At 45.6% G+C, this 286,200-nt stretch overlaps 8 protein-coding genes and 1 long non-coding RNA gene across 30 annotated transcripts in view; 3 read left to right on the top strand and 6 right to left on the bottom strand.

Moving 5' to 3' along the window:
* Positions 1-1,745, bottom strand: part of LOC310682900 (arylacetamide deacetylase-like 4) — an 8,684-nt gene extending 6,939 nt beyond the window's left edge. Inside the window, exon 1 of one of the 2 annotated variants that reach the window (XM_083452224.1) lies at positions 1,330-1,745. In XM_083452224.1, coding sequence (XP_083308350.1) covers positions 1,330-1,506 — 177 coding nt within the window. In that variant the 5' untranslated portion in view covers positions 1,507-1,745. The remainder of the gene's footprint in view (positions 1-1,329) is intronic. The other variant, XM_083452223.1, reaches the window with a different exon arrangement.
* LOC310682970 overlaps positions 1-42,334 on the top strand; it is an 83,805-nt gene extending 41,471 nt beyond the window's left edge. Inside the window, exons 1-4 of one of the 4 annotated variants that reach the window (XR_014514222.1) lie at positions 33,450-33,586; positions 34,069-34,136; positions 35,847-35,934; positions 41,943-42,334. This is a non-coding gene — a long non-coding RNA (uncharacterized lncRNA). Of the gene's footprint in view, positions 1-33,449; positions 33,587-34,068; positions 34,182-35,846; positions 35,935-41,942 lie in introns of those variants that run through there. The other 3 variants (XR_014514223.1, XR_014514221.1, XR_014514224.1) reach the window with 3 other exon arrangements.
* Positions 10,028-18,709, bottom strand: LOC310683429 (arylacetamide deacetylase-like 4). The gene is made up of 4 exons (XM_083453326.1): positions 18,296-18,709; positions 15,152-15,368; positions 13,941-14,004; positions 10,028-11,245 (listed from the first exon to the last, which is right to left on the bottom strand). Exons 1-4 carry the CDS (start codon positions 18,470-18,472, stop codon positions 10,471-10,473), a joined length of 1,233 nt encoding a protein of 410 aa, XP_083309452.1. The 5' UTR covers positions 18,473-18,709; the 3' UTR covers positions 10,028-10,470.
* Positions 27,227-33,586, bottom strand: LOC310682902 (arylacetamide deacetylase-like 4). The gene is made up of 4 exons (XM_083452225.1): positions 33,343-33,586; positions 31,776-31,992; positions 28,689-28,752; positions 27,227-28,210 (listed from the first exon to the last, which is right to left on the bottom strand). The coding sequence occupies exons 1-4, from the start codon at positions 33,517-33,519 to the stop codon at positions 27,436-27,438; spliced, it is 1,233 nt and encodes a 410-aa protein (XP_083308351.1). The 5' UTR covers positions 33,520-33,586; the 3' UTR covers positions 27,227-27,435.
* A 9,689-nt stretch (positions 42,335-52,023) lies between the features above and the next one.
* Positions 52,024-77,775, top strand: DHRS3 (dehydrogenase/reductase 3). Of its 2 annotated transcripts, none has more exons than XM_083452258.1 (6): positions 52,024-53,667; positions 70,719-70,862; positions 71,876-71,995; positions 73,891-74,129; positions 75,119-75,244; positions 76,589-77,775. In XM_083452258.1, the coding sequence occupies exons 1-6, from the start codon at positions 53,473-53,475 to the stop codon at positions 76,671-76,673; spliced, it is 909 nt and encodes a 302-aa protein (XP_083308384.1). In that variant the 5' UTR covers positions 52,024-53,472; the 3' UTR covers positions 76,674-77,775. The 2 variants fall into 2 exon arrangements, with proteins under 2 accessions (XP_083308384.1, XP_083308385.1); XM_083452259.1 differs by lacking the exon at positions 52,024-53,667 and adding an exon at positions 68,670-68,693.
* A 15,348-nt stretch (positions 77,776-93,123) lies between these two features.
* Positions 93,124-208,623, bottom strand: VPS13D (vacuolar protein sorting 13 homolog D). 14 transcript variants are annotated; one of them, XM_083452027.1, is made up of 72 exons: positions 208,183-208,403; positions 205,980-206,016; positions 203,357-203,527; positions 201,832-201,906; positions 201,237-201,427; positions 200,214-200,294; positions 198,589-198,705; positions 197,714-197,818; positions 197,457-197,627; positions 195,691-195,791; positions 194,387-194,555; positions 193,574-193,666; positions 192,840-193,050; positions 191,916-192,095; positions 191,044-191,174; positions 190,068-190,140; positions 189,783-189,953; positions 188,750-188,880; positions 187,311-187,443; positions 184,271-186,502; positions 182,396-182,544; positions 180,027-181,070; positions 178,475-178,565; positions 177,451-177,577; positions 175,248-175,428; positions 173,870-174,052; positions 173,709-173,756; positions 172,340-172,559; positions 171,524-171,734; positions 171,135-171,306; positions 170,377-170,483; positions 168,597-168,806; positions 167,174-167,439; positions 166,227-166,360; positions 165,458-165,613; positions 164,036-164,270; positions 163,192-163,266; positions 161,845-162,051; positions 160,768-160,857; positions 159,954-160,094; positions 159,565-159,687; positions 158,329-158,403; positions 156,869-156,974; positions 156,068-156,220; positions 155,317-155,452; positions 153,460-153,507; positions 152,579-152,729; positions 151,352-151,562; positions 150,549-150,796; positions 149,990-150,181; positions 149,267-149,393; positions 148,922-149,064; positions 147,553-147,683; positions 147,024-147,199; positions 146,306-146,429; positions 145,973-146,208; positions 144,260-144,368; positions 143,986-144,149; positions 142,795-142,903; positions 138,893-139,072; positions 137,359-137,466; positions 135,916-136,065; positions 135,101-135,250; positions 133,545-133,641; positions 132,702-132,850; positions 129,628-129,762; positions 128,584-128,751; positions 115,764-115,896; positions 115,124-115,319; positions 99,501-99,632; positions 95,072-95,312; positions 93,124-94,358 (listed from the first exon to the last, which is right to left on the bottom strand). In XM_083452027.1, exons 3-72 carry the CDS (start codon positions 203,451-203,453, stop codon positions 94,227-94,229), a joined length of 13,242 nt encoding a protein of 4,413 aa, XP_083308153.1. In that variant the 5' UTR covers positions 203,454-203,527; positions 205,980-206,016; positions 208,183-208,403; the 3' UTR covers positions 93,124-94,226. The 14 variants fall into 14 exon arrangements, with proteins under 14 accessions (XP_083308153.1, XP_083308155.1, XP_083308157.1 ...); XM_083452029.1 differs by lacking the exon at positions 205,980-206,016 and having other exon boundaries at positions 192,840-193,047; positions 208,183-208,571; XM_083452031.1 differs by lacking the exon at positions 205,980-206,016 and having other exon boundaries at positions 190,083-190,140; positions 192,840-193,047; positions 208,183-208,571.
* A 673-nt stretch (positions 208,624-209,296) lies between these two features.
* Positions 209,297-246,979, bottom strand: LOC310682878 (tumor necrosis factor receptor superfamily member 1B-like). 3 transcript variants are annotated; one of them, XM_083452159.1, is made up of 11 exons: positions 246,441-246,592; positions 227,176-227,281; positions 222,803-222,931; positions 221,548-221,697; positions 219,805-219,898; positions 218,631-218,778; positions 218,504-218,543; positions 216,533-216,610; positions 214,992-215,029; positions 213,910-214,150; positions 209,297-212,778 (listed from the first exon to the last, which is right to left on the bottom strand). In XM_083452159.1, the coding sequence occupies exons 1-11, from the start codon at positions 246,507-246,509 to the stop codon at positions 212,489-212,491; spliced, it is 1,383 nt and encodes a 460-aa protein (XP_083308285.1). In that variant the 5' UTR covers positions 246,510-246,592; the 3' UTR covers positions 209,297-212,488. The 3 variants fall into 3 exon arrangements, with proteins under 3 accessions (XP_083308285.1, XP_083308283.1, XP_083308284.1); XM_083452157.1 differs by having other exon boundaries at positions 218,504-218,778; positions 246,441-246,979; XM_083452158.1 differs by lacking the exon at positions 246,441-246,592 and adding an exon at positions 244,295-244,436 and having other exon boundaries at positions 218,504-218,778.
* A 6,670-nt stretch (positions 246,980-253,649) lies between these two features.
* LOC310682907 (uncharacterized protein) lies at positions 253,650-269,980 on the bottom strand. The gene is made up of 11 exons (XM_083452234.1): positions 269,845-269,980; positions 268,701-268,734; positions 266,212-266,389; positions 265,850-265,950; positions 263,182-263,353; positions 262,775-262,881; positions 261,526-261,703; positions 258,564-258,667; positions 257,360-257,531; positions 255,700-255,806; positions 253,650-253,750 (listed from the first exon to the last, which is right to left on the bottom strand). The coding sequence occupies exons 1-11, from the start codon at positions 269,863-269,865 to the stop codon at positions 253,746-253,748; spliced, it is 1,179 nt and encodes a 392-aa protein (XP_083308360.1). The 5' UTR covers positions 269,866-269,980; the 3' UTR covers positions 253,650-253,745.
* Positions 269,981-273,612: 3,632 nt separating this feature from the next.
* LOC310684098 (kelch-like protein 38) lies at positions 273,613-284,111 on the top strand. 2 transcript variants are annotated; one of them, XM_083454560.1, is made up of 5 exons: positions 273,613-273,719; positions 274,820-274,946; positions 276,998-277,076; positions 278,597-278,824; positions 282,508-284,111. In XM_083454560.1, the coding sequence occupies exons 2-5, from the start codon at positions 274,868-274,870 to the stop codon at positions 283,991-283,993; spliced, it is 1,872 nt and encodes a 623-aa protein (XP_083310686.1). In that variant the 5' UTR covers positions 273,613-273,719; positions 274,820-274,867; the 3' UTR covers positions 283,994-284,111. The 2 variants fall into 2 exon arrangements, with proteins under 2 accessions (XP_083310686.1, XP_083310687.1); XM_083454561.1 differs by having other exon boundaries at positions 273,652-273,719; positions 274,817-274,946.
* The last annotated feature ends 2,089 nt before the right edge of the window (positions 284,112-286,200 follow it).

The raw sequence follows: 286,200 nt of genomic DNA, 5'->3' as shown, positions 1-286,200 counted from the left end.
CTGTTGGAATGTAATGAAGTGCTGTCTAAAATGTATTAAGATGTTATTGGATTGAGAGACAAAGGATGAGCAAGAAAAATCTTCAATGATACATTGGGCAATAGATATTGGTTATAGATATGGACGCGGGTGGCGCTGTGGGTAAAACCTCAGCACCTAGGACTTGCCGATCGCATGGTCGGCGGTTCGAATCCCTGCGGCGGGGTGCGCTCCCGTCGTTCTGTCCCAGCGCCTGCCAACCTAGCAGTTCGAAAGCACCTCCGGGTGCAAGTAGATAAATAGGGACCGCTTACCAGCGGGAAGGTAAACGGCGTTCCGTGTGCTGTGCTGGCTCGCCAGATGCAGCTTGTCACGCTGGCCACGTGACCCGGAAGTGTCTGCGGACAGCGCTGGCTCCCAGCCTCTAGAGTGAGATGAGTGCACAACCCTAGAGTCTGTCAAGACTGGCCCGTACCGGCAGGGGTACCTTAACCTTTACCTTTATAGATATGGATGTGTGGGAACAATTGTGAAATATGCATATAAAATTTACAGCATGCTATGGTGTAAGAGAAAACTATATGAGTATGTTATATAGATGGTATCTAATAAACTGGCAAAAATGTATAAATCAAAATCAAGTAAGTGTTGCAAATGCAAAGAGAAAGAAGGTACTTTCCACCATATGTGGTGGTCTTGCAGTAAGGTTAAATCTCACTGGGATATACAATGAATTGAAAAAGATGTTTAAAATAACATTTGTTTAAAAAACCCAGAAGCTTTTCTTCTGGGAATTATAGGGGTAGAACTATCTAAACAGTATACAAATTTATTCATGTATGAGACTACAGCGACAAGAATGTTATTTGCCCAAAGATGGAAAGAAGAAGAAATCCTGACGAAAGAAGAATGATTACAAAAACTCATGGACTATGCAGAAATGGTGAAACTTACCGTAAAAATAAGAAATCAAGATAACAAACTTTTTATAAAAGAATGGAAATGGTTTATTGAATGTGTACAAGTAAGTTGTAAGCATTGGCAGGATTATTGTAATAACCTGCAGTTTCTTAAGAGTAAATAATTAAAGCAAATGAATAAAAGAATAAGTTAACGTAATTTAGAATATAATATACAGGAAATGTAAAAAATAAATTTAAGGAACCACAGAAAGAGGAGGAAGGAAGTTGAGTTTTGAAACATTAAAATGACTGTAAAACTATTGAAATGTATTTAACTTTTTTAAAAAAAATAATAATAATAAAGATCATCATCATAATTTTTAAATCACATTTTACATAAGAATGTAAGAATAACATCACATAATGGCTCAACAATTCCCCAACTTACCACAATGACCACCATAATGACATTGCAGTGAATGACCCGAAGCTTTAATGGACAATCAAATCCAGATGGAATTTTACTCCTGGAAAGATCATAATAAATTGCAAAGGAGAGAAGCAACAGGAAAAGAATCCCTATAACTCCAATCACCCCAAGCAGGAGACCCAGAAGAAGCTCCATTTCACCGTTCCAAAGAGTGCAAGGGAAACATTGAGTCTACACTGGCAGAATTTGTACTGTGTGGCTCCACCAGAGGTATCTACGCTACTTAATAGGCTGTAGGCTGGTTAATTAAGTAATTCCCAATACTCCCATGCAGATATTTCATCCATCGGAAGATCAACAGCAATTTCATGGGTTTGGCAATGGATCAATGTGTTATGTTCTACTCAGGAGTGTCAAATCCGGCCACTGAACAATCCAGTTCCATAGTGTCTGTCCCAGAGTTCTTCGGCTTCCCATACTGGATGTTCGTTGCCTGAAGTTCACAACATCCCCAGCCAGCTTAAGCCTGTAGTCAGGAATGGTGGGAGTCCTTGTCCGAGGTGGAAGAGGACTTAAGCCCGTGCATATTCGAAGCATAGGCTCTTCTTCTGAGGTACGGGCCTCAAAGCTAAATGCAAGTCCGTGTCGAGATGAAGTTTTCATTAAAATGTTTTCATAAAATTTTTCTTGGGTTTTCTTGGGTTACAAAAGCACACACATCACCTCCGTTTTCTGATCATAATGTTCTTTTTACAGATCAGTTAAATTCAATGTGAGCCTTAATCTTGTATACAGTATAAGGTTGGGGGAGAAGAGAAGTGTGGGGGAAGAGGAGGGGAAGAGGGTGTAGTAAACTTTCATTCTTCTACATACTGTATGCGCAATGTTTCAAGGTGATTTCCCTTCTTTTGGATGAGATGGGTTTAAAGGGAGGTTTAGACCATAGTTTAGACCTGCCCCTCTTGCTACGCCCATGTACCTGAGGCCAGATTCCAGATACGTTAGCATTCATTTATTTTTAAACCTCTGAGCCTCCAATCTGTCAGAAAAAAGGATGCTGGGTTAAATTGCATGCATGCCAAAGGAAGGGAAATCTCCTGAATGACATAGCTGTCCGTAATTATGGCTCATCATGATAAATGTTTTTTTATTTTTATTTTTATTTGTGCAACATCTCTACTTTATTTAGAATTCAACAATAACAAAGGGAAAAACCACAGTAATTGTTGCATCAATTCATTACAATTAACTGATTTTAACAATACAGTGGTACCTCGGGTTAAGAACTTAATTCGTTCTGGAGGTCTGCTCTTAACCTGAAACTGTTCTTAACCTGAAGCGCCACTTAGCTAATGGGGCCTCCCGCTGCTGCCGTGCGATTTCTGTTCTCACCCTGAAGCAAAGTTCTTAACCCAAGGTACTATTTCTGGGTTAGCAGACTCTGTAACCTGGAGTGTCTGTAACCTGAAGTGTGTGTAACCCAAGGTACCACTGTATATAAGTAGTACACTTTTATCTCTTTATCTCTTTCTTAACAAATAAAAAGAGAAAGACCAAGAAAGGAGGCACAAAAAATAAAAGAGAAAGGAGGAAGAAAAGGGGGGGGGAAAGAGGGGGGAGGAAAAAAGAAAGAAGGGGGGGACACAAAATAAACACATTTGATTACAATGAGACTCATTATATTATTATTTCTACTATCCTTTCACACACAGTTCCAAATTATTGTATTACTTTCTTTGTTTTCATCAGATATCAAAAAACATTATATTTGTTTTTTTACAAGGATCATTCTATTTCTGCCAGGAGATATTTATTATTGTAATGTTCTTCCAGATACTCTTTAAAGATTTTCCATTCTTTCTGTACTTTCTGTTTTGGATAACCTCTAATTCTCCCTGTTATCATGGCCATCTGTAAATATTCTATCCTTTGGACCTGCCACTCACTTATCGTAGGTGTTTTGTCACTTTTCCAGTTTCTTGCAATTAAGATCCTGGATGCTACTGTTGTGTATATAAAAAATGGCTACTGTAATTTCTTTTTTGATTTCTGGTGGCATTGTTCCCAGGAGGAAGGTTTCTGTTTTTTTCTTAAATTAATAAATGCTTTTTTAAAAGGTACTGAACTTCAATATAGCCAGGAGGCAGAACAGAACTTTGAACCCTTCTAATTCTTTCCCTTATAGTCTTACAATTAACAGGTCTTGAATGAGTTTTTGGCTGTTGTTGTTGCTGCTGCTGCTGTTGTCTTCCACACACATCTCAGGGTGATTCACAAAACACAAAAGAAGGAGCAGCTTCAAACATTAAAAGCTCAGAAAGTAAACAACAGATTGCTGGAGTAAAAGCATGAGATTATTCCTTCCTAAGTGTAGAACCTTGCATTGAAGCCTTTTGAAATTCATTTTGTTGGTTTTGGCCATATTTTCTAATCTGCTATGGTCCTGTTGAATCCTGATTCTATTAGCTACTCCCTCCCTGTTTGGGGTCATTTGCAAATTGAATGAGCATCCCCTCAATTCCTTCATCCAAGACATTTGTAATGGAATTGGACGACAATGGGGCCAGGACAGAACCCTGCACCACTCCACTTGTCACTTTTTTCCAGGATGCTGAAGAACCATTGGAGAGCACTCTTTGGGTTCTGCAAGTCAAACAGCTACAAATCCACCTAACAGTAACATTGTCTAGCCCAAATATTACCACTTTCTCTTCAAGGATAACAAAAAGTAGCTCAAGAAGCAGAACTTGTTCCATCTGACCTGAATCTTTCAACATTCATCTCCATTGGATGTTCCCAGAATTCTAGTATTTTGGGAGGAAAACTGTTCCCCGTCCATTTTCTCTAAGCCACACATCAGTTTATACACATCAGCCATACACCTTCTATCTCTTTCTCTAAACTAAAATCCCTCAAACATTGTCCACTTTCCTTGTAGTGGAGTTCTTCCACCCCCTTGGTCATTTTGGTTGCCCATTTTTGGTACTTCTCCAACTCCCAAATATCCTTTTCAGGATGAGGCAACCTAGAAATTAACCTATTGGTCATTTATGCAAAGCTATCTCTTCTGCCCTCTTATTTTTGGGGGAGTGGGGCATAAGAAGAGCCATCTGGATCAGGTCAATGGCCCGTCCAGTCCAGCATCCAATTCTCACACCATTTAACCAGATGCCTGTGGGAAACATGCAAGCAGGACCCGAACACAAGAGCACTCCCCCCCCCCGCTGCTTCCAGCAACTGCTATAAAGAAGCATTGCTGCCACCCACTGTAGATGCAGAGTATAGCCTTCATAGTTACCAGACATTGATGACATGTAACTGCCTAGTCTAGAAGTCCAGGAACATAAACGGCAGCAACCAGATTACTGGCTGCAGTTCTGTTTAGATATTGAATAGCTCCTCTTGTTTTCTAACACCTGCATGAGTTGCCAGTACATTTCTGGACCCAGTTGAAGATGTTCAGGTTGGTGTTCACATTCCCACGTGACTCGGGTCCCAAATACCTGCAAGACTGCCTCCTTCACAGTGCTGAGATAGCTCAGTTAGTACAGCATGAGACTCTGAATCTCAGGGTGGTGGGTTCGAGCCCCACGTTGGGTGAAAGATTCCTGCATGGCTGGGGGACATTTCTCATTGCAATAGGAGAATCTAGACATCCAATAAAGGCTATAGATTTACAGTGTTTTCTCATTTTTAAGATGCCTTGAGGAACCACATAAAAATTTGAAGCAATGTGAGTCACCCGGTTGTGTGAGATAGCATATGAGATAGAGTCCTCTTAATTTGTTACATTGAACTGCTCACGGTTCATTGGCACTGCGTAACAAGTATTTGCATGAAGATCGGTAAATAATTGCTTAAAATAATTTATTTATTCAATTCATTTGCCACCTGTCAACAATATTGCGCCTTAGGGTTAGCCTTCCAGGTAGCAGGTGTCATTTAGATGAAATGATTTAATTGTAGGTGGATGCTTGTCGGTGAATGGGTAGGAATTTGTCATATAGAGATTTATGACACAATTGTTTACGGAAACAATTTGCTGTTCCTGGTTCCTAATGTGACTGCAGCCTTATGCCCTAATGTGTGAAGTAGATTTCTGCCACCTTTATTAATTAGTGTCTTTAGGATTAGTGCATTGATCGCTTGGTTGAAAGTGTCAGCAAGGTCTTAGCTATATCATCCTTCAATAAAATCACATTTTAATATTCTTATAGCAGGGATGCCAACTTAAATAAAATATTTGTAGGGGGTAGGTGAGGTCCGGTTTCAAAAAAACGGCCTGGGTTTAATCAACGTTTCCTTTCTGACCTCTAGTGGCCGCAGCAAAGAAAAGCAAGCATTGTGATTTTGCATTAGGTGAAGGGAGGGTGAGAAAATGTTCCTCACTGAGCTCTAGAAACTTGTATGCTGAAACCAAAGACAACAGATTAGAGTGAGGCAAGAGTCAAAAGCAATGCAGCAAGACATGTTCAGCACTACAAGCAAAGCCAGCTAGTGTTTGCATTTGCCAAAAATTTAAATCTGTCTGTTTTTGGTTTGCTCACAGAAGAAGAAGAAGAAGAAGAAGAAGAAGAAGAAGAAGAAGAAGAAGGTGTTCTAAATCATTATTGGTGAAAAATGGTGCCATTCTAAGAAAAGGCATCCTAAGAACATTCCTACTGGATCAGACCAAAGAGCCACCTATTCCAACTGGGTTTCTAAAGCTGTCAAACCATTGCTCCACAATGTAGGTAAAAAGGTAAAGGTAAAGGACCCCTGGACAGTTAAGTCCAGTCAAAAACGACTATGGGGTTGCAGCACTCATCTTGCTTTCAGGCCGAGGGAGCCAGCGTTTCACCACAGACAGCTTTCCAGGTCATGTAGCCAGCATGACTAAACCACTACTGGCACACGGAGGACCGTGACAAGTGCCAGAGCACACAAAACACCATTTGCCTTCCTGCCGCAGCGGTACCTATTTATCTACTTGCACTGGCATGCTTTCAAACTGCTAGGTTGGCAGGAGCTGGGACTGAGCATCGGGAGCTCACCCCATTGCAGGGATTCGAATCACCGACCTTCAGATCAGCAAGCCCAAGAGGCTCAGTGATTTAGACCACAGCGCCACCCGCATCCCGCATTAGCTCAGTATTGTCTGCACTGCATGGCTGGGAGTGGTTTTCCAGGGTTTCAACCCTACCTGGAGAAGCTGGGAACTGCTCACGAGTCGTTCATATATTGCAGATAGGACATCAACAACCATTTCCCTCCTGCCACCGACTCATTAAATTTTCTATTGTAAGGGTAATTCAATATTAAACAGGGCAGATATGTAGGCTTGCATTCTGGTGTCAGTGAAATTGCATGGGTGCTTCTTTATTCCCCAAAAAATCACCTTACGAAACCAAGGATTTGTTCACGACCACCAGATTTAGATGGCTTTAAAGGGGCTTCAGACAAGGCGAGTTGGTCTAGTGAGCAGGTGGATGGAGGCAGTGGGGAATGAGCCTGTTGGAGGTGGGCTCCTCTCACCCACTCCCCAGCTGCCCAGTCCACCGGGGAGTGCAACACCTGCCCTGCCCCAGGTGCCAGCAAGCCACGCTACACCACTGGTTAGCTACTGCAGGGAACAGGGAATTGGTACTCGATGAGCCAGGAGGGAGCAGCCTTTTTCAATACAACGGCTGCATGAGCAACGCTTCCAGAGATAGGACAAAGGTCTAAAGTGGTTGGCGCAACAAGTGTTGCTCTGGCAGTAAATGTAAAATGTGTCAACATACACCCACATTGTATGAAACTTTCTCCACCCAGTCAAGCAGTGCGGCTGAATTTTTCTAACTCTTGGGAGAGGCTTTTTATCTGATCCAGCAGGGCTGCTTTTATGTTTTTGTGTTATCTGCTCATCTGCCGTGTGAAGAGTAAGCCTGGATTTTCAGCAACATAACTGAAAAATTACCTCTTCTCCCCCCCCCCCCCCAGAAATGCTCAACAACTCTGGGAATCTTCAAAAACAAAAGCTCAACAACTTTGGTGATTTTCTCAAAAAAGGTCAACAATGTGTTTGTGTCCGGATTTTAAACTTCTTGAAATATGGCAACCCACTGGGACACAAGGGCCCTCTCCTCTCCTGTAGGTTCCAGGGGCTGGTATTGAGAAGCATTCCATCTGTGGAAGCAGAGTGCAGCCATTGTGTCAATTGTTATACAAATTCTAAGGTGAATGTTCCTAAGTGTACAAGATAAACACACATGCATAAGTACATAAGACTGAAATAGTACAGGAGAACAATCCTGAAGCCATCTTGGCTCTTAATGATCTCAAATATTTCCTCTGCAGGAGGAAACATGCTGGAAAATCTCTCCCCATAGTTGTTTTCACATACAAATTGAATCAATCCTGACAAATGGGCATATTTTGTGTGTGAATAGGGTAGGCCTGTGAACTGAATTCAAGAACTAAGGTATTTGCCATCTCAAGAGAATGGCCTGGATTTGCAGGATAAGGCCATCAGAAAACCTTATGAGGTATCTTGACAAACAGGAGACAACCCGCACTCTCAAATTTCTGCTGTAGACCTCTTCTTTCTCTGATATTTGTGTGATGTCTTTGGGTGGACTTTGGCTAAGGGGTTGGGCAATTTCTAAAGTCTCTAAAAGCTGTTATACACCTTTGTTTGGGGCCCTCACCTTGTCGCAAGGGAGGGATTCTGTTGCAACTGAAAAATAAAGGTTTTCCTTGCTTTCCTTCTACTGGTTCTTGCCTCCACCCATTTTCCTCTGGTTGCTATGGATGTAGGAGACACTGAATCCCTTGATGGAGAGTTGAGCTGTAAAAGCCATCATCAAATCTTTCTATCACACTAGTAGCCACGGATAGTCTTCTCCAAGAATGTGTCTTATCATCTTTTAAAGCCATCTAGGTTGGTGGCCATTCTGTGACCTCCATTGGAGTTGATAAATGATAAATGGCACCCAGAACTGGACATAGTCCTCCTGGTGGGGTCTGGACAAGGCAAAATGGAGTGAAACTGTTACTTCTCTTGATCTGGAACTATACTTCTGTTGATACAGCCTAGAACAGCATTAGCAGTGCAGATCTCCAGCCAACCAATAAGTACTAAAATGGAAATAGAAGGGTGAGTTGTCCATTTACAAAATTCATATATAATGGTACCTCGGTTTTCGAATGTAATCTATTCCGGAAGACCGTTCAAGTTCCGAAACATTCAAAATCTGAAAACTCGAGGGGCTGCTTGTTGGGATTCGCAGGATACTGAGTAAGTCTGCAGGCTTCAACAGGCTGATGCAATACTCTGTGAAGTGCTGGGTCAGAATGACTCAGCAGGAATATGATTGGCTATCACCTGTTTTAAAAGGAAAGCCTGTTCAACAGTAATTGTGGTGGTTGTGCTGTAGTGTGGTGGTGCTGTGGTGGAGAGTATTCGTTTGCCTTAAGGAGCAGGTACTCTGTATGGACTGTTTTTGTAAATACTTGTATACAGCTCACATTAAAAAGACTGCACTGAAAAGAAACCTGGGACTCTGAGCGTTTCGCTAAAAAGCGCCGCGAGGAATTCGCGACACTGCTAGGGGCGCATTGGAAGATGGCCGACAATACCATCTCTCCAGCTCACACGAGGTAATTAAGAGGCTGATATGGGAGTATGCAGCCTCCCTTGTTACCCCCAGGGAATGGCGGAACATTGCCTTCACCTGCGGTTGCCAATTAATCACCCCCGAGTTCGAAAGAAGAAGGGGGTGAGGGCACTAGGCGCACAGCACTCGTGTGGGATGGCTCTCCTCAACCCTGTCTCTGATCCCAAGCCTGGTTGCAGCAGCTCAAAATAAACAATTGGAAAGAAGCAAATGTTTCGAGTGAAGAACGGGAGTTTAGACTGCTAATTGAAGTGACCTCTGTGAAGTTGAGTGATGGGCTGGATTCAACAGGAAATATATCAAGAAGAAGACACATCAAAGGGTAGGTATGTCGGAACGGGACTGAAAGGGGGGGGACTTTTCTTTTTCTCTCTATGTTATTACCTAACAATCCCTCCCCAAGAAGAACCGTTGCACAATTGACTATAAGCGGGTTGATTAAGAAACTGTGTGGAAATGAATTACTAACCAAAGGCTTGGCTTATGGAGATCTGGAAAAGAATGAAAGGCTTTTGGAATGGCGCAGTTATAAAAAGAGCTTGCCATGTTGGCAGGCTTTGTTGCAAGATTGATGGTCAAGAGGGGGAGGAAGCCATGGCTTTGTTATTATATTGGACTCCTGGCAGAACCCCCTGAGAAGATCGAGAAGGGAGTGACAGGCCTGCGAAGATTAACGAGCAGACGTTAAGATTGTTTTTTTATGGAAGTGATGAAATGCGTCTGCCGTTTGAATATGACTCTTGGATGAATGGAAAAACCCACACAGGATTATAAAAATGCTTGTTTTCAACTCGCTGATGGAGACTATCAGAGGTCACAAAGCAAAGAAAGGAAAAATATACGAAAACAACAAGAAGAGATGAGGAAAACAACAAAGAGAGGATTGGATAGAATTGTGAACATTATTTGGACAGAACTGTGAACATCAAAGCAGCAGCAATAAGATGATTGGATTCCTTTCGGAGCTCGAAACATGGGTACCCCCAACAAAAATTTGGCTCTGTAATTTGGAATTGATGTGATTTGGTTTGTTAATAAAAAATATTTAAAAAACAAAAAACAAAATCTGAAAACTCAGCACGGAAGCCTGAATACAGAAAACTCAATAGGGAATCTACATGGCACGCCTTACTTCGGAGGCAAGTTTGGAAACCAAAGCATTTACTCCCCGGTTTATGGTATTTGAAAACAGAAATGTTCATCAACTGAGACGTTTGAAAACCAAGGTACCACTGTGTTAGTGAAAACAATAGAGAAATACATTATATTAGAGCAAATGGCTTGGAATCATGTGTATATTAGTCAAAACTCCATACGAAGTAAAAGTATTTTTTACGAAAATTTCACACTAAAGTGCTGATGAATTTTCATGAGCAACTCCCTGCTGCCCCCAAGAACCACAAATCACAACAGAATTGTGGAGAACTGAATATAAGATTGGAAAAACGAGAAACTATCAGTAGCTGAAGTTGGCAGATTCTCCCGTCCTTATGAATGACCCACAAATTCAAGAGATTTCCTCTCATAGGTTTTTGACAAAATCTATGATGCTGTCCATTAATTCAATTGCAGCGGGGAATGTGAAGACACCTGAGTCAAAGAGGCTTATCACCCCATGAAACCCATTCTCAACATGGAACCAGCTGACTTTCACCCCATGGTCCTCCAGACGTTTCTTGTATAGCAGTCCATCATCTCGTATTATGTCGTACTCACAGCTCACCAATAGGGTTTCAGGAAGCTTCTGGATGACAGAGTCCTCAGCAAAAAGGCAAGAAATATCAGGTTCCAATAGCTCTCGCAATTGCCTATGGACTTCAGGTTCATAAGGAGCAAGTGGGACTTGTTTGTAGCCTCTCCCCTTAAATCTCTCTGGAAGGTTGTCTGGACTCACCCACTTCCCATATTTCAGCCTCATTGAATCTGGCACATGAGAGCCCTTCAGGAGCTGGCCTGCCAAAGAAGGGTCCTTTCCAATATACTTCAGGCCAAAGTAAACAACGTTTTCCCGGAACAAGATGGGCATTGAGTTGTTCTGTTGATGGCAAGGCAGGTTCATGTCCATAGCCTGTGTATTAGGATAGATGAGCACTTGAGCCCGTAGCTTTGGAAGGTCTGATCTCTCCACCAATTTCTGGGCAACAACACAAGCATAATTGCCCCCTGCACTGTCCCCACCAACGATGATCTTGGAAGGATCCACCCCATGGGAAGCTGCATTTTGAATTAAGTGTATGGTAGCAGCAAGGCAGTCCTTGTACTGAGCGGGAGGAAGATGCTCAGGAGATAGGCGGTAGCTGCAGAATAAAACAGAAGCAAAGAGGTAAGCTTCCAGAATCTTTTCCAAACACTTTCATGATCACATAGGATTACAAGAAGAGCCTGCTGGATCAGTTATAGCAGATACAATGCAGGTGACAGTCAGCTGGCTTATGCCCTTAAAAAACTGACTTTACCAGCTAGCAAAAGAGTGTCGGGAATGCTGGGGAAGCAGAACCCTGCAGGATTGGATCCATTTGCCACTTGCAACTTTCCCTCCTGCTCCTGTTTAGATGCAGGGGGCATTTCCCAGCGTCTTCCTGATTGTATGTTTAAAAGCCCTAACTGAACTGGTTACCTCTAATTTTCAATCATAGAGCGGAACATTGACAGCTTTTGTGGGGAGCCTCTTTCTCCTGCAGGGAATATGGCAAGAGATGCCAGTCTGAAATACAGCAGCATGCTGGGCCCCTACACTCTTTCCCTACAAAAGGCCATGTGGTTGCATTTACTTACCCAACAGACACAACCACTGAATCAGTCTCCTTGGCAATTTTGCTGCAGACATCTTGGTAGGATTCTAGCAAGATGAGAGGGAAATTTTAAATAGGGAGGTAATTATCTGCTGCCTCCCGTCTTGCCGGGCTCAGGGCGGCTAACAACAATCAAATCATCAAACAATCAAATAATCCAACATTCTAAAAACATTTCATTATAAAAATTAATTAAAATCAAATTAATGGCAACCGTTAAGCAAAATTCTGTGCAGGTTGCCAGAGGAGGGAGTCAGGCTGGGCCCTGACCAAAGGCCTGGTGGAACAGCTCTGTCTTGCAGGCCTTGCGGAAAGATGTCAGGTCCTGCAGGGCGCTAGTCTCTTGTGACAGAGCGTTCCACCAGATTGGAGCCACAGCCGAGAAAGCCCTGGCTCTATTTGAGGCCAGCCTAACCTCTCTGAGGCCTGGGACCTTCAGGATGTTTTTATTTGCAGACAATAGGTTCCTTTGTGGGGCATACCAGGAGAGGCGGCCCCATAGGTACGAGGGTCCTAGGCCGTATAGGGCTTTGAAGGTTAAAACCAGCACCTTAAACCTGATCCTGTACTCCACCGGGAGCCAGTGCAGCTGGTATAGTACCGGATGAATGTGATCTCGCAGCGAAGACCCCATAAGGAGTCTCGCCATGGCCTTCTGCACCCGCTGGAGTTTCTGGGTCAGTCTCAAGGGCAGCCCCACGTAGAGCGAGTTACAATAATCCAGTCTGGAGGTGACCGTCGTGTGGATCACAGTGGCTAGGTCAGGGTGAGAGAGATAAAGGGCCAACTGCTTAGCTTGGCGGAGATGAAAAAATGCCGCCTTTGTTATAGCTGTAATCTGCGCCTCCATAGAGAGGGAGGTATCGAAGATTACACCCAAACTCTTAACGGACGGTGCTGGCACTAATTGCACCCCCGCAAGAGATGGGAGTTGCCCCCCCAATCCCATATCGTCCCGTCCCAGCCAGAGGACCTCTGTCTTCGAAGGATTTAACTTCAACCGGCTTCCAAGTAACCATCCAGCCACAGCTTCCAAACATCTGGTCAGTGTGTCTGGGGCCGAGTCAGGATGGCCATCCATCAACAGATAGAGTTGGGTGTCATCGGCATACTGATGGCAACCCAGCACAAAACTCCAGACAAGCTGGGCGAGGGGGTGCATAAAGATCTTAAAAAGCATCGGGGAGAGTATCGCACCCTGAGGCACTCCACACACCAAGGACTGGCGCGATGAAAATTCCCCCTCCCCAAGTGCCACCCTCTGTCCCCGACCAGAGAGAAACGAGTGCAGCCATTGAAGGACTGTGCCCTGGATCCCCACGTCAGCAAGGCGGTGGTCCAGGAGTTTGTGATCGACCATGTCGAAGGCTGCTGACAGGTCTAGAAGAATCAGCAGCCCCGACCCGCCTCGATCCAGCTGCCTGCGGAGATCATCTGTTAGGGCGACCAGAGCCGTCTCGGTCGCATGACCAGTGCAGAAGCCGGACTGGAATAGATCCAGAGCCGATGTTTCATCCAGCAACCGCTCTCTCAATCACCTTACCCAGGAATGGAAGATTCGAAACCGGGCGGTAATTGGATAGATCTAAGGGATCTAATGATGTTTTCTTTAAGAGCGGGCGCATCACTGTCTCCTTCAATTCCCCTGGAAATATCCCGGTGCCAAGGGACAAATTGATGATATCCCCCGGGGGGGCCGCACCTCGTCTGGACACGCTCTAATCAGCCAAGATGGGCACAGGTCAAGAGGACCGGAGAAGGGGTCTGTCCACATCGGCTGGGGATATCCGGTCAAAGTGGTCCAATACTGGACCCGAGGACAGTCGAGGGGCCTCCAGTTCCTTTATTGTATCCAAATTGGCCTTAAAAAACTGACTTTACCAGCTAGCAAAAGAGTGTAGGGAATGCTGGGGAAGCAGAACCCTGCAGGATTGGATCCATTTGCCACTTGCAACTTTCCCTCCTGCTCCTGTTTCACTGCAGGGGGCATTTCCCAGTGTCTTCCTGATTGTATGTTTAAAAGCCCTAACTGAACTGGTTACCTCTAATTTTCAGTCACAGAGCGGAACATTGACAGCTTTCATGGGGAGCCTCTTTCTCCTGCAGGGAATATGGCCAGGGATGCCACCAACAAATACAGCAGCATGCTGGGCCCCTACACTCTTTCCCTACGAAAGGCCACGTGGTTACATTTACTTACCCAACAGACACAACCACTGAATCAGTCTCCTTGGCAATTTTGCTGCAGACATCTTGGTAGGACTCTAGCAAGATGAGAGGGAAATTTTAAATAGGGAGGTAATTATCTGCTGCCTCCTGTCTTGCCTTAAAAAGCACATTTTTGAACAGCAGTCTTCCAATACATAATGTATCTGTACATGCAATTTTTACTGACATAAACCTTTCTATGCACATGTGCACATCAGGCAGCTCAAGTACTGCATTGTAAGATTCTGAGAACTGCAACTTTGGAAGTATGACTGACTTTGGGTTCACAAATCGTTTTGCAAAATGCCAATTGGATAGGTTCACCTATAAAAGCAAAGTGAATCAAATTACACCTCCCTCCCCCCCCCAAAAAAAAATTCAGGTATGATGCTGTTTCTAAAATAGAGAAGCCATTAAAAACTTATATAAACTAACAGGCATTTTCTGGTGTATTCTAGTGTGTCTACAAAGTTCTAAAGATAACAGAAATACAGCTGGGTTGAGCTCAGTGAATTATCTGTCTCTCAAGATCGAACTGCCCAAAGGACTGAGGCCTCATGTTATTAATTCTTTTAATTCTGTACTTTCTTTCTCAGGGTGGATCTACATACAGGGGGAAAACACACACGCTAGGATCAAAGGAGGGGGTGGCCAGGGGTGGGAGGGTGGCTGTGTTGGTAAACAGAGCGATCAGGAGCAGCAACCTTGAGTTATTATATACATGTTTGTGAACCTCTTTGAGGTTCTATAAAATCAAGTGGTATTTGTATTTTATAAAATGAATCAGCTGTGGGGTGGGGCTCTGTCCCTCCCCCAGGGGCTGCTTGCTGTAGTGTAGCTCCCCTGATCCCCAGCCATTGACCAGTGGAGATGTGAAATCTGGGAAGCCATGATAACAAGAGCCTCTTTTTCTTTGTTTCTTCTGATTTACATAAGTCACCATATCTGCATACAAGTCAACATACAGTAAACCAAAGCACACATGTGCCCCTTGTCTCTTCGGGAACTACCACCGACACTCTTTTATTTCAGCTCCGTAAACCATTCTACATGGGTTTATTGAGTTTAATGGGGCTTGCCTCTGGATAAGTGTTCAAAGGCTCACAGCCTTAATCTCTTACCCAGTGCTTTTTTTCTAGAAAAAAAGGTACTCACCATGAAGTTTTACACTTTTTAACAACAAGAAAAAGGCACTGCTCTTACCGATGCTTCCAATCATCCCAGCTCCTCCATGAAAGAACAGAAATCCTTTCCTTGGGCCAGCAGATGGTGCTTTGGGCTGATAAACCCTCACAGGCACCCCATCAAAATGCAGATCTTTGGCAGAGAGGCTGGGATCCATTCTTGGATTCCGGAAACTCAGGAGGAAGCGGGTAAAGGCAAAATGGCTGCAGACACCCATCAGTTCAAGACACCTCGCCTGTTAGACAAAGGAAAAGTCTCATGGAAACAGTGCCTACAAATTGCATCCTATTCACCATGGGGTGTATCCAACTAATTCATTCAATTGAACAATCAATGTTTATGACAGTAATCAGGCAGCATAAGTATCCAGCTAAGTCCTACTTAAAGTAGACCCATTGAAATGAATGAGGACATGTTAGCCATCTCCATTATTTTCAATTGGTCTGATTAGAATGGGACTATCATTAGAGGCAGCCCTGGGTCACAATGAGTGATCCAATGATTTGACTTGATGCTGAAACTCAAAAGCTTTCCTAAACCATGGTTTATTTAGCCACCCCAACCCAGACACCAGCCAAGCTACAGATGCAAAAGAAACCAAACTTTGGAGAAACAATCCACAATCTGCTTGTTTGCTTTGCCTATGAGACAATTTGTGGTTTCGTAAAGAAACCATGATGTAAACAAACTATGGCTTAGTGTGAATAATATCTTTGTCTCTGTTTGTATCCCTCTATGGGATGAAAAGAAAGCCCTTTTTAAAAAAAATTATAAAACATAATATCCTAATCTCATCATCAACAACAACAAGCAAACTCATTGGTTTTACTGATTTTTTTGTAAGTTGTATTAAGCAGTATATGAATTACTTAAATATATAAACTATTATTAGTAGTATAGCATACAAGATAAAAACACAAAAAGTTGTTGTTGTTGTTGTTGGGATGTAGAAGGTATTAAGATTAAAAAAGGCAAAACCAAACTTTTGGTAAAAAATATAAATGATGAGAGTAAAAATAAGTTACAAGATGTGTCAGGTCCACAGATTGAAAGGAATGTCAAGTATCTAGGTGTATGGCTAGCAGCAAATAATATTAAAATATATAAAGATCATTATTTAAAAACCTGGGAAGATATTAAAAGAAATTTGCAAATTTGGGACAGAATTAAACCTCCACTGTTACATAAAGTGTCAACTATAAAAATGAATCTATCACCAAGAATGTTATTTTTGTTTCAATCAATTCCGGTGATTGGCAAGACAATTTATGGCAAAAATATATTTCTATATATATCTGGCCAGGGGCAAAACTGAGAATAAAATACCAAATATTGATAGATGCAAAAGTGAGAGGAGGTTTCTCCCTGCTGGATATGAGATTATATTATGAAGTATCTTGTCTTTGTTGGTTGACGGAATGGATGACATTGGAGACCCACATATCTTAGATTTAGAAGGTCCTGGTAATACTTTAGGTTGGCACGCCCATTTGTGGTAAGAAAAGGTGAAAGAAGACAAAAGATTAACAAATCACATAATTAGGGGGGAAATTATAGAGCCTGGGATAAATACAAAAACTTATTGGAGATAAAAACACCACTTTGGCTCTCACCATTGGGAAGCCATAGCAGTAAAGAAAAAGAATATGATAGAAGGTTACACAACTTATAGAAATTTATTAAAAACAAGAGGGAGGAGAGTTTAAACTAAAATAATTTAAGTATTTATCAGGAAAGTTAACAACATGGATACAATATCATCATTTGAATGAAGTATTTAAGAAAGATAGGAAATGAGGGGTTGGGGAACAAATATCACAACTGGAGAGAGATCTGTTGGAATGTAATGAAGTGCTGTCTAAAATGTATTAAGATGTTATTGGATTGAGAGACAAAGGATGAGCAAGAAAAATCTTCAATGATACATTGGGCAATAGATATTGGTTATAGATATGGACGCGGGTGGCGCTGTGGGTAAAACCTCAGCACCTAGGACTTGCCGATCGCATGGTCGGCGGTTCGAATCCCTGCGGCGGGGTGCGCTCCCGTCGTTCTGTCCCAGCGCCTGCCAACCTAGCAGTTCGAAAGCACCTCCGGGTGCAAGTAGATAAATAGGGACCGCTTACCAGCGGGAAGGTAAACGGCGTTCCGTGTGCTGTGCTGGCTCGCCAGATGCAGCTTGTCACGCTGGCCACGTGACCCGGAAGTGTCTGCGGACAGCGCTGGCTCCCAGCCTCTAGAGTGAGATGAGTGCACAACCCTAGAGTCTGTCAAGACTGGCCCGTACCGGCAGGGGTACCTTAACCTTTACCTTTATAGATATGGATGTGTGGGAACAATTGTGAAATATGCATATAAAATTTACAGCATGCTATGGTGTAAGAGAAAACTATATGAGTATGTTATATAGATGGTATCTAATAAACTGGCAAAAATGTATAAATCAAAATCAAGTAAGTGTTGCAAATGCAAAGAGAAAGAAGGTACTTTCCACCATATGTGGTGGTCTTGCAGTAAGGTTAAATCTCACTGGGATATACAATGAATTGAAAAAGATGTTTAAAATAACATTTGTTTAAAAAACCCAGAAGCTTTTCTTCTGGGAATTATAGGGGTAGAACTATCTAAACAGTATACAAATTTATTCATGTATGAGACTACAGCGACAAGAATGTTATTTGCCCAAAGATGGAAAGAAGAAGAAATCCTGACGAAAGAAGAATGATTACAAAAACTCATGGACTATGCAGAAATGGTGAAACTTACCGTAAAAATAAGAAATCAAGATAACAAACTTTTTATAAAAGAATGGAAATGGTTTATTGAATGTGTACAAGTAAGTTGTAAGCATTGGCAGGATTATTGTAATAACCTGCAGTTTCTTAAGAGTAAATAATTAAAGCAAATGAATAAAAGAATAAGTTAACGTAATTTAGAATATAATATACAGGAAATGTAAAAAATAAATTTAAGGAACCACAGAAAGAGGAGGAAGGAAGTTGAGTTTTGAAACATTAAAATGACTGTAAAACTATTGAAATGTATTTAACTTTTTTAAAAAAAATAATAATAATAAAGATCATCATCATAATTTTTAAATCACATTTTACATAAGAATGTAAGAATAACATCACATAATGGCTCAACAATTCCCCAACTTACCACAATGACCACCATAATGACATTGCAGTGAATGACCCGAAGCTTTAATGGACAATCAAATCCAGATGGAATTTTACTCCTGGAAAGATCATAATAAATTGCAAAGGAGAGAAGCAACAGGAAAAGAATCCCTATAACTCCAATCACCCCAAGCAGGAGACCCAGAAGAAGCTCCATTTCACCGTTCCAAAGAGTGCAAGGGAAACATTGAGTCTACACTGGCAGAATTTGTACTGTGTGGCTCCACCAGAGGTATCTACGCTACTTAATAGGCTGTAGGCTGGTTAATTAAGTAATTCCCAATACTCCCATGCAGATATTTCATCCATCGGAAGATCAACAGCAATTTCATGGGTTTGGCAATGGATCAATGTGTTATGTTCTACTCAGGAGTGTCAAATCCGGCCACTGAACAATCCAGTTCCATAGTGTCTGTCCCAGAGTTCTTCGGCTTCCCATACTGGATGTTCGTTGCCTGAAGTTCACAACATCCCCAGCCAGCTTAAGCCTGTAGTCAGGAATGGTGGGAGTCCTTGTCCGAGGTGGAAGAGGACTTAAGCCCGTGCATATTCGAAGCATAGGCTCTTCTTCTGAGGTACGGGCCTCAAAGCTAAATGCAAGTCCGTGTCGAGATGAAGTTTTCATTAAAATGTTTTCATAAAATTTTTCTTGGGTTTTCTTGGGTTACAAAAGCACACACATCACCTCCGTTTTCTGATCATAATGTTCTTTTTACAGATCAGTTAAATTCAATGTGAGCCTTAATCTTGTATACAGTATAAGGTTGGGGGAGAAGAGAAGTGTGGGGGAAGAGGAGGGGAAGAGGGTGTAGTAAACTTTCATTCTTCTACATACTGTATGCGCAATGTTTCAAGGTGATTTCCCTTCTTTTGGATGAGATGGGTTTAAAGGGAGGTTTAGACCATAGTTTAGACCTGCCCCTCTTGCTACGCCCATGTACCTGAGGCCAGATTCCAGATACGTTAGCATTCATTTATTTTTAAACCTCTGAGCCTCCAATCTGTCAGAAAAAAGGATGCTGGGTTAAATTGCATGCATGCCAAAGGAAGGGAAATCTCCTGAATGACATAGCTGTCCGTAATTATGGCTCATCATGATAAATGTTTTTTTATTTTTATTTTTATTTGTGCAACATCTCTACTTTATTTAGAATTCAACAATAACAAAGGGAAAAACCACAGTAATTGTTGCATCAATTCATTACAATTAACTGATTTTAACAATACAGTGGTACCTCGGGTTAAGAACTTAATTCGTTCTGGAGGTCTGCTCTTAACCTGAAACTGTTCTTAACCTGAAGCACCACTTAGCTAATGGGGCCTCCCGCTGCTGCCGTGCGATTTCTGTTCTCACCCTGAAGCAAAGTTCTTAACCCAAGGTACTATTTCTGGGTTAGCAGACTCTGTAACCTGGAGTGTCTGTAACCTGAAGTGTGTGTAACCCAAGGTACCACTGTATATAAGTAGTACACTTTTATCTCTTTATCTCTTTCTTAACAAATAAAAAGAGAAAGACCAAGAAAGGAGGCACAAAAAATAAAAGAGAAAGGAGGAAGAAAAGGGGGGGGGAAAGAGGGGGGAGGAAAAAAGAAAGAAGGGGGGGACACAAAATAAACACATTTGATTACAATGAGACTCATTATATTATTATTTCTACTATCCTTTCACACACAGTTCCAAATTATTGTATTACTTTCTTTGTTTTCATCAGATATCAAAAAACATTATATTTGTTTTTTTACAAGGATCATTCTATTTCTGCCAGGAGATATTTATTATTGTAATGTTCTTCCAGATACTCTTTAAAGATTTTCCATTCTTTCTGTACTTTCTGTTTTGGATAACCTCTAATTCTCCCTGTTATCATGGCCATCTGTAAATATTCTATCCTTTGGACCTGCCACTCACTTATCGTAGGTGTTTTGTCACTTTTCCAGTTTCTTGCAATTAAGATCCTGGATGCTACTGTTGTGTATATAAAAAATGGCTACTGTAATTTCTTTTTTGATTTCTGGTGGCATTGTTCCCAGGAGGAAGGTTTCTGTTTTTTTCTTAAATTAATAAATGCTTTTTTAAAAGGTACTGAACTTCAATATAGCCAGGAGGCAGAACAGAACTTTGAACCCTTCTAATTCTTTCCCTTATAGTCTTACAATTAACAGGTCTTGAATGAGTTTTTGGCTGTTGTTGTTGCTGCTGCTGCTGTTGTCTTCCACACACATCTCAGGGTGATTCACAAAACACAAAAGAAGGAGCAGCTTCAAACATTAAAAGCTCAGAAAGTAAACAACAGATTGCTGGAGTAAAAGCATGAGATTATTCCTTCCTAAGTGTAGAACCTTGCATTGAAGCCTTTTGAAATTCATTTTGTTGGTTTTGGCCATATTTTCTAATCTGCTATGGTCCTGTTGAATCCTGATTCTATTAGCTACTCCCTCCCTGTTTGGGGTCATTTGCAAATTGAATGAGCATCCCCTCAATTCCTTCATCCAAGACATTTGTAATGGAATTGGACGACAATGGGGCCAGGACAGAACCCTGCACCACTCCACTTGTCACTTTTTTCCAGGATGCTGAAGAACCATTGGAGAGCACTCTTTGGGTTCTGCAAGTCAAACAGCTACAAATCCACCTAACAGTAACATTGTCTAGCCCAAATATTACCACTTTCTCTTCAAGGATAACAAAAAGTAGCTCAAGAAGCAGAACTTGTTCCATCTGACCTGAATCTTTCAACATTCATCTCCATTGGATGTTCCCAGAATTCTAGTATTTTGGGAGGAAAACTGTTCCCCGTCCATTTTCTCTAAGCCACACATCAGTTTATACACATCAGCCATACACCTTCTATCTCTTTCTCTAAACTAAAATCCCTCAAACATTGTCCACTTTCCTTGTAGTGGAGTTCTTCCACCCCCTTGGTCATTTTGGTTGCCCATTTTTGGTACTTCTCCAACTCCCAAATATCCTTTTCAGGATGAGGCAACCTAGAAATTAACCTATTGGTCATTTATGCAAAGCTATCTCTTCTGCCCTCTTATTTTTGGGGGAGTGGGGCATAAGAAGAGCCATCTGGATCAGGTCAATGGCCCGTCCAGTCCAGCATCCAATTCTCACACCATTTAACCAGATGCCTGTGGGAAACATGCAAGCAGGACCCGAACACAAGAGCACTCCCCCCCCCCGCTGCTTCCAGCAACTGCTATAAAGAAGCATTGCTGCCACCCACTGTAGATGCAGAGTATAGCCTTCATAGTTACCAGACATTGATGACATGTAACTGCCTAGTCTAGAAGTCCAGGAACATAAACGGCAGCAACCAGATTACTGGCTGCAGTTCTGTTTAGATATTGAATAGCTCCTCTTGTTTTCTAACACCTGCATGAGTTGCCAGTACATTTCTGGACCCAGTTGAAGATGTTCAGGTTGGTGTTCACATTCCCACGTGACTCGGGTCCCAAATACCTGCAAGACTGCCTCCTTCACAGTGCTGAGATAGCTCAGTTAGTACAGCATGAGACTCTGAATCTCAGGGTGGTGGGTTCGAGCCCCACGTTGGGTGAAAGATTCCTGCATGGCTGGGGGACATTTCTCATTGCAATAGGAGAATCTAGACATCCAATAAAGGCTATAGATTTACAGTGTTTTCTCATTTTTAAGATGCCTTGAGGAACCACATAAAAATTTGAAGCAATGTGAGTCACCCGGTTGTGTGAGATAGCATATGAGATAGAGTCCTCTTAATTTGTTACATTGAACTGCTCACGGTTCATTGGCACTGCGTAACAAGTATTTGCATGAAGATCGGTAAATAATTGCTTAAAATAATTTATTTATTCAATTCATTTGCCACCTGTCAACAATATTGCGCCTTAGGGTTAGCCTTCCAGGTAGCAGGTGTCATTTAGATGAAATGATTTAATTGTAGGTGGATGCTTGTCGGTGAATGGGTAGGAATTTGTCATATAGAGATTTATGACACAATTGTTTACGGAAACAATTTGCTGTTCCTGGTTCCTAATGTGACTGCAGCCTTATGCCCTAATGTGTGAAGTAGATTTCTGCCACCTTTATTAATTAGTGTCTTTAGGATTAGTGCATTGATCGCTTGGTTGAAAGTGTCAGCAAGGTCTTAGCTATATCATCCTTCAATAAAATCACATTTTAATATTCTTATAGCAGGGATGCCAACTTAAATAAAATATTTGTAGGGGGTAGGTGAGGTCCGGTTTCAAAAAAACGGCCTGGGTTTAATCAACGTTTCCTTTCTGACCTCTAGTGGCCGCAGCAAAGAAAAGCAAGCATTGTGATTTTGCATTAGGTGAAGGGAGGGTGAGAAAATGTTCCTCACTGAGCTCTAGAAACTTGTATGCTGAAACCAAAGACAACAGATTAGAGTGAGGCAAGAGTCAAAAGCAATGCAGCAAGACATGTTCAGCACTACAAGCAAAGCCAGCTAGTGTTTGCATTTGCCAAAAATTTAAATCTGTCTGTTTTTGGTTTGCTCACAGAAAAGAAGAAGAAGAAGAAGAAGAAGAAGAAGAAGAAGAAGAAGGTGTTCTAAATCATTATTGGTGAAAAATGGTGCCATTCTAAGAAAAGGCATCCTAAGAACATTCCTACTGGATCAGACCAAAGAGCCACCTATTCCAACTGGGTTTCTAAAGCTGTCAAACCATTGCTCCACAATGTAGGTAAAAAGGTAAAGGTAAAGGACCCCTGGACAGTTAAGTCCAGTCAAAAACGACTATGGGGTTGCAGCACTCATCTTGCTTTCAGGCCGAGGGAGCCAGCGTTTCACCACAGACAGCTTTCCAGGTCATGTAGCCAGCATGACTAAACCACTACTGGCACACGGAGGACCGTGACAAGTGCCAGAGCACACAAAACACCATTTGCCTTCCTGCCGCAGCGGTACCTATTTATCTACTTGCACTGGCATGCTTTCAAACTGCTAGGTTGGCAGGAGCTGGGACTGAGCATCGGGAGCTCACCCCATTGCAGGGATTCGAATCACCGACCTTCAGATCAGCAAGCCCAAGAGGCTCAGTGATTTAGACCACAGCGCCACCCGCATCCCGCATTAGCTCAGTATTGTCTGCACTGCATGGCTGGGAGTGGTTTTCCAGGGTTTCAACCCTACCTGGAGAAGCTGGGAACTGCTCACGAGTCGTTCATATATTGCAGATAGGACATCAACAACCATTTCCCTCCTGCCACCGACTCATTAAATTTTCTATTGTAAGGGTAATTCAATATTAAACAGGGCAGATATGTAGGCTTGCATTCTGGTGTCAGTGAAATTGCATGGGTGCTTCTTTATTCCCCAAAAAATCACCTTACGAAACCAAGGATTTGTTCACGACCACCAGATTTAGATGGCTTTAAAGGGGCTTCAGACAAGGCGAGTTGGTCTAGTGAGCAGGTGGATGGAGGCAGTGGGGAATGAGCCTGTTGGAGGTGGGCTCCTCTCACCCACTCCCCAGCTGCCCAGTCCACCGGGGAGTGCAACACCTGCCCTGCCCCAGGTGCCAGCAAGCCACGCTACACCACTGGTTAGCTACTGCAGGGAACAGGGAATTGGTACTCGATGAGCCAGGAGGGAGCAGCCTTTTTCAATACAACGGCTGCATGAGCAACGCTTCCAGAGATAGGACAAAGGTCTAAAGTGGTTGGCGCAACAAGTGTTGCTCTGGCAGTAAATGTAAAATGTGTCAACATACACCCACATTGTATGAAACTTTCTCCACCCAGTCAAGCAGTGCGGCTGAATTTTTCTAACTCTTGGGAGAGGCTTTTTATCTGATCCAGCAGGGCTGCTTTTATGTTTTTGTGTTATCTGCTCATCTGCCGTGTGAAGAGTAAGCCTGGATTTTCAGCAACATAACTGAAAAATTACCTCTTCTCCCCCCCCCCCCCCAGAAATGCTCAACAACTCTGGGAATCTTCAAAAACAAAAGCTCAACAACTTTGGTGATTTTCTCAAAAAAGGTCAACAATGTGTTTGTGTCCGGATTTTAAACTTCTTGAAATATGGCAACCCACTGGGACACAAGGGCCCTCTCCTCTCCTGTAGGTTCCAGGGGCTGGTATTGAGAAGCATTCCATCTGTGGAAGCAGAGTGCAGCCATTGTGTCAATTGTTATACAAATTCTAAGGTGAATGTTCCTAAGTGTACAAGATAAACACACATGCATAAGTACATAAGACTGAAATAGTACAGGAGAACAATCCTGAAGCCATCTTGGCTCTTAATGATCTCAAATATTTCCTCTGCAGGAGGAAACATGCTGGAAAATCTCTCCCCATAGTTGTTTTCACATACAAATTGAATCAATCCTGACAAATGGGCATATTTTGTGTGTGAATAGGGTAGGCCTGTGAACTGAATTCAAGAACTAAGGTATTTGCCATCTCAAGAGAATGGCCTGGATTTGCAGGATAAGGCCATCAGAAAACCTTATGAGGTATCTTGACAAACAGGAGACAACCCGCACTCTCAAATTTCTGCTGTAGACCTCTTCTTTCTCTGATATTTGTGTGATGTCTTTGGGTGGACTTTGGCTAAGGGGTTGGGCAATTTCTAAAGTCTCTAAAAGCTGTTATACACCTTTGTTTGGGGCCCTCACCTTGTCGCAAGGGAGGGATTCTGTTGCAACTGAAAAATAAAGGTTTTCCTTGCTTTCCTTCTACTGGTTCTTGCCTCCACCCATTTTCCTCTGGTTGCTATGGATGTAGGAGACACTGAATCCCTTGATGGAGAGTTGAGCTGTAAAAGCCATCATCAAATCTTTCTATCACACTAGTAGCCACGGATAGTCTTCTCCAAGAATGTGTCTTATCATCTTTTAAAGCCATCTAGGTTGGTGGCCATTCTGTGACCTCCATTGGAGTTGATAAATGATAAATGGCACCCAGAACTGGACATAGTCCTCCTGGTGGGGTCTGGACAAGGCAAAATGGAGTGAAACTGTTACTTCTCTTGATCTGGAACTATACTTCTGTTGATACAGCCTAGAACAGCATTAGCAGTGCAGATCTCCAGCCAACCAATAAGTACTAAAATGGAAATAGAAGGGTGAGTTGTCCATTTACAAAATTCATATATAATGGTACCTCGGTTTTCGAATGTAATCTATTCCGGAAGACCGTTCAAGTTCCGAAACATTCAAAATCTGAAAACTCGAGGGGCTGCTTGTTGGGATTCGCAGGATACTGAGTAAGTCTGCAGGCTTCAACAGGCTGATGCAATACTCTGTGAAGTGCTGGGTCAGAATGACTCAGCAGGAATATGATTGGCTATCACCTGTTTTAAAAGGAAAGCCTGTTCAACAGTAATTGTGGTGGTTGTGCTGTAGTGTGGTGGTGCTGTGGTGGAGAGTATTCGTTTGCCTTAAGGAGCAGGTACTCTGTATGGACTGTTTTTGTAAATACTTGTATACAGCTCACATTAAAAAGACTGCACTGAAAAGAAACCTGGGACTCTGAGCGTTTCGCTAAAAAGCGCCGCGAGGAATTCGCGACACTGCTAGGGGCGCATTGGAAGATGGCCGACAATACCATCTCTCCAGCTCACACGAGGTAATTAAGAGGCTGATATGGGAGTATGCAGCCTCCCTTGTTACCCCCAGGGAATGGCGGAACATTGCCTTCACCTGCGGTTGCCAATTAATCACCCCCGAGTTCGAAAGAAGAAGGGGGTGAGGGCACTAGGCGCACAGCACTCGTGTGGGATGGCTCTCCTCAACCCTGTCTCTGATCCCAAGCCTGGTTGCAGCAGCTCAAAATAAACAATTGGAAAGAAGCAAATGTTTCGAGTGAAGAACGGGAGTTTAGACTGCTAATTGAAGTGACCTCTGTGAAGTTGAGTGATGGGCTGGATTCAACAGGAAATATATCAAGAAGAAGACACATCAAAGGGTAGGTATGTCGGAACGGGACTGAAAGGGGGGGGACTTTTCTTTTTCTCTCTATGTTATTACCTAACAATCCCTCCCCAAGAAGAACCGTTGCACAATTGACTATAAGCGGGTTGATTAAGAAACTGTGTGGAAATGAATTACTAACCAAAGGCTTGGCTTATGGAGATCTGGAAAAGAATGAAAGGCTTTTGGAATGGCGCAGTTATAAAAAGAGCTTGCCATGTTGGCAGGCTTTGTTGCAAGATTGATGGTCAAGAGGGGGAGGAAGCCATGGCTTTGTTATTATATTGGACTCCTGGCAGAACCCCCTGAGAAGATCGAGAAGGGAGTGACAGGCCTGCGAAGATTAACGAGCAGACGTTAAGATTGTTTTTTTATGGAAGTGATGAAATGCGTCTGCCGTTTGAATATGACTCTTGGATGAATGGAAAAACCCACACAGGATTATAAAAATGCTTGTTTTCAACTCGCTGATGGAGACTATCAGAGGTCACAAAGCAAAGAAAGGAAAAATATACGAAAACAACAAGAAGAGATGAGGAAAACAACAAAGAGAGGATTGGATAGAATTGTGAACATTATTTGGACAGAACTGTGAACATCAAAGCAGCAGCAATAAGATGATTGGATTCCTTTCGGAGCTCGAAACATGGGTACCCCCAACAAAAATTTGGCTCTGTAATTTGGAATTGATGTGATTTGGTTTGTTAATAAAAAATATTTAAAAAACAAAAAACAAAATCTGAAAACTCAGCACGGAAGCCTGAATACAGAAAACTCAATAGGGAATCTACATGGCACGCCTTACTTCGGAGGCAAGTTTGGAAACCAAAGCATTTACTCCCCGGTTTATGGTATTTGAAAACAGAAATGTTCATCAACTGAGACGTTTGAAAACCAAGGTACCACTGTGTTAGTGAAAACAATAGAGAAATACATTATATTAGAGCAAATGGCTTGGAATCATGTGTATATTAGTCAAAACTCCATACGAAGTAAAAGTATTTTTTACGAAAATTTCACACTAAAGTGCTGATGAATTTTCATGAGCAACTCCCTGCTGCCCCCAAGAACCACAAATCACAACAGAATTGTGGAGAACTGAATATAAGATTGGAAAAACGAGAAACTATCAGTAGCTGAAGTTGGCAGATTCTCCCGTCCTTATGAATGACCCACAAATTCAAGAGATTTCCTCTCATAGGTTTTTGACAAAATCTATGATGCTGTCCATTAATTCAATTGCAGCGGGGAATGTGAAGACACCTGAGTCAAAGAGGCTTATCACCCCATGAAACCCATTCTCAACATGGAACCAGCTGACTTTCACCCCATGGTCCTCCAGACGTTTCTTGTATAGCAGTCCATCATCTCGTATTATGTCGTACTCACAGCTCACCAATAGGGTTTCAGGAAGCTTCTGGATGACAGAGTCCTCAGCAAAAAGGCAAGAAATATCAGGTTCCAATAGCTCTCGCAATTGCCTATGGACTTCAGGTTCATAAGGAGCAAGTGGGACTTGTTTGTAGCCTCTCCCCTTAAATCTCTCTGGAAGGTTGTCTGGACTCACCCACTTCCCATATTTCAGCCTCATTGAATCTGGCACATGAGAGCCCTTCAGGAGCTGGCCTGCCAAAGAAGGGTCCTTTCCAATATACTTCAGGCCAAAGTAAACAACGTTTTCCCGGAACAAGATGGGCATTGAGTTGTTCTGTTGATGGCAAGGCAGGTTCATGTCCATAGCCTGTGTATTAGGATAGATGAGCACTTGAGCCCGTAGCTTTGGAAGGTCTGATCTCTCCACCAATTTCTGGGCAACAACACAAGCATAATTGCCCCCTGCACTGTCCCCACCAACGATGATCTTGGAAGGATCCACCCCATGGGAAGCTGCATTTTGAATTAAGTGTATGGTAGCAGCAAGGCAGTCCTTGTACTGAGCGGGAGGAAGATGCTCAGGAGATAGGCGGTAGCTGCAGAATAAAACAGAAGCAAAGAGGTAAGCTTCCAGAATCTTTTCCAAACACTTTCATGATCACATAGGATTACAAGAAGAGCCTGCTGGATCAGTTATAGCAGATACAATGCAGGTGACAGTCAGCTGGCTTATGCCCTTAAAAAACTGACTTTACCAGCTAGCAAAAGAGTGTCGGGAATGCTGGGGAAGCAGAACCCTGCAGGATTGGATCCATTTGCCACTTGCAACTTTCCCTCCTGCTCCTGTTTAGATGCAGGGGGCATTTCCCAGCGTCTTCCTGATTGTATGTTTAAAAGCCCTAACTGAACTGGTTACCTCTAATTTTCAATCATAGAGCGGAACATTGACAGCTTTTGTGGGGAGCCTCTTTCTCCTGCAGGGAATATGGCAAGAGATGCCAGTCTGAAATACAGCAGCATGCTGGGCCCCTACACTCTTTCCCTACAAAAGGCCATGTGGTTGCATTTACTTACCCAACAGACACAACCACTGAATCAGTCTCCTTGGCAATTTTGCTGCAGACATCTTGGTAGGATTCTAGCAAGATGAGAGGGAAATTTTAAATAGGGAGGTAATTATCTGCTGCCTCCCGTCTTGCCGGGCTCAGGGCGGCTAACAACAATCAAATCATCAAACAATCAAATAATCCAACATTCTAAAAACATTTCATTATAAAAATTAATTAAAATCAAATTAATGGCAACCGTTAAGCAAAATTCTGTGCAGGTTGCCAGAGGAGGGAGTCAGGCTGGGCCCTGACCAAAGGCCTGGTGGAACAGCTCTGTCTTGCAGGCCTTGCGGAAAGATGTCAGGTCCTGCAGGGCGCTAGTCTCTTGTGACAGAGCGTTCCACCAGATTGGAGCCACAGCCGAGAAAGCCCTGGCTCTATTTGAGGCCAGCCTAACCTCTCTGAGGCCTGGGACCTTCAGGATGTTTTTATTTGCAGACAATAGGTTCCTTTGTGGGGCATACCAGGAGAGGCGGCCCCATAGGTACGAGGGTCCTAGGCCGTATAGGGCTTTGAAGGTTAAAACCAGCACCTTAAACCTGATCCTGTACTCCACCGGGAGCCAGTGCAGCTGGTATAGTACCGGATGAATGTGATCTCGCAGCGAAGACCCCATAAGGAGTCTCGCCATGGCCTTCTGCACCCGCTGGAGTTTCTGGGTCAGTCTCAAGGGCAGCCCCACGTAGAGCGAGTTACAATAATCCAGTCTGGAGGTGACCGTCGTGTGGATCACAGTGGCTAGGTCAGGGTGAGAGAGATAAAGGGCCAACTGCTTAGCTTGGCGGAGATGAAAAAATGCCGCCTTTGTTATAGCTGTAATCTGCGCCTCCATAGAGAGGGAGGTATCGAAGATTACACCCAAACTCTTAACGGACGGTGCTGGCACTAATTGCACCCCCGCAAGAGATGGGAGTTGCCCCCCCAATCCCATATCGTCCCGTCCCAGCCAGAGGACCTCTGTCTTCGAAGGATTTAACTTCAACCGGCTTCCAAGTAACCATCCAGCCACAGCTTCCAAACATCTGGTCAGTGTGTCTGGGGCCGAGTCAGGATGGCCATCCATCAACAGATAGAGTTGGGTGTCATCGGCATACTGATGGCAACCCAGCACAAAACTCCAGACAAGCTGGGCGAGGGGGTGCATAAAGATCTTAAAAAGCATCGGGGAGAGTATCGCACCCTGAGGCACTCCACACACCAAGGACTGGCGCGATGAAAATTCCCCCTCCCCAAGTGCCACCCTCTGTCCCCGACCAGAGAGAAACGAGTGCAGCCATTGAAGGACTGTGCCCTGGATCCCCACGTCAGCAAGGCGGTGGTCCAGGAGTTTGTGATCGACCATGTCGAAGGCTGCTGACAGGTCTAGAAGAATCAGCAGCCCCGACCCGCCTCGATCCAGCTGCCTGCGGAGATCATCTGTTAGGGCGACCAGAGCCGTCTCGGTCGCATGACCAGTGCAGAAGCCGGACTGGAATAGATCCAGAGCCGATGTTTCATCCAGCAACCGCTCTCTCAATCACCTTACCCAGGAATGGAAGATTCGAAACCGGGCGGTAATTGGATAGATCTAAGGGATCTAATGATGTTTTCTTTAAGAGCGGGCGCATCACTGTCTCCTTCAATTCCCCTGGAAATATCCCGGTGCCAAGGGACAAATTGATGATATCCCCCGGGGGGGCCGCACCTCGTCTGGACACGCTCTAATCAGCCAAGATGGGCACAGGTCAAGAGGACCGGAGAAGGGGTCTGTCCACATCGGCTGGGGATATCCGGTCAAAGTGGTCCAATACTGGACCCGAGGACAGTCGAGGGGCCTCCAGTTCCTTTATTGTATCCAAATTGGCAGGGAGGTCATGGCGCAGCAAAAGGACCTTCTCCGCAAAAAGGCTCACAAATGCCTCACAGCTGTGTGTCCGATTGTTATTTAAATTTGGCTGTCCTTCAAGGGACGTTAAAGACCTAATTATACTAAATAATTGTGCCGGGTGAGAGCTAGCGGATGCTATGGAGGCCGAGAAGTAAGACTTCTTAGCGGCCTTCACTGCCATCTCATAGGTTTTCATAAAAACCCTATAAGATGTTCTTGAGGCTCCGTCACGGGCACCCCACCATACTCGCTCTAGCCGTCTGAGCCACCATGGTCAACATTCAAGGATAATGGCTGTTGCATTTCAGGAAGCAAGATCTGCAAGGGGCACGGGTGTCCCCTCAAGCTCCCCACTTCTTCATGTGTCATTTGATCCTACCATTCCTTCATCCCACAGTTGCTACTTTACAAGTTGTAAATGGGACTTGTACCCAAGAGTGACACTGTCAATTGCCAAATGGTAAAATTGTCCTTGTTGTTGTGAGATGGAAACCTGGCGCAAGTCCAGTTTCGGGTTTCATATTTCTGAAAGTTGACCTAAGTATGCAAATAAATTGCCACATGTGGGTGTGGTGGCTGTGGGGTGGGATGAGGTGGGGGATTGGGTGAGGATCAAAGGAGGGGGTGGCCAGGGGTGGGAGGGTGGCTGTGTTGGTAAACAGAGCGATCAGGAGCAGCAACCTTGAGTTATTATATACATGTTTGTGAACCTCTTTGAGGTTCTATAAAATCAAGTGGTATTTGTATTTTATAAAATGAATCAGCTGTGGGGTGGGGCTCTGTCCCTCCCCCAGGGGCCGCTTGCTGTAGTGTAGCTCTCCTGATCCCCAGCCATTGACCAGTGGAGATGTGAAATCTGGGAAGCCATGGTAACAAGAGCCTTTTTTTCTTTGTTTCTTCTGATTTACATAAGTCACCATATCTGCATACAAGTCAACATACGGTAAACCAAAGCACACATGTGCCCCTTGTCTCTTCAGGAACTACCACCAACACTCTTTTATTTCAGCTCCATAAACCATTCTACATGGGTTTATTGAGTTTAATGGGGCTTGCCTCTGGATAAGTGTTCAAAGGCTCACAGCCTTAATCTCTTACCCAGTGCTGTTTTTCTAGGGGGGAAAAGGTACTCACCATGAAGTGTTACACTTTTTAACAACAACAAGAAAAAGGCACTGCTCTTACCGATGCTTCCAATCATCCCAGCTCCTCCATGACAGAATATAAATCCTTTCCTTGGGCCAGCAGATGGTGCTTTGGGCTGATAAACCCTCACAGGCACCCCATCAAAATGCAGATCTTTGGCAGAGAGGCTGGGATCCATTCTTGGATTCCGGAAACGCAGGAGGAAGCGGGTAAAGGCAAACTGGCTGCAGACACCCATTAGTTCAAGACACCTCGCCTGTTAGACAAAGGAAAAGTCTCATGGAAACAGTGCCTACAAATTGCATCCTATTCACCATGGGGTGTATCCAACTAATTCATTCAATCGAACAATCAATGTTTATGACAGTAATCAGGCAGCATAAGTATCCAGCTAAGTCCTACTTAAAGTAGACCCATTGAAATGAATGAGGACATGTTAGCCATGTCCATTATTTTCAATGGGTCTGATTAGAATGGGACTATCATTAGAGGCAGCCCTGGGTCACAATGAGTGATCCAATGATTTGACTTGATGCTGAAACTCCAAAGCTTTCCTAAACCATGGTTTATTTAGCCACCCCGACCCAGACACCAGCCAAGCTACAGATGCAAAATAAACCAAACTTTGGAGAAACAATCCACAATCTGCTTGTTTGCCTATGAGACAATTTGTGGTTTGGTAAAGAAACCATGATGTAAACAAACCATGGCTTAGTGTGAATAATATATTTGTCTCTGTTTGTATCCCTCTATCGGATGAAAAGGAACCCCTTTTTTAAATTTTATAAAACATAATATCCTAATCTCATCATCATCAACAACAAGCAAACTCATTGGTTTTACTGATTTTTTTTGTATGTTGTATTAAGCAGTATATGAATTACTTAAATATATAAACTATTATTAGTAGTATAGCATACAAGATAAAAACACAAAAAGTTGTTGTTGAGATGTAGAAGGTATTATGATTAAAAAAGGCAAAACCAAACTTTTGGTAAAAAATATGAATGATGAGAGTAAAAATAGGTACAAGATGTGCCAGGTCCACAGATTGAAAGGAATGTCAAGTATCTAGGTGTATGGCTTGCAGCAAATAATATAAAACTATATAAAGATCATTATTTAAAAACCTGGGAAGATATTAAAAAAAATTTGGGACAGAATTAAACTTTCACTGTTACGTAAAGTGTCAACTATAAAAATGAATCTATCACCAAGAATGTTATTCAAGATAATCAAGATAACAAACTTTTTATAAAAGAATGGAAATGGTTTATTGAATGTGTACAAATAAGTTGTAAGCATTGGCAGGATTATTGTAATAACCTGCAATTTCATAAGAGTAAATAATTAAAGCAGATGAATAAAAGTTAACGTAATTTAGAATATAATATACAGGAAATGTAAAAAATAGGAAGGAAGGAAGTTGAGTTTTGAAACATTAAAATCACTGTAAAACTATTGAAATGTATATAACTACTGAAAATCATTTTTTAAAAAATAATAATAATAAAGATTATCACCATCATCATAATTTTTTAAATCACATTTTACATAAGAATGTAAGAATAACATCACATAATGGCTAAACAAGTCCCCAACTTACCGCAATGACCACCATAATGACATTGCAGTGAATGACCCGAAGCTTTAATGGACAATCAAATCCAGATGGGATTTTACTTCTGGAAAGATCATAATAAATTGCGCAGGAGAGAAGCAACAGGAAAATAATCCCTATAACTCCAATCACCCCAAGCAGGAGGCCCAGAAGAAGCTCCATTTCACCGTTCCAAAGAGTGCAAGGGAAACATTGAGTCTACACTGGCAGAATTTCTACTCCACCCAAGGTATCCACTCTACTTAATTGTCTGTAGGCTGGTTGATGAAGTAATTATAAATTAGAACACATACTTCCAGGAAGAAATTTCATCCATCCAAACACTACCAGCAATTTAATGGGTCTTAGCAGTAGCACAGTGTGTGGTGTTCTATCCAGCTTAATGAAGTCTTTAGCCAGAAATTGTGGGAGTAGTTGTTGTATATTGAAGAGGACTAGTGTGCAATGCCCGGCCCACAATTTCTTCAGACCCGAGTCCCATTCCTACCCAGAGATCCCCAGGGTGGAACCTAAACCTTTGTATTTTCAAAGCATGGGCTCTTCTCTTAAGGCACGGTCCTCATAGCAAAATGCAAGACCATGCTAAGATGAATTATACCTAAGACTACCAGATTCCAGATATGTTATCATTAATTTAGCATATTTCTTAACACACACACCCCCACCTTCACCATGCCATATTTGTAAACATGTGTGTTTCCTATCTTTCAGAAACAGGATGTGGGACTAAATTGCATGTATGCCAAGGGGAAAAAACCTTCTGCATGACATAATTGTCGGTAATTATGGCTGCAGTCATGATAAATGCCTTTTTTTCTTTTAAGGTACTGAACTTCAATATAGCCAGGAAGTGGAACAGGGCTTTGAAACCTTCTGATTCTTCCCCCTTTATCTCCCCCTCTCAACATCCACACACGAATTACAAGAAGAAACTCAAAGTATCAAAAGCACAAGAAGTAAACCACAGATTGCTAGAGGAAAAGGGCAGGATTATTCCTGCCTTAATGTCGAGCTTTGCACTGAACAGGGCCATCTTTACCTGGGGGTGCAAGGGGTGTGGGGCACCCGGACGTTCATTTTGTTGGTTTTGGCCCAATTTTCTAATCTACTGTATTAAGGTCCTCTGGAATCCTGATTCTATGAGCTACCCCTCCTTGTTTAGTGTCACCTGCAAGTTGGATGGGCATCATCTCTATTCCTTTATCTTGGTCATTTACCAAGACACTGAAGGAAAAAACAGTCCAGCATCCAGTTCTCACAGCATTCAATTAGATGCCTATGGGAAACATGCACAAGACATGAGCACAAGAGCACTTTTGCATCCTGCAGCTTCCAGCAACTGATATACGGAAGCATTGCTGTTAGTAGCTACTGGTGGCATGTAACTGGCTACCCTAGAAGTGCAGGAATACAAAATGCAGCAGTCAGATTACTGGATGCAGTTCTGTTTAGATATTGTATAGCTCCTCCTGTTTTCAAACATATGCATGAGTTGCTAGTACAGTGGTACCTCGGGTTACATACGCTTCAGGTTACAGACTCTGCTAACCCAGAAACAGTACCTCGGGTTAAGAACTTTGCTTCAGGATGAGAACAGAAATCATGCTCTGGCGGTGCAGCAGCAGCAGGAGGCCCCATTAGCTAAAGTGGTACCTCAGGTTAAGAACAGTTTCAGGTTAAGAACGGACCTCCAGAACGAATTAAGTACTTAACCCGAGGTACCACTGTACATTTCTGGACCCAATTCAAAATGCTCAGGTTGGTGTTCACAGCCCTACATGATTCAGGCCCCAAATACCTGCATGACTGCCTCCTTTGGGGTGTTGGCATTGCTCAGCTAGTAGGGCAGAAAACTCTGAATCTCAAAGTGGTGGGTTCAAGCCCCACGTTGGGTGAAAGACTCCTGCATGGCAGGGGGTTGAACTAGATTACCCTCATGGTCCCTTCCAACTATACAATTCCCTACAGGCCCTTTCAGGTGCTAAGGTGGGCAAAGGGGGCTCTCTTGGTAGCACCACTGCCCTCAAAAGCTCAGGGGGCTTGGGGAGGGCATCCTCCGTGGTAGCCCCTAAGTTGTGAAACTTTCTCCCTGCAGAGGTTCAACTGGCACCTTCAATAGAAATCTTTCAGGTAGCATTGAAGATGCACCTCTTTACTTTGGCTCTTCATACTTCAGGTGTATATTTTATGAACCCCACTTTATTTCTGTGACTGTCAATTGCTTTAAACTGTTTTTAATACTGTGCTTCATTCCGGAGCTTTGTACTGCTCAAGACAGGAAGCTGGGTTAGACTGCAGATGTGTCAGAGGCATAATTTCCCTAGCTTGCATTTTGAAGGGTAATTTATGCTATACAGGTCGCAATCATAATAAATGATTCCATCCATTTAATTTGTTTAATGAAGGTAAACAACAATTACAGAGGGTGAATGAAGTCAAAGCTACTTTATGACTTTGAGGGGGTAATAATACTTTTTGCATTCTTACAGAACATGGACATCCAATACCGGCTACAGATCTGCAGTATTTTGGCATGTTTAAGATGTCTCATGGAACCACATAAAAATCTGAAGCAATGTGAGCCATCAGGATATATATTTTTGTGTATTATTTATTGAAAAAGGAAAAGTACAAGATTACAAACATACAGATAAAACAGGAAGAAGCAGGAAATGGTGCCCATGTAGAAAACAAAACAGAACAACAAAAATGATATATATCAGGATACATGCAATAGTATATGAGATACTCTTATTTTGTTACATTGAGCTGCTCAAGGTTTGTTGGCAACTGTGTATGAAAACTGGTATGCAATTAAAAAGTATAATTTATTCATTAAATTCATTTGCCACCTGTCAACAACAGGGCAGCATACTCCAATCAAAGCAATGCATACAATGAAACCATACCAATATACTGTACTGATTTTTTAAAAAATTCTCTGCTTTTACAAAAAACAAACCAAAAGCCTATGTTTAATATTCAAAATGTCCAAGAGCAGGGATCTGGACTGTGCTGAGAACGTACTGACACTAGCCTTCAGGTGGGACATGGGGAAACAGAGAACAGGGCCGGACCTTCCATTTGGCAGAGTGAAATGACAGCCTCAGGTGGCAGATTCATGGCTGCCCCTCCTGTGCCTCCCAATGATTGCTCTGTGGCTGCTCAGCCTGTCTTGGGAACCCAACTCTGGCTTGCTGCCTCAGGAGCTGTGGAGGATTCTATCCCATCACCAGTGCAAGTAAGATTCAGCTGCCAGCCCAGCTAGCTCCTGTCCTTGAAATGGGAAGGGGGTGCCATCTTGAAGCAGTAAAATGTATTGGGCAGGCCCTGGCTAAGGGAACAAACTTCCAGAAGAGGAGGAGCGAACTTATGGCCCTCCAGATTTATTGAACTCCATCTTCCACCAGTTTGTTAAGGGTTCTTGGAACTGTAGCTCCCTGAGGGGTGAACTACACTTCCCAGGTTCCTTGGGGGAAGCCATATGCTTTTTTTTTTTTTTTTTTAAAGTGAACTTCATGCATATCCCTAGTCCTGAATCTTCCCATTCTCCAGGCTTCATTGGATGACCCCCATTAGATTCTAATATCATGGGAACTTGGGGAATTTGCTATTAAGTTGAAATTTGCAAGATCCAGGACCAGCAATTAGGAATCGCAAGCTATGTGGAATCCAGTGGCAGTGGCGTAGCGTGGGGGGTGCAGGGGGGCCGGCCGCACCAGGTGCAACATTGGGGGGGGGCGCTCGCACTCGCAGCTCTCTGCCCCTACCTGGCTCACTCACTCTCTCTCACTGCAGTGCTGGCTGTGTGAATCCGATCCGAGCCGCCGGGTCGCCGCCCACTGTGGAGGGGAGGGTGCCAGGCGTGCGGTGTGGAGAGAGAGCAAGGGACTATCTGGGGGAGGGGCAGTGCAGTGGGGGGGGGCGTGAATTACTTGCCTTGCCCCGGGTGCTGACAACCCACGCTACGCCACTGTCCAGTGGCCAACCTATTTAGCTTGAAATTGCTTTGCCACCTTTGCAGCACCTTCTGCATGTTTCCCTGTGGTATTTTTAGAACTGGGGTCACGCAAGGCCCTCTGGGACAATAATTCTCACCTCAGACCAATAGTTCCAAGGAGGTGGGAGAACGTACACAGAAGGCTCAGTGTTTGGTTTGAACAAGGACGGCTCAGTTTGTCGATCAGCTACAAGCATGCCAGTGTTTCCGCACAGAAATAAGAAATGCTGCAAATCGGGGAGGGAGGGGAGGAAAAGAAAGGTCGGTTATTCAAGCACCAAGAAATCAGGTGATGCCGTAATGACTGGTGTTTGTCTCGGAGGCTGGTTGAGAAAGAAAAAGACAGTGCTTAAAAATGTGGTGCTGATAACATTAGAAGGAGGCTGTTTAGTGCAAATTTGCACACAGGTCATAGAATCATAGAACTGAAGAGTTGGAAGGGACCCTGAGGATTATCTAGTCCAACCCTCTGCAAGGCAGAAATATGCAGCTGTCCCATATTAGACAGAGAGCCAGTGTGGCGTAGTGGTTAAGAGCGGTGGACTTGTAATCCGGTGAACCGGTTTCACGTCTCCACTCCTCCACATGCAGCTGCTGGGTGACCTTGGGCCAGTCACACTTCTCTGAAGTCTCTCAGCCCCACTCATCTCACAGAGCATTTGTTGTGGGGGAGGAAGGGAAAGGAGAATGTTAGCCGCTTTGAGACTCCTTTGGGTAGTGATAAAGCGGGATATCAAATCCAAACTCTTCTACTCTTCATATGTGGATCGAACCCACAACCTTGGCAATATCAGCACCATGCTCTAACCAATGGCTCAAATCAATTTTACATATACAACTTTCTTCTCTTTTCTTAGTGCTAAATGCATAATCTTTAAAAACATTATTCAATGCCACTCTGTTACGTTTTGAGCCTTCAGGGCTCAGGCAGCATTTAAATCAACCTATGATTCTGTCTCACAAATCCTGGTGCTCTACAGATGTTTTGTCTCCAGGGAGACAGCTGGAGCTGATGGGGGCTGTTGTTCAAAACCTCTTGAGGACACCAAACTGCAGAAGGATGATTTGAAAGTATCCCAAATTCACCCTAATAGACCCTGCGTCTTAGCTGCAGTTGCAATGGTCCACTGATGTGATATCTATTGCTTGCAAGGTCAGAAATGCCCTTTTCAGGCCCAGATGTTATACAGCCTTCCTAGCTGCACCAATGTACAGTGTACAGCTGCTATCACACAGCACTGAGGTGGAGAAACTCATGGTTCTCCAGCTGTTCGTGGACTCCAGCTCCCATAAACACCAGCCAGCAGGGCCCAATGGTCAAGGTGGTCCAGCAAAATCTGGAAAACCACAGTTGCGCCACCAGTCACCTGGGCTGTGGTGTTTTTCATGCTCATTAGAATTTCTCATCCTGACATTTTTTTTGCAGACACTGATCTACGATTTCAAAGTATTGGTTCTAGGACTGTTGCTTTGATTGGCTTAGCTAGTTGTATTCTCTAGAACTCCTAGGTTGACTTTGTGGAGGGGGGGGGGAATGCTAATCGTTTGGCACACTCTAGGAGTTGAAATAAATAAATAAATAAAACTGGAAAAGCCAGCTGACATTTGTGATCTGGCTGCCAGACGACGTTCAGAATTAAAGAGTTCAAATGAAGGTTCAGAGTTGCCTTTTCACCAAAGATTATCAGTGATCTTTTTAGATTAGTTCAAGCACTTTGTGGCAATGTTTTATGGGGGGAAATGTAGGAATTAAGCTCAGTTTTGCAGAGGTTTGTCTACAGTATGCAAATGTTTCTCAGGGACATGGCCAGCTATTCCGGTTTTGATGTCAAGAGGTTATGAAATTAAGTCCTGCCTTTTTCTGCCTGCATTGCAGAAGCAGTCAAGTAGAGCAGGTAAGGAGGAAGGGAGAGAGAGGAGCAGCACATCTGGGTAAAAGGTGAGGTGTCATAACTGTATACAAGATGGCTAAGGCTCTCATGCATTCTTCTGTGAGCTGTTTCCCTATATTGTGTCCTCTATTCCAGGAATCCCTGTATTGCAGTCAAATTATACAGACCTGTGTGATGTATAATTAAGCAAGTTTGTGTGGGCAGAACAGGTCAAATTTTATTTGGTTACTTGGTAGGTAGCACACAGTGTTGCAATAGGAGAGATTGCTAGGCAGCTATGAGAGTGACTGGGTGCTTGGAGGAAGTGAATGAATGCTTCTGCAAAATTGTTCCATATAAGATCTGGTGTTGTTCATGGGACTTAATGCAGTATAGTTATCATTCAGCTGATAGGTAAAGGGTAAAGGGACACCCGACCATTAGGTCCAGTTGTGGCCAACTCTGGGGTTGCGGCACTCATCTTGCTTTATTGGCCAAGGGAGCTGGCATACAGCTTCCGGGTCGTGTGGCCAGCATGACTAAGTCGCTTCTGGCGAGCCAGAGCAACGCATGGAAACGCGGTTTACCTTCCTGCCGTACCTATTTATCTACTTGCACTTTGACATGCTTTCGAACTCTTGGTTGGCAGGAGCAGGGACCGAGCACCAGGAGCGCACCCCATCACAGGGATTCAAACCGCTGACCTTCTGATTGGCAAGTCCTAGGCTCTGTGGTTTAATTCACAGCGCCACCTTCATTCAGCTGATAATTTTGCATTAAAAGTTTTCCATATGCTCACTATAATGGATATAAGCTATTACAGTCGTACCTTGATTCTTGAACGCCTTGGTACTCATACGTTTTGGGTCCCAAACGCCAAAAACCCGGAAGTAAGTGTTCCGATTTTTGAATGTTCTTTGAACCCGAACATCTGACACAGCTTCCGTGGCTTCTGATTGAGTGCAGAAAGCTCCTTCAACCAATCGGAAGCCGCACCTTGGTTTTTGAATGTTTTTGGAAGTCGATTGGACTTCCGGAACGGATTACGTTAGAGAACCAAGGTACAACTGTAACTGGGAAAAGCCCATAAATGTCCCTGTGTGGAGTTCCTTCTGAGGAGTCCCTCCCTGGACCGCCTCCTGGACCATCCTGGGATCTTCAGATGAAGGGCGGTATACAAATTTTAATGATGATGATGATGATGATGCAAAGTCCAAAAGTTTTGCCTGGTTTCCAGTATTCTATTAAGTAAAGCTAGAATGTTTATAACAGGCAATAATATGATTTTCACTCAGTGCGAGTAGCCTATGTATGAGCCATACAGTTGCTGAGCATAGCTTCAGTGTGTGGTTTGATAGTGTGTATGTGTTTTATGGCCTCTGCTCTACCCCCTTGGCTCTTTCTCATGTTATCTAAGATTTATATGCTGCTTAATTAAGAAGAAAAAAAGAAATCTAAGTTGCTTACACGAAATAATACAGAATATTCAGAAAATACCAACAAATCTAAACTTTAAAAACAAGCAGGCATCATGCAGTTGTCAACATATGGATAAAATCAACAGCTCTGCATAACAAAATCACAGGACTGTCTACAGAGAAGAAAGACGTAGCAGGCATCAGGAAGCTATCATTATCGATAGACAGGAAGTATGGACGAAGAGGTGCTGCAGCAATTAAAAGTGACTTTGTATCAGATGCAGACCAAACATTGTGGGCAATTGTGAAAGTGCCGATTCCAGAGATGAAAGTGGTTGAGTGGGTACATATCGGGGTGCGGTGATCGTTCAAGAAAGCATCTCCCAAACTGTGGAGGGTTATCAGTGTTGAGGGTTATTGAATTTCACCTGATAAGAAGTTGGCAGCTCATGCAGATCTTTGATGTGTTGTAATCTGCTGATGGGGGTCAGGGGCGATCAGCGGTGGGGGAGGGGCAATCCACCCATGGGGGCACTGTGGCGATCAGCGCACTTGGTGAGCTGCCATTGGAGTCCGCTTGGCGGATGCAAGCCCCATGCTGCCTTTTCAGGCGAACTGCAGGCCAGGCCCAGCGGTAAGTGCCAACCCCCACGGTGTGCCATTTTGTCACACACACCCCTCAAGAATGACACCCAGGGTGGGCTGCACCCTCCGAACCCCCCTTCCTACACCCCTGATGGGGGTCTCACTTCTGGCAGCAATTCTGCTAACTGCAATTTCCAGACCCAGCACAGTGGAAGCCCAACACGGAATGCATTGCGGTAATCCATTTCTCGGGAGCATAGTGATGTAGAAATCGCACACCTTCATATATTACCCATAAGGAACCTATGTTGATAAATGTGTTCCTAAAACCAGAAGTGTCATTATGTGCCAAAGAAAACCCACACCTGACTTTATCACAAAAGTTTGTCTTTATTTACTTTATTTTGCTGTTTGTTTTACATAAAGTTATTTGCCTCTGCAAACCTTTTATTTTACTATAAGTGTTTAATTACACGTCTTTAGAAAGATGCAATCTCCATACATCTTATGAACTCAATAAAGAAATTGCAGAGAAACATCAATTGTTGTTAAGCAAACCATTGAAACGATGTATAAATATATATTCCATGTAGTTTTTGTTTGTAACTGTATTTTGGTCGTAACAAAAAGCGATGTATCAAAGGGGACTTGACCACAGATTTCCCAGAGGAGAAATCTTCTGATCATAACATTCTTCCTCTGCAATTCCAGGAACTTTGCATCAACACTGAGCCTGCAGCAAACAAGAAGAATTAACTCCCATATCACACCCAGTTTCTAAAAACCAGACTCCATTGTTTCCCCGGAATCCGACTATCAACCTACCTTTTAAACCCACCAGGACTCTTTTGCACCTACCTTGCCTGTCAAATGTAAATTAGTTTGCACCTGTGTGTTTTTGTTTCTGCACCCGTGTAATCGTTTTTGGACTCCTCACCTATGTATCCACATATAACTCAATCTCTCACACCCACAACCCAAAAATGTAGTGTACCTACCTTACCATAGTAAATGAAAGTGTTACTCACCTGTAGATGGGGTTTTTCCTTTTGCTTTGCCTTGGGGGTACCCAGTTGCAACTGAAATAAAGGATCATAGCTTAAGGCTGCCTTGTTTTTGTCTCTTTGGTTGCTGGCTTTTCCAAACCTTGATATTGTAATTTTTCCATCAATAGGAGTCAACTCCTAGGGGCCAAGGTCCCTTTGACACAACACCACCCCCACAAGTTGATGGGCATTGCCGTTCAAATGGTGTGTGTGTGCCACGTATTGTGATTGTGGGGCAGGGCTTAGCTGGGCCCTCTGAATGTTTTCTTCAAGTTGGCACACCTGGTTGAGAGTTACCAATGCCTAGACCAGGGGTCAGCAAACTTTTTCAGCAGGGGGCCAGTCCACTGTCCCTCAGACCTTGTGGGGGGCCAGACTATATTTTGAAAAAAGCAAAGAATGAATTCCTATGCCCCACGAATAACCCAGAGATGCATTTAAAATAAAATCGCACATTCTGCTCATGTAAAAACATGCTGATTCCTGAACCGTTCGCGGGCTGGATTGAGAAGGCGATTGGGCCGCATCTGGCCCCCGGGCTGTAGGTTGCCTACCCCTGGCCTAGACTAACATACCCTCCCACATTTCTCTGATGAAAATAGGGATGATGATAATAATAATAATAATAATAATAATAATAATAATAATAATAATACAATACCCAATTGACTGGGTTGCCCCAGACACTCTGGACAGCTTTGAACATGTATAAAAATGGAACAAAACATTACACATTAACAAACTTCCCTATACGGGGCTGCCTTCAGATGTCTTCTCAAGGATGTATAATTGCTTATCTCCTTGGCTTGGGATTCGCATAACTCCATACCCTCCAACATTTCTCCAATGAAAATAGGGACATCCTAAGGAAAGTGGGACACTCTGGGATCAAATCAGAAACTGGGGCAGATTCTGTAAAGCCAGGACTGTCCCTGGAAAACAGGGACACTTTGAGGGTCTGGACTAGTCTGGTCAAGCTATTCCAGTCCACGAACAGGCAGGCTGTTGTTGCTGCCAAAGGCATTCATAGCCACTGAGGCAGAGTTCCTATCTTCTAACCTGTCGCTAAAATGCCTATATCTAATTTTTTCCCCTCCATAGTTTCTGCAACTGTTTCTGTATGAGGCTCCAGTCACCACTAGATGGCTTCTAAGCATGGCAGATTGCAACAGAAGCAACAGATATTGCTAAACTTCTAATCACTTCCCAGCATTTGCCAGAACAAAACATACAGGGTCACTCCCACTCGCTGCAGTCTTTTAATTGTCCTTGGTGCGTTTGTTTTGTTTTGTTTTGTTTTGTTTTGTTAAAAAGGGCAAGATTCAGTCTTGCAAATGTGTAGCACTTCAAACATGGGTGCCAAGACCAGGTGGTGGCAACACTGACAGTCATGTTGCTGTTTCTTGGCATTCAAGGCCAATCTGAAGTGAGTTGCTTGTTGTTTCATTTATGGTCGATTCCCACCCACCTCCACCATTTACATAGGTCTCCACATCATGCCAATCCTGAAGCTGAGGCTCCAATACTTTGGCCAGCTCATGAGAAGAGAAGACTCCCTGGGAAAGTCCCTGATGCTGAGAAAGATGGAGGATACAAGGAGAAGGTGACGACAGAGGACGAGATGGTTGGATAGTGTTCTCGAAGCTACCAGCATGAGTTTGACCAAACTGTGGGAGGCAGTGGAAGACAAGAGTGCCTGGCGTGCTCTGGTCCAGGGGGTCACAAAGAGTCGGAAACGACTAAACAACAACGACAACCACATCATGCCAACTGCAGCTGCGCATCTGATGCTGGAGGATCCAGATCAGTGTTTCGCAAAGTGGATGATACCAGGGGGGTTACTGGAATGATCCAATGGGGCAGCAGTAGCCCCAGGTGCAATTGGGGGACATGGAATAAAAATAAGAGGGCGGTGGAAGTGTAAAGAAACAAGAGAAGAGAATAAAATTTTGAGAAACCATTCATCCATGTTTCATCTGTTGTGTAATGACGCTTATCAACTTAACATAAAATCATGGTGATTATTTTCCAAATAAACACACAAAATGCAAGTTAACTTTAAAAAAGAGAAATCTGCTAAAAATAGCCAATCGTGGTGATTTTAGAATGCTGCTGCCCAAATAGAGCTGAACGTTAATAAATTGGCAGCAGCACCACCGGTTCATCCTTCTCATTGGGATTATCTTTAATATTATTCGTAATTTTAATTTGAAAATTATCCTTTGTTGCCTTAATTTTCTGTGTGCGGTGTGAATGTTACTATGGTTGATTTTAATAAATAATTTTATCGTTTCAAGCTTCAACATGTCTTATTTACAACATCTTCTTTCATCACTATGTGGTAGGACATAGGTAGGAATACAGCAACATAAAACAATGCAAATTTGTCATGGCAACTTTCTGTCTGTTCGCTTAAAGAAGGCAGATTTCCAGGGGGGGCACAGGGCCAGATTTAGGTTTGATGAGGCCCTAAGCTAGTGGAGGTAATGGGGCCCTCTATATGTCCAGCTGTCCTTTGTCAACAACAAATTGTTACTGTTTTTTGTGTTGAATATATGCTATATGGTATTTTATGGACCTAATAGGTATCGAAAGCCATTTGCACATAACAAATAGGAGCCTACATGACACAAAACACTGTTGTTGTATATAGGCTTTATTTTATTTGGTTTTTTATCCTATATTTTGGAAAGGTACATCCAGGTTTTTTCCCTTTAAATTTTTGTGGGGGCCCCAAGAGAGTGGAGCCCTAAGCTATAGCTTGTTTAGCTTATATGTAAATCCGGCACTATGTTTTGTCTTCTAGTTGGCCAAATGAGTTTGGGAACCTCTGATCCAAATGGATGCCATGTAGCAGCAACCCTTCCCCCATCTCAACAGCCACAACATAAAGCAAGGGAGGGGAATCTTTCTTCAGCCCAAGGGCCACATTCCCTTCTGGGTTACCTAACAAAGGCCACATGCCAGAGGAAGGCAGGGCCAGAGGCAAAAGTGGGTGGAGCAGCAAATGTAAATTTTACCTTTGTACAGGAAGAAGAAGAAGAAGAGTTTGGATTTGATATCCCGCTTTATCACTACCCGAAGGAGTCTCAAAGCGGCTAACATTCTCCTTTCCCTTCCTCCCCCACAACAAACACTCTGTGAGGTGAGTGAGGCTGAGAGACTTCAGAGAAGAGTGACTAGCCCAAGGTCACCCAGCAGCTGCATGTGGAGGAGCGGGGAAGCGAACCCGGTTCCCCAGATTACGAGTGCACCGCTCTTAACCACTACACCATGCTGGTTTTGACACATACCCTCCACGCAGGCAAGCATGGGGTGTTATCAGAGTTCCAAGGGCACACATGGATGAAACATTGGATGAGCATCTCCTCAATTCCTTCAGCCAAGACATTTATAAAGATGTTGAACAACACAGGGCAGAACCCTGCAGCCACTGGCAGAGGAACAGGGGTGCAGGGGGAACGCACCGTCCCTGGTGGCATCATCCTGGTGACTACACCCCCCCCCCGGGCGCCACACTCCCGCAGGCGGAATGCCATGCTCCCAGGATGCGCGGCACGCCCCCGGGAGGTGCACCAGCCACGCCCACACCTGCTCTCTGTCCCCCCCCCCCAGAGCTTAAGGCTCCGCCACTGTTTGCAGCACCCCACTTGTCAGTCAGTCAGTCAGCTACAAATCCACCTAACAGTTACCTCATCCAGCCTGCATTTTACTAGCTTCTCCACAAGAATATCCTGATGAATTTGGGGTGCAAAGCAGGACCAGTGAAGGGTGTGGCCTGGGGAGAACTTGGGAGCCAGACAGCTGCCATGCCTGAGGCTGTCCACCCCTGATATAAAACAGAGACAAACTGTAAAGCAGGCCTCCTCAAACTCGGCCCTCCAGATGTTTATGGCCTCCAACTCCCATGAGTCAGGGATGATGGGGATTGTAGTCTCAAAACATCTGGAGGGCTGAGGTTGAGGAAGCCTGCTGTAAAGGGTAAAGAGAAGGAAGCCCTGCTAGGATTCTGTATGTGCAGAAATGGAAGGAAGAAGAAGTTCCATCCAAAGTGGAATGGATAAGTGGGTTAATGGATTATGTATCTCAAATCTTTCCGTGAAGATAAGGAAAATGATATAATCCTGGCCATGGCAAAATTTCTATGGGAGGTAGTAAGAATTAGAAATATTGGATAAAACACAGTGACTGCCTAGTAATATTTTTTTCTGTATTTCTGCTGTACTTTGCTTTTGAAATCACTTTTGCCAGTCTTTGGACCATAATAAAGAATGTGTGTGTGTGTGTGTGTGTGTGTGTTTGCAGAACTGGCAAAATTAACAGCGAAATCTAATGGTGAGTGTTTAATGGAAGAATGGATACCTTCTTCAGACAATTTAAAGAAATATTATATTATGATGAACTTGCAAGCAGGGTTTGACCTTTGAGCAACGGAAATCATATCTATCAAATCATAACCACAATATTGTCATCTACAATACTGTGGCTATGATTTGATGGCTAGAAGACAGGGTGCAGAAGATATACAGCATACAAAGGTGTGCACAGCTTGACCAAAACAGCCTCGTGGGCCAAATGGAGAAGCCTGGCAGGCTGAATTAGGCCTGCAGGTCTGAGGTCCCCCATCGCTGTGTGTGTTTAATACAATTGCCCCAAATGTCTAGTGCAGCTTGAAAGTTGATAGAGAAAAGACAGAGTGAAGCAACAGTCTGCAAGTCTGTCAATTTTGTAGTTAATTCCTTATTTTATATTCTCTTTTGTAAACAACATAGAGGTTTCGGGGGGGGGTGCATGTGACAAAAGATACAGCCTCTTATTCTGGGATAGGCAAACTTGGCCCTCCAGATGTTTTGGGACTACAACTCCCATCATCCCTGACCACTGGTCCTGTTAGCTAGGGATGATGGGAGTTGTTGTCCCAAAACATCTGGAGAGCCAAGTTTGCCTATGCCTGCTCTTGTTCAACAGATAGACCTAACAGAGACTGGTGGAGTGCTCTGCTGGAAAAGCATTACAGATTGCTTTCTGGGGTTGGGAATGGCAGCATGGAGGCTGGAGAGCCCTTGTTAAGAACCTGTCTGAAGCAGCCAAACAAACAAGACAGGAGAGACGATTGCAACATTGCTTCACCCAGATATAGCGCCGAGATTGCAAAAGAAATTTTGGTGTCGTAACCCTGTTGAACTAAAGCCTTGACATGAGGAGGAGATTAGCTTAAAGTTCTCCTCTCCGTTGGGAATTTAAAAGCCCAGTTGCTTGGGCTAATCACTGTTGGGAGAATAAAAGCATTTTCATCCTGCTGAGCAGTAAATCCCAAAATAGTGGTCTCTTTGTGTTCCTTATCCAGGCTTGGAAAGCTCCCGATTGCCCTTGTGAATATCTTCATTTACACTTAAGAACATAATCGCAGAATTGTAGAGTTGGAAGGGATACTAAGGGTCATCTAGTCCAACCCCCTGCAATGCAGTACTACTGGCAAGCAAGGAGTCTCACCTCTTATATTTATGCAGCTGGTTCTTCCTGCCTAAGCGCAGAAGCTTGCATTAGTCCTTACTGAAATTCATTTTGTTAGTTTTGGCCCAGTTCTGCAATCTGTTACGGTCATCTTGAATCCCGATTCTGTCTTCTCTGGCATTAGCTCCCCTCCCAGTTTGGTGTCGTCTGCGAATTGGATAAGCATCCCCTCAATTCCTTCGTGCAAAACATTTTTAAAGGTGTTGAACAGCACTCCAGTTGCCACTTTTTTCCAGGGTGACGAGGAACCATTAGTGAGCACTCTTTGGGTTTGGTCAGCCAGCCAGCTACAAAACCACCTAACAGTTACCTCATCTAGCCCACATTTTCCCAGTTTCTCCACCAGAATATCCTGGGGGACCTTGTCAAAAGCCGTACCGAAATCAAAATACACTATGTCCACATTCCTCTGATCCACCAAGCTTGTAACTCTATCCAAAAAAAATGAGATTTGTATGGTATGACTTGTTTTTGAGAAAGCCATTAATCACAGCGTCATTTTCTGTTTAAATAATATGTTCTAGGACCTTTCCTGGTATCAATGTCTGGTTGGTACTTACCTGGGGCTTCTTCTCTCCCCCCCCCCCTTTTGAAGATGGGGAAAACATTTTCCCACCTCCAGTCTACAGGGACCTCAGCTGTTCTCCAAGAATTCTCAAAGATCATAGACAGAGGCTCTGAGATTATATCCACAAACTGCTTTAGTGTCCTTGGGTGCAACTCAACAGGCCCTGGAAATCTGAATTCATTTAAAGTATCTAGGTGTTCCCTTGCCACCTCTTTTCCTGTCTTGGACTTCAGCTCACTCCTTGCATTCTGTGTCCCACCTAGTCATGTTCTCACAGTGGTCCCCCAGGTGCCCCAATGAGAAGCCCACTAGGTGGACCTCAGCACAGCAGCACTCTCCCATTCTTTGGTTCACAGCAACTGGTATTAAGAAGTATGTGTGCCTCCAACTGTGTAGGCAGATCATAGCCATCATGACTAGTAGACATCAGTAGTGTTCTACTCCAGTATCTTAGGCTGAACGCCTTATCATGTGGAACCACCAAGGTCTGTACTTGCCTCATTTTCAAGCCTTCCAAGTTGGTGACCATCACTGCCTCCCGAGGGAGCAAGTTGTGTAGTTTAACTCTGCATTGTGTAAAGAAGGACTCTCTTTTATCCATCCTGAATCTCTCAACACTCAAGTTTCATTGGGTTAGGAGAGAAGGAGAAACACTTTTCTCTGTCCACTGCCTCCAGGCTATGAGCAATCTTATAAACTGCTATCATGTCCTTCTCTTAATTACCTTTTCTCCAAACTAAAAAGTCTCAGACTTTGGCCCGTGGTGGCTGGTGCCCTTTGGAACTGATTGGGCGGAATGCAGGGAACCCTGACAGTAGGTGGCGCCAGAGCCAATGACAGGCAGAGCTAACCGATTCACAGTGCACCTCCCTGCTGCGTTGTACAAGACCAGGGGTCAGCAAACTTTTTCAGCAGGGGGCCAGTCCACTCTCCCTCAGACCATGTGGTGGGCTGGACTATATTTTGAAGGAAAAGAATGAACAAATTCCTATGCCCCACAAATAACCGAGAGACACATTTTAAATAAAAGGACACATTCTACTCATGTAAAAACACACTGATTCCTGGACTGTCCTCAGGCTGGATTTAGAAGGCGATTGGGCTGGATCCAGCCCCCAGGCCTTAGTTTGCCTACCCATGTACAAGACAGACAATTGCATTTTTGTGGCAGAGCAATTGTCAATTAAGTAAGACCACTTGGTAGAGCAGAATGTGGTACCACTTCATAAGTTAACAGAGCACTGTAGAGTCATGAGGGGTGAAACTGACAGGGACAGGTTTCAAGAGGACCAGGTCTCTTTTATTTGCTTTATTAATTCTTACCTAGAGGAACCTCAACCATCTGCTATTCATTCTGGAGGGCCTGGTGTCTTAATTCTAGGCATGGTTGCCCTAGTATGCTTTTGTTAATACCATTAATTTTTGTATGTTTGTCTTAGTTTGCTGCACGGTATACAGGTGCTGCCATATTCTGAAGAGCAAGAAAGAGGACACATTTGCCAACTTCTACTTTTAACTATGGATCGCTGTGAGGACTCTACACATGAAAAAGAAGGTGTGCCCTGGGGAAAAAAGAGGACATATGGCAACCCTTTTCCAGCCCAATGCAGGAATCGCAACTAAAGAATCCCTAATAGATGTCCACCTAAACTCCAATGAAGGAGAGTCCACCACCTTCTGAGGTGGTCTGTTCCACTGTCAAACAGCTCTTACCACCAGAAAGTTCTTCCTAAGGTTTAGTCAGAATGTCCTTTCTGGCAGTTTGAACCCATTGGTTTGGATCATACCCTCAGGAGCAGCAGAGAACAAGTTCGCTCCACCTTCCATGTGACAGCCTTTCGGCTATTTGAAGATGGCCATCATATCACCTCTCGGGCTTCTCTTCTCCAAGCTAAACATACCCAACCTCCTCAACTTTTCCTTGTAAGGCTCGATTTCCAGACCCTTGATCATCTTGGCCCCCTTCCTGTACACATGTCCCTTCTTAAACTGTGGTGCCCAGAATTGGACACAGGACTCCAGGTGAGGTCTGACCAAGGTAGAATAGAGTGGAAAAATGGATGTGACCTTTGTTTTATGTAGGCTACATTCCAGACACACAAAAGTTCTACACACACACACACACACACACACACACCTCCATCCTGGCAAGCAAAAAGCATTATCAGAGTTCAAGGACACTTTCCAGCCAGAAAAAATAAAGCACTCAGGGAGTGTGTGGAGTAGGGCCATGTGAGGGCTTGGGCTTGGGCAGTGTCCTAGAGGGCAGTTTTGAGTTTCCACACTGTTGATTTTAAAAAATACAAGTAGAAATACTTGAAATATTAGCTTGGAGTTTATTTTATATGTATTTATGTATGTACTGGAAGCTCTGCCCCAACTCGCTTTGCTCTGCCCTGCTATGGAAGTTGTGTGACGACATTATTATATTTTTATTATACAGACTTGTCTAGGTGGATTACCATAGGCTCCAAAACATCTCTGACATTTTCTTTTGGAGAGACTGGAGTGTCGTATGTTTGTCTGGCTCAACTCTCGGCTGGGAGCTTTACAGGGAATGACACTGCACAAGGGGTGTTGTGTAATAGGTTGAGTGCTGCATAGTACCTCTAAGGTTTAGAGTAAGGATCAGCAACCATTTGGTGTCCATGGGCACATTTGCAAATAAGAGAAACTGCAGTGCGCACCACATGCGCACACCTCACAAGTTATTCTATTAGCTGAAGCAGAATGCTTCTTTAGAGTGAAATTTAAGGAGAGGGAAGGACTCTCTGGGTACCAGAGGCACCCTCTGAAGGTGCATCAGTGGGGCAGCATGTAGTAGTATTATTATTACTACTACTACAGTGGTACCTCGGCTTAAGTACTTAATTCGTTCCAGAGGTCCGTACTTAACCTGAAACTGTTCTTAACCTGAAGCACCACTTTAGCTAATGGGGCCTCCTGCTGCCGCCGCGCCGCCGGAGCATGATTTCTGTTCTCATCCTGAAGCAAGGTTCTTAACCTGAGGTACTATTTCTGGGTTAGCGGAGTCTGTAACCTGAAGCGTATGTAACCCAAGGTACCACTGTACTGCTACTTCAGTGTCCACTGGGTGGAACCTTCCTCCCTAATAGACTCCTTTTCTGCCTGCAAGGACTTCTCTTTTTCCTTTTGCCTGCAGACAGTCAGGCAAAATCCCATAGGGACATAGGAAGTGCCTTCTGGATCAAGCCAATGGCCCCTCTAGTCCAGCATCTTGTTCTTACAGTGGCTGACCGGATGCTCCTGAGAAGCCCACAGGCAGGATCTGAGCGCACAAGCTATTCCCCTCCTGTAGTTTCCAGCAACTGGCATTCAGAAGCCTCAATGCCTCCAGCTACGGAGGCAGAGGATAGCCACCAATCCTCTTTCCCTGCCATCCAGGTTGTTGGCCATTGCTGCTTCCTGCAGGAGCAAGTTCCATCTAGGCACAGTGCAAAGAAATCCTTTCTTTCCTTTCCTCGGTGTGGAGGCGTCTGGAACAGGAGCAGGAGGCGGCAGCTTGGGCAACTGGGCCATTGTCACCCTGGAACAAAAAGGAAATTTCCAACCCGGACTTTGAAACATATGCTGCGCACAATCCGGACTTTGAAACTTATGTTGCACCCCACCCCGTCCCCTCAACAGCCCAATCTCAACACTCAGTTTAGAAAACACGTGCTCGTGTGTGTTATCAGCAGTGTATTTATGTTAAGGGAGGAGGAGAAAAGAAGAGGGAGCTTCGGCTGGCTGTTGCCGCTGCCTCTCAGTTACAAAGTACTTGAATTACAGCTTGCGCAGGCCCAACGTGGCATCCAGCAAGTCCCTGCTTGCAGGCTTGGAAAGGAGGAGGACGCAGTCGAGAGCCTGGCTCGCGCTTTAAAGTTGCGTGCGTGTTTCTGCTTGTGTGTGTGCGTGTATGCGCGACGCTGCTCGGGGGAGGGGAGCGAGCCCAGCTAGCCACTAGCAAGGAGATCTTCTCTGTCTCCCTCTCCCTCTCCCCCCAACCTCCAACAATACTTTAACTGTCAATCAGGCTTAATAGGGTATAAAACCTGCTCCCAGGGCAAGGGAGCCGCGCCGGGAAGATAAGAAAGTGTCCCAGGAGGAGCAGCCAGAGGTCGCCGAGAGGGACGCAGGCAGGCAGGCAGGCAACGCGAGTCGGACTCCTTCCCTGCCTCGGATCGGCGGCTCAGGAGCAAACAAGAAGCGGCCAAGGCTCTCCGCCACTTCTTTTCGCGTCTGCGTAAGAAAAAGCAGAGGAGGAGGAGGAGGAGGCGGGCAAAGGCGGCGGGGAGTTTTCTTTACGCGGCGTATGTATAGAAGGGGGAGGGACCCCGGCGCGCTGTCCTGAACCTCCCCCCCCCCGTCACTGTTTTGTTTTTTTTAAAGCCAACTCCTTCCAAAAGTCTCTTTTTTTTCCAACCCTTTCCCCGAGAAGCAATTTCCTGAACTCCCCAGAATAGACATGAGCTGTCTGGAAAAGCGCTGCCGGCTCCCCATGCAGACGCCGCCGCCTCGGAGAGCTTCTGGGGGGCTTTCCAGCCCGGCTTAGACGGCAGGACGCTCTCCAAAGGAAACAAGGAGTTTTCTTTCGCGAAAGCGGAGAAACGGGCTCGATCCTCTCCGGGACCCGGATCGCCCAGCAACTCTGGAAAGTTCTTCCGAGCTGTTTGTTTTGAGATCTCCCGCTCCTCAGCGCGGCTGCTCTTGCTTGGCACTTTGGGAGAGCCCCAGCGCAAGATCTGTATATCTATATTTATACATCCATATGTGTACTCGGAAGTAAGCTCCGTTTTTAAGCGGGCTGGCGCCCGGGTAGAGCGTACCTAGGACGGCGGCTTTCCATTGGATTCTCTACCCACCTGCGAGGAAGTCCGACCGAGGAAGCCAGAAACTCGCGCAACGCCAGAGCGGACTTTTGCGCGCAAGCTCGCGCAACCCATCTTCTCCCCCCCTTTTTTTGTTTTTTTGTTTGGCGGGGTGAAGATACGTTTGCCTAGGATCCGACACACACTTTTGGACGCCGTGCTCCCCCTTCCCCACCCCTCCTTCTCGACGGACTCCTCAAAATTCCCTCCCTCTTCGTGTGTAACCCCCCAACCCAAAGAGGATGGTTTGGAGACGTCTGGGCGCTCTGCTGCTCTTCCCGGTGCGGATGCTTTGCTTGGTAGCCAAGGCGGCGGCGTCCACGGTGCTCCCCAGCAAACTCCGCGACTTGGCCGGGGACAGCGTGCTCATCACCGGAGGAGGACGCGGCATCGGGCGCTACTTGGCCAAGGAGTTCACCAGACGAGGCGCCCGCAAGGTGAGAGGCTGGGAATAATGGGTGGCAATGATTTGAAGGCTGGGTGCGTGCGCCTTCTGGGGAGCGCGGGGGGGGGGGTCCAACCTGAAGCTGCCTTCCAGGTCCCCCTTCCAACCTCTCCGCTTGCATCGGTGAAGCATAGTAGCCAACTCCTAGAGGCCGAGGAGTCTTCGCCAGCCACCCCACAATAAAATATTTGAGGGTGCCAGGCCCCCCTAAAGTTGATGGGCATTGCCATTCAAATGGTGTGCGTGTATCGTGCCTTGTGATTGATTGCGTGGGTCTTACCTGGACCCCCAAAATATTTTATTCAAGTTGGCATCCTTGCTGTAAAGGGACCCTGCAGTTTAAGGGTTAGCCTACAGGACAACTGAATTCTACTCAGAGTAGATTCCTGGAAATGGGTGAGCCTGTTACTTGCACCCATTAGCCTGGGTCTGCTGTTTGTTTATTGCATTTATACCCGACCTTTTCTCTCTCTAACCAAGCTACTTGAGGGGGGCTACATGGTTCTCCCTTTCTTCATTTAATACACAACAACAACAACGCTGTGAGGTTGATTAGGTGGAGAGACAGTGACTGGTTCCACGTCAGTGTCATGGCCAAGTAGGGATTTGAACCGTGCTCTGCCAAGCTCCTAGTCTGACACTCTAACCAGTAGGCTACCACTGGCTCTCATTGACTAGCCTTGGCTGCAACCCTAAAACTGGGAGCAGGGCAGGGGAAGCACACCTGAAGCTGCCTCTCCCACCGCCTCCCAACTTCTCTACTTGCATTGGTGTGGCAGAGATTGTGCAATGAAGACAGGGCAGCCTAATGGTCAAGGCTGCATTCCTAATCCCACTTAACCTGGGGTTCTGAGGGGAGTAGGAGGAGCCTCCGCTTGAAGCTACTTTCCAAACCTCCCCCCCCCCCCCGCCTCCAATTTATCTGGCTGCATGAATAGAGCAACTGTGCAAGTGACAGATTGTGCAATTAAGGTGGAGTTGCCCGGCGGCTCATGCAGCAATTCTCAACCCACTTAACCCGGACGGAGAGCAAGCCCCACTGAATCAATGGGACTTGCTTCTGAGAAGCCATGTTTAGGATGCAGCCTAAATTGCGGGCAGTGCTCTGCAATGAGGGAGATGCCACAGATCTCTGATCAGTTGGCTCCCACACCCAAAACTCAGGTGGGCTGGCTTGCCACATTTTATTTATTCATTAACTTAATTTCTACCCCACTCCCCATTTTATTCCACAACATCCCTGTGATTATAGGGTGAGAGACAGTCTTGGAAGGTCACCCCAGGGAGCTTTATGGCTAAATGGGGATTTGAACCCTGGTCTCTCAAGTCCTAAGTCGGACCCTCTAACCACTACACCTGAAGCAAGTAAAGTAGCCAACTATGCCATCTAAAGGAATGTGTCTGTGCATACAGGTTTAAAACCACTTTACAGCACCACTGGCTATGAATTGGGTAGCTCCCAGTTCAGATCTCAACTCTGCCTTAATTTGATCCTAGAGACTTAATTTAATTTGATCCTTGAGAGTTGGAAGGGACCCGAAGCATCATCTAGTCCAACCTGCTGCAATTTCCCTAAATGGTCTTCATCAAACCACTCTTTTTGCCCACCCTTCAACTACAATAAGAGGAATATTAATCTAGATTACAGGGTTATTGTATGGATTATGGTTTCCAGATAATGCAGGAAGGATAATATCCCGAGTCAGGCCATTGGTTCATCTAGCTCAGCCTACACTGACTGGCAGTGGCTGTCCGGGGTTTCAGGCAGGAGTCTCTCCCCACTCTGCTGGGGATCAAACCGGGGACCTTCTGTGGTAGATGCTTTACCACTGCAGCTCTCAGGGGTTGCCAAACTGTTTGGGCACACGGGTGCATTTGCAAACTCTTGTGGGCGCCATGTGCCTTATGTGATCATCCACACATGCACACACTGTGTTTATGAGCCATGTGTCATGCAGAGGTTAAGGCTGTGGTCCTAAGCAGCTCCTGGAAGAGCTGTGTAGCTCAGTGGCTGAGCATCTGCCTTGCAAGCAGAAGGTCCCAGGTTCAGTTCCTGGCATCTCCAGGTAGTAGCAGGAAAAGACCCTTTTCTGAAACCATGCATAGCCTCTGCAAGTCAATGTAGATGATAATGAGCCAGATGGATCAATGGCCTGTGTTTGTATAAGGCAGCTTCCTATTTAAACCAAACTCTCTTTTTTCAAAACCATGAGGACTAGAACCCTGCTTTATTTTTTTAAGGGAAGGACCAAAGCTCAATGGTAGAGCACACCCTTCTGGTGCAAAAGATCCCCCGTTCAATCCCAAGCATCTTTAAGTAGGGCTGAGAGCCTGGAAGAGCCATTGCCAGTCAGTGCAGACAATACTGAGCTAGATGGACCCAGTAGTCTGACTTGGTAGAAGGCAGTTTCCTATGTAACTCAATATGACTTTCTTCTGTATAGCCATGCATAGGATTGCATGGCTTATAGCACACATGTGCCGTTGGTGCTCTGTCAAGGTGATTTAAGCTTTCTTTCTGCCTGGCAGTTTTCACACTGCATGTGCAACCGGGGTAAAGGATTTGCCTCCCCCCCCCCCAGCCCACACACTGCTAGCAATATTTCTTGCAGATGATAAGGGAGCAGTCACGCCCAGGGAGGGGTAGACCTCCCACATCCAGCTCTCATTGAGCTGAATGACACCCCACGGCCCAGTGGAATGCAGCCAGACCATTACGGCTGTCTGGTTTGTTTGCTAAATGGAGAGGGGCTCTAGGGCGTCAGGAATATGTGCAAACCTTTATTTCCATGGGTGGCAGATGGCAGATCTGGAGCTACCGGTAAATGTCTGGGTAGTTCATAGCAGAGCAGCAAAGATTTCTGACTCTCGACTGCTCGACATTGTTAGCAACCTTTGGGTAAACAGGAATGAATTTTACACGGGAGGGGTACATGCAAAACTAGTTCCTGGGCTTACATTTACTCACAGTAGACCCATTGAAATTAAATGATGTGATTAAATAAGGTCCATAGAATTCAACTTAGTTGAATACCACCCTCTAATCCTAAATCTATGGCTTCAGACACACCATGCATTTAAAGCACAAGACTCCCCTCCTCCCAAGAGTCCTGGGACCTGCAGTTTACCCTTCGCAGAGCTACAATTCCCAGCACCCTTGTCAAACTGCAGTTCCCAAGATTCTTTGGAGGAAGTCATGTGTTTTGAAATGTGCTTTAAATATTTGCAGTTCTGGTCGTTTTGTACCTGACCCTTGTGTGGGTGGATTTGGGGGTTGGGAGGGGGCCAACAGCCTGAAGTCTTCCCTCCCTTGATTATGCAACCACTCCATAATCTGGAGCATGTGGCAGCAGGTTGTGGCTTCCGGGAGGTGAAGGGAGTGTAGTTTGCACATGCCCAGAGATGCAATCTGCCCTTTGATGTGGCTCGACTGAATGCAGTGGGTTTCGGAACAAAGGCAAATTTGGGACTGGCCTGTCTTGGGGTTCTGACATAAGAAGAACTCTGTGGAAAGTCTGTTTTGTCCATTTGCACACAGTGTGGAAAGAGAGGCTTCTTGGAAGCTCAGAATCTAGGGGCAAAGGCACCACCACAACTTGACCACTGAACCTCAGCCTCCACAGAACCTCTGTGATAGCTCAGTCCTTAGAGCATGAGACTCTTAACCTCAGAGTCATGGGTTTGAGCCCCACATTGGACAAAGGATTCAGAATTGGACCAGATGACCTTCAGGGTCCCTTCCAACTCTACAATTCTGATTCTATGAAAACGAATTTGCTGAATCCTCTAAGCCAGTAGTCATTGCCACATCTTGTAGCTAAGTGGTGGTGACAGGTAAATTGAAACTCTGGTCTCAGAGGGGCTGGGCAGTGTATCTTCAAATGGTAAGACTATGTATTGATTCACTTCCAGATGTGGAAAGCCAGCTCCCTAGGGAGTGGGACTCTGAGCTTCTACCCCAGAGTCCTGCTCCAATGGCACCCCTGCCTGCATGTTAACTACAAATTATAAGAAGAGCTGGATGGTCAGTTCCTTAGTTAGCTTGATGGGGATATTGGATAATGCTGTCTTTCCATAAGCTACATAGAACTGATGGAGTCTCATTACTGCTTACTGGGCTGGTTGCATGCCAGGGGAACATTAGACATGGCTTGTTTGTTGCAGTCCATACCACTAGGGGGAGCTTCTCAAAAAAATTGCATTATAAAGACCCTTCCCGATTGGTGTTTCGCTGTGGGTGTACAGTGGTACATCGGGTTAAGTACTTAATTCGTTCTGGAGGTCCGTTCTTAACCTGAAACTGTTCTTAACCTGAAGCACCACTTTAGCTAATGGGGCCTCCCACTGCTGCCGCGCCACCGCCGCGCGATTTCTGTTACCATCCTAAAGCAAGCTTCTTAACCTGAAGCACTATTTCTGGGTTAGCAGAGTCTGTAACCCGCAGCATCTGTAACCTGAAGCATATGTAACCCGAGGTACCACTGTATCCTGCAACATGTGCTTGATTCATTGATAATGCATTAGCGGTGGGTTTGTTCTGCTTTCGTTTGTGCTTCCTCGATGCTGCCACAAAAGTGCTGTTTGGAGGTGCTACAGCACAACAAAAGCGAGACAACAATGGCAACAGCAGCCCCCAAACATTTGTAGTATGAAAAGTTATGGGATTTCAGCAGGAAGTTACGAGGTATGCACCGATTGGAAATGAAGCAGTGTGACCCATCTAAAACTTCTGTCTGCATAAACAGCATTGAAAATGGGATCAAGTATGACCCCCACCCCCAATTGTATCATGAGCACCAATCATCATATATTTTCAATAAAAAGGACATCTGGGGATGCCCTAAGTAAGCCTTAGGATTCATTCAACCCAGTATTGTCTGCTCTGGACAACCAAGTCCGTTGACGCAGGCATCAAATCTGGGATTTCTGACATGCAAAGCCAGCTACACTTGACTGTGCAAATGAGAGGCAGCGTTTCAAAAACTGAACAGGAGGCCAAAGCAACCGAACTGGGGAATCTGGTTGGGTGACACCAGAAGAAAGGGGACGACTCTGTTGGTTTTGATTGGCGGCAGGGATTTCAGGGGGTGGGGCCCTGTGCTGGCGTGTGCGCACACGTTGTGGTGGGGAAAACCCCTTCGTGCTTCCAAACGGCAGAGATGCCAATCTTGTTCCAGCTTGCACGGAAATAGGGAGTGCGTTCACGAGCTGTGCAGCTGACTGACAGTTTGCATTTGTGATTTACAGGCTGAGTACACTCTTTGCTGTTTATTTATCATCGGTATTTTTATACCGTGCACATATGGGCGTTTGTACATACCAGGGGCTGCCACCCTTGCTTGGTTTGTTCACCCAACCAGTCCCCTTGCCAAAACAACCCCCTTCCCTTAGAACTCGTCAAAAGCCTTTTATGATTATCCCCCCACTTCTCACCCTTCCTCCGCCCCACCACCACCAATGTTGGAGGTGCAAAAGAGAAAGGCAGGGTGGGTTGCAAAAGTCTTGTATCTTCTTCTGTTGGGATGAAGAGTTGGTCCAGCAGTAGGAGGAAGGAGACCAGAAGAAGCCAGCCAGCCAATCTGGGAATCGGCAACTGCTGCAGCAGTAGATTACCAGGGTGACTGGCTACCACTTCTGGCAGCCTTCCTTATTCCCACACAGACTGACCCTTCATCCTAATTGGGTGGGTGGCTGGTGGCAGAGTGGCTCTCCAAGCTGCCCAGGGAGGAGAAAGGTCACCAGTAGCACAGTGCTGTCCACTGGAACCCAGTGGCAGGGCTCCCAGGGCTGGCAGACTGAGGATTCAGCAAAGACCAAACCCATGGGACTCACTAATGTGTGTTAGCGATTGCAGCAGAGAAACAGGGGAGCAGTCGATTCTGGATTAACGGATTTGGCACAAACGAAAGGTGCACTCTAGATCACTGGAACAAGGCAGGCTAGCAATAGCCAAGCTTCCCCTTCTTCTGGCTATAGGACTCTGCTTTAGCTGGCTGGAGAGACAGGGGTTATCGCAGGAAGTAAAGCAAGTATGTAGCTATGCTGGAAAGGTTGGAGAGTGAGGGAAAAAGCAAGCAGGCTGTTTTGCAGTAGGAAGAAGCACAGATCCTGACAGAGGACAGATTGGGCCTCTGAGAGAAAAGGGTAGCCAGAGAGAATATTTTGCCACACTTCGTATTTTTGTGTGTGTGTGCTTCCTTGAATGACCTGGATACTAGGACTGGGGAATATCTGGTTTTCAACCTCGTGCTATATCACCAGCTAAAAATCGTGATATACTGATATATCACAATGTCTGAAATAAGGATGGAGCTATGTAGAGGAATTGGCTAGCTTCAGGGTTTTCCCAGCATTGTGATTTTTGCCTAGCACAAACCCATCATGATTTGTGATATATTGCCAGGTCAGAAATTATAAGACCAATATCACAATATGGACTTCAAACCGGTTTTTAGACGATATATGGATATATCACCCAGCCCTACTGGGTACGAAGTGGATCAGTCCATTGAGTAGTTCACAGAGCTGTTTGTACATTGGGGTTGGGAACCTCAGATGTGGCCCTCTAGGCCTCTCTATGTGGCCCCATGGAATCTCCCCAGGTTGCTCCCAGCAGTCCTGCTTTGCACCTTATTTGAGTGTTTTTGCCTGGCTGGAATGTGTCCTTGAATTACAATAGCGGCTTGTGCTTGTCCAGATCAGGGATAGAGCATAAAAACTTGCTTACTAAGCAAAGGTAAATTTGCATCTGCTGCTCCGCCCACTTTTGTCTCTGGCCCCGCCCACCAGCAATGTCACACAACCCTTGGAAGGTTGGCTAGTAGGAAATGCAGCCGTCTGACTGAGAAAGATTCTCCAGCCCTAGTGTAGGTTATTTCCAAGTGGTCTGTGGAGACAAGAAGTCTGGCTATCACTGCTCCAAGGTGTTCAGGTGCAGCGCTCTTGCTGAGAGCTCTGAGCATCGCTGTCAAGAGGTTCTCAGCACCGGTTGCGTTCAGCTCCTTCTTGAGCACCTCCATAAGCTTCTCGGCACCCACCGGGCTCCTGAGCTTCCTCTGCCTGTTTCGCCATGTCCTCACATGCTCTTCCAAGAGCATGCGTCTCTGTCCAAACCCTGCTTCTCAAAGCGAATTTCACTTCCCTTGCGGCTCTTGTTGAGTCCCTGCCACCTGTTTCATGTGGTTTCCGTATGGAGTTTCTCTTCCACGACGATTATGTAACTCTGGTGATTTTGCTCAACTGCTTCTTGTGGGCAGCTGCGCCTCCTGTTGATTAAGCTTAAGCCAATCTTCAAGCGTCGATCTGGAGGGGGGCCAAGAAGTCTTAGCCTAACAAGAAGAGGAAGAGAGAGGAAGAGGGCAGAGAGAGAAGGGTGGGAAGCCGACTTACAGCAGCGTGGGCCATCCAGTTACTTTCCATTGGGACGGAGACACTGAGGGGGTGGCCCTTCGCAGTGAAATCTTTCTTTTTTCAGACAAACTTTTATTGATTTTCACAGATTTTACAAATTTGCTTACATTTTAATATATGTTTCTCTTAGAATTTTGACTCCCCACCCTTACTTCCTTGCTGTTTTTATTCCCACCTTATACCTACTGTTTTATATGACATACTTTTCTCTAATACAATTATCCTCTATTTCACTTATCGTTGTTCTTGTCCCGCTGCGCATAATTCGAACCTTGTCCGTGTTTTCATTCGACTATAACAGTTCTTCAACTGGTCCGGAAAGGGTTCTCCACCACTCTTCCATAAACAGTTTGCGTCTTTTACCTCTTATTTTTTGCTGTCAAATTTTGCCATTTCCACATAGCCCATTCACTTTTGAAGCCATTTCTCCGTAGCTAGTACTTCTCCTTCTCTCCATTTCTGTGTGTACAGGATTCACAACAAAATCTTTCGCATGGACAGAATCCAGCTACGTTTCGCTGACAGGAGAACCTTTGAAATTAATGGACCCAAAATGAGTCAGGACCCTTAATTTCATTGGGTCTACTCATGAGTAGGGCTAACATTGGCAATAACACTCTTGTCGCTTTCGGTTTCTCGTTTTCCCCCCAATTTTCAGTTCTCCATATTTCTGCAGGGATTTTGTGATTCTGTTTATTTTATATTTAAAAAGCCACAATGAAAATTCATCAGCATATAAATGCAAATTTCTCTTAATGTATCCTGCCCTGCCTTTTGCAAGCAGTGTCCCCAAGAGGATGCAGTTGGTGTGTTATTTTCATGAATGTGTGCAGAAAAATGCAGGATGGGCCTGGGCAGTACAGAAGCCAGCAGCTGATGATACTGAGGCCAGCTAAGAAAGGTCAGACTCACAGAGTTTGACCTTTGTCCCAGCAGGGATTAAATTGATTCTAATTAATAGGCTTCACAATGGAGGGCTACCTTTAGTGGAGTTTAAAGGGCTTGGGTCATTGGTGGGTTGTTGTTGTTGTTGCTTTTTCCAGTCTGCCATAAATTACATCTCTAATTAACTTGGGGTCCTCTTTGTAGCTGTCCTTTCCCCACCCTCCCTGCCCTCTAGCTTCTTAAATGCATCCCACTGCACTCCCAGCAATGCCAATATAGCTATATTTGCAACCTGGGGGTGAACACACGCAGAAATAATTTTGTTTAGATTTTTTTTTAAGAAAAGAAAACACAGACAGGGAATTAGGGCTTTTTGTGGTTGTCTTCTGCAACATGTCATCGATGCAGTAATGAGGCCTTAGCTGTGTCCACATCCACTGGTCATTCCTCATTATTAGCTGTTCTCTGATGCTTCCACAATATTATGGTATTGTTGCCATCTGGAGGGATTTTATGGGGCTGCATTCACACCACAATTTATTCTGTCTCCCCTGCATTTCCTTGCCTGTTAATATTTCACAGAATCATAGAGCTCAAAGGGACCCCCCCCCCCCCAGGGACTTCTCTTTCAACCCCTTGCAATGCAGGAACCACAGCTAAAGAATCTGTGGTAGATGGCTGTCCAATTTCTCTTTAAAAAACCTCCGCCGGAGGTGAGTCCACCACCTTCTAGATTGGAATTGCTTGTGTGGAAGGCAAATCCTCGTGAGATGTGGTTCTCCGCTGTCCAACGCCATTCGTCCGACTTATCCAAAATAATGTTTTGACATCTGAAAGTTGGGTTTGCAGAGGGGAGAGGACATTTGCATAAGTAAGGGGAAGCCTGGCAATCAAAGGATCCTTGGTGTGTGTGTGTGTGTGTATGTGTGTGTGTGTGTAAGCACATCCGGATTGCTTGAGAGAATTGGCACCCGCTACCTCCTTTGTGGCTCAGGGTTCATCGGCTGGTCAGGCAGTTCCCCCCTCCCAACCTATGACATCATGACAATTTTGTTTATCCCTCACACAGAACAAGCACTGTGAAGGGAGAAATGGCTTCCAACTACTTGTCCCCCAAATCTTTCTTCTTTCTTTCTTTCTTTCTTTCTTTCTTTCTTTCTTTCTTTCTTTCTTTCTTTGCTTCAATTCAGCAGCTGCAAGACACTTGAATCAGGAACCCTGCAGCCCAGCAATTTTTGCTCTCATCAACAAGCAAGCATGACAACAATAATTTCTTCCTCTTTCCTTTGAATTCTTTGCAAGCTGGTTGCACCGCCAGAGACCATTCCAGACAGGGGATGGTGGTGTTTTTTATTTTATTTTAAGCAAGTATATTCAGCAGCATGTCATGGACACAAGAATGGTACGCTAGTGGCAAACTTAACACTGAGCTGTCCAAATACCATAACAGCTTTGTTAGTTGTGCTCTGATGCTTGTAAGAGGTGATCCGTTAGAAGTTTATAAGGTTAGGCATGGCATAAAGAACACACAAAGCTTTGTTGCAGTCCACAGACCCAAAATACATAGTACAACAATAGTATATAGCAACAGTCATTAAGGTGTAAGATCAGCCTTGCTAGTCAACAGAGAAGCTTAAGCCTATACATACTGATTTCTGATTTTTACTGCCTCTGAGAGGAGTTTTGCTACATCCAGTGTAATAGTATCACACTTACCCTCAAGAAGAACCTTGACATGAAATGAGTTGGCCATTCCAGGTTGTTCTGACAGTACAGTGGTACCTCGGGTTACATACGCTTCAGGTTACAGACTCCACTAACTCAGAAATAGTACCTCGGGTTAAGAACTTTGCTTCAGGATGAGAACAGAAATTGCGTGGCAGCAGCAGGAGGCCCCATTAGCTAAAGTGGTGCTTCAGGTTAAGAACAGTTTCAGGTTAAGAACGGACCTCCGGAACAAATTAAGTTCTTAACCTGAGGTATCACTGTATTGGATTGCTTACCATGAAGTTGTTACAGTAAGGGCCACACATTTTTAACAATTTAAAAAATAGGTGCCAGTTCTACATACCCTTGAGTACGCCCCCCCCCCCCCCAGGGGCGGGGGAAGCACTGGGTCTCGTAGGTTTAACAGTTTAGCATGCAGAATTTGCTTTGCTCTCTTGCCGCCACCCTGTTTCATCCCAGGGATTAGGAATCCAATGGAAGGAACTCCCCAATCCTTCTCAAAATACGTCACTGTATCTTTCCATTCTCTGCCGACACCTCTCGCTGTTTGCTTTCCATTATCTTTAATGCTCAAAGATTTGCCTCTGGCCCAACGGTGTTTACCATAGTTTCTCAGAGGTGTCATTAAGAGGCCTCTTAATGTCAGACTCCAAGCATCAAAAGGGTTTCTCTCCCAGCCTTGGACAATGGTCAACCTTTCACATATCTCCCTTGCACAAAAGCTTGCCAAATCTCTTTTTTATATATACATGCCAGTATGACATTACTTGGATTATCTTTTTTTTAAAAAAGTAAGAGCTATTCCAGGAAGGGATGATAGTGCTTTATATATGGAGTCTGAGCACTGGTCCATCTAGCTTAGCATGGTCTGTGCTCCTCCAGATCTTGATGGACTATAGGTAAAGGTAAAGGGACCCCTGACCATTAGGTCCAGTCGTGGCCGACTCTGGGGTTGCGGCGCTCATCTCGCTTTATTGGCCGAGGGAGCCGGCATACAGCTTCCGGGTCATGTGGCCTATCTGCTATGCTCCACTATGTTCACACTGTTGGCTCATGTTAAGTTGACCACAAACTTAACATGAGCCAACAGTGTGACGCGGCAGCTAAAAAAGCCAATGCAATTCTGGGCTGCATCAATAGGAGTATAGCATCTAGATCAAGGGAAGTTATAGTGCCACTGTATTCTGCTCTGGTCAGACCTCACCTGGAGTACTGTGTCCAGTTCTGGGCACCACAGTTCAAGAAGGACACTGACAAACTAGAACGTGTCCAGAGGAGGGCAACCAAAATGGTCAAAGGCCTGGAAACGATGCCTTATGAGGATCGGCTAAGGGAGCTGGGCATGTTTAGCCTGGAGAAGAGGAGGTTAAGGGGTGATATGATAGCCATGTTCAAATATATAAAAGGATGTCACATAGAGGAGGGAGAAAGGTTGTTTTCTGCTGCTCCAGAGAAGCGGACACGGAGCAATGGATACAAACTACAAGAAAGAAAATTCCACCTAAACATTAGGAAGAACTTCCTGACAGTAAGAGCTGTTTGACAGTGGAATTTGCTGCCAAGGAGTGTGGTGGAGTCTCCTTCTTTGGAGGTCTTTAAGCAGAGGCTTGACAACCATATGTCAGGAGTGCTCTGATGGTGTTTCCTGCTTGGCAGGGGGTTGGACTCGATGACCCTTGTGGTCTCTTCCAACTCTATGATTCTATGATTCTATGATTCTATGATTCTATGATTCTATGGCCAGCATGACTAAGCCACTTCTGGCGAACCAGAGCAGCACACAGAAACGCAGTTTACCTTCCCGCCGGAGCGGTACCTATTTATCTACTTGCACTTTGACGTGCTTTAGAACTGCTAGGTTGGCAGGAGTAGGGACTGAGCAACGGGAGCTCACCCCGTCATGGGGATTCAAACCGCCGACCTTCTGATCGGCAAGTCCTAGGCTCTGTGGTTTAACCCACAGTGCCACCCGCATCTATAGCTCCCATCAACCCTGTCTTCATGGAGGCTAAGTCTATTTGTGGCTGCTGGCCGTGATGGCTATACTCTGCCTCCATGAGCAGAGGCAGTGATGCTGCTTCTGCATCCCAGTTGCTGGAAACCACAGGAGGGGAGAGTGGTCTTGTGGATGGGTCCTGCTTGCGGGTTTTCCACAGGCATCTGCTCAGCCACTGTGAGAACAGGATACTGGACTAGATGGGCGCAGCAGGACAATTGTGATGACCTTATCTTCAAGGGCAGCCCATTGTAGAGCACACTGTAGCAGTCCAGTCTGGTGTCTCTGAAAAAAATTACACTTCACTTGGGAAGACAGGCAAACTAATGTCAATGTACTGGAAGAAGCAAAGATCATCAGTGTTGAAGCAATCATTTTTCAACATCAACTTCGTTGGACTGGTCATGTTGTTTGGATGCCTAACTATCGTCTTCCAAAGCAACCAGTCTATTCCAAACTTAAAAATGGAAAGTGTAATGCTGGTGGTCAACAAAAGAGGTTTAAAGACTTTCTCAAGGCAAATCTAGAGTAATGTAGTATAAGCACCGACAACTGGGAAACACTGGCCTGCGAGCACTCCAACTGAGAACAGCCTTTACCAAACCTTCACCGTGATCAACTCCTGCCCGGAAACCTCTGTCCCCACTGTGGAAGGACGTGTGGGTCTAGAATTGGCCTCCACAGTCACTCACTGTTAAAACTGTGTTTATGGAAGATGATCTTAATAGGCTACGAGTGATCGCCAGAGAAGAAGAAAGAAGAAGTCCAGTCTGGAAGCCATCAGAGCATGGAATGCAATGTGCATGCACATTGATCACAAGCCATTTTTACTATTTATAGTTCTGCTACAATCAGGTCCCATTCAATGGCTTCCCATGGAGGCATCTGCTTGGCCATTGTGAGAACAGAGTGCCAGACTAGATGGGCCATTGGCCTAATCCTGCAGGCCACTTCAATTCTTATGTTCACTGGCCATTCCGGCTGTGGCCGAGAGGACAACATATATAAGTTTTAATAACATTCACACGTCTCTCAGCAACTTTTCCCACCAGGACGAAGCAAAGTCGTGGGTACCAGTATTACATTTAAGCAAGCCCCTCTTTGCAGGCAGCTGAAAAGAAGGGACAAAATTTGACCTCACCCAGTCCCTTTCTTCCATGACTTAACACAAACTTTGCTCTCTTTCAGCTACTGTTTGCACTTGCTCAAGCTGTTACCCTTTTGTCAACAGGTACCTTTGTGTGGCCCCGGCTGACAGATCCTTCCTGGCTTCACGAGTTATGAAGTGCCCATTAAGGGCAGGCAGATCTGGTAGCATTGCTTTCTCTCTGCTTCTCATTTTTCCAGTCTTAAATTCAGGTCTCCGCATCTCTGGAGCAAATTCGCATTTTTGTAATATTAAAAAACAAACAGACCCACATCCTCGTTAAAATTCACCAGCATTTTAAGTGCACGGTTCTCCTAACAGACACAATTTTTAATGCAGGTCTGGCTAACAGACACATCTTTGCAATGCACTTCCCCCTACTATAAAATATTTTTGTATGTTATTTTCATTAATATATGCATTTCAGGCTTGAAGCACCAACAAGAGTACCTTGAACTGGGCCCAGAAGTGAACTGGCAACCAATGCAGCTGTTTTAAAATGGGGTTTATATGGGGCACAGGATGCTAACTGTTGAGCAAAATGAAAAAAAAATCTGGCGGAATGGAATGGAGTATCTTGGAAGGGGAAATGGCTGACTGGCTGGCACCTTACATAGGAAGCATACTGGGCACCGCAACTAGGTCAGCTGGTAGAGCATGAGACTCTTAATCTCAAGGTCATGTGTTTGAGCCCCATGTTGGGCAAAATATTCCTGCATTGCAGGGGGTTGGACTAGATGACCCTTAGGGTACCTTCCAACTCTGGAATTCTATTAAGTCTATGCAACATTTATTGCAGGGCCGACTTTTGTTGGTATTTATTCCTCCTGGGCATGCTTTCTTTCGTCTGCTTGTCTCCAACAAAACCTTTCCCGCCTGTTTATCTATTGTCTGTACTCCTTGCATTTTTTTCTTTGCACCTTTTTCTTTTAGAAGACCCTCCCCCACACCCAAATTTACATTACGTTTTTTTAAATTTAATTTTTTATTGAATTTTACAAAAAAAGAAAAAGAAAGAGAAGCAAAGAATAATACATAACACTGTAAACACATTTATACAGTGGTACCTCAGGCTACAGACGCTTCAGGTTACAGATTCCACTAACCCAGAAATAGTACCTCAGGTTAAGAACTTTGCTTCAGGGTAAGAACAGAAATCATGTGGCGGCGGTGGCGCAGCAGCAGTGGGAAGCCCCATTAGCTAAAGTGGTGCTTCAGGTTAAGAACAGTTTCAGGTTAAGAACGGACCTCCAGAACAAATTAAGTACTTAACATGAGGTACCACTGTATACATATTTTCCAAAATGCAGACTGGAAAAAAAAAGACAAAAGTTGTTTGCCGCCTTCGGCATCTTTACAATAAGGCAGGATGCCATTTTTTCAACAAAACACACAACCATGTGCCACGATGTTTCCGCATTGCTCCTCCTCTGCTGACGCCAACCACAGAAGGCAAATGGGGTTGGTGGCAGAGCGCCACCCTGCACGATGATGTCATGCCACCCGTTGCGTTGGCATGGGAAGGGAAAAGAATGGCATCAGTGCGGAGCCCCTCTCGGTCTGCTATTTGGGGGGTAGAGGCAGTTAGCAACCCGGAGCTAATTAAGGCGCAACAGCAGAGTCCTTCCACCATCCAGCGCTGGCATCCTAGGCGGGCAGGAGGCCGCTTGCTGCTGACCCCAGCCCCTGGCAGCCCACCTTCTCCTGGGATGGCACAAGGAAGCATTCCACCTGGCTGCCAAGGATTGAGGTCACCTAGAGTAGCAACAGGGCAGGAAGCTTCTGCACAGCGCCAGCCTTCCACAGCAGGGATTAACCGCCTCGCTGAGCTGCTGCCCTCGACAATTTTCTGGTCAGTAACTTTCTGAAAAGGAGAGCGTGTCTCTCTTGCAGGAGGGAGGGAGGCCAGCAGCTGAGGAGGGGTAAGGTGGGGGGGGGGGAGAGAGAAGAGGACTGGATGGCTTCCAGGATGGGAAGCTATCACATCCGAAAACTACAGCCCTAGACAGAGGTCGGGTTTTCCAAGGCTTCTTCCTGCCCGCCCAACACAAATACAGAAACTCCAGTGCTTATTTAGAGATGGGGCTGGGATGTGTCTATTCCACTGTTATTAAAGGTGTGGGAGATATCGTGGCAGGGAATGGTTGTCTACTCTAGCAAGGCTTTGGCTGATTTCTTTAGGTTTTTTTTATAATCCACACTTAAAAAATGTAGCAGGGTGGAGTAAACAGAGGAATAAAATCAGCAGATGATCCATAAAAGCAGCAGTTAAAAGGACAAAATAATGATGATGCAAATTTAGGAATTTGCCTAAACAATGCAGATTTCAGAAGACATATAAAAGAAGGCAGGTACAATTCCTGCTAAACTTCCACTGGCAGGTAGGGCAGGGCCTGCCACACTGACCTTTAGTAATGGCCAAACGAATCAGAGGATCTCAGTGGCTGAGGTGGAGCAGAAGGAATTGGGCAGTCCTTGTTGTTGTTGTTGTTAATTATTATTATTTATATGCTGCCCATCTGACTGGGTTACCTCAGCCACTCTGGCCAGCTTCCAACAAATATAAAAGCATAATGAAACATTAAAAACGTCCCTAAACAGGGCTGCCTTCAGATGTCTTCTAAAAGGCAGATAGTTGTTTATTTCCTTGACATCTGATGGGAGGGCGTTCCACAGGGCGGGCGCCCTAACTGAGAAGGCCCTCTGCCTGGTTCCCTGTGACTTCTTGCAGGGAGGGAACTGCCAGAAGTCCCGCCCTCAGAGCTGGACCTCAGTGTCCAGGCTGAACGATGGGGGTGGAGACACTCCTTCAGGTATACTGGGCCGAGGCTATTTAGGGCTTTAAAGGTCAGCACCAACACTTTGAACTGTGCTCGGAAACGTACCAGGAGCTAGTGAAGATCCTTTAGGACTGGTGTTATATGGTCTTGGTGGCCACTCCCAGTCACCAGTCTAGCTGCCGCATTCTGGATTAGTTGTCGTTTCCGAGTCACCTTCAAAGGTAGCCCCACGTAGAGCACGTTGCAGTAGTCCAGGCGGGAGATAACCAGCACATGCATGTACTAAATCGCCTTGGTCCAGTATACCTGAAGGAGCGTCTCCACCCCCATCGTTCTACCCAGACACTGAGGTCCAGTGCCGAGGGCCTTCTGGTGGTTCCCTCACTGTGAGAAGTCAAGTTACAGGGAACCAAGCAGAGGGCCTTCTCGGTAGTGGCGCCTGCCCTGTGGAACACCCTCCCACCAGATGTCAACTACCAGACTTTTGGAAGACATCTGAAGGTAGCCCTGTTTAGGGAAGCTTTTAATGTTTGATGCATTATGGTATTTTAATCTTTTGTTGGAAGCCGCCCAGAGTGACTGGGGAAGCCCAGCCAGATGGGCGGGGTATAAATAAATTATTATTATTATTATTATTATTATTATTATTATTATTATTATTATTATTATTATTTTATTACTTTAGCCCAAGTTGTGTGGATTAACACAACTATCTTGAATCTCCCCTAGTAGCAAATCAGAAACCAGTGAAACTCAGCATCTGAGTAACATGATGGCTGTGGTTAGAAACTTGGGCAGTCCCACATGAAGCATGGTGCAGTAATCAAGCCTTAAGGTTACAATTGGCACTGGTAGGGAAGGCGGGGAGATGGACAATAGGTGGAACCAGAGCCAATGACGGGTGCAGCTACCCCCTGGCTGGTTGTGAGTGAGAAGGCAAGCAGAAAAACAAAAGGCACTGGGCTGGCAGGGTGGACACTGGGGTTAGTGGGGGCAAAGCTCCATTCATCCTTGAGGACGAAGCTGCAGTGGTGAAGCATTCTCAAAGCAACTGGATGTCATTGGGCAACGATTCTTAAAGAGCCATCTTCTTGCAGATTATCCTGTGGGGTCGGACAGAGAAGTGCCTAAAAGAAACCACGGAGGAGATCCGAGCGATGGGAACAGAGTGCCATTACTTCATCTGTGACGTGGGCAACCGCGAAGAGGTTTACCGACAGGCCAAAGCCGTCCGTGAAAAGGTACGTTTGGTGAAGAAACTGAGGGGGCTGCTCATCAAATTCGCAAATGACACCAAACTGGGAGGGATAGTGAATATCGCAGGAGATAGGATTCAAGGTGAGCCCACAGTGTGATGGAGCAGCAAAGAAAAGCTAATCTAGGCTGCATCAACCAAAGTATATTGCTCAGAAGTCATAGTACCGCTCTATTCTGCATTGGGCAGACCACACCCTTAGTACTGTGTCCAGTTCTAGGCACCAGTTAAAGAAGGATATTGGCAGGCTGGGGGGTGCTGAGGAGGGCAGCCAAGATGATAAAGGGTCTGGAAATCAAGCCTTATGAGGAACGGTTGAGGGAGTTGGGAGTGTTTAGCCTAGAGAAGAGAAGATTGAGAGGGGATAGGAGAGCCACCTTCAACTTTCTGAAGGGCTGTCACATGGAAGATGGTGAAAGCTTGTTTCCGCTCCTCCAAAGGGTGGGACCTTTCTGACATGAAGAGCTGTTTGTCAGTGGGATGGAATCGCTCAGAAACCGTACTCAACCCTGCTTCACTTTGCAAATATGCTGGTAGTAAACAATGCAGACTGGAATCTTGCTTTCTTTTTAAGGGCAGTTCCATAAGTTCAGTGGTAGAGCATCCCCTTTGCTTGCAGCGGGTCCCAGGCATTTCTGGATTGGGCTGAGAAAGGCCTGAAACCCAGGGGAACCACAGTCTGTCAGTGTAGACAATACTGAGCTCTAATATAACATGAGGCAGCTTCATGTGGAGCATCTGTAGCCAAAGAGCACAGGTATTGGATGCTGAAGGTCCTCGGTTCAATCCCCGGTGTGTCCAGGTAGGGTTGGGAGAGAGTCCTGTCTGAAACCCCGAAGAGCTGCTGACAATACTAAGCTAGATGGAATCTGTATAAGGCCGCATAATATGTTTACTGTTGGGAAACAAAAGACTGAGCTCTATGTACCTTTGGTCAGATCTTGCAGGGCTCACCCACTGACTGGGGGCTTTTCCTTTCTCCCCCCCTCTCCTCTTCAGGTCGGGGATATCACCATCCTAGTGAACAACGCAGCCGTTGTTCACGGCAAGAGCTTGATGGAGAGCGACGATGACGCACTGCTGAAATCACAGCACATCAACACGCTGGGACAGTTCTGGGTACGCAGCCATCCTTTCTCCCACGTTCTCAGGCTTGGAAGTGACAGCAGGGAATTGCAGCCAGCGAAATCTTGGCTGCTCCCAGGGATGGCTCAGCCGAATTTGGGAAGATCAGCCCGGCGTGCAAACCTGCCAGAAAAAACAGTGGGGTGGGAGGAGGTGTGTGCAGGGGGAAAGATTCCAGCTACCTACTGAAATTAATACTAAGCACCGTTAGGTGATGCTTTAGGCATGTGGTGCTCTTTTAGACATCCCTGAATTAGTCTCTACTGCTGGGTAGATTTTCCTTTTCCTGCCCCTGATCTAACCTGGGGTGATTAATTAATTATTATTATTTTTACCAATTGTCAATTAGATTGGGCATTGGGGAGCTCCTTATCTCTCTCTACCCAATGCATTTCTGCCTGTGGTCAATTGCCTCCCACCTGATATCTCAGCTCCATCCTACTTGAGGAATTGTGACTTGCAAAGGAGAAGCGGATCTCTTGCAAAGAAGAAGGTGATGGGCTCTGTGGCCCTCCTGGACTCCAGCTGCTATCATGCCTCAGCCAGAAATGGCCAATTGTCACGGATGATGGGAGTTGGAGTCCAGCAGTTCCTGGAGGGTCACAGCTTTCCCATCAGTCAGGGTTGGAGTCAGGAGCAAGTTGGCACTAAATCACACGGCGTCAGTGAAGTTCTCTTTATTCAAGGAAACCAGGGTGACTCCAGAGGCCAGGCCTAATGAGCACAACAGTTCATCCTGGTAAATCTTGCCCCTATGAGGCAGTTGTTGGGAATGAAGGTCCCCACCTTCCCACAGTTCCCTAAGTCCTCTCCTCACCCAGGTCCTTCCCAAGCAATCTGAGTCATTGCCACTGTGCCTGACTTTGCTCCACACTCTTCATATCTCTTCTGGTTCTGGGAGACCAGGGAGGGAGGGGAGCTGGTGTAGCATAAGGGGAGACTCCATGGCTTCTTCAGCAGCCTGCCTGATCTCTGCCTCTTGGGCCTCCTCTTCTCTAGCCTCTGCTTCTGGACTGCTCTCTGCCACAGCCTCTTCCTGCTCACCAAACCCTATGACCTCTTCAGCTTCCAACCCTCCTCCCTCTTCTCCCTCTAGCCCCTTATCATCATCCCACCTCCAATCCCTGGGCCCTGAGCCTTCTTTCCTTGGGGGTTCCCCAGCTGGTGCCTCCCACCACATCTCTGACACCATCCCTGCCATGACTGCCAGCTTACAGTAACACAGATGTGGGCTTTTCCAACTGGTGGCACCACTGTTGCGCAGTGCCTCCCCTCTGAAATATAGGAGTCCTCCCCACTGGTTCTCGCTTTCCACAAGCTCTTGAAGACACACTTGGTTAAAGACCAGCATCCCCTTTGAACCTCCTGATCTAATTGCCCCAGTGGCTCTTTTCATTCTTCTTCTTTTCAACGGGTCTTATCCCGTTGCATATTGTAGTTGCGGAAGATTTCGTGGAATGGTTTTTATTGTGCGTTTCAGTTAGGCACGGGTATTTTATGATTTATTTTATACTTGTAACCCACTAAGAAGCCATTTCAGTGTGCAAGTAGTACATAAATCAAGTACAGCGGACGCTCGGGTTGCGAATGTGATCCGTGCAGGAGGCACATTCGACACAACCCGTAGTGTTTGCAACTCGTGACCTGTGCGTCTGCGCATGCACGGGTTGCAAATCGGTGCTTCTGCATATGCGCAAAGCGCGATGTAGCGCTTCTGCGCAAACGCCGAAACCTAGAAGTAACCCGTTCTGGTACTTCCAGGTTCGGCGCGGTGCGCAACCGAAAATCGCTCAACCTGAAGCATCTGTTATCCGAGGTATGACTGTAATTAACAGCAGTTATCGATGATCATGATATGTGAACCAAGGTTATTCTCTCTCTGCCCACAGACCACAAAGGCCTTCTTGCCGCGGATGCTGGAACTGCAGAAAGGGCACATTGTTTGCCTCAATTCTATCCTGGCCTTGTCTGCCATCCCTGGGGCTATTGACTATTGCACTTCCAAAGCCTCCTCTTTTGCCTTCATGGAGAGCTTGACGCTTGGTCTCTTGGACTGTCCTGGAGTAAACGCAACCACTGTCCTGCCATTCCACACCAGCACAGAGATGTTTCAAGGCATGCGGATCAGGTCAGTGCAGACAGCCACAAAAACAGGTCTGGTTGGTGATGCATGAGGTAGATCCTGCATTTATGAAGGAGCAGGGGTGGGAAATCCTGGGGCAACCCAGCAACAGCTGAAGGATATCATGTAAGTGGTTTGGATAAAGCAATATACAGTACAGTGCTACCTTGGTTCTCAAACTTGATCCATTCCGGAAGTCCATTCCAAAACCAAAGTGTTCCAAAACTAAGGCGTGCTTTCCCATAGAAAGTAATGCAAAATGGATTAATCTGTTCCAGACTTTTAAAAACAACCCCGAAAATAGCAATTTAACATCAATTTTACCATTTAACAAGACCATTGATCCATGAAATGAAAGCAGTAATAATCAATGTACTGTACTATAAAATAAATAAGACAGTATTGTAGATGATAAAAATTAAAATTGTTTCTTTTTCTTACCTGCGCTGATGATAGTCATTGTTTGGATGTTTTATCCATTTCTGCTGTCACACAACCAATCAATCAGTAGCTGAACAGGGTTCCACACAGTCACAAAAACGAATTAACCGAAAAAGCCTCAAAAACAAAAATTCAAAATAAATAGTAAAAACAAAAGTGCCAAACTTATTCTGTTCTGGAAGTCCATTTGACTTCCGAAATGTTCAAAAACCAAGGCGCAGCTTCTGAGTGGTGCAGGTGCCCCGGAAACAATAGCCAACAACCGCATCGGATGTTCGGCTTCTGAAAAACATTTGAAAACTGGAACATTTACTTCTGGGTTTTTAGCATTTGAGAATCAAAGCGTTTGAGTACCAAGGCATTTGAGAACCAAGGTACCACTGTATACATTTTTAAAATATCAATACAGTTTTTAAAAACAAGGAGACGGAACATTTTTTTCAGCACCACCCTCTGTCCTCCAAAGCGTTTGCAGCCTGAGGCAGCTGCCTCATTCTGCCTAACGGTAGAGCTGGCCGCGAGGTGAACAAACAGGGCTGTGTTTTCTTTTCCAGATTCCCCAACCTCTTCCCTCCACTAAAGCCAGAGACGGTGGCTCGGAGGACAGTAGAAGCTGTTCAGCAGAACCAAGCTTTCCTCCTGCTGCCATGGACAATGCACATCCTGATCATCTTGAAAAGGTGCGGCCTGCTCCTCCACACCCATTTTTATTTTATTTGTTCGGTGATACAAGGAGGTCAAGTTAGCATGTGCTGCTCTCCGACTCCTCCCCATTTTTATCAGCAAGCCTCTGAAATGGTGGCTTGGTCCAAGGTTACCATGTGAGCTTTATGGCCAAGTGAGGGATTTGAACCTTGGTCTCCTGAGCCTATTCTGGCTGTCCCAACAGCTGAACCACACTAGCTCTCCAAATCTAGTCCTGGCAAGATGGAGCATGAATGTGGGGAGATTGAGGGGCTGCAGGTACCTACCCTGCCCTCATCATCTCCTACCTCCACCCTCAACCTTCATGTGTTGTGAAGGAAGGTCTGAAGGGGGAATCTTGGAGAGTTTGATTGGCGCTGGAAATCCTCCACACAAATGGTAAACCCAGTTCTGCAAGCCATGCAGCTATTCCCCCTTTGGACCGTCCCACGCCATGCATGAACATCTGAGACTGCAACTGGCAGGGATGGAGGGCAGCGCCTCTTGCTGCCTCTCCTTGTGTGCATCTTTGATGATGAGAAGAGGCCTGATGGAGTAGGGAAGGGAAAACCAAGGCCCAGCGGCTCTCTCGGTTCCACAAAGAGCTTGTGCCAAAATGTCAGCACAGTGAGTTGCAGAGCAACTTGAACTGTGAGATGAACACCCTGAGATGGTGAGATTGTCCCAGAAGTGGGAACCCATCACCAAAAGTTGCACGTATTTCCATAAATGTGAAGGTGTGTGTGTGTGTGTGTGTGTGTGTAGAGCCCCGTACATTAATGCAAGGCCCTTTAATTTGGCCCAGAGGTGTATGGGCAACAACTGAACCTAAGAACATAAGGAGAGGTTTACTGGATCAGGCCAGTGGCTGATCTAGTCATAGAATCATAGAAGGGACCACAAGAATCACCTGGTCTGACTCCCCACAGTACAGGAATATTCTGCCCAACCTGGGTCTTGAACTCACAACCCTGAGATTAAGAGTTTCGTGCTCTATCAACTGAGCTATCCCTCAGTCCAGCATCCTCTTCTCACAGTGGCTAACCTGTGGGAAATCAGGAAGCAGGATTTGAGCGCAAGAGCCCTTCCCCTTTCCTGCAGTTTCCAGGAACTGGTATCCGGAAGCCTCCAACTATGGAGGAACAGCAGAACCATCATGGCTAGAAGCCACCGACAGCTCTCTCCTCCGTGAATTTCTTTTTGCATTATTTGCAAAGCCTAAAATAAAAACAAATCACCCAGTCCCTTCAGCGTCCAGTGCACCTGTCCACTCTGCCTGTCCTCTGCTCTGCCTCCGGTGGACTGGCTGACCCACCCTCTCTTGCCTTCCTCTCTTGCAGCATCCTCCCGCAAGCGGCGCTCGAAGAAATCCACAAGTTCTCCGGGAGCTACACCTGCATGAACACTTTCAAAGGGCGCACGTAGGCTCCGCGTCTCGCTCACGCACCAAGCAGGCCGAGAGCCCGACGAGGGCAATCGGCGGGGCCTCCCGAGGCCACGCGCTTGCTCTCCCTTGCCACGGTGACAGCGTCGAGAGCCATAGCAGAAAGGGGTGGAAGAAGAACTCACAGGGGCAAGGAAGGGGGACAAGCAACGGCAGCCATTGCAACGTAGATTTTCAGAGGAGTTTCAAAGCCTAGCGGTTTGCCGAACCTCCCGTGCCGCGTACATTCCACTTTGGCCTGCTAATCAGGAATTGCAAATTAATTTAGAGGGGTTTCCTCCCCAATTTGTGTGTGTGTGTGTGTGTGTTGGGGAAGGGGTGTTCTCATTTTGTAAAGCTTGTAAGATTTTACTACCCTTGGGTGAGTGCTGAGACTAGTGGTTATGAAGAAGTAACAGAAAAATGGATACCACTTTTTTTTTTTAGCCAAGGAAGCAGCAAGGACCTCTGGCTCCCACATGCCAGGAAAAGAGTACGGAATGTTCCTTAGTGAGGGGCAGCTGGCAGGAGTCTTTGGCAATGGACAGAGGGAAACAGAATCAAATGCTTCTATTGGGTTATCCATAGATTGCAGGAAAAGGTGCATATTGTGTTTGCAATGCTTGGGCCAAGGAAACCATCACAACAGCCTCATCGGATCACACCAAAACCCAGAATTCTGTTTCCAGCAGCAGACAACCTGAACTCCCTGGGTTGGTTTCATTCCATTTGTCTGGAGTAAAACTACTGCCTCTGAACAGGACGTCGTCCTTCTTAGCTATGGTGGTTTATCACCATTGATAGACTCAATCTTAATATGCACAGGCTACGTGCAAGGGTTCTGCTTTTCTTTCTTTCTTTTGCAAGGAAGGAGCAAATTAAGGCGAGTCATGCAAGGGTATCTCAGCATTTTTCAAGATAGGTAGTTGGTGCATCCTCTTTCTATGGTGGCCAGAAGCCTTGGGGGAAGGATCCAATTCGCACGGACAGACTTCCCAAACGAGTCCAGCTCTTTGCTCCTAAAAATACACCTCCAAACGGACCACAAAACCAGTCACTCATGCATATACACACATATATAAATAAAGGGTTTGCTAAGCTGCAGTGGTGGTCTTTGTGTGGACTTGGCATGTTCTATGGCTGCCCATAAAAATAATAAAAAATAGCTCCAGATATAATGTGTGAATGGGATGAGGAGTCCAGTGAGAGAAGCCATTTTGTTTTCGACAGTGTATCAGCAAGCAAGATCGGCAACCAATTGTTCAGGGTATCAACCACTCGGTCATGCCCTCTTGTGGGTTACTCCAATCCATTCTGTGTTTTTCCCTCTTGCCTGCCCCTCTTTAGTTGGTAAGCATTCTGAGTCTGTCTTCACTAGGCTTGAGATGCATCAATTGTTCAAGAGATGTAAAGTCTTGCAACTTCGTGAATGGAGTCGAGTCTCCTTCTTGAAGGGTCCTGGTGGCTCTTTCTATCTAAGGACTGCATTCCCTTCTGGGCATCCTTCCTGGGAAGAGTCAAGTGTCAGTGGTGGGTGGGACCAGATAGAAAGATGGGTGGTGACATATGTGCAAATTCTGCCTCTGTACACACCCAGTTTCTGACTTCCAGCTAGTCAAACAAGGAGCTTTATATGAGTTGAAGAACATATTCCAGTGAGGAGAAAACACTCAAGGAGGATGCAAAGGTGCACTGGTAAGGGGAATGGCCCAGGGAGAGTCCTAAAGGCCCTGGGCCTAGGGCTCCTGGTTCCTGCCATACATCAGAGTAGGCCTAGGGACCAAGTGCAACCCCCAGGACTCTGTACATGATCCTTGGAACTCCATGAGACACATGCCCTCACTGGACTTGCTTTGCACCCTTCTTGGGTGTTTTCACCTGGCTGGATTGTTGTTGGTATCTGTCTGGCTCTGGAGACACTGGAATGCACCTCCGGAGAAGTCAAACTGCTGCCTTAGCAGCACCAAAGTGTCCTCCACTGGGCAGTGTGTTTGGAGGTCCTGGACTTCCCAGAAGACAAGACCTGTCCCCTCTTGGCCTCACTGATGTGGTCCAAAGGAAAGCAGAGCAATACACTTGGCACCAGCTTGGCTGCAGGAGTTGCCAGAAGGAGGCGTACAAGGCGACATCCAACCATCTTAGGGACTCCACTCCAGATTTCTGTAGGGTTTATTCCTTAGCCTCTCCTGAAGATTTAGGTTTAGGGTCAGAGTTTTCCTTCTCCTAGATGGGCTACCTTCCCGGGTTGACAAGTTCCACCTGCCCCTCACTTCCCTCTATGGCACTTAGAGAAACCACCTTCTTGACCATTGGACCCACTGTTGGTCTCGTCCGCTGAGTCCATTGCAGCCTGCCTTTGCATGCTCATCCTTGACTCTGATCCTGCCTCTTGCTAGTCTGGATGGAGGATACAGAGGGGTGCGTGCGAGAGAGTAGAAGCTAGCCTACTGCACAAAGGTAAAGCTTAACATTTGCTGCTCCACATGTGACCCTCAGAAAGATTTCTCAGAAGGGAAAGCAGCTCTCTGGTTCAAAATGGTCCCCCACCCCTATGCATAAACTTAACAGGATTAGCTTTGCCTTGTCTGATCTCCACTGCTTAGTCTGCTTCTCTATTAATACCTGCAGAAGTCAAAACTCTTCACTGGGAGGTGGGCACAGGAAGAGTTCCCTAGGCTATTTCTGGTGTGCTTCACAGTGGGAAAATTTCCATTCTTCTATTTCATTGCATTCTGTTTCCTTCACCTCCACCACCTCCTCCCCCTCCCTGCTCTCCATGTTTCTTCATCGCTACCCGCAGAGCTATATTAAATTAAGACATTTTCTTTCTTTCCTTTTTTTTAAAAGAACTCTGTATCAACCCAGCGCTTGCTTAATGCCACCATCTTGTAGCCAGATGTCAACCACAAAATCGGGGGGCGGGACGGGATCTGAGCCAAGGGAATATCAACTGATCAGGCGAGATGAAGTAGCAAGATTGGGACCATAGAAGCAAAAACCAGAGCTGCTTAATCACACGGAAAAATTTAAGTAACTAAAGCCTGGGAGCAGATCACATTGGGTTGCTTCCAACTCAGTTTTACTCAGAGTAGAACCATTGAAACAGATGGAACCAAGTCATTCATGTTCATTAATTCCAATAGGCCTACCCTGAGCAGGACTAACATGCCCAAACCATTGGTGGTGTTCTCCTTTTACTCAGAGTAGACACGTTGCATTAACATGGCTAAGTTAGACCCATTGACAGTGAAGCTCTATTTGGTTATTATTTTCTCCATCAAATAAAAACATAGGATGCTACCTTCTACCAAGTCAGACAATTGGTCCATCTAGCTCATGGCTTTCAGAGAAAAAGGTTCATCTCAGCTTCCTGGAAATGCCAGGGATTGAACAAGGCAGATGCTCTGCCACTGAGCTACAAACCTTCCTGCACAGGCATGGAAATGTCTAGGAAGCTGCCTTATACTGAATGGCCTTCAGATGTCTTCTAAAAGTCAGATGACTTCCCTAACTACGAACCCTGAAATTTGGGATCACGTCCAAACCAGGGCCCGTGAATCCAATGGACTTAAGTCTGTCATGTTCACTACTCTGAGAAGGACTCGCATTGGATACCACATAGTGATCAGGGAAAGTGGTCGAAAACCAGACCCTGGTAAATAGGCAATTGGTGCTTATAATCCCAAAGGACTGCATCAATATGCCCATCCGGAAACATTTGGCTATGCAAATGTTTCCTCTGGCGCTCGCTCTCTTTTTCCTTTGAACTTCCGGCAAAGAGTCACGGTCTGTTTGCTTTTTCTTTAACCACAGAGGCCTTTGCAGTTGTGTGTGTGTTTACATATACATATACATATATACATATACATACACACACACACACACACACACACATATATATATATATATATATATATATATATATGCTGAGCTTGCAGAGAGAAATGAAGTCATCCCACAGGGTTTTTCTGCAGTGTTTTTCTTTTTTAAATAATAATAATAATAAAATAAAATAAATTGCACAATTCTTTCATTGCTGTGATGTTAAAAAAAAAAAAAAGAATTTTCAAAGAAAACACAAGCTGGTTGTTTGTGTTTTTGCTCTGCAGCCAGTGCAGCAGCTTGAATATCTCTTCTGCAAGTTCAGAGGAAGGGAAAGTGCCAGGAAGCATTGTTCCTCCATGTTTGTCTTGAACTTCAGATGGCAACGCTGCGGCCGCCCTCCTTAAGGTGCCCGTAAATCTCAAAGTGTTTCATATAGGCTCCTTGTCGTGTGGCCATTAAGTTTTATAGCCTTTATGCTTCAAGTGAAACGATGACTGCGAATTCCTTCTAAATGTCATAATGCATCCCACATGCTAGCAGCTCCAAGCGTACAACCCAAGATCAACATCGAGCATTTAATAAGATGCGGGGCCATCTGCATCAAAAAGCACCAGCGGGATAGAAATGTCATAGAATCATAGAATTGCAGAGCTGAAAGGGACCCTAAGGGATCATCTAATCCAATCCCCTGCAATGCTTTAAAAACTCGAATGAAGGAGAGCCCACCACCTTCCGAGGGAGTCCATTCCACGGTCTCAAATAGCTCTTGCCATTGGAAAGTTCTTCCTAACATTTAGTCGTATTTTCGCTTATGCACACAGGGCCCCGGAATATAACCCCCGCATGAACTGGGAGGAGGGGACCTGAAATGATTATACCCATTTCACAGCCTTTCAGGTGGAAGTCAAAAGGCAGCTATTAGACTTAGGCCTAGGACCTGCCGATCAGAAGGTCGGCGGTTCGAATCCCCGCAAAGGGGTGAGCTCCCATTGCTCGGTCCCTGCTCCTGCCAACCTAGCAGTTCGAAAGCACGTCAAAGTGCAAGTAGATAAATAGGTACCACTCTGGCGGGAAGGTAAACGGCATTTCCGTGTGCTGCTCTGGTTCGCCAGAAGCGGCTTAGTCATGCTGGCCACATGACCCAGAAGCTGTACGCCGCCTCCCTCTGCCAATAAAGCGAGATGAGCGCCGCAACCCCAGAGTCGGTCATGACTGGACCTAATGGTCAGGGGTACCTTTACCTTTAATCCACATCAGAGTGGACATTTCAACTAAAGTTAGCCATAAGACTAAGTCCCACTGCAACTACAGACTCCCGAGAATCAGTACAAGACCATTTTTCATCTAGGTTCAGGCGTTGGTCCAAGAAACAGATCATCTTTATCGGGAGATGGAGCACAGGTTGCTTCAATTTGATGTCTCAGCTAGTTTGATGCCATCAACCATGGCATCCTACTGGACTAACTTAGTGGGCTGGGAGTTGGAGGCACCACCGTTTTCACCTGGCTGGACCTCATCCTTGAACTTTGATTGTCTATCTTGAATGGAGGATAGAAAGGGGTGCGTGGGCCTGTGTAGAAACCAGCCTTTTGGACATAGGTAAAAATTTGCATGTGTTGCTCCTTCCACTTTTGGCTCTGGCCCCACCCAACACTAGCATGCGGCCCTCAGAATACTAGCTGAGTACCAAGCTGCTATGTACCTGAAATACTATGAAATCACATTCTTCGTTGATGCTTTCACTATTGGCTCCACATTCTGCCTGTAAGTCTCCATCTTGGCGTGTTGCATTCTGCACCCTAATTTGCTACTGCTTGCATCTGCCAGACAACAGCAGACTCCGCCCCCTACCCCACAAAGTCCTGCCCCAAAGCTGACAGCCACCAGTTCTCTACCTACTCATTTGGGGTGTGAAACTTTGAGAACCTAGCAGCTTCTAAGGAAGAGGCTATGGGGTCGCCAATTTCTCTTTCATCAGAGAATCAAGCAAATGGTCTCAAACAGCCTGGAATGGGCTCAGACTCCCAAAGGCTAGCCAATCAGAACAAAAGAAAGCCACACTGTATAAATCTGAACACACACACCCTGTGAAATATGTTAGAGGAACCTCCTTCTGTAGAAAGTAAATCTGCAACAGCTTTCTGGTGTAGATGGTTCTGAGTCCCTTCCAATTCTACAATTCTATGATTCTACGATCTTCTCCTTGCCCTGGTTAGGCTACCAGTGGCAACCAGCCACAATGGCTATGATCTACCACCACTGCGAAAGGCAGCACATTGAGGAATATTGGTTGCTGGGAACCGTATTAGAGGAGTGTACTGTTGTACTCAGGCATACCCTCCAACATTTCTCCAATGAAAAGAGGGACGTCCTATTCCGCAATAATTTATTATTATTATTTATACCCTGCCCACCTGACTGGGTTGCCCCAGCCACTCTGAGCTGCTTCCAACATACACTACAGTGGTACCTCGGGTTACAGACACTTCAGGTTACAGACTCCACTAACCCAGAAATAGTACCTCGGATTAAGAACTTTGCTTCAGGATGAGAACAGAAATCGCGCGGCAGTAGCGGCACGGCGGCAGCAGGAGGCCCCATTAGCTAAAGTGGTGCTTCAGGTTAAGAACAGTTTCAGGTTAAGAACGGACCTCCAGAACGAATTAAGCCGAGGTACCACTGTAGTGGCCAAAATTGTGGAAACCTTTTGGGGAAAATGTATTTCAGAGGTTTGATGGCTCATAGCACCTGATTGGCTCTCTAAAAACTCATGCTCATTAGCTACAATCAAATGAAGGAAAGCTAAAGCATATCAACCTAAGCAAGTTGTACTTCCTTTTTCTGGCTATTTGGCTATAACTTTTGATAGAGTACAGATAACTGAACAAACTTTGTTGCATGACATTCTTCATTAAATTATCTTTCCACTCATATATAATTTTATGGCGTTACTCCAAAAAAAGTGGTGTTATGAGCCAGCAAACCTCAGAAATACACTTTCCCCAAAAGGTTTCCACAATTTTGGCCACTGGTGTAGATAAAAACATAATAAAACATAAAACATTTAAAAACTCCCCTATGCAAGGCTGCCTTCAGATGTCTTCTAAAGGTTGTGTAGTTACTTATCTCCTTGGCTCAGGGGTCACCTAACTCCATACCCTCCAACATTTCTCCAGACATCCTAAGGAAAAGTGGGACATTCTGGGGTCAAATCAGAAACTGGGATGGCTTCTGTAAGTCTGGGATTGACCTTGTAAAATATGGGCACTTGGTGGGTCTGGTCCTGCCTGCAAGTGTCCCGCGGGCACCAGGTTGGCATCTGGTGAGAACAGGATGCTGGACTAGATGGGCCAGCGGGGTACATTCCAGATGTTCTGGACCAGATGCCCCATCAGGCCGTGCTGGAGGGCACCAGGTTGGCGAAGGCGGTTGCATGCTGTGGGTTTCCGATCTTCTCGGCATCAAATGCTCTCTCCCCATCTGTCTTGCTCCTTTCTTTCCCTTTCTAACATCCACTTCCCTCGCTCCCACCCCTGCCTTTCCTGAAGGGTCAAAGGGCAGGCAGAAAACCAGGGAGGGTTTGGCAGACGTCTTTGGCTGACATGAGCCTGCTCAGGAGAGGTGAGAGGCAGGGGTTCGGGGAGCCTCGGGTTCAGAGCAAGGTTAGCCAAATATCAGATAAATTAAGCAGGAGCACCAGACAGCTTGGCTTGCGGGTGAACTTTTCACCCAGCCCAGCTAACCTGTTCCTGTCCTGGCCGTTGCACAGGTGGAGAGGGCTCCAAGGGAAGCCTGACCCTCGGTCTCTCCGCCTTCCTCTGTCAACGCGGGGGCAGGAATCAAAGCAAAGGCCCAAGCAGGGAGGACGCCCAGCTCGCAAGAACATGGAAAACTGCCCATTGGTCCAGAATGCATCCGTGGCGACACATACACACACATTCAGAAGGCCATTCTATGTGATGCTAAATTGACTTTAATTAGGGATGTCCAAATACAGTGGTACCTCGGGTTACGTACGCTTCAGGTTACAGCCTCCGCTAACCCAGAAATAGTACCTTGGGTTAAGAACTTTGCTTCAGGATGAGAACAGAAATCATGCTCCGGCGGCGCGGCAGCAGCAGGAGGCCCCATTAGCTAAAGTGGTGCTTCAGGTTAAGAACAGTTTCAGGTTAAGAACAGACCTCCGGAACGAATTAAGTATGTAACCAGAGGTACCACAGTATGTCCATTGCAGTTTCTCATTTTTCCCAATCCTCCTTGTGAAAATTCACTGGCATTTCAGTGCGAATGTTTCTTAACAGTGCACTGGTTTGAGTGTCGGACTAGGACCTGGGAGACCTGGGTTCAAATCCTCGTTATGCGGCCCTGAAGCTCACTGGGTGACATTGGGGCCAGTTCACTGCCTCTCAGCCTGACCTACCTCACAGGGTTGTTGTGAGGATAAAATACCACCCGGAGCACTTTCAGAGGAAAGGCGAGTTGTAAATGCAATCAATCAATCAATCAATCAATCATTAAATTTGCCTAATATTTGTATTTCTGCAAAGCAATTTCCTCTAATGTAACACATTACCAATAAAAATAAAAATGTTACTTTCACTCATATATGCAATGCTATGCACACTTTACCCTTTCAATGCATTTATGTACAAATTACTTGGGTAGAGGAGTGCATTGCAAGATTCACGGAAGTGTGGATTTTGGACGGATGGCCCTGTTTTGGTTTGCACTTTGTTTCAGACAGTGTGAATTAGGTGAGCTCCCCTTCAAAGGCAAACTGCAACTAAGTTCTCCCCCATCCATTGATGGATATGGATGGCTGTGTGTTTGTATCACTGATCAACTAGTATAAAGGTAAAGGGACCCCTGACCATTAGGTGCAGTCGTGACCGACTCTGGGGTTGCAGCACTCATCTCGCTTTATCAGCCGAGGGAGCCGGCGTACAGCTTCTGGGTCATGTAGCCAGCATGACTAAGCCACTTCTGGCGAACCAGAGCAGCGCACAGAAATGCCGTTTTCCTTCCCGCCAAAGCAGTACCTATTTATCTACTTGCACTTTGATGTGCTTTCAAACTGCTAGGTTGGCAGGAGCAGGGACCGAGCAACGGGAGCTCACCCTGTCGTGGGGATTCGAACCGCCGACCTTCTGATCAGCAAGTCATAGGCTCTGTAGTATAATGCTCTTCTAATGGTTTGGGGTTTGTTTGTTTTTAGGAAATTGATTATTAATATATGATATGTGATTCTAGGTCATTTCTTTTGCAACACTGAATTTTTTCTTTTCTAAATTGTTGGGTTTTATCTTCTTCATATTTACTGATACATTTTGCAAACCATTTTCTCCCCATCTCTTTTCCCCAACTTCCCGCAGTGGTTTACATTTGGATAATAAGCAGGTGTCCATTGTAAGATGCTCACTGTGGGAAAGCTGCATAAAAATAATCTAGAATTATTTTAAATTTCAGATTTAAAATAATGATGCGAATTTAAAATATGATGCATATTTTAAATGCATCAATATTGCATTGTACCTGGCTTCTGAGAGCCTTCTGCATGTGAAGCAATTAAGAAATGTTCTTACAGAAAGCGTAACATCGGGAGGAGACCATATTGGACTACCCCCACATGAAAGCATCCATGGAGTTTCACACACCACCCAATTCAAAAGCCCATTTCCTGTGATGCTACATCAATTTTGACTCTCTGGCACAATTTGTGACCACGTGTAAAATTTGCCACGTCAAGACATAAATAAGAAAACGACCAAATCCGAACCAGAAACCACTTGCCCTTGTATTGCCCTGTAAGATTGCTGAGGAAATTCTATTCATAGCACTGCACCATGCAGAATATTAATTGGGCAAACATCCGAAAATGGGCATTTTCTGTTCTTGCTCCTGTGGAATGCCCTCCCTTCTGCCAGACACCATCAGTTTCTCCAGACATCTTTTGCCCAGGCCCTCCCTGAGCCATAAAATCGGACCCTCTTCTTATGTTTGAATCCCTCAAATTCCTGTTTTATTTGCTGCTGTTTTATTTGTTTAAGGTTGCATTCTTGCTTTAACGATATTGCTTGCTTTTATGTTGTATGCTGTTTAGAGGTCTTTAAAAAAAAAATACTGAGCAGTTCAACGGTTGCCAAATAAAATAAAAAGTAGAAAGGGATATGCAGAACTAAACATACAGGAACAAATTTCCAAACCGAAACCAAACATCATAAATTAATATCACAGGGTTCCAAGTAACACAAATGGGTTTGCATTACCTCATTATTGCAGTACATTATAAAAAGACTATATTTCTCAATAAAGACATTATCTTGTTGTCTGCCCTCTCTGGTTCTCACCATATAAGTAAGCTTAGCCATGCATACCATGTTTCAGATTTGAGTTGTTGATTGTCTCATGGTGTTCTCCTCCCCACCCACCCCCATTTTGACAAACAATATTTTTGGCAGCATTTAAGAGATGTTGCTTTAATTCCCCATCCTCTGCTAATACACTTTCCTTAACATATCCCAGACTCTCCAAGTTTCCCTATTTTCCAGGGACAATCACAGATTTACAGAAGCCATCCAGGTTTCTAATCTGATCACGGAATGTCATGCTATTCCTAAGGACGTCCCTATTTTCATTGGAGAAATGTTAGAGGGTATGGAGTTATGCAACCCTCAAGCCAAGGAGATAAGTATCTACACAACCTTTGGAAGACATCTGAAGACAGCCCTGTATAGGGAAGGTTTTTGTTATTTTAAAATGTTCAATGTTTAATTACGTTTTTATCTATGTTGGAAGCTGCCCAGAGTGGCTGGGGCAACCCAGTCAGACGGGTGGGATATAAACAATAAAATTATAATGATGTAATCGGATGTCCCTCTTTTCATTGGAGAAATGTTGGAGGGTATGATATCCTAATACAGTGGTACCTTGGGTTACAGACACTTCAGGTTACAGACGCTTCAGGTTACAGACTCCGCTAACCCAGAAATAGAACCTCAGTTTAAGAACTTTAAGAACAGAAATCGTGCACTGGTGGCAGCAGGAGGCCTCATTAGCTAAAGTGGTGCTTCAGGTTAAGAACAGTTTCAGGTTAAGAACGGACCTCCAGAACGAATTAAGTTCTTAACCCGAGGTACCACTGTAGTAAACTTACACGACCCATGGGTAAATTACAGTCAGTTATTACTTCAACTTCCATTGCTGCATCTTCCCAGGCAGATGGAGGGAAAGACGATGAAGAAAAAACTGACAACGACCCATTTTAGGACCACATCTGCACATTTCTTCTTGCAGACGGGATCTGGCCCCTTCCCAAGAGACTCCCAGCTCCCCAATCTGAAGCCAGTCACCCGTTCCCTCCTTGAACAAAGTGCCTGGAAGATCAGGCCAGGCAGAGCAGCTCCTCGTGAGAGTGACCCAGCGGAGGAGACGGAGGCTCCCTCTGCCCTGTTCCATTACTCTTTTTGATTGACACTTTAATGAGGGTACGACGGGTCGCCCCCCTGCTGGGGGGCTGGTTCATGCCCCGTTTATCTCACAGTCCATGTAAGCCGAAAATAGCCGCTGGGCTGAGTTTCACCGGCCTGTGACCCAGCAAACCCCACCATGATGGATTGAGTGACTGAGGCGAGTTGGCAGCAAAAGTGTGTAGCAACAGTTTTGGTCTGTCAGCACGACACAATGGATTTGCTGATCCCTAGGTTTTTCCCTCCGCAGCCGCTGCCGCTGTCCCTCGCAGATCTCCCCTCCCTTCGCAGGGGAATGGAGTGGGGAGAGGGAGAGGGATCAACAGAAATGGAAAACCTTCGGATTTCAGTTTCTCTCTGCTTCTCTGGTTTAAATTCAACCTTCGAGGAAAAAATTCTCCTGAAAATTCATCAGCACTCTAGTGCGAATTTCGACCCATTCAGAGTGCGGTTTTGATTCATATATATATTTGCAAGCAAATCTCCTTATGTAATGCAATTTTTGTACCTTATTTTCACTAATACATACTCATGCACACGGCTTGTTTGAACTGTGTAGCAAAATTCAGCAAAGCGCCTATTTCAGACGACAGCTGCGTTTCAGTCGGTGTACTGTTTTGCGAACTAGGCGGTTTCTCATTAAAATGCAGTGCAATAAAATAAAATTGAATCCCCCCACACCACCACCAATCCCTAGCTACCAAGGAAAAATAAATAATGTTTGAGAAGTCAGGCTGGAACCTTCTTCTTCCCACCCTCCTTTCTGTAGCCATTGAGGTGACGAAGTACTGGGAATGGGCAACAGGAAATTTGAACTTTCCTTTTCTTGCCTTTTAAAACAGCTGCTCAGGAGCTGAATGGATGAGGCTCCTTTGTTGGGTGTGCCTGATTCTGCTCTGGCTCTTGCAATTGCAAAAGGCAACAGTCACCAGATGTTACCAGACACTTTGTGACCCTCAGGGTAGGGTGGGAACGCACTCTTGTGCTATTTAAAGCTAGGTGATGTCAGTGCATCTTGTACAGCTTTATACTTGAGCCATGCTTGCTTATGTTTGTTATTATTTACGACTTGCACAGAGCCATCAGGGCAACAACGGGGGAGGAAGAGAGGCCCTCAAAGCGCTCACAACATCTAATGAACTTTAACACGTGGAATGATAAAAGTCCGCCGTTTTATCAGGACAAGTTATTCGTTATTTACTGTTGTAACAGATGTTTCCTCAAAATTTATCTTCTGCACCATGAAAATAAATAAAAACAGTATTCCAACGATATAGGTAATAAGCCTAGGTTAAAATGGTGCTTTTATTAAGTAGCAACCTCTTTGATACTCCCCCCCCCCCGATATTGTGACACACAAATATTTTCTATAAATAAAAAGCTATATTTTAATTATCCTCCAAAAGGCATTAATCACCACAGGAATGTTATTTCGTCTGTTGTTGTGAAAACCAAGATGTCTGAATTGGTCCTTATGCTGCTTATCCATTTTAGTTTAACACTGATATTGCCTCACAGGCGCAGGATGGTGTTGGCGAGATGTGAATTTTTCCCTCTCAAAGGCCTTATTGTTTGGAAGAAGCCTATAGGGGAATATTAGACAGCTAGGTGGGGATTACGGCTGTTTGCCACCACATTTGGCATTAAGAACTCAACTGAAGAAATCATATCTAGATTCGGGACACCTTCAGTTACCACCTGCTCGGAAAATATACCCTGGTTCATTATACGCACAATTTTGGAGGTACGCAGTTCCATTCTCCACATCTATTTCGCAACTCTTCCATTCGTATTTCCCACCTTCCAATAGGAAGGCACCGTAAGGATCCACAATCTGCAAACAGCATCACTATTTCAGATATAGGCTGTTTTGATAAACATGGGAGAGGTTTTAATGCATCTCCCCCTCGGCAAAATCTTTAGCTCAACTCCTGTATGGTTCTCAAATTAGCCCCTCTGCCAACCTTAAGACCCTTGAAACAGTACAATCAAAATTCTTAAGATCATTATTTGCTACCCCAAGGTGTACACCTAATGCAGTCTTAAGGCAAGAGGCAGGACTGCCCAGAGTGGAATTAAAAGTCTGGGAGCAAGCAATATCCCTCTGGCTGAAAATCCATTACAATCCTAAGGGACTGTTACCTTGCTTCCTGGCCGCAGTTCCCTATCCTCCTTGGATTATGCAAATAACTAATAAGATCAAACAAATTGGCCTAAACCCTGAAAATCTTTTTATTGGAACTCTGAACAAGGCAAAAGCAATTATCACTCAGAGACTTTACGATGTTGAATTACAACAGGAAGACGCCCTACTCCCGGAGACGTATAGATGTTTAAAAACTTGGCCTAATTTTGCAGCTGCCCCTTACTTAACTAACATCACTAACGAAGCTTATAGATGGGCTTTTTCTAGAGCCCGCTTTGAGACAATGCCCTCAGCAGTGCTGTATGGCAAATTCACGCGGGTACCAATGCATGCGCGTCTCTGCCCCTGTATGTCCAATAAGGTAGAATCTGTCACTCACATCCTTCTATTTTGCAAATTTTATAGTGAAGAACGAGCTCAACTTATTTTGCTGCTTTTATCAAAATTTATACCCCTACAACATTATTTGGAATCCTCCCCCAAAACTCTACGAAAATACCTTCTGGAAGATTCCTCAAGCTCAATATCATATGAGGTGGCCAAATTTTGCACTTTAGTAATCAGGAAGCGTAAATCTCCTCTGCTGAATGACACACTGCGAAGTTCCTTTGTGTAATCCTTTTTCTCTCTCTCTCTCTTTTCTGATGTCATTGTTGATTTCCTTTTGTCTGATCTTATGGTGTTTAGTGTTACTGGCTTTTGCCGCAATAAAAACTTGGCTTGGCATCTCCCCCTCCTCATTGCAGTCCCCATCTTGATTGGGCCCCACACCTATTTTTCTTCGTATCTGGGGTGGGAGAAGCTCCCATTTAGGAGGAGCGTTCAGAGCCAAGCGCTTCCCCCGAGATGGCAATTCTGCATGTACCTGCTGCCCCCCAATAATTCCAAATCAGGCAGCAACCGAGGGTATTAACCCAATGCCAGCAGCTATTTCAGAGTTCTCCCATTTGCAAAACGGCAGACTCGACTCCTTGAAGGGTATCCATGGGGGGGGGGGAGATAAGAAACCACACCGTTTTGTGCTTTCTAGAAGTAACGGAGAAGGCGGGGGGAGGGCAAGGGAGAGCCGGAAGATATTTTAAGCCATGGGCTTTGGAATCTGAATGCAATGTTTATTCACTTAGTAATGGGGTATTAGTGCCAATATCAACAGGAGAGTCACAGCTACACACACACACGACTGTGGTTCCTAATGCTGTTTTTTTTATTTTATTTAAAAAAGCGCTTCCCCCCTGACAAAACACACCGCAAAAGTCTGGAATGACTCCTTTTGCAGACGCTGGATCTGAAACCAAAAGCAGAGGAGCTGGACGAGGGTCCCTCTCAACCAGAATCCCGCCGGAAGGCAGGAGCAAAGCTGTGCTTTCAAGATGGCGTCAGGAAGCTGCTTTCCTGGCTCCACACAACCATGAGGGAAAGTGACTTAAGGTATCCTGGTTTGAATTGGAAAGCTACCTGTGCATTTCAGAGTAACACCCAACACTTGATGGACTCTCCCCATGAAGTCCTTTGGGTAGCTGAACTAGTAGCACCCGTACGATATGTGGCCTAATCACAAGGATTCACAGCGGCGGCTATTTCGTTCCCCTTTCTATACTACCTATAGGAAAGTGGAGGTTGGTCCATTAAAGTGAATGAGGAGCTGCCCCATCACCCTCAGTCTGGCCTCATTCAGCTCCCATCTCCCTGCCTTCTTTCTTACAAGTAGTCCGGGGGTGGTGGTGGTGGGTGGTACTGGCTGTCAGCTTCTTCCTTCCTAGTCTTAGGTTTGGTTCATCCCGGAGCCTCGGAGATGAGCAGTAAAGTTGATTCTTTATTCAAGGAAATGGAATACAAACACAGAAACCTAAGGCAAGAGTGGCCCCCTGGCAAAGCAGTTGTCACTACTGACTACCCGGGACTCCCGCTTCAATGTTTTCTTTCTACTATTGCCTCCCTCCCCCTGCAATTTGGAAAGGTGCCTCTTGCAATAAGAAGTAGCTTTACACCAAATCAGACCACCATTGGTCCATATAGCATTGTGGGCACATCTGGGATTTTGAAGAAGCATGGTGGATGCTTGTCACGTCTAAAAAGGTAGAGAAAACCACCGACATCAGCTTCCCCCACACCCATAGAGACAGAACTTTGACAGAGAACTTCCATGAGTGCCATTGGAGGTGGCGCCCGCAAGCATTGTGCTGATAATAATATTTTATTATTTATATCCCACCCTTCCTGGCCAAAGCTGGGCTCAGAGCGGCTAACAACAGTAAAAATAGCGCAATTTACATAAAATCACCGTCAATTAATTTAAATACATTCTAAAATCAATTCAGAATCGAATTAATGGCAACCATTGGGCTAGAGTTCTATGAGGATTACAGAAGGAGAGAGGGGGTCAGACTGTGCCTTGGCCAAAGGCCTGGTGGAACAGCTCCGTCTTGCAGGCCCTGTGGAAAGATGTCAAGTCCCGCAGGACCCTAGTCTCTTGTGACAAAGCATTCCACCAGATCGGGGCCACGGCCGAAAAAGCCCTGGCTCTGATTGAGGCCAACTTAACCTCCCTGTGGCCTGGGATCTCCAAGATGTTTTTATTTGAAGACCATAAGGTCCTCCGTGGGACATACCAGGAGAGGCGGTCCTGTAGGTACGAGGGTCCTAGGCCGTGTAGGGCTTTAAAGGTTAAAACCAGCATCTTAAACCTGATCCTGTACTCCACCGGGAGCCAGTGCAGCTGGTATAGACCCGGGTGAATGTGATCCCACGGCAAGGACCCTGTAAGGAGTCTCACTGCAGCATTCTGCACCCACTGGCATTTTCTGGGTCAGTCTCAAGGGCAGCCCCAAGTAGAGTGATGACCCCTGGTCTATAGTTTCTTCCCAGATCTACACACAGAGGCCCAGAATTGAACCTTGGATTGTCTGCATGGAAAGTGTTTGCTCTTTTCACTGAGCGACAGCCCTTCCCAGAGCTGCGAGGCAGGGAGCCAACCTGGAATTCATGGTCACCATCCAAAGAATGTGGAGACAAGAGGAGAGAGCAGCAGTAGCATTTATTAATCCTCAGATTTAAGACTACAGGACTGCAGTATTAAAATTTATAAACTTCCATTCCTTCCCCCCCCTCCCAAAAGGCAGTTGATACTTTCCAGTCGTCTTATATACCTGGTGTTATTTCCCGGTCAGAGTCCATTTTCTGCTTTAAGGCCAACAGAGGGGAACTTTTGTGTGTGTGCGTACGTGTGTGTGCAATAACATCACTTTCCTCTGCAAATGTCCCGCTATAAAAGGAGGCATTATTGTTTAAACATCAACACTGCCTTATAAAGTGAACATCACAAAATGCAAGAAAAGTTACACAGATGATTAAAAAAACCCAACTCTCCTGTTTCCCTTAAACTGGAGATTCTGGCTCCCTGCAGGGATCACTGCAGTACACACACACAATCTCACCAGAATTATTTTATAGAGCAAACACCCTAGGTATCATTATTTTGCTGGAGCCCCCTACCCTTTGCCCTTCCAAACAATGAACCCAAATAATTCTGGAGCCAGCAGCACACAAAAGCGCTGAATGGTGGAAAGGAACATGCCCCACCCTCGTCGCCAGGTCCCATCCTGACTCTGCCCTAACCCAGCTTAGTGCAGATCACTCACAGCACCTGTAACAAAACAAAAAAACGAGCCTCAAAGTGTTCCTGGTGTCCTCATCACCACCTCCACAGGAAAAGCGTTGTTTCAAAATGCTCAGAATCAGTGCAATAGAAAACTCAATATAACATTTCCTTTAATTTCTTTACATGAGATAGACCATTATACACCCTCACAACACCCTGTGCACTTTCTTATTTACACCAAACACAGTTGTACATACATACATATATATATATTTATATATATATATATCTGTAGAGGTATATATACACACAGAGAGAGTAAGAAAATACAGGGCTTCCCCTAAAACTAAATGTATGTCAAATACGTCTTTGATCTCGTAGTTCCCCCCATGGTGAGACTCTCTCTCGTTTCCAGGGCCTTGGCTTCCTAGGCTCACAGAACACTTTCTAACACCCGAACGCTGGTCTTGCTCTTTTTCACCAAGCGCGGAGGCGACTTCTCTACGAGGTTCCGTCAGGGTCAGGAGTCCAGCTCGAGTTGATCTGGGTGCTCGCTGGATCTCAACATAAGCTGCTGTTCATAGAAAAGGCTCTTTGCATAGTTGATTTCTTGAGACAGCTTCACCGCGTGGGCCTCGGACGTCACGTGGACCTGCACAAAACAAATCACACTTCTCACGTCAACAGAGCTATGCTTTGGAAGTAGCCTGCCCCTCCCCTCCCTTTGCTGGGTAAAAATGACAAAAATACACAGCCAGTGGTGACTAAGCTTAGGATTCCACCGTGAAGAAGAAATCTTAAAATACTGCTGGTTGTACACCACCCATGTCTTCATTTGTGCTGACTGGTGGCTGGAGACAGCAGATGGCGATGGGGTGAACCCCTCTAACTGGAACAGTGGTAGGCAGACCAGGCTGGTGAGATCAACTTGAAGTTTTTAACTAGAATCCTGAGATTAATTATTCCCCTCCAAGAGGCTTGTCTGGTGCCCAAGTTATGGTTCTTTCAGTGCCAGGTAAAAATTTCAATTCCCCACCCCAGCCTTTGAATTTCAGCCGTCTATTTGGCACTTTTAAATCTGGACACAGATTGCTCTCTCTTTTTGCTGTTTCTTTGGGTTGGTTTTTTAATATTTATTTTATTCTAGCCTGTTGTTCTGCTGTTTGGGTCATGTTTTATGCTGGTTATGAGTCTTCATGATGTTTGTACCAAGGCAACTTATTGACTGCATTGTTATTTGTGCATTCACTGGTTTTTATGGACTGCTCACAGAGGGCTTGGGTGATTTTCAGGGCGCGTCTGTCTGTCTGTCTGTCTATAAACAGCACAGATGCAAGTGGCAAGTAAACGAACCAATAGCCTTACCATGGGCTTCTGATGAGATGGGCCAGGTATCGACACCCCACTGCTTGAATTGACAGCTTTCTTTGTCAGCTGCACATAGACTTTCCCGTGGTCCTTTGAGATAAGGCAATGGTAGAGATCGTCATACTTGACCTCCAGGAAGATGGCTTCTCGGTCCATCGTGTCGCCACTCTTCAGGAAATAAACCGTTTTGGAGGAAATGATAACGCAATAACTGTCTATGTTCTCTGCTGCAATGAAGCTGCAAAAGAAAGAAAGAAAGAAAGAAAGAAAGAAAGAAAGATCAAATCAAATCAGGAAGTCAAGTCAGTGCCTCACTTGCTGGATGTTCATGTTTCAAACATCTGCTATCAAATGAGTTTGCTGCTAGAAGAATTCCGCACAGCACACTGGCTACTGAGCAAAACCATCACAGAAGACGAGGCAGAGAGGCAAGATGTGGCTTGAGAATCATTATCTGCCTGAACTAGAATAAACTGTCCTTGGGTCCAGTCCCAACTTGTATGCAGCTTGTGTCTGGCACTTGGGAAATCATTTATAATTCTTGACAATAATGCAACGTACTTCCTGAGTCCAACGTTGAGTCAGCTGCTTCTACCAATTAATTATGTCCCCCTGTTGACTTTTCAGGTTCTTACATTGTTAAGGTTGGGTGGGGGGCTGCCTTTCCTATGGTCTTCTGTATCTGAAGTTTATTTTGACCAGAAGTGCTAGGATGTTTTATCTCCTCGTATATACACTGAGGCAGAGTCACGTGGAACCCGGAAAGATGTTCATTTTTTATGATTTCCCTTTGAGGCGGAAAACGACCACTTTCTGAATGCATTTTATTTCCAGGCTCTCTTTCCTTACACGCTTGGAAGCAAGTTTGAAAGGGCTCCTTTCCAAGAAAGTCTGCGCAGATGAACGCCATGATCAGAAGCCTGGCTGCAATCCTATGCAAGGCTAACATGTGGGTATTTCTGAAAAAAATGGGATTTACTTCCAAGTAAACTATGCATTAGATCTGAGGGCGCAGTCTCACTTGTGGCGACACATTTTGGGGTGGACTTTTTTTTCCACCTTTGCCCTTATTGGAGAAGGAAAAAAATTATTGTGTGGAGGAACCTGAAGGTAAAAACATTATCACCTATCCCCACATTCTAAACAACGCACTCTCTGCAGAGGTGGCATAACCACAGATTCAGCGAGACTCCCAGGAACTTGGGAAGAGCGTGATTGTGGCTTTAGAAAACTGCCTTCCCTGGAGGTGCTGTTCCTGAGCTACAGGATCCAGCTACATAGAGTCACCTGAACTCAGCAGGGGAATTCCCTGTTTTGTGGCCATGCCTGGACTGGTAAGATATAGGATGTGCTCCTAGGGCAAGCTGTTTGCGCTTCAGCTCTGATACTGCTACTCCTTCTGGAGACTTGGTGTTTCAGGCATGCAAGAGAGAAAACTTCCTGTGGTTGCTTATCATTCTGAAACAAAAACAGCCGAACATCCATTCACAGCTGGGGCTGCAAACAACTTCAGGCCTGACTTCCGCCACTCTGCCTGCAGTTATATAGAGAGGTATAGAAGAGGGAGAGCCATGTACCTTGTCTACAGGGAAGCCTTATAATAAGGAAGCTTCAAAATCAGACTGTGGGGTGGCTCACTCAAGGCCCTTGTAGAGACCAGCAGGTGGCCTGGGACAATATGCCTGGCATATGGTAGCGTTTGAAGTCGGAGGGGTGTTTAAAAAGCACTTTCCTCTGGCATTAGCTGTAACTAGCCAAGTGCAGAAAACAAAACAAAGAACACGGCCACCCCTTGGTCTCCACAAAAACAAGCAAACACCCAAACACCGCAAACTCCCCTGTTACAAGGAAATCTTTTGTCAGCTGCGCTAAAATGGGCAATTGGGTGCAACGTGGGCAGGGAGTCCTGTAAGCACAAGAGGAGCCTTGGCAATGTTGTTGGCTGGAATATCCGTAGCAAGAGCTCTGTTTTGTTCTAAGCCTGAGTCACACATCATTGTTCATTTTCGCTTGCTGACACATGCCTTTCCCCTCTCCAGGATCAACTGACAAACCTTCTGGTGACCCCTGAAGGCTGTTGTGCTGCTCCAAAACCCCACCCTCCCCCAAAGCCCTACATTCTGGCAATTAAAAAGAAAAAACAGCAATAACTGCAGCGGCAGCAGCGACAACATAGCAATGCAAGCGACAACCTTCTAAAATAAAATTAAAACCAAAACTAAAACAACAGATCTACAGAACAAAGTGGAAGCCGATAATGTCTCTGGAGAACTTATGGCTCTACACTCTTGCAGCACCCCTCCAAACCTCCCCCCCTTTTTTTTACATAAGGAACTAATTTAATTACACAACCTTTTCCAGAAGTGAAACAGTGGGCCTAGCTGGGGGGCGGGGGGAATGGAAACATTTAGCAAGAACAGTAAAGCAAGGCATTAGAGCCCTCCATTTTATGGATTTAACTCTGGAGAAAATATGCAATCGTTTGGGTCTATATACATATATATATGCGCAATATACAATATATGCAATATATGTACGTATATATATATATATCATAAGTGAGGAGTGGATGGCCGTTGGGGGCGGGGGAGAGGAATGCACACACCAGAGTTTGCACTGGGCTTCCCACAAATGGTTGCTGGCTTTGTTACTGAGATACCAGAGGGAAATGCTCTGGCAAATGAACCATCTGCATGGCTCAGAAGGCTCTGGCTGACAGTCCAATTATCTTGTCTGGTGGGGGGACAAAATGAAAATTATGGCTGATAACAACAACAAAGCTTGGGGAAGGCCACAGCTCAGTGGCAGAGCACCTAGTTGGCATGCAGAAAGATGCCAGGCCCAACCTCTGGCACCTATCTCTAGGTAGCCGTGGAAGAGATTCATGCCTGAAACTCTGGACAGTCATTGTCAGACAGTGCAGGCAACTATGAGCTAGTTGGACTGATTCAGCCATGGAACTTGCTTGGTGATCCCCAGTCACAGGAACATAGAAAGCTGCCTTAGACCAATGGTCCGTTTGGTTCAATTTCTGCTACAGTTAAGTGTAGGTGACATGATGCCTTCCAGGTGTTTCTGGAGTTCAGCTTTGAGCACAGGCCATGCTGGCTGCAGCTGATGGGAGTTGGGAGTCCAACCTCTCAGGGTTGTGAGATCCTTGAAAAAAATGAACAGATATAAGAATAATCTGAGCAGCATTCTGCCTCCTACGAACTTATTCTCTACCAGTAGTGTTAGAGGTATCGGGTGGTTGCTCGAGAGCAATCAGGCAATATGCCCCACTAGTATTTTCTAAAGCTTTCTTATTGGTGCTAAAAAACCTTTAGAATGCCTCTATTCCATGTCTTGCTCATTCACTGGCAGAATCTGAGAGTGGGCGGTCCTTAAATCTTCCCCAGCAGAGTAGTTTCTTGACCCCCAGTCTGTGCCTCCCCTCTCTGCGCAAAAGCCTACTGCGCAAGGAGGGCGTGGGTAACGGAGGACCTCTCTCCTCCCCGCTTTGCTCAGGCAAGGTGTCCTGGCACCGCCTTGCATCCTCCGAGTCCTGCATCTCCTCCCCACTAGAGGCGCGGCTTCCTTCCTCCGCTAAGGAAGTGCTGCTTCCCATGATCTTTGGGGGCTCTCTGTAATCCATCCGCCTTTTCCCCTCTCGCCCCTGAGCTGATGGCAGTTCCCTGACAGGTAGTGACAAAAAAGAGTGTGTTTTGATACCTTCTGTCCACTACAGCCTTGCAATGTGACCACAGAATGAGGAGGAACTTGGCTAACAGGAAAGGCTTTTCCAATTTTGTGCGTAACTTAATGGAACCATGTGCAATCACACTTCCAGGGATTTGTGGCTCACTCAGTTGTGTGTGTGTGTGTGTGTGTGTGTGTGTGTAGTTTCTTCTCTATGCTTTTATCCCACAGAAGACCACAATTTAAGGGCACAAATTGAGATGCATTAAAAAGGAGAGGACGGATGCTCCCATTTTTGCATGCTCAGTTGCAAAGCGATGCTCAGTCTCTTACAGGCCCTTCCTTCCTGTTTACTGCCTTTCAGCTTGAAACCTTTAAGCGGATGCTGCAATGAAAAGAGGCTTACATTTATACCCCACCTCTTAGTTTGTCTACAGCCAGATTTTATAATTGACTGGATAAGGCATGTGCGGTGGTGGGGCAAGGAGTACAAGAACAGAATCCTGTTTTGGTTTTTAAAAATCTGTTTTCATCTCAGGAAACGAGGGGCAACAATAATGTGCTAGCAGGCAAAGCTGTTGCAACAAGGGGGTGATGCAACCCACATGGGAATTTCCTAACGCCGGTGGGAATCGCACGAGAGTAAATGAAAACTGCGTTGCAGCGAGCTGCCTCTCGGTCTGCAAAACACGAGAAGGCATTTAAAGAGAATGTGGGGAGCAAAGGGACAAACTGCTTTGGTGCTTACAACTCATCCTGAATGTTCTCCGTCAGCTTGCACAGCACCTCTTGCCCTTCTGCCTGACTCTCCAAGTATCGAGGAAGGAGTCCTTGTGGGCCCCTGCAGCACCGCGGCTTCCTCACTCTTTCCGCTTGCGTCCTGTCAATCATAAACAAGACACGCAATGTTATTCTTATTATTTCAATCATAATTTCATTTGCAAGTCAGTCAAATTCAATTTGCTGGGGAAAAAAACAACCCATTAGTCACCACGAAAATGCCATAATACGGAATGGCACTGAGATACGTTTCAGCCTAAGTGACCCCCAGCATACTGAAAATTTGTCTAATCCACTGGGCTGCCAAGGCCAACGTAGAAACATTGCACGTAGCGTGTTTGTTCCCATCCACCAGCAAACAACCCAATTTCTACCTACTATTCAGTAAGGAAACTCTCTGAAGAATTCCCTTAGGAACTCTATCCCAAGGGGAATTATATACAGTGGTACCTCAGGTTACAGACGCTTCAGGTTACAGACTCCACTAACCCAGAAATAGTACCTCAGGTTAAGAACTTTGCTTCAGGATGAGAACAGAAATCGTGCTCCGGCGGCGCGGCGGCAGTGGGTGGCCCCATTAGGTAAAGTGATGCTTCAGGTTAAGAACAGTTTCAGGTTAAGAATGGACCTCTGGAACGAATTAAGTTCTTAAGCCAAGGGACCACTGCAGTACATAAACAAGCAGAATTTCCCACCTCCCCCTGGCGGTGATTAGAACAACAATTTACAGGTGACTTATTAGTCACTTTACACCAGTGATGGCCAAACTCGGCCCTCCAGCTGTTTGGGACTACAATTCCCATCATCTCTGACCACTGGTCCTGTTAGCTAGGGATGATGGGAGTTGTTGTCCCAAAACAGCTGGAGGGCCAAGTTTGGCCATCACTGCTTTAGAAAGAAGTATCAATACAGCTTACAAAATAAAACACACTGTATTTTGGGCATCACACGACAGGGCAGAGTCTCAAACAAAGATGCGCTTTCCCAAGCCCACATTCCCAGCAGGTTGACACTCCTGTCTCAGTGATGTCTATGATGGCTTGGCCATGACCACAGAATGGAAGATGGCAGGATCCAGCGAACTGGCTTCAGGCACCAGGCCTGTTGGCAGACCAACTCTGTGTTACAAGGGCGCCTGCAAACGTGACGTGATGGTTGGCGAGATCCACCCGGCCGCGTGGCGATCCTTTGCAGACAAGCACAGTGCATCCATAGCAGTGACTGGTGAAGGAATGACCGCCGGGAGGAGCGCAGAGAGAAGAAATGCCATGGTGCATCTGCAGCAGCACAACCAGCTGCAACAAAATAATGTCTCTCCAGTATTGCTCTCTCCAGCCACAGCGGACACTGTAACCTTCCAAGAGTTTGACCTCACCCTCAAAGGCACACTCCTCCATTGTCTCCCGAGACAGACTGATACCCACAACAATACAATACAGACATGTTAAAGCCAGTAAAAAGGCCATCAAAGCTCGAATGAATATCTGCTAGGCTCCTTGCAACAGCACCTGGTCTACCCTCCCAGCTGACCAGTCCCTTGCAAGTGGAGATCATGGATGCACATATACAATAGTGTTCTGTGTGTGGCTTGCCTCCATACCCAGAGTAGACCCATTTAAATCAATGAACATAAGACAGCCACATCTGTTAAGTTAAACTAATCTACATTGAGTAGGAATAACATTGGAGCCAACCCTATGTAATTAACTTGCAAACTGAGGCAGCAATCTCTGTAGGTGCTCCGGACCGTAAACAGAGTCCTGTAAAGAAGGTCATTCTTATTCCCATTTTGCAGATGGGCAGCCAAGGCAGGAATTTGACCAAGGCCTCCGTGAGAAACACAGGAAAGCAAATCAGGCAGGCAGAAGCTCCAGCTCTCAACCCTGCACAGAGCATGCAGCAGGACCATGCTGTCTTGAATCAACAGCACATTTCGGGTAAGTCAAAACATTTATTATTTGTTTTAGATGTTTGCATACCACCCTTTATCCTATTAAGGATTTCAGACTGGTGTACTGCCAACTTTATCAAGTACAACAATGAAACAGATAACATCCCTGAAGTGAGTTGAAATGAAATAGGTGAGTAAGAGTATGAGCTTTCTGACTTTGCATCAAAGATTATAGTGAAGATGCTGGAAGCGTCTCTTTATGGAGGGCATTCCATTAGTTGGGGCATCACTCCTAAGAAAACCCTTTCCTTCATTAAGTTGTGCAGCTCTCATAAAGAAGGCATAGGGAGAACTTCAACAGAAGGTAATAAAGCCCAAGGAAAGTGAGGAAACCATGATACATCCCACTTGTTTTAAGGACCAGAGGGCACAGAATGCTACCTTATACCTTGGGTTCATCCAACTCCATATTGTCTACATTAGGGTTTCCCAAACTTGGGTCTCTAGCTGTTTTTGGACTACAGTTCCCATCATCCCTGACCACTCATCCTGCTAGCTAGGGATGATGGGAGCTGTAGTCCCAAAACAACTGGGGACCCAAGTTTGGGAAACCCTGGGACTTTATAGGGCCTATCTGGAGGTGCAAGGGATTGAATTTAATAATTTCTGCATGCATAAATGCTCCACCACCGAACTACAGCCCCTTTCTTGAAGTGTCCAGGATCTGACGTCTCAAATGAAGTCTGAGCTTGTCCTGGAGGATGGCATTGGGGGCAAAGCAACATTCCTCTGACCAACTTTATCTTCTTTAAAGAGCCCCACTTCACATACCGAGAATCTCTGGCTCTGACCACACATTCCTCCACCTTCTCTCCACAATCCTAACCCAAGTGTCTTGTGCAAGGTATTCCAGATTTTATCATAAAGATCAGAGACTGTATCACATTATTATTCTCTGCTCTTGTTTAGAGACACTGCCTTGGTGTCCGGAATGGATAAAGAGGGTTCCTTGCTCGTAGATGCCATTTTGGGTGTTGCCCCCCCTCTCCGGTAGGGGCTGTGCTCAGTGTATTCTGCTTTCTTTCCGCCCTTAACAGAGCCCAACAATCTGACTGCTGTGGGGCAGGCAGATCCAGGTAGCCACTAGGGTGTCTTCACACCGAGTCACCCACCTTGGACTTAACACTTACGCGCCTCCCTGGATTTCATGCAGAAGTTTGTTTGTGGGTGCCTAGAGCTGCTTTATTTTTCTGCGCTACCTTTTGCCAGCACGGAGCATCCCAGGGGCTGCTCATACGTGACTCTACAACCACGCTCGTTGTGCAATTCGTGCTCCCCAGTTCCCCGCACCCCCCCCCCCCCAGACTGAACTGCTGCTGCTGTTGCGCGTTTGATCTAGAAATAGATGAACAAATCATGCACTGTAACTGGAGGTGTTTTTCTTCTTCTTCCCTGCTTAAGCCTCTTGGCAAAGTACAGAAGACTGACTGGCTTCTTGCAGATGTTTTCTCCAGAGGCTAGTTTCCTCCTCTCATACCTCGGCAGCCCCCATCCCCTTTAGCAACATGGGTCCTGGCTAAGGAGCACACAGGCCTTCTTTCATCAAACATGCGTTCCCCACCCCCTTAAAAAAAAAAAGGCTACATTTACGGGACAATAGTGCTATTTGCACGTCTTCTTCAAGAGTGCCACTTTGCTAAATAAAAAATGTGGCACTAAGCTCAAAGGTAAGAGTTATGAACTCTATTACCACCACCGCTGCTCTTCTGTAGCTGTTCCCCCCTACTCTGTCTCTTGGCTTTTCTTTCTTTCTTGCGAGTCTCTTCCATCATATGTGCATAGATGCATTAAGAAAGGGGCCAGACGCATTCTCCCCCAAAGCCAGTAAAGCCCTGCGACTTGAGGAAACAGAATTCAGCAGCCTACGTAAATTATCCAAATTAAAAACAAAAAGAAAAAGTGATTTTGTTGTTTTGCATCATTTGTACCGGGAGTCAAGGGGGGCAGGCAGCCGCTGAAACACTGCCCCCTGAGAATCTAAGGCAAGGGGTTGCATCTGATACTCAAGAGTAGCCCCACTGAAGTTAATGTCCGTGACTAACTTGTGTCCGTTTAATTCAATGGGTTTACTTGGCTGGTGGCAACAGTCCTGCTTCACACACGCCACATGACGCTCTAAACAGAGTGGGCTACAATTATAATTATTTGTCGCTTGTTGTTCAATGGAGGGGAACACAGCTCTTACTAAAACCTTTCCTCCCAGCTTGGGAATATCTATTTGTATTGGGCAAAAGACTCTCAGCAGTCCCACCCAAGCAATGACCAAAGGCACCTCCATTCAAAAGATACCATGATTCCTGCTTCCTTGCTACTCTTTCATTCTGTGATGCTCAACCTGGTAATGATGATGATGATGATAAAAATCTAATCATGATGGTAAGAAGGTCAACTGCCTTCTAAATTATGTCCTGCTGGTGCTAACATGAATTACATTAATTGGTGCAGGCCATCAGTGTTTTGGCAAACTGGTCTGTTTGGTCTGGACAGCGAGCAACATTCCACACTACTCGATTTCCTTTTTTTTCTTTAATCCTACGATTTGTTCCACTGTCTCAAGTTACATTCTGTAAATAACAAGCCACACAGTGATGAAATCCAAAAAGCCGAAGATCCGAAAAAGCAGAATGAATGGCAGTTCTGCGCTCACATCTGTGTTACATTAAACTCAACTCTCAACACTCAACACATTTGCTGATTCGCTTTTAATAGGCACACAAAAGCCAACACAAAGCAGAAATGCCCTCGTGTCTACCCATCACAGCAGGGAAGAGCGTCGCTGAATGGAGGCATGGAGAGGCCGAGGACGGCGTCCCCAGGAGGCTGAGCGGCACGGGACAGAGCGCCACTGTTCAAGACCACGTTTGGCACCCGGGCGGCTATTGATCAGGCTATCTATCCATGGCCAGTACCCCTGATGGTTATGTTCCACCTCCACTGTCAAGAGGCAGTGTGTTTCTCAGTACCAGTTTGCTGGAAACCGCAAGGGGGGTGGAGAGTGCTGCTATGTTCTGGTCCTGCTTGTGGGCTTCCCACTGGGGCACCTCGTCAGCCACTGTGAGAACCAATACTGGACTAGAAGGTCCACTGGCTTGACACATCAGGTTGTCCTTAAAGGTAAAGGACCCCTGACCATCAGGTCCAGTCGTGGCCAACTCTGGGGTGGCGGCGCTCATCTCGCTTTATTGGCCGAGGGAGCCGGCGTACAGCTTCCGGGTCATGTGGCCAGCATGACTAAGCCGCTTCTGGCGAACCAGAGCAGCACAAGGAAACTGCCGGAGTGGTATCTACTTGCACTTCAACGTGCTTTCGAACTGCTAGGTTGGCAATAGCAGGGACAAGCAACGGGAGCTCACCCCGTCGCGGGGATTCAAATCGCCGACCTTCTGATTGGCAAGTCCTAGGCTCTGTGGTTTAACCCACAGTGCCACCTGGGTCCCTCTCCATCCAAATTCCTTTTCAGTCACAGTTCCCAATGACCAAGAAAACTCTGGCTGCTGATACGTTATTGGGCAAAGTTTGAGGTTCCTGTGTTCATTTAAGGAGCGACTGATTCCTTATATCCCTGCCTGATCCTGGTTATCTTCAGAGGAGTTGCTGTTAGTGGTCGCCCATGGCTCAGATGCACAGCTTGTATCCATCAGAACTTGCTCTTTGCAGCCTCTGTGGCTGCTGCTAGAAGAAGGATCTGCCACCCACCTACTCCCCCAAAGGCGAGTGAGCGCAGTCCAACTTTTTTTATTTTCACCATCTACACGATCCAAAGCATATTGGGATAATATAGGAGTTTTAAACTTGGATAATGAAAACTTTGTGGATGAATTCTGTGGATAAATGTTGAAATGCTTAATCCCATTGTCACGCTCACCCAGTCTTAAGATACGGTCCTATGCTTTCTCTGCTTCAACAGGAACTGGTGGGTATGTGCTTGTCCAAGAAGGAAGGAAGGAAGGAAGGAAGGAAGGAAGGAAGGAAGGAAGGAAGGAAGGGCATGGCAGCTGGAACCATCACAGATACTGGCTGTAATTTTAAAGAACTGTTTATGTCTGGAAAGAGGTTTATGTCTGAGGTTGCTTTCCCCTTCTCCCTCCCACTCCTTTTACCTCGTGTGTCATGTCTTTTTAAAACTGTGAGCCTGTGAGGCAGGGACTGGTTTTTGTAAGCGGCTCCAAGAGACCTTTTGGCTAATGGGCAGGGTATAAAATGAATACATAACAGAATCTGTGAACAACTAAGATGGCCTTCCTTTTGGATTGTGGCTTTTCTCTGAAGCCTAGTAATGGACCACCAGAATACAGCTCTACAGAAGCTGCTGGAAAGGTACAGACGGCTATATGAAAGGAAGAAAGCAAAGCTCTTTAATAACCTTGATCGCAGTTGCTTTTCCAGTGTGGTGGTGTGTTATGTGGCTCCAAAGGAAGGTGCTACACGCAGAAACAGGCAAACGCTTTTAACCCTGCCTAGGGTGGGGGGCAAAGGGTGGCTGGCTGGGAAATACCTGCATTTATGATTTGCACAAAGAAAACCCGTTTTTCTGGTAGGAAGCCTGTAAGCCCTGTTTGTAGCTAACAAGAGAAAACACTATTTTAGAAGAAAACAGGAACCTGCCCCCGAGCAAGAGGGGAGAAACACAACAATGCCTTTAGGTTAGACAATCTGGTGCCCTCCAGGGGTTACTGGACTACAACTGCCATCATCCCTAAGAACTGGAATGAGAGTTGGAGTCCAGCAACACCCAGGAAGGCCACAGGTTCCCTAGTCCTGGGTTTTAGTGGTTGTTATTTATGATGGGTATGTCAATCTCAAAGCACTTTGTGGATCTACCGGGATAGAAAAGCAAAGCTACAACTCCCCATTGATTCAGACAATTCCGGAAAGTAGCTGGCACAGGTAATGAATGTTTTTCTACCTAATTGTTAGAAGGAACTATCACGCTTGTTGTGTGCTGCAGTAATATCAAACGAAAGCTTTTATTTAGCCAAAATTAGATTTTCACATGGCTTTCTTTAAAACGCAACTATACACACTGGCCTGGAGATGGAGAAAAGGTTTTGGTGGCTAGAAATGTGCGACAGAGTTGGAAATTTTGGGCTTTGCATCGGCTAAGCTTGCGGCAACAGGAGACCAGCAAGTCATTTGCAAGGAAGAACTAGCTCAGAGGTGAAACACATACTATTTATACAGAAGGCTCCAGGTTCAATCTCTGAAATCTCCAGATAAGAGGATTTGGGGAAATGATTCCACCTAAAATGCTGGAGGGTCTCTACTAGTCTGTAACAACAACAACAAGAAGAACAACAACAACATTTCTATACCACTTTACATTTTGAAGAATCTCAAAGCTGTTTGCAACACATTAAAACATCAAATAAAAATGATCCAAAACGATTAGCGAAGAAAGTCAAATGCAAAGTATACATTCAAAGCAACATAATTACCAGGAAACTAAAATATTATCTTAAAGAATTCAAAATAAAACATCACAAAGGAGGTCAGCTACAGAATGCGCATTTAATGCAGCAAAGTTAACAATAAAATAAAATAAAATGAGCTAAATGGACCCAATGTGTTCTTTGCCCTAAGGCAAGGGTGGGAGCCTCTGGTCTGTGGGCCAAATTATGATCCAGCTTGGCCTGCCACACCGCTTTTTACCTAAGCATGCCCACCTTCCCCACACCCGACACCTTATGGGATGGAGACCCAGTGGCCAATGCACAATGGAGACTTTTAAAGTGTGTTCCACACAGTGCACTGGCAGGGAAGGCTGTGCTGCTGAATTCCCCAGGGAGAACTCTGTAGCCAGCCGATCCTTGAAGGGTCTCACCAAGTGCTGAGCAAGGCTCCTTACAATCCCCCTCTGCTCCTTGCAAAGAGCCTTGCTTGGTGCTTTGAGGCTCCAAGACTCAGCTGGCTGCCAGCACTTCAAAGCACCGTGCAGGGCTCTTTGTGACCACTGCTGGGACTTCAAAGCACCCCGTCACCCGATGTCACTGTGACACCAGGTAACTGAGAGGTGGGCAACCCCACACAGGGGTTCAATTTGGCCCCTGAGGGATAAGGATTTGGCTGGCTGGCCTTAGGAACTGATGCTAATTAGGTGATTAGTATTGTCGCTGGAGGGATACTTCTCCCCCCTGCACCCGCAGAGTACACTGTGTATATTAGTAAGCAAGCAGATATTTTGCACTGCCATGAGCTGCAAATGCTATCTCCTCACAAGAAAGGGACTGCTTGCAGCAACTGGCCTTGGAACTTCCTACTGCTTGGGAAAGGAGGGAGCTGTGAAAAAACTGGTAAAAGAGGGTGTGCGTACATTAAGTAGCCACAAAATGATAACGAGCATCCGGGACTTGAGTTCAAGGCTGCAACAGCGAGAGAGAACCCCAATTTAAGAGCATACAGACATCTGTAAAGCAAAGGAGAGAACCTTCAAAAATGAATCTGGAAAATCAGACACCTCCATAAAATGTGTCTTTTTCAACCCTGCCTTTCTAAACTCAACTTCCAGAAGACGCCCCTCCCCGATGTAAATTCCCCACATAGGCCTCTCTGCAAAAACGTCAAATTTGGTGACAAATGGAAAAAGCGTGTGTGTTGGGAGGGGTGGGAACCTGAACTGCTTTATGCAAGGACTGTGTTTTTAAGCAAATTCAAATCTGCAGCCCCTCTCACATCTGACTCATCACCAATATCAGAACACCGTGTCGTAATTTTCACAAGCTTTACTGGTAAAGAAAGGGCCAGATTCAGAGAGCCGAGCTCCCGCCTGCAGTTCCAACTTCATTCCTGTCAGACCTACACAGCTAACCCAAGAAACAAGGGGAAATTATGCACGCCCCAGAACTTCCTGCAAGGGTGCAGGGTGCTCGTCCCAAGGCCCGTTCCTGATGCACAATGACAAACATCCAAACCATGGATGGCCCCTTCTCTAGAGCGCCAAACTGGGGCAGGGGATGGGAGGAGGCATCAATCCGGCATTGTTCCCCGAAGTCAGCTTCGCTTTACGAACCAGACTCGGAAGTAAAAACAATTGCATGTTTACTCTCCCCCCCTTTTTCTTTTTAAAAAAGGCAACGTAGCTGTTCCTTAGCAGGAGCCCGTATACATTACATGCAGTGTGAGAGGGTTAAATAGGACAGCCTCAACTCCTTCTAAACTTTTGCCCTTTGGATATGTACTCATTGGCTGCCGTACAAAACTCGAGCAGTATTACACGCCTTAACGATATGGTTCAACTGTCGGTCAGGCCCGGGGCCTGGCATCGCGCCAGACCGCAATCAATGGGACGCAAACCTCCTCCCCGCCCCCACCCCCTTTTCAGATCATCACGAAGGTTCAGATTATCTCCCCCCCCCTTTTTTTTGTCGTGCTGGCTAAATTTATGGAGCAGAACCCCGAAGCCGCATTCCTCGGCTTGGGCCGGCCCACGCGGGCCTCCCTTTGTTTGGTACTGTAAGCGAGACGTGCTTTGGAGAACTGCAGGGTTGTTAGTTCAGGCATTGACTGTTTGCTCATGACTGAAATGAAGAGAGTTCAGGGGAAGGGCAAAAGGACAGCTCAAGTGTAAACCCCGTCCCAGCAGGCCCCGGGCTCCGGCACCACCGAGGCTCACGGCTCGGCAGCAAGCACAACACACAAACACACACACACAGCACTCCCCGCAACAAAAGGCCAAATTTCAGGCGGCACGCACCGCCAACCTTCCGCAACACGGCATACCTGGAGGGAAACGGCAGCAGTGTCCGCAAGGAAGTGCTGGGACCTGGCTGCATGCTGGTATCTGGCTAGTTTGGTAGCGGACTCCAAAAATACAACAAAAGTGCCGGCTCTCCCAGGTGAACCGGTGGATGTTGAAAAAATGATGACCGCGTTTTAAATCGAGGGTTGTGGGGGCGGTTCTTCACCTGCCCATTCTAAACCACAAGTACCTCTCCAGGTTGATGAGGTTGAGGGATGGTCAGAAAGTGGCTCAAGTTCTGCCACTGAGCTTCATGGCTCCTGTTTAAACCTGGGCCTCTTGCCCTTAAAACTAACACTCAGTAGCCACCAGTAGACCATGCTTGCTCGCTTCATGCGACTGAAAACAGGTTATGTATTTAGCCTTCCCCCACATCTCTTTTTGGACGAACACCAATGGATGCCAAGTCTATGCCAGCTTCTACCAGCTTCGCTCTCGAGTATTTGAAAGGCAAGATGTGACTGCATATGAACTACCGGACTAAATGACCCTCAGGCTGCCTTTGCAATTCTAGGATTCGTTTCTGCTGGAGGGAGATTTCCTAATATGGAGAGTGGGACTGCAGGGCAAGGGAGGGTGAGAAGAGAGGAAGAAAAGGGGAAACACTTTGGAATTATCTATCCAGTGTACTTAGATGACCGTACCCCCACCCCCAACACCGAATTACTGCCAAACAAGCAAGTGTATGAGAGTCAAATGGAAAGAAAGGAACACAGAGAATAAAACAGAATGAAGAGGAAGAAGGAAGCTACCACCAATTAAAAGAATTTATAGCGATTGGCTGGAGCATTTGCAGCTGCATCCAAGGATGCACCGACTGGACAAGACATGTGGCTAAGGCAGGTTACTCAGGTGTATGTGTGTGTAGTTGCCAACTCTCCCTCCAGCCCCATACAGAGGTTCTTGTGTCTGCTGCAAAGCACAGCTTCTCCTCTCACCATTCCACTGATGGGAAAAGCAGCATTCAGACATACGCTGCATGATGACACTGTCAACTCTCAGCTTTTCAGAGCCAATGCCACGGGGTGTTTTGCATTCCACAGGTGTGGATGGAGTCTGCAAGGCATTTGCCCGGCAACGTTTCCGAGTAGGCCTTCCCTGGATTGAGGGAAGGTTTCGTTGCGATGAGGATTTCTGGCTGAACTCTGCTTGAACCCAGAAGCATATCACTTATAACAGACACTACCAATAATGCTCTGATTACCTGCTTAAGGCAGGAGGGTTCAAAGCAAGTTCGTGTTCCGTCACTCCTCCCAAACCTCGCCGCACCACTTTCAATAGTTCCTGTTCACAATGCAATGCTTAATGCGGTTCCTGTTTACAGTGTCTTTGCGCCCTCTCTCTCTCTCTAAAAGGTTCTCTTCATGAAAATGCCAGAGAAGGAAATCCGCTTTGTAGCACAGTTTATCACAAGCATGCCTGCTTGTTTAACTTTGGCAGAAGCAAGCAGTCAGTAATGTGCTTTTAGTGCTATTTTGCAACGCTCACCTGTAGCATCAGTGCAACAGGGAAGGGATAAACATTAGAAAATGGCCAGAGTGAAGCTCAGTCATATCCCTCTGTCCAGCCTTGACATTTTAAAGTTGCTGCCAAATTCAACCCCGCTGCAGTGATGCTTGAGAACAGCTAAAAGGGAGGGGGGGGAGGACCTGCAGCTCAGCAGCAGAGCAGAAGGCTGTTGGGTTTTAGCCTTGGGATCTCCAGTTTAAAAGGTTCTCAAGCAGCAGAGCTGAGAAGTAATTCCTGGACAGAGAACTAACTCATAGGACCATAGGAAGCTGCCTTAAACCAAGTCAGATAACGGGTCCCATTTCGCTCAGGGCTACCTGCAGGTTCTGGGGGTTGAAGCTGCAACCTTCTTCATGCAAGTACTAAGCTATGGCCCTTCCACAGGAACACGGGAAGCTGCCCTAGATTGCCAGACCATTGATACACCTTTCTTTGTATTGTCTGCACTGATTCACAGTGGTTCTCCAGGGTTTCAGGCATGTAAATGGCAGATTGGTAGATAAGATATATAAATATACATCATGCTTTCCTTTTCTCCCTTGCCTCTGCACATATCCAGAAAGCCTGTATGTAGGCTCAACTGCAGAACAGGGAGAGAGAGAGAGTGATTAATTAATTAATTAATCCCCCAATCCGGCTGGGTTTCCCCAGACACTCTGGATGGCTTACGGTGCATATAAAAACATAGTAAAACGTCAAACATTTAAAACTTCCCAATACAGGGCTGCCTTCAGAGGTCTTCTAAAAGTCAGACAGTTGTTTATTTCCTTGACATCTGATGGGAGGGTGTTGCACAGGGAGGGCGACACTGCCGAGAGGGCTCTCTGCCTGGTTCCCTGTAACTTCACTTCTCGCAGTGAGGGAACCGCCATAAGGTCCTCAGGGCTGGACCTCATTGTCCGGGCAGAACGATGGGGGTGGAGATGCACCTTCAGGTATACTGGGCCGAGGCCGTTTGGGGCTTTAAAGGTCGGCACCAACACTTTGAATTGTGCTTGGAAGCATGTGAGTCTATATAGTTTACAAAACACCCTCCTGCAGGGGTGCAGGGGGCTTGTTTTAGTCCACAACCTGCATAAATTCCCAGCCCCTGAAACTGCGAAACCTGTAAAAAGCCTTGTCTTGTTTTTCACCTGGCTTCACAGCTCCATGGGAGCAGATGCATTTGTCAAGCCAATCTCTGTCCCAGCAAAGCTCCTGTTGTTGCTGCAAGGGTTTGCAAAGATGGCACACAAGTACTATCAGCCATCCGTCTGGGAACAGAAAGAAAAACTGCATACTAATCCAGCCCAAATCTATCATCTTCAAGATCTCAGTGGGGTTGAATCAAGGGCAGTAGGGGGGAAGAAAATGAAGGGAGTGGTTCTAATTGCCCCCTGAACAAATGGGCTACACAGGTATATAACAACTGAGTTCATGTCTCAGCAATAACACTGTCTGAAAAACATCTGATAGAACCCGCAAAACCTACCTCTTCCTGTTAAAAAGACCCCTGGGAAGTCAGTGTAGATGAATATGAGATATTGGAGAGTCAAAGAGCCAATTAATTCTGCTACAATTCTTTGGTCTACTTCAAGGCATTGGGGCAGTCGTTGTGTCTTAGCCAAACCTACCTCACAGGGTTGTAAGGAGGATAAAATGGGGATGGGGGAAGAACTTGAGCTCCTTGCAGGAATTGTGGGGTGTAAATGTAAATAAATAAATAAAACAAAAAGATCCTGCTGCAAAGGCAGGGAGCATGGACACGAATGATTCATCAACCCTCCTGTCTGTACCAATGCCACAGATGTTGCAGAACTAGGTATACACACGATGGAATATTGGTTGTGGGCTAGCACTATAAAATACTGGCTGCGTTGCCATTTCTGTTGTCAATCTCCAAGTCTGCTTTCTGACTTACTTAAAGACTCTTATAAATCCAGATGGTTTCAACTCCTACAAAGCAAAATCAGATCTACTGGTATTGACCTGGAACCCTTGTATAATTCAAGTGAGCAATATATTTATCGTAATATTCAAATCCAATTAAGGGACATTGAAAAACAAAACATTGAGTCAGCTGTAATTAAAATTCGCTCCCCCAAGTTTTATGGTTTAAATACAACAGATAACAGGGTCACTTATATTTCAAAATTAATAATTCCAGTCCAACGCAGGGCCTTTATGTTAGCCTGACTGAACTTCAGCTTTAGTCAAGGGCAGATATTTAAACATCCCCAGAAATGATAGACATTGTGGATGTTTTTTGTTTGTGCCGGACACAGCAGAACATATTCTTTTTTACTGTCCATTGTACAACAAGCTACACAAACATGTGTTATCCCCTTTTTCTGGCAGTCTGACATCATGGCACAATGACAATATCAGATTCTATCTATCTGACATTAACTTGGAAATAACTGCAAGGATGGCTGAGTTTTTCATCAATAGTATCTCTTTCAGAGTGGCAAATGGCACTAAGAAACTCCAATGAAAATCCTCGTTATTGCATATTTTTGCATGGCTATTTGTGTATATATATTATATTTTAACATTTTATATACGGATGTTTCATGATGGCCTATATTTGCAATGATTAATAAAGGTTTGGCAAAGTAGTAGTAGCAGCATTTTCTGCCGTTATGGATGGAATCTCTATGTCTACATATTTTTAGGTGCTGCTTTGCCCAAGGATGGAATCAAGACTAATGAAGGTGGCTTCCCTTCGTCTCTCATTCTGACGACTGCTCTGAAAGCATCACATGAATACTTGCATCTCAGGGCTGTTTCTCGCTGCTCAAAAGGCTCTGCAAACTGCATTTGTGTCTGTGTACATGTGTGGAAAAGGGGGAATGTCGGGGGTGGGGGGAGTAGCAATTCCCCTGCTTTCCTCTTGTTCAAAATTTCCATGTGATTATAGGAGTTCCGGGAAAGCCATCGCAGCTCACAAATGCCAAAATGGCAATGGAGAGGGGGAACAGAGAAGAGAGAGAGGTGGTTATCCCACACCAGAAGCAAATCTACAAGGACTAAGAAATACACATCCAAGAGGCTAACTGAAAGTGATTCATGCACTCTCATAGCAATTCCAAGGGAAAGAAATGGATTTTGTTCATTTCTCAAGATCTGGTAAGAGCCTTACATAAGTGACACTCGAATGAGAAATGGATTGTTCTGGGCTTTGGAGTGCAAGGGAGTATTTAGAGTTCAGCCAACAGAAGGAAAAGACATTTGCAACACAGCTTTTTTTTTTTTTTTTGCCTTTGGCTTGCACTGGGCTGGGTTGAAGCCGAGCAACATTGAGAGCTTGGAGTATTAGCAAGACTTCAGCAGAGTGCAACTCTCCACCCAGTCTGGATGCAGAAGAAGGCGCCCTCCAAACTCTCCACGTTAATTGATCTTTAGGAAAGCCCCTTGTATTTCCAAGTCCAATTGAAAGTATTCCTCCCTTTTGTTTTTTGGGACACCACTGTATTTCTTAAGTGGGTCAGAAGATGCTTTTAAAAACTGGTCAAAGTACAACACTGCACGTTCATCAGGCAAAAGGGACTGTGGCATGTGTCCCTGCCATAGGTGCCGGCTCCCTGGGGCCCTGAGCACCCACAAATTACAGCGCCAGGGCCTTGCACACTGCACGACACCCGCAGCCTTGGGCACCCACAATCGCGGGGCTAAGCTGGCACTCCTGGTCCCTGCTGAGGGCCACTTGCCCAGATTTGCATCTTTAGAACAATTATTAAACCGCTAAAGATTCTCAGAGGACCTTTTACATGTGGTGGGAATAAGGGGACAAGAAAAAGGCCCAAGCCGACCCCTTTCCGAGCAGCCTACTGGCAAACCTATCCATTCATTCCTGCTTTCCCACACACTCTATATGCAACTGCATGGGGAGGTGAGCGAGGAAAATTCATTCCACCTCTTTACCTTTCCGAGAACATTGAGGACCACAGATCCATAACACACCCATTGTCTGTTTTAACCCATCGCCTTCTGTTTTCCTGAGCTGAGAAACACTTCCGCAACAGCAAAGGCAGAGGAAGAGGCAATGAACTTTTTCGCCACCGTCCCCTTTGTAGGGAGAAAGTGAGGGGTGCGGAGGTGAAAAGAGAGACAGAGGCAGGTTTAAAGGGCTATTTCCCTTTAAACCTCTCACCTGCCTTTCAAAGCCACTAAACAGTTTGGGAGGGCAAGAGGGAGGAGAAGGGCAAAGGGGTTTCAAGGGAAAGATCTCATTTTCCTGTACATTGTACAGAAGATCTTCTCCCGGAACTCATCTCTGGAAACCTGTTGCCAGGCCAAGCCAGGAAATTGTTTTGCTGCAAAATGCTTTGGATAATCCGCATGTGACTCTGCATGGTACTGTCATCATTCCCCCCCACCCCACCCCACCCCACCAAAAAAGGGAGATTTAACTAACCTGGGGCCGGTAAGCGTGGCTGTATCTCTCACTGCTTGGGCTGTTTCAGAGGCAAAGTCTAGAGCACCAGCCACCGGTTTGGTCACAGTTCCGACGAGTCCTTTCCCAAGGCCGGATATAAAGCCACTGAACCCCCCTTCGGTTTTTACACCTTCTACCGTCGAGGTTATGACACTTGTCAATCCACCAATGATGCCTGTCGAAGACAATGAGCATGCTTAGTGGCACAAGTAGCTCTAGGATTCTAGGATAATGCTAAGAAATTCATGGCCGCTGTAAGATTGAACACACCGGGAAGGTATGGACATAAATTTCTTAAAAGTACAATTTGGACAGACCCTGTCTGGCTACGCTTGTAAAAATAATTGCTCTTCTAAAGCCTTTCATTCAAGGGAGCCCCAATATGCCTATTGCACCATCTTTTTTACGAACATATGATATGATTTGATAGCCATCTTCAAATATCTGGAGGGCTGCCACAGTGAAGATGGAATAAGCTTGTTTTCTCCTGCTCCAGAGGGTAGGAAAAAAAGATTCCAGCTAAACATAAGGAAGAACTGACAGTGAGAACTGTCCATCAGTGGAATCCTGTATTGCGGGGGTGGGGGGTGTACCTTATAATTCTATGTTTGTACATTACCATGAGCCAGTCCGTGAATGCCAGCTACGAGATGCTCCCCACTTGTTGCAGCGTGGTATCGAATGTACTCTCGTTCTGTTTGATGCCGGTTATCCATTGTCTTCCCCAACCCATCGGACAAAGTTCCAGTGAACTGTTAAAGACAACAAACACACAAACATGGAACTTTCATTAACGCTGAATGCGTGACTCGTAGTGACGTTGCTGGGCTTCAGAACTGGTTGGTTCATAAGTTAAATCTAGTAGGTTCATAGCTCCTGAATTAGGAAGAACCTTCTGATGGCAAGAGTTGTTCAACAATGGAACCAACTTGGAAGGTGGTAGACTTTCTTCCCTTGGAGGCTTTTAAACAGAGGTTGGATGGCCATCTGTCAGGGATCCTTTGGTTGTGATTCCTGCACTGCAGGCGATTGGATCCTTGGGATCCCTTCCAACTCTACAATTCTATGAATACATAACAAACCCAGACTTCAATCCACCAGACTTTATTAGCTTTGTAATTTAATTTTTTGAGGCCACACCATTGTAGCCACCATTTCCTAGACTCCAGGCTTATCTGACAGTGTTACGGGCTCAGAGAAGACCTGCATTGGGCATTGCCACAAAGATGAATGGCAGCATCGAGGGCTTTTAGGGACCATGGCTTCCTCTGCAGGACTATACCCCTGTCCCAATGCAGCCTAATGAGTCTGGGAAATGAGGAACAGCTTGTGGGATGCCTTGCTGCTCCTCTGTGATTCCACAAGGACATTGTCGGGAGTTTGATGGGGGTGAAACTTCAGAACGTGCTTGCGCACCCCCCCCTTTTGCTTTATTCTAAAAATAGGTTTGTTTGTTTGTTTTTGTGCTGAAGTCTACACTACACAGCTATCAGTATCATCTGAATTTGCTATGAGAGGAAGTGTTTTGGGTTACTATGTTGCAATCTGCTTTTCAGATTTATTTCAGAGAACTGCAATAAAGTACATAAATATTTCTAAACAACTAAATAAAACAGCACTCTCTCCAGCCACTCCACCAATACTTTTTCAAATGACACATGCCCAGTTTCCACCTCATCTGCCTGATTAGCCCTGGGAACTCCCAGAGTTTATTTCATGATGCATGCAAGAAGCAGTTCTCAGCAAAGCCGTCCTTTGTTTGGTTAAGTCTGGAGTGGAGCAGCTCGGAAGCAACACACTGCGGTGCCACGCAAATGTATATGTAGCCATAGCTAAGCCTACAGAGTTAAGAGCTGGGAGAAGATGGCTAGCCCCTTAGGTAAAGGTAAAGGGACCTCCGACCATTAGGTCCAGTCGTGGCCGACTCTGGGGTTGCGGCGCTCATCTCGCTTTATTGGCCGAGGGAGCCAGCGTACAGCTTCTGGGTCATGTGGTCAGCGTGACTAAGCCGCTTCTGGCGAACCAGAGCAGCGCACGGAAACGCCGTTTACCTTCCTGCTGGAGCGGTACCTATTTATCTACTTGCACTTTGACATGCTTTCGAACTGCTAGGTTGGCAGGAGCAGGGACTGAGCAATGGGAACTCACCCCATTGCGGGGATTCAAACCGCTGACCTTCTGATCGGCAAGTTCTAGGCTCTGTGGGTTAACCCACAACCCACCCGCGTCCCTTTTGGCTAGCCCCTTACAAAAAGGTAAAAACAAATGGAAAGTTAACAATAGCAACACACAATCTGCACTGCTGGGCTCAGAGATACCAAGCAATTCTTGTGAAGAGTTCTAAAGCAGGCACAATGCCCAGGCAGAAGGGAATTAACTAACACAGGAAACTGCCAGATCATTGGTCCATCTAGCTCAGTGCTGTTGACCCTGCACTGACTGGCAGCAGCTCGTCAGGATTTCAGGCAGGGTCTTCTCCCAGCCCCACCTGGCGATGCCACTGGGCACTGCACCTGGGACCTTCTGCAGGCAAATCAGATGCTCTGCCACTAAGCTACAACCCTTCTCCAAAAAGATGCATTGCCAGCCCTGTACCTTTGGACTGCCTTGCTTCTGCAGCAGGTCGCAAGGTCAGGTTAATGTTTAAGGCATTTCTGTGCAGCTGAAACAGCACAGCAGGTTCTTCTTTTTCTTTTTTTAAAAACTCTGCAAACACTGTTTCTATTCTGCCCTTTCTCAATGATTATTATTTTTTAAAGAAGGCTCCTGACGGTTATTCACATCCAAACAGCAATAGACAGAAACTAAATAGATATCAAATACAGTGGTACCTCAGGTTGCGTACTTAATTCGTTCCGGAGGTCCGTACTTAACCTGAAGCACCACTTTAGCTAATGGGGCCTCCTGCTGCCGCCGTGCTGCTGGAGCCCGATTTCTGTTCTCATCCTGAAGCAAAGTTCTTAACCTGAAGCACTATTTCTGGGTTAGCGGAGTCTGTAACCTGAAGCGTATGTAACCTGAAGCGTATGTAACCTGAGGTACCACTGTACAGTGTTAGAAACTGAGATATGAAAGCTAGGAGCTAAACGGCACCTTAAACCTAGATTATGGGCACAACAACAAAATGTCTAGACGTGCTTTTTTTATAACAAGAATACAAAGCTGAAAATGAAAGAACTGCAGCTAAAATATTATGTTCATTTTTCATATGGTCTAGTCCTTCCCCTGTCCACCCCACTAATATTCTTAAGAAGGTCTCTTCTCCAATCTTCAGAGAGGGGCTGGAAGTGGGGAGGCAGGAAAAGGTCCCCCTTTCCTTCTACTCTGCAGTTTTTAATCTGAAATCTTAGGCACAGTACTGCACCCAGAGCTCAGAAACAGCTCGCACTAATGAAATTCTCTGTCGCAAAATGCACCTAGAATACAGGGATTTTCGAACGCTGATCAAATATATACACAAAAAAGCAGCAGTAACACAGTGGCACATTGGTAAGGAACCTCTGACTTGTTGGGTCTAATTAAGCCCGGCAAGGGTCCTAATTTACCCTGTTAACCCATGTTCCCCCATCCAGAGCCACAACCTCCTGCTCCACATCAGACGCTGTATATGATGCGGTGGCAAAGGAACGATAGTGAGCCTTAAAATGGTCTCCTGGTTGTTCCATGGCAAGCAGGGCTTGGATTCGGCACCTTTCAAACCTGTCATCAAATGAATGTCCTGCTGGAATTACTGTATTTACTTGAGTCTAATGCGCCACTGAATCTAACGCGCACCTCAATTTTCAAAAACTTGAAACCAAAAAATGGCGAATATAAATGTGCCATCAAATCTAATGCACACCTTAATTTTCGCAACGTAATCTGGCCAAAGAAGGTGAGCGTTAGATTCGAGTAAATATGGTAGTTCCATTCGCAGGGCTTGAAGTCTGTGCCAGACTTGCTTTGCTGCAGCACTTCAACTCAAGTCACACTGCAAAGGGAAGAAAAGGATCACCTGATGGCATGGAAACGTCAGCTGACTGATAGGTGTGTGGCCCCACCCACCTGTCAAAGTGGCCTGCTCAGGGTGAAGGCATTCAGGATCCAGCCCTCCTGCTGGATCGCATTCCCCATCTCGGTAGCAAAAGAACACTCAAAACAGCACAGAAAATCAATTAAACATTCAAGATCCTGGACGAAACAGGAAGATCTCTGCATGGTGCCTCATCTACTCAGTGTTACCCTGTGGCCTAATAGTCCAAGGGGAGAGCATTCCAATGTTGGGCTGCCACCACAAAAAAGACCCTGTTAATCATTTAAAAATGAATGAATGTAAATTAACATATATGAAATGTTGGATAAAGGCAATACAGCACCTTCCTGCAGACATACAGATATAGCTAGATATTTTCTTGAGAAACTTAAAACATTCTCTATCTGACTTGAAATGCACACACTGAAAAACTAGCTCTGAAAAATAAAAAAAATGAAATAAACAAGGAATGGCTTTCTAGTTAAGTCTACACCGCCTGTCTCAATGTCCATCTAAGGCAAACCGTGATCTGTGGTTTGTGCCTCACTGTCTCACTCACAGGGTTATCAAATTTACCAGGACATTTATTTCAATAAATATAAAGACAGGAATTTGGTGCAATGTTGCATTATAAGACATGTTTAACACCAGAATCCTTGCAGTGCCTTCCTGGGAACAGAAGCCATGTAGTACAAAACGGCAAAGATGCTGCCACCAAAGGACTCAGCGAAAAGCAGACGTACAATAGACTTGGCCCATGTGTCGCTTCTACAAAAAGCCTGACATTTTTACCGCCCCTCCCCACTCAAAAATAAAATAAAAAAAATAAATGGCAAGAGAAGTCTGCTTCATAGCACTTGCCCTCAACATCAGGATACTTGAAACAATCTCAGACTGGCGTATTGTGGGAATGGGCTGGCAAGCCAGGATCTCAAGGTGGAATAAACACACACAAATCTCAACATACTAACAATTCTCAGACCGGTAGGGTGTTGGTGGTGCATTGACTCTGGCAGAATTTGCAATTCTTTTTTGTCTTTTTTCTAAGAGAGGCTCAAATTCAGGTTGTATAGGGCCCAAACCCAGAAGCCGCCAGAAAGGTAGCAGCAAATTTTCCTTCCACCAAGCCGGACGGCATCCTCTTTACCCCCAATTTATGTCACGGAGCCCAAGCGAAAGGCTCTTAAATTAGCTCGCATCTCCTCGTTAACCCGGCCTCGTAATGAATTCTGACAATAGCATGTTGCTGGGTAATCCACAAAGACGTCTAATGAGTTGTCTATAGGGATGCCCGGCCAGTCGAGAGGACCTGCCGGGGAGGGCCCAGTTCTTCTCCACCTCTACAGATGCCCAATGTGGGAAGGGGGCTGTCACCCCCCTGCCCTCCGCCGCCCCCCCCAGCCCCAGGACCCCCTGTGAGCCTGCCCAGCAGGTGCCTACGGGGGAATAGTTTTGTGTTACAGGCCTGAATGAGTGATCCCTGCAGGAGCTGCCGGCTGTTTTCACATACACAGAAGGCAGTCAAAAGTCCACAGAATGAACTTGGAATGACCCCAACTGGAGAGTCACTGGCGGGTTCACCGAGAGGGCAATCTACACTTTATTAAGCAACCAATACTCTTTTTAACAGATCACTTTTGCAGAAAAGAGGCGTAAAGTCCCGCCACCCCCACCCCCCACTTTGCTGTAAAAGAGGCACATGCACAGCTACTTCTCAAAGCACCTTCTCCTTAGGATGAAAACAGGCTGGCAGAGAAGCTTAGAAACTTCCTTCCTCACCCGTCACCCCATGAGAATATAGCATGCTTTTATCCTGCTAACACAGAAAATCCAAACAAGGCAATCTGGTTTTCAGAAAGGGCAGCGGGGGCAGCTTTTCGCTTATCCTTCTGTGCTTTGTTTCCTTTGATCCCCTTTCTCCCAAAGTGTGAGGACGTCGCCTTGGGAAGGTGAAAGAAAGGTTTCCCAATCCCTCTCCACACACCCCTCCCCAGAATGTCTCTTAGTGGGGCAAGGAGGCAAAACACGACAATCTACATTCAAACTCAGCACATCTACTCCTCCTGGGGGAATCCGTGGGGCTGCCTGGCAAGTTTAGCTGTTGTTTCATAAGCTATACATGACAGGTGGACATCCAACCTCTGCTTAAAAACCTGCCAGGAAGGAGAGTCCATCAGCACTACTGGGAGTCTGTTCCACTGTCAAAAGTTGTTCCTGATGTTTAGCCAGAAACTCCTTTCTTGTAACTTGAATCCCCTTTCATGTAATAATAACCTTTAATGCTAGATATGGCCATACTTCAACTGCTTGGTTTTCTGTATTCTGCATAATCCAATTTTGTTGCCTATTACTTATTTAGTTTATATACCGCCCTATGCCCGCAGGTCAGAGTCCAGATCGCAGAATGTTGTTGTTGTTATATATAGGAGTTGGGCCACATACCTCCTTTGTTATAAGACACATTTTCCCTTGAGATGATGGCTAATGGCCAAGGATCTGCTCAGAGCTCTAACTCCCTGTAGGATTGCAGCACATTTACAAAAGGAGAAGGAATGGGTCAAGAGAACAGCTCTCTCCTTCATTTCTATGTGAGTGTCTTTTAGGGGTGAAGACGGTAAAAGAGGAGGGCCCCTTTTCCAGAAAGCAGCCGGGCAGCTCAGTACTTTGTTTTCCCCGCCTCCCGACTGTCTGCTCATTTGGCTTAAGAAAAACTGTAACACGAGGAGCACTGCTGCCTTCGTTAATTTGTGCAAGACTTGAGCTATTGTTCTGTAGTTAAGAGGATCCGAAGTGCAGAAGTGCAAGAACTCACAAGGAGCGGACACGAGAGCTAGTCCCCTTCTCAGGTAGGTCATTTTAACATGTGCAAAGATACGCCTGGCCTGGCAACTACTCTAAGAGTCAGGTGAGCAATGCAAATCTACTGAACTCATTTTGTTTTAACAAACAAGATCACAAGCAAGCGTTTAAAATCCGAAAGCTGCCTCGTAAGCTATTATTTGCCCTGTGTTTGCAGAGTATGATATTACCTGACTATATTAAAAGGGTCGGAGGGGTTGGGGGAGGTAGTCTGCCAAAGACTGGCCAGTCTGTTTCTGAATGCTGACTTAGGGACAGTGTGTCCAGATCAAGCAGTTCCCTTGCCAGGGTTCAAACTCATCATTCATGCAAATTTACACAGGAGGAGGGGAAACGGGGGGGGGGGGTGGTTTCCCCCAAAATGCACAATGTGCATTATGTAACGTGTACCACCTCGCAGCTCAACACTCATACATAATTGCCTTCAGTAAGCAAGGCTGAATTCAGCTCGAAACAAGAACTGCACCTTCTGTTCAGCCCTGACAGAAGTCAGAAATAAAAGGATTCTTTTGCTTGTTGGACACACTCATGGTGCTAAAACCAAAACAAGGGTTACACAGAAACCTTCAAACTGAAAGGCTAGTACAGGGATCAAGCTGTTGCTGCTTTAAAGAAAGAAATCGACACAACAGCAACTTCCTGTTCATTCCTTGGTGTAGCACAAACTCTTTGTTCTTACCTTAAATGCTCTCCAAGACCTTGCCCAGCCTCTCTTGCCATCTCTCTGTCCTCACATACCGTGACATATCCCTATCAATTACCTCTTGCTATTTTAGCACTGCCTGTCATAACCCTGGAGTCGGAATGCTCATCTGCAGGGGGTGAGAGTGAGGAGCAGAATGGGGGAAGGGGGAGCACGTGGGGCCAGCCCCAGAAGTGCTCTCAGGCGAATGTGCAGGGCAAGACCATTGCCATTCACTGACTCAGAAGACTTCCCCAGAGAAGACCCAGGAAGATCGGTGATCTGCACCTGCTGCTGCTGCTACTAGCACAGAAGGGCTCAGTTTCAGCTTGCCCCTTGCTAAACCAACTTCAAGCTCGGTGTTCCCCACAGTCTAAGCCTTGCACCTGAACCTTGCCTTGCATCTCTGTTGCTCCTTGCTTCGACACACAACGAAGCAAAAGACTGCCCGCTCCATCATCCCGCCTGCTCCTTAAGACTCCACTCTTTCTCCTTTACTGTCTCTTAAGTCTGGGAAATCTCTCCCCACACCCAGAAGATCACACTCATACAATCTCTCTCTCTCTCTCTCTTGACCCCTGCCCAAAGAGACCTTTTCTGTGCCAACCACCCAGTCTCCTGCCCCCTACTGCTGTTCACACCAGCCTTTGCCAACCTGCTGCCCTCCAAATGCTTTGGATTACAACTCCCATCAGCTGGTATGAGCCAGCGGCCAGCGATGATGGGAGTTGTAGTCCAAAACATCAGGTACTACAGTGTCCTCCTGTCCTTCAGAAAGTACCAGGCAGATTGATAGCAAAGAGACCTACGTATGGTACCTTAAGCCAATGGACTACAAGTCCCGACTCCCACCATCCCTGACTGTTGGATATGCTGGTTGGGGCTGATGGGAACTGCAGTCCAACATTCATCTAAAGGGGATCCCATTGGCTACTGCTGTTCTAAAGATTAACAGCTTGATTATGGGATAAACTTTTGTGGGCTACAGTGGACTTAATGGATCTGATGAAGGAGCTGCTGGTCCACAACAGCTTATCCTGTAATAAAGTTGGTGGTAAGATGGCAGAGTAATATGTGCCACCACCAATATTATCCTCACAACCCCCCTGCGGAATAATGACCTGCCCAATTTCCCCACTGAGCTTCAGGGCTATGTGGGGATAGGAAACTGGCTCTCCCCAGTCCCAACACCTCGATTAAGACATGTAAAAACTGACTATATAGCCTGGCTGAGCCCAATTAAACAAAACAAAACAAAACAAAAAAAAAAAAAAAAAAAAAACCCTTGCCAGAATCCCCTGGAATTTCCACAGCGAATATTTTGCAAAACAGCGGGTGTCACCACTCCCAATGTTGGAGGGAGGGCACGTCACAACATCAGCTCTGCCAGCTTTTAATCACTTTGTCATACTTCAGATGAAAATGTTTTCTTCCTGCCTTGCCTTTATGTTGGTCTTTAACTCCTTTCTAACTCAACCAAGAGGATGGTACCCGGGGGTGGGGGTGGGGGGAACGACAGCTGCAGCTGGTTCAGCAGAAATTGAAACTCCCAAAGAAAACATCAAATTTTAACATGAAAGCTGAGCTCTCGTTGCGAGGTTTCTCTGTTGCTTATATTTATAGCTTTCAGAACCTTTAATTGCCCTAGTGCAGCAAGTAAACTTTGACTGCTCCTCCACTCACTTTAGTTTCTTGAAGTGTTACACTGTCCGATAGGTACCAAAGAGACTTCTCTATGCTCCAGAACAATTCGCTTTAATAAGAGTGGCAAGCCGATTTCTCCAGTCCAGTCCAGAACAAAACCCTTCAGTGGAGATATAGTGTATATACAGTGATACCAGAGAATCATTCCCTGCAGCAAGCTGGGAAAAGTGTCATTTCAAAAAGCCAAGCATGATCTCTTGAGAGGTGTTGGGCTGACACACCAAAGCAGAGAGGAGCTTTCACTACATAGTGGGTCATCTTGTGAAAAGGGAAAGCAAACCAGTCACAGAGGGCATCAAGATCTGCCGTAATAAGTTGCTTAAGAACTGCATTCTATCATCCACCCCACACCACCTGTATCAAGGGCACCCAAGCCCCAAACAGCACCTACCAGTGCCTTCATAAAAGTAAATTTCTATATCTGAGATTATCATGAAAACGCAGACACTGCACTCCGCATTTTGTGTTTCTCTTCATTCCCAGTAACTTCAACTTATAAAGTAGTTGCTTTAGCTAGATAGGTGTATGTCTGGAGCTCTAGTTTTTTGTTTTTGATTAATATACAGTCGCATCTTGAACGCAATTCGTTCCAGAAGTCTGTTCGACTTCCGAAAACCAAGGTGCAGCTTCCGATTGGCTGCAGAGCTTTCTGCACTTGATCAAAAGCTGCGGAAGCTGCATCGGACGTTTGGCTTCCAAAAAACATTCACAAACCAGAACACTCACTTCCGGGTTTGCGGTGTTTGGGAGCCAAAACGTACGAGTACCAAGGCGTTCGAGAACCACTCTGAACATGTAGGTTGTGGCATCCCCAACCTTTCAAACCTCTTCTCATCTCTTTTGAGAAGTTTTTTTGAGCTCAGTTCCTACTGAAATGAAGCTTCATGCTCATGCGCAGCTCCATAATTACATTTGCTGCCCTTGCCTGTTCTCTGTTTATCTTTGACCATACTTTCCCTGCTGCAGACTCACACACCCCACCCCAGTCTCCCTATGCTTGCTGCCATCACCTTGCCCAACATTGTGCTTGTACTCTGTTTTAAAGCCCGTCTTCTGCAGGGATTCTTTGGGCACCCTGTTCCCACACTTGTATATTTACACACCAGTCATGGCAGCTTTTCTGTAATTTCCAGAGTGGACTGCAAGCATGGGACTCTTTAGCCGCCAGCAAATAATCTGCTGCGCCTCTAGTACTGGAAGCCATTTCCAACGCAGAGCCAGCCACCAGACCGTAATATTTCTGATGCAGAAAAACAACCTTTCAGGGGGAAAAACAACCCCTCTCCTTACGCTGGCAGACATTGCAATACAACCAAGGCTTCGAGCTGGAGGACAGAATTGAATCACTAAAAGGAATTCATCTTGTTGCTTATAAAGTTGCACCACCAACTGTCGCCTCTAACCAAGGAGTCATTGAAGGGAGGAATAATTTTAGCTTTTGGTATTTGCAACCCTAAGGGAGAAAAAAGAAAAAAAGAAAGAACCCAAATGGAAGGGGGGGGGGAGAAGGATATTTGATGCAAATAGTTCAAACAGGACTGTTGGGTTTCTTTCTTTTTCTTTTTTAGCCGCCATGGCAGATGGAATGGAAATTCCCTCCGGTCCCTATATTTAGGATCAAAGCCCTTCTTAACACACAAAAACAGCCAGTCTCCAAGGGATCATGCCGCAGAGAATGGTCTGAAGTGAACTTCCATTAACCTGAGTTTCTGTGCCAACTTAAATACACAGAACCTCTCTACTTGAAAGAAGTCATTCACCCAGTACACGCTCTGAGATACATGGAAAACCCATTACTGGAATAATCAACAGTGATTAAACAGAAAATCTATACAATGGCAAAACCAGACACAGCTCATAAATAAGGCATTTTTGTGTGTGCGTGCGTGCAATTCTTGCAGGCACTTTTTATTTCTTTTAAAGGGGTCGTTAAAGTTCAGCCTCGTTAAGAAGTACGTGGATATGGAAGGTCTGCCATTATTTGCATCTTCTGAACTGCTTTTTTAAAAAAAGAAAGGGGAGGAAAAGGAACCAGGTAATCCAGGGGGCATAAGACACGTACAAATTTCCCTAGACGGGTTTTGGCTGCCTCAACCACCAACGACTCAGAACTGATGTAATGAATTGAAGGATGTGAAAATGTCTGGCTCCTCTGTGTCAGGTGGAAGGGTTTGCAGCGAGAGCAGACACCCTAATTAATCATACTCTGCCTGCAGACAGCGCACAAGAGCAGAACCAATGGCCACGATTTTTACTGGTCTGGCTAGGTTCCCTTGTGGCGAGACTGGATTATTTCTTCTCAACACCCGAGCCGAGTTTTCAAAGATTCCTTTGCGAGATGCAATAGCACACAGCACTCAATGTAGATCGGAACGAATAATCCGAAACAGGCATGCACGAGATGGATTCTGAAGGGGCTTCGCTGCTTAGGGGGAAAAAATGCATAAATCTCAGCAGGGGAAAAAAGCCCACGCTGAAAACGTTGCCTCAATTGTGCTGAGGCTGTAAAAACAGGAGAACACAATGTCTAACACAATGTCTAACACAATGTCTAAATGAGGACCTGAAAAATAGAGCATGCATCACTAAGCCATGAAATCATGGCTGACTGTATTTGAACTTTGTCCTGTAATGTTTTTATTGTTGTTTTTAGAAGTTGTTGTTTCAATGCAAACTGCCCTAGAATCAAATGATGTAGGGTTGTATACAAATGTCTAAAATAGATATACTGTGCGCACATCGTTCTGCCTGTTTTGGGATCTGACAATCCTTCTGCCCAGGACAGAACTCATTTGACAGCATGAGGAACTGTAAGGGAGGCAAAGATAAAACCGTGGAGAAGTCAAACTGCAAATAAAACACAGCCAAAGTTTGCAAAAACCACAAAAAAAGCAAATACAAATAAAATAATCACAAATAAAATCAATTAAACATTAAAAACCAATATATGCAACTCAACTACGAATTCTATCCAACGCTAGTGCCTGCTCAGAGTAAACACACTGAAATTAACGGATCTAAATTAGTTAAATAATTCATTTCAACGGGTCTAACTAGGACTAATGTTAAATATAGTGCAATGGATTGCATCCAAAGTTGGTCATAATCAGGGCAGGCCCATTAATTTTAATGGGTCTACTCTTGAGTAGAATTGGATACATTCCCATCTCTCTGGGCAGGGCTTGCTGAAATAAAAACTTTTCCGTATGTGTTTGAAGTAATATTGAGTGGCGTCAATAGGCAGGGAGTTCCAAAGGATGAAAGCTCTTATTATATAGGAAGGGTTTAAATGGCAACAGTCCATCAGTATGGAACAGAAGGGGGAAACAAAGACATGCCCTATGATCTGTCACGATATTGGCTGATGATTTTATCTATGTTAAAATGGTCTGTTTTCCCACTGGTTCAAGTCAGCCATCTTGCCAACCCATGTTTTGGGACAATCACACCTGGTAACAAAAATAACTGTGCTTTCAAGCAGTGTTGTTTGAGAATACCTGGAGAGAAACAGGTAGGGGAAGGTTGCTCTGAGGCAGGGATCAGCAAATTGTTTTTAGCTGCGGGCCAGTCCACTGTCCCTCATACCTTGTGGTGGGCCGGAGAAGCGGCACTGGGGGGGAGGAGGAGGAGCTAGAAGAAGAGGCGAGGGGGACAAGTAGTCTTCCACCCCACTCCCACCTCAGCCGCTGCGCTTACCCTCCCTGGGGCTGCCGCCACCACCACCATCACTACCACCGCCACTGCTTCTCGTGGGTAGGCAGAGCAAGCTTGTCTGCTCCGTTCTCTGGCTCACAGGAGCACCAGGGCAGTGGCGGCGGAGGGAAGATGATTGGTGCGAAAGGGCTGGCTCCGGAGAGGGACTGCTTAAAATGGCGCTCAGCCAGCCCCCTTCCTCCTCTAGACAGGGCAGGGAGAAGCCAGGAGGAGGGAGGGAGGAGGCGCTGCCACAGTGTGTGTGCAGGAGAGGGGGGGGGAAATGGAATGGCACAGGGGGAAAAAGGCGCAGCCCGGATGAACAGAATCCCCACACTGATCCACGGACAGTCTGCGGGCCGGATCCTGAAGGCAATTGGGCCTGATCCAGCCCGCGTACCTTAGTTTGCCGACCTCTGCTCTGAGGCATCAGCAGTTGCTAGCGCTGCAGGAGGAACAAACGGGCCTCCTTATCCTTCGTATCCCTACCTTTGCAGCAGAGTTTGACACACCGTGGGCAACGTTTCGTATAAGGCCGCCGACATTTCCATATTTTATCAGCCCAGTAACACCTTCCGAAACATCGTTCAGGAGACCCATTGGGTTGCCAAGGAAGTCCACAGAGCTCAGGATCCTTGCCGCTTGGCTGAGCAGCTCCTGGAAAGGGCATCAGAAATGTCACTGGAAACAGAGCCCACGGCAAGTCATCATGTTTGGTAAAGGGGGCTCTTTTGCATAAGAAGGGGCGACCATAAAGGGGGGAGGAAATAAGACCCCTTTCCCTCCTCTCTTCTGTATCTGAATCACAGAGCTGGAGAAGACCAAAATGCAGCCTTCTGATCTCACCATAGGTGCTAAAACAGCAGTCAGAGTGAAGGAGCTGGAGACACCTAAATGTTCATGTCTTACCCTATCAAAACCCTCAAGGGGGGATAATATGTAAGTCAGTAAGTTGCTTTGTAACTTGGGCTACAGACAGTAAGGGAGAACACCCAGCAAAGGAAAGGGGGAGAAAGAGGGGGACAGAAAGAAAGGGAGGGAGGGGTGGCCACACCCATTTCCCCCACTCTTGATTACAAAACAGAGGTGGGCAACCTGTGGTCCTTAAACTAATTTCATGAGGCTGTTGCCACCTAACTAGTTCACACCTCTGGCAGGAACAATATACTCTTCTCCCTGCAGTCTGTGGGCAGGGACCAAGAGGAGCAAAGAAAAGTGTGGTCCCACCCATTTTTTATTCTGGCCGTGGCCACCACTGGCAAGCACAGGGGGTAGTTTAATAAGATGCCCGTTCAATCTACTCTAAATTGGATCAACCACACGAGCGGTCGGTGTTCAGATAGGGGAGCACACACAGAACATCTGCGCTATCACTGTCATCAAACGCTAGCAGCCCTCAAGTCTGCTCAGACTGGGGCTTTGGTGAACCTGAGTGGGGAAGGAAGGTTCCTATGTTGCAATGCAGCAGGGACTACCTAGCAGGAAGGCCTGGCTCCGTGTGGCCCTGCGCCCCCTAGTGCAAACTTAACTCACTTCTTGGAAGTGCTTCAGGATATCGTTAATGATGAACTCTTTCGTCTCGTAGGGATGGACTCTGGTGAAGGGGTCCAGGTTGATCACAGCATCTTCAAACCTAACCAGAGGGAAGCCCAGGGTGCTTTTCAATGCCTAAAGCAAACAGAGTAACTAGATTAGCATCTTAACACTTTAAAGCAACAGCAACGAAAATCAATAGGATGAACAATTCAAAGGGAGAAAAACATAACTGTGATTGAGTGAAGTACAATATTGCTTACATCTTCTCCATCTTCAACATTAAGAAATCAAAATGGGTCAGAATTTACATCAAAATGAAATCAGATCAAAAGTCATCATCACACATCAACAACAATAAAAGGGACAGTCTAAAACATATCTAGACCAGGCAAAAGGAGAAACCGTCGGGGGGAGGCAACTGCCCTCTCCATGATGTATGAGCCATTGGAGGTTTGTGTAATATGCTGTTGTTGGTTATAGGAGAAAGCCATACTATATCTCCTTTGGCCAAACCTTGGACAACTCTGCGGTGGTAAATCAGATGTTCTGACAATTCAATTTGCCATACCCTCTCTTGCCATCTGCTATAGGTAGGGCCAACAGAACATCTCCAGTGAGATATGACCTCAAGGCTACCAATCCTTTAAATTCCGTATCCTGGCATTTCTCAGCTAAACCTGGCAGCTTTGCTTATGGATTACTGCAAGAGGCGCCTTGTGTTAAAAGTGCATGACTCGGCACATGCTTCTCCTCATCTTCTTTTCCTACCTCCCAATCACGTTGGGGTTGAACTTACGAAAAATGAGAGACAATACAAGAATGGACAGAGCTTTAGCATTCGAAGCCCAGGTGGAGGCTGCCTTTTCTCTGCTGCTCCACTTGTTAAAAATAATAAAAAAAGACATCTGAAAGGACATCTTGAAAATCTCATTCCGTTTTCCTTCCCTGAGCTTTTTCCGCTTTCAGTCTGCACAATGAAAGGCAGCTTCCTTGAGTGGCAACAAGCTACTTCCCCGTTCCTAAATCCACTCCCGTCCTATTTCCTGAGAGGGACAGACAGCAGCAGCCACTAAAGCTGAGGGCTTCTCTGGACTGTGAGGACAGCAAACAGAATAACCCTGCCATTGCTTTCCAAAGAGTCCCCAGCACCGTGCAGTTTAATGCTCCCTGCGTTTTTGTTTGCACTGCCTGCCCCAGACTTGAGCTCAGAATGAATGCCACAATATCTGTGGCTTTTATATATATATATATTTTGGTTAATTAAGTGGAGGCTCCTTGTCAACTGGAGGCTAAAAATAGGTGTATTGACTTAGAACAGTCTTTTTCAAACTGTGTTCCCAGGAACTCCAGGTTCCCTGGAACCTTCTCAGGAGTTCTTCAACAAAGAAGCGCAGGAACGAAAGCAAGAGAAGGGCAGCTTGCTCCCCAGTGCAGCTCTCCTCACCCAACACAAAGCAAAGCTGCAAGAGGGCACACTGTGGCCCACTCTGCTCCCACAGGGTGATGGCCAGGCCTGGTAGGTCCAGAAAGTGTTTCGCTTGGATAATGTGCAACAGTTCCACGGCAGGATGTGCAGAGTTTCTTTGGGGGCTTATCCCAGAAGGGTCTCTCTGTCTCTCCAGGGTCAAGAGGGAATGTGCCTCAGAACACCAGTTGCTAAGAATTGCAGGTTGTGAGGGCTGCTATTGCACCCAGGCCCCTCGTGCTGGCTTCCCATGGGCATCTGGTTGGCCACTGTGAGAACAATAAGCTAGATGGGTCTTTGGGCCTCATCCTGCATTGCTTTTCATAAGGTCTGAAAACAAGAGTGTTTTTCCAACACGGAAATGGATCCCCAAATATCAAAGGCCAATATGAGACACAGAATGTGTTGCCTGGCCCAGACTTCAAACTCCCCACACTAGACAGCGTATGTTGTACAGTGGTACCTTGGGTTAAGAACTTAATTCGCTCTGGAGGTCCGTTCTTAACCTGAAACTGTTCTTAATCTGAGGTACCACTTCAGCTAATGGGGCCTCCAGCTGCCGCCGCGCGATTTCTGTTCTCATCCTGAAGCAAAGTTCTTAACCTGAGGTACTATTTCTGGGTTAGCGGCATCTGTAACCTGAAGCATCTATAAGCTGAAGCGCCTGTAACCCAAGGTACCACTGTATATAATTTCATAGAAGTTATACAGTTCCTACTAGAGCATTTTCCCATGAATGCTCCCTCCTTTAAGCCAGAGATGGCGGGTAGGTGTGGGGCACGAAGAGCCCGCGGTTCTCCAGTTGTTGTTGGAGATGGCTGGGGCTGGATGTGGAATCCCACATCACTATCTGGACATACTGTAGGTTCTCCCTACACTGAGAGCCAGTGTGGTGTAGTGGTTAAGAGCGGTAGACTCGTAATCTGGGGAACCGGGTTCGCGTCTCCGCTCCTCCACATGCAGCTGCTGGGTGACCTTGGGCCAGTCACACTTCTCTGAAGTCTCTCAGCCCCACTCACCTCACAGAGTGTTTGTTGTGGGGGAGGAAGGGAAAGGAGAATGTTAGCCGCTTTGAGGCTCCTGAAGGGGAGTGAAAGGCGGGATATCAAATCCAAATTCTTCTTCTTCTTCTTCTTCTTCTTCTTCTTCTTCTTCTCCCATTCATTTTAAGTTGTACTCAGTTTGGTTTCAAATGACCAATAAAAAAAGCAAAGTATCTGCCGATGATCCTCCAACAGGCTTCCTTTTCAGGATATACTTCAGGTTCAAGTCTTAACACTGTCACACACATTCAGAACGTGAATATCCTAGAGGCTGCCCATTGCTGTCAACCAAACATTCGTCAAGCCAGACAATTGGCAAGACAATCCTCAGTTGTTAAGGGGGGAAGAGGCGTGAATTTTACTACCCAATTCTCCCTGGATTCTGCGCTTTCAGCAGATATTATTTCACAGCCTTCGGTACTAGAAATTTGGCTTTCTAAATACAAGGAGATCCTCAGGAAGACTGCAGATCTCCTGCAGACCACTGCTTATCTATCACCCTGCAAGAATTTATTATGCAATGCAGCAGATCACTCTGGAAGGATGGACCCATGAAGCCTTACCTTGAGATCCAAGGGGAGCTTGCTGGAAGTGAAGACACTCAGCTTTATCTGCGGCACACTGATCTTGAGGTTTTCAAAGTAATATCGCTTCCGCGCTCCACCTTGATCAACCGGCTTTTCATGAAGGTTTTCATCGTAACTTTCAACTTCTGTGTTTCAACAACACGACACAGGCATTATTACTACAGTACCTGGGGCATCTAATTTGCTACCATTATGATGAATGAGGGCAACTAAAGTAATAATGGCATAAATCCAGGGAGCTTACAAGTTAACAGTTTCTGCAACCAACAGTTTCTGCAAAAACAACTGTGAGTTGCACCCAGGGTTAGTCCTACTCAGAGAAGACCCAAATAAATTAATGGAAGTGACTATCTGAGGTCTATTCATTTCAAGGGGTCTACTCTGACTAGGACTTAGCTGGATGCAACCTTATGAATCCCAACCCAGCTTACTGCTGTGGTTCTTTGGTACTCCCACTAATCACCTCCTACTCCAAATCAGATCATCTTTAAATAATATATATTAAAATGTGTGTTGTTGTTTTTTAATGCCCCCTTTCAGGACTGCACTGCAAAATATTCCAATATTTGCAATGTGTTTTGTACGGAATATTTCCAATCGAATCAAGACAACATTATTTAAGGCCCCTGCAAGGCATTTTTTCAAAAAAGCAAAAGCAGGCTGAAACCAACATAGAGACATATTGGGGATGGATGAGAAGTATTATGCCAAAATGTTTTCAGCTCAGGCTTTCCAGCTTAATGTAGAAAAATTTCCAAGCATTTTTTATTTCCTTTATTTACAGACTCAGCAGGTGTGACTGCGGACCTGACAACGTACCTGATTCTGACTGATCACAGCCGAAGAAACTCAGAAGTTTCAGGAGCAGCTTCTCCTCGATTTGGACTGTGAACCTGCCAGCTGTGATCATCAGATGCTGGAACGAGAGGGAGGTGTGTTCTTTTCTATCGCGCTATGCACACAACTCTTTATGAAAGCAAACACAGATCACACGAGGAGTTTGCAATCTAAATAAATGCGCTCACAAAAAGACCCGTGACACAAAAAACGTATTTTAAACTCTGCATTCTGAATTTCAGCCTTACAGGGCTTCCACTCGGTAACACATGGATTCAGAATTAATACACACCCAGAAGGAAGCCTGAGGATTTGAACCAGGTACATACGCCAGGAGGCTGGCGGAATGTTAACACATAATACAGATGTTAACCAAAACATTAAATGGGTTCACATTGCATGAAGTCAACTTTTCGGATCTTCAAATAGGTACAAGAAAAAGATAAAATGAAATGTTGGAAGCACTACAGGGTCAACTTGAACCTTAGGGATGTGGTCCCCAACATAGTGCCCACCAATCTGTTTTACTTTTATCTCCCAACTTTGAGGAAGTTCCCTCTTTTGAGATGTGTGCAAACACGTGCTGTCTGCTTTCTTTGGTCTGCATTTTATTTGTTCTGTATGTGTGTTTCTTTGGGCATTTTGCCTAGTTTCCTTGTGGATATACTATACTGAGATATCCCTTCTGTAGGGTATTCAGCACAGAACAAATACAACCAAACACCATAAGTGACTTACTCAAGGTCCCCCAATGAGATTCGTGGCTGTGTAGGGATTTGAACTCTGGTCTCCATGGTCCTAGACTGACCACACATGTGTTCAAATTTTTTTTTGTACATCTGTTTTGCTTTGTCTCCAATTCTGTCTACTAGAGGGAGCAAGACGGTGCAGACGGTGACAGCAGTCACGAAATTAAAAGACGCCTGCTCCTTGGGAGAAAGGCGATGGCAAACCTAGACAGGATCATTAAAAGCAGAGACATCACCTTACCAACAAAGGTCCGTGTAGTTAAAGCTATGGTTTTCCCAGTGTATGGAAGTGAGAGCTGGACCATAAAGAAGGCTGATCGCCAAAGAATTGATGCTTTTGAATTATGGTGCCGGAGGAGACTCTTGAGAGTCCCGTGGACTGCAAGAAGATCAAACGCATCCATTCTTAAGGAAATCAGCCCTGAGTGCTCACTGGAAGGACAGATCCTGAAGCTGAGGCTCCAGTACTTTGGCCACCTCATGAGAAGAGAAGACTCCCTGGAAAAGACCCTGATGCTGGGAAAGATGGAGGGCACAAGGAGAAGGGGACAACAGAGGACGAGATGGTTGGAATGTGTTCTCGAAGCTACAAACATGAGTCTGACCAAACTGCGGGAGGTAGTGGAAGATAGGAGTGCCTGGCGTGCTCTGGTCCATTGGGTCACAAAGAGTCGGACATGACTAAACGACTAAACAACAGAGGGAGCAATGCCTAGATAGGTACACAGATCCCCTTTCTTCCCAGTTCTGCAGTTCAATAGCCCAAACGATATCTGGTTGTTGGATTACCTTGTATATATCAGTTAAAGGGCTCTTACTGGGAAATTTCATGGCATTCAATTGTAGGGCAGGACCTGTCTCAGTTGCTTCATTTTCACCAGTTTTGGGGGTCAGGAAGAGCATGAAAGGCTGAGTGGTACGAAGGAGCTGGTTGTCCACCTAAACAAGGAGATGGGGGAGAAGCATCAAGATATCTCAAAGTTGCAAAATGAAAAACAGCTCCTGGTGAAAAACGGTACCCTGATGTTGAAATGGGAACACTTTTACACGTCCCAAAGAAGACCACAATTTACACCTGTGTTGCCTTAGTAGGCACACCAAGGTCTTCACCATTATATCAGTCAACAGCCAAAATGACTCCAGCTACTTTACACCAGTTATTTCCCATTGGGCAACTTAGTAGGCACACCAAGGTCTTCACCATTATATCAGTCAACAGCCAAAATGACTCCAGCTACTTTACACCAGTTATTTCCCATTGGGCAACTTTTAAAGGTTATAGCATGTCATTTTCTAGCACTGCTAGAGAGAGTTTTGTCTGTTTGGGTGCACAAGTGCCACCTGCTGTTTGCACAGACACAATTCCGTATTTGGGACTGCTCGGCGAACCAGAACGTCCCGATCATTGATCTGATTCGAGGGCAAGCTTCCCAAGGGAACAGCGACTGCTCTTTATCAAGAGGAAGACAACCAGAGCCGCCCCTGGCATGTTTATTTTTCCTTGCATGTCATATTCGCATCTAGCTTATATACTTCCAGGATGAATTTTACTCCAAAGTCTTCTTTCTTTTTGTTCTTGTCTGAGAGTGGACCCATCCAGTTACCTGTATATCCTGTATACTCAGTTCGAGCACTTGACCCGTTGACAGCTGTGTGAAATGGACGTTAATGCCGGTGAAGCTCGCAAACACCAGCTCTTCTGGGGCCTTGTTAACTAAAGATAAACCTATTCCGCCTTCCAATTTCAACTGGACCTACAAACGGAGCAGAAGCAAAATGGGTTGAAAAGCATCCACACAAGCATTAAAACCACCAACGTTTCTATTTTTCAACTTGGGGGCTTCAGTTGGGGCCTTTTGCATTCAGAAACAGGGTTCACATCCCCGTGGAAGTAAAGACTGAGGACTTGTAATTAGAACAACCTAAATCGGATGCGGGGAACATCAGGGCTGGGGACAAAATATGGCCCCTAAGACACATTTGGCTTAGGGTGGCGCTGTGGGTTAAACCACTGAGCCTAGGACTTGCCAATCAGAAGGTCGGCGGTTTGCATCCCCGCAACGGGGTGAGCTCCCGTTGCTCGGTCCCTGCTCCTGCCAACCTAGCAGTTCGAAAGAATGTCAAAGTGCAAGTAGATAAATAGGTACCGCTCCAGCAGGAAGGTAAACAGAGTTTCCGTGCGCTGCTCTGGTTCGCCAGAAGCCACTTAGTCATGCTGGCCACATGACCTGGAAACTGTACGCCAGCTCCCTTGGCCAATAAAGCGAGATGAGCACCACAACCCCAGAGTCCGCCACGACTGGACCTAATGGTCATGGGTCCCTTTACCCTTTACCTAACTGGCCCTCAGGACTGTCCCACACACTCTCCCCAGGCCTCACCCGTCACCAGCCCTGCCTTTTGCCTGGGTAAATGCCACAGAGAGATACAAGTTGGAACTTCTGCATGGTTGGCGCAGCCTTTCAAACGAAGCCGAGAGTCACATCCATCACAGTGCCTGCTATTGCCTGTGGCTCCCCAGAAGGCTGCCATGAGGAAATGTGGCCCTTGGCCTAAATAAGGTCCCCCACAGCTGATTTAAGGAGCCATTACATTTCTGCATGAACCTCCTTGGCACAAAACACCCGTTTTGCTCCGGCTCTGCACTTTTGCAGTCCGGATTCTGTGATTCATCTGCAAGGGACTCCTGTGTGTTATGAAATGCAACCCCAGCTCTTTTGATTCCATAAACAGGAGTTCCTTGCTGGCTACAGCTTGATGTTTCAGAATTAAAACAGTGGAAGTTATCAGCAGTCAAATTTAGACTGTGAATGCTCCAAGACGGACTTTCTACATATCACGATGGGAACTCTCTCTCTCTCTCAGATCCAATCCTATCGGTCTCTGCACCAGGTCTGCAAAGCAGAATTTCTGAAGCACAACGAAGTGCAGTGGCCAATGCCTAATTCAGATTTGAAAATGAGAAGAGTGAGTGAGTGGTCCTTGTTATGCAGCTATCCCTGTTGAAAAAACAGCAGCAACAACAACAACCTCCCAACCTGACTCACTTCCAATTCTTGCTCTGTGTCAGGGTTCTTCAGCTTCCGCAGATCGTGTTCCAGCTCATCCCCTTCGTATGAGAAACGATCATTTCTGCGTTGGTTGAAGTCTGTTATCTAATACAGAATACACTATTAGGATTTTATTTCCCCTCTACAAGGCCAATGAAATCCAAAGGCCTCAAAACAACACCCAGAAACAAAACCTGAAACCTGAAATAGAAAGTTTCAGTAAGAAATTGATGAATCGAAAAGAAACTGGCAGCAACAAAATATCTAATGCAACACTTTGTTCCTAGCTGGTTCTGTATGAACCTTTGCATCTTCAAAGGAGTCCTGTATCCGTGTCCCCATCACTGGTGGTACATCTGGTGTGGACACAACACAAGGTCTTCTTGGAGATGGTGCCCAAGCTATGGAACTCTCAGTGCCAAGTGGTCTGCCTGTTTCTCCCTCTCTTTGCCTTTAAGGCAGCAGCAAGGAACCTGTGACCCACATGCCTCAGCAGAGCAGGTCTCCCCATCTGGCCTGTGAAGCTGGGGTTGCAGGCACTGCCAACAAGCAGAGTCTGCAAAGGCTGGTGCCTTTGTAGTTTGATTCCAAACCACATTTGAGGATGGTGGGTAGAAACAATTTTGCCTGATATAACTGGGTTGTCAGGTGGCCGGCAGATAGGCAGCCCTGCCCACCTGTAAAAATGGCCCAGGGAGAACTTAAGCATCGTGCCCAACGGCTTCTGCGCCACTATTTTAAATTGTCATTTTAAAACAAAGTAATTGCAGGATGCTTTTCAGCAGCAGGGGCCATTCTTTGATCATTTTTGTTAGCGGTTTCTAATTTATTAGCACCATTGCTATTTATTTCCTGACTTCTGGGTTTTTTGGGGGGCGGGGGTGGTAATTGTTTTGTTGATAATCGTCAGTCAGCTTTAGGGTCCCCTTTTTGGGTATGGAAAAGCACATATAAACACTGTTATACTGAAAGATAGCACGGGTACTGAAAGATGCATTAGCTTAATTTGCAAATGTTAAGTCACCGTGCCAACGTCTGAAGAAGTTTGGCTGAGGCCATTCCCCCAGTGCCTTGTTTAGCAATGCTCAGTATATATGAATGGATATATAAACAGTGGGCCTTGGGTGCAGAGGTGTTTCAGCATTTTCTGGAGGTATGACTGGTGCAGACATTACAATCTTTTCAATGACGCTTTAAGACTTTAAAAAAATCTGGGATTTTTAAAGGCTAATGCTGCTTCAGCCTGCTTTTAGTTTTTACAATGTTTTGCTGCCTAAAAGTTATGAAAGACACTGTAGTTTTCTATTAGCATTCTGTATGACTAACTGTCTATGTTCACTGCGTATCATGTCTGGGTGAAGATCGGTTTAGAAATACTGGGTTGTGTTCAATGTCAGGCCAACTTAAAAATAGGCCTGGTGAAATGAATGAATGTGATGGACTCGGCTCCACAAATGTCAATGGGTCTACTCCAAGCATAACTTAGTTATAGAAATAAATCTCCATGGATCAGACGGAGAATTTCCATCACCTGCAGGACTCTGGTTGGGCCATCTGGAATGACCCTGACTACCAAAACTCCCGAGCCAGGCCTCATCTTCTGATTGACAAACTGCTGTTCCGGTGGAACTGGACCTAACATCTCCAGGGACGTATCGGGTCCAAGAACGACTTCTGCTCCGTCATGTAGCCCTGCAATGCCTCCTTTTGCCTAGAAGGAAAGAGGAAACAACAGAGAAAGTGGAAAGAGCTTAAAACTAAATACAGTGGTACCTCGGGTTACAAACACCTCGGGTTACAAACATTCCGGATTACAGACTCTGCTAACCCAGAAGTAGTACCTCGGGTTAAGAACTTTACCTCAGGATGAGAACAGAAATTGTGCGGTGACGGCGTGGCGGTAGCGGGAGGCCCCATTAGCTAAAGTGGTACCTCAAGTTAAGAACGGTTTCGGATTAAGAACGGACCTTCAGAATGAATTAAGTTCGTAACCATAGGTGCCACTGTAGCACTTTCTATTCAGAGCATCTGCATTTTCAAATCTTCGAGCCGATATATTTTAGCTGACTTGAGAACTTTTCCATATATTCTTTCTTTCTTTCTTTCTTTCTTTCTTTCTTTCTTTCTTTCTTTTTGTCGTTTGCTTTGGTTAGGGGCTCATAGCAAACTGACTTAAGGTCCAAACCTGTGCAAGTTTGCTTGGAAAGCAGTCCCACTTAATTGTATGGGACTTACCTGGGAGTGAATGTGCAGAAGACTACAGCCTTAAAAGGCCAGGACCTTGGTCCCTCTAGCTCACTATTGTCTTAAACTTACTGCTGACGGCTCTCTAGGATTTCAGACAAGGGATATTCCCAGCCCTACCTGGAGATGCCGGGGATCAAACCTGGGACCTTATGAATGCAAAGCTGATGCTTGACCATGGAGCCACGGCCTTCCACTTCTTTGCAAAGCACTACAAATAACTACATGGAATTAGGGAGGAAGGGGAGGCAGACAGGGCAAATAGAGGGATCACAAATCCCTTTAATAAAGAATTCTGAAGAGTGCATCTGTTATAATATAGCTTACAAATTAATTCCAGATGGATAGCTCAGAGTAGGCAGTCTTTGATCAAAGATCTCTGAGTTACTAAAATACACTCCCCCCCCCCACCCTTTTCTCTTTCTCTTTTGGTAAATCAGGTTTGATTCTTAATGACATAGTCTGCATTCTCCCTTTGAAAATCCTTTTCTTGTGGAAAACCAATTCACTGTAATCCTACCAATTTTAAGTTTTTAGCTCAGAGCTTTCCTTTCTGTTAAGCTTCCTATTGCGGCAATCAGTGAAGATCACATAATATAAGTGAAAAGGTTTTTGGAAACAAAAGCTAGACAAACGTAAATAAAACTAACAAACCACACAGGCCATAAATAATTCCTGAAATGCAAGCATGGTGGCAATGATCAAGTTTTGGCAGAACAGGGATGCTCTGTGGATTTCTTTACTTTTCCTTACAGGGCTGACAAGAGGCCAGGGCAGGCAGAGCTATCCTGTGCTTTTTATCCCAATTCTTATGCTGGTTTGTTGAATTTATCAGTCGCTTCTTACAACCGGCAGGGATCCCCGAAGCAATTTGCAGAAAACTTTTTTTTTTATAAATGCAATGTAATCAATATAATGACCCCAATGATACAATGCAGAATATAGCAGTGCTTATAAAAGAAACCCCCCAAAACCCCCTCAACGTGAGCTGAAAGCGTAAAAGGCCCAACCCTCCCCAATCCAAACCAAAAATGAACACCTGACAGAGAGAAGAAAATCCAGGTCTCTAGTGCTGTCCTAGTAGATGGGGAAATAAAAGAATGTTTCTGCTTGGTGCTGAAAAGATAACAATGCTAGTGCCAGCTGAGCTTCCCTGGAAACAGCGTTGTTCTGTGGCTAGAGGTCCACTAGAGAAAAGACCTGCTCCCTGCTATCTGCTGGACCTCCCTACTGATAGGACCTAGGGGAGGTAAGCTGCACCCCTTAGCCTGTTCTTATTGGGTGAGAAGAACCCAGAAGAGAAGGAAGGAAGTAGGGGGAAAGCTGCAATGGATAGAGTTGAAGGGTGGAGTGCTGGGGAGGACGGGCTGTAGCTCCACGGAAGAAGGCCCAGAAGGTCCCAAGTTCCATCCCTGCCAGCTGGGGAGGATGCCTACCTGAAGCTGCTGCCAGTCAGTGCAGACTTCCAACGTTTTCAGGCATGCAACCCACCTTTAATCAAAGCATCTCTGCAGTGGGGTGGGGCATCTTGCTGGTGAGGACAGGAGAGTTACTACTACTGACTGAGGTGGCTGAGAACAGTGTGTCACACTCTTTGCTTCGGCTGCCGATTTTGGCCATCGGTCATGGATGCTTTAGCTTAAGAGTCCTGCATTGCAGGCGGTTGGACAAGGTGACACTTGGGGTCCCTTCCAATTCTACAATCCTTTTCTTGATACTTTTTTTCCCCATAGTATTTGTCAGGCTCCATTCTGAAGGAAACCAGCCCTGAGTGCTCACTGGAAGGACAGATTGTGAAGCTGAGGCTCCAATACTTTGGCCACCTCATGAGAAGAGAAGACTCCCTGGAAAAGACCCTGATGTTGGGAAAGATGGAGGGCACAAGGAGAAGGGGACGACAGAGTATGAGATGGTTGGATAGTGTTCTCGAAGCTACCAGCATGAGTTTGACCAAACTGCAGGAGGCAGTGGAAGACAGAAGTGCCTGGCGTGCTCTGGTCCATGGGGTCACAAAGAGTCGGACACGACTAAACAACAACAACAACAAATTTGTCAGGCGGTCATGCCCATTGATCCGAGCTTGGATCAGGCTGCAACTCAGCCATCAGTCTGGACCCACCCATCAAAGAGCAGTGGCCTGGAAGACAAATGGCCCTAGTCGACATAAGGAGACTCCCTAGGTTTCCATGAAAGCTCTAGGCAAGACATTTGTTCAGACCTCTTGCCAGAGAAACCCGTTCCTCCCCCTGCACCCGGCTGGGTATGGAGGGAGAGAAGAAGATGGGGCTGCAGAAAGAGAGGAAGAGGAGTAGGTTGAAAAGAACGAGAGGGAGATTGGTTGGGAAGGGGAAGATCTCACTCTTCCCTGATGGTCTCTTAACTTTGATCCCTGACCAATAACCCCAAGGGAATGTGTCTCTCAAAACAAGAAAGGTTCCCCATGCCAGCTATAGCGCAGAATGACCGTGTGTGTTAAGTTGAGATCAACTGGAGAGTGACTAGGTTCAGGGCCACCCTGCGAGTTCCAGAACACAGCTCTCCCACCCAGCTCTCCACATTATATGGCTGGTCCTGGGCTACCACAGAAAGTTGGCGGCAGTTAAAAAGCCTTTGTCTTTGAGCTACTCATGTGCTGCAAATTAAAATCAGGCCTATGGATCAACCCGTACCTTTGCCCTGGCAGAAATGTTCCAATGAAATGCAGAAGTTGGATGAAATAACGCCCCAAAGGCAGTGGGTAGCTTGTGGCTTACTGAACAGATTCCTGGTTAATTGTTGTTGTTTTTAATAGATCACAGGCTTTTTCAGCCCTAGGGCCGCATTCCCTTTAGGGAAACTTTCTGGGGGCCATGTGCCAAGGCCAGAGGCAAAAGTGGGCAGAACAAGGAATGTAACGCCTTACTGCTGTGCAGTAGAGAACTTTCTACACACACCCCGTCTCCATCCTCCGCCCAGGCAAGCAAGAGACATTTTCATAGGACCTTTCCCAGCCAGGCACAAATGGTCAAGGAAGGTGTAAAGCAAGTATGGCTATAGCCCAGGCAAAGTCCTAAGGACCAGACAGAGGCCTGGAGGGCTGCTTCTGGTCCCCAAGCCCAGGGTTCCCCAGCCCCGTTAAGAGGTTTTACAAAGGGCTGGTCCTTGTTCACCTCGAGAGACATCCAGGGGGGAAAAACACCCAATGCCAACCTGAACGACAAGCCCGTGCATGCCACAGACGAGCTTCCCATCCCGAAAACTCCAGGTCTGTGTCGTGCTACGCCGCCGGTCTGGCTTTCTCAGCATCAGCGGTTCATACCTGAAAAAGCAAAACAAGTTCATCTGTGCACCATTTGTTTTTCCCCGTTTTTGCTTTTTTTAAAATGATCTGTGCATTTTACTTTATTCCATTTCCACCCACCCACAATGCTAATTTACGGAAAGGCTGTTGGCCTCTGATGAGCAGTGGGATGCACTGTTTTTTGCAATTAAGGCCAACATCTACTCACAGAAATTCGCTCCCACAAGATGCAGAGACGGACAGCAGCTTTAAAGCTACTGTTTACCTACCTTTCTCTACCCTGCACCTAGACAAGCACCACATTTCAAGGGCACATTCCAGCCAGGCAAAAAAAAACAAAAACAAAAACAAACAAAAAAAAACCACACTCAAGGAGGGCACAAAAGAGGAAAGGGAAAGTGTGTGTGGCCTTAAAGGTAAAGGGACCCCTGACCATTAGGTCCAGTCGTGACCGACTCCGGGGTTGCGGTGCTCATCTCGCTTTATTGGCCGAGGGAGCCGGCATACAGCTTCCAGGTCATGTGGCCAGCATGACTAAGCTGCTTCTGGCAAACCAGAGCAGCGCATGGAAATGCCGTTTACCTATTTATCTTTAGTAGATACCTATTTATCTACTTGCATTTTGACATGCTTTCGAACTGCTAGGTTGGCAGGAGCAGGGACCGAGCAATGGGAGCTCACCCCATCGCAGGGGTGCAAACCGCCAACCTTCTGATCGGCAAGTCCTAGGCTCTGTGGTTTAACCCACAGCGCCACCCGCGTCCCTCCGTGTGTGGCCTTAGGCCTGATTTAAAGGCCGAACAAGTGCCAGCTTCATAACTAGTGCATTTTCTTCCTCTGCCCAATTTATTTTTCACCCTGCAAGAGTGCCCCTCCTGACAGCAATAATGCAATTACATTTTGGGAAGCAACACAGAACAACTGGTAAGGCAGAATTATGTGTGTACAGTTTGGTAATAATCCATCACTAGTGCACCAATGCACCATCAATGACATGTTGCAGGATACACCTGCGCTTTGGCATTAAACTCTGATCCCAAACTCCTTTTGCTAACACGAGTGAGCTCCTCATTAGGAAGCCAATTGGGGTGTTTGCAGACCTGTTGTCTGTGACGGCAGCCAGGCCTGCGATGTCCAAGATCAGAGAGGATTCTGTGGAACGGGGAGGGGACGGCTTGTTCGGATGGTGAGGAACCGCAGAGCCCTCGTGGCAAAGCATCCCAGTGCCCGTCATCCTCCACAACTGGGAGCGCTTCCCCGGCTCCTGAGAAGAAAACAGCAGCGACGAAGAGATGGGATCACAAGCAGCTCAAGGCACCCACTTTTGTGTTCAGAACGAGGCAGTTTCTCTCCACAGACCGTTGAGCTTCATACCTTTTTCTTTAATATGACTCTCTGCGTCTTCAGAGAAACATCCAGGACAAGTTCAGCACAATCCACGTCCTTATTCGAAGCCACGGGCCTCCCGGATTCTTCCTGCAGTCTAGAATTGGAAGGAAATTGAGAAGGGTTCCAACACTCAGAAGGAGCAAAGATGTTTTAATATTATCAAACTTCTTACAAGTGGTGAGCAGAAATGTAACTTTTACAGGAAAGCAAAAGCACAGGCAATTTTTTAAAATGCTCCCGGTAGTAGCTGCAGAGGCTGCCCATTAGGGCAGATGGAAGTGTGCCCCACCAGTGTAAGCAAGCCTGCCTGCTTACATTTTAAGCCCAGGGGGTTGGCACTACCTGTCATTTTTTTCCTCCTTAGTCTCCGTGTTGCCCATGTGGAATTCAGCAGGGAAGAGGCAGGTGGGACGAAACTAGAACTAGCTGCCAGTCATTGCCACTGGCACCACCTACTGTCTGGGCCTCTCCCCTACCCGTTCCAGTAGGGATGAGCTACCACTGAATATTGTTGTTGTTGTTATTAATTTATTTGTACCCCGCCCATCTGGCTGGGTTTCCCCAGCCACTCTGAGTGGCTTCCAACAAGGATTAAAAATACATTAAAACACAGTCATTTAAAACTTCCCTAAACAGGGCTGCCATCAGATGTCTTCTAAACGTCAGATAGTTGTTTATTCCTTTGACATCTTATGGGAGGGCATTCCACAGGGCGGGCGCCACTACCGAGAAGGCCCTCTGCCTGGTTCCCTGTAACTTTATTGTGCCAGAAAGCCCTCGGCGCTGGATCTCAGTGTCCGGGCAGAAGGTTGGGGGTGGAGATGCTCCAAAATGTTTCTGAGCAGTACAGGGCTAGAAATGTCTTTCCTTTGCTTCTGGTTAGTGATGTGTGACTGTATAACTGTATAAATGTATAACTAAGAAGTTTGGGCGCACCACATTACGATACACTGTAAGGGATAGTAACAAGTAAAGACAGGCAGGCCCCTGCCCCAAGGATGTTGCATTCTGAAACATCAACAGTGGGGGAAGAAAAAAATGAGGAAGATTCACGATCAGGGGATGAACAGGAGCAAGCGCAGTTCCGCAGTCTCCGTTTTAAATGGATTTCTGCTTCAAATGGCGATGTTTGCTAGATTCACAGAATGGTAATCGGTGAATCAAATCGCTCACTTTCAGCCCAAGGTGAGCATTATGACCCCATAGGTGGCTCAGAATGGAAACTGAGCCAAAAACAGCCTCTTTCCCACCACCACAGTGTCCTTCCTACTTCCCCCATGCCTTGAATGCTGCTGTGGTGTTATTCCAGGCACCCTAAGGAAGATCTTCAACACTGCCTGTGCTGCTTCTGCAGTCTGGGGTGGGGGTGGGGGTGGGGAGGGGGCTTCCACTGTAGCAGCCACTTCCAGGTAAGGAGACTGGGCTTGGGGAGACTTACTACATTCTAAATATGTTACCTAGTTATGAGTCCTGTTATAAGCTCCTCCCACAATAAAGCTATCAATAGATTTTTGGAAAGCGTGCTCATTTTAACAAAGTGCCTTGTTCTGCCTCTGGCCTATGAACGGGAAAAGCATTCCTAGGCTGCAGTCCTAGAACTGATTTTATTTTTTTTAAGCTGCTCCGACAGCCATTTGGTTAAGGGGGGGGGGGGGAGATAAACGCTGCAAATAAATGATGTTTAAAAAGAGAGGTTACCCTGAGAAAGTGTACGTTGCAGCAATATAAATGAAGTTCTCATAATAGAGCTGCTTGCTGTCTTGGAAGTCATCCATGCTGCAGGTGATTTCGGAGGAGCCGGCTCCTTTGACGGTCAGGGTTATGTAAGGCAGAAGGGTGGGCTCGTCCCAGGCATAATCTAAAGAGGTTGTTGGCTTGACTTCTGTGCTGAGCCGTGGTTCTGCAACACCGTGCTGAGCAAAGACGATCGGGACCTAGAGCAACGAGGATGTCACAAAGGGGTGAACCATTAGCACCAAGTCCCAGAAACGTTTTTGTTACAGGCCGTTATGCTACGAAATGGTCCGTCACCTTGGAAAAGTTGTCTATGCGGAACGGGGGTGGTAACTGGATGGTGTCGCTGAACGAAACACGGTATGTAGCTCCCTTCAGAGTGATCTCTACTCGTAGAAAGTAGCATTTCCCAAGGGTGTCCCTGCAGAAAACAGAACCAGTCTGGTTAGTGTCACAAACCAGGAAAGCACCTTGCAAAACCAATAGGTTTAAGTAATGGCTCACAGTTTCAAATCCTCATGAAGGTGAGAGCTAGAAATCAACAATGCTTTCACATGCCGGAATACCTGTCCCAAATATTGGCACATCCAAAGATAATGGGCTCGCATAAATTCCAGGTGTAATGTGAACTTAGAATTAACTTAGAATCAATGCACTGTCAATGAAGAAACCTAGATTTGTCTACTTTTGCTCCAGGGTTGTCAGAGCAGAGCAGAGGTCATGGAGAGGGAAACTCTCAAGGTCAAGCAAGCAAGGCAGAGTAGATCCGATGAGGAGGGAGAAATCACACACACAGCTATCAGCCGGTGGCCAGTATATCTGTGGTTCTCTTTTGCCTGACTTTCTGGAGCTCATTTTGGAGGAGGTGGCTATAATAGATAGGAATTCCCTGCTCTCTAGAATCACGATGGTAAGCCCATGTCAAATTCTGTCTTGCACAACAACTACTAAGGAGTATGCCTGCACATGTGTTTTAGATGTATTAAAGCAGCAGCATCCACACGACCGAAACTACCTCATATTGATATGGAAGGAATTGTTTTTGTTGACTTCAAAGCCTCCAGACCAAATGCAGTTTGGGACATCCATGAGCCGGACGCAAAGCAGCTGGTCGTAATCGTTGCGCGGCCAGTGGAACACGACACTGGAGCCAGGGAGGGTGGAGATGTAGCCATCTGGGTTCGATGTGCCCTGAAACAACATGCATCAGCCAACAGCATTTACCAATAACCATTTTGCATGGCCCCAAGGCGAGCAATCAATTGATGGTTTTCCTTAACCCACATAAAGAAAACACAGGGCACGCCTAAATGTTAGTTAGCACGAAGAACAACCAGTCTACCTGAAGGACAGATTTCATTTGGATTGGCATTATTTACATCAACACCGCATGGTGCTCTGTCCCTGTTATGCGCCCAGTACAGAGTCCTTCCACTGCCAGGCCCTAGAGGGCTAGTTAACTTATTGAGGGCTTATTATACAAGGCTGGAAGACTCTTATGCAGTAACACTAAAACTGCTTAGAGGGAATGGAAGCTTTCTTACCTGTCCCCTGGCAAACGCCCGCTGTGCAAAGGCAAGCTTGTGCATAGATTTATTATCTAGCAGGTAGCGAGGGGCAAACGTTACCATACAGGTGTCAATGTAGCGACCTCTGCCCTTCTTGACATCGATACCTGGTAATAAATACAGCCACAGTTAGAACATGCAGCATCTGGGGCTCCACAGCCTTAAAAAGAAATTTAGGCATTTTATTGATTTTCCCAGCAACTGGTATTCAAGAGCATTACTGTGACTGGCCATGGAGGCAGAGCATAGCCAATATGACCAGTAACCATTGATAGCTTCTCCTCCTCCATGAGTTTGCCTGATCCTCTTTTTAAAGCCATCAGTCGGTGGCCATCCCTGCCTCCTGTGGGAGTGAGTTCCGTAGGTTAACTATGCGTTGCAGGAAGCAGGACTTTCTCTCTCCAATCGATAGGGGTGGTTTAGAAACAGTGGAGTTGGTCTAATAAAATATGGTTTATCAGTAAAAGTGCTATGCTGCCACACACACATTGCTCCTCAGCCCAGTGGCATAACACAGTCCGATCGCAAAGACTGATGCCATTTAGTTATTATTTAGTTTAAGTAGTTATATGATGCAGTTTACAGGACAATCCATTTGCAATGCTTCTGGACCAGACGTCTGCCCAAAGGTATTATTTTTACCCATCTACCTGTAATCCATACTGAAGTGGCTATCTGTCAAGGTTGGTCCTAGACCTTATACCTCCCTCCACTTCCCCACCTTGTAGAGAGTTTGGAATTTGGCAACAGATATAGATGGCTATTCAACTTTCCATTCACCAAAACCCTTCACAGCTGCATGACAGGCAGCAATTCAGAGGGTTGTGGAGCTGGATCCAAGCGCAATGAAGAGGCAGCTTCTTCTGCTGCTGCTGCTTTTCCCTCCTTTCTTATGGCTTAGGGGCAGTTATGGGGAACCTTTGGGCCCTCCAGGTGCTGCAGAACTACAACTGCCACCTACCCTGGCTTTGCTTTCTGGGGCTGATGGGAGTTGTAGTTCAGCAGCATCTGAAGATTCCCTACTCCTTGCATAGGGAAATAAGGTAACGTCAAATCATGCTTTATGATTCTGGCTTGTCTCTGTAAACCCTACTCACCATTACTCAGAATTTCAGACTCAGGCCAATAATGAATCACGGTTAATGGGAAAGCTTCTGATCTCTTTGCCTGAAATTCATGCATGTTAACAATAATCCAGAATGTATCAATGAATCCAAACCAAACCACTGTCTCTTGAATTTTGTGACTACTGTAAGCCGCTTTAGAACGCAAACTGCTTTAGAATCAACAAACAAGTAAATTATTTAATATGATGTCCTCAATTATTAGCCATACAAGTTCTTACCAATGTTATAAATAAGGCCTGGCCGGTTTCCTTGTTGGATCACTTTAAGGGCTCTGACCCCACTGCCTCCATCCAGCGAGAAGCCTTGGCACCAACCGGGCATACCTTCAGGGTGGATTCCTCTTCCAACTCTCATTGTGCAACTGCAGCAAGGAAGACAATGAGATATACTACTTCAGCAATCCATACGATTCTGCTGATTTAGACGAGCCTTAAGAACCTACAGTGCAGTCTGGACCCAATTAAATGGTCATATTTCAGTTGTCACAGAATCAATTTTCCAATTCGTCTACAACATTTTGCCACTGCACGGTTCTCTCGTAATGTCCCGTCACCAAAGCTTACAGGTTTGGCTGTTCTTTGTCAGCATAACAGAAGAGGAGAGGGCTCAGGCTTCTGGCCAGCTCATGTTCTTCAAACTGGCCTGCTGCATCGATCTTGGCATTATCTTGTCTGAAGATCAGCGGCAACCCTTTAAAAAGAAACCAACCAGATGGCCGTTAGCATCTGAATCTGAACTTGAATGCTCTGTTAGTTGCATCATCACAGAACTAGATGGACTCACTTTTTCTGTGTGTATCATTTAAACATTGCTTTAAAACAAATGTCCTTATCTCGACACGGGAAATACGACCCGGTCGGCATTATTGAAACCTGGTGGGATGAGACTCATGACTGGAATGTAGGAATTGAGGGGTATAACCAGTTCAAAAGGAATAGACCAAAGAGGGAGGGAGGAGCTACTGGGTGTGATCCCGTGGTCAGAAATACTCAATGAACTGCAAGCTTGGAATGCATACCAGGTTGGTGGGGGCAAGCAGATGAGGGGTGGAGAGTTCCATCTCTCTCACTGGGCAAAGCATCAATGACTGGGTGTTTGTATTCAGGTTACGTTTTTAATGTGATTCGTGTATTTTGATTACTGTATTCTTATTCTGGTTGTAAACTGCTTTAGGAATCTTTGGTGAGAAGCAATTATCACATTCAGTAAGCCTAACCTGACCTAAGCAGATCTCTCATTTTCAGGTGAGGAATTCTTACATCCGTAAGAAGTCAGGCCAGATTTACCTGTTTTGTTGAGGAGCCAATACGGTGCTGAAATAAATATCTTCAAGGACCCTTCAGCGCGACACACGATCCTTATGGTGAGATTCATCTGCCGCTTGTTAACGTCGTACATTCGCATCCGCACAATGTAGTTCTGTGTTCCGGGGGGTATTAAAAGCTCTTTGCACTGTGGAAAGTTTTCAAGGGAGACCCCTGAAATTGAAAAGAAAGAAATGTGTGCTCTTGACCGTTCTTATGGGGCACCTTTCTCCATTTGGGGGAGATTGGAGAGCAAAGTAAGAAACCCATTTTTTATTTTTTTGTAAATGGTGTCCTCCCTTCCAACAACTGCACTGTATGAGCAAATGTGATAGCCATGGTGTGACTTGAATCCTGGTACATCCAGACAGTGCATCCAAAGTACAATTTTTTAAAGTTGTTTTTAAAAAACAATTAGTTACTTCCAAGGAACTCTCTTGGGAAAACGAGGGATAAAGGGACCTTTGGCAGCCATAGCAAACTTGTGCTTTGGTCTTGACGTCCTATAGCTTAAGCCACAAACAATCCCTGGGTGCCTTACCAAGCTCAATGTTCTGCGAAGTGTCGGCTGTATGCAGTACCGCCTCTTTCCCAGGTTTCAGGGTCCCATTAATGGGCATCCCTTTCACGTAAAACTCCAGTTCACAAGGCAGCAGGTTACAAAGCACCACGGTCGGAAGGAGATAAATGGTGTGTCCGGGCTGCCTGAAAATCTGCTTAGCGCTGTCGGAAAAGATGTTGGAGGGCATGTAATCTGGGTAATTCTCTTTCTTTATGGCGACACAAAACCTGTAAGGGAAAGGCAAGATACGTATGAGTCATGGACGTTGCCTTTTGCAGCAATGCTTTTATATGTTTCCCCCACTCTCCGTAGTGCTGTGGGGCATCTCTGAGGTGGTACCATTTTTTTGCAACTCCTTCTCCTAAAGAAGCTCAAGGCTGGACTTCAGGCAGCAGGTCAAGGCGGTCCATTTTAGGAGAACCTGCCTGTAGCAACAATTCTATTCATCGTATTGTTTGGTTTGCTGTTTTACGCAATGCTGTGTTTCTTTTTGTAAAAAAAGCAGAAAAGCCGCAGGGTTAACAACACAAATTAGGTAGCACAGCCAGCTACTCAGCTGCCATCAAATGGTAGCCTGTCCATATTTCTCCCTCCCACGTGATGCTTTCTTTTCACTACCCTTGGAGCAAAATGGACAGATCTCAAACACAAAACACCTCGGTCATGTTGTTTTCTAAATACTTCCTTTTCTTCATTTCTCGATAGCCTCTGCCAGCATACAACACTATTTATATTAGGAACAGGAGAAGCAAACAGTGCAGTTTCCCCAAGACCCAAGTCACCTGAAGAAACGGCTGTTTTCAGACTCCATCGCATGGCACTCTCGTTTGCTGCTGCTGACCTCCGAGGTCTTCTGCACATTTGTCCAGTGGATCGGAGACTTGCAGAAGAAAACTCCCATCCCCTTCGGCCTGGCCTGAAGTCGCCAGGATGTCAGATGCAGGGGAATAGCAAAAGAATCCCCCGGCATGACCGAAGGCAGCACTACAGGCTCTGCAACCAAATGAGAAATGCAAAATATGCTTGCAATACATCAGTTTCAGGACAGACAAAAGTGCAGAGCACATAGTTGAAATGATGAATCTGCTTTTGCAAGAGGCAGTGATGGCCACCAGATTGCATGGCTTTAAAAGAGGATTAGACAAATTCATGGAGGAGAAATCTGTCAATGGCTGCTGGTCACAATGACTATGCTCTCTCCCTTCTGCTGTCAGAAGTAACATGCCTCTCAATACTAGCTGAAGAAATCACAAAGGGGGAGAAGGCTGATGTGCTCAGGTCCTCCTTGCAGGCTTTCCAGAAACATATGGCATCTGGCCTGTGAGGACAGGACGCTGGACTATATGGACCTTTGGCCTGACTTAGCAGAGCTCTTTTTACATTCACCCTTCAAAGGAGAACCTCTGTTCTGAACTGTCATGGGTCTCGCCTTTATCTTACACTGCTGGGCCTTTTGGCCTCAATTTGTATCTCGGATTCCTCCTAGCCCCCTTTGCTTTTCTGTCTTTATCTAAGGGCATGTGGGTGTGTGGGTGTGAATGGAAGGATACAGTTCATGCCTTTGGTCCACAAAGACTGAAGCTACAGTACGTAAGTCTTCAAAAGTGCAGCTTTACGCATGGACGTCCTGCTATACTCAATGGAGCGTACTGCAAGGTAACTATGCACGGGCTTGCAGCACTCAGGTGTCTGCAGGAATAGGAACCGGCCGTCTAGGGAGTCAGGTTAATGGCTCAGTACTATCCATGCTTGAGTGACAGGAGCTTTCCAGGGTTTCAGGCGGGGGACAGCCTCACTCCTACCCAAAGAAGCCAGGGATTGGATGTAGGACCTTCTGCATGCAAAGCAGATGATGCTCTACCAATGATCTCTATTGGGGGCTGAAAGAAGAATTCCTTAAGCACGGCTATCTTACACCACTGGTAATATTAAGAATCCAGAAAGGGAAAGCATCCTGCCTCAGGCACTGCAGTTCTGCAGGACCTTAAAAAATGAAGACACACACTTACTGTCTGGTGCTGAAGGGCTGTCTAGCCTGAGTTCCATAGGCGTCTCCAGTTTGTTTTTCACAATCAAGGCCGAACGGACAGTTATTACCTTCCGAGCGCTGCCTTCCATGGTGACTGCAAATACCACTCGGACTGGAGGCAATGAAGAAAACTGCAAAAATACAGGGCTTATCAGTGGGAGTCCCAAGACCTTTGGAACTCCCTTCCTATTGACTTGTATGAGCATTTATATGAGCCCCGAAAACCTTCCTCTTCAATCCTGCATTAAACTGAGATCACAATTAGCTTGGGAGTTACAAAGCCGCTTCTGAAATAATGCCCTATGTTTGGCTAATGCGGCTATTAGAGCGTTATATTTTGCCTTGCTCTTGTTTGTACATTGTTTTGTGGGGGCGTAGGCCTAAAAGAAATATAAAATACAAATTTTCTGTTAGATTTAAATGTCTGCTGTATTTACCCAAGCATACATGTTGGAATTCTGAAGGATTTACTTAAAAATAAAAAATACTTATATTGTCTTGCACCCATGAACCACTTTCAACCCCTAACCCCAGCCTGCTTAAACATCCTTTTATAGATGCGGCCATTAATGTTCTGCTTGAATGTCTAGAGATTTTTAACTGCCAACAGTTATTTAAAGTGTCAAAAGGGGAGAGAAAACCTACAATGTAACTAAGATGTGAAGAGGTAAACTAAATGCAGTCATGGATATATCCACTCTAAGCATGATGTCACGTCCTGTGACTCTTTCTTCTGTATCTGCTTTGCCAAACAACTTAGATACTCAAATGAAATGAGATTCATCCCAATGCCTCAGAAGAATGCCCCTCTTAATGTATATTGTACACACCGCAAAGCTCAAGGGAGAATTCACTACTCACATAAACATGTGGATGTATGATGTTTGTTCTGCTAATTGGGCTGCCAACCTAGGAAAGAAAAAGAAAAGCCGAAAACAGCCATTAGGAAGCTTGCCAGCTCTTCACAGAGGATGGTATTTCTCTGATAGACAGTAGACAAACAGCAACCCGCAGAAAGGGCTGGGGAGGTTAGCAAATGAAAGGGGAGCATCTTTTTCCTTCCGCCTTTCAAAAAATACATCCATTGCCAAAAAAGTGCCAGAACTACACTGAGAATAATCTGTACAGCAAAGTGTAACTGCCAATGCCATTTTCATGTTTGCAAAAATAAATCCCAGGTAATGGATATATAATGGCAAGAATTCCAAGTAAATGATTTAATTCATATTTGCATCGCTATTGAAATGCTCACGCCACCCTCTCTCTGTTTCCCAAAGCCAGAAACCTTCAGTTATGCTAACAGCCCATTTTGATTCCACTTCACTGATGGAAACTTGTCCCCAAAGTCTAAGCCCAAAGGTTCTAGACCATCTTTCTCAACCTGGTGCCCCCTGTAGCTGTTGCTGGACTCCAACTCCCATCAGCCCCAACAAGCATGACCAATGCTCAGGGATGGTGTAGTCCAACAACATCTGGAAGGTGCCAAGTTTGAGAAAAGCTGTTCTAAGTTTCTCAGCCATGTTTTGTCCTTCCTTCACCCCCTGGCATGTCTACAGATGTCAGTCAGATATTCCTTCAAAGGATAACGGATCAATAACCCTCAAGTGATGTGCCACACATTGCATCTGGAGACAGACAGAAGCCAACAACAGTGTAGTTTTAAGGCAGACACCTGGCTTTTAGCCACAGTTGTCATCTTTGCAGAGGACAACAAAGTCCCTGGAGCACATTCACCCCCTTATTATGACAAACAGGCTGGTAGTAGTTTGAGAGAATCTTGCTTTGTACAAACAGTGTTCATGTATATATAATTTATATTTTAAAAATCTATTTAATTATCCAGCAACAATTATACACTGCTTGACTGTGGTAAAATCTCTGTGCAGCTTACAAATGTATGCTATGCCTTTCTAGGTAAAGGTAAAAGGTAAAAGACCCCTGGATGGTTAAGTCCACTCAAAGGCGACTTGGGGGTTGCGGCGCTCATCTCGCTTTCAGGCCGAGGAAGCCAGCGTTTGTCCACAGACAGTTTTCCAGGCCATGTGGCTAGTATGACTAAACCACTTCTGGTGCAATGGAACACCGTGACGGAAGCCAGAGTGCACGGAAATGCTGTTTACCTTCCCGCCGCAGCGGTACCTATTTATCTACTTACACTGGTGCGCTTTCGAACTGCTAGGTTGGCAGGAGCTGGGAAAGAGCAACCGGAGCTCAACCTGTTGTGGGGATTCGAACCGCCAACCTTCTGATCAGCAAGCCCAAGAGGCTCAGTGGTTTAGACCACAGCACCACCTGCGTCCCATGCACATGCCTTTCTAATACACATATGAACATGAGAAGAGCCTGCTGCATTAGGCCAATGGGCCATCTAGTTCAGCATACTGTTTTCATGGTGGCTAGCCTGATACCCATGGGAAATCTGTAAGCAGGACTCGAGCACAAGAAAACTCCCCCCTCCTGCAGTTTCCAGCAGCTATCATTCAGAATCATTACTACACCTGACCATGGGGGCAAAGTTGAAGCTCAATCATACTATTGACTATACTAAGGCTATTGACAGCCTTATCTTCCACTTGCTTTTTTTGGTAGTCTTTTATCAATGCACAGACTTACTTTGATACAGCTGGGGAAAGGAAGTTGAGGGAAGGGAACAGCCAAACAGCATCAACTACTAAAATGGGGGTGGGGGGAGAGGAGGAAGGAAGCATCAGGACTTACAGTAGAGGAAGATGTGCTCTTATCAGGAGCTGCATACCGGAAAAATATTCCTACTTTGTCTACCGACACTGGACTGACTTGTTCCCAGCCATTTACTCTCACTTGCAGCTGGTGAATTCTTAGGTCGTGTGTGTGCCTGTTTTAAAATAAAGCAGATTAACATTAAGACCAAAGGAACAGTGAAGAGTTTCCAGGTTCACATTGTTGCAAAAAAAATAAAATAAAAGAGCATTATCTCTTGACAGCAAAACTAAATGCTTCCCGGTTAAAGGACCAGTTGACTTTCACTAGCACAACACTATTGGGTCATATGAAGCTGCCTTATACAGTGTCAGACCACTGGTCCAGGAACCTCTGGACTGTCTCAACCAGGGATAGCGAAGCTCTGGTCTGCCAGGTGTTGCTGGACAACAACTCTCTTTATCTCTGACCATCTGGCTAGGCTAGCTGGGGATGATGGGAGCTGGAATCCAACAACACGTGGAAGGTCAACAGTTCCCTGCACCTTGTCCACATTTAGCCATGGCTCTCCAGGCTTTCAGATAGGGGATCTCAGCCTTACTGGGAGCTGCTGCAACAGATCCTGGAACTTGCTGCATGCAGTGCACTGGAGCTTTCAGTTGATCCACTAGAGGGCCATTCAAATTCCAGTTAAAGGTTACCTTCTCCAAGGTGCACAGTCAAGAGCGGAAGCCTCGAAATGCAAGGCCATCACAGCGGATAATCGTAATGTGGTTTCAATATGTGTCACCTGTGTCGCTGTTTCCCTTTGGCTTCAAATGCAAAGGGAACCTCTTCACCAGTAAGAACTTCTCGCCACTCGCTGACTTTATGCGTGCCATCCAGAAACGATCCGTTTTCCTCCGGGATGACTCCCGGGCTTCCGCTGTGTGAGAGAGCAGCACTAAAAGCAAAAGTCATACCAGACTGTCAGTTTTGGTGTGGACCTCGCTTTGCCAGCTTCAAAGTCTTCAGTGTCTATCCTACGCAGACAAACATATAAACTTGCTTTCGCCTTGCGTTTTCATGACACAACAGGGCGAGAATCTCTCAGAACAAATCTGCCAGTCTGCTTCAAGAAAATGAATCCTTCAAACCTCTAGGTTTGGGGTGTGTGTGTGTGTGTGTGTGTGTGTGTACACACACTTTAAAAACAAACCAAAGTGACATACAATTTGCGGGACAAGGACAACTGTGACTTTAAGGAAGAGTGTGAGCTTTTTACAACTTATCTAAAAAGACAACAAAATGAATTGGGACTCCTTGGCAGATTTTGCATAAGAATACACAAATTTATTAAGCGTTAACATGGTAGATAGATAATGTAAGGATATGTATAATTTTACAACATGCAGAGAATAATATGTGCTGAGAAATCAGAGGAGCTGAGGGAAGTCTTGGGAGGGAGGATTTAAAGGGGGAAGGGGGAAAAATAATGAATATATGTTTTGATAATTTGCTATGTGGAATTCATTAATAAAATTATTTTAAAAACAAACAAACCAAATCAAGGTCTGTATTCACCTCCTCCTCCCCACCCCAAATTCCTTACCGGGTCGGTGTTGTTGTCAAAGTGGCAAACCACAGAGTGCAACCCGTGTGATTTCGCAGGGCAAATGGCACAAAAGGCTGCCTGCGTTTTGGCGTCTTCATTTCAGCTGTGAGGGAAGGAGGGAAAATAAGTTAGGAAGCTATGGGCACTGACCTGGAGGGCTTATTCTTCTCTTGCTGGGATCAGACGCTGCTCCAGCTACGGGCACCGTTCCTAGCTTGACCAGCTGAATACAGCCTTCTGCCAAATTTTCAAATGCTGGGCTAGAGATCACCCTCTCCAAAAAATTCCTAGTCAACTGGATTAGATTGTTCATTTGCCTTAAACACTGCAAATAGTGTGTTGTGCATTGCTTCCAGTTAAGGAGAAGCTGGGCATCCTTGCCTGCTGCACAACCTCATGCAGGGAAGAAGGCAATACTTTTCTTTTTCACTTGGGTAAAGCGGGGGGGGGGGGCAGCTAGTGAAAAAGGTAGGGTACAAACCCCATTTCACTCAAAATGGGGCCAGCCTTTGAGTTGTTATATATTAGTTTGCGAAGCCTGAGTGGAAATTTACTTAAGAATATTTTGTGGGTTTGCATTTTTGTGATAGAGCAGGTGTAGGTGCAGAGTTAGGTATAAGAGAACTTTCTGCAGAGACATCAGAGAGCTATAGCTCAGAAGTTAAGATAGAATCAAAACGGTGTTTTCATGTCTTAAGGATTTTTAGCCTTTTAAAGATTACCCAATCATTAAACAAACATATTGTTAGGTGTTGCACAGATACTAGTAGTTATAAGATGAGAAAATAATAGCCATTAGCAGTGATATCAAAAGGTACAAAGGCAGAGCTCAGCTTTAGGACCAATCCGTACAGGGTGGTCCTTCACTCATAAAGTTTCCCTTACTTTGTTTCTAAGTTTGTAAGTCTGTGAACTTTTGCTGGGAAAGGCCATGAATGTCTATTTACTTTATGCTAAATAAAATAAAAACCCCTACTGGACATCTGTCTGTCCAGTGGGAATCTGACTGAAACATCTGCTGAGCCTACACACTAGGAGAGACTGCTGGGAACTCAAGGACTGAACCCTTCTTCTCAGGCCCTGGATTCCACAGCAACCTTAATTTTACCCCTAACACACCAACGTGTGAAGTTAAGTTCACCCGAAATGGCATTTCCAGTAAGTGGATGCTTAGTTTTTTATTTATTTACACCATTCGAAGAAAGGGAAGTGAGAAACCCAACTGGGCATGTTCACAGGAGCTCAATAAAGCCTGGCCAGCTTCGATAAAAAAAATGTTCATATTGAGTTTGATCAACACATATCCCAATGTCCAGTAGGATTTAATTATGCAACACTGCAAGCAATTTAACAGATCGCATTGGCTCCTTTTGACAAGTGACACAGAAGCAACAACTATCTGCTATACAAGACATTTCTGGGAAAGAGCAAAGCATCTCAACTTTGCAATACAGTACCTCTAGCATACATCTGGTGCTCTAGGTTAGTCAGACTGGCTGTACTCCTAGTTCTAAGGTAGACAAGAGGAAGGCCTGGCAGACAGGAAAGACAACATTAGCAAGGAAGGGGAAAATGCAGATATACAGGCAAGATTGTTGCACATACCCAAAGGAGGGGATGTTATGAGCAGAAAGGGTACCACACGGCCAGAGAAAGAGCCCCTGTCATTGAGCTGGTTTACATGCAACACCAAGCCATGGTTAATGTAAACCATGAACAATGAACCATCATGGGTGTGGCTGACCTGTGGTTAATAAGCCATGGTTAAGATGCTAGGCCAGCTTTGGACAATCAAATTAAACCATGGTTTAGCGCTGCATGTGAACCAGGCCAATGAAGGTGTGAAATACCGCAACAAAAATATAGTGATACTGAGGGAAAGTAGGTGCAAAAGAAAGCTTGATATCGTCGTTTCATTTTCAGGATTTTGTATCGAAGAAATCATTTATTTATTTTTAAAAGACAGAGATCAAAGGTTTTAACAGAGGCCACAAAGCAGTATTTCCCCTTGGGTATCAAAGACGCTCCTACCATCTCAGTCACTCTCTCTCAGAGTTGTTAATACCACAAGGGATGTAAGACCAGAGGCATCTGACTGGGAAGCAGTCCCGAGGCAAAGGAGTGAGGATGGGGAGATCTAGGGTTTAGAAGTTGCTTCAGCGCCCATTCACAGTCTTCTCAATCTGAGTGGGGCTTGTGCCCGAACAACTAGGAGAGCGGGAAGGAACGTCATGCAAGAGCCAGGATCCTGGTTAAGAAATTGGAACTGGTTGGCAGTGCAGGTAGGAGCTTGGGACAAACATTGGGAAGTTGGGCTTGGGGCTACGCAGGAGGCTGAAAGGGTGTTGGTGTGGATGTCCACTGGGAGTAGGCTGTAAACATGAAATAAACTGAGCCAAAAAGGGCTCCGTGGCCTGGTTACACTACCAACAGACCTTTTGTGTAATAGAGTATTATGCACATAGAAGTTACAGACAGGCGGTAACAAGCGCTCAGTTTGAAGCTGAATTGCCCAACAGCAAATTATCAGAGAGGAATGAAGCATAGAGTGGGGAGAACTCTAAAGGCAGTGCCCTAAGCATTCTACTAAGAGCAATATTATGACGGTCTCATTCTATAGCTACAGTGTGGCATATGCAATCACAAGCAAAAAAAAAAAAAAAAAGCCCACTGTAATGGAGTAAAAGTCATACCTTGTCCGAAGGATGGAGGGTCAACTGAAGAGCCCATCCAGTCTTCAGATTCAACTTCCTCTACTTCCTTCTCCTGCTTGCAATAATCTGCCATCCATGATTGCTTGGTTCTGGCATACTGCTCTAGAAACAGACAGAGAAACAGAAGAAGAAGAAAAAGAAAATATAGCACAGGTCAGGTTGAAGCTAAAAAAATTGCACAACCAATGACTTCTCTGGTGCCTGCAGAGTTCCTTTCCCCAAAAAACTAGGCTTAGAGAAAGATGCAAACAAAGCCAAGGGTTGCAGCCAATGCTAGTCCTACTGATAAGACCCACTGAAATTGATGGGCAAGATTAACTTAGGCTGGTTAAGTTCAGTGGGTTTACTACCCCACAGGCCTGACATACCGATTAACACAGTAGTTATGTTGATGTCCAAACGATGCTTTGCTTTCACTTCCAGCTTCAACCGGGAAGGGTGGAGGCGGCTGGCTAACTGCTGCTGCCAGGACACAGAGCATGGCCAGGGCTCAATAAAAGGCTCCCAGCCTGGGAGAGACAGAGGAAAACAGACCAATCATCACGGTGGGTTAAAACACAGATTTTGAATGCCAGTCATACCAGTTTCATACATGCTGCAGTGCATTTTATGTTATTATGCTTTATTCAAGTAACTGCAGCTTCAAATGCAAGCAGAAGTACCCCAGTCTAACTACGTGCTTCTCAGGTAGCATAAAAACAGAAACAGGTCTTTTTTTTCTTTTTCTAAAAAAGAGTATTCTCAGATGTTAGGCGAACTCAGGTAAATGGCTGCTAGCCATGGTGGCTAAAGCAGCATCTCTCTGAGCACCGAATGCTGGGAATACACAAACGCTTATCCTCAAGGGTCGCAAACCCTTTTTAGCCTGAGAGTCATGTTTTCTTTCGTGTGACTTTCCAGGGGGCCACAATGGCAATGGTGGATGAGGCCAGAGTCAAAACGTATTGAGCAATGGATGTAAATATTATCTCTGTACAGTAGGCTACACACACCTCTCTGCCCTCCATCCAGGCAAACAAGAGGCATTATCGGAGTTCAAGGACATATTCCAGCCAGCCATAAACAGGCAATGAATATGCAAAGCAGGGTCACTAGGTGACGACCGCCACAGGAAAACCCCGAGGGCCAGATAGAGGGGCTTGAAGAGCCACATTTGGTCACAAAGCTCCCCACCCTTCTTACCCGAAAGCTCGCGGTTATAGTAATCTCCCGAGAGTGTAAAATTCGCATAACCTTCAGGGCTGGCTCTTAGATGCTGGAGAAAATTCAGGTCTGAAATTAAACCATTTAAACAAAAATTGATGAGCAACTTTTCAACCATTAATACCCCCTCCCAGCCTCAGTCCATAGTTAACAAACATTTTTCAGTTCGTCACTTTGTGAGAAGGTGTTCTAAAGGACTCTATCCTGGTACGCATTTAACCCACACAAAAACACACACAAACACCCTCAACAGTTTTTTCTTTTTAAAGCACACTGAAGCATCAGAAGTAGTCGTAACAAAAGCTGGATCCCAAGTGGGAAGAGAAGAGGGGGGCTCTCAAAGGTGCAAAACAAAGGCAAATTAAATGGCATCACATTTCTAAGATATTCTTCCTTGGAGTACTTAGATGTACAGCATTGTGTCCTATGCCCATGAACTGCAAACGAACAAGCCTAATTAACTTTGAGTATCTTCAGAAATGTGTTGGGCCATTAATTGCTCCTTTTCAGTTTTTTGCTCTTTTGAGGCTCCACCTCTCCTTTCTTCCTCCTCCTCTGGTACTCAAAATGCTTTACTGGCAGACCTGCTTGATATTAACAGTGGGTTGAGACTGATGGATTCATTGGTTTTGTGGAGACTGGTATGTAGCCCAGCAACCCTGCTTGTAGTCTCAGGTGTTGCCTTCCTAAACTCTTTCTCTTAAAGGCACTTAACACCCGGGGCATGCTTTTCTTTCCCTGTTAATGGAGGAAGATGCTGGGTAAATTCTGATTAATGCTAGGCATTATTCCAAAAGCCCACCTTGCTGTACAAGGGCTGATCCTCAGGTTCTTACAAACTTGCAATTCTACATACCACACCCTGACCAGCATTGAGCGTTGACTGAAGCTTATGTGGCTAACTTCCCAAGAGAAGAGATTACAGGATGGATTTCCAAGAACCTTAAAATGCCCTCATCTCTCCAAGATTCCCCAGCCTCAACAAACTGAAACGCAAGCCATGTGACAACCAGCAAACTCTGCAGCAACGGCTGCAAATAAAGTGGGAATATTTACGTGAAAAGGTTAGCTCGGCTAAGGGAACATCACAGTCCATGCAGTCGTCGATAAAGCAAATGCAGATGCTGTCTGCTTTAATTTCTACTCCAGAGATTAAGCGCAGAGCCATGGGGCCCTGGATATCACGGTGGCTGGAATCCAACGGTGCACACTTCAAAGGCTCGGCGTTCTTGAACAACCAACTTGCTGCTTTCTTCAGCTGACCTGAGTGCACAACAAGCAAACAATCAAGACACCTACTAAGCAATGCAAAGCAGGAAGGACGTCAAAAGAAAACTGCTTCTGTCCCAATAATGCAGGCTTATCCCTTTGTACTTGAAAACATTAGGTAAAGGTAAGGGACCCCTGACCATTAGGTCCAGTCGTGGCCGACTCCGGGGCTGCGGCGCTCATCTCGCTTTATTGGCCAAGGGAGCCGGTGTACAGCTTCCGGGTCATGTGGCCAGCATGACTAAGCCGCTTCTGGTGAACCAGAGCAGCACACGGAAACGCCGTTTACCTTCCCGCCAAAGCGGTACCTATTTATCTACTTGCACTTTGATGTGCTTTCAAACTGCTAGGTTGGCAGGAGCAGGGACTGAGCAATGGGAGCTCACCCCGTTGCGGGGATTCAAACCGCCGACCTTCTGATCGGCAAGTCCTAGGCTGTGTGGTTTAACCCACAGCGCCTGGGTTGAGCTAAAAATAAAATAAAAATAGAAGCCTTCAAAGTGCCACCAGGTTAATATTATCTATCAATCTAATTGGAAACACATTTCCTTTACTATCCCTTAAGCACACCCAAGGCCAAAGAAACTCCCTCCATGCCTATATACGCAGCCAGAAGGAATAAAATCATGCTTTGAGCAGCCAAAAACCCTTGCCAAGAAGGGTCATACCTCTTTCCCCACCACAGCAGCTTTATTGCCATCCTGACTATTTAATTTATTTGGATGGTCTAGGAGGAAGGTTATACACCTCCGGGTATAGGGCGGTATATAAATTCAATAAATAATAATAAAATGATAAGAACGGTTTATATTGGTAGTCTTCAACTTATTCCAACCTTTAACACAAAAGTGCACTTTTGTATGGTGGTAGTGCTGCTGCAGCCCTCCTTAGATCAGGCCATAGCCTGGTAGCAGGTCCACCCCTCTAGTTGAAAATCACATCTTCACAAAAACGGGGTAAGGACAATCAATGTTATGGCACTGAGAGGCAGGGGAGGGGGAGAGATGAGGAAAAAAGTTGTGCACCGACAATATTGTCCACCCGCAAAAGATGGAATGCACTCCTGTTTTGCTGCAGCAAACTATTACAAGGATGATTTTATAACATCTGCATGTCACACAAAAATAACCATACCTTGGCATACCAATAGAGCTTTGCGGCAGTCATCTAGGCTAAACCCCAGTTCCTGCAGTCGGGCCAGCTGCAACTCTGCAATTAAATAGTAAATTGCTATTAAGGCCTGAACACATATTCACATCCTGCTGTTTCCCCTCCAAAATATTTTACGGAAGCAGTCAATTGCAAAACACAAGGAACAATTCTATTTTCAAGAAAAGTAGTATTATCAGTGTAGCATAAACAGTTAACACAATTAGCAAGGTTGGGGGCAAGTCAACCAGTGTAAGACTGTAGATATACTTCTGTCATTATGAAGCCACATCCCAGTTGCCTAGAACTGCTATAACAAAATATAAGCTGTCATACTGGCTGAGTTCCGATTGCCATCTTTGCTTAAGTTGAGATAGGAACCCGCTTTTTGGCTGCAAGCAGGCAAACAAATCAGGAAGGCTTCCATTCCTGTATCAGCAGAACCGGGAATCAGTGGTTATTAAGCAGGATATTATTCCGAAGCTGTCAACCATGGTTTCCTGGTTTAGATGACAACATGGATGGACTTCCTGGTATGTTTGCTCACTCAAAGGCAAGAAATATGAGTGTATATGACACTGGATGTCATATCTGTAGCAAGCATTGAAAAATGTTTTGGGGGGAAGGAGATAAGCAAGTGATATGATTGTGATCACATTCAGACAATCTCCTTTTAATTGTATCATTTATTATTTTTATTTGTATCTTTTAGTTAAATGAATTAATCAAACTACCCACGTACGTCGTACTAAATCTTATGCATGACCTCAGCAATGGATGACTTAAGGCGAAAGTAACACAAGTTTAACTTTAAAAAATGCATTCATACCAAGAACAGGATCCAAAGTGTGCTTGTACGTTTCTATGGTTTCTGACACCAATCCTGGGATGTCATTTACCCAAGAGGAAGCAGCAGGAGAAGGAGTAGCTGTGGCCCTGGCATCTGAAGAAGCAGCCGGGTCTGGCACAGCGTTGCTGGTCTGACCAGGAATGGATTTTGCAATGGCCAGAAACAGCTGGACATCATTGTAAGACAGCCTGATATCCAAAGCTTGTAACTGAATCTGCATAAAAATTAGAAACAGCAGCAAAGAGAAATTAGCAAGTGGGAATGTCTACAGAATATAGAAGTGGACTAAAAACAAAAAAATTTACTCGACCCTTTTAATTAAACCATTAAATAAAACTAACCCGTATGTTTCTCTTTTAAAACAACCTGGTTTAAAATTAAATCAGAATCTAATACACAAAGACAGGTGTTAAATGTTACAAATCTCTTAGAACTGGAGCCATGAACTTTCTGAGTTTAAAGCAGCAATGGGGACTCCAGATGTAGCACTCCAGATGTTGTTGGGCTGCAACTCCAGAAGCCTCAGTCAACATGACAAATGGTCAGGGATGAAATGAGCAACCTCTAGGAGGCCGCAGGATCCCCATCCCAGTGTTGAAATAATCCATTCATACCAAGGAAGAAAATGGGGGAAATATCCCTGTGAAGCGAAGTAAATTGGCAAAAAAGTCACATATAAATTTCGGCTTAGGATCTGTTCACTGGTGTCTGAATCCATCCCCTTGTTCCAAGAAGTACAATATTCCCCCCCCCCCAGGTGTCCTAGGACACATCTTTGTTCCAAAAAGGCACATCTGTACAAGCAGCTATACAGCTTGTTATTTTTATTTAAAGTAAGGTTTCATAGAATTGTAGAGTTGGAGGGGACTGCAAGTGTCATCTAGTCCAACTGGCTGCGATTCAGGAATCGCAGCTGAAGAATCCCTTGCAGATGGCCATCCAACCTCTCTTTAAAAATCTCCAAGGAAGGAAAGCCCACCAGCTTCCAAGGCAGTCTGTTCCACTCTTAAGCTGTTCTTGCTGTCAGAAAGTCCTTCTAATGTTTAGTCGGAATCTCCTTCCTTGGTAATTGAATCCATTGGTTCGGGTCCTACCTTCTGGAGCAGCAGAAACAAGCTTGCTCCATCTTCCAAGTGACAGCCCTTTAGATATTTGAAGATGGCTCTCATATCACTTCTCAGAATTCCCTTCTCCAGGCTAAACTTAACACAACCAACACCCAACTCACTCAATCATTTTACATGTTATTATGACACTTTCAAGGAAAGCAATTAAGACACCCTTTGCAGGGTAGCTTGCACGTATATTTGAGAACGCTGAACACGCTCATTTAGAGAAGCCTGCCCCCATCCGATGTTTGGGGAGGCACCCCAGCCACCACAGGCTGATTTAGAGCATTACCTCTAAAACAGGCGGGAAGTCTTCACTGTTGAAGGCATCCAACAACCCTGAGCCGCTTGGATATGAAGAGTTCCCCACAAGTTCAACTTGAATTAGTACAGGGTCGATGATGGAGAGTGCCGTTTCCTGCTCGTTTCCCAGTCGGCATGAAAAAACCTAGGTGACACGGAACAGAGATCAAGCACTATGTTTGTGGTCCTCCGCCAACACAATTTTCTCCCTCCCCACACCTTGTGATACCCAAAATATGCTGCGCGGGGGGAGGGGGGGACAGGGCAAGGCAGTGGATTTTCGAAGGCTGGTCCAAGTTATGGTGAGATACAGCTTTTATGCATCTGCTGGATTCTACCCTATTAGATTATTTAAAGCTCTTATGATACACTTTAGGAGACAGCTTCATTCTTTTTCTTGCCTGTTGTAGAAATTTTGATGTGCTGCCCTAGATGCTGTCTGATTTTTTATTGTGCTTTTATCGCTTCTTTAATTTTTTGTCTTTCATAGCATTACAATTCACACTCCATAGGGTTTAAGTTGCAGTGCAATAAAATACAATATAAGAAATGCAAGAAGCAACAAAATACAATTGAAGATCTATATGGATATTTAATGCTGACATGCTGCGGACCACCTGACCACAATTTGGGAACCCCTGCGGACCAGAGTTTGGGAACCCCTGCATTAGGATGACAGGTAAGCTTCCTCCACCCCCCAAAAATAACATCATCACCTGCTAGAATTGCATCAGGCGGCAGGAGAGATGCACTCTTACCTCAATGCCAGACAAACTGCCCGAGAAAGGGCGATCCACTAGTTTGGGTTTATATGTGAGAACCGTGGTCCCCTTCAGAATAATTGCATTGGTATCCACACAGGACATGTCTTCGACCACCACAAATTCAGTATCTGAAGGGAAACGTGACAAGCATTTCTACTGTTGGTTAATGGGTTTTGGATACTGTCAACATTCTCTCTCCAGCTTAGTGTGGAAAGTCAGATGTCACAAAATGTCACAATTTTTTTAAAATTTCTGATGCATGGGACTCTCCATCAAGCATCACAGAAAGGTAGCTAATTCTCAGCAATGGCCAAATAACACACTTGGCTCATCGTTTCTGTTCATCTTTGCAGCCACATTCAACACTTCACAGAACGCTGGGTGTCGACGCAGAACTCCCGAGAGCTACTGTCCCTAACCATAGTGGTAAACTCTAGAATGGGGTGTGGTATGGGCAGATAAGCGGGAGAAAAATCAGGGTTAACAAAGACTGGCTGTTCCCTCCTCACCCTGCCAAGCGGGTCTATCCAGGCTGAACCCGAGTCATCCCTACTGTAATGGTTCAGGTCTGAAACTGCAGGTGTTCAACCTGCAAACTGAGTTCTGTGTTCATGACGGCAACAGGAACATAGGAAACTGTGCCTGATACTGAGGCAGTATAATCTAGCTCAGCATTGTCCACACTGACTGGCAGTGGTCCTCTGGGTTTTCAGGCAGGAAACTCTCCCAACTCCACCTGGAAATGCCAGAGATTGGGGCCTTCTATGTGTAAGGTAGATGCTCTATCCCTGGGCTTCATCTCTCCCACTCTCACCCCCCACTGTATGACAGAATGATGCACAAATAATGTGGATAGAAGCATGGGTTGCCGCCATGGCAAAGCCTTGACCTCTGACTTCCCCCAGCCCTTCCCTTCCCAGCCTCCCGAGTTCTTGCCTTACCTGTCACATTTACCTTGACCTCCAACTGCTTTTCGGCGGAGACCTGAAGGGAAGAACGCTTTGTAACTATCCCACACTTCACTGCTTTGGGAACAACAGCGGCTTCACTGCTGTAATTGCGCTGTCGGGAAGGAGTGGCGCTGGACTCCTTTTTGGTGTCGCTGGGCGTCTGCAGGAAGTCGTGGACAAGCACTAGCCAATCGAAGATGAGAAACACGCGGAGGTTGTTCAGAACAACTGTAAAGCAGGAGGAGTCCTTGGTAGATCTAGCGGGGAGAGATGTGAGCAATTAGTATGTTTATGCACCTTCTATCAACCCCAACTGCCCACTTTTGAGCATCCATCATTTTGAAATTATTTTGGGGGAGTATTAAGCAAGCAAAGCTGATTACACGACGGTTGAGATCCATCTTTTGTTCTAGCATCGATGCTGTGACATCGCTGGTTCAAAAGGATATACCGTATGTACTTGAATATAAGCTGACCCTCGGCTTATACTTGAGTGAGGCGGGCGGCGGCGGAGGGACGAGCCCTTTCTCGCCACTCATCCCTCCACCACTGCCCGCCTCTCACAAGGGCAGCCACAGGAGCCATGGCTGGGAGAGGCGCTGCGCTGTGCCTCTCCCAACCGGGCGTCTATGCCTGCTCTTGCTAGTGGGGGGGGGGGGCAGAGGGACGAGCGGCAAAAAAGGAGCCCTTTCAGGCTGCTCCTTCCTCCTCCCCCACCTTTGCCGCTGTCAGGGACAGCGGAGGAGGAATGAGCAGCCCAAAAGGAGCCCTTTTGGGCTGCTCCTTCCTCTTCTGCCTTTGCCCATGGTGGCGGTGGCGGTGAAGGAGCGAGCAGCCCGAAAGCAGCCCTTTCGGGCTGCTTGTTCTTCTCCTCCTCCGCTGCTGCCACCACCAGGTTTGTGGTGTGGTGAACCGGCTTATACGCGAGTCAATAAGTTTTCCTGCTTTTTAGTCCTAGAATTAGGTGCCTCGGCTTATATTCGGGTCGGCTTATACTCGAGTATATACGGTACTTGAAACAGCTCAGCAGCTTGGCATCGGTTCTTTAGCTGCCAGCTGTGCTCCAATATCCAGTCACACTAGTTTCATTTCAAGCCCCCTTGTTGGCTCCCCAAAGGCACCTGATTGGCCACCTTCAGAACAGGATGCTAGACTGTGATGGGCTGTTGGACTGATTCAGCAGGGGTCTTCTTATGTTCTTAATTATAAATGTTAATGGACCAAGTGATGCTGTAGAGACCATGAAATCTTGCCTGAAAAGGTGGCCTTGACACAGAGGCTCAAGTCCTCAGTGACCCTTAGCCTGCAGGCTGAAAACCAAGCTGAAGGCCACCTGTTCCACATGGGCCAGTACTGGGCTCTCTGTCTCATCTAGCTTGGTCTCAGTGGCACAGTGATCTCGGGCTCCTCCTACCTGTAATGCAGCTCAATTTGTATTGCTCCTTGAGTACTGCTGTTCTTTGATGACTGGAAGATACAGTTGAACACGTTTGGCATTCCCGAAGCCATCTTCTGCCCTGTGTACCGCGTATCAAATGCCATCATGGAATGTGAAACCAAGTTGATGGATTTGGTTTGGTTTGAGAAACCCTCAAAGAGCAATTTGGACTTCTTAAAGTCAAACCTAAAGGAATTTGAAGCAAGGGAGACCAAACAAAACAAAGCACCTCACAAAATGCTTCCAAACAGTTTCCAAATATTCTGCTCATATTTGCATATTGTGGCATACGCTTCCTCCACTTCCCCCGGAAGAAGTGGGTTGTATCCAACTGTGTTTTACTCACGAGCAGACCCAATAAAATTAATGGACCAAAATGAGTGATCGCTGTTCATTCCAATGGGTCTAGCATTGGATGCAACCCATTGTGGCTGGCGGGAAAATTAAGTATAAGGAGATGGAGAGCTGGAACTTGGTCAGTATAGAAAACAAGCTAGACGGGTCAATAGTTTGAGTTGGTGTGAGGAAACTTCCTGCGCTATTATTACCTAGCTAAGTGTAGGAGGGTAAGGAGAAAGGTTGTAATTTGATGATAGGGTTGCTGCTTTGCATGCAGAAGGTCCCTGGCAACTCCAGATCTAAGTCACACAGAGCTGTTGATTCCCTACTGTAAGCAGAGATCACCCTGGCACCAGATTTTCTGAGCCTGCCTCAATCTGGCTAACGAAAGAAAATGAAAACAATGGCAAGTGAGGAATTATGGCTTCACCTTAAGTTTTGCTGTAGCCAAATAGGATGGGCAGAGCCTTGTAACAGCACTAGAATGCATCAGCCACAATGCATGCTGCAGGGTTAAGAGCTGCGAAGGACTGATACACTGGAATGGACACTGTCGCAAATTGTTACTTTCCCTTCCAAATTGTACAGTGGTACCTCGGGTTACGTACACTTCAGTTTACATACGCTTCAGGTTACAGACTCTGCTAACCCAGAAATAGTACCTCGGGTTAAGAACTTTGCTTCAGGATGAAAACAGAAATCGTGCAGCAGCGGCACAACAGCAGCAGGAGGCCCCATTAGCTAAAGTGGTGCTTCAGGTTGAGAACAGTTTCAGGTTAAGAATGGACCTCCGGAACGAATTAAGTACGTAACCAGAGGTACCACTGTACTTGCCCTGCTTTACAATCTTGCTGGTTTAGGAGGAATTTCCTTTTGGCGTCGTTCAGCGTGCTGAGGACACTGTCCGTCCTCTCTTCGTAAGGGTGGGGAACCTCCAAGCTCACAGACTAAACATGGCGCTCCAGGACTCCTCCCCATTTGGCCCATAAAGCCATTTCCACCTGCCCTGCACCTGACAGTATATATTAACTCAGGTGTGGGGTGGCTGTTCCTTTGATCGAGCAAGGCACACACCCACCAGCCTAAAGTGCGGGAGGGGGGCAGGAGAGGGGACGTTTGAAAGCAGGCTCCTACCAACCCATCAGCTGATGTGCAGTAGGAATGCCCCTTGCTCACGGTTTACAAAAGTGCCCCCGCCCAGCATTTCTCTTTCCAATCTCTGCAAAAAAGTTTTCCCACCCCTCACCCGCAGGAAGTGACACTGTCCCCTACTTTCATCATTTGAACCCTCCCTCTTGTCCTTTATCATTCATCTCTTGCATGGAGAAAAATGGAAAAACAAAAAGCAACCAGGTTAGAAAAAATCAAACGCAGTAAAGAAGATTTTTTTCTCTCTCCAAAGGGTGGGGAAACTTACCTGGCTAATGAGCCTTCCTTCCCCTGAGGATCAGTGAGTTCCAGACTTACATTGACCATGTCAATTAGGAAAGACACACAAGTGTACACTTCACCACTCAATACAGTCTAAAAAGGAGAAATGAAGAAATATGGTTGCAGAGAACGATTCCAGTTTCCTATCCACGTATTGCACTGCACACAACATTTTCTGAACGACTCCCAAGTTGAAGGATCACAAACTTTGCTTAAGGCAGCCCCACTTGTGTTCCACCTCATCACCACACCTCTCAGTCCTCTGGAATTCTCCACACCTACACACTCAGTAACAAGTGTTTCAATGTGACTCCTATGCCTTGATAGAGCCTCAACTTTCAGAATCTTCCTCTCTCTTCAACCAAGATTTTCATCTGACCCAGGCTTTATTAGTCAAGAGCCTTCTAACGGCCAGTCGTGGGCAGGGCCAGAGGAAAAAGCAGGTGAAACGATAAGTGTAAACGTGATTTTTACCTTTGTACCGTAGGTTATTTTTTACACGTATTCATATGTCCCTCTCCATCCTCTGTCCAAGGAAGCAAGAGGCATTGCCAGAGTCCATAGACATATTCCAGCCAGGCAAAAGCATTCAAGGAGGTTGTGGAGCAGAGCCAGTGAAGGGGTGTGGCTGAGAGGGCCACATTTGGCCCAGAGAGGTTCCCCACCCCTGGCCTATATTATATCTTAACACAATGCAAATATTTCAGGACAGATTTTTCAACTGCAAAAGTGCACTCCTCTCACATGTATTCTTGGGTCCTGTAAGTCATAAGGCCGCATGAATTCTTCTATCGGCTCCCCAAGATTATTTTCCAAGAGTCCACGAATTAGTTTATATTTACTCAGATCCAGGGAACAATGCACCGACGACAAGATGCCATGAACAGATATATCAGGCACCGCGTGGTTTATCTCCCTACAAAAGAAAAACGCACATGAGTCATCACAAAGTCTCGGCATCGTGAAGCTGTTCTCCAACACTAACTTAATGAAGCGATCTTAAAAACTTCACAAGTATATATGAAAAACTGACACATTGCCACATAAAGCTGAAATCTTCCAAACGCAAGTGAACTTAACTCAGGAGGGGAGGCACCCCAGTGAATGTGGAATCACGGAGTCACATAACTCACTTGTCCAAGTTTCTTTCTACTTGCAACTTCAGCCTGAAGGGTTCAGTCAAGAGGCTCCCCCTTGTCTGCCTGACAATGAAGGATGGGAAGACCAGATCAGCACTCGCATCTTCCGCAGCTTTCGAATATTCTCTTGAGTACCTTTCAGCAGCAAAAATATCCATGTCCTGCAGGTCAACCACAATGCAGTCCAGCAGGCACATTTGTTCCTCTGCAAGAGATCAACCCAAAATATTTTACTTTCCCCTGCCCAGCTCTGCAAAAAGTGCTCTTTGCTGCAGAGCATCGTTCTACATCATAAGGGCCGGTTCAAAGCCATCTCCAAGTGGAGGATGCTTACCATTTGGAGTTAACCGTCTTCGGTTACACACTTAAGCACCATGGTGGGAGGGTTTGCTATCAAAAATACAGCTCCACAAAAACACCTTTCAAAATCTACATTGAGCAGGGTACATACCCAGACCCAGGGCCTTGCAGAGCCAGGCAGAGGCCCGGCCAGGGAGATAATGTGCCCCCCCTTTTTTTTACCCTGGGGATAACTGGGTTAAAATGTATTATACAATTTTTAATAGTTCAATAATTAAATTATAATTAAAACTTCTCCGTCGATTGTGAATATGCTGACCGAAGCCCCCTTTGGAATTGGAGGCCCCGGCCAAGTGGCCTATATGGCCCCCCCTCTGTCTGGGCCTGCCAGACCACCCTGACTGTTGGATAACTTACCACATCAGTGGTAGCCAATCTGAATAGAACCAACACAAAATGAACAGGAGAAGAAGATCAATGAGTCTGTTGGTCCAGCTCTCTCCAACTTACCAGGACTGTCCGGGACTGGCAAAGTGGTCATCTTTGGTGGCTTAGCCAAAGCACTTGCTCCTGGGTCACTTTTTAGCCGACTCAGATTTGGTCCAGAAGAGGACAGTTTCATGAACAACCCTTCAGAGGAACATGATGCCGTCTTGGACTCATCAGTGCTTGCTGTTTTCTTCATGCTGTGTTTTGGGGTTCCCAGTGGGGAAGAAAACTGAACGGAATCCTGCTAAAAATGGGGGCGGTCCAAAGTTAGGGAAATTCACTGAGAGAAGCAATGGGCCACAATTTTTTTTTTTAAAAAAATAATACATCCATAAAAGGAAATGTCCTTGTTGTTTATTTCTCTAACTACTAGTTGGGCCTGAACAGATAACCTGGTGCTCTTCAGGTGTTTTGGACCAGTGATAGCTGATGTCCATTGGAGAGAACTGGACCGACAGTCTCATTGATGCTCTCCCTCGAGGGGGGACAGCTAACAGAAGGTGAAGGCAGAGTCGATGACGGGCCAAGTTACCTAAGTCTACTATTCTACCTATCCTCCTCCCTGTCAAGTTCCACAAGGGCAAAAGTGAGAGCAAGGAGGAGGAAGCTGGCAGGCATTGAACTAGATGCTAAGTAAGAAGGGCTGGCAGGTGGGAGCAAGCTGAGGTTGGTGGGGCAGTGCCCCATTTGTCATAAAGAACCAGCCTCCACTGTTTGGGGCTACAACTCCCTATATCCCCAGCCAGCACAGCTGTACTAGCAAGTTCTGGTGGGAGTTTTAGTCAGAAAGGAACCGGGCCAGCAAAAGCTGAGCTATGTCATGACAAACGAAATAGTCCATATACAGGGAGCAATTATCACTCCATCGATGCAGACCCTTACTGGAAGTGCATTTTCTTCCTGAAAAGCAGCTGCAGCTGAATATACCCTCTGCCCACTCCACAAACACTTCCTATCAGTTGTCACCCTATGATACCCGTCTCTGCTGTATGCTGCCCAGAAGCAAGGATGGCTGCACAACTCCTCCTGACTCTAGGCAAAATGGGTGATGGGGGACACAGATGGAGATGTCTTATGCCTGTGAACATTGAATTACACCACAAGCTGGCACCCACTTTCCACTGACACCTGCAAATAAGGTGAGGCACTTCTGAAGAGCACTTTGAAAAGGCACAGCAAAAGAACACCGCAAGCTAAAACCAACCCTTATGGAATTCTGCAACTAATTACTGCAGCAGTAATTGTGTCAATTATTACAGCAGCAGTGGTAGTATTTTCAGAAATATGGACACCGTGTTTTGAATGAAATGTGCATGGTAGCTGAATTCCACATGGGTTCTTAGCACAAACACCCAGCACCCTCTCTGCAAGGCAGGATGCTTGGAGATACCTCACATAGAATACGATCCTTGTAGACTCCGCCTTGCAAAATTGAGTCCTCGGGGGGGAAAGGAAAAGGGGACAGAAATATTTCAAAACAAATGCATTTTTACTGTCTCCTGAGCTTGACTGCAATGTACAGAACAGTGAAGGCAAGTACATTAGTCTTACCTTATCTTTTAGCGAAAAGGTACCAGGGGTACCCGCAAAAAGGAACCGGTTCTTGACTTTCAGTTTCCCAAGATTGGCTACAATAAGATGGTTGGATCTGGAGCTTTCAGGAATGAGGAGGACAGGAGCGCCAGCTTCGATGTCCAGAAGAACTCTGGTGCCTCGCTGGGCCTGATCTCGTACCTTAGGGAAGAGAGAGGTTGTCTCAAAAGATGCCCTGTTAATGTCATGGGTATGCTATGCCTCTCCCCCAAAAAGTCCAGAAGAGTGATTTTACAAAAAATCAAGTGATGATTTTTCGCTACTACCGCAATGCTGAAAACCTGCTACTGGTTTCAGTTAATCTCACCCAAAATTCTCATGGCCAAAATGCCAGACCTTCCAAGTCTGCCTGAATTCTACACCTTGGGGAATATCACTATTAAAATACTAAAAAAATTACACAAAATTTAGTTTGACACGAAGTTCCCCACAAGTTTCTAAACACAGGAAGCTGCCTTAGATCAGCTCAGACCATTGGTCCATTTACTCTGCATTGTCTATGCCAGTGGTTCCCAATTAGCTAAGTACCACAGATCCCCTGTTTTTCAAAAGCCAAGGCATAGACCCCTTACTTCTGAAATACTCTGGCCCCATCTGAGCTGAAGCGGAATCTCTCCAAAGCACTCAAAACTGGGGTGATTTGGGGATTTGGATTTTTAAATTTATTTATTTTTAATGGATACTATGTGTTTGCAAACACATATATATATATATACACACACACACACACACACACACACGTGTGTGTTTAGGGAAGCTTTTAATGTTTGATGTATTACATTATTTTAATATTTTTTTGGAAGGCGCTCAGAGTGGCTGGGGAAGCCCAGCCAGATGCACAGGGTATAAATAATAAATTATTATTATTATTATTATTATTATTATTATTATTATTATTATTATTATACACACACATCCCCCCCCCCCAAGGAAAATGCAAAGGCAGAAAGAGGGAGAGCTCACTGTTTATAGTCTAGCTCTCAAATCAGTGTGTTTGTTTGGGGAACAGATGACAAAGTAATGCATCGGCTCGCTATGTATTGCTGTAGACTGTCCTGATTTCTAGTTCTGCTTGCATGGAAAATGTTGTGGACATTCAAACTCAATCTTCTGAAATTCCACAAGCTACTTTCGTAGGGGCACCATTATGATGTATGCCATTATGATAAAAGAACTGTGCCTTCTAATCCTTGGCTGCCCAGGGCGGGAAAAACAGAAGGGCTATCGCAAAGAGGCCTCTCAAATTGCGGAGAAGCCTCTGGTAACCCTTGGAGAGTCCTTGTGTTTCAGAAGGAAGGCATCTCCTGCAAGCTGAAAGGAAGGCTATAAAGCATACCGTCTGTCCCTGGATTGCTGCTCTCTGCCGCCCCAAGACATCCTGCAGCTGAGTGAAATGCTGAATGAAAGACACCACTTCGGCTTGAAAGCGCTGAGTGTGGACATACTGCACCGATGCCATTTGTAGGCTGACGCGCATATCACAGCCTCTCTGCAGCAAGGGATCGGGCCGGCCGTACCTGGTGGGAAACGAGACATTCAGTGTGCTCCACGCAAAAGTGCTCAGGTGTACCGTGGTCACCTGGCTACACCAGATGACATCTTCGTAACCAGCTGCCATTATGTTTTATTGGCTGAATACTTTTCTCTTCTTCCTCATTATGAGCGGGAGTCAAACAGACCAACGTATCTTGGCTCATCGTGAAATTTGTTCTCTACCCCTCCCTTCTAGAGCAGGAAACAAGATATTCTGGTGTTACACTGAGCTCAACACCCAGCAGAATTTCAGGGGATGAGTCCCTCCCTGACAGCTGAGAACATGGAAATTTGTTCCTACTGTTCTAAACCTCAGGTGCTCAGAAAGCAACACCAAGTTCCAAAGCTCTCTGAGCAACCCTGAGGCTCAGTACAGCAACAGGAAAGTTCTGCTGTACCCCTGTGCTTCTAATCATAGAATTGTGGGGTTAGAAGCTATGGGATGTAATCCATTGGTACAGTCAAATGCAGCATTCTTCATTTCCCTAGAGTGGGCACAGGAGGGGGACATCCAGTCAGTGTAACTTCCTGTTACACTGGTCTGCAGCATCCTTCCCCTGCATGTGACCTGGGAGATGGGCTTGGCTCTGGCTGACTCCATAAAAGAGCCAATTCATGCTGCCATTTTCTCAGTCTCAGTCTTGATTTTTGCTGCCTTGTTGCTGCTCTCCTGCAGCCATTTTGTTATATTAATGTAATTTTGCTGTCTGCTGGCTCTCAGCCAGCAGCACATGAGTTCAGTCTCCCTATGAAATGAACTCACACTTTGTTTGGGCAACTACTAAGAAAAGCCTGCCTTTCAGGGATCGAATTGTGAACTGAAATGTGAGCAAACTTTTTGTTACTTTACTCAGAAAGACTCTTGTGTCTTTAAGAGGGATTAAAGGGGACACCAGGAAATAAATTTAACTAAGAGATTCAAACAAATCTGCAAACTAGCTTCCAGCTATATTGAGGGGAATCTGCTCTGCTACATCACTTACTAGTGTGAGTGAAGGACGGATAATACTTATCCAATAGATCCTTTCCTATTATCCTCAACATTCCCACAGAAGCGACCCTGAGGATCATCTAGTCCAACCCCCTGCAATGCAGGAATATGCAACTGTCCCATATGGGGATCGAACTTGCAACCTGGGCGCTATCAGCGTCACACTCTATCCAACTGAGCTATGATAATTCTGAAGGAAGCCTGATCACAAAGCACATTGTAGAAGGCAGGGATTCTCCTTGATGCTATGCTCTTGAAAAGATGTAATTGCCAGCAGTGAGTGCATTTGAAGATGTTTAAACATGAGTTGCCCAAAGCAGCTCGCAACGTTTTGGGTTCCAAGTAAAATATAAAAAACTAAACAAAAATGAAACGCACAGACAGAACCTGATGTGAAACAAGTAACATCTAGGGAAACAAGCAAAACTGGCAGGCGCTGAAAAGGAAGACGTCAGAGGCAGGCCTGAACAACAAATGTCTTCACCCTTGCGGGAGTTGAAGGGATTTCCCAGGAGAGGGCATTCCCAAGCCTGGGCAAAGCCACAGGATCAGATATTAGCAGGATATGCACCAGGTCTCTGCAGAGGACCTCAGGGAGCAGGGTGGCAGAAACTTGCAAATGACAAGGCTAATGTTGGCTTCCAGCGCCATCGCTCCTGAGGAATGAGGTTGGAATGAAGTGACGGAGTGCTCACATGGAAAGATGGACCAGACTACAGGTGAAGAACCGCTCTGAGATCTTTGCCCAGGCTTGGGAATGCTGTCACTCTCAGGGGGAACCTCTATAAACACCACACATAAATCTAATGTATTTTAGTTAGTTTTGGTCTGGTCTGAAACAGGTGTGGTAAGCCTTAGGGCTCTACAACTCCCATCATCCCTGCACACTGGCCGTGCTTCATGGGGCAACACCTGGAGGGCCAAAGGCTCCCCACACCTGGTTTGGAAGCATCAGTGGAATCCTACTGATCACGCTGAAGCAGCCTAGCCAAACAGCAACGTCTCCACCACCTACTTGTAGATCTGAAAGATGAGTGCCTCTTCGCCGCTGGTAGTGAAACGTTCCCTGTACAACTCTCCGTGCGAGGTGAGATCACTGAGGGATAGGCTTCCAAGGCTCCCTTGAAGGGCCAGATCTCCTTCTACAAGAACAGAAGATGGTTCAGACACCAACTGAGTGAGCATTCACTGCCAGCTAATTTAAAGCCATTAAAAGGGGCCAGGGAGGCGAGACCAGACATGGGTTATGAGAAATCGAAGGTATAAGTTTCATGGTGCTCTCTCTGGCTGACAGCAATAATCAAGCTGTAACTCTCAACTCCCTCCTGCTCAGCACCCCACAATAGGGGAAGGGATCAGGATTTTGAGGAAGCCAAAGAAAGAAAAAGAAAAGCCTCTTCTTTGAAAAGATATATAACGGAAGAGAAGGAGGAGGGCTGGGTTTTCAAAACTAGTAAAGCCCCGATAGGTGAATCTACCATACCAAACTAATAATAGCTGACGTTGTCTTTGCTTTCGTAATGCACTTCTTCAATTATGTACCACATAAACAACCAAAGCAAGACCGAAGGATTTTCTTGCTAACAGAATGCCCAATGTTCACCAGCAGCTCAGAGCAAAATTTATCAGCCAGCAGGTCATTTTTAGCTGTAGTTTACATGCTGCTCTGAAGTGCCTTCTTAGCAAGACTCTCGCTTTGCCACTCCAGGAAGGCCACACACCTTAGTTTCTGCTTGTGCTTAACTAAATGAACTATGGTTTAACATTACATGCAAACTGGGACATATTTGCTCTTTGCCAGATGTCAAAAAGCCATGAATTTGGAGATCTGAGTCTCATCACCAAATTCAGCTGCATGTTCCCTTCCTCCGGTTTTCTGCTTGGCAAACTGGGTATTTAGCAAGTCCAAAAGGGACGTATGTGGGACAAGGGAGCAAGGCCGGCAGTGATTCCCAAGCGTGAAAATCATCCCGAAACACAACTCTCGTTTCTATAATCAAACCCTCACCCCACAAGAAATGTAGGCAACTCACACTCACCAATCATTTCCACATGAGTGGCCAGTTTAGATACATTCGCTTTAGCAAGTTCATTGGTCGTCTTATTCAGAACTAAGGAGAGGGAATGCACCTAATAAAGCAGAAAGGATGAGACTGGAAACATGCTCAGATATATGACCTTTTCCATCCAAGTGCTACAAGCCTTCCTCCTGAATATTATTCCTCAAGGCACATTTTAAAGGTCATCTTTATGAGACAGAGATTCAAGAAATCTAGAAGGCAACAGAAGCTAGCAATACAGGTAAGAAGCACATCCAGTGGAATTTGCCTTACCATATAGCTGGCTACATACTGGGTCTAAGAGTTACTTTGACAGGAAGGCTAAATTCAAACACTACCCTGGCTATCGATTCTATCAACCACAGTTCAGAATACAAACTATGATTTGGGTGTTTGTTTGTTTGTTTTTTAAGTCAGGCAAACCATGGATTACAGTTGTTTCTTTGCTTTCAACTTCCAATTGCTTGGCAACCAGAGGAACATAGGAACATAGGAAACTGCCTTATAATGACCATTGGTTCATCTATGACCATTGGTTTACACTGTCTGGCAGCAGCTCTCCAAGAATTCAGACTGGGGACATTTTCTCACCCCTACCTGGAGATTCTAGAGATTGCTTTCTTTTGCATGCATAGCAGATGTTCTGCCACAGAGCAATGACACTTCCCCAAATAGGGGAAGCCCAGGTTCAGTGGTCTCCAGAAACAGGGGGACAGCTACAACAATGGCCTGTCAGTATTAAAACACTGAACCAAATCATAAACAAACCATGGTTTACAAAGCCACGTCAAACCAGTTTCTGATTCTGGACTGAGAGCTAATTATAAGTCACAGTTTGCAAAATGACACAGCAAAGGATAAATCTCCTTTAACAATGGTTTGGCACGATGTCTGAATCAAGCCAACCTTCATGTCTCCAACTCTCCTTCAGAACTTTTGTCATCTGAACAATCAGTCCTGAATTGTGGCAGGACTTCAGTTGGCAAGGGGAGGCCATTGCAAATAGCAGGCAGAAAATGTGATGATTCCATTCAGGACCAAAAGTGGAACAAAGAGTGAATGACCCCTCGTGCCACAGTCTGAACTCATGTCCTACCCATCCATGGCACCAGCTGTTTTATTTCTTTTTAAAAATCAGCTATGCAAGAGCAAACCATGATGCACTGGCTTAACAGAAGACTCTGCCTCTGTCACAAGATATCTGACAAGTGCAGAGCTTGGAAGAAAGCCACTTTTCTTTCATTTATTCTGCTGTTTAGAGAAGTGAAGCTCCTGGTTTGAATCCAACAAAGCTCTACTCAAGAGTAGTAGACCCAATGAAATGGAAGTGCCCCTTGGCCATGTCCCTAAACATCAATAGGTCTACTCTGAGTATGATTAGCATTGGATACAACACAGTTTCTCTTCTCCAAAGTGGCAACCCAGAAGAGTCTACTGGGAGTCCTACTTGCCAAAGGGACAACCTGGCAAGTAATCACTGCATGAAGACATAATTTATGAAGACAAACAGGACCCCCTGCCCCTCTCGTACCTTCAGATCCAGTTTGGTATTTAGAGAGTCCTGGCCTTCCGAGGCTGACAATACATTTGCCTCTGATTTAATGGTATGCTGCACATCTTCAGGCTGTGACTTCAAGCTGTGATTCTCAGCAGTGGAGCCAATCCCAAAGAAGTCCAGTATCACCACCCAAGTTTGCAGAGTTATCAAAACATCCAAACAGTTAAAGTCAACATCCACAATACGGTTGATTCTGCCATAACTAGTAGAGAACTCCGGGTGCTTCTTGTCCACCAGCAACATGTTGATGTGGACCAAGGAATCGTCAAAGTCGCTCTTCCCGCAAGGTGTAGCTGTCCTTTCGGCGGTGGGAGAAGGGGGCGGTGTTAACGGATAGCCCGAGTCTGCATCTTCTTTGTGCCTTCTGTGGGAGACGCAGGTGGGCCGCTGATACAGCTGGAAGACATTAGGAGCTTCCTCCATATGAGAAGGGAGGGAACGGGGCATGTCTGGATATTCCACATTAGACACGGACGGACAAGACTGGGAAAGGTACTCCTTGTGTGCTAAACTGGATGGTTTGGGTGCTCCGCGTGACACCATGAGGTTCTTATACAGAGAATCTGGATTCTTCTCCAGAAGATCCTCCATCAGCAGAGAACGTAAGGCAATCTGAATGGATAAGGTATGAGGGTGGTCCTTGGCAAACTCAACGTCAAAATCCTGAAATTTCAAGCTAACCAGGCCTTGTGCCCCAAGCGTAAGGTCACCACTCAGCTGAACCTGGAGCTCTGAAATGTGAAAGGTGGCTTGTATTTGAGTAAAGGACTGTGCCACTTCCTTGACAGGCACAAATTTGTTTGAAGACGCAGAAAAGCTGGAGTGACTGAAGAGCCCGTTTTCCTTCCTGTCGGTGGAAAAGTCCGTGCTCATGCTGCGGAGCGATACTGATGGGGAGCTAGAGCTGGGATACGGGGAGGATGGAAAGCTGGGTGGTGGCTTGGTCAAATCTTCATTGCAAACTAAGTTGTCAAGGGTTTGCAAGACTTGCTCATACACATGTTTTGCCAGCACCACCTTTAAGGGAAAAGATGTGCATTTTAAAAAACTTTGGAAACTGAGTTTCAAGAAGTCTGGTGATACTTTCAACCACATGTATCATGCTTCTTCTGGCAGGAGAATAGGGCTGTTCAGATGAAATTCTCCCCACTTCTTCAGTGAACACGAGGTGGGGCAAAGATGGTTCACTGGAACTTACCATCCTCTGCTGGATAAAGGGACCCAATTACTGCTGGACTAATGTTTCCAACTTATCAAGACAGAAAACTCGTCAAGAAATCTGCATGTGCTCCTCTTCTGCCTCTCTTCCAGGAAACCTCAGCTTAGTTTCCTGTGTAGCCTAGATCAGAAGTCCTTTTGTCTCTTGCCTATTGAGGAAAAAAATCTCTTCTCTTACCTTTAAACTAATCTTTCCTTAGCTTTAAACTAATCTTTCCCGTCACCTCTATTTTCTTCCACAGCTCCTCTGCTGTTGCCAAATTGTTTCTAGATAGGCAGGAATCATAGAATAGAATCATAGAATCATAGAGTTGGAAGAGACCACAAGGGCCATCGAGGAGAGAGAAGGACTTCTGGCCTAGGCTAGATAGGAAACAAAATTGTAGTTTCCTGGCAGTGGAATGTATGTAAACTACTTGAAGAGTTTCCTATCTAGGCAACTTGGAGGCATTAGCCCAGCAGCAATGGGCTCCTGGACCAGGAGAAGAAGAGCCTAACTACGGCTGCCAGTCCCAGGCCTATGCATTAGTGAGAAAGAGCTCTCTACACCTGCAGGATGGTGGAGGTACCGTCAGTGAAGAATTGTGGCCAGCAGGTACATTAGCCTGGAAGCAGTATCATTCTGTAAATGCATAAGGGGAGTTTCTTCCAAACAGCCCTTGTTAAATTATTATTCACACTAAACTTCATGCTACAAAATCAGCTAGAGGACAGTATGCAAGACCATACTTTTATTGCAGGCGCTTGAAACTGCTCCACAGAGAGAGACCTCTTTGTGAATTACAACAAAATAGACGGAGGAGTTAAAGGTTATCACACAGGGACCACTCTACAGCATTTTAAATGTGTTGGGGGGTATTGTTTTGATTTGTTTTAACTATTTATTTTGTGCTTTCATCCTGTATTTTTTATCTTGTGAACCACCCTGAGATCTTTGGATGAAGGGTTGTATATAAATATAATCAATAACTAATAATAATAATAATAATAATAATAATAATAATAATAAATAATGCAGCATATGTACCACTGAGAATCCTGGAAGTACCAACCAACCAACGGCATCATAGTCATCTCTATCAGGAGGACCACTACCCAAAATTAGAAACAGAAGTGTACTCTACCCGTAGAGGGTTGACAAATTTCCCCTCGATCCGCATAAGGCTTGAAATTTCAACATCATCGTTCATGGAGAAGGCCAACTCTGCATCGCTCTCTACTGGAATCTTCTCCAGTTTGAACTGGATAGTAGCATTATTCAAAATATGAAACGCTGCAATTAAGGAGCCGTGTGTTCAACGTTATTAAGGTCTGGATTAACAGTCACATTATGCGTTATGATCTGATAAAGACCAGAGATGGGTCACCCATGATAATAATAATAATAATTTTATTATTTATACCCTGCCTACCTGGCTGGGTTTCGCCAGCCACCCTGGGCGGCTCCCAGTAGACTAGTAAAAACATGATAAAAACACTCCAGGCTATAGGTAGCAGCTTTACCAGCCAAGATGGAAACCTTGATTCCAATTCTGTTGCTCAAACTCACATGCTGAAAAAGTGCTGCCTGCTACAATCGTAGCAGCCTGCATTATGGAAATTAGTGATTACAAATCCACTCGGTAAAAACCAAAGAAGAGCCCAAAGAATCCCACAAGTGGAACCAGAGCACAAGAGAGATCTCGCCCCACCTGGAATTCCCGGCAATGGATATAGTCATCGCAGATAGCAGTCACTGACAGCCTGATCCCCCATGAAATTGTTTAATTCTCTTCTAAAGCCATCCAAATTTGTGTCCATCACTATGTCTTGTGGGAACAAATTCCACACTTTTAACTACACTTGAACTACAGTGGTACCTCTGGTTACGAATTTAATTCGTTCCAGAGGTCCGTTCTTAAGTTGAAACCATTCTTATCCTTTAGCTTTTGCTAAAGGTGCCTCCCACTGCGCATGCGCCTCTGGCGCATGACGTCCTCTTGCATCCCAGGGCAAAGTTCACAACCAGGAGCAACTACTTCCAGGTTAGCGGAGCTCAGAACCTGAAGCGTGCGTAACCAGAAGCGTTCATAACCAGAGGTACCACTGTATGTGCTGGGAACAGTACTTCCTTTTGCATGTCCTGAATTTTCCAATGTTTGGCAGTGCACAATTCTCAATACTGGGGCTTTTGTCCGTGCTGAGGTTTGCAAAAGTTTAAAAAAAAGAAGCAGAAGTCTCTCCTCCTGCTACTAACTGTAGCCCAGTACGAACAGAAGACCATGCTCGCCCACAGCCCTGAAAAATTCCAGAGGTTTCTGGGAAGAGATGACAGTCAAAGTTGGTTCCCTTTGACTATCTTCTCTTTCCAGAATCCTCTAGAAATACAAAGCCATGCTAAGCTGTGCGAATCGGTTAATAATCAGTAAACAGTTGAGAACTTTTGTGTCTAAAATTACTTCAAAATGGGAAGAAGCTATAGATCGGTGTTTCCCAAACTTGAGGTCTCCAGTTGCTTTTGGACTACAACTCCAGTGGTCAGAGTTGATGGGATTTGTAGTCCAAAAACAGCTGGAAACCTAAGTTTGGAAAACACTGCTATAGATGAAAGAAAACACCAATTACTACTTAATACAAGGGTGGGGAACCTTTTTTTTCCCAGTCCGAGGGCCACATTCTGTGCAACCTTCCAGGGGCCACATGCCAATGGTAAGCAGAGCATCAAATGTAGATTTCACCTTTGTGCAGTAGGCTAGCTTTTTATACACACACCCCTCACTTTACCCTCCATTCTGGCAAGCAAGAAGCATTATCAGGGCACATTAAAGCTAGGCAAAAACTCCCAAGGAGACTGTGATGCAAGATCAATGAAGAGTCCCAGACAGAGAGGCCTAAACATCTGCATGTGGTCCCTGGACCCAAAGTTCTCCACCCCCTGACTTAGATTGACTGCATGGTTACCAACAAATCCGTAGCTCTGACAAGTGGGAGCAAACGAGCCCAAGCCTTGTTTAACTCACCATGGCCTTTATGTAAGGATTCAAAGAAATCGTGCCGAGTGAACTGAGGATCTTCCTGGCTGCTTCCACTGCTGCTAGCAATGCCTGAAGGAGGATGCAGTGCATCTGGCATCTCAGAAGAAGCTTCTTTCTTGGCTGCTAAATGGCTGCTGTTTAGAGAATACATTTTAATATCTCTGATTTCAACTTGAAGCCTATCACTTCTCAGACTGTCCTCTCCGGCCACAAAATTCTGGATCGATATTTGCCCTAAATGCCCCACCAGCAGCTCTGGGCTGCCCGGCTTCCGGGGTATGGATACCACTGGGGATTCAATGTTCACATTCAAAATAAGCTTGATCGTTTCGGTTTTGAAGCGCACCGGAAAGACTTCCTCCCCTTCGCTGTTTTCCAAATTGAAGGGGTCCCTGGACCGAGGCGTTGTATCGAACAGAGACACCATTTCGCTATACTCTGCCGTCTTCGTGGCCAAGACGGTGGTCACTTTCGTGGCTGCACTCTTCAGCATGCTGCGGAAGTTCTCCTCCAGCTCGTCCATGGACAAGGTGATCTCTTTCAAGAACTTAGCCGAGTGGTTGTAATGCAGCGAGGCCATCCTGAGCTGGAGCGAGCACTCCTCTTTCGACTTCTCTGAGAAAGTGAAGCTCAAGGCGTCAGGAAGGCTACTGGCATCGTCGAACTGGAGAAATGTAGGCTTGAAGGAGCCCGTGACGTGGGTGAGGTTTTCATACCGCATCATATTCCCAATGCTTACGACATACTGGTTTTTCATGCTGTCCAGAGTCAGGTCCATAAGATGCAAGCAACCCAGCGAGCCATTTATGTCCAGCCTGCTGCCCATGGAGACGTTCACTTTGGTTCCGCCAATGCTCGCCGTTGCAATTTTCCGGCCAAGTTTTTCTCCGTTCGCCATCGTAACCGTCCTAAGGAGAAGGACGTTTAACCAGTGGATGTCTACTGCTACCTCTGTACTCTGGGCGTGGGTGGTCTGGAAAGTTTCCTGCTCCCTGAAATGCCTTTCTGCATCGGTCATGAGTGGCTGAGGACTCGAATCGTCTTTCTCCTTTGGGAAGGACTTTTGGAGAAAGCCAATCAGTTCAACGATCGTCTCCGGGTTGAGAATGATATCCAGGTTGTTCATCTGGACCGATATCACTTGGAGAGTGCTGTCCAAGTTCATGGAGGGGCACTCTGCACTCACAAACTGGTATTCCAACTTAATTAAGGATTCATCGTCCTGTGGGAAGCTGCCAGGCAAATCACTTGACGCCACAGCGTATTTCTTGGTCGAATGCACCCTGTCGGCTACACGAGCCTCATCGAGCCCACCGACAGGGGACTGGGCTCTGCTGTCCCGGAGGCTTCCTGTTGGAACATCGAAACTGAGATTCTTGTGAGAAGCCATCAAGAGGTCAAAATCAGAACCGTAGGTTTGCATAGTGTCAACCAGCAGCAAGCCGTGGACTGTGAGGGAAACTTCTGCGTCGTAAGGCCTCTTCACAAAATGTGCGTTCGTGCCGAAAACCTTGAGGACGGAGATATACCGGCCATTGCTTTCAACGGCTAATTGCATACAGTTAACTTGGAACTCTGCTAAAAGCAGCTGCGACTCTACAAGGACTTCCTTAGTGTGTTGCTCTACCACCATCACGCTCTGTGTTAAATTCACCACAGAGCTGTGCAAACTTCCGCGCTGGTCCAGATCTGAAAATGTCACCTCTTTGCCTATCTGCGAAGTGCCCGCAATGTCCGTATCAGATGTGCTCAGCCTTCCAAAGCAGTTGTTCAGAGCCATTATTTTATCCTCGTTGATGTGTATTTTCAAATCGGGCAGATTCCCAGACAAGACGGCTCCCGGGTACTTGGGATCAGAGGTGTAGATCAACCTGCGTTCCAGCTGCAAGTGGACGTTGAATTTCTCCACCACATGGGTTGGGCCGACATCACTGTCCTGGGCATGCTTCCAATTGTCTTTCACTCGGCCGACCATGATCTGCAGATCCATGAATGACAAGCTGTAGGTCTCATACATTTTTTTGCTCATCATGTGCGCCTGCAACTGCGCTTCACTGATTTCTACCCCCGTGAACTTGAGAGTTTTGTCCTCGCCAGCCACACTAATTTCAGGAGGCGGGCTGCTTGGAGGGGTTGCAAGAGGTGTTTTATACTCATCGTCGCTCAGGTCACTCAGCTCTGAAGATGGACCACCCGAGCTCCTCTTTTTGTGCTCCTCTAGAAGATTGAGAAGACAGGAGAGAGAAGTTTATTCAGGTATTCTCTCTTTCTCAATCTTATGCTCAAAGTCTATCCATGAACAAAGCCTGTCTGCTGCAACTGGACAGTGCCAATCCTGAATGTATTGGATTTGTGACCATTATGCTCATTTGCCTTCAGTAGCAGAGAAGCTCCCCTGGATGAAGTATTAATTGCCTCTTGTCTATTTTTTGGAAATTCTGCAATGTGCTAAGTTTATTTTACTCTAACTACAGTGGACGCTCGGGTTGCGAATGTGATCCGTGAGGGAGGAACATTCGCAACCCACAGTGTTCACAAACCGCAGCACCACGTCTGTACATGCGCAGGTCGCGATTTGGTCCTTCTGTGCATGCGCGAGCACCAAAACCCAGAAGTAACCCGTTCCTGTACTTCCAGGTTTGGCGTGGTGCGCAACCCGAAAATGTGCAACCTGAAGTGTCTGTAACTCGAGGTATGACTGTATACGTTGGAATCTCCTCTGGGTCAATATGAGCAGAATTCATGGCATAAATATGTGTAATTAGAAAAGAAACTGGCATAGGAACTGAACTCCTTGATGCTTCCAGGATTCTGGTTCCTTGCATTCTAAATCAGAATAGTCAGTCACAGTTTTAGCTGTTTTTTCAAAAGGGTTGGTTTTTTTTTTTTAAGGACTAGCACTGGCGATACCCCACAGATTCTCTTCCTATTCAAAGCATTTTGAATAAAATAACAATTTTCTGATTTCAAGATTAACAGGCATGCTCCTCCACCATCATCACCCTACTAAAAGTGTAAACAGTACCTTGTGTGTTGGTAAGCAGCATTCTTCCCAAATCGATCACTACTAAAACTGGATCAGCAAATTTAAAGTCATCGGGGAAGATCACCTGAGGAGCAGAAATATCAAGGCACACTGTCCAGCGCTTGCTTTCTTCCTGAAAAGAAAAAAATATTTTAAACAGAAGTTTATTTATTATGTATAGGTCCAATAAGATTGCAAGAAAACAGCTGGCCCCAAATACTACTAAGGAACATTATAACATATAGCATTCATATTATGTGCAAGCCTCTGTTCATTTGGTTTTGCTGTTTTCATTTTTGCTTTATTAGCTATTGTCATTTTTATAACTGCAATCATAAAAATAAAGCAGTAGAAATGAACAGCTAATAACTGCAAGAGCACTTTATGAATTTTATTTATTCAAGAAGCTGAATATTATCCAAGTTGCGTACGTAACAGGGTAAAACAATTACCAATAACATATAGTTTAAAATCAGCAAAATTTAAAACCAAGAAAATTTAACTTTCATCTGGTTGAAATGAAAAGGGTTTTAACAGGCATCTAAAACATATATAATGAAGGTACCTGCCGAACGTTTATTCAGAGAGTTCCAAGGCACACAAAAATTAAAAACAGCACTGACAAATCAGTATAGAGAGACAAAATGAGTGGCTAATGCTTGTGTAACAAAAACATCTTCATAGTATGTCCGAAGACAACCAGAGAGGAAGCATGTCCAATTTTCCTAGCAAGAGACTTGCACAACCAGGTAGCCACCAGTGAGAAGACTCTGGGTTATAACCAATGCTATTCCTACACAGAGCAGACTTACTGAAATAAATGGACATGACTAATCTAGGCCCATTAATTTTAGTAGGTAGGACTTAGTTCAATACAACCCATCCTGGGATCCACTAACCATCACCCGCTCTCTGGAGCAAATCAGAGGTATTGACTAAGTGTATAGGAATAAGCAAATCTTCAGCTAACTTGATGCTAGGCTATTTTAAGGGCTTTCCCAACATTTTACCCAAAAATAATCCAGTCAGCTACTGTAACTGATGCAAGATCGGTATAATTTGAGCCAACTCTTGTATGGGAAGCCACCTTATCTACACAGTGACTGGCAGCTGCTCACCAGGAATTCAGGCAGGGAACATTGAGAGCCCTACCTAGCAACCTTTCCTGCATGCAAACCAGGCGCTCTGTCACTGGTTCTGCTATTCATATCCCAGCCAAAATCCAGGCCAACCATAGTTTGCAAAAAATAAATAAAAAATCCATGCAAATTTCCCCCCTTAGTATACCACATTTTATACACTCGATTTTTCAAAGTGTGTGCATGTCCATTGGTCCTCTCTCCCTTCTGATCCAGAGACCGACATTACATTAAGCTACTTTTGTGCTGATACACATAGATGCAAAGAGGACAAGTCACCATCCTTTGAAATCCCCTTACAATGAAATCCCCCACAAGCAAGCGGTCGATGGTTTGCCTGATTTCGGCTTTCGTCTGCATTTTGAGCTTGTTGTACTGTCTCCTGGCAGCTGCAGCCACTCTCAGCTCCAGCTCAGACTGGCATCCGAAACCTGCACCAAGAGACAGACAGAGGTGGATGCCACAGTTTGCTTACACTTCAATGGTACAGAAAGGAAAAAAGTAACAATCAATGGAGATAAGTTTCATAGGCGGGGAAAAAAGGGGGGGGGAGAGATTTCCAAGTTAAGGCTATTTTCCCTCTTTTATGAGCATAAGGAGTGTATCTCTCTAACTAGGCAAATAGTGTAACTGACAATTTGGGAGTTGTCTCTTCTTAATTCTAAAATAAATGTTCTATGCAGGAAATGTCCGTAATTGAGAAAATTTCCTCTTCCCGCATCCGCCAAGTCATTGTTAGAAGCCAGTCACACATTCCATTCGGACTTTATGAAGATAAAACAATGCTCACAGAGGACTCACAAGCCACCGCAGATGTCATTTATGTGCAAGAAACACCCTATGCTCACAAAGTTATTTCTCTCCCAGGTTTGGCTCCAAGAGGATAATTAGTAATTCACCCCTTGCTGGAACTCTGCAGGTAAGAGCTGAACAGCCATCTGCCGATGGTAATCTAGCTCTTGATTTCTTGCACTGAGATGCTCTTATTATTCTATGCCTCTTACTCTCCCCGGGGGCTCAAAGTCTCCCAAACACTTGATCTGGAAAATCATCCAGGAGTCAAGTCCGCTCAGGAATACTTTATGATGACCACATCAAGGTAACGTAAGAAAAATTCTAACTTGGTGGCCGTCACAATATTGGGGCATTGAGTTCCAGAGTTTACATATAAGAAATCTCATTCAATTCTTATTAGCGCACATGCATTGTACGGAATAAATTCTTTATTGCTACTTTGACAGTACTTAAGTATGAAGAAAGAAAAAAAGAAAAAGGAAAGGAAAGGAAAATAAAGAAATGTAATTATTCTAGCAAAAAAACAAGAAAGGTTAACCTGAGGTATGAACCCTTCCCTTGTAGAAGAAATCGGCTACTTTCTTAATGGCTTGTGGATTGTAAATAATATTTAGAGGTCGGGTACTGACTTCCAGACGTCTCTCAAAATTGCTGCGAACTGGGTTTCTCTCATACAGCATCTCAAACACTGGAACAGCAGCATCAGCAGCTGAATCAAAACAGAGCACAAGAGAGATCAGCAATGATGCCACTGACGCGCACAGCGCTCGGGTGTATTTTCAGTTGTTAACGATAGATTTGCTACAAAAATGAGAAATGTTACCAGCGCTTTCATTACTCGTGTCTGAAGAGGACGTCTGGAGACCAATGGAAGAGACACAGCCGACTTCTTTTTGCTGATGAGAACAAGAAAGATATTATTATAGTTTATTATTTATTGCATTTATATCCCACCTTTTCCTCCAAGGAGCTCAAGATGGAGTATGTAGCTCTCCCCCCTCCACATTTAATCCCCACAACAACCCTGTGGGGTAGAATAGTCTGAGAAGCAGTGACTGGCCCAAGTTCACCTAGTGAGAGCTTTATGGCCAAGTGGAAATCTGAACCCTGGTCTCCCAGGTGCAAGTGCAATGCTCGCACTGCTACACGAAACTGGATCTCGCCACACTATACCCTGTACCCTGTACCCTGTGTGTTATGTCTTTCAACCTATTCAAAACAAAACGTTCTACATTCTGTTGTAATTTCTATCATTTCCTGAGCTTATTGGTACAACTAATGGCCTTGTGGAATTTTAATAATGACAGCTGCAATCCTAAACACATACCCCCTTGGAAGCAAGTCCCGTTGAAACCAATGGAACTTATATTCAAGTACATCCTTTTCAGATTGTGTGATCAAATTCACAAATAGAAGTCAGAATGAAAATACTTTTTTAAAAGAATGCCCCCCCCCCTTTTTTGGCAATCTTTCAAGCTTAAGGCAAATCATTAAGGTATGGGTCACTAACCTGTGGACCTCCAGATACTGTTGGACTATCAACTCTTAGCAACCCTGATTTTGGGGCCATGCTGACAGAGGCTCATGGGAGTTGCAGTTCAGAAGAACTAGGGGGCAACAGGCTGGCAAAAGCTGCTCTAGCAGATGTGCCTGCAGCGCAACAGCTGGATAATCCTCCCCCCCAACTCACTTTAGCAGAAAACTGGTTGTCCCCCGACCCCTTTTATGAACACAATGTAACATATATGTTAAATTCCAAGTTCTGCAACAAATCATGTTATTGGCACAATTCAACATACGGGGTTAGGGAAGACAAGGACAGGAAATATGGTCCCTTCCGTCGCTAAGTCTCGTAGGAAGAGGCTACCAAGCTGAACCTTGAAAAGGGAAGAATTCCTCCGAGGAAGAGATTCTGCTAAGATGGTTACGCCTAGAAAAAGAAGCACACAAAAGCCGGTGTCATGTTGACTAAAAATGGCATTGATCTGCTGAAAAACAGAAACAAGGAAGATAAATGCCCCTTGACAGCAAGGTCTAACACATCTTGTTTGTTACAGCTGCTGCTGCAATCATATCTGTTCCATATGATTTTTCCCAGCAGTGCAAGTGAGAGTCTGCTTCAAATCCAACCTATGTGAAGGCACATTGGCCTACATAAGGAACAGGGCCTTTTCTACTGCGGCCCCAAGGAGAATGCAACCAGAACATTCTGTTTGGTTGCAAGAGCCGTATTAAAGAACTGGCAGTGTCTGGGCTGTCACCAATAAATGTTAGGTTGGCTCCGTTGTGGGCCCTATCCGAGCACAGAAAATCATCCACATATAATTGAGGGAACTGTGTTGGGGGGCAGGTCTAAAGCTACCAAAGGATTGTCAGGGATACTGATGTATGGCTAGTGCAGGGAACACACCACGTCCTTGTATCCCACTGACATTTACTTATTGCCTGGTAAGGTGCCTATTTTGAGCAGCGCACTGTTACTGCAATTCTCATCAATGCCACTACTTCCTGATGGCATGTGATGTTCAAGAGCAGAAGAGACTGCTTGGAAGGTTTTCCTGCATTAGAAGTGTTTAACACTGCACTAGTGGATCCCCTGCACCACTGGAGATTCCAGTTCATAATTTTAACAGAAAGAGGCTTCTCGCACGTGCACACACACAACCAATACCTGAAAATTCAAGCTGCATGAAAGCTCTTTCATGGGGCTGCAGGCCCTTCTTCCCAGCATGTAGCAAAGTGACAGAGCCACCTTGCAGTTGGAGATTTAACTTTGCCAAAACATGATCCCGCTTTGTGAAGGTGTTTATGTTGGAGACGTCCGCAGCTGGATCAAAAAAATCATCGGCACCTAATAATACAAGGAGATGAAACAGCAGAGACTTTAGAAAATGCAAAGCACTTGCAAGCAAATCCGCCCAACCTTAACTACAAAGTGAGAGCTTCTGGCCATTAATTGTGCTGTTGGGTTTTTTTGAGGGGTTTTTTAATGAACACTACCGCACAAAAAAAGCACAAAATAATTATTTTTAACAATGAACAGAAATCCTTGCTTGGCCCAGACCCCTATCTCAGAATTTAAGATGGCCAGATGGAAGAGAGCCTGCAGAATCAGCAGAAAAGTCCACCAGATCCTTCTGGATGCCAAGACAACTCATATTTTGCCAGAGGTAGATCATTTTAACAGATGTGGAACAGGTTTTAAACTGGCAAGAGCCAGGAGTGGAACAACACAGCTCCCAACTACATCTAGTCAAAACAGGCTCTTACTGGTTTTCCAGCATAATCAGCATAGATATGTATTGTCCATGTAGTACACCACAACTACACGGTTTTAACACACATTTTTTATAACGTTCCAGGTCTTGTTTGTTGTAGGTGGGGGTGGGGGGAGTCCTTATTCTGTACAGTGTGGCAGCACCTTCACCAAGAGCAAGGATGGAAAACCTGCAACCACACAGGTCCTGTTGGGACTCCCGACTCCCATCACCATAGCCAACGAACGAGGGATGATGGGAAATGTAGCCCAACAACAACTGGAGAGCCACCAGTTTCCCACGACTGATCTAGAGCTTCAGGATAAGTTTTCCCATACCAGCAACATCGTCCGGTCTCCACTGTTCAGATGTTTCCGAAAGCAGTCCTTCGAAAGATTCCGTTTTGAGGGCTTCCTGAGAATCGCTGTACCAGCCTCCCCACCCAGGAAACCAGGACTGAAGATAGCGAAGCATTCCGCTGCTGCTAGTATCCGATTCAATTTCAATCGTTTCCTCTGAGGAATCGGTCAGCGGCTCCTTGATGCTCTGCTTGAAATGAGGAAAGGTATGATTCTTTTTTTAAAAAAGAGGAATTTAAAAGGTGCTGCTAATCAGAACTATTTTCTCTTACTGTTATTACATGCCTGGAGTGAATGCATGATTGACCTGCTTTATCCCTGCTCTGTCCAAACTGGTATTACCAAAAAACAAAAAAGGAGATTAGAATAGCTATGGAGAGCTCCAAGATTTGTGCAAGAACCAAAAAAAGATATACAGGGAGGGGAAATCTAAGGGGACAAAGAAGTAAACCAAACACAGCCCAAAGTGTACTGGAGAAACTTCACTAGCAACAGGGGATTATTATTTTTTTGCTTTGTATCTCACGCTGAATAGTGGATAAATGAGATTCAAACAATGCATGAAATCAAATCAATAATTCTGATGTTATTTCACGTGCTTAAAGTCACCGCTCTCAGACGTTTCCAGGTTGGGTTGGTTTTCTGTTTGCATCATTAGCAGCTCCAAACCCCCTAAGGTGCTTCTAAATATTGCATCTCATAAAATCTCTAACCTCAGCGAGTTCGCAGAATCTATTGTACACTATCTCACGCAAGATTTTCAGCTCCTCAAATGTCTGTTCATCCTCAATGCGCTCTATCTCCTCCTGCAGGCAGAAAAGGAAATGTTGGCAAATAATCCAGAAAGCTGAAAGACTCAACTCTTCATTCAGATAGCCATTTCTTTTCTTGAAGGAGCCACTTAATCTGAAGTTATGAGAATTAAGCTTTGAAATCACAACACCAACTTAAGTAAATGGCCCAGTCTGGATGCAAGGCATCTCGGTTTATTAAGGAGAAAGATGCATGAGCCTTGTATGCATGAACACCACCCCTCAACTCCTCAGTGTACCATACTTCCAGATTTCTGCTATAGTTACCTATTACATTCTAACTGGGAAACTATGTTACAATGATCGGAACCCATTATTTGAAGGTGGTTTCAAATCCTGGTTTCAAACGGCACTCAGAGGCCTACTGCCTCCGACACTGGAGGGAGGTGATAACGAACTCCTTGGAGTCTCTGTAAATGCTACTTCTCCAGATGTTTGGGACTACATTTCCCATCATCCCTGGCTAACAGGACCAGTGGTCAGGGATGATGGCAATTGTAGTCCCAATTGTAGTCCCAAACATCTGGAGGGCCAGAGTTTGCCTATGCCTGAATCCGAACAAAGGTAAGCTCTAAAATGTTTCCAACAGGCAACAACGTATATATATTTTAAGCCACAAAAGGTCTACAACGGATTATGATTATACATGCCAGTTGAGGAGCTATAATCTCAAAATGATGGCTAAGATACCGTAGCCCAGCTGTTTCCCAATACCTGCTCCTCATCAGACAGCTCCACTTCTTTCAACTTCTTGTAATACAGATCTGTGTACAATACAGCATCTTGGGCCCGATGCAACACGAAATCCCAGGAACAGCGTTCCCTCTGCTCTCTGATCTCCGCAATGTGTGCATTCAGAGCAAAAAGCCACCACTCCCGGCAGCTGAAACATTGCAAATGAATGTAATTCTGGTTATTATTATTATCATCACTCTTTCATTCATTGCCTTCTAACCCACTGCCTCAAGGTATTTTACATGCAATGTAATTAAAAGTCAAAAAGGAAAAGCAACACACACATTTTAAATGAGACTAAAATTCTAACAAGTGGACACTCATGGTTAGCAGTTATCCCTCAGGCTGCAGAAAGATGCAAGAAAAGGATGAACTACAAATGGTACTACAAGGCTCTTGCTTGAGGCAGGCTGCAGGTCTAAATGGGAACACCTTAGCCAAGGAAACACTCTAGCTGGTATTTCGTTTCAGGCTCCCCACTTGTTCAATTCTATCTTCATTAACCACTGTAGGAGAGACCCTACAGCCTGCAAGATAAAATTTTTAAAACCAATAGTGGACCAAAAGGATCGACTGGTTAGACTAAAAAGTCAAAACAATAAGGGGTAGACTATCTCCAATCAACAAGACAAAACTTAAAAACTAAGTTGGGTAAGATAATATAGAATGCTTCTGAATATTACAGGAAGGTGAAGTACAGCTTTAGACCAATATAAAAATATATATAAATATGAACAAAAAGATAAAGTGGGGGGATGATGATACAACAACAGATTTACTTCTCTATGGTCAAAATCTGATTGAAATCCAGTAGTATGACAACAAAAATTGTCAAGCAGATACATTTCATCCCAATCAGCCTTTTTCAGTGATCAGAAGAAAATTATTATAGGCAACCTCTTTACAAAGTATTGGCAGCTCTGTCTAAATGATGTGCTGAGCTCACCAGTCATACAAACTCATGATCACAGGATTACTACGCACAAGTGGTGGTACTGAAAGCACACCACACGAACAAACAAAAGCCCTTCTTCATCTTAGCACTGTTATCTCCATTTGTCACTTTGCCAAGCTATGACACTCCTCCAAACTGTAGTTTCTGTGTATGAGCATAATCTTCAGTCCTATTTAAAATTAAACATAAAAGCAGATGGCAACTCAAGCATGCATTCTTATCATCATCAACAACAAAAAGTACACCAGAAGGTTTAGGGAACAGTATTTAATTAGGAAAGGGAGACTTGCGTGTATGCTTATTTGATCCAAGAAAACAGAGCTCATACTTTCCAGCTACGGGGACCCTCGGCTTCCATCTTCTGAATCTGAGTTGTCGCTCTTTTCGATCCAGCTCTTTCAAAAAGTCCATTATTTGTCGGTATTGTGTCTGTGTAAATAAAATAACCATACAGTGGTTAGGCAATCAGTACGGATGCATTCTGCAACAGAACACAAATGCCAACTCAAGAATGAACTTTGCCGCTTTGCCTAAAAAACTGTCCACACGTATACATGGGACGCGGGTGGCGCTGTGGGTAAAACCTCAGTGCCTAGGACTTGCCGATCACATGGTCGGCGGTTCGAATGCCCGCGGCGGGGTGAGCTCCCGTCGTTTGGTCCCAGCTCCTGCCCACCTAGCAGTTCGAAAGCACAATTAAGTGCAAGTAGATAAATAGGTACCGCTTTCTAGCGGGAAGGTAAACCGTGTTCCGTGTGCTGCTCTGGTGCCGGTTCGCCGGAGCAGCTTCGTCACGCTGGCCACGTGACCCAGAAGTGTCTGCAGACAGCGCTGGCTCCCGGCCTCTAGAGTGAGATGAGCGCACAACCCTAGCTTCTGTCAAGACTGGCCCGTACGGGCAGGGGTACCTTTACCTTTTACTTTTATAACGAAAAGGCGACATGGGCTTTAAGTAACTGTCCAGGGTAGATGGCAAGGCTAGAGAGACGCAAATGCAGTAACACATTTATAGTTAGTGGCTTTGATAGTTTATTCCCAAATTCAGATTAAAGAAGCTAAAAAAAGGGATGCAAACACAGGAAGCAATTTCTGAAACCTCCATTGATATCGGTTGTGAGGACTCAAGCTTTGTGGTTTGAAGCAAGCCCTCCCGACCTGTTAGGTTCGCTGCTGACTACTTGCATTTTTTGTGGCCTGTAGGCATGTAAGGCTATGTACTATTGGTAGAAAAGGTGCAGCATGGAAGATCATCATCATATTTTTTTCCAGTGCTTCAAGTATTCAAAGCACTCTCTATACATACCTTGTTGTAACCCTTATAACAGATGTGGAGAATCTTTTTCAACCTGAGAGCTGCATTCCCACGGTAAAGAAACTTCCAAGGGCATCTTTCTAGGAATGGGTGGTACCACTCATACACCACCACAGAGACCTTTACATACATAAGAAGCTATTTTCCATGGAAACAGAAGCTAATGTTCAATTCTTGATAACTCCGCTCAACTCTCCCCTTTCTTTTGACTCCCTCCCCCCCTCTGGTTTAAAAGAAAAGGCTCTCCAACGTTCTTGACCTGCCATAACTGGGCAGAATCATACAAACCAAGGTCAGAGCTGAGGTTTCCTAAAAGCTGAGCAGTTAATGGTTAAAAGGAGACCCAGAGGGCTGGTTGAAATCTGGCCGCAGCAAGCCTACATATTCTCCAATTGGGAGTGGCAGTGGTGAAGTCTAAGAGACTGTGGCTCTCCTAAGCTGCCAAGCAAGTTCATGGAAAAAGGCAGAATTCAAACAAGGGCCTTTCTATACAATTCTATACAAGCCTGGAGTAAAGAAGGAAGTTAAGCAACATGTGCATGCGTGAAAACATTGTATGCAGGAGAAATGGTATGTGATTCACTTGAGTGGTATATGTATGCTGGTACTCTGTGTTAAAATGAAAGACGTACATTAGCATTCCTCTTCTATGAGTTGTTTGATATGACATTCAGCCTTGATTTGTGTAGGTTTTGCCAACAAGCACTGCAGGCCATTACTGTCTGGCTTCGACAACTAAAAATATTTGCCTTACAGGGCAACCTCCATAAAGCAGCTTTTACCTGTGAAAGTTTCAGAGGTATCGTCTCCAGCTGAATGTCAAACTCAAGCCGTGGGGTATTCCGCGATTTGAGGGGCTCCTTGGAACAGTTTCTCTTTAGAAGGGCAGAGGTACACACAGGCTCCATGATGTAGTTATGGTCACGGCTTTCCATGCTTTCATCCATTGCTTCCTGGAAATCATAACCAAGTTAATTCCTCTGAATAGGCAAGCATTTCTCATGCTCACAGGCAAAGGGAAAGAAGAAGAAGCTTTTACCTGCAGCTCCCCAGGTGGAAAGTCTCCCATTAAAGCACTATCAGTGTCCCAATAGATGCTGAAGTCAGCAATATCCAGCTGCTTTTTCTTCATTAGCTCCTCCACCTTAAAATGAGGACAACTAGATATGAGCCACAGAAAAACCACACAGTATCAAATAACCAGCACACCTTGTTCCATTTATTACTTTACTGATTTATCAAATTTACAAACATAATACCATCAAGATGGTGCACAAGACAAAGACAGAATATGTTCTAAAGACAACAAAATTGCTACAATGAAATTTAAAAATGATAGATCTTTACAAATTCTGAAAACAATAAAAAAGTTTCTGCAAACATGCTGGAGGTGTCTTCAAGGTGTCTTCATAATCTAAGCATTATGACCAATACACACAGAAAATGCAACCCAGATCATTCTGCCAGAGACAACAACAAAAGATCAATTGCACTGAACTTTAATTGGTGGCCAAGACCTGCTACCAGGTCACAGCCTGACTTAATGCCGATCACAGTAGCAGCAATATGGCCATAAAAATTAGGGTGGGTTCTGAGTCTGAGAAGCCTACTAGTACAAGTACTTGTACAACAAATAACATAAATCAAATCACTTGTTACAGGAGAGAGCCAAAAAGAAAAATGAGAAGACTAGTTCACTAGCTGATCTATCCTAAGTGAAAATCACTATTTAATCTGTCTCTGCTTCAGACCTGAATCAAACCACTGTTTCTTGAACTCACACATCCTTTAGTTGAATTCAGACTTTTTCTGTTCAATATTCCATCCATGGAAACTAGTGGCATTTTAAAAAGCACTTTACACAACACAGCACTTCAGTTGAGGCAATTCTTCACGGGAAAAGCATTGACTCACCGGCTCATTTACGGCATTTTGCACAGATACATTTTTTATGCAGACTCCAAACGCGAACGGTTGTGAAGGATTTGTGACACCATCCTCAAACCTCAGGTGGACATCTTGAATGTTTAACTGAAGGAGGATAAGAGGGAGAAGGGGAGGTTCCCTTCAGTTAGCAGGTGCAAACTTATTGCTAACAAAGGTTTTAAACACATGAAATGGACGGAATATCGTCTTAAATAGGGAAATGCTGGTCAATCACCAAATAGGGAAATGCTGGTCAATCACCAAAAAGGACTAAAGGTTCCAGTCTGGCGTAATATACTGCATAACATTTGCTCATGATACACAGTCACATGCTCAGCGGCAACACCCTTTGCACTTCATCATTTGCTACAGTAAAATCTTCCTTGCTACTCAAAAGAGCCTAACATGCCTCCCTCCTACTCAAAATGAAGTAACACCCAAGCCATCTTTTTGTAGAGGAAATTACAGGTTGGCTTATTTGTTTATTTTGTTGGCGTTGGTAGCCAAAAAACCAACAACCTGTGGCCACCAGAACTCTGTCGCTCCTCACAATGATTGGAATCTTGTACCAGAGAATATATTGTATGTGCAAGAATGAGATTCAGGCCTATCTACTGCTCTCCTCCCCAGCTGTAAGGGAGTGTTCTTTCAAGGATGCTATACTTCCAATGTATGCCAAGCATCTTTTTAAGCAGAGTGCCAAAAATAAGCCTGAGCCCTCCTCTAGCTGGACCTGACTACAACAGCACTGCCTCCCTCCTGTGGTTTCCAGAAACTGGTATTCAGAAGCATGACTGTCTCCGACTCCGGAAGCAGAGCAAAACCATCATGGCTAGCGGCCACTGATAGCATTATCCTTTGTAAACTTGCCTGACCCGCTTTTAAAGCCAACCAAGTTGGTGGCCATCACGCCTCCTGTGGGAATGAGCTCCGCAGTTTAACCACACACCGTGCGAAGAAGTGCTTTATTTTATCTCTCCCGAATCTTCCAACATTCAGTTTCACTAGACGCCCGCAAGTTATTGAAGAGAGGGAGAAAAATCTGCCCACTACCTCCATGCCATGCATAATGCTATAAAATGCTATCATGCCACATCTTGTCTTTTCTCTAAACTAAAAAGCCCCAAATTTCTCCACTACATCTGCTTGATCGTTTTGGTTCCTCTTTCCTGAACCCCTTCTAACTCTACAATATCCTTCTTGAGTCGAGGCAACCAGAAATGTACAGTGTTTTCCAAAAGTGGTTGCACTATAGATTCGTATAATGGCATTATGATAGCTGCAGCTTAATCTTCAGTTTCTTTGAAGGTGGGAGAGGGGAAATTGCAGGTCAAATGGTGAGGCACATCAAGGGCCACATCTGATCCAAGTTGCCCCCCCCCCCGTTTTAAATGTCATGAAGGCATGTTCCCTATAATCCATCTATCAGTCAATTATGATCCTCACAGGCACTCATCATTCATTCACAAGATTTTCCCTCCCATATGCTGTGCTTGCTACAGCAACCTGAGAATGTGTTCAGGGGGAAGGCAACTTTCCCTCTGCTTGCACACAGTTTAGCTGATGGCAGGGTGCAGGGAGCAGGGAGGAGTCTGCCCACTGATCCAACTTACTTCTATGTTTTCTACGATCCGTGCGACGACAGATGCGGTGACGGAATACCAGTAAGATTCTGCTGTCTGTTCCCGCTCTTTCTGAAAGAGAGAAAGAGGAGGGGTTCAATCTTGTGCAAGTATGAAAAGAACACCTACAAGTGGCTTTGTGGACTAAGCTCGAGGAGAGGAGAGGAGAGGAGACATTCCCAAACACTTGTAGGCTCTTAATCAAAATCAGCCGCCTATTTCTCATGTTTGAAAATTTCACTGTCTATAACAGAGATGAAGAATTTGTGATCCTCCAGATGTTTATGGACTAACAAAGTCCGTGATCTCTAACCATTGGCTATGCTGACTAACACTGTCGAGAAGTTGTAGCACAACAACACGAAGAAGCCCCAGACTCCCCAATCCTGGTGTGTAGTAAAAGTGCTGTTGCTCACCTACAGCCCCCTAAACAACCAAGATGCTTGAAAGCCCTCCTCTCATTTGGACCTGCCCACTGGTTGAGAGAATCTTCCAAGGGCCTACTGCATGTCCCGTTACCAAAAGAGATTTTGATGGTGAATGTGAAATAGGGTCTTTGCTGTGGCAGCACCCCAATTAGCAAATTCTCTCCCTAGGGAGGCAAGACTGGTTTCATCCAGCCTGTTTATCGGGCAGAAAACACTTGATTATCTTTCCCCAGTACTCTCTCTAAATTTGGGAAACACAGATGAATGTTAGGCTATAGCTCTAAGATCACAGAATATACAATAGCCAAGTTTAGCCAACAAAATCAGGTCACAGTTAATGGAAAGAGAAATCATGAGTAAAATTATGTGGGGTTGTTTGTTTTTTTAAAAAAACTATTTATTATTGTTTTTAGAAAAAGGCACCATTTGTGTGTATGCACATTGCCTTTCAAGGCCATGCCATTTTAATTTGAGAGAAACAAGAATTCGATTTTCTGGATCCAGCCAGAAGGAATTTGATTTGTGGTTTTAAAGTAATTTCCCCAAATGCAGAGATAGTTTCATTCAAAGCCCCCAAGCTACTCACTTTCCATTTTTCTTCCAGTGCTAATAAAATAGCTGCCTTGCTTTCTTTTTCAAACAGCCTCTCTTTTTCTTCATCGAAATCTTCTTGCTTTTCCAGTGAGCCAATGAGGTGTAATTTCGATACCGATATCACCCATGGATCAACATGAGGTCGATAAAATGGTATCTGTAATGTTATCTTGCCAATGAAGCCTGTAATGGCCAAGGAGAACAATGTCAGTACGTATAAAAACATCCTCCCTCTCTGTTATTGGTCACTGATGCAGAAGCTTCCAAAAGCAAAAGCTTCCCATTCACTCCAAAGGAAGGGGATGCTGTACATAAAAAAACCCCTGTGGGGTGCCAGTAGAGCTCACGGTAAGATGCACTGGCTATAAATTCCATACATACAGGTAAAGAATATAAATGTCACTTTCGTGACAAGCATTATTGCAAAATGTGATGATCATGCTGTTTAAGTCACTGGAAGCCGCTGAGATTCACAGCCAATTTATTGTTTTAAAACCACTAGGTTACTATAATAAGAACCTTCTTACAAAGGTGTTCCAGTGAATATAACACTTCAACAGCTGCAGAAGCACACTTCTAAAACATACCAGCTTTGACCTCAAAAGGCAGCAAATCCTTCAAGGCCTCTTTCTTTAGTGGTAAATTTTCCAATTCTACAGCACCTGCAGGAACAAATCAACAAGCAGATTCTGAAGGGAAAAGACTCCTATTTTATCATAGTATAGAGAAGTGAGGTAATGAGAAACATATTAAAAGATAGCACAACAACTCATCGTCCAAAAAAACCAAACAAACCGAGGTCTGAAATACCAAAACCAATTAAGCATCACTAAAGGTAAAAGTTACAGGTTGTATCCAATACTAGTAGTACTCAGAACAGACCCAAGGAAATCAATGGGCCTATGTCAGTGGTTTTCAGCCAGTGTGCCGTGGCACCCTGGGGTGCCTTGAATGATGGTCAAGGGTGCCACAGGCAACACTGGCTTCTGTCCCTCTTTCCTTCCCTCTCCTTCCCTCCCTTCCCAAAGGCTTGCACAGCTGCTTGTTGCAGACGTCCTGGCTACAGGCTCCCCAGGTGAATGGTGTCTCTAGGGCTGGCCAGGGGGTGCTGGGTGCCAGGAGCTGAGGTAGCCTTGGAGTAAGCAAGCAAGTGGGTGAGGGAGCCCAGCCAGCCAGTCTGCCAGCCCTTGCTATTTGGAATGGACAAACAAGTCCCAGGCCCCTGTGGGGCAGTGTGAGGAGGCACCTCTCTTTGGGGCAGGGGGTTGGGCAGCTCAGAGACTGGGGGTGGTGGCAGCGGCTGCCCAAGAAGAAGACTCCCAAGGAGAGTGGAGAGGCGGCTGAGGAAACACTCCACAAGGGAAGGTGTTCAAAAAAGGGTGAGAGGCAAGGGGTGAGATAACTGTGCTCCTGAGCCCCACAGGGGTGCCACAGAAATAATGTAGTTGGTCCCTTGTGGAGCCGTGGACTCAAAAAAGGTTGAAAACTTCTGACCTATGTTAATCATGTCCATTAACTTCAATGGGTCTACTCCAAGTAAGACCAGCAATGAATGCAACCCATCATTTGTATTCTGCCCCTCTTCTAAAATCTCAGAGTGGTAATTTGGCCACATCACAACAGTGAGAAATAGACTGGGAGATGCCAGATTGCCCAAAGCTTCAGAGGCAAATGTGATTCCATTAAGCTATAGGACAGGAAGAGATGGAAATGCAGGGTCTCTCGACTGGCTCTGATGGAAGACCATTGACTTCTCAAATTGTTCTATTCTGGCTGCTCATTACAAGAACTCTGGTACAAGAAATAGTGCCCACGTTTGTCTTTTTTCCTCCTGCCTTTTGTGTTGTGTCTTTTAAATCATAAGCCTGAGGACAGGGACAGTCTTGTCACTGACACCTGTAAACTGCTCTAAGGACCTTTACTGGCTGAAGAGTAAAGTAAATTTAAAGAATAAAAATGCTTTTAAATAAAGGTGTGTGTTTGAACCTAAGGTGTGTATTTGAATCCTCCTGTATTTCTATACTGGTTCCATGGTAGAACATGGAAACAGACTCTAACGTATGGCGTGCTTTAAACGAAATTAGTCCTGTTTGTAACATTCATGCACCTTACCTTTCAGAAGAGCTACTGACAGTTGATCTGTGTTCAGGTTGCTGACATACTTGCCGAGGTAGTTGTTGAGAACCCAGGCTACCAATCCCTCCAACATGACTACTTCTTGGGAGAGGGTAGCAAGGATTGCTCTCTCATTCCTGGTTGCTCTCTTCCATAGTTAAGAGGGATCTGCATGAAATGCAGAAGGGGAAAATTAACTTCAAAGGCACATACACGAAAGCTCCTAAATGCAGCCACCGTCACCACAGCAACAATGAATACTGTCCAGCAGTATCCAGCAAGAAGGAGCCATATCTAGCCCAGGGACGGAGCATTCACCCTGCATGGAGAAAGGCCCGGGTCCTAAAAGGCCACAGCCTCCCTTATGGACCTGCCCATGGGTTGAGATCCAGGTTCAATACCCAGTATTTTTAGGTAGACCTGGGAAGGTCCCTTGGCTGAAAGCCTGGAGAGCACCTGTTTGCCACAGTAGACAATACTAGCTAGATGGACCAATGGTCTGACTCCTTCTAAGGCAACTTCCTCTGTTCCTAAGAAGCTGTAGAATTTTACTCCTTAAAAACACCTTGCCAGCCCTCCTCTGATATGAGTTGTTTCTTCTATTAAGCTAGTACAGGCTTCCTCAAACTCAGCCCTCCAGATGTTTTGAGGGTACTACTCCCATCATCCCTGACCACTGGTCCTGCTAGCTAGGGATCATGGGAGTTGTAGGGCAAAAACATCTGGAGAGCTGAGTTTGAGGAAGCCTGAACTAGTAAGTTGCAGCACCAGTCACTGCCTCTGAGTCAATAATGCTGCCATCTCCCAACACAGGCTGACTAGATGGGAGCAAACCACACCATTTAAAAAATCCTTTCCTGGTGCTCTTCCTGCCTCTGCACCTGAATAGGGCTCACCCACTTCCCCAGCCACTACTTGTTTCACCAGTTTTGCTCTCTGCAGACTGCAAAACCCGCATCTGCAAATGTAGGGCTGCCTTTGTTGAGGGCTTTTCCTCACTCCCCATGTCCAACCCCAACTTACTCCAGACACTCTTATCTTGGCCTAGCAGATTTTAAAAACAAAATGAGTCTGACTCCTGGAAGGAAGGACAGAACGTGTAGAGTAGATTTCTGTCCAGCTGGTATGTGCTCAGGCACAAATTAAGCCGTACATGCAAAAGAACAGAGAGCCCACTTAAGGCAAGGGAGTTGAAAGGGTTTCTGCACTGGAGTTCTGGGGGGGAAAAACAGGAATGGGTTTTTTTGTTTGAAAGACAGTGTTTGTCTTCAGCTGTGCACAGCAGGGATGAGGCAACTGCGGCCCACCCAATGTCGCTGGACTACAATTCCCAGGATACTTATCCGCTCGTTGCATTGGCTGCAGCCAACAGGATTTAGAGCCCAACATCTGGAGAATCACAAGTTCTCCCTCCCTAGTGTACTGGGGACATGGTTTAATTTCTTAGAAGAGAAGAAACAAGAGTTGGGGGCTGGGGAGAAAACCTTGCAATCTGTTTTATAAGCCCTTCTTTATTCTGGGTGGTTGGTGGGTATATGAGAGAGAGAGAGAGAATTAATGAATGAAGTTGAACTCATTTGGTGTGGAAATGCAGCACTTCCACTGTGCCCCATGTATTATCAAAGGCATCTAAGCCCAGTCACATGTTTTGACCCATGCAGCAGAGCCCCTGTTGTGATCCTACATCTGGACAGAAAGTGAGTCACTGCCAGCCATATGAACTTTCCAAAAACCTTCCTGATGCCCTAAATTGATTACGATCTGGCTAACATGTTCAACTTTGTTCATAAAGCTGTGAAGGTCAATGCTATGTGCAGTACTCTTTACACAAAGTTATTCCAGTAGCCCAAAGTAGGGTTTAAGGCTACAGGAGGGTTCACTGCAGGCTCTGGTATATACCAATGATGTCACTGCCATGCGATAAGGCCTAGGATCAATATCCAGACTCAAAGCAGAGTCAGATTAATTCTGCAGAGAGCCAAGGAGCAGCCATGGGGCAGGGGGAAATCAATCAGTTATTTCATCACCTCAAGAATCTGAGCACCAGTTGCCCGCTTGGGATGCAGCCCAGACTTTTGCACAGATTCTATTATCTTCTAATTACTGCTATTAACTAGGGGGCACATTTGGGAATGCTTTGTGTTTTTGTATTTGTAACCTTGATTTTGTAATTCTTTACACAAGCAGGGATCGGTCTTCTTCTTGATTACACCACTATAGTATATCGATGTCACAATGCTACTAGTGACTCAGGTCCAAGGATCTACTTTATCCAAGTTCGTGGAGGTTCTAGTGGAACTTTCAACTCTCCCCACATTCTTCAGACTATTTATGAACCTGCCTCCCTTTCAAAATAAGTGTGTTACAAACAGCATTGCACTGCACACAAGTCCAAACCTGTCTTGGGCCAACAAAACTAGTTTTGGGGCGTTCTGGATCCAGGTCAACATTTATATATTGCATTTTAAGATTTCGAAATGCTTAACACAAATTATCATCACAGTGGATCTTTTTGGAAGCTCTATCACCACCACCATGTTGCCGAAAGATAATAATAATGCAAGAGGAAATAAAGGGGAGAACCCTGTTCACCCAAAGCCAGGCCTTTTCTTCCACTAACCTGTTTTCTCTCAGTCACAGCAATCTCACCTCCAAATCTGAAATACAAGATGCATTCCAGAAAGGTAGCTGTGTTAGTTATGTTGCAGTAAAACCACCAAGTGTGGTGCACCTTGCAACTGAGAAATAAGCTCAGGCATCAGCTTTCGTGGGGCAAAGCCCACTTTGTCAAATGCTAGGAGTGATTGTATTAACTAGTTGATGGAGAAATTAATGAGTTGTGTACAGATACCATTTCAGGCTAAGAAGGGACAGAAGAAAGGAGAAGGTGTGTCCCATTTATGCACAAATGCAACAGAAGGGAAAATAATCCAGAGTGAGAAGAACTATCCAGTCCCAACTGGCAATGAAGAAACAAAGCAAGAGAAATAGTATACATCAGCATCCTCAAAGAACCAAATTTTAGAACAGTTAATCTGTTGTTGAAAGAGCTGCCAACCCTTTTATGCCAGAATCTAATTCATCAAAAGCAACAATAAATAATAAAGCCATATCTAATAATAGTTTTGCAATATGAAATATTTTAGGTGACAGCTAGTGTAGCATAGAAGCCAAGAGATTTGGCAACAAATCAACTAATTCCAGGTTCAAATCTTGTATCTGCCATGAATTCACTTTGTGGCCTGTGGAGAGCCATTCTTTGTTCCTGTCAAATCAGGCAATGGGGTTACTAGCCAAAGCATTGTTGTAAGGGTAACACTAAGATAAAGGATCTAAAAAACTTCTGACCTAGAAAACACTACATAAATGCAATATGTGGGATAATAATAGCATAATGGCCTGCAAAACAGCTTTCGTGTACACTTGCGAAGAGGATAATGGATGTCATTAAAAAGCTCTATAAGATGAACCCTGCTCAATCTGACAAAAGGCCTATCTAGTCCAGCTTTCCACAGAAGTCAACCAGACATAAGAAGAGTCCTGCTGGATCAAGCCAAAGGCTCATTTAGTCCATCTTTTTTTCAGAGGCCAACCAGATGCACATTATGGGATGCTCACAAACAGGACTTGAGAGCAATAGCACTCTCCTCACTTGTAAAACCCAACAACTAGTATTCAAAGGCATACTGTCTTGGACACGGGGATAATACAGCCATTGGGGCCAGTAACCAAAATCATCCATGAATTTGTCTAATCCACTTTCAAAGCCATCTAGGTTGGTGGCTGCTGTTACATCATGTGAGAGCAAGTTCCATAGTTTAACTATGTGTTGTGCGTGAACATGACTCATCTGTCCCAAAATGATACATATGAATTGCGGTATCGCAGAATTCCTTAGACTGCCCATAAGGAAGCCACAACCTTATATATCATACCATCATCAATCAGCAACACCTGGGATAATAAATACTATGACCTTACTTCTGAATGCCATTGTAACTGTGACACCACGATAATAGACATGAAGCACTTTTGATGTTTGAAAGCACAAAGCAACTACTACTCTTCCGAGCTACAATAAGGGGTGGGGTGGGGAGGAGAGAGAGAAAGAATGGGAAGAATCCTACCTGCCCCTCCCCAGGGCTGCTGCAATGTGGACATAATATACTATATACTCTTGAGAGTCCCATGGACTGCAAGAAGACCAAACCTATCCCTTCTTAAGGAAATCAGCCCTGAGTGCTCACTGGAAGGACAGATCCTGAAGCTAAGGCTCCAATACTTTGGCCACCTCATGAGAAGAGAACACTCCCTGGAAAAGACCCTGATGTTGGGAAAGATGTTGGGCCCAAGGAGAAGGGGACGAGATGATTGGACAGTGTTCTCGAAGCTCCCAGCATGAGTTTGACCAAACTGCAGGAGGCAGTGGAAGACAGGAGTGCCTGGCGTGCTCTGGTCCATGGGGTCACGAAGAGTCGGACACGACTAAACGACTAAACAACAACAAATTAAATTAACATATAATTTCAACAAATGAAAGGGGAACCATTGATTAAAGCACCATATAGACCCGAGAAGAGCTAGGTGAAGCGTTTTCCACGACGCAAACTCTACACGAATACTAAAGGGGGGTGAAATGGGAAGAAGCTCCTTCTACCGGCCGACCTCACAGGGTTGTTGGCAAAGATGGACACCTAGAGAAGAGGCACGAAGCAATGCCAACTGGGGGGGGGGGACGACATACTATTCTTCCCCAACGACAACATGGTGGGGGCGGAGGGGGGAGGAGAGTGAATGGGAAGACGCTAATCGCACGGACCTACCTCCCGGGGTTGTTGTGAAAGGGAGGGGGGAGAAGCCCAACACACTGGAGATAAATGGACGTGCGAAGCCAAAACCAACTGCGAAGCTAGCGGGCCCCGCCCCCTTTTCCCATCAGGCGTAGCGAGAAAGTCACCTCCTCGCCAGCCAAAGGGAGGGGGAAAGGACAGGGCAGCCCAGGCGGGCCTGCGCCGGGTCTCCTTCTCCTCCGCCGCTGCCTCCCGCCTCAGCACTTCCGGCGACGTCGAGTGACGGCCACTTTACTTCCTTCTTCCGTCCCGTCCCCGGCGCGCGCGCGAGAGAGAGGCGGGCGTACCTGCCAGTCCTCGCGAGCCGCCGTCCTTGCGCTCGCTTGTGTGACAAGGGACCAGCCGGGCCGGGTTGGGCCCGCCTACCTTCGGCCTGCGTCAGGTCGAGCGCAGAGCGAAGGCGCAGGCGGAGACGTGGGACGCAGAGCCGTCGATCGGATCTGTCGGCCGGGCCGGGCGTTTGCCGAACGCCATTGCTGGGAGGCCGGGGAAAGCGGGCGTGACCCCCCGGGGGGGGCTCTCGGTTGTCATGGCAAAGGAGGCCGCCCCGTTCAGGCTGCAGTGCTGTGCGCAGGCGCAGCTTAACTTAGTTGTACAACGGTTGGATAGAAACTGCACTGACTTAGCTCAGTTTGTTAGAAGTGGGCGCTGGTGACGCCAAGGTTCTAGGTTCAATCCCCGTAGGGACACCTGCAACCTGCACATTCCTGCGGGTTGGACAAGGCTCTATGCTGCCTTTGGCTGAGTATTCACTCCAAGCCCTCCAGCATGTCTCCCATGAGAACAGGGACGGTCCTATTCCCTAATAATAATAATAATAATAATAATATTTATACTCTGTCTATTGGACGGAGCCATTCTGGGCAGCTTCCAACATACGTAAAAATGTAATTAAACATGAAGCATTAAAACTAAACTATACATGGCTGCCTTCAGATGTCTTCTAAAGGTCTAGTTCCTTATTCTCTGATTAAAATAGGGACGCTGTAATGATTTAAAAATTGGGGTTTGGCTTTTGCTGCCCAACTCCCCATGGGATTCTTGGGTCCCCTAAGTCCATGAGAGAAGAATGGATGGAGACAGGAGCCAGTGGAAAGCAAGGCAGATGTTTATTTTTCTGTTGCAACAGAGTTCCTTCCCCTCCTTGCAAGGAGGCAAGAGAGACCCTGAACAAAAGTATGCAGGAACCTTTAAAGACTTTTGACATTGCCCAATGCCCTTACCACCCCAAAATCATCATAGATACATCATAGGAGACAGTCTACACCAGGCATGTCTGAAAGTCCATTTTGGGGGTCTAATCTGGCCTGCAGGTCACTTTAACAACTCTGGGGTAAAATTGTAAAAAAAGCTCAACAACTTTGATCGGACCTCACGCATGTTCACTTCATCAAATCTGGCCCTCTTTGAAAAAAAGTCTGGGCACCCCTGGTCTACACAGAAATCCTCTCTGCCAGGATAAGGGTCATTGATTGCATTACCTGGCCAGCCTGGCCATTCTTTTGTGATGGTTCATACTTTAGTTCCTCAATCCAGGTCACAGGCTCACCCTATTCATACACAAATAAGCCCTTAAAACAGGATTTGTAAACAAAAGGACAATGGGAAGGCTTTCCCCATTTGCCTCCCTTATTGCAGAGGAATATTTGAGGTCAATTAAAGAGTCCAAATGGCTTAAGGATTGCTCTCCTGAACATGGTTTATATATTTAGATATGTGTGCACTTATGATTAGTTATTCTATATTTGAGGCCTCAGAATTCTTATAACGCTAAGGAAAAGCAGGAGATTCCAGGATCAAATCAGAAACCGGGATGGCATCTGTAAATCTGGGACTGTTTCTGGAAAATAGGTACACTTGGTGGGTCTCGTTCTGATTTGTTTATGAGATAATGACAACAGCGACGATGGTCAGTTGGGCTTGTTACCTGAGGTTTCCAAACGACGTCAATTTTAAAACAAAATGCATTGCATAATACAAAGAAGAAGTCATATAAAGAAGCATTAATGCTTTTGTAATTCAAACAGCACACATGCACCGAACGACGACAGTAAAATAACAATAAAAACATAAATCGGCTCAGCCCATCAAAGTCCTGGTGGAAAAGCCAAGTTTTTGCTTGGCACTGAATAATGCCAGGTAGACCTCACATATGACAAGGAGCATTCATCCTGATTTGCTTGTGGGGTCTTTATAAGTCTTCCCATTAGTCATTTGTTTGCCCCATCAGTTCCAGGTTGGTTTGCACTAGGGCAACAGAGCACAGGTTAAGCCCCCTGCTTTCCACTGGTGCTGCCGAGTGCCCCATTTTACTGCCTCCCATCGCAATAAATGGCATGTGAAGATCTGAGTGTGTGAAGATGTGGAAGCCACTCAAAATTACCACACAATAGATGTCCCTGTCAGATTTATTTAGCTGGAACAAAGCAATAAATCTGCATGTCCCACCTGCTGGGTTTGGGTACTTTGGCCTGTCTGGAGAGCACAGGCCCAACAGACACTGGCAAAAGCTTGAGGGTTGTTCCTTATAAGTCATACCAACAACAAAAAAGTGGTTATGCTATGCAAGGTCTAGTTTCATTTCATGAGGGTTATCAGTTGTTGCAAGCTCTGCTTAACTTCCCTGAAAACGGAACTCTTCATTTATCAGCCACTCAAGATGCTTCAGAATCATAGAGGCAGAGGAGTGTTGGGTCCTTCTAGCTCAGAACTTTCTGCACTGAAAAAAAAACCAGCTCTTAAGGGGTTCAAATAGGGGTCCCTCCCAGCACTACCTGGAGATGCCAGGGATTGAACCTAAGACCTTCTGCATGCAAAGCAGGTGCTCCTCCAACGCAGCGGTAGGATCAGGAGGCAAAGCAAAATTCTTCAATATTTTTCTCCAAGGCGTCTCTCAAGGAAGCATGTGTAAGGGAGGTAGAAAGAGTTAAACACTAGCAATTGAAGCTTTCTCGTGCACAGATGACTAAAATTCCCTCTTTTTTTATATGAAACTGCTTCCTCTCCCCACTCAGTGATATATTACATTATTTTCTTTATTTATTACAGCAACTGTACACAATTACATAAATGGAAAAGAATGTTGACTAAAATTCTGGAATACTATACTGAATGGGGGAAAAAAGGTTTGAAAAACAAATCCATCATCCCTATTGAACAATGGAATCCTATTATGAAGGAAAACATTCCTTGCAATCAAATTGCAGCTATCTTACAGGCCTGGGCCTCTGGAAGTGTGATTGAAAATCCAGTCTTCTGCTTAAATTGGATAAATAAGCCATAGGGAGACACCTTTTACCGGGTCAGATCCAGCTCAGTATTGTTGACACTGACCGGCAGCAGCTCTCCAGGGTTTGTGGCAGGAGCCTTTCCAAGCTACCTGAGTTTGCCTCGGACCTTTAGGGAACAATGCATGTGAGTTGCCACTAAGTTATAGATGCCCCTAATGACCACAGGAAGTGCCTTATACCTAGTCAGACCATTGGTCCATCTGCCTCAGTATTGTCAACACTGACTGGCAGCGGCTCTCCAGGTTTTCAGACGGGACATTCCTAGCCCTACCCAGAGATATCAAAGATTGAACTTGGAGCTCTTTGCATGCAATGCATGTGCTCTATATACGCTCCCACAGGAAGCTGACACTTATGGTCAGACCATCTGGTTCAATACGGTCTACACACAATAACTAACAATGGCCCTCGAAGGTTTCAGACAGGGGAGCATTCACAGCCCCGTCTGGAGATGCTGGGGACTGAACCTGGGACCTTCTGCACGCAAAGCACATGGTTTTGCCACAGAGCAACATCTCTCTTCCAGTTGCTAAAAACACAGGCAGCATTTCTCCACTCCTGGGCAGAGCTTGTCTGGGATTTGAACCTGGGACTTCCTGCACCCTAAACAAAAATAATACACGTAGGCCAAAAAGCAGGAATGGGGCAAACTAGGGGGTGATGGAAAGAAAAAGATGGGATGGAGGCACAGGGGGAGGGGACACATTTTGTGGTGGCAACTGGGCACGGAATCAGAGCACCATATCACTATAGGTGTAATTTTGGGGCAACGTGGTGATCAGCGCATTCCAGAATCTGCATCTTTAGTCACCGACAAATCCTGGAATTCCAATACTGTACGTATATTTCTCACAAAGTTCGTTTTCTTCCCCTTCTATATATTACTAATTAAGCACCTGAGATTCTCTAGAACCCGTGGTGGGCTTGTGATCCATTTGTAACATACAAAAACTGCTGTGCCACACTCTGCGAGTCTCCATAAGCCTCCCTCATGTAGCCTTCATGCCCACATCTTGTATGCTCAGGGGAAGTGCCTTCCCCAGGCTGTGGTCAAACGCGTCCATATTGTCCTCAACCTCTTCCGCAATCTGCGTCCCGCTCTCCTTTTCCAAGGGGCTTTCTTCCTTCGACAGGGGAAGGTCTTCTGCCAAAGCGCAGTCTCTGGAATTGGAGGCACCCGAAGCATTCAGCAACTGGAATGGCAAGCTGTGGTCCGAAGCGTTACAGATGCTGACGGTGCAACTGACATTGACGTGTGTTCCTCCACTTCCGCATTGCTCTGTTATTAAAAAATAAGAAGGGAAAACCAATTTATAGCTGGCACTTTATTCCATGATAGCTCTCTTTTGTGCATCCTGGTGCATCTTGACTGTGTTGGAGGGGCTGCCATGTGGTTGGTACATATAAGCACACATGGTGGGACTGAAATTTGGTGGCTGAAAGGTGGCTGGATTTTGGAAGAAGGTGTTTGCTGAAATCGCTCCAATAACTGCACAAACGATTACTCCATCTTTCCACCTGGTGCTTTTGAATCTTTACATAGAAACAGAACTTGTATCACCTCTCATAACAGCAGCCCAGGGTTGTACTGCATTGCCAAATCCTAATTTGAATTCAGAAAAACTTCTGTGTTCTGTTTATAATATGGTGTGGGAGGGGCGATCTACCTTGTTAATAATTTGGATTGCTGGTGTTCTAGGGTTTAACAAATTACCTATATTGAAAAGATAGCTCACAGACTAAACGTGTCTAAAGGGCAGAGCTTGAATGACCATTTTTAATATATACAACATGATTTCTTACACAAATATTGAGGCACATGGTGGTTACTCAGTGCCAGCAATACATGCAAATGTCTGGTTTGCTTAAAACTATATAGAACCTTTATTCTCAATAATGACAGAACTCACAGGCGGAGAACACTTTTATTTTTCTATACCTCTGGTTACGTACCTCTGGTTACGAACTTAATTCATTCCAGAGGTCTGTTCTTAACCTGAAACCGTTCTTAACCTGAGGTACCACTTTAGCTAATGGGGCCTCCCGCTGCCACCGTGCCACTGGTGCGCAATTTCTGTTCTCATCCTGAGGTAAAGTTCTTAACCCGAGGTACTACTTCCGGGTTAGCGGAGTCTGTCACCTGAGGTGTTTGTAACCCGAGGTACCACCTTTATTGTTGGTAAGGAGGACACTCTATTGTCCCTTTGGAGCTGCACTGGACCTGTGCACTTTTGTCCTTCCGTGCCGTGACACTTTCTGCTTTATATTTTTGTTTCTTTGTTTACTTTCTTGCTATATTTGCACTTTTCTTTTGTAACTGATCAAGATACCTACTTAAACCACACTATTATTGGGCAACTGATAAATGGAATAAATGAGTACAAGTAGCATGCTCAGGGGAGTTCCTTACTTGAGTTTGCGCAGCTGTGATGCACGCAGGTATTTGATGGAGAAGATCTTTGTTGAGTCCTCTCTGTGTCGGTGCTTAAAGTGCCCTCGCTGCTGACCCCGCTGCTTTTCTCAGAGGCCAGTGGGCTATCTAAAGACCCGCTGCTTGAGGCGGAGACCTGAAGGAGATTCTGCTCCTCCTGCTGCAGAGCGTTGGTGTCCTGATGCCAGTTGGTGGGTGCTTTTTCGGGACATGAAAATGGCTAGAAAGCAATGAAGGACAGAGGTGTCAGAGACACACCGACTTTGTGTTCAAGTAATTGACCATCGGCAGGTGCCCCTGACTGAGTTTTCATTTAAAAAAAAAGTGGGGGGGGGGATATAATTTGATTGGAAGGGCCAAGGAGTTGGGAGAAGGCTTGGACCATACTGAGCTATATGAACCAAGGACTGTGTCCAACTTTTATTCAGAGTAGACCCATTGACATTAATAGAAGTAGATCCATAGGTGCAAGGACGTTGGGATACCCAATGGAGTTTACCCTCCATCTCCCTATGTGCCTCCCTCAATCTGTTATGGGGATTCCCCACAACTCACCAGAGCAGATTTGGGGACAGCAAAGGGAAGGGGTAGGCAAGTTTTGTTGGGCAAGCAAAAAATCCCCTTGCTTGCAAATCTACTTCACTGCATACGGTCCAACGGACCAAAGTTAGTCATCCCCATTAGTTTGATGGGCGTACTCTGAAAAGAGCCAATGTTTGACACAACCCTAACAGTCTGACTTTGTGTAAGGTAGCTTCCTATAACTTCCACTCTCTTCTTCTTAAGAATTTGCCTCAGGAAGGTTTTGATAGTGCTCCAAGGCATTACAGGATACTAAAATGGTTCTACATGAGAAGCACCATGTCAGGGGCATTATGGGTAATTAAAATGGCAGATGCCTCATGGACTCGGTGACCTGGTGCAGTGGGGATTTGCAGAGGCGCACTGGGGCTGCCCACAGATGCTTTCTGTGGCACACAGGGAGGAGCATCCACGCTTGGTATAGTTGGAGATGAAAATACAAGATTATCCTTTATATTGAAAGAGAGGCTGTCACTCACCTGTTTTTCCTTGGCAAAAGGCAGTACGTAAAGGTGGGCTGCCAAAGAGAAAAATCACAAATTAGAAATTAACCTCCCTTCATGCAAAACTAGTTCCTGCAAAAGCCCACAGAGGGATGGATGAATTCGTCAATTTCGGTTTCTCTCGGCTTCTCATTTCTTCCCGTCTTTTAGCTATAAAACAGGGAGCTAGATCCATCTTTCCCCAATCTCTGTGGGCAACTTTGACAGTTGGGCTAGGGCTGCCCACCTGACAATCACCTGATGTCACAATGTAGCCACACAGTACTTTGCAAGCACTGCTATGGTCGCTGGTGGGGAGCTGGCAATCGGAGATCTATGCATTGGAAGATGCCCCAAAGGTGTAGCTCTTGAGACACAATTAGCAGAATACTTCAGCTACCTATGCCAATTAGCATTGCATGTGCCTAGAAAGAGTTATAGGAATTGCCAGTTCATATCATTTAGAAAAACTAACCTATTAGACCCATTCTCGGTAACCAAATTGTTCATAGTAATTCTCCCCTAACCGCTGAAGGAGTCCAACTGGGTCTAAAAGCCTTTGACTAAATTTGATGTTATTCATTGGTCACGTAAGTATTTTGATCAGTCTCAGACATAAACAGAACAGGTTTGTGATTTCTTTGTGATTTTCTCTGTTTCAACTGCATGCTTATGTTTCCATATCGCGTTAAAGTTGTGTTTTATTTTCTTATAATATTTAGAAACTTTTTTTTTTCCTACCCAACTTATGTTCCTTTTGTTCCTACCCAACTTTTGTTCCTACCCAACTTAAATCTTTGAGTCTTGGTTTATATCGTGGGGATAGAGCATCCTTTTATCATGTTGCACAATTACTAAGAGAACATCTGTTCTTATCCATTGGGCTGCCTGGTTTTCTGTGCTCCAAATTCCAAGAATCTGGAGCTGTCCAGCAACATCCGTTGTCATTTATTGGAAGCTGGTGTGTTCACTGCCGCTGGGAGCATAGCCAAGATGCCGATCTCATTCTTTTCTCTGATTTCCGGCTAAGAGCTCTTGCAACTTAGAACAATATAACACTGTCCCCTCCAGAAAGTTGGGAAAGAGAGAAAGCTGGGGTGGCAGGCAGGCAGAGTATTCCAAAGCTATGTAAGTAAACTCTGGTAAGATCACTGACACATAGGATTGTACAGTTGGAAGGTACCCCAACGATTGTATAGTCCAGCCACTTGCAATGCAATAATAGGACAGAAGAGTCTAGTGGAAAGCAAGCAACAGAGAGGACTGGAAACACGGGCATGAGAGAATACTGTACTAGGGGTATAAAGAGTTGAACTGTATAATGGAAGACAGGAGAGAACCTGCTGTATACAAAACAAAACAAACAAAATGGGGGCTTATAATGAAAGAGAGGACAATGGAGGACTTTGAATATGTTCCCCACCAGGGGGAGCTCTGAGTGCAAGAGACCACCAGGGGTTCTGAGGATTTCTTAATCAGGGACGCAGCAGCCATGATGTGGTTTAGTTATTTCCTCAGCAGTTCTTCACACGCCTCACCTTTTTTCCTCAGAACAAAGCAGGCACAAGTCCCTCCGATCAGTGCAAATATGGCACACGCTACTCCGGCCACCAAACCTGGGAAAACAAACGATGACAATGCTAGGAACCCCAATGCAAAACCCAGAAAAACACAACTTCCAACGCTTCCAATTTCCGTCTGGAAAACACTAGGGTTTTAAGATATCACATTTCTGGAAACTTTGAAGTGTACTGGGTGAGGGGGAAGTCAGTTACAAAAATATAAATGATGGGAGAAATCGAATTTTATTCCACCTTATCAAACCTAGACTGGACTTCAGGAAGGAACTAAATCTGGGTCCTCAAAATTAGCCAGGGTGAAATGTCTTTTTGTCATTCTGTTGTGGATGACATGTAATAATAATAATAATAATAATAGTGGTAGTAGTAGCAACCCTTAACGTTGTTTTTTTACTGCACTTCTAAGTGCTCAAAGCACCCAACGTGTTATCTAGCTGTGATCTTTTATTTCTTCGATTTCCTAACCAGCCTTCCCAGGGCAGGTTTACAGCAATACAGTTATAAAAGCAGTTATGCAATCAAATGGTTATGAAACCAAGTACAACAGTCCCAACCAAAACAAGAGCAGGGGTTCTGGATTTCGACAAAAGTGATGGGTCCCCAAAACAAAACTCCTTAACAGTGAAAGAGCAGAGTGAAGAGGTACAGCTGTAACACATGGCAAAAGCTGGATGCTCCTCTGTAGGGAAGGAGTTTGCCTTTAGGGGCTGCCACAGAGAAGGCCCCCATCTTGGGCTACCTTTCCCCACATTCCTGATCATGGCAGCACTACTAAGAGAGCCCCCTCTGCAGATCTTAACATCCAAGAGGACCCTTAGGGATGGAGGCAGAAGTCCTACACGGCAAAGTTTGCAAACTTGTTCTTTTCTTCATGGGCCATTTGAAAATTGATGAGGGCCATGACGGACCATATAATGTTATTTTTCTGCCCCGGGTAGCAATTGTAATGTGTTGTGCTGTAGTCTTTCCTTGCTTCATGTCCTTATTTTCATTTATTTGCTTCCTCCTGCTAATCCTAATCCTTCCCAAGGAAGGATCCAAAGGGTCATTTAGCCTCAGCAATGCAGGAGTCACAGAATCCCTGACAGATAACCCTCCAAACTCTGCTTAAAAACCTCCAACCGAGAACCCACCACCTTCCTAGGTAGTCTGTTATTACACAGAAACATAGTATTGTAGAGTCATAAAAGGCCCTGAGGATCATCTAGTCCAACCCCCCCCCCCTGCAATGCAGGAATATGCAGCTGACCCATGCGGGGATCGAACCGCAACCTTGGCGCTATCAGCACCATGGTTTAGCCAGCTGAGCTGTCCAGGCTGCTGCATTGTTTGAGATGCATTCCTTTGATGCAAGCTGCTTTGAGCATGATTTTCTTTGTGGGGGGGAAACTATGAACAAACTACAAACGAGCGAGTCCATCCCGACCCCTGCCTGGAAATTGCAACTATTGAACCTGAGACCTGGCACTGTGGCGCTGTGTCCCCCTCTCTAAAAGAGGAACATGAGCCCAGCTCACTCTGTACACTGCCTAGGTAAAGGTACCCCTGACCACTAGGTCCAGTCGTGACCGACTCTGGGGTTGTGCGCTCATCTCACTCTATAAGCCGAGGGAGCTGGCGTTTGTCCACAGACAGCTTCCGGGTCATGTGGTCAGCATGACAAGGCTGCTTCTGGTGAACCAGAGCAGCACACAGAAACGCCGTTTACCTTCCCGCCAGAGTGGTACCTATTTATCTACTTGCACTTCGTGCTTTCGAACTGCTAGGTTGGCAGGAGCAGGGACCGAGCAATGGGAGCTCACTCCGTAGCGGGGATTCAAACCGCCGACCTTCTGATCGGCAAGTCCTAGGCTCTGTGGTTTAACCCACAGCGCCACCCGCGTCCCACACTGCCTAGAAGTTAATTCCCCCACCCCCCACAATGCTCACCAGCAATTTGAGACATGTCTGCTGGAGGCTGTTGCCGAACCTCCTGCGTCTTCGCTGTCGGACTTCTGGTGACCAAACGATTCTTTGCGGTGACTGTGCTGCGCAGAGGAGTTGCCACGGTGCCCACGGGCACATCGAGATTGCTTCTGGTGACCAAACGATTCTTTGCGGTGACTGTGGTGCGCAGAGGAGTTGCCATGGTGCCCACGGGCACACCGAGATCGCTGCAAACTGCATCATGGGTGCTGTTTCCGGGAGTGATTTCTGATTCACAACTGTGAGGAGCCAAAAAAAATGGGAGAAGGAAAGTGAAAAATCCAGCAAGAACCAGGAAAGTGTACGCTTATGACAGTTAAACCAATCATAGAATTGCAGAGAAGAATGGCAAACCAAGCTGCTGGATTATACTGAAATGGCAAACTGACCGGAAAGCTCAGGAACCAAGAGGACCAAAACTTTATAAAGAATGGGAAAAAATTATAATTTACTTGAGAGACCACTGTAAGCAGATGAAAACATTAGCAGGATTCCAATAACACCTGTAATGTAGAAAATACTATGGACAAAATGGAGAGACATAAATTTGGGTGATGAAATAATATGCAGTTGATAATATTTTTTGATAATAGGGCACATGGATGAGAAGGTGGGAAGTCTAGAGATTCGGAGAAATCTCTACACATGGATTTGTATTTTGTATTGTTATAATTCTACACTTGTAAAATCAAATAAAAATTATTTCGGGGGGGGGGGGGGGGAGAGAATTGTAGAATTGGAAGGCACCCAAAGGATCATCTTATCCAACCCTCTGGAACCACAGCTAATATTTTTAAAATACGTAATACTAAACTTTAAGGCAGCAACTAATGAGGACTAAGGTCACTGGTACAGCAGCTGTTTTGCAGCCAGAACATCCCAGGACCCAGTCTTCCCAAACCTGGAATTATTATGATTAAAATCTGTGTATCGCCCTTCATCCAGGGATCACTGGGCAGTTCACAACATAAAAACACAAAACAAGAACTCAAAATACATTTTAAAAAGCTAAAAACAAACACATTAAAAAGACCATATAATGTTTAATCAGCCAAAGGCCTGGTTATAGAGGAATGTGTGTGCGTGTATTCTTAAAGATCACTTGGGTTTTGCATTGCCAGTATTTAAGGTCTAAGAAGCATCTGTGTACTCCATTACCACGAAAACCCGCTTCAACTTTAAAGGAAGAAGCAGGACTGCTAGCATCCTTTGCAAGGCTGCCACCTGTGTATCTGCATATTTGGTGGAGAGATGGGGCAACTTACATCCTGTGAGGCCTGCAGGAGGCGCTGTAGGACTCCACATCTGAAAATGTGCCTGGACCGCAGGGCACACATTCTACATCCGTCTTTTCTGTGCCTACAAACAAACAAACAGACATTTTCAAAGAGTTCTGGTTAGTCATGTCCACAGAAACATGAGAGTAGCTGGTACCCTGAGGCCTAATTCAGGAGCGATCCTGCACGACCACTGTTGCGGCGGTGCCTAAGAACTCTTTTTGGACACTTTGGGTGTTGCAAAGTAACCTATAAGCTTCCCAAAGATGTTTCTTTGTGTGAAGTTTAGCATTTCTTTGCCTGAGCTGCACAGACGTTTTACTGGCTCTTTGCCACGCTCCAAATCTCTCCCTGCATTATCGGCCACTGCCCTTTCCCGTCCCTGTGTAAACTTCCCCTTCCTGCCAGTGAACTTTGCACAACAACAAAACCTCCTACAACATGCAGGTCAGAGATTGCGCTCCTTCGTGTTCCCAGACTGCTCTGGCTCGGCTTCCTTGGCTTCCTGGCGCCTCATTCCTACCTGACTTGCTACCTGCCTCTCTCTGTATCTGCCTTGATTGCCTTTCAGGAATTGAGCTATGGAAGAGCCATAGCTCAGGGGCAGAGAATCTGCTTTGCATGCAGAAGGTCCCAGGTTCAGTTTTACAGAAAGAAGGTCAGGAGGTTTTAGGTCATGTGGGTACAGCAACAGCATTTACACCCTGATATATTTCATGCAGGGATGGGGAAGCCTATGCCCTTTGAGAAGTTGCTGGCCTATAACCCCCATCATTTATTTATTTATAAACATATTCAAATATCGCTGAATCAAATATTATATATATATATATATATATGTGTGTGTGTGTGTGTGTGTGTACACACACACACTCACACACACACACACACACACAATCACAGCAGTTTACAACGATATAAAAAAACCATAAACCGTACAACCAACCCCCCCCACCAAAAAACCCATAAAATCATAAAAAATTAAAAGTAAAAAGAATTTTTTAAAACAAACATCAGTAGACTGTTGCGCTGGGGAATGTACTCTTAATTGCCTGGATAGGCCTGGCAAAATAAAAGTTTTCAGCAGGCATTTGGCCCAGAAGGCACTTGCTGAATCTCTAGTGGCAGGGTATTCCACAGGACCGTGAAAACAACACTTAAAGGCATTTTCTCAATGCCGTCAAATGAGTCTCACCAACTCTGGGAACAACCAGAGGCGCTGGCCATCGGCCATGCTGGTTGGGGCTGGTGGCAGATGTAGTCCCTAAAGGCCATCAATTTCCTATCTCGAGTCACACCGAAGCCAGAGGTTCACATACATGCCTCTCCATTCTCCATCCAGGTTAGAGTGTTGGACTGCAACCTGGAAGACCAGGGTTCAAATCCACGCCCAGCCATGAAGCTTGCTGGGTGGACGTGGCCCCAGTGTCTTAGCCTAACCTATCTCACAGGGCTGTTGTGATGATAAATTGGAGGACCACATGCACCAATAACACTAATAGGGACAGATTCCAGCCAGGCAAAAGCCCTCGAGGAGGGTGCAGAGCAGGGTTGGTGAGGGACGTGGCCCAAGGAGGGGCTTGAAGGCCATTTTGAGAGGTCTAGGGGGCTGCACTCTGCCTGTTGGCCTGAGGTCCCCCCACCTGCTGCTTTGAGACACCAGAAGACCCTTGTTTTTGTGTCTCTACCATCACCATTTGACCCCTAGGGAGAGAGAAAGAAAAGATTTACCTTGTTTTGCGACTCCAAAGCCTTTTTGGCATTGCTGGTATAACTTGCACCATAAGCAGGCGCCTGAATGGGCCAGCTGGCAGAAGTGATGAGGAGGACACTGGCACGATCTGTCTTGCATCCGAGTGCACTCCCTTGTTTGAACCAATCCTAATTTCAGGGGGGAAATATAAGACATTAGGGGGCTGTAGAATGGCAGAAGCCCAAGTCCTTGCTGTAAGAAGCTAATACAGTGGCACCTCGGGTTACATTCGCTTCAGGTTACAGACTCCACTAACCCAGAAATAGTACCTCGGGTTAAGAACTTTGCTTCAGGATGAGAACAGAAATTGTGCAGCAGCGGCAGCAGGAGGCCCCATTAGCTAAAGTGGTGCTTCAGGTTAAGAACAGTTTCAGGTTAAGAACAGACCTCCGGAACGAATTAAGTACTTAACCTGAGGTACCACTGTACTCAAATGCTTGGAGATTGGGGAGGAGGTGGTGGGCGAGAGGGACCGTCCTCTTGTAGGGATTACAGGATTTGACTTAATTTGGTGGGAGTCAGGTAGTGGCATTTTATGGGCTCTGTGGAGGCCCTCGATTCTTTCCCTAGCTCAGTGATGGAGCTTCTGTTTTGCATGCAGAAGGTCACAGGTTCGATTCCTGGTATCTCCAAATAGGGCTGAGAGAGAGACCCCTGTCTGAAATCCTAGCAAGCCACTTTCAGTTAGTAGAGGCAATGTCAAGATAGATGGACCACTGGGCTGACTTGGTATAAGGCAATTTGCTATACTAAATATATCCCTGCTGAAATATGAGAGGCCTCGGTGTACAGTGGTACCTCAGATTATAGACGCTTCAGGTTACAGACTCTGCTAACCCAGAAATAATACCTCGGGTTAATAACTTTGCTTCAGGATGAGAACAGAAATCATGCTCTGGCGGTGCGGTGGCAGTGGGAGGCCCCATTAGCTTAAGTGGTGCTCCAGGTTAAGAACACTTTCAGGTTAAGAACGGACCTCCAGAACGAATTAAGTTCTTAACCTGAGGTACCACTGTATGTCTGATCTAAAACTTTTGCAAGCACAAACAGTATTGAAAGCAGGTTTGCATCTAACTGCCCCAATACCATCATGGGTGCAAATCACTGCAAATGCATGACAAAAATGGTGTCTGGAAGGGGGCCCATAAGCATAAGGGACTTGTGTTGCATTATCACCTTCCACCTTCAGGGCCCTCACATTCAGGCTAGCAAGCTCCAGTGAGCTCAACATACCTGTTTTGCATGATGGCGAACAGCTGAAACAGCGTTCAGCCTCGCTCCAGACTTCTGTATACGTCCCCTCATCACACGCTCCGCACTTCGTGTCAGCGTTCTCAGTGCACTTTTCAAGCACACGGGAACCTGCAATGCAAACAAGGGAAATATATTTGTCAGAGGATGAGGCTAGCAACGGAAATGGTTTTAATTCCACTGTAAGAGGAATTAAAAAGGGAGCCTCCAAATATCACTTGGCATAGTCCTTTGTCAAGATTCTCCTACAACATTCCAGTAAAGCCCTCCTGTACCTTTGATTAGTAGATTCTTTCTTGAGGCTTCAGGTGCTGCAATCAGTTCTGTTTGCTCAAAGGCATTTCTTAATTCTTATAGGAATAGTCAGTTCCTATTACATGGGGGGGGGGTTGGTAATTAATTTCCAATTCACAACCCAAACAACAATTCATTTTTGAATTTTGAATTTTTATGCTTGCAGTTTTGTAATGTCACAGTTGCACTGTTTAGAACAACAGTTCTGGAAACTAATAAATTGACCTCAATGCCCCACTCCCCAGCAGAAAACAGGCGTGGTTTTATTGAGATGCAATTGAGGACCAGTTCAGCAATGCCATGCGATGAACATCAAACCAGGAGGAAGCTTCTAACAAAAGGTACACCATCACCTCTAAAAGCCCCATAGGTGCTTTGCCAGGCTGCACTGGGCTAGCAATGCAATTGCATTCAAAGTCTGAAAAATCACCATGGACCAAGTCTTTAAATGATGGAGGGCAACACAGAAGGTATGGAGATGCAGCAATGTGCTCTGCAACAGGGCATCATCTTTGCATGCAGGAGATCCCAAATTCAATCTGTGGCACTTCCAGTTATAAGGACCTCTGCCTGGTCATTCTGTTTGGTTATGTCAAAGGTCTGGTCCTAGCAGATTAGCGGGAAATGGCTAGATATTTATTAGCTGTTGCTGATATAACAATCTGCTATAGCTGAAAATAGATGAAGACTCTTGACTTTAGTGGGCAGTGTAGCCAACTAGGTTCTACTCAGAGTACAGCCACAGAAATTAATGCAGCTAAGTTAGCCATGCCCAGTAATTTCAATGCACCTACTCTGAGGAGGATTAACATTGAATGCAACCCTGAGTAAATAAAATTCCAAAAATACAACAGACTCGACAAGAATGCATTCTAAACAATATAGCCCAGATATAGTAAAGGTAAAGGGACCCCTGACCATTAGGTCCAGTCATGACCGACTCTGGGGTTGCGGTACCCATCTCGCTTTATTGGCTGAGGGAGCTGGCGTATAGCTTCCGGGTCATGTGGCCAGCATGTCTAAGCCGCTTCTGGCGAACCAGAGCAGCGCACGGAAAAGCTGTTCACCTTCCCGCCGGAGCGGTACCTATTTATCTACTTGCACTTTGATGTGCTTTTGAACTGCTAGGTTGGCAGGAGCTGGGACCGAGCAACGGGAGCTCACCCCGTCGCAGGGATTCGAACCACCGACCTTCTGATCAGCAAGTTCTAGGCTCTGTGGTTTAACCCACAGCGCCACCCGCGTCCCTTTATATCCCAGATATAGATGTGCAATATAACTGGAAATATACTCTTTGTAATCTTATAATTTTCTCCTCGTTACTACTATTGGCTTATTTTGCTGCTATTATATTTTGATGGTGGTTGTACCTTTATGCATTAAAACGGTAAATAATTTGAAAAGGGACCTCTGCCTAGAATCCCAAGGAGCTGTTGACAGTCAGCATGGAGACCCTAAAAGGACTGGATCTGTTCTGAGCATTTGCTATGTCACGCTTTTTCCACCACTGCTGCCCCTTCTATTTCTGTTTCATTTTAATGGGGGTTAAGGATAAGAGGGCTAGAGCCACTTTTAATGTTTATGCAGCATTGTTTTAACACAGCGAAAGCCACTTTGCAAGCTTTTCTTAAAATAAAATAAAAATTACTAAGAAGGCTGAATAAATTCAGTTTTAAATGAATGTACCCCCCCCCCCCAGGGTACAGTCAAGTCAGTTGATTCAGGATTCACTTGAAAACATTACATCAGTGGATTGGAATTAGAAGCCGTGCTTCCCAGAATCCAGAAAGACTGCAACATACTGTGAAAAACACCGCTGTTTTTGACCTCTGTGTCAGGGCTGGCTCTACCACTAGGGAGAGTGAGACATTGGCTTTGGGCAGCTGATACTAGGGGCTGTGGCACCCTTATTTCTAAGACAGCCTGCCCTGTAGCCCCTAAAATAATCTGTTGCATTCTAGAGAAGGGCACTGTCACCAGCACTGAAACAAATATTAGCTGCTATTTGGTTGAATTCTCTATATGGAATCGATGAGGAGGGTGGGTCTTTCATGGGCTGCAAGGTTTTCTTGGGCTACCTGTGCTATGTAGCAAACTGACTGAAAACTACACTTTCCTGATGGGAATTGTAGTCCAGAACTTACGGAGATCCTCTGGGATGAATGAGGCTGGCACAGACAGTACTTCCTGTAACATGGACCAATACTGCAGCTCAGAATAGGGCAAGCTTCTTACATTCTGTAGATCAGTGTGCATTTAATAGACTCTTTAGCGATCAGCGGAGCATATTTTTTCAATATGCAATGGCTCACAGACTTTGCCATACACGCATTTATAAAAATCACACTTCCTTTTGTTTTTTTGTTTTTCTGGGTTAAGGGAACGTTCATATGGCAGAAGCTCACTGTAAACAGGAGGCTTTGCCCTTTAACTTCTCTTTTGAGTTCTCCTTTGAGAGCTTTCTGGAAGACACACTTCTGGTCACTGATTCCCCTGCAACACAGGAAACCCAGCTAATTTGCTGGACATTCACCACTTTGCAAAGCTCGCTCTCTTCCCCTGCGCGCTGGTTTCCTGCTTGTTCAGCCAAATTTTGGCAACTGGGGGGGGGGGAGGGCAAAGACTTGCTTCTGTCGTAGAGTGCACATGGCCCAGAGTTTTGAAAAACTGGGTGGCAGGGGAGAGAACAGCTGGATGGAAGTTAGGGACCCCTGGTGGAAGTTAGGGACTGGGCAGAGGAGGAGGAATGGTGGAGACCGCCTCCCCAGCCGGACCCTTCCAGAGAAGAAGAAGACAGTTCAGAATTACAACAGGGGTTTGCGGGAGGTCACAGCTTGGAGGAAGATGAGGGGGAAAGTTGGGAAATAATGGGAGAGGAGGAGGAGAAGGAGGCAGAGCAGGAGCAGCTGGCTGACATGTTATCACTAGAAAGCATTCCAGACCCACCATCTCCCAGAACCCGGCGAACCTTAAAAGTAGGAGAGCAAAGAACTCAGAGACTGAGGGCCCTAAGTGGCCACCGTAAAGGGGGTGGGTGGGTGCTGTTGATGAATAAGGAAGTGGAAGAAAAGGCACAAAAGAACAGTGGCAAGGGAAATTGATGGACTATGCAGAACTGGCGAAACTAACATACAAACTGTGAGACAAGGACAACTGTGGCTTTAAAGAAGAATGGGAACTTTTTACAAATTACTTTAAAAAACAACAAAATGAATGGGACTCCTTGGCAAGTTTTGAATAAACATACGCAAATTTATTATTGTTAACATGATAGATAGATTATTTAAGGTTTTTTACAATTTTATACTATGCAGAGAATAATACGTGTTGAAAAACCAGAGAGAGGAACTGAGGGAAGTCTGGGGGATAGGGGGTGGAAGGAGGGTTTTTTTCAGGGAGGGGGGAGGGGGGAAATGGCGGGGGAATGAAGATGATATGTTTTTGATTTGTTATGTTGAAATTCTTAATAAAAACTATTTTTTTTAATAAAAAAAAGGAAGTGGAAGAAAAGGGGGGTGGAGATTTACTCGGGACAACACCACTATTTGAAGAGGCTGCATTCTCAAGCCTCTCTTTGTAAATATTGAATAGAAAGAAGGTGGTAATGACTTTTCCTTGTCTTATAAGTTCCTGGCGACCTTCCATGGGGGTTGGTTCTCCTGCTGCCTGACACCTGGAGTTTCTTCATATTGTACAGGGAGGGCCAGTGGTGGCTGGTGCCCACTGGGACAGACTGCAGGGAGATCAACAACTGCTGGAGCCAGAAGAAATGATGGGAAGAGACAACTAACTGCACCTTTGCCTGCCTCCCGCTCCTCTTCCTCCTTCCTGCAAGGGCAACACTGAGACTATGGAGGAGGAAGCTGACAGACAGGGCCACTTCCTGGACTGGCTGTAAGAAAGAAGAGCAGTTGGGCTCAGAGGAGATTGAGGCTGAGCTTCATGGGGCTCCATTTGCCCTGGTGGACAAACTCCACCAACACACCCATTTCCTATTCAGATGCCCATGAGCTGGATGAATGCATCAGCTTAATGTTTAGGACTGACTGCAAACACATTACCTGGAGGGCACAAGCTGCACCATTTACGGATGGCTTCGTCATATCGCGCCGTGCTTGGATTGTGGTACTGGTTCTGATTCTGGGGGGTGTACGGTAGTGAGGACACCTGCAGAGATCAAGAGAGAAAATAGGTCTTGAGTGGAGAGAAAGCTTGAGTTTGGCCATCACTACCCTGAGATCTGTGGGACGTGGGTGGCGCTGTGGGTTAAACTTGCCGATCAGAAGGTCGGCAGTTCGAATCCCCACGACAGGGTGAGCTCCCGTTGCCCGGTCCCTGCTCCTGCCCACCTAGCAGTTCGAAAGCACGTCAGAGTGCAAGTAGATAAATAGGTACCGCTCTGGCGGGAAGGTAAACGATGTTTCCATGCACTGCTCTGGTTCACCAGAAGCGGCTTAGTCATGCTGGCCACATGACCCGGAAGCTGTACGCCGGCTCCCTTGGCCAATAAAGCGAGATGAGCGCCGCAACCCCAGAGTTGGTCAGGACTGGACCTAATGGTCAGGGGTCCCTTTACCTTTACCCTGAGCTCCTCAGGAAAGGGTGAGACACTGATTAGGGGCAAAGGAACAAGAGATAGCAAATCCAGTCCTAGTTCACTCTTGAGCAGAACCAATGTGTGATCCAAGCAGACCAAGGTTTAACTAGTATTTCAGCCACAGTGGTGTCATGGTGAATCTCGAAGCGCAGGAGTTCATCATGACAGCGTCCAGAGCCCAGGCAACTGGTTCCAACAACCTCGAAGCCAGTGTTTCTCAAACCTGGGGGTCTAGCTGTTTTGGGACTACAACTCCCATCACCCCCAGTTAGCAGGACCAGTGGTCAGCGATGATGGGAATTGTAGTCCGAACACAACCCAAGTTTGGGAAACCCTGCTCTAAGCTGAAATCCAGGGGCTTTGATTTGGAGAAAAGTTGGTGTTCTCTCCAGATGGCATTATACACAGGATTTCAGGGCCAACCATGTGGATGTGCTGGCAGATTAACGAGGGAGCTGATCTGTGCCGCCACTGACCAGGCGACCACAGCAGCATGGGAATGAAGTGGCCTTGGGCTCTGGGGCAAACTCATCACTGGCGCCAAAGCTTCCTAATGTAGGAGTCAACATAGAAGGGGTCAGTACAACGCCTTGAAATCAATAACTCCGCTGAAGGGCATCCAAGTGTGCAGCTGTGTGGGGAATGAGCAACTCCACAGGCTGCTGTTTCTTATGGGCACAACAAATAGGTACTCTGGAGTATCTTGTGCGTATGAGTTTCCTGCTGTTAGAAACGATGGTTCGGAAATAGTTGACGGCACAATATGCAGAGCAGAGGGTATGAGAAGAAGAGATTCATTACATGCAGGGTGGATAAAAATCAATGGTTTCTTAAAAAATAAAATTAAATCAGATGTTTAAAATTTAAATTGGATTTTTAAAATAAAATGCTTTTGGAGGGGGGGGGGGAATCTTTCTAGTTTTCTATTTAAGTTACATTATAGTCCAAAGGCTATTCATCAGGAAATAAGGATTTGCTTTAAGTGTTTCACGTGTACTAAAACTCAGTCGAAAATAATTGTTTGTTAACATCAGTTAACAAACATGGATACATACGCTATTAAGTTATTGTTTGAGTTAAATAAATTGTTTAAATTGCTATTAAGGAAATGATTGTTTTTCTCCTTCCAATAAAGTACAGCAGAAAAGTTGTCCAAATATAAACAGTTAGTTTATTATCCTTACAATAATTTCATAATTATCTGTCTCTGTATTTCCAATAGTATAACCAAATCAGTAATTTTGGATATAACTGTAAAAACTATTCTGAAAATTTATTATTCCAAAAATGAAACCTTTATCTGGTTGCAAATATTAAGTTTATACCAGCAAAAATGAGTCTTTCTGTAAAAAAGAAATTTTTTTTAAATCAAGACTTACTGACTAGTGATTTAAATTGATTGGATTTAAATAAAATCCACCCTGATTGCATGCCAAAGTGGCTTCTAACTGGTTGTCCCACCCACACCCACCCTGCCACCGCCAAAAACCTAGAAACCCAGCAGCTCAATGGTAGAACTTCAGGTTCCAAGTTCAATCCCTGGTATCTCCATGTAGGACTCCCTGTCTGAGACCTTAGAGAGCTAATCAGGAGGCATTTCACAGAAAGGCGATGAACACACGCCTGCTTCTCTCTTGATTCCGCCTTGCCTTGGAAGAAGGGCTGCAGCTCAGTAGCAGAGCACTGCTTTGCATGGAGAAATCCCAGGTTCAATCCCTGGCGTCTCCAGGTGGCGCTGTGGTCTAAACCACTGAGCCTCTTGGGCTTGCCGATCAGAAGGTTGGTGGTTCGAATCCCCGCGATGGGGTGAGCTCCTGTTGCTCTGTCCCAGCTCCTGCCAACCTAGCAGTTCGAAAGCACACCAGTGCTAGTAGATAAATAGGTACCACTGTGGCGGGAAGGTAGATGGCATTTTCGTGCACTCTGGTTTCCATCATGGTGTCCCATTGCACCAGAAGCAGTTTAGTCATGCTGGCCACATGACCCGGAAAGCTGTCTGTGGACAAATGCTGGCTCCCTTAGCCTGAAAGCGAGATGAGCGCCGCAACACCACAGTTGCCTTTGACTGGGCTTAATCATCCAGAGGTCCTTTACCTTTACCGTTACCTATCTCCAGGTAGAATTGGGAGAGAGAGGCCCCTGCCTGAAATTCTAGGGTAGACACTGCCAGTCAGTGTAGACAATACTGAGGTAAATGAGCCGCTGTTCTGACTTGGTACAAGCCAGCTTCCTGTATACCTATCTGGGCCAATTACCACACTAATAAAATGTGCAAACATAATCTGCAGGGAGATAATAAGAGAAATCAGAAGTAGGAACAAAAGGTGGAACAGGCCAAAATCAAGAGCAGCCTTCCTCCATGCTTTACTGTAAACCCCACAGTGACTTGACTAAGTTTGTTCTTTGGGAGCCAAGATAAACATCTGCACTGAAAGGGAAGTGTCATTTTAGTACACAGGGAAAATGTTTCAATTACTTCTCTGACAGGCATTTAACAGCATTCAGAACTAAGAACTCTCTCTAAGTGGGCTATGGGCCAATAAAAAAAAATAAGCTAGCAACAATCCAGTTACTTCTTTTCCTTTTCCTTTTTAATGTGTTTAAGTTGGCGCTTTGAGGAACAAGGAGCAAGACACCAATACAGTTCTGGGTGTTAGACCCCTGAAAAAACCCCAGGAAGGAATGATTGCATGTCTGGTTTGGGCTGTTGCTGACTTTGGTTTAAGCTTGAAACCAGAAATAGTTTGGAGCAGAGGGGCTTGCTCTCGGTTCAAAGAACTTATAAAGAATTGCCGGCTGAGCTGAGACAGTGCTGGCCACATGAAACATCACAATGCATATCAGAGTCTGCCTTGTGCATTTCATGACATTTAGGAAAGTTTTAACACCGGAGAGAATTTGAAAAAAGAGGACAAACTTGAATTCCATTTGAGAAGAAGACTGGCAGCTGCAATAGATCAACCTAAGGACCTAAGAGCCTGCAGGATCAGGCCAATAGCCCATCTAGTCCAGTCCTGTTCTCAAAGTCGTGGCCAGATGCCTGTGGGTAACTCGCAAGCAGCACCCAAGCAGAAGAGCACCTGTCACTCCTGTGGTTTCCAGGAATTGGTGTTCAAAAGCATTTCTGCCTCCAGCTGAGGAGGCAAAGCATAGCCATTATGGCCAGTGGCCATCAATAGGCCTTCTTCTCCATGAATGTGTCTGGTCTTCCTTTAAGGCCACTCACGTTGGTGTCCATCACTGCCTCCTGTTCTGGACTTTCACTATGCTCTGTGTGAAGTAAAGGTAAAGGGACCCCTGACCATTAGGTCCAGTCGTGATCGACTCTGGGGTTGCGACGCTCATCTCGCTTTATTGGCCGAGGGAGCCGGCATACAGCTTCTGGGTCATGTGGCCAGCATGACTAAGCCGCTTCTGGTGAACCAGAGCAGCATACAGAAACGCTGTTTACCTTCTTGCCGGAGCGGTACCTATTTATCTACGTGCACTTTGACGTGCTTTCGAACTGCTAGGTTGGCAGGACCAGGGACCGAACAATGGGAGCTCACCCCATCTCAGGGATTCAAACCGCCGACCTTCTGATCGGCAAGTCCTAGGCTCTGTGGTTTAACCCACAGCACCACCCGCGTCTTTACTGTATACTTTACTGTATACTGTCTTAAACCTTCCACCATTCAGTTTCATGGCATAAGTCTGAGAAACCTAAGCAGATGAAGCAATAGGCTAAGAGCCCATGGAGCAATTTAGTATGATGGTCCTACCACTTGGCTGCTTTCTAGGGGCAAAGGTGGTCTAAACCACTGAGCCTCTTGGGCTTGCCAATCAGAAGGTCAGCGGTTTGAATCCCTGTGCGCGATGGAGTGAGCTCCTGTTGCTCTGTCCCAGTTCCTGCCAACCTAGCAGTTCTAAAGCACACCAGTGCAAGTAGGTAAGTAGGTACCACTGCGGTGGGAAGGTGTCCCGTTGCACCAGAAGCGGTTTAGTCATGCTGCCTACATGACCCGGAAAACTGTCTATGGATAAACGCTGGCTCCCTAGGCCTTAAAGCAAGATGAGCGTTGCAACCCCATAGTCACCTTTGACTGGACTTAACCATCCAAAGGTCCTTTACCTTTTTTACCTAGGGGCAGTGTCGCCTACTGGTGTTCAAGGTGGTTGGCATGTGAACATCTAAGGGGGTAATTTCACTGCAGGGAAGTGGAAGAAGTGTCATGGTTTGATCCTGGAGAAGAGAAGGCTGAGAAACCATCTTCAGATAGTTGAACAGCTGCCACATGGAGCAAGCTTGCTTTCTGCTGCTCCAGCAGGTAGGACCCAAACCAATGGATTCAGATTATAAGAAAAGAGACTTGGAACTGAACATTAGGAAGAACCTCTTGATGGTAAGAGCTGTTCAACAGTGGCATGGAATACCTCGGAAAGTGGTGGACTCTCCTTCCTTGGAGGTTTTTAAGCAGAGATTGGATGACCATCTGTCAGTGATCCTTGAGGTGTGATTCCTGCATTGCAGGGGGTTGAGTTTAATGACCCTTGAGTTACCTCTACATTGCTGCAATTCTAAATGCATAGTGCATAGAGGGCCTTAACTGGATACAACCTTTAAAAATGATTCCACATAAAAAATAATAACAGTTCCAACAGAGATGCAAAGTGGGATGGAGATACCCACTTTCAAAGCCCTGTTGAAATTGATGGCAATGATATTAATTGATGATGATGACGACGATAATGAAAATTCACATTTCCTAACTGCATGGCTCAGCAACTCCAACAAGCGTCACTCAGGAAAATGCAGCAAGCAATAGAAAAACCGCAAGGCTTGCAACTGTGAACAGACATTATTTAAGACATCGAAAACAGGGCAGCTTGGCGTGGGGGTGGGGCACGTCGCAAGGGAAGAGGTTTACAGCTGCCTGAACTATTTTTAGGCCAATCTGTTTGTGGTTTGCACAGAACACACAAGATCAAGGTCCACTGCAAAATTAAAAGTCAAATTAAAAGTCAACCTCATTCAGCAGTGTAGCTCCTAATCTAGAAATCTTCCATTCAAGAACAAAGATAAAGATAAAGCAGACCGCATTAAATAAATGCATTTGAGTGATGTGGCTGAGGTTTTCCAGAATGTACTTATCTTCTGCATGGTAGATAAACAGGGCCGAAAGGAAGATCACTGACACCACAAAGAATCATGTCACAAGAATTAGCAGAAAGTTGGGTTTGGCCCATCATTGAGCTACTGGCCCATTTGTGGTGGACCATCTCACAAGTGGTGGTTAGATTTCTTGCCAAGGATACTAGTCTAATTTGAATAGCTCTGTTCCACATTCCTTATGTTCTTACTAAGCCAAGCTGCAAACTCAGGATTACTCAATGCCTATTGATTTTCCCTTCGCTATTAGGAGAGCCCTAACCATGCTTTCTAGCCTTGAGCTGCTTGGCAAGAACAAGCCATGGTTTACCAGTTTTGATGAAACATTAAACTACAGCTGCCCCGTGCAGAAAGGGAGGATTCACTGCATGCAAAGGGAAAGGGGAGAATTGGAGTCCTTGAGATGCACTGATGTAGCAGCAAGCCATGGTTTGGCATTATTGTCAGGATCAGCCCTGTACCTGAAACTGAATCTCTTCATCGTGCCCATAAAAGTATCTCCTAGTATGAGTCAACGTCAAATCAAGGGGAAGTCACTTATGGAGCGTGAAAGGTGGCAAGAAGCAAACTTTTTGAGTTTATGGTCCGTGGTCTCTCCCACCTTCAGGTGCGCCAAAAATCTACTTGCCAAGGACACAAGGGATTATAGAGGAGCAATGAGGGACAGTCTTGGAGTGTAATGTTCTGCTGCCAATCAGAAGCCACGCTTTGGTTTTCAAACATTTTAAATGGACTTCCAGAATGGATTCCGTTCGACTTCTAATGTACGGCTGTACGTAGCTGAATACTGCCTCAGTAAGAAATTTGGATGAAAACTCTGGTGAATTTTCACGATGACTTTTTTCAAAAAAGAAAGAAAGAAAAGAAACTAAATTGCAAACTGATGTGGAAATGTGGAGAATTCAGCTGAAGACTGGAAAAAGTGATGAGCGGAGAGAACCAAAACTGACAGATTTGCTCATTCGCGCACGTGAGACCAGCCCACCCTGCGCTCGTCAGTTGTGGTAGACCTCAAGGTCACAGAGGAAGGCAGAAGGTGAGCTAGAACCCCTCTTCAGGTGAGAAGGTAACTCAAGAGGGGGAGAAGCGGTGACGGGCTGACTAACTCTGCCCACCCAGAACGCATAATGGTAACAGCTAAAAGGGGGTTAATATGCTGAGATGGTGACAGGAAACAACAGAAAGAATAGCCATACCGGCTGCATGACAAAACCACAGTGATGAAGCCACCCACTTTCTGACATCAGAACCTGTGGCTGTGGAACGAAAAAAGAAGAACAGAATATCTGAGGTCGCTGCGCAAAGCAGCAAAATTTTGCACATATGAAAAAGGGAAACGAAGTTCTGCTCCCTGCTCCCTCCAAAAAACATAAATGTCCATTGAGCGATATTAAAGAAACACCAAGCGGGTCACATTTTGCTCACAGAGAGGGGCAAGGAAGAAGCCCGGGAAACGCAGAAAGCATGATTCATTGTGAGACCACACTCTTGTGCAAGAACGCCGCTGTCGCACCGAAAGGGGGGCTTTTGGATGCGCATCCTACACATGACCCAAATTTCACTTGTGCGGGGAAAGCCCATTCCAAAGGTCTGCTATGGCGTGGTGGTTAACCTCAGGCTTGGGGAAAGAATGTCCCCCTGACCCAGGAATCCCTACACAGCCCTTGGGACTCTCCCCAGACCACACAACAGCCCTGATCGGCACCCTCTGGCAATGCTGAGGCCAATGGTGAGCCCAAGAAAGCATTGGGCAATTTCTCCTTCTCACTGGAGAAATTCAGCTACGTAGCTGCTGCCACTCTCCCAAACCACCTGCGCGTAGGGTGGAGAATTTTGGGGGTCCACTTGGGAAAAGTTCTAACATCAGCACAAGTGGGCTTTTGTGTCCTCCCCCCGTTTCTGGTGGGCTCTGCAATGAGATAAGCAGGCACCCAACAGGTGACTATCATAGATGGAGAGCAGCTCTTTGGGGTTTCAGCCAAGCCCGTTACCGTTATCAGACAAAGTTCCTGGAAGATGGCAACTGCGAGAACATTGGCCTCTCAGACAAAACAAAATGTTCTTCCTTTGAGGTATTTAAGCAGAGGTTGGATGGCCAACTGCCCTCTGTTTGTCAGCTGTGATTCGTGCATTGCAGGGAGTTGGACTAATAATAATAATAATAATAATAATAATAATAATAATAATATTTATACCCCGCCCTTTGCAGTTGAAAAACCAGGCTCAGAGCAGCTAACAACAAATTTAAAACACTTTCGTAAGAGGTAAAGGGACCCCTGACCATTAGGTCCAGTCGTGACCGACTCTGGGGTTGCGGAGCTCATCTCGCTTTATTGGCCGAGGGAGCCGGCGTACAGCTTCCGGGTCATGTGGCCAGCATGACAAAGCCGCTTCTGACGAACCAGAGCAGCGCACGGAAATGCCGTTTACCTTCCTGCTGGAGCGGTACCTATTTACTTGCACTTTGATGTGCTTTCGAACTGCTTAGTTGGCAGGAGCAGGGACCCAGCAACGGAAGCTCACCCCGTCGCAGGGATTCGAACCGCCGACCTTCTGACGGCAAGTCCTAGGCTCTGTGGTTTAACCCACAGCACCACCCGCGTCCCTAAAACACTTTAAAACACTTAATTATAAAAGCAGCATAAAATACAGTATAAAAATATGAATAACAATAGAATTCAAAAATCAAAAAGACGACTCTCGGGGTCCCTTCCACCTCTACAATTCGAAGTTCTAAACTACACCACTGCCCTGATAGCTGCTGCATGAAAACCTGTGCGGTGTAGGTGGCGTCACTCCCAGGATCGCCCTATAAACTCTATATCCTTTTAAATGTGTTTAGCGGAGTGGGGTTATTGGTTTGTTCTTGTTTTTATTGTGTATTTTGTGTTTTTTATCTTGTATTTTTATGTTGTGAACTGCCCTTAGTTCTATGGGTGAAGGGTGGTATACAGATTTAATAAACACTAATTATTAGCAGCAGCATTGAGTTGACACAGCAGCCCTCTTTCTGAAACCCTGAAGAGCACTGCCAGTTCTGGGCTGGGTGGGCTGCTTGTCTGACTCAGTATAAATCAGCCCATGAGGGCTAGAATATTCACATTTAAAAGAAAGACCGTAGCTTGGTGGTAGAGCAACAGCTTTGCATGCGGAAAGCTCCAGGTTCAACCCCTAAAGGCATCTCTAAGTAGGGGTGGGAGAAGTTCCTGTTTGAATCGCCGGAGAGCAGCTGCCAGTCAGTGTAGGCAACACTGAGCTACCTGGACCAATGGGCACAGGGCAGTTTCCAATATTATCTTTATCGATTTTCTAAAAAAACAACAAATGCTGTTCTCTCCTTGGCTTGATCAGTTGCCTGTTTGATACTTGGCACAGCTGTCTGTGGGTTTCTTCATTCTGGGGCGATGACTCACCGCAAGGCGCTGTTATTTCCTAACTGTTACGTTAGCCCTTTCCAAAACACAGCGATACAGTTAACGTGAGAGTCACACTTCGGAGATGGATTTGAGTCACACTTCCTGTAATTCGCCTATTTGCGATACCTTCCCCCCACCCCTTGTGCAAACCATGAGTGTGGGTGTTAAGGAGGTAGCAAGCTTCGCTGCAGGGAGACTGCAGCAAATTACTGCACAACTATTTGCACCGGTATCCTCACTTTGCCTCCAAGGAGCTCAAGGCAGCATACATGCTTCCTTCCATTTTTTTTGCCCTCACAACAACCCTGCGAAGTAGAACTGAGCTGAAAGGCAGTGAGTAGCTCAATCATAATTTGGATTGGGGTCTGCCCAGTCCTAACCTAAAGCTGTAACTAGCTCTCAAAGGTGTGTACCACCAAAGAAAGACTAGGGGCTACCACTCCTGCTTATGTTGCTCGCCAGACCCACGTGTGTCCCCCCAACCCTGCTTTATTCGAACCCCTGCCATTGTTTAAAAATGCAATTTTAACATTCTCTTTTGCTCCCTCCCTTCATACAGATCCAGGATTGCAATGAGGTATGTACTACAAATCCCACAGTGTGGGCTGTGTGACGACAGCCTTGTGTTTTTATGTATATAGGAAGAAAAAAGGAACCATTCAACTAATGAAGGGGTATTGCATTGGGAGTACTTTGGCAGCTGAAGCTCCCACACTCATGTGGCACAGAGAGGAGAGGTGTGCTTTTAAAAAGTGCACTGCAAAGAAACGCATATGCTAAGCTGGTTGTAGCTCAGTGGTTAGAGCAGATGCACTGCATACAAAGGCTCCTGGGTTCAATCCAGGTAGGAAGCATCCACAGTCCTAGGGTCCCAGCCTGTCAATTTGCATTGAGAAGCAAACACAAATAAATAATAAAACTCTGTGCTTCAGGGCACAGATTTGGGCACTCCCAAATGACCTACTTATTGAACGTTCCTCCTGACATGTTTGCAGGGAAGCGAGGTGATGTTGCTTCAAAGCAAGCATTTCACTGTCACTTTCCTTCCTGCAAAAAAGTCTGTCCGTTTGGGGTAGCATCTTTCTTTGGGGAGATCTCCAGAGCAGCTTTAATGGCACAGCCTGAATTTGCTGCCAAGTGATGGAATCACACCTGAAAACAGCCACAGACTGGATTAGCCCTCCTTGCAGTTACAGCAAGGGAGAAGAAGGTGGCTGGTGGGGAAGGTTTGGAGGCAGCAGAGGTGCCACAAGTACCGTATTTTTCGCTCTATAAGACTCACCAGACCATAAGACGCACCTAGTTTTTGGAGGCGGAAAACAAGAAAAAAAATACTCTGAATCCCAGAAGCCAGAGCAGCAAGAGGGATTGCTGTTCTTGCTGTTCTGGCTCCTGGGATAGCTGCGCAGCCTGCATTCACTCCATAAGACGCACACACATTTTCCCTTACTTTTTAGGAGGGAAAAAGTACATCTTATAGAGCGAAAAATACAGTACCATTTCTGGTTCGGCCTCAAACAGCAAAATGTAGTAGGAAATGAAATAGGAAGGGAGGTTGGGGTAACGTTTGCATTGTTTTGAAAAGCTGAGATTATCCTCTGGCCAAATATTGTTCTTTTCCAACTCCTTCCAAGTAACTGTTCCACTCAGATAAGATTTTGGCAGGGAGGCAGCTGTTAATTAAACATTTTGTTCAGGAATTGCCACTTGTTCCTATGGGAATGTTGAGCAGGCAGTTTCCCTGGTAAGCTCTAGGAAGCTCTAGGGGGGAAATCATTGCTCAGATGGGGGGGGGGGAGAGACGAGACGTACCATAGAATCAAAGAGCTGGAAGAGACCCATCGAGTGCAATGCAGGAATCGCAGCTAAAGAAACCATGAGAACAGACAGGCACATGTATGAGAAGCTGCCTTAGCCATACAAGGCAACCAAAAGGTTCAAAGGGATTGAGTGACTGCCAGATGAGGAAAGGTAGAATCACTGAATTGCAGAGTTGGTTGCAGTGTTCGGGGCATTTTAAATTTTGAGAAAAGGCGAGCAAGAGATGGCACAGGGTAAGTTTTTTTTTAAATTATGTGTGGCATGGAAAAAGTGACTAGAGAAAAGTTTTCTCCTTCTTAAGCAGCACTAGAACTCCTAGAATGCAACAATAATAATAATACAGTGGTACCTTTGGTTGTGAACAGGATCCGTTCCGGAGCCCCGTTCACAACCTGAAGCGAACGCATCCCGCGTCTGTGCACACGCAGGTCGTGATTCGCCGCTTATGCGCATGCACATGACGTCATTTTGCAGGTCTACGCATGTGAGAGCGAGGAAACCAGGAAGTAACCCTTTCCTGTACTTCCAGATTGCCGCGGGACGCAACCTGAAAAGACGTAAGCTGAAGCTAAGGTAACAAGAGGTACGACTGTCATTATTATTATTATTATTATTATTATTATTAATTTCTACCCCGCCCATCTGGCTGGGATTTCCCAGCCACTCTGGGCGGCTTCCAACAAGACATTAAAAATACATTAAAACATCAGTCATTTAAAACTTCCCTAAACAGGGCTGCCTTATTTTCTTGACATCTGATGGGAGGGCATTCCACAGGGCGGGCGCCACTACCAAGAAGGCCCTCTGCCTGGTTCCCTGCATTCAGCAACCAACAAAGCTGAATGTTGGGAGGTTTAGGACAGATAGCAGAAAGGACTTTTACACGCAGCGCATGGTTAGACTATGGAACTCACTCTCACAGGAGGCAGAGATGGGGACCAACGTGGATGGCTTTAAAAGAGGTTTAGGAATATTCATGGAGGGTCAGGCTATCACTGGCTACTAGTAATGATGGTGATGCTTTGCCTCCACAGCTGGAAGCACCAAATGCTTCTGAATACAGTGGTACTTCGGGTTAAGTACTTAATGCGTTCTGGACGTCCGTACTTAACCTGAAACTGTTCTTAACCTGAAGCACCACTTTAGCTAATGGGGCGTCCCGCTGCCGCCACGCCGCCGAAGCACAATTTCTGTTCCCAACCGGAAGCAAAATTCTTAACCTGAAGCACTATTTCTGGGTTAGCAGTCTGTAACCTGAAGCGTCTGTAACCTGAAGCGTATGTAACCTGAGGTACCACTGTACCAGAAACAAAGAGAAAGTGTTCTTGTGCTTGGGCAGTGGCGTAGCGTGGGGGGTGCAGGGGGGGCTGGTCGCACCGGGCGCAACATCTGGGGGTTAGGGTTAGGGGGCGCAAATCCATGGGTTAGGGGGCACAAATTACTTGCCTTGCCCCGGGTGCTGACAACCCACGCTACGCCACTGTGCTTGGGTCCTGCTTGCAGGTTTCCCAGGGCATTTTGAGAACTGATGCAGGACTGCATCAGGCATGGACCTGATTATATTTCCCTGTGCTAGATTCCGTCAGGCCATTGGTCCATCTAGCTCTGTATTGTCTACACAGGTGTTCTTCAAGCTTGGGTCCCGTGATGCTCTTGGACCGCATCTCCTATCATTCCTGACCATTGGGCAAAGCTGGCTGGGGCTGATGAGAGACAGAGCCCAACAAGATCAGGAAGGTCACCACTGCCCCATCCCCATGTCAAAGGATACAGATTTCATCCTCAACTTAACCGTGATTTAATCCCAGCCTTATTATTCTTGCCTCTTCCTCTTCACTTCCCTTTTTTAGTTTAGAGATCTTGAGACGAGCAGCAACCAGCAGAGAGAGAATGAATTGTCGAGACGCAAGGTTAGCCTTGGCACTCTCACCAATGAATAAGAGACATAGCTCAGCGTCCAAGGTGACTTGCTGGACAACAACAATACCCATCTCCATTGCAACCTGCTTCCCAAACTTGTGTACATAGTCGCACCCCTACCACAAATACCAGTATGTTCCTCGTACCTTACAACCCTGTTCATCTAGTGATCTCTCACAAGTGGAAGGACGCGCCCTGTTATTCTATGGGAAAAGTCATGCTTGTTGCCATTTCGGGGGGGGGGGGGGAATCTGACTCATAAAATACATGCCGCCGGCGGTGAAATAGACCTCCCCGGCTTTGCTTCAGCTTAGGGACCGTTTGTGATTAACATGACAAAACAATCTCATGGTTGGCACATTCCCACTAAATATGTGTTTATTTGGCAACATGCATGAACATCTGGTACGTTCGGTAGAAATCCGAACTTTGTATTCCACTAAGTAATATATTTTGCACCATTCGTTCTTTTTAAGCCTCCTATGATTATTATTTTATTGTCTTCTTGTGATGTTGTGGTGTGGTGTAGTGGTTAAGAGCAGTGGACTCATAATCTGGTGAACCGGGTTCGATTCCCTGCTCCTCCACATGCAGCTGCTGGGTGACCTTGGGCTAGTCACACTTCTCTCTGAAGTCTCTCAGCCTCACTCACCTCACAGAGTGTTTATTGTGGGGGAGGAAGGGAAAGGAGAATGTTAGCCCCTTTGAGACTCCTTAAAGGTAAAGGTACCCCTAACCATTAGGTCCAGTTGTGGACGACTCTGGGGTTGTGGCGCTCATCTCACTCTATAGGCCGAGGGAACCGGTGTTTGACTGCAGACAGCTTCCGGGGCATGTGGCCAGCATGGCTAAGCCGCTTCTGGCGAACCAGAGCAGCGCACAGAAATGCTGTTTACCTTCCCGCTGGAGCGGTACCTATTTATCTACTTGCACTTTGATGTGCTTTCGAACTGATAGCTCCTGCTAGGGAAGGAGCAGGGACCGAGCAACAGGAGCTCACTCTATCGCGGAGATTCGAACCGCTGACTTTCTGATCCGCAAGCCCTAGACTCTGTGGTTTAGAGCACAGCGCCACCCGTGTCCCTTTGAGACTCCTTAGGGTAGTGATAAAGCAGGATATCAAATTCAAACTTTTCTTCTTCTTCTTCTTTTTCTTCTTCCTGTTTTTTGGCTGATAGGGTGAACCTCCAGAATCAGCAGCTTGACACAATCATCCCTTTGGAACTTTCTTCTCTATAAGGGTTGTTTACTTTTACGGAAAAGGCTGGCGCTGTGATGTTTCTATTGAACCCATCTGATCTTTTCTATGTGCATATTGTATATGAAAATATACATATATGTATCTATTTTAATACTACTACCAATGTCCTGCCTTGTTAATAGCTGTCCATTCTGAGTTAATTCTTCAAATCTGGGAATCCCCTTCTTTTCTCAGTTAATAAAATCTGCAACAAAAGGGGGAGATTTTTCTGTTCAGTCTGTCATAAAACAGGATGCAAACCTTTGCCTATATACATCCAGGCCTTTTACCCCCAGTTGGATCTCAGTTCCGGCACCTCTCAGGTGGGCGCCATTGCCATGATAAGAGAACAAGGGAGGCGTTTGTGTTGAGTTCTGGCACCACTTTTTTCTAGAAAAATAACACTGTATACATCTCTACCTTTGCTGCTCATTGCTAAACTAAGTTGAAGGTAAACATACGGAACAGATAAGAAGTTTGGCATAAACTAGCCAGTCAAGTATTTACTATTTATGGTCCCCACCCCCAGCATATGAGTCTTCACTGTGTTTGAGTCATGCTTTCACTGTCTACCTCTGGCCTTTGCCCTGCCGCCATCACCGTTAATCTAAGGAGTAAACAAGACCAAACTTTTGTCGTAATAATAATAATAATAATAATAATAATTTATTTGTACCCATCCATCTGACTAGGTTGCCCCAGCCACTCTAGGCAACTTCTAGCATATATAAAAACATAGTAAAACATTAAACCTTAAAAAACTTCCCTATACAGGGCTGCCTTCAGATGTCTCCTAAAAGATATATAATTACTCAACTTCTTGACATCTGATGGGAGGGCATTCCATAGGGTGGGCGCCATACTGAGAAGGTCCTAAACTCAAGTGAAAGTCCCCATTTCACTGAGTGATGCTGAACCTTAGAAATTAAAAGGAAGGAGCTACAGTTATGAGCTAAGTCAAAATAAGAAACATGCTGTTTCCAGATCAGGCCTGAGGGTGCCTCCAGCCTGTCACTGTTTTGCAGGAAGGATTGAACGCATACCGAGAAATTTTGGTTTGGGCAATTAAATTTGATTCAAGTGCTCTGTCACCCTGACACAGCAAATCCACTGTTAAAAAAAAGGAACCAGACTTTTGCAGTTAGGAAAAAGGAAATGCGTTGAAATGTGTGGGGAGTGTGGGTGTATAAACAGTACGCAAAGCGAATGAGGAGGAATGCTCCTTGTCCTGCAAACTGCAAATTGAAACAAATGCTCAATAAAGACCAGACATAGTCTAAGCCTCGCATAAAGTTCTTGCAAGCAAATTAGGATGAATGTTCAATAAACAACGAATGCTCAGTCAAGGGAAGAGCCCTGGGACTTTCCAATAAAATCCAGGCCCTTTCATGCACTACTTGCAAATGGGGTGTAATTATGAAGACTTTGCCTTCAACATTGCATGTGTTGCCTATGGTTGCTTGAAGAGAAATAGCAGCTCAGTCCTGCTCGCATGTAGAGCTTCTGTCAATGGTTGTGAAGCATAATTACTTAGAACTGCAAAATCCCAAGCCGATGTCTCCAACCATTTTTTTTCCAAATTGTGCAACAAAAAGAGGAGTTCTAATGTAAATTCAATACAAAGAAAGAGAGAGGGCATTGGGACAAAAATGGAAAAAGAAACTGTAAATTCCCCAAACTTCCCATGTATACCAGGAGGACTTAACAGATTGCGCTTTCTCCAGAAAAAAAGGGGTTGTGGTGAGCAGTAAATGTCAACTCGGTGCAAAGAAAAGAAACTTAAACGCAAGAGTCCATCCCACACAGACAAGTTATTAGTAAAGGTAAAGGGACCCCTGACCATTAGGTCCAGTCGTGGCCGACTCTGGGGTTGTGGCGCTCATCTCGCTTTATTAGCCGAGGAAGCAGGTATACAGCTTTCGGGTCATGTGGCCAGCATGACTAAACCACTTCTGGCAAACCAGAGCAGCGCATGGAAACGCCGTTTACCTTCCCGCTGGAGCGGTACCTATTTATCTACTTGCACTTTGACGTGCTTTAGAACTGCTAGGTTGGCAGGAGCAGGGACCGAGCAATGGGAGCTCACCCTGTCACGGGGATTTGAACCATGATCAGCAAGTCTGATCAGCAAGTCCTAGGCTCTGTAGTTTAACCCACAGCGCCACCCGCATCCCTTAGACAAGTTATTGACATGCCTCAAAAGAGCTGCGTGACAGGTATAGGAAGGGCAGTTTTGTGTTGGGAATTTTTAAGAAAGGGCTTGAAGTTTTATCTTAAGAAGGCCTCTCTGGATCAGGCCGATGGCCCATCTAAGTCCAGCATCCTGTTCTCACAGTAGCCAACCAGATGCCTAAGGCTAGCACTGGATGTAGCAGTGGCTTCACTCTTAAGTACACAGGACTTAGTTGGCCACAGCCCCATGCAGAGAAATTGTGTTACAGAAACAAATCAATTCAGGACACTTCCAGATTTGCTATTTTGCAAAAGAGATACAATCAGGCACCAGTAAAATCAGGCAGCAGAAACTGAAGTGAATTTGGGGCCCTTGTTCAACAAACCTGCTGCCTCTCCTATTTTTATTTTTTAAAAAAGGACTTTTTTTTTTTTTTTGCAGCAAGAAGCATGCCAGGAAAATGTTCTGGAAAGTGTGGCATAACAATTCCTCGGCGTGATGTCATCTAACCAGCCCACAAACAAATCAGAAGAAACGCTCGATAAACAGCCAACATCACCTAACCTCTCTGGAAAAAAAACTTTTCGCCAACAAATCAGGGTGAGGTCTGAGCAAAGTGACAGCCACCAGATGTGGCGGCCGTGAGCTTTAGGCTGCAATCCCATGCGCTCAATAATAATAATAATTTATAATAATATTTATACCCCGCCCTGCCCAGCCAAGACCGGGCTCAGGGCGGATAACAACTGATCTAAAAACAAACTGATTGAAATACAACTTAAAAACAAGATTAAAATACAACATTAAAACATTAAAATGCAGCCTCATTTCAATGGAAACCCAAATCAAAAACTTGGGACTTACTTCTGAGTAGGCACATAATAGGCTTGTGATTGAAAATGGGATGAGACACATTCCTGGAGGACTGTCGACGGGTATCTGTTTGTTTTATTTACATCCCACCTTTCTTTCAATGAGCCCAAAGTGCTGAGCACCATTCTCCCTCCCTCCCACCTATCACCCATTTTATCCTCCTAACAACCCTGCCAAGCTGAGAGGGTCACAACTGGTCCACGGCCACAAAGAGGTTTGAACCTGGAACACTCTGTTCCTAGCCAGACATTCTGCACCAGGCAGTCTAAGGCTTATCTGCTCAAAACTCCCACTGGAAGAAGCTGAAACGTGGTCTGGATCCAATCACCCCTGGCCTGGTTTCCTCCAGTTATTTTGGTCCTGGTGACTGTGAAGGTTGTTGCAACCCAAAGCAGAACGGAGTGCATCTTTACAACAAAAGTGAAGACCGAGACTCTTTGGGACTTGGAGACTTCTGTACTGCAGATGAGCCTCGGACGATTTTTCTTAAAACTGCAACAGCAGAATTGTCAATCGTATGAATTTGCTGAGCCCACCCACAAGGAATGCTCTTTTTCAATTTGTTTGCCTCTGAAGAAGACTATAAATTAAAATGTGCCTGTGGCGTTTTCTTCAAACACACTTGTTGCAACAGGCTTTCTTATTGAGGATATCAGAGTTTTGGTCGACCAGATCTTTGCATTTCATGGCTGCGGCGCAGTCAGCGTTGGACAGAAATATCTGGTCAGATCAGGTAGATATTTCAGAACACATTGACTTGATAGAACACACAATGTCTGCACTTCAGTGTCGTGAAGCTGCATATGACTGCTTGGGTATTACTGTATATATTCTACTGTCCAAAGTCCAGTGGCATTTACAAAGGCTTAGTCTTTGCAAAGTTTCTAAACCTTTGCGTTACACAGTGTTTATTTAGTACCGTGCCTGTATCGCCTCCTTTGTAATGCAAAGACTATACGAGCTGCTGAAAAGTTTTATAGCTATGGTAACCTGTATTTTCCGCAATCATTCCCTGCCCCACTGAATGTAGAGAGATTCAAATATATGTTTTTAGGGTGGGGAGGCAAGTACAGTGGTACCTTGGGTTACATACGCTTCAGGTTACAGACTCCGCTAACCCAGAAACAGTACCTCGGGTTAAGAACATTGCTTCAGGGTGAGAACAGAAATCGTGCTCTGGCGGCGCAGTGGCAGAAGGCCAGTACCTCGGGTTAAGTACTTAATTCATTCCGGAGGTCTGTTCTTAACCTGAAACTGTTCTTAACCTGAAGCACCATTTTAGCTAATGGGGCCTCCTGCTGCCATGGCGTCACTGGAGCACGATTTCTGTTCTCATCCTGAAGCAAAGTTCTTAACCCAAGGTACTATTTCTGGGTTAGCGGAGTCTGTAACCTGAAGCATATGTAACCTGAAACGTCTGTAACCTGAGGTACCACTGTAATCCTTCTGCCTCTGGGGAAGGGACAGAGCAATATCCTGGGAGGGGGGGGCAATATAACAGATTTCCCGTGAATGGAGATATAGAGCCATAGGAACACACTGTTGCATGTACCTGTTGGATGTCTGCCTGTCTCATGGAGACGTGGAATGCACTCCAGAGAACTTTAGGTGCTGAATCGAATGTGGGGCTGAACTTTAAGGACACAATAAGGCATCTGTTAAAAGGGGATTGGCAGTGGATGAGGTATAATTAATTAAAAACGATTCTTAACTGCTTAATGCTATTAAAAATAAACCCTAGGCAAACCCACAGTGCAAAGCAGGAATGGTTGGCACTGTCAGGGCAGGAGCCTGGCGGGGGGGGGGGGGGGCGGCGGACTGAGAGGCTTTTCCTGGCTTCGGTTCTTGGGGGTCCTAAGGACACGGAAGAGGGCTGGCCTGGGGGTGGGAGGGTGTCCGTGGACTGGGTTGTGTGTGTGGGGGGGAAGCTGAATAGGATAGTGGGGGGTCGCGCTTTGTGCTTCTAGGAAAAGAAGGGGGGGGTCTTTTGATGTGGGTTGGGTGGGAGCCTGCCTCTGCGATTTGTTTGGGGGTTGAATGGGACGGGGCAGCTCTAAGGACACCGGGTGGGGGAACCTGGGGACGACGACTCTGTCCTGGGGGTGGGAGAGCCCACGAAAGGGGCTGCCTCTCTTACCTTCAGGAGCCCCACCAGCTGCAGCGCCCCATAGAGGAGGAGCCCCGCGGAGCGACAGCGCGCCGACATCTCGCTCACTCGCAGCGGAAAGCGAAAGAAGCAGCGGCTGTTGCCTCGGGCGCCCCAAGTAGAGGCGAGATCCGAAGGGGCGGGGAAGGGGCCGTCCCGGAGGTGGGCTGGGCACCGGAGCCAGCGCGCTCAGCTTCGCGATTGGACCCAAGGAGCCAAAGAAGGGGGATACACCGGGCGCCTCTGAGCATGTCCAGAGAGCGCTTTCTCGCAGTCCCGAGGAGAGTTTTGTACAGTATACGCGCGCAGAGGCGTCGCTCTCGCGGAATAAGCGATCGCTAAGGAGGGGCGGTTCTCTGGACGCGCTCAGAGGCATCTCAGAGGCGTTCTTCCCAGGCTGGAAACAGTGACGTCTAAGCGTGTGCAGAGAACTTCTGCCGCCATTGCTCCGTCCCAGCCCGCAGTGACCCTGGACGCAGAGTGAGACGCTTGCTTCTGTCATTAGAAAAATTGTCGGTCCTGCAATCGCGACTTCAAGGAAGAATGGGAACTATTTTTACAAATTACTTAAAAAGACAACAAAATGATCGGAACTCCTTGGCAGGTTTTGATAAACATCCACAAATTTATTAGTTGAGCATTTGATAGATAAGGAAAATATATGTGCAATTTTATAACGTGCAGAGAACAATATGTGCAAAGGAATCAGAGAGGGGAGCTGAGGGAAGTCCGTGTTGGGGGGGGGGGAGTGGGAGGGATGGCGGGGTGTGTGTGGAAACAATGTAATTGGTTATTTGGACTGATAATTTGTTATGTTGAATTTTTTTTTTAAAGAAAAAGAAAGGAAACATTGTTGGTCCCGAATCCGTTTTAGAATGGTGATATTGATCGTGGCAACAATCGTGGCGCCTCGGTACAACAGAGCTTGCTTGCTTGCTGAGGCGCCTGTTTATTTCCCCCGTGGCAATCCTGTTACAAGTTTGACTCCATTTACTTGATAGAGCTCTTTGAAGGCCGCAGGGTCTATCTGCATGTTCCTGCATTGCAGGGGGCTGGACTAAATGACCCTTGGGTCCCTTCCATTTCTACTGTTACAGTAAAATCTGGGTGCAAGGCTGCTCTGCCACCCAGCTCGTTGGACTAAGTCCGCGTGTCCCTGCGGAGGAAAATGAGCTCAGCCGGAGACAGGAGCAAACTGCAGAAGATCCAAGTTTATTGCGCAACAGGTTCAAGGTGAGATTGAACCGCGAGAAAGGGGTGACATGAACTTTTGAAACTTCCCTCCATGTCCCAGAATACAGTACAAAATACATCCCAGTTACATCATGAATACATTAAGAAGAGGTTGGGTTACTCAGCATTAACATATGGAGGAGGGAGGGGGAATATGCAGAGCTGGAGATATGCGCAGATAAGCACATCCTGAGTACCTGATGAGAAGACAATGGTCCATGTATGCATGGTCTGCCACCTGGCCTTGCCCGGAGGAAAGGCTTGGCAGAGTGATTTGACAGGATTAGGGTCTTGACACCTTGCTTGAGGGGTTATGGAGGACAGGGGAGGTGTCATGGAGTCCTAGAGAAATTGAGCAAATTGGCACGTTGATTTTCTTTTCTTTTTTTTTTTTTTTTAAATTCTTTTTATTGAGTTTCTCTTAAGAAAGAAAAAAAAGAAAAAGATCAAAAAGAAAAAGAAAAAACAAAACTAATCAACAGATTAATAAACAATATCCATACATAACGCAGGAATGACATTCATTACCATTTTTGTCCTTTTCCTTAAAGCATTATATTTTTAAATATTTAAACCTTTTCCCTACACCTCCCTTGACCTCCTACCCTCCCGTTTTCGGGTTTCTTAATAAGAAGTTCTTTCTTTTCTGCAGCTATTAATTATTACTGGTTTGCGCGTCGTAGGACTTATATCAAACCTGCTATGGTTTTTAAGTCTCTGTAGTTACCTTCAATGTATACCATAAATTTTTTCCAATCGTTAACAAACTTTGATTTTCTATGAATTTTATAGATTTTAGTCCCTTTTGACATTGACAATTGGAAATAAATGAATATATTGTAGCGAAGAAGGAGGTGAAGAAGACATGCCCCCCCCCCTTCCGTATCAGTACCATTCTGCGATTCTATATGCAAAGCTTGGGGCGTTTGGCTAGTGAATCTGGTTGGAGAGCAGACTCCACCTGTTTCACACATGGAGATGATTGTAGACTAAGAAAAATAATGAAGTACCGTATTTTTTGCTCTATAAGACTCACTTTTTCCCTCCTAAAAAGTAAGGGGAGATGTGTGTGTCTTATGGAGCGAATGCAGGCTGCACAGCTATCCCAGAAGCCAGAACACCAAGAGGGATTGCTGCTTTCACTGCACAGCGATCCCTCTTGCTGTTCTGGCTTCTGAGATTCAGAATAATTTTTTTCTTGTTTTCCTCCTCCAAAAACTAGGTGCGTCTTGTGGTCTGGTGCATCTTATAGAGCGAAAAATACGGTAATTTATAGTAAGGAAGTAACTCAGGTAGAATTTTTTTTATAGGTCTCTAACCTAACTAGCTCATTTGGAGAAGACAAAAGGCAGCCTTCTTTGCTCCATTGTTCTCAGAGGATAACTCCAACGTGAACTTCTCCTCTTGAGGTCCGATAGAGAGAAGTAAGTGTGAGGAGGAGGAAGTTGTAAACAGGATGCAAGCTAAGATGTATCAGCCTAGTCAACAAAGAGAGAGAGAGGGAGAGATAAGTCAGCATAGAGATAAAGATTCAAGGATAGTAGGGGACTCTAGAGGTTTCTCGTTCTGTCTTAACTCCATGCAACCTCTCTTCTGCAAGCTGACTTGTACATGAACTTCAAACAAATCCACTTGGTTATGTACCTTGGTTCTGTTTATATCAGGGGCGTAAAATGTAGCTTTGCTGTTCTTTTTCTCTATTCGCATGGGAGCTGGTTTGGGGGAAATGCATCAAAATACAGCATTTCCAAGAAAGAATATGATAGATACAGGCTAGAATATGGATCGTAGATATAAACTGTGCATGTAACACCACTTTCTAAACCAGTGGTGGAAGCAGAGTGGATGCAGAGTAAATGGGAAATCTAACATGCAGGAGAAAACACTTTTTTTCTATACCTCTAGGAGTGTTCTGATACATCTTCTTAACCTCCTTCTGTTTACGAGTTTATGGATGAGCTGCAGTTACTCATATCCCCCACTGTTTATTTTATTTTCTATTTGTTTGCTTGATTTGCCTACTCAATATTTTACACTTCATGCATGTCTGTTTTGTTATCATTATGCTTTGTTGACATTTTATATCAGTAATCAAGGGGAACTTGATCCACCATTTCTGTTCTGCACAGCTCTTTTCAGGAGTAGTCATCAGCTGAACTGCATTTTCTTAAGAATTATTATTAAGAAAATAAAGAATTTTTTAAAATAAAATAGAAGTGTGGCATTGAAAATAATGGCTTGAAAACTAACCCTGCTCAGAGTAGACCCATTTAATTAATAGCCATTACTACCATAGGACCATTAATTTCAATGGGTTCAGTCTGAGTAGAATGTAGTTGGTCACAACCCAGTGTAGCTAAGCAAGGCCACAACTCATCTGTGTTGCATTCAGAAGATCCAAGGTTCAATTCCTAGCATCTCCAGGTAGGACTGGGAATACCTGCCACTTGAAACCCTGGAGAGCCTCTGCCAGTCAGTGTAGACAATACTGAACAAGATAGACCAATGGTCTGACTCAGTATAAGTCAGTTTTGTATGCTCACCCTTGTTTTGGTCTGAATGCTGAGCAAAGGCCTGGGGCCTGAAGGTACCTAATATCTGATAAGAGTCATATTATTGCTCCATGTAGCTCAGCATTGGGTACACTGGCAAGCAGTGGTACCTAATGGTTACAGGCAGGAGACTTTCCCTGCAGACAAAGTGTCTCTCCATTCCCATCAATGTATCGCACATCAACAAAAGGTCTTTGGACAGGTGAACTGAACCTTGTAGTCTTGGCAGGATTTGTTGACACCCTCCTGTTGCTCATTGGTGCAAAAGCAAATTCTCTGACATGATGGAAACTGCACATGTAGAGACACAAGGAGACTCAGTTCATTCATTACGAGCTAACAAAATTTGTGGGTGGGTGGGGGGACACTGGAGCAAGGCTGGGCTTGCCCCCCAGCCTGAGGGCTGCATTCATTCCTGGGCAATCTTCCAGGGGGTCATGTGCCCATGTTGGTGGGTGGAGCCGGAGACAAAATTGTGCAACACGAAGGATGTGACTCTTACACACTTAGTCATCAAAAGTCAGAGCAACATGCTCACAGTCCGTCCGTCCTTCATCCAGGCAAGCAAGAAGTGTTATCACAGTTCAGTGACACATTCAAGCCAGGTAAAAAGCAATCAAGGAGAGTGTGGAGCAGGGCCAGAGAAGGGTGTATCTGGCAGGGGTCCTGGAGGGCTTCATTGTACAGAATCAGGCCATTGGTCCACCTTGCTTCTGGGACCTTCTCCATGCAAAAGCACTGAGGTGTTAAAGATATCACATTAAATGTTATGTTTGAGTGCATTGTACAGTGGTACCTCGCAAGACGAATGCCTCGGAAGACGAAAAACTCGCAAGACGAAAGAGTTTTCCGTTTTCTGAGTTGCTTCGCAAGACGGATTTCCCTATGGGCTTGCTTCGCAAGACGAAACGTCTTGCACCTTTTTTTTTAAGCCGCCAATGCATTCCTATGGGAAACCGTCAATACACAGTGGTGCTTCGCAAGACGAAAAAATTCACAAGACGAAAAAACTCGCAGAACGAATTAATTTCGTCTTGCGAGGCACCACTGTATTTGAAATGCTATGCTGTAAGGTTTGCATTTGCAACGGGAGGCTTGCATTAGGCACAGGAGGTTTCACTCTGGTCAATGCAGCAGAAAAGGCCCTTTCAGTTTCCCTTTCAGTCATTAGGCTAAGTGATGACTCATTTTTGGGAAACCGAGAGATCTTTAACAGCAGGAGATGAAACCCAATAAGCCCAGTGTCTTTAGTCACTGGTGGAGCCAGCAGCAACAGCAATAGAAGCTAAGCTCCACAATGATGATGCAAGCAAATTGCTTAGGATCTCTCTCTGGGAGTAGAGAAAAGAAATTTGTATTGGACTGTTGTTGACATCTGTCTGTCTCGGGAGACAATGGAAGAATGCACCTTTGGGGTTAATCTCAAACTGTTGGAGAGCTACAGCGCCTGCTGTGGCTGTACAGACCTATATGGGAGAGACTAGTTTTACTGCAGCTGGAGCAGATACAGGTGTCTGGTTTTGCTGCTACAGTTGTACGATTGTGTTTCTTCTGTCTGTGCTCCTCCCAGCAGTCATTTCTCCTCTGGCCACTGCTGTGGATACAGTATTAGGGCCTAAAAAAAAGACTGGACCACAGTGTTTGCTTGTTTAACAACAACGTGTTCCTTTGTATCTTGTAAGTTTTAATTGTAACTGTTTTAAAGACTGTTTGCAGTAAAGCTTTGAAGCTCTTTCTTGTGGTGGAGCGCATTAGTTTCTCAGGTGCATGGACTCAAATGTGGCTGTCCAGGCCTTTCTCTCCATCCCATGGGTCTCTGCCTGGGAAAGGCCCCCTCCCAGTGGGCACACCCCTCACGCCCCCTCCCCTCCTTAAGTGCTTTTGCTTGGGTGAAACGTGTCTTTGAACTGTGATAATGCCCCATGCTTGCCCGGATGGTGGATGGAGACGTGTGTGCATGTATAAACTTTTGGTTTTTGTGAGGCTGGAATGTAGCTACTGTAAAAGGTAAGAATCATACCCACTGCTCCACCCAGTTTTATCTCTGTCCCTGCCCATCACTGGCCTTTGTCCTCAGGTGGCTGAAAGGGGTTCCTAATCTGTGGTCCATACTGGCTGGCAGCAGCTGCCCAGCATTTCAGACAGGTGCCTGGAACTGAAGCTTTTGTACATGAAGCATCTGCTTGGCCCACTGAACTGGGACCCTTCCCCAGTTTCCTCCACATGCAGCTGCTGGGTGACCTTGGGCCAGTCACACTTCTCTGAAGTCTCTCAGCCTCACTCACCTCACAGAGTGTTTGTTGTCAGGAAGGAAGGGAAAGAAGATTGTTAGCCGCTTTGAGAGTCCTTAGGGTAGTGATAAAGCGGGATATCAAATCCAAACTCTTCTTATAATAATAATAATAATTTATTATTTGTACCCTGCCTATCTGGCTGGGCCTCCCCAGCCACTCTGGGCGGCTTCCAACAAAGATGAAAAATACACCAAAATGTCACATATTAAAAACTTCCCTGAACAGGGCTGCCTTCAGATGTCTTCTGAATGTCAGGTAGTTGTTTATCGCTTTGACATCTGATGGGAGGGCGTTCCACAGGGCGGGTGCCACTACCGAGAAGGCCCTCTGCCTGGCTCCCTGTAACTTGGCCTCTCACAGTGAGGGAACTGCCAGAAGGCCCTCAGAGCTGGACCTCAGTGTCCGGGCAGAACGATGGGGGTGGAGACACTCCTTCAGATATACTGGACCGAGGCCGTTTAGGGCTTTAAAGGTCAGCACCAACACTTTGAATTGTGCTCGGAAACGTACTGGGAGCCAATATCAAATCCAAACTCTTCTTCTTCTTCTTCACCCAGTAAATAGCCAGGGGGACACCTAGAATATGAGACAGCGGTAGCAACTGCACGTGACTCCCAAGAATGTGAAGCTTTGCAGATCACTTCCCCATCACAGAAGGAAATACTTGACTCAGCGAAGACTCAACTGGGAAGTGCAAATTGACTTTCTCCAGTTCTGCATTTCGGAAAGTTAAATGCAACCTTGTGCAACCATGAATTAGAATGCCTATAACACACCTTTTGGAGATCTTTTAAAAAAGAAGAAGGAGATTCAGGTGGAACTTGCTGGCATTTGCTTAATGGCCTGTTTATAAAGTATTGTAAGGGAGAGTTGAGGAAAGGAACAAGAAGCACTGAAGTTAAAGAGGCTGTAAAATGTTGTAGGGCAGAGAAAATTGAGGGTGGAGTAGCCCAGACAAGAGGAGGGAAATTTTTCTAGCCTGAGGATCACAATTTTTTTTCATGCCCGGGGGGGGGGGGGCGGTGTGTACTTTTTGTTTGCAACCACTGGCTGAAGTAATTAGAAATGACCCTAAAACAACAGGAGTCCAAATTAATCACACACAATGCTGCATAGGAATGTTTGCTGGCGACACACTGATTTTATTGAATTAACAATTAAGAAAAGCAGGCAATGCCTCTCATGGCAAGAATGATGCAGAAGGTCTGGCCTTCAGATTAGCCTAAAGAAATCAGAAATGCTGTGCTTTAATTTAGATCACAAAAATAAACAAAATAGACAACACAGGTATACCAAGCCATGGCCAAGCCATGAAATATTTGGGTGTGGTAGAAAAACGTAATTACAGACCATTCATGAAAAATAATAATTTAAAAGCTTTGCAAATATGGAGCGAAATAAATCCATCCTGGCTTGGAAAAAACCCCTACTTCCATGGAAATGAATAGCGTACCCCATTTTAACTCACCTTTTCTGGCTGTTGCTTATTCCTATGGCAACTAAAACACTCAAAAGTTGGCAGAATTTTATTTATTTATTTATTCACAATGGTAAAATAGCAAGATTAAACCCCCACTCTAATGTATAAACTTTTCCAAGATGTTCACAATGAACACTGCTACAGCAGACGTTTTGTGGTTCTATTTTATGTTGATGTTTGTTATTTGTATGTTCACAAAAATCAAGTATTTACCACAAAAGAAAGCCCACCCAAACAGGAAGCTGAAACTAATCACTTACTTATAGATATATCATTGTACGGATAATGTGGAAGATTATTGTACTTTCGAGGAGATAAGTGATCTGACATGGCCAACTCTTCAGATTCAGATTTTCAGATTCAGATACTTTATTCGGCTATAAGCCCACAAGGTAAAACCAATCCATAAATAAAGTAGCATTTTACATTCTAAAATATCTAAAATATCAACTAAAATATTTCAACGCGTAATCTCCTTCACGTTACGTACCATCTCTAGATATACCATATTGTGGCCTTGAGTATAAGGATGGTGGATAAAGTTTACTAGATTTTTAATAGTCATGCAGCATTCCATGAAGTCTTTTATATGAAAGAACTGAATTCAGAAATCTGGCAACCTGTAATGTTCTATAAGAGTCAATGTCCTGGAGTAGATAGGCAAGATGTAATTCAGGTGGTTTAGCAACAGTCCAACTCTTCCTGTCTCTGGTTATCTCTTCCTGCCTCTGCTTATGTTTTATTTCTCTATCCTTTGTAAAAAGGTCTTTGATGTGTGGGCTGTTGGCACTGGTCAGTAAAAGCCTTTGATGTATGGCCTGCCTTTTTGCCTTTGAGCTGGTAGTTGAGCCTGTATTAGCCCTATCAGGACACAGTATCTATAAAATATCTAGTTTTGAGGCATGCCAGTCAGACGTTCACCACAGGCTGTTGGCCACAGTGCTGTGCATCGAAAGCTACCTGGGGGTCACTTTGCCACTTCTTCAGGGCTTCTCAGTAGCAGATCAAAGTGCTGCCTGGTAACGTACATTTTGCTTGCTGTTTGGAATAAAATCTGTAACCTTCTCACCCACTTGCGTCTGTATTGTTTCTGAATCTAATTTTAAAAGAACCATCTCCTACTGAAGAATGGGAGCAGCCGCCGAGACCACATAACACCGTTCTTGAAAGATCTATATTGGTTCCCAGTACGTTTCCAAGCACAATTCAAAGTGTTGGTGCTGACCTTTAAAGCCCTAAACAGCCTCGGTCCAGTATACCTGAAGGAGTGTCTCCACCCCCATCGTTCTGCCCGGACATTGAGGTCCAGCGTCAAGGGCCTTCTGGCGGTTCCCTCACTGCGAGAAGCCAAGTTACAGGGAGCCAGGCACAGGGCCTTCTTGGTAGTGGCACCCGCCCTGTGGAACGCCCTCCTACCAGATGTCAAAGAGAACAACAACTACCAAACTTTTAGAAGACATCTGAAGGCAGCCCTGTTTAGGGAAGCTTTTAATGTTTAACAGACCACTGTGTTTTAATACTTTGTTGGAAGCCACCCAGAGTGGCTGGGGAAACCCAGCCAGATGGGTGGGATATAAGTAATAAATTATTACTATTATTTGGCAAAACAATCATTAAGGAGGTTTGCCATCCCCACTGCCCATTCCCTCCCAGTAGTAGAGAATATCCTATCAACTCATAGTGGCACTCACCAGAACAGAAGGATCCTGGGCATGTGAACTGGACCCTGTAATCATGGCAGGACCGACCAGGTTTTTGCTCATCATTGACGCAGGCAAAGCCTTGAATAGGGTCATACCTGAATAACAGCAGGTGGAGGGGGGAGCACTCTGTATGAAATTGCATGTTACAGGTGTTATTTTCCACATCTTAATATAATAATAATAATAATAATAATAATTACAATAAAATGTAATAGGAAGGGGGGAAAACAGTTAATTAAAATACAGGTTAAAATATGGGTTAAAATACAATTTAAAATGCAGCCTCATTTTAATAGCAACCCATAAATCAAAACCATAAGGGGAGGGAAACATAAGGGTCAGACTGAGTCCAAACCAAAGGCCAGGTGGAACAGCTCCATCTTGCAGGCCCTGTGGAAAGATGTCAAGTCCCACAGGGCCCCAGTCTCTTGTGACAGCGCGTTCCACCAAGTCGGGCCCATACTGAAAAGACCCTGGCCCTAGTTTAATTTAGAAATCATAGAACTGTAGAGTCAGAAGGGACCCCGAAGATCATCTAGTCCAACCCTCTGCAAGGCAGGAATATGCAGTTGTCCCATACGGGGCTTGAACCTGCAACCTTGGCATTATCAACACCACAGTCTAACCAACTGAGCCATCCATGTTTAATTTAGTTTTGGCTGTGTAATAGGAGCCACACTCATCTCTGCACTTTGGAAAACGAAGAAACCATACATCCAACATTTAAAACACACACAAAAAACACACGATTTAATCAGTAAAGCAAATAAAAATAAACGCATTCCCTTATGAGCAAAATTCCAGGAGTCATTTGCTATTGGTAGGTGGGGGCCAGAAGAACAACTGAACAAAGCAACTGAAGTAAATTTTCCCTTTGTTTTTTCACCCGCTGCATCTCCACCCAGACAAGCGAGAGGCATTATTAGAGTGCAAAGATACATCCCAGCCAGCAGAAATATGCAAGGAGGGTGTGAGCCACAAGCCACTGGCTGGCGAAGCAAGAGGCGAAATGAATAGCACAATAGACAGGACTCTTGCCAACGGTGCAGAAGCCAGAGTCTCCTCTGCACAAACACATTTCTTTAATTGTTGCTGTTCACTAATCACCTTCCATGTATGCCCCAACATGATATGCAAAACACAATGTAAAAAGTGGTAGGAAACAGTTACAAACCATCAAAAGAAATAAGAGAAGGCGAGTGCAAATGCAATGCTGAATGGACACTTGTGGCAAGGGACACCTCTTTCCACCCAGTTAAATAAGAGGCATCATTGCAGCTCAAGGAGCCAGGAAGCTGTGCAAAAGCACTCAAAGAGGGTGTGAAGCAGGGATGGTGAAGGATGTGGCTGGGGAGAGTTCCAAGGGCCAGATTGAGAGGCCTGGAGGGTCACATTTGACAGTCTATATCAGGCACCCCCAAACTCAGCCCTCCAGATGTTTTGGGACTACAACTCCCATCATCCCTGACCACTGGTCCTGTTAGCTAGGGATGATGGGAGTTGTAGTCCCAAAACATCTGGAGGGCCGAGCTTGGGGATGCCTGGTCTAGATAGAGGTTCCCCATTTCTAAGCTAGAGTGCAATACATGAAACCCTATCTGGCACCTGTAAAAAAAAGTTCACAACCATCACAAAAGTGTCTTCTCACACTGAGAACTTTTGCCCTGTCTTCAGGGCAGGGATCCCATCCAGAGTCTGTACGTTGATTGCAAGGGGCTCAGCACAAATCTTGCCAGGGTATTCGCTCTGCAGATTGGAAAGGAGTTCATAGTCTCCCCTTCCCGATGGACCATCCCGATCAAACCACTGGGTCATGCATCCTAAAGTGTGAAAAGGCAAGGCAAGACTCAAATGAGTGTTGGTTGCAGGTATGGGAGGACAAGAATGTTGGAACATAGGAACACAGGAATCTGCCTGATACTGAGTCAGATCATCGCTCCGTGAAGCCCAATAGTGAACCCCCGATGCATTGTTATCTGTTGAAGGATAGATGTAGCACCCACAGTGCCTGTCCTCCATCTCCTAATCTAGCCTGCTGCTACCACTACTGTTGTGGTTCTAGGGATTGCTTGTGCGTAAATTGCCTTTACTCGTGGCTGTCTTGCATGGTTGAACCCTTTCTGACAGAGCAGCCTCTACCTCGTGGCTGCCTCAGTCGCTGGCAGAATCCGTCAATGGGCATTTCTTAAACCGCTTCCAACATAAAAGCTGCTTGACGCCCAGTCTTCTCCCCCGTTGCCTGCGCACAAACTTTTTACGCGCTGTGGGTGTGGGTAACGGAGCACTTGTCCCCTCTCCGTCTCTCCGCTTCCTCTATCTCCTCCCCTTCTCCACTGGTGTTACGCTGATTTCCTTCCCCAGCGTATGGGCTATCCCTCCCCCTACTGGTGCCCTCTCCACCATCGTCCTGCTCCTCCTGCTCCGATGGCAGTTCCCTGACAACTACCCTCCATGCAGTGCAGGATACTATCTTGCAGAAGTGGGTTGCAGGGAAGAGGAACACCTGCTCTTTTGCCCTTAGTAAAATGTGGAGCAGATGGATGGCCCAAGACATTTAGGCACTAAATTATGTCATGTGACGGAAAATGGAATAAATTATTGTGTGAACGCAGCCTTCTTCTTTTTTTAATATAACCACTGTCATCCAGTGAGATGTGGGCATGTTTAAGGGGGTATGTTTAACAAAGGAGCAGCACACTGTGGGTTCCATGTCAGCAACACCTCATAAATAAACTAAAGACTCCTGCTTTTAATTTATGAGCAATTGTTTTGGTGTTATACAGGCATGGCTTATTATGATGTGGTTGGAGATCATTCCCCCATCTTACCAAAAGATGTCCAGGTTGACTCACCTGAGCAGAAGTTTGAGGGACAGGTGAAGCGGACTTTGTAATCCAAACAGGAACGCTTGTACTGCTCTTTATTAACACAAGCAAATCCTTCTTTAGGGTTAAACCTAGTGGGGAGAGAAAGAGAACGAAAGAAGCAATCTGACTCACCAAACTGTGACCAGGAAAGAGGGAAGTTGTAGAGAGATAATCTGCACTAAACTGGGATCCAACAGAACCTCCCTTTGAAATACAAAGAGCAGCTTTGAAGAATCTATTTTTCTTGGGTCCATGGCAAGGAGAGAAAGAGTTAAACTTCCCCTCCCCTCCCAAGGCTGATCATGCCTCCCCATTCACATAACAAGCTATGTAATGTTAACAAGTACACTAATAACATCCATGTCTTCTTCGGCCTTGACAGCATCAAGCCAGGAGTTCTTTCATTCATTCAGACAGCGCTTCTTTACTCTCCCTGTGTTACTAGGGAAGAAGAGATGCAACAATAGAACTGATTGCCACATGTATGTATTCTTTCATGTAAAACAATCAGAGCAATTTGAAATCACACCCGTTGTTATTGCTTCACAACTACGTTTTGCAGCAACGCTTTCGCTGAATCACACATGCAATGGAATTTTGCACGTGCTAATTTGGGTAGGAGTCATCGATATCTGTATGAGTAACAGCTAGGGATCTGCTGGGTGTCTTAACCCATTCTGATATTCAGTCATACATTCCCCTGGTGTTTTCCAATCTGCTGCACTTGCTTTACTTTGATAAAGTGCCTTCTATTTTGTAGTCTGCTGATGTGAAAATGTATATATACTTAGCCATCAACAAATATTTACAAATCGGTTGCTTTCTTTACATGCTTGTTTTCAAAGTTAATGAATTTCCACAGGGTAGCTCTGTTAAACTTGTACCCTAAGGCGTCCTTTGGCACTTGATGACAAAGTCAATCAAGTGACTTATCATAAAGCCAGTGGTGTTCAAACTTTTTTCAAAGGGGGCCAGATTTGATAAAGTGAAGGGCTGTGAGGGCCAACCAAAGTTGTTAACCTTTTTTCAGGATTGAAGTTGTTGAGCTTTTTAATGATTTTACCCCAAAGTTGTTGAGCTTTAGGATTTTACCCCAGGAAATAAACTGCCACAGGGGCTGGATTAGACCGACCGGTGGGCTGGATTCATAGCTGCCAACTTACAGATTTGAAAATAAGGGACCAGCAGCCTCAAAAATAAGCGATCAGCAGCCAAAATAAGGGATTTTTCCAAGCACAGGTATGTTCAACTTCTGAGCCCCTCTGAGCCAATGGCCGAAAGCCCAGCCAGCAGCCAAATGAAGCCTCAAGCAGTGGTTCCCACAGCACAGCAACCCGGCAAAGGGGATGCAGCAAGGGAAACCACTGTCACCTCTCCGCTGGGAAGCACTGAGAAAAGGCGAGTTCCCAGGCAATGTGACCGATTTGATCGGCACAAGGCATGCAAACTCCACCCCCCAGTCATTCTTAGACTCCTTATTGGGTGAGCAATGCAGCCAAGCAACACAGTTGGAGCCTCCCTCCTCCCTGGCTGGCAGGGAGGGAGAGGAGCTGCTTCCTTTGAAAACCGGGAAATTTAAGGGACATCATCAATAAGGGACAGCAGCGGGACACAGCGCTGGGATAAGAGACTTTCCCTCCATAGCTGGATTAGGCCCCCCAAATGGACTTTGGACATGCCTGCACAAAGCCATATATGGTTGTAATTCTAACCATATCTACTCTTGATTTCATTAAAGCTTTTCACAAAGTCCCCCATGATATTCTTGCAGAGAAGCTGTGGCAAGATGTGGGCTGGAGAGGTAACCGTGAAGTGGATTTGTAGCTGGTTGACTGATCGAACCCAAAGAGTGCTCATTAATGGTTCTTCATCATCCTGGAAAAAAGTGACAAGTGGAGTGCTGCAGGGTTCTGTCCTGGCCCCATTGTTGTTCAATGCCGTTATGAATGACTTGGATGAAGGAACTGAGAGGATGCTCATCCAATCTTCAGATGATACCAAACTGGGAGGGGTAGCTAGTGCCACAGAAGACAGAATCGGGATTCAAGATGACCTTAACAGACTGGAGAACTGGGCCCAAGCTAACAAAATAAATTTCAATAGGGACAAATGTAAGGTCCTGCAATTAGGCAGGAAGAACCAGCTGTGCAAAAACAAGTCCTTTCTGATTGCAACACATTATTTCATAAATGTGTGTTCTATTCAGAAAGTGTTCTTGTGTTGAAACACAATGCTCAAGCTAATCTATGGCTGCACACCTACCCCCAAAGTATCCCGAGAACCGCAGTTTGATCCGTACAGATTTCCAACACCATAAATAAACCACAATGGGGTTGGGAAGGGAGCGAGGTAAAATTTTAAGATGAAAGTATAGGGCTGCCTTTCTCAACCTGTGGAGTCGCAGATGTTGAACTACAACTCCCATCACCCCTAGCTAGCAAGGCCAGAGCTCAGGGATGATGGGAGTTGTAGTCCAACAACATTTGGGGACCCACAGGTTGAGAACCACTGGTATAGGAGATGGGTGCAAGTCCAGATGGTTCTTCCCATTTTGGCAAAGGGTCCTGATTTTGGAAATCAGGACCAGCAAGACATAGATGACTTTTCATGGTAAGTGTGACGTTGCCCATGAGTGAGGGTGACAAATCCACAATGACTGTATCTCTCTATGGAATTCTCCCCATGACAGCCATGTTGTGTTATGCCACCCACCCATGGTATCCTCAACACTCTCTCAAATGTGTCCCCAGGTCCAAAAAGCTTGGTGACCCCAAGCACACAGCATTCAAAGCAAGAGTCTGTGGGCAGATGGAAGAAAACCCACTGGATAATCTGCTTCCAACAGATTCCTCCCACAATCCTAGTCGGGCCAACTGACACATAATGGAAACATTAGAATGCTGCTCAGTAACAATTAATTCCCTAATGCTGTGCTGGCACCACTCACGGATGAAAGATCTGCCCAGTGCTGGATGCTGGGGTTCCCTCCACGGTCTGAGCTTCAATTCCAATGGGTTCAGGGCAAATGTCCGTGGGATATTCCCTCCTCAGGTCAGCTAGAGTTTCAAAGTCACCCACTCCCGAAGGGTTGTCCCGGTCGAACCAACGAGTCGTGCAAGTTGAAGCTGAGGTGAGACGGAGAGAAACTATTCATGGCACTTTACTCCGGATACACTTTTGGAGAAAAGGGAGATTTTGAGTGGAAATAAGGAACAACAATAAAAAGGTCTTTGAATTCACATAATGTGTAATGTGACGATGCAAGTGTGGTCCCAGGGTATGGTGTGAAGGCACAAAATGGTGAAGCCAAATAGGACCAGGTCTGGTTAGTTCTTGGATGAGAAACCATTTATGTAGGTGCATTGCAAGCTGATATTGTGCCACCACCCCCTTCTTTCTGAGGTGCTCTGGAATGGCCTGCACTCCATTCTACCAATCTTTATTCAAGATGTACAGCTATGAGCTGGGTGTTTATTGGGCATTATACCGTTATGTGTTTGGTGAGCAGGGGGTCAGACAGGATGAAACCCTGGGTCCCTTCCAAACCTGCCAGGGAAGAATGTATAAGAAGAAGCCTGCCAAGCCAGTTCCTTTGTCAAGGTAATGGCTCTGGCTGGCTAGTTAAGTACAGCGGTACCTCGGGTTACAAACACCTCAGGTTACAAACACTGCAGGCTACAGACTCCGCTAACCCGGAAGTAGTACCTCAGGTTAAGAACTTTACCTCAGGATGAGAATGGAAATCGCATGCTGGCAGCGCAGCGCCAGTGGGAGGCCCCATTAGCTAAAGTGGTACCTCAGGTTAGGAACGGTTTTAGGTTAAGAACAGACCTCTGGAACAAATTAAGTTCATAATCAGAGGTACCACTGTACCATGATTTAGCATATCCAAAGAAGTTGTTCTGTTGCCATAGAAGGAAATGGGTGGGCCTTTTCTCGTGGGGAGAAAAATGGGCCTTAGTGGGGCTGGTTTTGTGAGACTATGGTGTCTTTATGATAGATTGGCACCTGAGGTGAACCACAAAATAGCTCCTCCATCTCTAGGCAAGAACCCCCATCCCCACTGAGAACATCCCATCAATACATAGCAGCCATAGCTGTCAACATTTTCCTTTTTTAAAGGGAAATTCCCTTATTCCGAATAGGATTCCTCGCAAGAAAAGGGAAGAGTTGACAGCTATGATAGCAGCACTCACCGGAACAGAAGGATTCTGGGCAAGTGAATTGGACCACATAATCTAGGCAGGACTGACCAGGTACTTGCTCAGTGTTGACACAAGCAAAGCCTGTAGTAGTGTCATACCTGCATAAGAGAGGGATAAAAAGTTGTGCTGTATGGAATGACAGTTACAGATATAATTGTGCCCATCTTAGTTGAGTATTTCTCAAGTCCTGGAACCAGTAAGTGTTAGAATTTAATCAAGGCTCCGGGGGCTATAGGATCCCTTCTCAGCTCTGGAATCCATGCCCACCTTTGGAAAGAGAAGAAATTATGTATCACAAGGATTTTAGAAAAATACATCTCTGAGCAAGAGCACAAGTGCATGGTCTGATCTGGCATCTTTAAAAAAAATCACAGCCATCAACAAAAGTGTCTTCTCACACTGAAAATCTTTGCCCTGTCTTCAATGCAGGTCTCCCGTCCACAGTCTGTACGTTGATGGCAAGGGGCTCGTCACAAATCCCACCAGGATATTCGCTCCGCAGATTGGAAAGGAGTTCATAGTCTCCCTTTCCAGACGGATTATCCCGATCAAACCAGCGAGTTGTGCATCCTAAAGAAGGGGAAAAGGCAAGGCAAGACTTAAATGAGTGTTGGTTGCAGGTATGCGAGGACAAGAAAGATGGAACATAGGAACACAGGAAGCTGCTTGATACTGAGTCAGACCATCGCTCCATGAAGCCCAGTAGTGCGTGCACTGACCGGCAGCTGCTCTCCAAGTCTTTCCCAACCAAACCTGGAAATGCGAGGGCCTGAACCTGGGACCTTTTGCAAGCAGTGCAGATGCTGCAGCCCTTTGCCCATGCTCAGCTCTTCCAAAGACAAGCAGAAACACCATTCTCAGTGCCACCCTGCTCTTTGAATGGACCCACTTGCTCAGCTTTTGAATTATGGTGCTGGAGGAGACTCTTGAGAGTCCCATGGACTGCAAGAAGATCAAACCTATCCATTCTTAAGGAAATCAGCCCTGGGTGCTCACTGGAAGGACAGATCCTGAAGCTGAGGCTCCAATACTTTGGCCACCGCATGAGAAGAGAAGACTCCCTGGAAAAGACCCTGATGTTGGGAAAGATTGAGGGCACAAGGAGAAGGGGACGACAGAGGACGAGATGGTTAGACAGTGTTCTCGAAGCTACAAACATGAATCTGACCAAACTGCGGGTGGCAGTGGAAGACAGGAGTGCCTGGCGTGCTCTGGTCCAGGGGGTCACGAAGAGTTGGACACGACTAAACGACTAAACAACAACAACAACAATAGCTAAGTAATAAATTAAATTAACATATAATTTCAAGAGTTGGACATGACTAAATGACTAAACAACAACAACAACACTTGCTCAACAGTGTCCCAGGTCATTCACTTACCCGTTGAGCCTGTGAGGGGCCCTTCCAAGCCCCCGTGGCTTTTGCTCATCCTAGCCAAGGTCCAACCTGTACTGCAACTCCATCCTTATCACTCCTTGCTGGTTCAAGCAGGGCAGTGGCAGCACAGAGGGGAATCAGCTGGGAGACTGAGGCCCTTACAGTGTGGTGGGCTTCAGCAAGTGCCCAACAATGCCATCTTCTGATATCAGCCTTACAGGAGCTATGCAAACATAGCTGAGTGGCAGGGTACCTGTCTTGCATGCAAAAGGTTCCTGGTTCGATCCTCAGCATCTCCAGGTAAGACTGGAGGTGCTCACTGTCTGAAACCCTGGAGAGCTGCTGGCAGCCAGTGCAAACAATATTGAGTTAGATGGACCAAGGGCCTGACTCAGTACCAGTCAGCTGCTTATGTTCCTCTATTGGTTCCAGTCCTGCTTGACTGGGGGATTCAGCAGGGGAATAAACGGGGGTTGTCCTCTGTTACCAGAGAGGCATTGTGAGGCCTGTTACACACAGACTGTCACGTTTGCTCCTTTCTTGCCACATTACAAGGGCACGAGGAAAAGGAAAAAGGAACTGCGGGAGCAAATGTTTGGTTGTGCAACACGGGCACGCTTGTTCTTCCACAACCACAGGCAATAGTTCCCTAAAATAGCAGGGCTGGTATATTTCCCACCCCTGCTCCCATACACTCAGGTTGCAATATTTTATCAGGAGGAAAATGTGGCTCCACATACAAACACAGAGGACTGGGGCTCCTTTGGGTGGAGTGAGACCACTCTTGCTCCAGGCAGAAGCAACAGCAGCAAAATCCAACCATTGCCCTCTGCTGAAGAACAGAGATGTTCTGCCCTGCCTATCTTGCACCTGCTAATCAAGGATGCTGCCATTCTCCCTCACCACAAACCGGGGGATGCTATCTTGTCTTCAGTGTCAAAGCAAGAGTCAACTGACAGCCCTGGGTCGGCTTCCAGATGTGAAATGGATTGCTCCCCCAGAGAAGCACTTTGCAGCACTCTTCAGCTCAGAAGAAGCGGGATGGTGGGTGTCCTGTTACAGGAGCTGTAGCCAATGTCAGTCCTACTCAGAGTAGATCCACTAAAGGTAATAGTCATGATGACTAACTCAGGCCCATTCATTTCAAAGGGGTCTGTTTTGAGCAGGACTTAGGCTGCTATCACATGGACGTTTGTTCTGTTTTCCAGACTGTTTCCCTGTTATTTTCCACCTTGCATTTCAGGTTTCATACGATGCAAAAGCCACTTTAGTGCTCATTTCTGTATTATTTGCTTCCAGAAGAAGCTCTTTGGGGGAGGGGGATGAGCACTAAACTTGTGCTTTATTCTACTATGTTTCTGGTTTTTATGCCTTGTGAACGTTCAAGTACAATGCGGAAATTAATAATGGCAGAAATGTCAGGGAAACGGAATAAACTCTTGTGTAAATGCAGCCAAAGTGAGCAGGCAGAGGAAGCAGCTCTCTTGCACACTGTGGATTCTTGGAGGCATATTTATTGAGACCTTTTCTGAGCACACTGTGAGTTCCATGTCAGCAACCCCTCTTATATAGTATAAAAGTGAAAGACAGTTCACTTTTGAGCAATTGGTTTGGTGTTATACAGACATAGTTTAAGTGGTTGAAGATCATTCCCCCATCTCACCACAAGATGTCCTGGTTGACTCACCTGAGCAGAAGTTTGAGGGACAGGTGAAGCGGACTTTGTAATCCAGGCAGGAATACTTCTGCTCCTTATTTACACAAGCAAATCCTTCTTTAGGGTTAAACCTAGTGGGGAGAGAAAGAGAGTGAGAGAAGCATTCTGACTAACCAAACTGTGACCATGAAAGAGAGAAGAAGTTGTAGTGAGATAATCTGCACTAAACTGGGATCCAACAGAACCTGGGATCCATCAGAACCTTCCTTTGAAATACAAAGAGCAGCTTCAAAGAATCTATTTTTCTTGGGTCCATGGCAAGGAGAGAAAGAGTTAAAATTCCCCTCCCCTCCCAAGGCTGATCACCGTTCTTCATTTCTGGCACCACTCACGGATGAAAGATCTGCCCAGTGCTGGACGCTGGGGTTCCCTCCACGGTCTGAGCTTCAATTCCAGTGGGTTTAGGGCAAATCTCCATGGGATATTCCCTCCTCAGGTCAGCTAGAGTTTCAAAGTCACCCACTCCCGAAGGGTCGTCCCGGTCGAACCAGCGAGTCGTGCAAGTTGAAGCTGAGATGAGATGGAGAGAAACTATTCATGGTCCTTTACCCAGGGTACACTTTTGGAGAACGGGAAGTTTTTTGAGTGAAAATAAGTAGCAATGAAAAGGTCTTTGAATTCACTAAATGTGCCTGACAACGCAAGTGTGGTCCCAGGGTATGGTGTGAAGGCACACAAAGCCACCACTTTGGTGAAGCCAAACAGGTTGAGGTCTGGTCAGTTCCCGGATGAGAGACCACCGATGTAGGTGCATAACAAGTTAATATTTTGCCACCCTCCCCTTCTCTCCGAGATGCTCTGGCATGGCCAACACTCCCCTGTAGCATCTTTTGACTTTATTCACAGATGATCCCCAGTCAAAGGAATGCACACAGCAGATGGTTAACTCTTTATTGCAAAAGTGGACACTTTTCTGTAGTTTCTACAGCTTTAGTTTTTAGTGTAAGGCAGGGGTCACCAAACTTTTTTGTGAGGGGGCCAGTTCACTGTCCCCCAGACCTTGTAGCGGGCTGGACCACACACAAGGCAGAGGGAGCTTCTCTTTCCCCCTGCCTACCTGCGCTGTTGCTGTCGGCTCTGCACTCTGCCAACCATGGCTCCTGTGCCTGCCCTTGCAAGCAGCAGAGGCTGTCAGTGGAGGCAGAGGGACCAGCGCTCAGCCAGCTCAGCCTAGCCCCCTTCCTCCACTACGCAAGGCAGGGAGAAGGGCGGGGAGAAGCCAGGAGGAGGGAGGCGCTGTGGTGTGCGAGAGGGAGGGGGTAAATGGCGCCCAAAAAAATGGTGGTGTTGGGGAAAAAATTTTTCGGAAAAAATTAACAAACAGAATCACCAATATATGGCACGTCCGTGGGCCAGAGCCTGAGTGCAATTGGGCCAGATCTGTCCCGTGCACCGTAGTTTGCCGACCCAGGCAGCTATTCCCTGTGTTCTACGGAGTGCTTGCAGTAACAGGTGAGGCTAGCCCCCCTCCACCAGCTTATGTATCTTCCCCTGATGGGCTGTACACACATAGCCAGAGACTGTACTGCGTAGAAGCTGCCTCTGCTCTTCCCTCTTCAATCTGCTCTTGGTTCTAGGAGACAGTGGTGCAGGAGAGGGCGAGGATGCACCTGACCCTTCATTTGCCTGACCTGCCTCTTCCTCCTCTTCTGAGCTATCCTGTGCTTCACCCTCCAGCTCTGAAACTCCCCCTGCCTCCTGGCTGGTACAAGTCCCCACAAATCACTGCTCCCCTCTCCCGAGTCAGACTCCAGCCCCCTTTCCCCCGGTGCACCCTTGCCAGCATTTCGCCCATCCCTGACATCTGGGTGTTTACGGAATATTATACTGCTATTATGCATTAAAAGCTTCCATGAACAGGGCTGCCTTCAGATGTCTTCTAAAAATCTGGTAAGTGTTTTTCTCTTTGATATCTGGTGGGAGGGTGTTCCACAGGGCGGATGCCACTACCAAGAAGGCCCTCTGCCTGGTTCCCTGTGACTTGGCTTCTCACAGCGGGGGAACCACCAGAAGGCCCTCAGCACTGGATCTCAGTGTCCGGGCAGAACAATGGGTGTGGAGACGCTCCTGTAGGTATACTGGACCGAGGCCATTTAGGGCTTTAAAGGTCAGCACCAACACTTTGAATTGTGCTCAGAAACATATTCCAGACCCCCCTTCTCCCAGAACCCGGCGAGCATTGAAAGTAGGAGAGCAAAGGGCTCGGAGGCAAATGGCTCTAAGTGGCCACTGTAAGGTGGGTGGTGCTGTTGACGATTGAGGAGAGAAGCGGGGTGGAGATTACTCGGAGCAATGCCATTACTCCAAGAGGCTGCATTGCTAAGCCTCTCTCTGTGAATATTGAATAAAAAACATTGGTAAGAACTTTCCTTGTCTATCTATTCCTGGCGGCCTGCCTTGGGGGGGGATCAGATTCCCTGACGCCTGACATCACCATTCAGAGATTGGGGTGGCATGTAACAGTTAAACATACCCATTTTACTTTACTGCAATTATAACAATGACTACTATACTACTGTTCCCAGAATGCTGTTACACGCGACACCAATCTTGAGAGCAGTGTGAGATTCTAGGGGTTGCAGGTGTGCTTACGCAAGGTCTGTGTTTCCTTTTGGAAATGAGGCAAAGTGGGGACAATGGTGTCTTTATGATATATGGCTTATTTATACACACATATATAGCCCAAGCCTACATGGAAGGGTTCAGAGCATCAACATTCCAAGAGGTCCCAGTTTCTCCTAAATCATAAGCTTTGTTGAAGAGTGTTCCAGAAGCTGGTTGTCAGGAGAAGTTCTAAGACAGACAACATTCACTCACTTACCACATGCTGGGAGAACCAGGACAGTCAGGAGAAGCTATGGGGATGAAAGAGAGAGGATGCATTTAATCAAGAAGAGGGGTAGAATCAACCAGCCACCATTCTGACATACCCACACAGTCAAAGGTAAAGGGACCCCTGACCATTAGGTCCAGTCGTGGCCAACTCTGGGGTTGCGGCGCTCATCTCACTTTATTGCCCAAGGGAGCCAGCGTGCAGCATGTGGCCAGCATGACTAAGCTGCTTCTGGCGAACCAGAGCAGCGCACGGAAACACCGTTTACCTTCCCGCCGGAGCAGTACCTATTTATCTACTTGCTCTTTGACATGCTTTCGAACTGCTAGGTTGGCAGGAGCAGGGACCGAGCAACGGGAGCTCACCCCGTCGCAGGGATTCGAACTGCCGACCTTCTGATCGGCAAGTCCTAGGCTCTGTGGTTTAACCCACAGGGCCACCCATGTCCCTTACGCACACAGTAGGGTGGCAGCAAATTCAGAAGCGCAGGGTCCCTTCATTATAGTCAAAGCCATGTCTCCTCCTAAGATTATACAATAATCTTACAATCATACAGTAATAATAATTAGAGATGCATTACAAAGAACAGTGTGGCTCTCCATGTCTTGCTTTTCAGCTAGGTCTACTATCTTCTGCACACATACATGGGCACATGATTTGGGACACTCTGAGATCTTCTTTCAAAGAGACTTAAATCATGTTTTCCTTAAAGTCTGCTGTATGTAACATAGCTTGCCCACCTTTCCTGTGAAAATTGTGTTTCCAGTGTTTCTAAATACCTAGTATGGGAGCATACAAAATAATTCCTCCTTAATGTTCCTCCTGTGCACCTTATCCAGAGTGACCCGAGGAGCCAATCCTCAGCAGCTGACTCACCTCCTTTCACTCATCGCCAAGCACCCATCAGCACCAAGTATGTGAAGACTTCGGTGGCTAAAAAGTTTCCTTTTCATGCTGATTGGATGGCTGGAGAGAGAGACTTGGAGGGACCTTGTTGCAGAAATGGTAATGAGTCTTTGATTACACCTCCCCATTCATACCAGTTGCAAAGGGTACAGACTCTGGATTTTGTGTTAAAGTACCAGATAGAGAGGATTGTTTTACTCCCTATTACCAAGCAAGCAATGCTCACCAGTCTTGGAAATTTCCCCATACTTCTTGGCTGGCAACGTCCCTATCTGTCGTCCGCCCAAGCTTTCAGTGCTTCAGCCAGAAATGCACAAGCTTTTATAGACCTCAGGACCACGCCTCTAACTGCATTGCTAGGATTCCTCCCTTCAAGTAGGTAACCAATACTGCTGGCAGTTATAGAGCTGATTCCCAATGCCAGGTGATCCCCACTCTGCACAATCGCTCACATGATGTAGTGCACACACACCATTTGAATGGGGATGCCCATCAACTTTGCAGGGGCTCAGCCCTCATAACCCCTAGAAGTTGGCTCCTATGAGACAGCCTGTTCTGTAGGCTTGTGTTCTAAAAGATGCAACAAAAACGAAGAATGGATATAGAGAAAGAAACAGGCACATCTACCCAGGCACATTAGACTTGCTGCTATGGAAATATTTCAGGGGGAGCTCAACAGAGCTGTTCTTTCAGCAGTGCTGATGGAATGGGCCCCTGCTTTCCATCTCTCCTATTAGGACTGTGCTATTTGGTCCCCCCCCCACCCCCTAGATCTGGAGAGCCAGGTGGGTGTGTACAGCCATTTAGTAAGGAGCTTGAGGAACCAATCAGTCTTTGTGGGCCCTGATGCTACTGACATTTCCATAGAATCATAGGATTGTAGAGTTGGAAGGGACTCCAAGGCTCATCTGGTCCAACTCCTGCATTGCAGGAATCACAGTTTTAAGAACCCCTGACAGATGGCCATCTAACCTCTGTATAGAAACTTCCAATGAAGGAGAACCCATCACCTTTTACGGGAGTCCATTCCACGGTCAGTCAGCTCTACACTGTGCTGCCAGGTCACATGACTGAGCTGAATGGGCTTAAGATCAAACCTAAACCTCTGCTAATTTCTTTTTGGAAATTGACACTGGCTTTGGCTCAGCCAGCTGAGCAAGTTACGTACATCGGCATATTGTTGGCTGAGCCAGGGTTGGGGGCTTAGCACCAGTGGAGATCCGCAGCACCTTAAATTCCTGGTCACAGGATTAGCCCCACCAACCTGTTATGTATACTATACCATCAATGGCCAGAGCCGATGACAGGCAGAATGACAAAATCGTAGAGTTGGAAGGAATCACAAGGGTTATCTATTCCAATCCTGTGCAATGCAGGAATTTCAGCTGAAGCATCCAAGACAGATGACCACCCAACTTCTGCTTAAAAACCTTTAACAAGTTCTACGAATTCTAATTTTGTCCTCCTCCTCCTCCTACCTGATGTGTTCTACAAGGAGCAACAGCTCCCAAGGAGGCATTGACAGCCATGGTAAAATATGCAACAACAATACTCTTTATTTCGGTCCAACGACCCACAAACACATTTTCTTTTCTTTTTAAAAATATTTTTTACTAGGGATTTCAAAATAATAATTTAACAAAAATACATCATCCACATTTCCCCCCTCCATTTCCCCCTCCCCCTCCCCCTAAAAAAGAATAACCCACCCTCCCACCCCCAGACTTCCCTCAGCTCCTCTCTCTGGTTTCTCAGCACATGTTATTTTCTGCATGTTATAAAATTGTAAAGATCCTCAATTTATCTATCTGTTTGTTGCCAATAAAGAATTTGTGAGTGTTTATTCAAAACATGCCAAGGAGTCCAGTTCATTTTGTTGTTTCTTTAAATACTTTGAAAAGGGTTCCCATTCTTCTTTAAAGTCACAGTTATCCTTGTCACGTAGTTTATGTGTCAATTTCGCCAATTCCGCATAGTCCATCAATTTCTCTTCCCACGGTTCTTTAGTCGGGATTTCCTCATTCTTCCATCCTTGTGCTATTAAGATACTTGCCGCTGTTGTCGCATACATGATTTTTTTTTTTTTTATTTCCTTGGCAGGTCTACAAAAACATTTTCAAAAGCAAAGATACAGAGATACAGGGCAAGGGTTCCAAGACCGATCACTGTGTTTTAACCAGAACATGTATGGTTTCTATTTTTTATTATAAGCAAGAGGGCAGACAGCTGGAGGCTGCTGAGTGCAGACTGAAGCTGGTGGGGCACATCTCCATTTGCCCTTAAGGAGCAGCCTCCACTGTATTGATCATTCCAAAAAAATAATCATCTATTGAGCATTAAGCCCTTTTGTGATTGTGTATTTGCACCCAGGACCATAAGTCTTGGCAGGCCAGGGTGCTTGTTTATTTTGCTGCTCTGCTGACAATCCTACTTCATTCTGGCCCCAACAGATTTGACCGCTGGACTGTTTGCTTTCTTGGTTGTCCAAGGCTGGATTTCCCCTTTGCCTCCCCTTGCAGATCTGAATCACCTTTTCTCTACAAGGATGTATCTCTCGGTTTCCCTCTGCTTCCCTTAGTTTCTCATAGAAACCCCTGTTTCTATTTTGAGCCTGAGAATGAGGAAATGGATTGGAAGCAGTGAAAGAAGATACACTCTATGTTGTTGTGAAATCCTCCTGCGTAACCTTGACACTACAGTAAGGATGAACCTAAGCACTAAACAGCATTAAAATAGCACCATGAACCACAAGAACCTAAGGAGAGCCCTCCTGAACCAGTGGTTCAACTGGTCCAGCATCCTGTTCTCACAGTGGCCAACCAGATATCTGTTTCAAGAAGCTCCCCCCAAAAGACCTGGGCACAACAGAAACTCTCATCACTTGTGATTCCTAGCAACTGTTTTTCAGACAATGAAGGCAGAATGGAGACACAGTGGCTAGTAGCCTTATGGTACAGTGGTACCTCGGGTTAAGAACTTAATTCATTCTGGAAGTCTGTTCTTAACCTGAAACTGTACTTAACCTGAAGCACCACTTTAGCTAATGGGGCCTCCCGCTGCCGCTGCGCCGCTGCTGTGTGATTTCTGTTCTCATCCTGAAGCAAAGTTCTTACCCGAGGTAATATTTCTGGGTTAGCGGATTCTGTAACCTGAAGCATCTGTAACCTGAAGCATCTGTAACCCGAGGTACCACTGTACTTGTGACCCTTTGGATGTTGCTAGACTACAGCTTGCATGATCCCTCACCACTGGTTGTACTGGGGCTGATGAGTACTGGAGACAAACAACATCCAGAGAGTCACAGGTTTCCCAATGAAAATGTAACAGATCATGAGGCAGGGCCCAACCAATGACACACCACTCAACATTTCTTCAAAGAAAATAGCGATATCCTACTCCTTAATAAATTTATTATTATTATTATTATTATTATTATTATTATTATTATTATTATTATCATTATTATCATTATTATTATTATTTCCCAGCCACTCTAGGCAGCTTCCAACAAACATAATAAAATATCAAACATTTAAAAACTTATAGGGCTGCCTTCTGATGTCTTCTAAAGGTTACTTATCTCCTTGGCTCAGGAGGGGAGGGGTGTCACATAACTCTATAACTTCCGATGAAAATAGGGACGTTCTACTATACCCGCCAACATTTCTCTGATGAAAACAGGGACATCCTAAGGAAAAGCAGGACATCTTGAGATCAAATCACAAACTGGGACAGCTTCTGTAAATCTGGGACTGTCTCTGGAAAATTTGGACACTTGGAGGGTCTGCAATGATGCTCTCTGTTGCTGAAAGAATTCATTCTGAAGCTGTTTGTTCTTGTTCTATGGTCCATTTAAGCCCTGCCCCTCCTTTCCTGAAACCACACCTCTCCTCTCCTAATCCTTAATGAGGCTCCAGGTGTGCCCCCTCCCCATCCATGCAAGGCAGACAATTGGAGAATAACAAATCAGAGCACAATAAGCAAAACAGACTATGACACCTCTGCCAGTTGGACCAATTGGAGGCTGGGTGATGTTCAGGCTGGGAGTGGCAAAGCTTGGGGGAAGGAAGATCAGGTTGCACACCGGACTTCCGGACAGAGGTGTGGTTATGGAGATGGGAATTAGCCTTGTGGGTTGATAGGAATAACTGGGATGGGAGGCACATTGCAGGCCCTGTGGGGAGGGCCATGGAGCCAGTAGTTGTGTCTCAATCTGGAAAGACTCAAAGGCTTCACGTGCTGAGTCTGATGCCGTGGCCTTCAGGACCCTCTCTAGAAACTTAATGGGGAGCCCAAGATCTGTTGAAGTGTTAACGTCGTGAGTCCCTCCATCCTAAGCTCAGGCTGTATATATGTGTAAATAAAACCATACATGCCCTAAAGCAGGGGTCAGCAAACATTTTCAGCAGGGGGCCGGCCCACTGTCCCTCAGACCATGTTGTGGGCTGGACTATATTTTTTAAAAAGAAAATGAATGAATTCCTGTGCCCCACAAATAACCCAGAGATGCATTTTAAATAAAAGGACATATTCTACTCAAGTAAAAACACGCTGATTCCTGGACCGTCCGCGGGCCAGATTTAGAAGGCGATTGGGCCAGATCCAGCCCCTGGGCCTTAGTTTGCCTACCCATGCCCTAAAGAATCCAGTCTTCATGAACTTTCCAAGGAAACCAAAACCTGAAAACAAACCTCCGGCACCCTTGGAGCCTTTTGCTCCTTGGGGACCGGGGTGCATGCAACCCATAACTAAAATATGTAACAAAACTAACACAACACACACGAATTAAAATAGGGGACTCATGTAAACAGATTGGGGCTGATCAATGTGTGAAACAAAATGCTAGATGAGTCTTTGCAGGGATCTTCAAATATTCTGAGGAACTTTAGAAGAGCTCGCTGGATCAGGCCAATGACATCCTGTCCTTAACCGAGGTGAACCAAATCGCCATGGGAAACCTGAGCACAACAGCGCTCCCTGTTCCTATCATTTCCAGCAACTGACATTCAGAATCATTACTGCATTCAACCATAGAAGCAGAGAGTATTCACCATGACCAGTAGTCATCAGTGGCCTTCTTCTGATAAACTTGTGTCTTTGCCTACATCTTACACTTGACTGGGAGTCTCCGATTCAGATTTCTTGCCAATGACCTCTTCTCATCTTTATTCTGTGTCCCACCCCCTACCCCCCACCAGCAGGAATGACTTGCAATACAGCTTCGCTATCTGGGAGCAAGTAGGAGTGCAATGATGAATTCACCTTGGGACAGAGATGAAGATATCATTGGAGAGGAACACAAGTCTTTGAATCAGTACATACGAGAGGGTAGGTCCCCCGATATCTGAGCCCACCATGGCTGGGCAAGATTTTTTTACCATCTATTTCATGTTCACTCAGAAGCAAGCCTTGTTGTGTTCAGTGGGGCTTATTTCCTAGTACAGTGGTACCTTGGGTTAAGAACTTAATTCGTTTTGGAGGTCCGTTCTTAACCTGAAACTGTTCTTAACCTGAGGTACCACTTTAGCTGATGGAGCCTCCCGCTGCTGCTGCGCGGTGGCGGCGTGATTTCTGTTCTCATCCTGAAGCAAAGTTCTTAATCTGAGCTACTATTTCTGGGTCTGTAACCTGAAGCATCTGTAACCTGAGGTACCACTGTAGTTGTGTTTTAAGGAATGCAGCCCATAGCAATGGGTACTTTTACTTTTCTTCATTTTCTTTTCTTGGAATATGTTTATTGATACTTGTCCAAAGAGATACAAAAAATTCATATCCATTGCATAGTATCCTTTTATAATACACTGAAATATTTCAACTAAAAGAGAACAGAGGTGGGAAGAATATTTTTAAAAGTGTGGGGGAGGGAGAAATAAAGGTAGAAAGGAAGAGCGTTGGAAGGGAAAAGAGAGAGAATAAAGAAAAACAAAAAGACCTTCAGTTTTATGTCCTGCAGCTACATTAACACCTGACCATTCTATCTTCTATAAACTGGTATTTTTTTCAATCTTCAAATGCAGATATTACGAGTTCATTTCCTCTTTCACGCAAAGAAGTCCACAAGAAGTTTCCAGTCCTTCATAAATGTCAATAATGATTTTTCTCCAATTAAACACATTGTGGAAACTTTTTAATGGAATGGGAACATCCATTCCATTCTTGGACCACATTACTTAATGCAGAGATAAGAAGAAATTCAGCTTGGTGCATGTGTTACTGTGAAGCAACCACACTTTCAGCTTCCTGAAACAGTATGCAAAGCAAGGAGCAGCTGTCCTTTCATGTTTGCACTTCTCCAAATGCTGTGATTTTCCTGCCAGCAACAGGGGGGGGGGGGAAGCATTTAATATGTGTATACTGCAGCAAAGTGTGTATAGCAAATCATGCATAAGTATTAATAACCGGTGCTTTTTTCCCCCCTAAAAAAATGTTTTGGGGTACTCTCATTTTGACTCAAGAAAACCACCATTTTATAGTTCTAATTGGGAAAAATAAATACAGTAAATGGACAAAAGTACGAAGATTCACAAAATGTTTAGGGATATGCGTACCTTTGCTTTCCCCCAGGAAGGAAGCACTGTTAATAACATACCAAAAAATGCATTCTGTTTGGGAGAAATTATTTGCAAAAATTTGCATATTACACAAGATATGCAGCAAAAATAGACCCAAAGTGTGTATCTTAGGAGAAAATGCTGATCAATTCCAATGCAGGCTTACAACAAAATGGCAAGCTTGCTCAGTGTTGAACTTAAGAGTGGGGAAATCGAGAAGCGGAGAGAAACTAAATTTGTCGGATTCTGCCATCCCTGCTCTCCAGAGGTGAATCCTGGCCTTCTTTCTGCCTCTATAACAACTTCCACTGCCCTGACCCATCTGATATTGAAGCTGCAGTGTTGTGTATGCCTGGGAGAACCAAGAAACATCTCAGATCTGAAGGATCGGAAAGCTGCATAGCTGCCCTGGTTCCCTGACATGCCAACAAACCAAAGATGGCTTCCCAGTGGAAGCAAAACTGGTTGATAATAATAAATCAATAATAGTAATCATACTAACATATTTTTTAAAAATCAATTATTATTATTTTAAAAACAGTTAAAATCATATCTCTCCACCAGTGCTTTCAGGGTTGCCAGGAATGGTTTATTTCAGCCATCAGATAAGTGGGTGAAAAAGAATCCTTTCAATTTCCCACTGAGAGTCAGTAATGAAGGAGAGAGATGCACCTCATTGAGGAGGACATTCCACAAATGGGGAGCTGCCACTAAAAAGGCCCTGTCAAGGCCAATTGGGCAACCCCCACTGATGGCACCACTAATAAGGCTTCACTTTTGATGGCTGTCTGCTCTGTCTCATCATATACATTCCCTCTCTTCCTATAGGGCTGAATCAACTTCTCCAGGAACAGCTCCTCTGCGACACAACCATCGTGGCCAAAGGCGAACGATTCCCCTGTCACAGGTATTTATTTATACATTTTGGGGTTGCTATTTGCCATGCAGGCAAAGGGCCTGCTCTGGGTTTAGAAGGGCCCCTGGGCAAGACACTCTCCATGTGGTCCCCTCTGCATGTGACTTGATCTCATCACCACCTGCTCCTCTTCCTTGTAATTACAGTGGTACCTCGGTTTACGAACAGTCCTGTTTATGAACTATTTGGTTTATGAACTCTATAAAACCAGAAGTGGTGTCCTGTTTGTGAACTTTACCTCGGTATACGAATGGAAGCGGAATGGTGGAAGGGTACTGGTGGCGGGAGGCCTCATTAGGGAAAGAACAGATTTGGTTTAAGAACGGATGCTTGCTAGGTCAATGAACAAACAGGTAGTTTGTTTGCATAAGAAGATAAGAAGAATGTGCTGGCCCATCTCATCTAGAGTCTTGTTCTCACACTGACCAGTCAGATGTCCCAATGGGAAGCCTGCAGGCACAACCTGAATGCAAGAGTATTCTCCCCACTTGTGATGATATTTAAAGGCATACCTCCTCTTACAGTGGAGAAAGAATATATCCATCGGGGTTAGTTGCTACTGATAGCATTATTGTAGTAACCTGCCCAGGGACCTTGTGGTGGAAGGCAGTGGGTAAGAAATAAAAGAATGGGGCTTGCAGTCCAATGAGATCTGGTGGTCCACTGGTTCACCATTTCTGGATTCGAAGCTTTCCCCAATCTGGTGCCCTCCAGATCTTGTTGGAGTCCAAATCAATTCGGTCTAGCCAGCATGCCTCATGGTCAGGCATGATAGGAGTTGTAGTTGTAGCAACATCGGAAGGTCCTTGGGACTTGACATCCCTGGTTTAGGGCAACTCACACGGAATGCCCTGTTGACATTCTTTGCTATATAGCTCTTTCCAGCATAATCCTGGAAATTCTTGTGCCAGAGTACTTCCTAGATCTACTCGCACTGGGTCCTTCTCTACCATGGTTGAAACAGCTTCCATGTACTCATGAGGTATGGGGTGGTTAGGGTGCTGGACTCCAGTTCCCATCAGCCATAATCACTATGAGGTTTCTCCTACAACCAAGTGGGCATATATGTTTTATGAAATATCAAACAAAATAAATTATGGGACCTGTAGTCCACCAACATCTGGAGGTTCTTAGGCCTCCCCATCCCCAGTTTAGGGGAACTCCTATAGAATCAACCAATGGTCAGAAGTGGGGTCATCATTCTTTTTTTTTCAGGCTACAAGAGGCTGCAATAATTAGAAACAAAATATGGAAGCTGGTAGACACAGGAACATTAGACACTGCCTTATACAAAGTCAGACCTTTGGTTTATCTAGATCAGGGTTGTCTGCACTGTGAGTCAATGTTTTTAAACTCGCTCATAAATGGTTTGGAGTTAGGGTTGAGCAGTGAGGTAGCCCAAGTCTGCTGACAGAGATTCCACATGGTTCAAGGTAGCTAAGGAATGCTGAATTAGAGATTGATACCCTGACCTCCTAATGTTGACACATCCCTCCCTCCCTGTTGTTTAGGATGCTCCTTGCTGCCATCAACCCCTACTTCCGAGCCATGTTCTCCAACTCCTTCCGGGAGTCAAAGGATGGAGAGGTTCTGCTGCAAGACATGGAGCCCTCCATTGTCCAAGCTGTGGTGAACTATTACTACACGGAGGAGATTGCTCTCGTGCCGGAGATGGCCCAAGACCTGTTTGTAGCAGCCAGCAGGCTTCAAATCCTTCCGCTGCTCGAGAGTTGCTCCAGGTAATCCCTAAATAATGCCGCGTCTTTGAACATTGGAATCCTCTTTACTGCCTTATACCAAGTTAGACCATTGTTCCATCTATCTCAGTATTGTCTCCACTGGCTGGCAGCAGCTCTCAAGCGTTTACAGAGCGAGGTTTCTTCTGACCTTATCTGGAGATACTGGGATCAAACCTTGGACTTGATGCTCTGAGCTATGCTCTGTCCCTAAATATGAAGCAAGATTCTAGTCCTCCCATTTGTGAACAAAGGGCTGGCTTAATCAGGAAGCTGCTTTACAGTGAATCAAATCAGTGGCCGTCTAGCTTTGTACTGTGAACAGTGAGTGGCAGTGATTGCTCTCCTGGGTTTCAGGCAGAAGTCTCTCCCAGCCCTACCTGAAGATGCTGGGGATTGAATCTGGGATCTTTCACTTGCAAAACAAATCCTCCAGCCCTGGGCAATGATCCCCTTAGTTGGAAATGCCCATCTTGTTTTGTATCGCTTGTCCAGGGAGTGACCTATGCAACTCTCTCCGCTTGTTCTCACGTAGGGAATTTATTAAGTAAAAAGGCAACCAATGTTCAAGCAAGACAATACCCATCTTCATGGGTTGTACTGCAGTAAAGGACGGTTCCATAAAGGGATGGGAACTGTAACAAACACAGGGTCTTTTCAGTTTTTATGCCACCTCACAGTCACCCAATTAATCAGACAAGGCACAACACATTTGCCGTACAATTATTGCCATATTGTCCATTACATGTCAGCTAAGCCAGTGGCGGGTGGCAGAATGCGGGCGGCGCTGTGGGTTAAACCACAGAGCCTAGGGCTTGCCGATCAGAAGGTTGGCGGTTCTAATCTCCGCGACGGGGTGAGCTCCTGTTGCTCGGTCCCTGCTCCTGCCAACCTAGCAGTTCAAAAGAATGCCAGTGGAAGTAGATAAATAGGTACCGCTCCAGCAGGAAGGTAAACGGCATTTTTGTGCACTGCTCTGGTTTGCCAGAAGCGGCTTAGTCATGCTGGCCACATGACCCAGAAGCTGTACACCGGCTCCCTCGGCCAGTAAAGCGAGATGAGTGCTGCAACACCAGAGTTGTCCATGACTGGACCTAATGGTCAGGGGTCCCCTTTACCTAAGCCAGTGACATGACATCTTTATGAACCAGCCAAGTTAACAGCATGGGTTGGTCAGTAGTACAAGCCGATCAGAACAGTAAACAGGAGCAGATTGCACGGAAAGTGTATCTCCATCTTCTCTGCCTCTAATTGATGTGAAAGGAGGACCCCTTTAAAATAAGGCCTTTCTGCCTCTTCTGTAACTACAGTCAACCCCTGATTTGCATGGTAGTTGCATTCCCGGTCATTGCGTGTGATGGTGGAGCATTCATAAGTCCACTCCTCCCTGTCATGCCCCTGCCCCACCCCCTTCTGCCTCCTGTTCCACCCTCTTTTCTGGCTGCTTCCGGGTTGCCGCGATACACACTTGCATGGTCGTGCGTCAACTGGACTCACATAAATCAGTTGTTGCCTGTACGTTCAAGCTATTGCAGATTCTGGGGAAGTGGAATATTAGGAAAGACATTCCCTTCTCCAATCAAGTGCATTTCCATCACATGCTGAAGCAATAGGGATAGATAAATATGTCCATTTTCTCAGTTTCTTGGTTTTCCAACCGTCAGTTTGCCCCATTTCTGTATCAAAATTTCTTTTTATAAGCTTGCGGGAAAATCGGCAGACCTTTTTTAATGCCTTTCTCCTAGGTATGCATTTTGGTACACAATTCTGTATGCATTTTTTCCCCTTCTCTTTCGCAAGCAATAATGTAGATGACCCCTTTTGACTGGAGAACTGCTTCACACAATTGTTGAAAAATGGCTATGTTTTCACTTTGCCTTTAGATTCAAGAAGTGTAGATTAGGTAGATTGACTTAGAATCATAGAATCATAGAGTTGGAAGAGACCACAAGGGCCATCAAGTCCAACCCCCTGCCAAGCAGGAAACACCATCAGAGCACTCCTGACATATGGTTGTCAAGCCTCTGCTTAAAGACCTCCAAAGAAGGAGACTCCACCACACTCCTTGGCAGCAAATTCCACTGTTGAACAGCTCTTACTGTCAGGAAGTTCTTCCTAATGTTTAGGTGGAATCTTCTTTCTTGTAGTTTGGATCCATTGCTCCGTGTCCGCTTCTCTGGAGCAGCAGAAAACAACCTTTCTCCCTCCTCTATGTGACATCCTTTTATATATTTGAACATGGCTATCATATCACCCCTTAACCTCCTCTTCTCCAGGCTAAACATGCCCAGCTCCCTTAGCCGTTCCTCATAAGGCATCGTTTCCAGGCCTTTGACCATTTTGGTTGCTCTCCTCTGGACACGTTCCAGTTTGTCAGTGTCCTTCTTGAACTGTGGTGCCCAGAACTGGACACAGTACTCCAGGTGAGGTCTGACCAGAGCAGAATACAGTGGCACTATTACTTCCCTTGATCTAGATGCTATACTCCTATTGATGCAGCCCAGAACTGCATTGGCTTTTTAAGCTGCCCCGTCACACTGTTGGCTTTAAAGCATGAACCAAAGTAATTTCTCCCCCATGAGTCAGGAGTGCCATCTGCAGGGCTCATGCATAATTCCAGATAAGATGTAGTGTGCCAAAGAGTTGCATTCATATTATTCAGCCTGCACACTTGGATTTTGCAATTATATTCCGATTACAGGCAGAGTGGTTTAAAAGTCAACTTCTCTTCCCAGGAAACTCTAGGAATTATCGCTCTGGGAGGGGAATAATACTCTCTTAACAACTCTCTCAGTTTTTAAATATATTTTATTTATAGATTTTTCAAAAACAAAAATAAATTGTACAACTTTTTCAAATTAACATTCAATTAGTATTCGAATTCCCTTCCAGCCCTCCATGGTTTCCCCAATTATTCTAATGTTGCTGTATATTATAATTATTCTATACATTACCTCCTCCACAGTATTCTCAGATGTGTATTTTACTGCTGTTCTTACTATAAACCTGCTTGTGTTTCAACATGTTGACAATGATTTTTTAAAAGTAATCTACAAACATTTTCCAATCCTGCCGAGAAACAGTCTCATCTTGATCTCTAATTTTACTAGTTAGACTTGCTAATTCAGCATATTCCATCAGTTGGGTCTCCTAACAACTCTCAGCACCCTTAACAAACTGCACTTCCTAGGTTCTTTTTGGAGAAACTGTTTAAATTCTCCTGATGCTGCTTTAAATAATATTATGCAGATGTGGCGATACGTATCTTGTCTAGCTCATCTTCTGCAGCGGTGTGTCCTTTGTTAGCTGTGATCTAAACCACTGAGCCTTTTGGGCTTGCCAATCAGAAGGTTGGTGGTTTGAATCCCCACGACGGAGTGAGCTCCTATTGCTCTGTCCCAGCTCCTGTCAACCTACTAGTTCGAAAGCATACCAGTGCAAGTAGATAAATAGGTACCACTGTGGTGGGAAGGTAAACGGCGTTTCCATATGATCTGGTTTCTGTCACGATGTCCTGTTGTGCCAGAAGTGGTTTAGTCGTGCTGGCCACATGACCTGGAAGGCTGTCTGTGGATAAATGCCGGCTCCCTTGGTCTGAAAGCAAGATGAACCCCATAGTTGCCTTTGACTGGACTTAACCGTCCAGGGATCCTTTACCTTTTTACCTTCCCATCTGTCTGCCCCAGATACCTCTTGGAACACATCTCCCCAGAGAACTGCCTTTCGCTCTACCAACTGGGCTTCGCACACAGCGACCCTGATCTCCTCCAAGAAGCCAAGATCCTGGTCAACCTGCACTTCAAGCGCCTTTCCATCGAGGACAAGACCTTCCCCAACTTGAACCCCAGCACCCTCATTAGCATCATCTCCCTGGACAGTCTGGTGGTCTCTTCCGAACTCACCGTCTACAGGGCCGTGTGGCGCTGGGTGATGGCCCAGAGTGCCAACCGCCTGCCATTCCTGGGGGAGCTCCTGACGCATGTGCGCCTCCCACTCTTGACCCAGGAGGAGCTGAGGGTGGTCCAGTCCGAGCTGATGTGCTACAGGGACGTCCGCCTGCGGTGGAAGCGCTTCAACCGCCAGGAGAGGCTGCAGCACAGCGGAGGCCTGCGAAGAGGGATGTACTCCACCTGCATCATCTGCGTGGACCTCTTCAACATGGAAGGCCCAGAACTGAAGACCAAGGACTTCCAGGTCGGCTGCTTCGACCCCCAAGCTGAAACATGGGAAAAGATGCCCCTGTTGAAATGCCTGTATTGTGCCCGCTGTGTGGCCGTCGGGGACAAGCTGTACGTCACTGGAGGGGTCCACACGGATGACTCTTATTCAGACACGATGCACGAGTACAGCCCCTTGAGGGGTCGCTGGACTCAGCTCCCTTCCATGTCTGTGGCCAGGGCCTCCCACGGCTTCCTCGCCTGCAACCAGCAGCTGTTCGCCATGGGTGGCTGGTGCAAGTATGAGGACTACCTCGACACAGCGGAGTGCTTCGACTTGGAGAGAAAGTTCTGGGCCCCGATTAAAAGGATGCCCTTTGCACTCAGCCACTTTGCCTCGGCGGCGCTCAGGAACAAGCTCTACCTGGTCGGCGGTGTCACAGACACTGTCGGCTCGTGGTACGCTTCCCGGAAGGTCCTGATCTACGAAGTGAGCTTTGACACGTGGAGTCAAGTGTACCTGGACAACGAGTGCTACTGGTCTGGTGCTGTGGCCATGAACAACGGGATCTATGTGATCGGGGGCTACTTCCGGAGCCGGACGAGGCACAACGAGCGCTGGTCGGAAACAGGGAACCTGCGCTGCACCCGGAAGTGCTTCTTTCTGGGGGAAGATGGCCAGGTGGACAGGAGAGTCACTATCCCCAGGCTGCCCATAGAGCTGGCGGGGGCCGGTGTGGTGCGCTGGAAGCACCGCATTTACGTGCTGGGTGGGGAGAACACCTACATGTATAACAACCTGGAAGGAGAGAACGAAGAGGAATATTATAACACTGTTTACTACTGGGAACTCGGCGCCACAAAGTGGGTCCAGTGCCAGGAGAGGCTGCCATTCACCAGCTGGGGACTCAGCGGCTTTGGCTGCACCACCATGAAGGTCCCCAAAAAGCCCATCCTAGAGCTTTTCCGAAAGACGTCGGTTGCACTGACAGCCATAGAGGTGGTGAACCCTTAGTGGTTGTGAGGCTAACAGACAGCTTGCAAAGTGGTTTCTACAGCAATGATCTGCCTGAGAAACCTGAAGGCACTTAACTCTCGAGAGGTATAGAACAGAAGGACTAGTCATTACCTACCCACTTGTGTTCAGTTTTTTATTTATAATTTGTATGATTTCCCATCTAAGTGGTGTAAGAGAGGGCCGGGGAACCTCAAACCCAGGGGTAGGGTTGCCACCTTTGTTCGGACAAAATACAGGATAGGATGGCGGGCTGGGTTGTGGGCTGGGTGGGGTGGCAATTGCCCCTGCCCCCTGGCGCTGAAATGACTTCAAAGCAATCAGTTGCATTCTATTGCAGCCAACTCGGATGCCACTCTGGAATTTGTCACACGCAGACACACGTGCTCACAGATATGTAAACCTGTCTGTGCCTTGCTACCCAAAGCTGAAATCTATGACCTTTCAAACACATCCAGTGCTGTACGTTCAGGCCAAGACAAAAATAAATAAATAGTGGGGCATATTCTGATGAGGAAACAGGCTCTGTTCCGCATGTTACGCTTCTGAAGGAGAGAAAAAACATTAGGCATGGAGGGCAAGCCTTATGGTGAGCTACTTCTCCCTCATCCTCCTCTCTCAAATATCCTGTAGATAACTATGTTCAGAACTGGGGCTTCTAAGCTACACTGACACAAAACCGCTTGTTTCTAGAATCTCGGAACCTGTTTCTCTCTGAGGAATGCAGTGGTGTAGCATGGGTTGCCAGAGCCCAGGGCTACTTGAAATGGGGAATGGAAGGGAGGGAACTGGATGGAGTATGGACGTGTATTCAACTGCTTAACAGCACCTGCGTTATCCAGGAGATTGCAGCCACAAAGAAAAGAAGAGTCATTCTGTTGTCTGGAGAGGTCATTTTCTGGTTTGCATGGAGAAGCATGGAGCCCAGTGATGGATGCATGCAGCTGTATCGAGGTAGCACCAAGTGTTGAAATTTTGTGCCCGTAACAATTTTGCACCTGGGGCAACTGCCCCATGCCCACCCCCATGCTGCACCACTGGAGGGACGCGGCCCGACACTTCCAGGCTGCAGCTCTTTGGATAGGCACCTTAACCCATGCCGAAGGTGTGGGGACTGGAAGGGACAACATGAAAGCCTTGCCCTGGTTTGCTCCTCCTTGGAGGTGGGATAAGGAGAGGGGGCAAGGAGAAAAAAGGAAAGGAAAGAAACAAGAGGTGGGGAGGGAGGGAGGGAGGGAGGGAGGGAGGGAGAGTGTGCACACAGAAATAGGGGAAATACATGACAAACTGTGTCCTGTATTGAATCAATACCTAGCATAGCATTTTACATTGAAATAAGGGACAATCTGGCATTATACAGGATGGGTGGCAACCCTACCAAGAGGCCATGTGTACCCCTCTAGGCCTCTAGAGCCAGTGTGGTGTAGTGGTTAAGAGCGGTAGTCTCGTAATCTGGTGAACTGAGTTCGCGTCTCCGCTCCTCCACATGCGGCTGCTGGGTGACCTTGGGCTAGTCACACTTCTTTGAAGTCTCTCAGCCCCATTCGCCTCACAGAGTGTTTGTTGTGGGGGAGGAAGGGAAAGGAGAATGTTAGCCGCTTTGAGACTCCTTCGCGTAGTGGTGAAGCGGGATAGCAAATCCAAACTCCTCCTCCTCCTCCTCCTCGCCTGGTGCTTGTAACTCTCTCCAGACCACAACCCCTCTCCAGCCACACAAGCTTTCCCCAGGCCACTCCCCTCACCAGTCCTGCTTCACACCCTCCATTAATGTTTTTCCTAGTAGGAATGTGTCTTAGAACTCATGGTGATGCTGTTCTCATTATCAGGATAGTGAGGGCTGTGTGAGTGTATATAGATGCCAGTCTACTGTGCAAAGGTATAATTCACTGCTATTGCTCCACCCACTTTTACCTATGGCCCTGCCCACTTCTGGCATGTAGCCCCCAGAATGTGGTCTGAAAGGGAATGGGTCCCTCAGGCTGAAAAAATGTCTCCCACCCTACCTATCAGGTACGATTCCAGGAGAGATGAGCAGGAATGCTTGGTCAGGACATAAAGAAACCTGGCAGAATGGAAACAACATGGTTATCTCTGGAAAGGATGGAATAGGGCATCCTGGAGATGGGGGTCTCTCTTTACATCCAATAGGACATTTCTAGTGTTTGCGATCCCCAAAAGGGTAGACACTCCTTCACAGAATTGTTGTA

This window comes from Podarcis tiliguerta (assembly GCF_965153285.1).
Source record: "Podarcis tiliguerta genome assembly, chromosome: 8".
NCBI classification, from domain to species: Eukaryota; Metazoa; Chordata; class Lepidosauria; order Squamata; family Lacertidae; genus Podarcis; species Podarcis tiliguerta.
Note: the sequence above shows the minus strand (reverse complement) of the source record. Positions and strands in the feature narration are given on the sequence as shown.

Excerpts from the sequence above, each read along its gene's own strand:
- LOC310683429 (XM_083453326.1), bottom strand. The coding sequence starts at position 18,472 with ATGGAGCTTCTTCTGGGTCTCCTGCTTGGGGTGATTGGAGTTATAGGG. Across the intron at positions 15,369-18,295 it reads TCATTATGGTGGTCATTGTG|GCGAGGTGTCTTGAACTGAT; the intron begins GTAAGTTGGGGA and ends TTTGTCTAACAG. Across the intron at positions 14,005-15,151 it reads TGGGATGATTGGAAGCATCG|AGTCCTACCAAGATGTCTGC; the intron begins GTAAGAGCAGTG and ends TCATCTTGCTAG.
- LOC310682902 (XM_083452225.1), bottom strand. The coding sequence starts at position 33,519 with ATGGAGCTTCTTCTGGGCCTCCTGCTTGGGGTGATTGGAGTTATAGGG. Across the intron at positions 31,993-33,342 it reads TCATTATGGTGGTCATTGCG|GCGAGGTGTCTTGAACTAAT; the intron begins GTAAGTTGGGGA and ends TTTGTCTAACAG. Across the intron at positions 28,753-31,775 it reads TGGGATGATTGGAAGCATCG|AATCCTACCAAGATGTCTGC; the intron begins GTAAGAGCAGTG and ends TCATCTTGCTAG.
- DHRS3 (XM_083452258.1), top strand. The coding sequence starts at position 53,473 with ATGGTTTGGAGACGTCTGGGCGCTCTGCTGCTCTTCCCGGTGCGGATG. Across the intron at positions 71,996-73,890 it reads ACACGCTGGGACAGTTCTGG|ACCACAAAGGCCTTCTTGCC; the intron begins GTACGCAGCCAT and ends CTCTGCCCACAG. Across the intron at positions 75,245-76,588 it reads ATCCTGATCATCTTGAAAAG|CATCCTCCCGCAAGCGGCGC; the intron begins GTGCGGCCTGCT and ends CCTCTCTTGCAG.
- VPS13D (XM_083452028.1), bottom strand. The coding sequence starts at position 203,453 with ATGTTGGAGGGATTGGTAGCCTGGGTTCTCAACAACTACCTCGGCAAG. Across the intron at positions 181,071-182,395 it reads AATTTGTCAACCCTCTACGG|GTGGTGCTGGCAAAACATGT; the intron begins GTAGAGTACACT and ends TTTCCCTTAAAG. Across the intron at positions 159,688-159,953 it reads CATAACTACTGTGTTAATCG|AGCAGTATGCCAGAACCAAG; the intron begins GTATGTCAGGCC and ends GTCTGTTTCTAG.
- LOC310682878 (XM_083452157.1), bottom strand. The coding sequence starts at position 246,509 with ATGTCGGCGCGCTGTCGCTCCGCGGGGCTCCTCCTCTATGGGGCGCTG. Across the intron at positions 219,899-221,547 it reads CTTTGGAGTCGCAAAACAAG|GCACAGAAAAGACGGATGTA; the intron begins GTAAATCTTTTC and ends GTTTGTTTGTAG. Across the intron at positions 215,030-216,532 it reads CTTTGTTCTGAGGAAAAAAG|CCCACCTTTACGTACTGCCT; the intron begins GTGAGGCGTGTG and ends TCTCTTTGGCAG.
- LOC310682907 (XM_083452234.1), bottom strand. The coding sequence starts at position 269,865 with ATGGGGAAATTTCCAAGACTG. Across the intron at positions 268,735-269,844 it reads TGGGGAAATTTCCAAGACTG|CTTCTCCTGACTGTCCTGGT; the intron begins GTGAGCATTGCT and ends TCATCCCCATAG. Across the intron at positions 265,951-266,211 it reads ACTGGGCAGATCTTTCATCC|GTTTAACCCTAAAGAAGGAT; the intron begins GTGAGTGGTGCC and ends TCTCCCCACTAG.
- LOC310684098 (XM_083454560.1), top strand. The coding sequence starts at position 274,868 with ATGATGAATTCACCTTGGGACAGAGATGAAGATATCATTGGAGAGGAA. Across the intron at positions 277,077-278,596 it reads GAACGATTCCCCTGTCACAG|GATGCTCCTTGCTGCCATCA; the intron begins GTATTTATTTAT and ends CCTGTTGTTTAG. Across the intron at positions 278,825-282,507 it reads CTGCTCGAGAGTTGCTCCAG|ATACCTCTTGGAACACATCT; the intron begins GTAATCCCTAAA and ends TGTCTGCCCCAG.